At 41.5% G+C, this 288,358-nt stretch overlaps 6 protein-coding genes and 1 long non-coding RNA gene across 11 annotated transcripts; 4 read left to right on the forward strand and 3 right to left on the reverse strand.

The window, feature by feature from the left end:
* Window positions 1-859: 859 nt before the first annotated feature.
* On the forward strand, window positions 860-34,163 carry slc5a8 (solute carrier family 5 member 8). Of its 2 annotated transcripts, none has more exons than XM_033042738.1 (15): window positions 860-1,445; window positions 7,629-7,694; window positions 8,828-8,879; window positions 14,028-14,095; window positions 16,259-16,413; window positions 17,900-18,040; window positions 19,402-19,531; window positions 20,862-20,950; window positions 22,645-22,754; window positions 24,831-24,898; window positions 26,863-26,949; window positions 29,196-29,398; window positions 29,995-30,098; window positions 31,544-31,638; window positions 33,718-34,163. In XM_033042738.1, exons 1-15 carry the CDS (start codon window positions 1,092-1,094, stop codon window positions 33,841-33,843), a joined length of 1,848 nt encoding a protein of 615 aa, XP_032898629.1. In that variant the 5' UTR covers window positions 860-1,091; the 3' UTR covers window positions 33,844-34,163. The 2 variants fall into 2 exon arrangements, with proteins under 2 accessions (XP_032898629.1, XP_032898630.1); XM_033042739.1 differs by lacking the exon at window positions 860-1,445 and adding an exon at window positions 7,186-7,281.
* A 14,611-nt stretch (window positions 34,164-48,774) lies between these two features.
* Window positions 48,775-68,103, forward strand: LOC116986931 (flocculation protein FLO11-like). Of its 2 annotated transcripts, none has more exons than XM_033042745.1 (4): window positions 48,775-49,051; window positions 60,347-60,944; window positions 65,260-65,427; window positions 66,381-68,103. In XM_033042745.1, exons 2-4 carry the CDS (start codon window positions 60,380-60,382, stop codon window positions 66,593-66,595), a joined length of 948 nt encoding a protein of 315 aa, XP_032898636.1. In that variant the 5' UTR covers window positions 48,775-49,051; window positions 60,347-60,379; the 3' UTR covers window positions 66,596-68,103. The 2 variants fall into 2 exon arrangements, with proteins under 2 accessions (XP_032898636.1, XP_032898637.1); XM_033042746.1 differs by lacking the exon at window positions 48,775-49,051 and adding an exon at window positions 55,749-55,773.
* A 1,614-nt stretch (window positions 68,104-69,717) lies between these two features.
* On the reverse strand, window positions 69,718-84,100 carry LOC116986932 (synaptonemal complex protein 1-like). The gene is made up of 7 exons (XM_033042747.1): window positions 84,012-84,100; window positions 83,012-83,086; window positions 79,643-79,711; window positions 78,191-78,391; window positions 75,732-75,881; window positions 70,976-71,062; window positions 69,718-70,433 (listed from the first exon to the last, which is right to left on the reverse strand). The coding sequence occupies exons 1-7, from the start codon at window positions 84,087-84,089 to the stop codon at window positions 70,293-70,295; spliced, it is 801 nt and encodes a 266-aa protein (XP_032898638.1). The 5' UTR covers window positions 84,090-84,100; the 3' UTR covers window positions 69,718-70,292.
* A 751-nt stretch (window positions 84,101-84,851) lies between these two features.
* Window positions 84,852-158,459, reverse strand: LOC116986619 (synaptonemal complex protein 1-like). Its single transcript, XM_033042198.1, has 25 exons — window positions 158,283-158,459; window positions 156,915-156,970; window positions 152,462-152,626; window positions 145,447-145,514; window positions 141,491-141,564; window positions 135,830-135,888; window positions 133,068-133,137; window positions 131,032-131,105; window positions 127,785-127,893; window positions 122,998-123,092; window positions 118,464-118,648; window positions 118,134-118,201; window positions 113,660-113,721; window positions 113,402-113,518; window positions 110,887-110,991; window positions 109,219-109,322; window positions 105,197-105,314; window positions 101,944-102,014; window positions 101,633-101,714; window positions 99,758-99,820; window positions 96,743-96,805; window positions 92,390-92,452; window positions 87,646-87,771; window positions 85,465-85,575; window positions 84,852-84,935 (listed from the first exon to the last, which is right to left on the reverse strand). The coding sequence occupies exons 1-25, from the start codon at window positions 158,320-158,322 to the stop codon at window positions 84,852-84,854; spliced, it is 2,232 nt and encodes a 743-aa protein (XP_032898089.1). The 5' UTR covers window positions 158,323-158,459.
* A 5,014-nt stretch (window positions 158,460-163,473) lies between these two features.
* LOC116986934 lies at window positions 163,474-169,980 on the forward strand. Its single transcript, XR_004415597.1, has 2 exons — window positions 163,474-163,605; window positions 168,466-169,980. It is a non-coding gene; the product is annotated as an uncharacterized LOC116986934 (long non-coding RNA).
* Window positions 168,797-238,263, reverse strand: LOC116986933 (bile acid receptor-like). 3 transcript variants are annotated; one of them, XM_033042750.1, is made up of 11 exons: window positions 218,138-218,447; window positions 193,963-194,103; window positions 188,981-189,343; window positions 185,524-185,664; window positions 182,461-182,600; window positions 179,341-179,445; window positions 178,214-178,313; window positions 176,369-176,497; window positions 173,340-173,468; window positions 172,438-172,551; window positions 168,797-169,642 (listed from the first exon to the last, which is right to left on the reverse strand). In XM_033042750.1, exons 2-11 carry the CDS (start codon window positions 194,057-194,059, stop codon window positions 169,404-169,406), a joined length of 1,557 nt encoding a protein of 518 aa, XP_032898641.1. In that variant the 5' UTR covers window positions 194,060-194,103; window positions 218,138-218,447; the 3' UTR covers window positions 168,797-169,403. The 3 variants fall into 3 exon arrangements, with proteins under 3 accessions (XP_032898641.1, XP_032898640.1, XP_032898639.1); XM_033042749.1 differs by lacking the exon at window positions 218,138-218,447 and adding an exon at window positions 238,208-238,263 and having other exon boundaries at window positions 169,193-169,642; XM_033042748.1 differs by lacking the exon at window positions 218,138-218,447 and adding an exon at window positions 200,707-200,846 and having other exon boundaries at window positions 169,193-169,642.
* Window positions 238,264-271,931: 33,668 nt separating this feature from the next.
* On the forward strand, window positions 271,932-281,953 carry sike1 (suppressor of IKBKE 1). Its single transcript, XM_033042752.1, has 6 exons — window positions 271,932-272,002; window positions 273,418-273,578; window positions 276,117-276,222; window positions 277,559-277,698; window positions 279,067-279,180; window positions 280,170-281,953. Exons 2-6 carry the CDS (start codon window positions 273,420-273,422, stop codon window positions 280,257-280,259), a joined length of 609 nt encoding a protein of 202 aa, XP_032898643.1. The 5' UTR covers window positions 271,932-272,002; window positions 273,418-273,419; the 3' UTR covers window positions 280,260-281,953.
* Window positions 281,954-288,358: the final 6,405 nt, after the last annotated feature.

Genomic DNA, 288,358 nt, shown 5'->3' on the forward strand with positions numbered 1-288,358 from the left:
AGTGGTGTTGCTGCCTCACAGCAGCATAGACCCCGGTTCGATCCTGACCATGGGTGCCGTCAGTACAGAGTTTGCACTTTCTCCCTGTGAATGAGCGGGTTTCTCCAGGTCTCCAGTTTCTTCCCACATTCTAAAAAACTTGTGGGTCTGCAGGTTATTTGGCTTCTGTAAATCATCCCTAGTCTATGGGAACAAATTAGCGTATGGGTGATCGCTGGTCGGTACGGGCTCAGTGGGCTGAAGGGCCTGTTTCTACCCTATTATCTCTGTTCTAAACTAAAGTTTTTTTACACAATGCTCTGTTTCAGTGGTACATTTGGGAACATGTGTCTGAAGAGACTGGCATTCTCTAGTCTGGGTTATAATGGAGTGGGTGCAGCCACTGTGATTAATATCATTGGGTGGGGAATATAAATCATTATTTTCAGGAGTAATGAAGGAAGCATTCGGGAAAAGGACTCAGATGGCACTGGCTGTGGAAACAAGTTTGGAAGTTTATCACGGAGGAAGATAAGTATCAAAGGACAATTAGGCAGCAGAAGGGTGTTTACAGGAATGAGATTGGGAGACCATGGCCCCCCCCTGAGCTTTTGTTGCGATTCCTGGAACAGGAGTCAATATTTATATGAACGAACAAACTGTGAATTAGGCAACACCATCTCAATGACAATCTAATGATTATAATTAGCAAGGGGTATTTACTCACTTCATTAAGACCGCAGAGCGTCGGGCCAGCTATGAATCAATGCTTAGACAATGCTTTCATTGTGAACAGCTTCAAAAGGAAGTAGGATGAGCAATCTTTCAGGTGCAGTACAAAGGTTCACTTGGATCTGTGCATTTTTTATTCACCGTGTGTAATGAGCTGTGTGTGTCTCTCTGTCTCCTTGTCTTTCCTTCGAGTTTGTTCCAGTTCTTTATCCATTTTACCTGTACTCTTACTTTCCTCAAATGAAACTTCTCATGGAATTCCTTTCTTCGGGATTGATTTAACTTTTTAGTCAGAGGTAGGAGCTTCATTTTAACTTCGGGGAGTTTGTTTTACTTTTTTTTTTGCATCACCGGTCTCTCGCTCTGCTCCTGCCTGGAAAATGTCTATCCCTGGCCAGCCCGTGGCTCAGTTCGCCGTCTGGGATTATGTCGTGTTCATTCTCATGTTGCTGGTGTCGGTGTCCATTGGAGTCTATCACGCGATTAAGGCCAGGAGGCAGCAATCCAACCAGCAGTTCTTGCTGGGAGGCAGAGAGATGCGGGCATTGCCTGTTGCCATGTCACTCACTGCCAGCTTCATGTCAGCTGTCACGGTGATTGGGACGCCATCAGAGGTCTATCGCTACGGAGCCATCTTCTTGGTCTTCTGCATCAGCTACACAATAGTTGCCATTGCCAGTGCTGAAATCTTCCTGCCCATATTCTACAGGCTCAACATTACCAGCACCTATGAGGTAAGTCAAAAAAAAAACCCCAGCTTCTTCAAATGTTCCTCCAGACTTTTGTTACCTCTGGGTTTGTTTATTTCTGTGCTCTCTTTGTTCATTGGTACGGTCTTTACACTAGAATTCGTCCAGGACGTTGCTAATCAAACAAAGTCCTGCTTTGTTTATGTGTCATCGTTTTTCTTGCCAAGTTGGCGCAGTGCTGCCCTTACTTCTCACCATTGTTTTGAAATTCCTCCGTGGTCTTGCCACTCCCTGCTTCTGCAAATTCCTGGGAATGTTCTCCTCCAAACCCAACATTTTAGTTTCAAAAGATGTTTTTATAACACACCTCTTGATATGTCAGTTCACACCAAATGAGATGATTTTCCAATATAGTCATTGTTATAACTTATTATGACATAGAAGGTTTAGTTTAGTTTAGTTTAGTTTATATTCACATTTACCAAGGTACAGTGAAAAGCTTTTGTTGAATGTTAACCAGTCAGCGGAAAGACTATACTTGATTACAATCGAGCCATCCACAGTGTGCGAATGCATGATAAATGGAATAAAGTGAATAACGTTTAATGCAAGATAAAGTCCATTAAAGTCAGAACAAAGATAGTACTAGGGTCTCCGTTGGGGTAGATACTAGCTCAGGGCTGCTCTCTAGTTGTTGGTAGGATGGTTCACTTACCTGATAACAGTTAGGAAGAAACTGTCCCTGAATATGGAGATGTGCATGTTCACACTTCTATACCTTTTGCCTGAAGGGAAAGCGGAGAAGAGGGAGTGGCCGGCGTGCGACTTGTCCTCGATTATGCTGGTGGCCTTACCGAAGCACCTTAGTCACCTTAGTTGCTACAGTTGCAATGTAGAAGGCCAAAGGAACCAAGTTGCACACCAGAAAGGCACAAGATGCAGCAGCATGCACAGTCAAATCATTGAAGGTGATCGGCGAGATACAGGAAAAGCAATTTTCTTTGTAGGATGAAGAAGCTGGCATGGTCACCACTGAATCCCCATTCCCCCTTTACGGAGATGGCGTTGGGACATCCAAGGCTGTTTTGAGATCTGCAGCTGAATATCCCCGATGAACCCAATCTGAGTATCAATGAGTAGATTTAGTAGATGGTGAGTGAGTGTCACTTGATAACATTTTGTCCGAACCCCTGTAGACTCCCTGATTATTGGAGAGTCAGTGCCATTTGATAGCAATGTCCCCAACACCCTACAGTATTCCAGATTATTGGTGAGTCAAAGCCACTTGATAGCATTGTCTCCAATGTCCTACAGTCTGCACCCAGGAATAGAGGAGTTAACAAAATGTAGTGGACACCGACCAGTGCCTCATGGATAATGACCTCCCCACCATCGAAGAGATCTCCAGGAGAAGCTACCTTAAAAAGGCAGCTGGTATCATCAAGAACCTACACCACCATGCTCTCAATTCACTGCTGCCATCGGGCAGAAGGTACACAAATCTGAAAACCGTGAGCTCCAGGTATTGGATAGTTGGTTAGTAGGTATTTTTAAGGCAGACATAGACAAATTTGTGATTAGAACAGGCATCGAGGGTTATGGGAAGAAGGCAGGAAAATGGGATTAGGAGGCAGAGATCACACATGATTGAATGTCGGAGTAGACTCGATGGGCCGAATGGCCTAATTCTACTCATATAACTTGTGAATGTGTGAAGGTTCTTCCCAAAAACCATCAGGCTTTTGAACACTATAAGCCATAACTAAGCTATGAACTATAAATTGTCTTAGTTGCAGTAAAGACTTTGGGGTTTACGCAATATATATTTTTTTAATTTATTGATTTTTTTTGTTTATTATGTTATCTATGAGTACTGTGTTTAAGGGTCTGTGTTTAAGCTGCTGCAAGTAAGAATGTCATCGTTCCATTTACATATGTCATTTAAACACTCTCGACTCTAGACTCTTGAACTTGTACTGATTTCACTCCTGAATGATCCAGCTCTGTTTTTCAGCTCCTAGTTCTATCATCCCCAGTCTGAGAAAAGTGTTTCAAAGGAGCATGCTCAAACTCTGAAATAAAGCAAATATTTGAAATACTCAGGTAATGTTTATGGTGAACGAAGCAGAGTTAATGTCCCTGGTTGATGCACCTCATCAGCAATCTTCTGATCAAAGGTCATCAGAAGTAAATATTAACTTTTAAATATTTCCTTTACCAAAAATGCTGCCTGGTTGATAAATCCTGTCATTTGCAGTTTTATTTCAGGTGAATTGGTTCTACCTGATGAAATCCTACAGTCATTTTAATGACCTTGGTAAGATTACCTCCAGCTATTTCAGATTCACTACTGCCAAGGATTTTGCAATCTAATCTTGCGGTTAATCCTTTAAATCGAGAGACCAGACCAAGTTCTGATGCACGGTGTCCTTGATAATTCACCCATGGTCAGCCATTGCTGATCCACCCATGTTCAGCCATGACCAAGGGGGGCCCCATATAATGTCCTTGATATCTCACTGCAGAGCAATCAGAGAGAGCATTAGACCTTAAAGGCACATTCCCATAGCAACCAGCAACAACAATGCATGCTAAAGCCCCTGTCCCACTTAGGAAACCTGAACGGAAACCTCTGGAGACTTTGTGCCCCACCCTAGGTTTCCGTGAGGTTCCCGGAGGTTTTTGTCAGTCTCCCTACCTGCTTCCACTACCTGCAACCTCCGGCAACCACCTGCAACCTCAGGGAACCGCACGGAAACCTTGGGTGGGGCGCAAAGTCTCCAGAGGTTTCCGTTCAGGTTTCCTAAGTGGGACAGGGAAATAAGCCTGCCACACAGAAGAGAGGGAGGGGGTGGGGGGAGAGCTCATCGATTCATCCATAGTGGCTTGGAAACCTCAGCTGTTGAGACATTCAGTTAATGAGTGGCTCCACTGGATGTACTGGGTGATGGAGAGGTTAGCAAGTGTAAAGGGACACAATGGGTTAAGGCAGACAATGGGTTAAAGTGCGCAGTGGGCTAGATCAGATAAAGATCAGCTGAAGATGTAGGATGATCCTCCAGCCTGGGTCAGGGGCCTCACTGAAATCTGGTTGAAACTGGATTATACCGGTCTCAGTGGCCAAGAGGTAAATAAAGTAACCGTAAGTCAGCCTTCTTCCCCCCCCCCCCCCCCCCCCCCCCCCCCCCCCAGCCAACAATGGGCCGTTATGGGCTCAGGTGGACGAATTCATTAGATAAAATTAACAAAAAGCTTTTCACTGTACCTCAGTGCACGTGACAATAAACTAAGCTAAACATGGCAGGAAGGAATAGAAACAAGGAACTGTAGGTACACAAAAATGCTGGAGAAACTCAGCGGGTGCAGCAGCATCTATGGAGCGAAGGAAATAGGTAACGTTTCGGGCTGAAACCCTTCTTCAAACTGTAGGTGCTGTTTTTTTACAAAAAACGACACAAAGTGCCGGAGTAACTCAATGGGGTCACAACGGCAGCATCTCAGGAGAATATGGATAAATGACTTTTCGGGTCAGGACCCACCTTTAGACTAAGTTCAGAGGCAGGACAAATGGTAGCAGGTAATAGGTGAACACAGAAGATGGGGTGGGTGTTGATGGGCAGATGGTTGTAACAAAGGTCAGAGATTAAAACAGAAAGTGTGAGATGAAATTATAGAAGAGTCAAGAGTCGAGAGTGTTTTATTATCATGTGTCCCAAAACAGAACAAGAAATACTTACTAGCAGCAGCACAACAGATATGTAAACATAGTGCTCAGTAGACACCATAATAAGCACCAAATATAAGTTCAACATAGAAAAAAAGAATGATATACTGCAAGACAAAAACAACGGCCCCAAGTCCCTAGTGCAATGAAGGCAGTTTGTACTTGAGAGTTTGAAGTGTTTGATAGCCTGACGATTGTTAGGACGAAATTGCTTCTGACCCAGGAGTCACGAGTTGTGGAGCCAGAGGAAGGAATGTGGTGGTGGGGGAGGGGAGAAATATCTCCATTTCCCCTCCCCTGGAGTCTGTGGAGTGGTTGCTAAGAAGTATCCAGGCCTGGGCCAATTTAAGATAGACACACAATGCTGGAGTAACTCTAGCGGGTTTGGCAGCATCTCTGGTGAAAAGGAACAGGTGACGTTTCGGGTTGGAACCCTCTGCAGACTGAAAGTAGAGGGGGGTGGGGGAATTGGAGGTAGGAAAGGGCCAAGGAAGGGTGGAGCCCATAATGGCCCACTGTTGGCTGAGGAATAGGGCTAACTTAATATCACTTTATTTGCATCTGGTCTGAGACTGGTATAATCCAGTTTTAACGAGGTTTCAGTGAGGCCCCTGACCCAGGTTTGAAGATCATCTTACAGCTGATCTGTATCTGATCGAGTCCACTTTAACCCATTGTCTACCTTGACCCATTGTGTCCCTGTACACTTGCCAAGCTCTCCAGCACAGAGCACCTTCAGTGGAGCCAGTCATTAAATGAAAGTCTCGAGAGCTGAATGCTATAGAGATACACAAAATGCTGGAATAAATCCATGGGACAGGCAACATCTCTGGAGAAAAGGAATGGGTGACGCTTCAGGTCGAGACCCTTCCTCAGACTGAGAGTCAGGGGAGAGAGAGACTAGAGACGTGGAAGGGTAAGATGTGAAAACGACAGATCAACGCAGATCATGAACAGGGGAATGTAGAATGGTTCATTGCTGGCTGAGGTGAAGGTGACAATGACCCAAAACGTCACCCATGCCTTCTCTCCAGTCTCGCATAATTACTCCAGTATTTTGTGTCTACCTTCGATGTAAACCAGCACCTGCAGTTCATTCCTACATGTCTGAATGCTGGAGACAAGATCACCTGTCGTTTAAACACACCCTGTGTACCCTAGAAATTGTTTACCCAGCAGGTGCAGGTTCTGAAGCTGCACAGTTTGATCTCCTAACATCAGCAGACTGTCTCTTTAGATGGACACAAGTTGCAGCCAAGTAACGCAATGTACTTTTGAGTTTACTATTTAACGCCACTCGCAAGCTGTAACCTAAAGCATCAGGTTACTCCAAGAATATAAGGCATTACACAATCAGTGATGCAATTTGTGGCTTGTCTGATACAAAAGAAATCTCAGAGCTGGTAGCATAAAGCATGCAGTGAAGTGCCCATTCCCGTTTCCCCCATGGGTGCAATTTCACTAGTGACAAAGATCGCCCGTAAAATCCATCCCAGATTAAATTTCTTTGCTGGGCATTTTCCAGGCCTTGAGGAAAAGCAGCCACTCTGCCAGATTTGTCAGAACATAAGAATAAGAAGTGGGTCATTCGATCCCTTGTACATATTCTGATGTTTAATAAGGTCACAACCTCACATCTCCAGAGACGCGGGTTTGATCCTGACCTTGTGTGAATCTTACATATTCTCCCCGTGACTTGTTAGTTTTTGCCTAGCTACTCCAGTTCCTTCCATTTGCCTGGGTGGTAGGTTAATTGCTCCTGGAGTAGGAAGGTGGTAGGAAAATAAGGAGGAAGGAAGAATGAATGGGATTTGAGAAGATAAATGTGATGCATGTGAGATTACTGTAGATAGGTGCTTTATATATCCAACCAGGAATGACAACCAATGGCCACATTCCTTCAATGAATATATAAACATGGTTAAGTATGTTTGCAGTAGGTTAGTCATTCCAAAGTTGGCATCAACTAAAGGAAAAATAGAGCAGGTTGTCAAAAGTTTTGTCAATGAGATAACATGAAAGCACAAGTTAGAGATAGAGAGACAAAGGTGCCAGTGGTGAGACAATTACAATCAAGAGGCTAGAATTGGAGCAGCGTACTCCTTGCCAGATTCTGTCAGACTGAAGCACCAAAGATTAAGTATGCTCTGGAGATGGGTAAGAGTGAGGTAACGGTTCTATTGTAGAATGCCACATTGTACCTATGTAACCACATTGCATCTTCCTTTTTACTTTTGCCAGCTACATTCACATTTGATATTCCCTCTGACCCAAGTCTGTGCCATCAAGTATTCATCCACACTAATCCCATTTACCAGCATTTGGTCTGTAACCTACTAATCATAATTAGCATCATCTCACAAATGAGTCTACTGTGCAAACAAGCCAGCAGTGTGACATTGGCATGCCGGATTCATTCCATTCATAGAGTGCAGGTTACAGCTCACATACCTGTTTTATGTGTCAATTCAATGCAGTTTATTAAATGCTATTATTGTCTCTAGTATTTAGGATTAAGATACAACAAAGCAGCTCGGTACATTGGGACCTTTCTCTACATCATTCTAACAGTGAGTACCATTTTTGAGCTCCCATTATGTCCTTGTCCATATAGTTCCAAGTCACGAGAATTCCAAAGCTTTTTTATTTACATTTCGGGGTTGGGACATTGCACTTACTGTAAGACCAGCATTTATTGGCCATCTTTCAAGAAGGTAATGGTTAGAGGTCTTCTTGAACGAACCACTGCAGTCTTTCCTGGGGAAACAGAGTTGGTAACTTAGGAAGGTGTGTGACTTAGAAGGTGACCTGTAAGCGATGGTTTCCCAAAATATCAGCCAACTTTCTTTGCGCTCGACTAGCCGGACATGTTGGACATGACGCTGAGAACTGGAATCTATTTTGTAGATTGGAACACATTGAAGATACTGTGCATCACTAACAAACGGAATAAAGGCTTATGGTGCTAATGGAGAGACAGTCAAGTAGACTGTTTTGCTCTGGATGGTTTGAGGATCTTTGAGAACTCATGCAAGCTCATCGCCACAACTTTCCTGCCCGCTCGGTGGTGCCAATGATTTTATCCTTACTCTGCCTGGGATGGTGGAAGGAAAGTCCGTAAAGGTTCCAGAGTTGACCTCACACGCCATAGTCCCTGGTCACTCAACAGCACTGAACACTTACATCAGATAATGAGAGACAGCGGCAAGCTGAGAGGTGTTGCCTTCCAAAGAGCAAGTGAGCAGACTAAGTATAAAAAGACAAATATTAAGAAAGGAGATGTGGAGGAGATTCTTTAGTCAGAGGGTGATGAATCTATGGAATTAATTGCCACAGACAGCTGTGGAGGTCAAGTCATTGGGTATTTTTAAGGCAGAGATTGACAGATTCCTGATGAATAAGGGTGTCATAGAAGGCAAGAGAATGGGGTTGAGAGGAAAAGATAGATCAGCCGTGAATGAATGATGTAGTAGACTTGATGGGCTGAATGGTCTGATTCTGCTCCTATGGCTGACAAACTTATGAGACAACGAGAGGAGTTGTCGCCAATTCCTCATGTTTTGTTCAGCTCTCATCTTCACTCAAGTCTGTGTCACAATCTAGTGAGGCCTCGTGAACTCATTAAAGTCAATGGTACTGATTTAATATCAAATACAACTATAGATGAACATGTTGATTAATGATGCCATGTATCTTCTTGTAGGTGCTCTACACTGGCATTGTCATTTATGCCCCTGCATTGGCCTTGAATCAGAGTAAGTACAGATATATTGTTAAAATCTAAAAATTCCAGATATATCTATAGCTGTCCTCCACTGCCAGAGTGAGGCTGCATGCAAACTGGAAGAACAGCACCTCACATTCCACTTGGGTACGTACGACCCAATGGCATGAACGTAGCATGCTCCAATGTCATGAACCCCCTGCTTCCCCATCTACGTAGAAACATAGAAAAATATGTGCAGTAGGCCATTCGGCCCTTCGAGCCAGCACTGTCATTCAATATGATCATGGCTGATCATCTAAAATCAGTACCCCGTTCCTACTTTTTCCCCATATCCCTTAATTCCTTTAGCCCTAAGACCTAAATCTAACTCTCTCTTGAAAACATCCAGTGAGTTGGCCTCCACTGTCTTCTGTAGCAGAGAATTCCACAGATTCACAGCTGTCCGGTTGAAAAAGGTTTTCCTCATCTCAGTCTTAAATGGCCTACCCCTTATTCTTCAACAGTGACCCCCCGGTTCTGGACTCCCTCAACATCGGCAACATTTTTCCTGCATCTAGCCTGACCAATCCTTTAAGAATTTTATATGTTTCTATAGGATTCTCCCTTATCCTTCTAAATTCCAGCGAATACAAACCCTGTCGACCCATTCTTTCATCATATGCCCGTCCCGCCATCCCGGGAATTAGCCTGGTGAACAAGATACAAGATACATTTATTTGTCACATGTATCAATTGGTACAGTGAAATGTGTGGTCGCCATACAGCAATACGAAAAATAAAGAGCACAGAACATGCTAGTCTTTAACACAGACATCCCCACACAGCGGGATCAAAGTTTCCCACTGTGAGGGAAGGCTCCAAAATTCAACCTGCGCTACACTACCTGGTTGCCACTCACCTGCACCCAGCACCGTTACTTTTCCCTCCTCCATCCACGCACATCCCACCTCTCCCTGCTCCGAGTTCCTTATTTTCATTTTCATTTCTTCCCCTTTCACCCTCTGTCCCTCGCACACACTGCCCCCTCCCTCTAACTCTGCATTTCACTCCTACTCTTCCTTCGTTATCAGATTCCACATTTGCACTTTTTTGCCTCCACTTCATCTCCACTTCTTCTTCTTGAGTATGGCGTGCACAGCCTAAAGTTGTAGGACAACTTGTTCTATTTGATCTTATTTGATTGTGCACGCCAGGTTGATTGCATTTGTCGAAACAGGGCGGACCATGTGAAGGTTGCAATCTCCCACCCCCCCTTGGGTCACTAACTTCACCTATCACCTCTGGGTGGTCTGGCATGCCCCTCACTTGTAGAAACCTATTGCAAATTGGAGGAGCAGCAACTCATATTTTGCTTGGGCTGCTTACAACCCAGTGGTATGAATATTGATTTCTCTAATTTCAAGTAACTCCTGCATTTCTTTCTCCCCCACCCTGATCATCCTACTTGTTCCATTGTTCGCATCCTTGTATCCCTGTCGTTAATAGTTTCAGTTCAGTTTAGTTTATTGTCACGTGTACCGAGGTACAGTGAAGAGCTTTTGTTGCGTGCTAACCAGTCAGCAGAAAGACCATACATTGATTACAATCGACCCATTTACAGTGTATAGATACATGATAAGGAAACAGCATTTAGTGCAAGGTAAAGCCAGCAAAGTCCGATCTGAGAGGAGTTTAAGAAGAACTTAGTTAAAGTAAGAAATGTTGCTGTGGGAATAGAGATTTAAGAGCGCGGAGTGATTGTAATAGTCTGTCGATCTGCTTCTGTGGCTCGCACGCAAATAGTCGCCTGGGTTGGGCACTATTTTGGACAATACCAGCCAATAATGGGCCATTATGGACTCCACCCTTCCAGAGTCATCTGTTGCCGGCCCTATTTTGTTCTGGCCTCTATTTATAAGTCTGAGGAAGCTGTTCCAACACAAAATGTCACTTATTTATTTTCCCCAGAGATGCTGCCTGACCCGCTGAGTTACTCCAGCAGTTTAGTCTATCCACCTATCGCTTGCTGGTCCTTGCCCCACCCCTTCACCGGACTTCTTTCCACCAGTTTTCTCCCCTCTACTCAATCATTCTGAAGAAACATCTAACCCAATAAATAATTGTCTGTCCATTTCCCTCCACAGATGCTGCCTGGCTCGCTGAGTTTCTCCAGCTCACTTTTCCTCACTGACCTGGGAGCAAGCGGGGAAACAATTCATAAACAATTAGAAAAAAAAACAGGGCACAATTTAATTGTTTACCCCAAATACCTCTGCCTTTTTTGGCACTGCCTCCCCTACGCTGGGAGTGTTTAGTGTGCTGTAGTTTAGTTCAAGACAAATGCCAGAGTGCAGCATAATGTTACAGGATTATAGTTTAGCTTAGTGTACTATTATTCTCACATGTACCAAGGGACAATGAAAAGCTTTTTGTTGCGTGCTGTTCAGCGGAAAGACTATATACATGATTACAATTGAGCGGTCCACAGTGTACAGATATTGGATAAAGAGAATAATGTTTAGTGCAAGATAAAGTCCAGTAAAGTCCAATTATAGACAGTCCAAAGGTCTCTAAAGAGGTAGATGGAAGCTCAGGACCGCTCTCTAGTTGGTGATAGGATGGTTCAGTTGCCTGATGACAGCTGGGAAGAAACTGGAGGTGTCCGTTATCACATTTCTGTACCTCTTGCCTGATGAGAGAGGGGAGAAGAGGGAGAGACTGGGGTGAGATTTTGCTGGTTTCCTTGACCAAGCCAGAGACGCAGGGAGAGCCCGGCACCTCACTCAGCCCCCTCCCCCCAACACTACTGCCCCCTACCCCCCACCACCCCAACCCCCCCCTTCAGCCACAGGGGTCTGGATAGCTGAACAGAGCGGCTACCCACCAGGCTCAAGGCAGGGAACGGGGCTAAGAGGGGACGCTGAGAGGTTGGCTGGGAGAAGCCGCCTCACTTACCCCCAGTCACGGAGTGAGTACCATGTGCTGTAAACCAACTCTGAAACACCTTCCAAGCACTAGCAACACTCAGCCTTACAAGACACCGTGTGAATTCATCACAGCTCGTCATCTAAAACCTAACCACAGTGAGAACCTCCCGTCTAGAATTAGTAATTCACATTCTTCTGTTTTTATGTGGGGCAAATGTAAGAACAGTGGATTGAGACACAGGGAGTTGAAGATGCTGGAATCTTGACCAAAACACAAAGGTTAGGATAGATGAACCTGAAGAAGGGTCCCGACCTGAAACGTCGCTGACCCATCCCATCCCATCCCCAGATGCTGCCTGACCTGCTGAGTTGCTCCAGCACTTTGTGTTTTGATTAGGTGCAGTGTTTCATCTTGTCACTCGTGCCAGATGGTCTGTCATTTCGTGAAACACAAAGTGCTGGAGTAACTCAGCAGGTCAGGCACTATATGGGAGAGATTGGACAGGCAACGTTTCGGGTCAGGACCCTTCTTCAGACTGTTTAAGAAGGAACTGCAGATGCTGGAAAATGGAAGGTACAGAGTTTCTCCAGCATTTTTGTGACCCTTCTTCAGACTGATCTGTCATTTAGATAGAAACAAAATGCTGGAGTAACACAGTGGGTCAGGCACCATCTCCGGAGAAAAGGAATAGACGACGTTTCGGGTCGAAACTCTTCTTCAGACTGGTCTGTCATTTAGTTTATTAGATGTAAATCTATAATATCCTTAATTTTGTTCCTGTATTTAGAATTAAAATGTTATCTTCTGTGCTCAGTATAATTTTTTGGTTTGGTAATGCTCCTGTGAACTGGTTTTGCTATGTTATATATATTGTATAAAAGCAAATTGTTATCTTACTATTCTCTAACTCTACTGTAAAATAATTTTCCCATCTCCAATGTGGATAATCAACATTTCTTCTTGACACTCCCTCTGCTAGGGCCAGTTTATTTTTCACACGTGTGTTTCATTTTTTTCTCCAGTTCACTGTTTAATTCTGTTAGCTTGCTAATTCTTTAGAATAATTAATATATGTGTGACATTGCAGAGTTCCATGTCATCAGTCCACAAATGGAGATACAAACAACTGCAGATGCTGAAATCTTGAGCAAAAAACAGTGCAGGAGGAACTCAGCAGATCAGGCAGCATTTGTGGAAGGAACGGTCAGACCATGTTTCAGGTCGGGACCCTTCTTCAGACTGATCAGTCTGCACCCGCTGAGTTCCTCCAGTCCTTTGTCAGTCTAGTTTAGTTTAGTTTAGTTTAGAGATACAGCATGGAAACAGGCCCTTCGGCCCACCATCTGCACCGACCAGTGATCCCTGTACACGAGCACTGTCCTACACACTAAGGACAATTTGCAATTCTTACCGAAGCCAACTAACCTACAAACCCGTACGTCTTTGGAGTGTGGGAGGAAACCGGAGTTCCTGGAGAAAACCCATGAGGTCACAGGGAGAACAATACAAGCTCCTTACAGACAGCATCCCTAGTCGGGATCGAACCTGGGTCTCTGGGCACTGCAAGGGAGAAAACTCTACAGCTGTGCCACTGTGCTGCTCAAGTCCTCGAATCCTTTCTCATTGTCATTTTGGCAGTCTTTGCTTCCGCTGTTATTGGTGCCCGTTCAATGGAAAAACTGAGATCTGCAAGCACCCTTAGGCAATTCCGCCCAAAATGTTACCCATTCTGCATTAAATAACAATGAGAAAATTATATTTGAATTCTTGCAAAAGGAATAAATGTAGTGGCCATTAGTATGTGAAACAAGGGTAGAAATAACAACAGCATTAGTGGTGGGAGAAAAACGGTTCATTATTCAGGTTAATGGCCTTTCATCAAAACATGTTACTAAGCTCCAGTTCTATATTGATCTCTTCCCCTCGTGTTCAATATCGCTCCCTTTTGACACATCTGCGTGTTCCTTTGTCTTTCATTCTGCCCCCATGTCTGGATGTCTCTACACTTTTCTATTTGTCTTTAGATTTTCATCCGTCTCTGCAAATCTCTCCAATCCACTCTTTAACCTCCCTGATCCTTCTGCACGTTGTCACCAGCTGTATCTGCTTTGCTTCTCTCATTGACTCCAATTTGTTGCTTCCCTCTGGGATTACAGCCATGTAATTTTTAAATTTATGACGAGATTTAATTTTGCCCAGTAAACAGACCACTGTAGAAAGGTAGAATCTTTCTGTGCACTAAGTTGCAACACCTTTTGTTTTTTATTAGTAACTGGATTCAATCTCTGGGGAGTTCTTGTTGCTACGGGGCTTGTCTGCACCTTCTATTGTACTCTGGTAAGTTTACTCCTATTAGATATGTCTTTTAGTAACTCAGCGGGACAGGCAGCATCTTTGGATAGAAGAAATATGTGGCGTTTTGGAAGAAGGGTCTTGACCTGAAACGTCACCCATTCCTTCTATCCAGAGATAGAACGCTAGCTTCGTCACTGTATTCATTACCAAGCCAGCAGCGTTTGAGGTGGATCAGCCACCTAGGTGTCATCTAGCTGTGTCACTGAAGGTCTCTCCATGTATCTGAGGTCTGTACATTACGCATCAGTTGAATAACAGATTCCAGAACGAAGATCCCAAACTTTGTAATCAGTGTGGTGACTCCCAATTTTTGTTGACAATTTTTTCACTGAATCTGGGTCATGCAGCATACAAAAATGTGGCACTATATGATCCAATTTCTGGGAATCCATGTCCAATCTTATCACATTTGCTTTGTCTTCATCCCTCAATCATTAAATGTGTTTCACATACCTTTACCATTGACTTCTGTCAGTGGCTATCCATTAGCTCTAGCTGCATATTACATACATAACATTAGCATTGCCTTTGACGCAGTGGTAGTGTTGCTGCGTTACAGTCCCATAGACCCTGACTACAGGTGCTATCTGTGTGGAGTTTGTACGTCCTCCCAGCGACTTGCGTGGGTTTCATAGCAAAAGGATTTGAGTATAGGAGCAGGGAGGTTCTACTGCAGTTGTACAGGGTCTTGGTGAGACCACACCTGGAGTATTGCGTACAGTTTTGGTCTCCTAATCTGAGAAATGACATTCTTGCCATAGAGGGAGTACAGAGAAGGTTCACCAGACTGATTCCTGGGATGTCAGGACTTTCATATGAAGAAAGACTGGATATACTCGGCTTGTACACGCTAGAATTTAGAATACTGAGGGGGGATCTGCTAGAAACTTACAAAATTCTTAAGAGGTTGGACAGGCTAGATGCAGGAAGATTGTTCCCGATGTTGGGGAAGTCCAGAACTAGGGGTCACAGTTTAAGGATAAGGGGGAAATCTTTTAGGACTGAAATGAGAAAAACATTTTTCACACAGAGAGTGGTGAATCTGAGGAAGTCTCTGCTACAGAAGGTAGTTGAGGCCAGTTCATTGGCTATATTTAAGAGGGAGTTAGATGTGGCCCTTGTGGCTAAAGGGATCAGGGGGTATGGAGAGAAGGCAGGTACAGGATACTGAGTTGGATGATCAGCCATGATAATATTGAATGGCGGTGCAGGCTCGAAGGGCCGAATGGCCTACTCCTGCACCTAATTTCTATGTTTCTATGGTTCCTTCAGGAGCTCTGGTTTCCCCTCCCACTCCAAAGACATACAAATTTGTAGGCTAATTGACTTGGTACAACTGTAACTTATCCCTGGTGTGTGTAGGATAGCGTTAGTGTGCGGGGTTCGCTGGTCAGCACGGGCTCGGTGGTTTGATCAAAAAGCACGATATGCTGGAGTAACTCAACAGGTCCGATAGCATCTCTGGAGAACATTGATAGGTGACAAGTGCATTTTAGAGAACGTTATCCATGAAATCTCCATGCCACATTGCTGAGTGACTATTGTCACACCTAACGGGATGAAAATAAATAAAAGAAGATAGACACAAAAAGCTGGAGTAACTCAGTGGGACAGGCAGCATCTCTGGAGAGAAGGAATGGGTGACGTTTCTGGTCAAGACCCTTCTTCAGAAGTCTGAAGAAGTTTCTCTACAGAAACACCACCCATTCCTTCTCTCCAGAGATGCTGCCTGTCCCGCTGAGTTACTCCAGCTTTTTGTGTCCACCTTCGGTTTAAACCAGATCGGCAGTTCCTTCCTACACATTAAAATAAATAACCCACCTCTGCCATTTACAGAGTCTGCATGGAAACAGTGTAATGTGACAGGTTTTAATCTGTTCCTGTGCAATCACACAAAGGAATTTGCTGCTAAATCACACTATCTCAGTCTTCGCTGGTTTGAATGGAAAGTTGCAGGAATGGGAAAGCTTTGATAGTAATAATGCTAGAACATCAAAGGAATATGCTCACAATGATACACAATTTATTTTATGTAGAAGCACATCTATCAGATGAACCAATGTTGAGCAAAAGGTATCTTTGCTTACGTTGCAGATTCAACAAAGATGCCTGGCCGATTGTCTCAATCGTCTCTTGTGTTTACAGGGTGGTCTGAAGGCCGTGGTATGGACGGATGTGTTCCAGATGCTCATAATGATCTCGGGCTTTTTGGCTGTGATAATACGAGGTTCGGTTGTCCAAGGAGGATTTCAACGGATCTGGAATATCTCTCAAGAAGGAGGCAGACTCAACTTCTGGGAGTAAGACTCTGACTGTTTTTGGGAGCTGGGGGATAAAATGGTCAGAAAGATGTTTGGGTAAAGGTTTATAATCACTGGAAGATGAAGTTAGTTTAGTTTAGTTCAGTTCAGAGATACAGCGCGGAAACAGGCCCTTCGGCCCACCGAGTCCCTGCCGACCAGCGATCCCCGCACATTAACACTAGTCTACACACACTAGAGACAATTTACAATTATACCACACCAATTAACCTACAAATCTGTACGTCTTTGGAGTGCGGGAGGAAACTGGAGATCCTGGAGAAAACCCACACAGGTCACGGGGAGAACATACAAACTCCCTACGGAAATCTGAGCAAATTGTCAGAATTACCGACAATTTCTATGGTCTAGACCCACCTGTGTGTGAAAAAGTTAAGGATAAGTCTTGCCCCATACCTCCACTCCAAATATGTCTGTGAGATTGAGGTTGAGCCATCTCTGGCTGCACCCATAAGTCACCTCTTGAAATGCAGACATGGCCTCACTTATGAGGCTGGGAAAGATTTAGAATCGAGACACAGAAGTTAGATTGAAGAGGTGCTCAAGATTTGAAATAGCTGAAGTTCTAAAGTTGTTCAAGACCTTTAGGTAGGACTGGAGGCGATGGTGAAGGGGCAGGGAACGGGATCATTCAAGATAGGATTGAGCCCTGCTGGTGAAACAGTTGGAAATAGTATTGAGACCTGGGATACTACCAGACAGATGCTTTCTGTGGTGCATCTGTAGAAGTTTGTAAGAGTCATTGGTGACATGCTGGATTTTGTTAGTCTGTAGGAAGTAGAGGGGTTGGTGTGGCTTCCTCACCATTACCTCAGTGTAGGTGGCCCATAGCAGATCGGTGGTAATATTTATGCCAAGGATCTTGAAGCTCTCAGCCATTTTCACTTCAGCAGCATTGATGCTGATTGGGACTTGAACTCCACTATACCTCTTGAAATTTCCTCTAGGTGTTCTAGTTTCCATCCTTATCCCAAAGACATATGGGTTGGTAGATTCATCAGCCATTGTAAATTGCTGTTGTGTAGGTGAGGGATACAATCTAGGGGGGAAGTCAAAGGGAATGTGGGGAAAATAAACAAGTGGGAATCATGTAGGGTTAGTATAAATGGGCGCTTGAGAGTCGGCAAAGACTCAATGGGCTGAAGGGCCTGTTTCTGTGCAGTACAACTCAATGACCCCAATGCCTCTGTGGACAATTTCATAAGTTATAGGCACAGAATTAGGTCATTCAGCGTATCAAGTCTACTACGCCATTCAATCATGGCTGATCCATCTTTCCCTCTCAACCCCATTCACCCGCCGTGCCCTCTTAGCCCCTGGCATCCTTACTAATCAAGAATCCACCAATCTTGCCTTTAAAATATCCATTGACTTGGCCTCCACAGCCGCCTGTGGCAATTCATTTATTGGTTTAAAACAAGTCCACATCATGGCTCCTCACCGCCGTGCCTTTTTCTCTTCATAGCTTTGACCCAGATCCGTTAAGACGTCATACATTCTGGACAATTGTGGTTGGTGGGAGTTTCATGTGGACGGCGATCTATGGCATCAATCAGTCTCAGGTCCAGCGGTATCTTGCCTGCAGAAGCATGGGTGAGGCTAAACTGTAAGTAACAGCCCACACCTGCCTGGATTCATTCAGCTCAGGTGATATGTCAGACACACTGCAGATCATCACACCGTATGATATTAAATCAATAAATACACAGCTGGTGAAGAGTCTCGACTCGAAACGTCACCCATTCCTTCTCTCCAGAGATGCTGCCTGTCTTGCTGAGTTACTCCAGTATTGTGTGTCTACATCCAGCATGTGATGTTAGATGTGTCACAGGCTCTCGGGCAGTGTGTGATACAAAAGTATTGAACAAATGCACAATGGGGTGGCACAATGACACAGCTAGTAGAGCTGCTGCCTCACAGCACCAGAGACCCAGGTTTGATCCTGACCTCAGGTACTGTATATGTGGAGTTTGCACTTTCTCTCTGTGATGCGCAGGTTGGTAGGTTAATTGGCCTGTGTAAATTGCCTGTCGTGTGTTTGACCTGTTTTTACAAAATGTTAAATGGTCAGCTAGACATAGATCACAAGACCTACACCAACCCCAAACCAATTAGGAGCAGACGAGGGCATTCGATCCAATTTGTGATCCCAGCTACAAAGACAGATGTATACAGCAATTCGTTCTTCCCACGCACAATTAAAGCATGGAATAATCTCCACCCTACTATAGTTACCCAACCAGATGCAACTAAATTTAAAGTAGCACTTTCTTCCCAATAACCCTTTCTGGCTTAATCCCTCCCTTCACCACCTCCAGTTTAAATTCCAGTTGGAATATTTTGGAGGACCAAGTAACCAAGAACCAAGAACCAAGTGGATGCAAAAGTGGGATAACATAGAACTAGTGTGAACAGGAGATCTATGGACCAAAGGGCACTTGGGGCTTTGAGCTTAGCATGGTAAGAGCTGGATGGTGGAGAGATGGCTGAAAGGCTTAATTCTCACTGAGAACTAGTGGTGCAAGAGGAGCACAGTCTAGGGTCCTTCTGCTGCTGGACATGGGGAGCAGGGTGTGGTGGTGACACCCTCAAAAATAAGGGAAGGGATTCCTCACCAGTGGGTCACACAAGTGGCAAGACTGGGGGATAAATGTGTGTAATTTGTGTAAGCAGTATTGAATGTAGGTATAGCCTCCGAGAATGCCGGATGGAGTTTTGTAAGGATCATGTATTGTATATATTTATTTCTCGAATAAAGTATATTTTGAAATAAAAAGGTGCAAGTTCTGAAGTTGGCATCTCCAGGGCTGGATATGAATTACTCGAAGTGTTCTTCCCAGAATCACCCAATGTCTTATTGTTGTATATCGTGTTTGACCAAGCAATATATCCCCAGCATTTGTGAGATGTGCCCCTTCCAAACATTGAAGCTACCATTTCTCAGACTGGTTGTTTGAACTCTTCCAGAGCTCTCTACCTCAACATGGTCGGCCTCTGGCTGACAGCTGTGTGCGCAGTGCTAAGTGGGTTGACCATGTACTCCATCTACTACCAGTGCGACCCAATAACAGCAAAGCAAGTCAGAGCTGTAGATCAGGTAAGTAAGTAAGTTTATTGGCCAAGTATTCACATACAAGGAGTTTGCCTTGGTGCTCCGCCCACAAGTAACAACATGACATACAATGACAGTTACGAATGACTCAGAAAACACTAAACATTAATAATAATAAAACATTCATGATAAAACACCATTGATCAAGCATGTGAACCAACAAAATACCAGATCAAAGGGAGGCTACAGGTTTTTGGCTGTTGAGTAGAGCAACTCCTCGTGGATAAAAACTGTTTTTATGTCTGGCTGTGGCAGCTTTGACAATCCTGAGTTGCCTTCCAGGAGGGAAGTGATTCAAAGAGTTTGTGGCCAGGGTGAGAGGGGTCAGAGATGATCTTGCCCGCTCGCTTCCTGGCCCTTGCAGTGTACAGTTCATCAATGGAGGGAAGGTTGCAGCCAATAACCTTCTCTGCTGATCGGACAATTCGCTGCAGCCTCCAGGTGTCATGCTTGATAAGTCCACAGCAATTAGGTTAAGACTACTTATCGCTGCTCTGTGAGAAATTGTACGTATGTGTACCGATTATTGGATGCAAGGAGGAATAAAGGCAGAACCAAAATTGTTTTGCAATCTGTTGCCCCTGATCATCCTCCACATAAATGCAAATGCTATATTGGGAAACAGACTACTTTCTAACATTTGAGATGCTTATGAAAATTGAGGTCCTAATGCCTATTTGAGGATCTGGTCCTAAGTGCATCCTCCACTGTGTAGAACGTGTTTCTCACTTTCTCCTTCATTTGACCCAAATCAGAGATTACATGGTGCAGAAATGGGTTATTTGGCCCAACTCATCCGAGGAGTCTTCCTGAACTAGTCCCATTTGCTTGCATTTGACACGTATTCCTCTCAACCTTTTCTTATCAATTTTCCTGTCCCGAGAGAATCTTAAAGATTGTCATTATATTCGCCTCTACCACATTCTCTAATAGTTTGTTCCACATCGTCATCAGCCTCTGCGAGGAACGTATTGCCCCTTAAATCCTCAACTCAATCCTCAAACCTTTCCCCCCTTCCCCTGATCCCATCTGCAATGCTTAACCTAGTTTTGTTTCTGTGAAGTCTCCACACAATGTCAGTAGAAACCTGTCCCCCACCCCAATTCCTCCCAAGCTATCCTGGTTCTCCTCCAACTTTTCCCAATCTGGAATGTACATGTGGGTTGGAATGGTTTCACAGCCATGTAGAATTCCACGTGCAAACTGGTATAGACTATATTCCCCATAGTTTCTTGCATCACAACGCACAGGCAGAATGCCCTGAAGATGTGCTTTACTGTACTGCCTCTAATTGTGATATATTCCTGTGTTATAGTTGCTCCCATATCTGGTGATGGATTTTCTGGGAGATTATCCTGGAGTTCCGGGACTCTTTGTTGCAGCTGTATACAGTGGGACTTTGAGGTATGTTTGCCTCCGTCGAACTGTCTTCATTTTCAATGTCCCGATTCAGGGTTAGGTTTTTCTGTATTATTGTCACGTGTACCAAGATGCAGCGTAAAGCTTTTGTTTGTGTGCTTTCTAACCAATTCAGATAATACTACACATGAATACAATCAAGCCAAACATGAGTACAACAGGTAGAGCAAAGAGGAAAAATACCAGAGAAGCTTTTGTTTGCATGCTATCTAATCTACTCTGACAATACAACACATGAATATAGAGAATAGTGGATATAAACCTGCCCCAAATATCTCTCCTTTCCAGCAATTTTATCCCTCAACTCCCAAAAGTCATTGTCAGAGTCTTATTCCCAGCAAAGAAAAAAATAGCGGAGTGCAGAATATAATTTCACAGCATTCTTGGCTTTGATTCCTGCCTATGGGCTTCATCAGTCAGTTTAGTTTAGTTTAGTTTAGTTTAGAGATACAGCGCAGAAACAGGCCCTTCGGCCCACCGAGTCCATGCCAACCAGTGATTCCCGCATATTAACACTATCCTACACACATTATGGGGCAATTTACACATATACCCAACCAATTAAGTTATGTATCTGTACGTCTTTGGAGTGTGGGAGGAAACCGAAGACCTTGGAGAAAACCCGCGCGGTCATGGGAAGAACATATAAACTCCGTACAGACAGAACACGTAGTCGGGATCGAATCTGGTGCTGCAAGTGTTGTAATGCCCCTGTCCCACTTAGGAAACCTGAACGGAAACCTCTGGAGACTTTGCGCCCCACCCAAGGTTTCCGTGCGGTTCCCGGAGGTTTTTGTCAGTCTCCCTACCTGCTTCCACTACCTGCAACCTCCGGCAACCACCTGCAACTACCGGGAACCGCACGGAAACCTTGGGTGGGGCGCAAAGTCTCCAGAGGTTTCCGTTCAGGTTTCCTAAGTGGGACAGGGGCATTAGGCAGCAACTCCACCGCTGCGCAATTGTGCTGCCAGTCAGCGTATTGTGCATAGAATTTTGGAGGCAAAGTTGCAGTTATGTAAGACACATTTAGAGTATTGTGTTCAGTTTTGGTCACCATTTTACAGGAAAGATGTTGTTAAGCTGGAAATGGTACTGAGAAGATTTACAAGGATGTTGCCAGGAATCTAGGGAGAGGTTGAGCAGGATAGGACTTTATTCCTTGGAGTGTAGGAGGACGAGGCAGAATCTTGTAGAGGTGTACAACATTGTGAGAGGAATAGATCGGTTAAATGCACAGAGTCTTTTGCCCAGAGTTGGGGAATCAAGAACCAGAGGACATATTTAAGGGATGAGGGAGTGAAGATTTAATAGGAACCTGAGCAGTAACTGTTTTACACAAAGGGTAGTGGGTGCATGGAAACAGCACTGAAGGAGATAGTTGAGGCAGGGACTATCACAACTTTTAAGAAACATTTAGACAGGTACATGGATAGGACAGGTTTAGAGGGATATGGACTATATCGAGACAGGTGGGAGTAGTGTAGATCATCTTTGGTGTAGATGTCGGTCGCCATGGGCAAGTTGGGCCGAAGGGCCTGTTTCCACACTGTATGATTTTATGACTCTCTGACTCTATTAGTCTCTCTTGCATCAACACACTGACTCCTGCCCATTGATCTATCTCTGGTACGTTGTCCTCCTGTCTCCTGGCACTGATTCTTTCCCATTGATGGCTCCAGTACAGTCTCCTCCAGCATCAACGCACTGGCTGCTGTCACAGTGGAGGACATCCTCAAACCCAACTTCACCTTGTCTGAGAAGAAACTGGCTTGGATCACTAAGGGCCTCAGTAAGTGAGACATTATGGTTGTTAGTAACCTAATATACATAGCATTGTTTTCACTCACTGTGTGTGAAGTGTATATCAGCACTTCATTCATCAATCTTCTTAACTAGTTTAGTTTAGTATAGATTAGAGGGCAGAACATGGCTCTTCAGCCCACGGAGTCCGTGCCGACCAGCGACCCCTGCACACTAACACTTTCCTACGCAAGCTAGGGACAATTTACAATTTTACTAATCCAATTACCTACAAACCTGTACGTCTTCGGTGTGGGAGGAAACCAGAGCATTCCGGAGAAAACCCATGCAGGTCATGAGGATAATGTACAAACAAACGTGCAGCACCCGTAGTCAGGATCGAACCTGGATCTCTCCTTGTGCCAACAAAGTTACCTACCTCAGCTAGTCCCATATCTTCCAAACATTTTCAATCCACGTGCTTATCCAAATTTTTTTTTTGAGTATTGTAATTATAGCCACCTCTACTAATTCCTCTGGCAACACATTCCGCAAACCCATTACCCTCTTAGACAACTCATCACATCTGAAGGCGCTTGAGCAGTGGATCAAATCCTTGGTCATCTGCTACAGAACTGCTGTTCTTGGGGGCTGTGAGCAGAGTGGTGATAGTAAATGCTGGGGTAGGTTAGCTGGCCCATTCAAACCCTTGTTTCAGAGATAGGACCCAGCTCATAAGTTCTGGGAGAAGAATTTGACTATTCGGTCCATCAAGTCTACTCCGCCATTCAATCATGGCTAATCTATCTTTCCCTCTCAACCCCATTCTCCTGCCTTCTCCCCACATCCCTTACTAATCAAGAATCTGTCAATCTCCACCTTAAAAATATCCATTGACTTGGCCTCTACAGCTGTCTGTGGCAATATATTCCACAGATTCGCCACCCTCTGACTAAAGAAATTCATTCTCATCTCCTTTCTAAAGGTACGTCCTTTTATTCTGAGGCTAGAGTGTCTAGACTCTCCCACTAGTGGAAACATCCTCTCCACATTCACCTGATCCAGGCCTTTCATTATTCAAAACCTTACTCCCTCCCAGCTAGAGACACCTTACTACCTGAAGGCAACTTACCTTCCCTGAGATGGTCAGCTGTGCCCCATGAGTTTCTATTGCAGAAGTGCTGTGCAATCCCTCAGAATGCACAGATGCCTACAATGTTACTACTCACTCCTTGATGTGCTACACGGAGTGTTATCCCAGTCTTCTCTGGAGACAGCAAAGGCCCGTCCCCTATGTTAACAACCTTAGGTCAGCTTAGTTTATTTCAGAGATACAGCATGGAAACAGGCCCTTCAGCCCACCATGTCGGCCATAGATCTCCCTTTCACATTAGTTCTATGTCATCACACTTTCGCATCCACTCCCTACACACTATGGGGCAATTCACTTGCAAACCTGCACATCTCTGGGATGTGGGATGAAACCAGAGCACTCGGAGGAAATCCGTGTGGTCACAGGGAGAACGTGCAAACTCCGTATACACAGCACCCTAGGTCAGGATCGAACCTGGGTCTCTGGTGCTGTGAAGCAGCAACTCTACCAGCTGCGACACTCGTGTCAGGAGTTTGTCTCACAAATTAGATGAGACGATTGGACAAAGCTAGGGTTAAAAATCCCAGCCTTCTAATTCAAAAGCCCTTTCCTCTACACTTGATTCGAGGAGCTCCACAGTGGATTGAAGGCCATCTTTTTTTATTTTTCTAAGTACATTTCAAATCAGTGGTCTTGAGCTATGACAGGCTGGATTAACCAGGGTGATACAACTCTAAACGTTCACAAGTTCACAAGTTATAGGAATAGAATTAGGCCATTCGGCCCATCGAGTCTACTCCGCCATTCAATTATGACTGATCTCTGCCTCCTAATCCCATTTTCCTGACCTCCCCATAAACCTTGACAACCGTTCTAATCAAGAATTTGTCTGTCTCTGCCTTAAAAATATCCACTCTTGGCCTCCACAGCCCTCTGTGGCAATGTGTTCCACAGATTAACTACTCTCTGACTAAAGAAGTTCCTCCTCACCTTCTTTCTAAAAGACTGCCCATTGTTTGTTTACTTTCTTAGGTCTCATGTTTGGAATCATCTGCATTGGAATGGCTGCATTATCCTCCTTGATGGGAGCTGTGCTCCAGGTAGGACAAAGAACTTTATACCTTTAAGCTGATTTTGGCGTTGGTAATCAAGAGTATCGTTGCTCCTGGTGAACAGTGCAACCTTTCATGTCAGGGAAGCAATATCAATACACCTGGTCTACTCTGCCGTTCAATCATGGTTGGTCTATCTTTCCTTCTCAACCCCATTCTCCTGCCTTCTTCCCACAACCCCTGACATCCGTACTAACCAAGAACCTATCAAAATCCACCTTAAAAATGTCCATTGATTTGGCCTCCACACCTTTCTGTGACAATGAATTCTAGATTCAGCACCCTCTTAATCCTTACTAAAGTACATGTAGACGGTATCCATGGTCCTACCCTCATCACTCACCTTTGTCACCTCCACAAAAAACTCAATCAAGTTTGTAAGGCATGGCCTGCCCGCATAAAGTCATGCTAATTGTCCCTAATTGGTTACTTTTCTCCCCAAAACTAGTCAATCCAATCCCTATGAATCTTCTCCAATAGTTTCTCTACAATGAAGTGAGGGTCACCACCCTGTCATTTCCTGGATTATTTATTTTTCCTTTCTTAAACAAAGGAACAATATTGTCCACTCACCAGTCCTCAGGGAGGTGGCCTTTGGCTAGTGAAGATACAAAGATCTTTGTCAAGGTAGACACAAAAAACTGGAGTAACTCAACGGTACAGGCAGCATCTCTGGAGAGAAGGAATGGATGATGTTTCAGGTGAAGAAGGATCTCGACCCGAAACGCCACCCATTCCTTCTCTCCAGAGATGCTGCCTGTACTGCTGAGTTACTCCAGCTTTTTGTGTCTATCTTTGGTTTAAACCAGCAACTGCAGTTCCTTGCTACACTCTTTGTCAAGGTCCCAGCTGCCTCTACTCTTATCTCTCTCAATAACCTGGGATAGATCCCATCAAGCCTGGTGACTCATCCACTTTAATGTTGTTGAAGAGACCCTTGTTAATGTCACAATGCCCCAGCATATTAGTCTACCCCACACTGATCTCAGTATCCTCCATGTTCCTCTCCTTGGTGCATACCAAGCAAAGTTTTCATTTAATACATTTAATATTCAAAAATATATATACTGAAATTATTGTGTTGTTTTTTATGGTGTTTACGGAGTTCTATGTTTACATATCTGTTGTGGTGTTACAAGAAAGAATTCTATTGTTTCATTTTGGAACTTACGACAATAAATCACTCTTGACACTTGACTTGACATTCCCTTCTTTATCCGACCATCTCCCGGTCTGAAAAAGGGTTTCGGCCCGAAACGTCGCCTATTTCCTTCGCTACATAGATGCTGCTGCACCCGCTGAGTTTCCCCAGCAATTTTGTGTACCTTCCCTGCTTACTCTCTTGTTTTTAATGTACGTATAAAATGCCTTGGGGTTCTCTTTAATAAGCATCTGGAAATAAGCCCTTCGGCCCACCAATTCCACACCAACCAACAAGCACCCCATATACTAGTTCTATCCTACACCTTAGGAACAATTTATTAAAGCCAATTAACCTATAAACCGGCATCTCTTTGTAATGTGGAAGGAAACTGGATCACCATGTGGTCACAGGAAGAACGTACAAACTCTGTACAGACAGCACCCGAGGTCAGGATCGAACCTGGGTCTCTGGGGTGCTGTAAGGCAGCAACTCTACTGCTGTGATCATTGATCGGCATGGACTAAGTGGGCTGAAGTGCCTGTTTCCACGCCATATGTCGAAAATAAACTAAACTAACACAAGTGAATGAAATTTGGTTACCCATCTAAATATTTCCCAGCTCTTGTCATTTACCATATTCCATCATCTTATTTGTCGACAGACCGATTTCAATGTTACGAAATAGGGAGAAAAATCCAAACCGGATGCTGCCAGAATTTGTTCATTGGTATCACGGAGAGCATTTGAAGTGCCTCTGTCCCACATCAAGTACAAATGTAACAGCTCTGCATCTTCTCCTGTGTTCCAGGCTGCTCTCACAATATTTGGGATTATTGGAGGTCCACTGCTTGGATTCTTTCTCTTGGGCATGATCTTCCCTTGCGCCAATTCAACTGTAAGTATCTGGGAGAAATCTGGGCTCTAAGGCATCTTTTGTTTCCGATATCAACTCGCTTTTAAATCGTCTGCCTGACTCACCCGGTTATAGAATGGTTAGTGAAATTCTGGCAAAATGATTCGGCCAGTTGTGGTACTTTTGGAGCCTCAAAAGGCTTCTAATAATAATAAAAATATTAATAATAATTATTATAATAATAATAATAGTAATGTTCATAATATGTGATTGGAGCAGAAATTGGCCATTTGGCCCATCAAGTCTCCTCCGCCATTCAATCATGGCTGATCTATCTTTCCCTCTCAAACCCATTCTCCTGCCTTCTCCCCATTACCCCTGACTTGAAGGAGAGCTACAGTTAGTTGAGATCACTCACTTCCTGCTTTGCTGGTCGTGCCTGCTAACTTTACTGGGAGGAGGCAAAGATGGAGAGGGCTGAGGGTTTTCTAGGAACATTTTCCCACTTTTTATCTTGATGGGGGAGTGATGGCTTCAGTTCTCCCAGGACCTCATGAAGATCTGTCTCACCCCACAGCTACACAGGAGGCCCATATCTGTTGCTCACAACGTTCAATATGATAGTGATTGCAAATTACTTATACCTCCAGCTCTTTCCTGGCTGTAGATATTGGTTGTTAGCTCACTGTTTAAGTGAGGTTACTGAAGCTCTCTCTTCAAAGAGAGCAACGTTCACCTGCTTCTGTTTGGGTGCCGAGTGGCAAACAGTTCCACCAAGAAGGCAGGAATATCCAAGATGCACAGAGCTAGTGGTGGTACATGTGCACACTGAGGGCCAGGAGGAGAAGCCAAGATGGTCCTCAATTTTGGGGAGCCCATCATCATTGTGCCGTCTCCCCAGATATGCTGCCTGTCCCGCTGAGTTACTCCAGAATTTTGTGTCTATCATTGTGTCAATGACCCTTATCGGTAACCATGACCAGAAAGTAATGCTGGTGAATACAGATAGCCCTCATTATAATGAAACATGGGGTGAGGGAATAGTGTCCATTATTGCCGATTGTCCGCTATAACCAAGTAAGGGGGTAACAAGTTGTTTTCAAGTTAGTTAATTTAACAAAAACTGTAATTTTGTTACTGCAAGCTAAAAGCACTAAAGGCAGTTTGATACATTGTTTAATAGAGTATCATTGTACAAGTATCGTTTGAATCAATTGCTTGTTTATTTCCATGGACTCCCGCAGTATAGTCCCTCCGTCACTATAACCAAATTCTGTTATAAAGAGATCTGGAATAACGAGGGTAGACAGTACTAAATTCCCATTGACATCTCCAGGATACATCTGCCTCCTGTGCCCAATACCCAACAAACATCATGTTAAACCAAAGGGCCAAGAGATATCCCCATAGTACCTGCTTCCTCACAACCTCTGGCCCTTATCTACAAGGTCGATATAACCTGCAATCTAATCCAACATCCAGCTAACATTTCAGGCCTCCACAACCTGCACCTAATACACAATAGAATTTAGCAACAATGTGCCTCAACAAAAACTGTTGGTCTGTTGAACCCCACAGTGGCGCAGCGGTAGAGTTGCTGCCTCACAGCGCCAGAGACACAGGTTCGATCCCGATTATGGGTGCTATCTGTACGGAGTTTGTACGTTCTCCCCATGACCTGCGTGGTTTTTTCAGGGATCTCTGGTTTCCTCCCACACTCCAAAGAGTTAACTGGCTTGCAAATTGTCCTGACTGCGCATAGGATAGTAATGATGTGCAGGGATCGCTGTTTGGCGCGGGCTCAGTGGGCCGAAGGGCCTGTTCCCGTGCTGTATCTCTAGACTAAACCACTATTCAATGGACCTTTCCCAATAAAAGACATTCCAAGAACCCCACGTCACCAAGTAAGGAATCCAAAGAATCTCGCAGAGATTACTCTTTTTATTTATTGTGTTTAAAAGTGTTTTATTAACACTTTTATTGTTGATGGGGTCTTGTTCTATTAAAATTGGGATTAAAACTGTATTTTACTCCTCATCTCCTTTTTTTAAAAGTCAACTTTCTTTCATTCAGTATTCCCACCTTCCTGGTGGACAGAAGTCAGCCTGATAATTGCATTTACAAGTTCCAGAACTCCTTCCTTCTTCTTCCATTTCCTCGTTTTGAAGATATCCCTTAAAACCCACCTCTTACCTCATCTGATATCGTTCTTCCCTAACATCTCAAATGCTCCTGGGCGATGTGTAAGGAGCTATGTAAATGGAAGTTGTTGTTGTATTCTGTGGCAGGGTGCGATATCTGGCCTCGTTGTCAGCTTTGTGGTGACGCTCTGGGCTGGGATCGGAGGGCAGATCTACCCTCCGTCCGATGATAAAACACGGCCCCTTTCCGTCAGCATCGAGGGGTGTCTGTTCAACGTCACTGAGCCCACGGGGACGGCCACTGTAAGCACCTGGACAACAATGAGCCAAGTTACAGAGCCGGACTTCAGGTAACAGCTGATTTAGACTGTTCAACACATGCGAGTTAATAGGTCTTCAGATTTCAGATGGGTTAGCATGGATGAGTTGGGCTGAAGGGCCTGTTCCCATGCTGTATGACTATGGCTCCAAGGGATGTATTTTGAATTTGCTTTTAAAATTGTATTCTATTCTCCATGGGGTTTTTTTTAAATTATGCTTTCTTTGATTTATTATTCCCTCCTTCCTTGTGGACAGAACTCAGCTTGATAACTTCATTTACAATGAAACTATCTAAGGACAGCACAGTGATGCAGCTAAGGGGAGCACAGTGGCGCAGCGGTAGAATTGCTGCGTTGTATCAGGGAGTAGCAAAGACCTATTAACAAAAAAAAACACAAGCAAAGAAGTGGAGGCAAATAAATAGTTGTCATTTTAGGTTGTATCTCCAAAGGCCCAGTGGCTTGACTTGTATAGGAACCAAGGCTCAGTACTTGGGAGAATATTTTGGGCAAATTTCTATTTATTCCATTTTTAGTTCACATTTCGTACACAGTTTTTGCCATTGAGGTCTTTGCCATCTGAGATCTTTGCCATACTTAAATGCAACTCAATTCTTCGATTTCAGACCAGGAATCGCCAACACGTGGTATTCACTCTCCTATCTCTACTTGAGCCCATTAGCAACCTTGATTGTTTTGATTATTGGGCTCATCGTCAGCTTTCTAACAGGTTGGTGCATTCTATACAAGCAACTCTTTATTTTAAAGGGGCATAACATCATTTTAACCTCTGAGTGCGTTCAAAAAATGCAACAACCAAATGGTGCCAACCAGAGAGAGAGATTTGTATTTGTGGGGTAGCACAGTGGCGCAGTGGTCGAGTTGCTGTTATTAATAACCCATTATCTGTTATTTGCACTTTATCAGTTTATTTATTCATGTGTGTATATATTTATATTATAGTATATGGACACACTGATCTGTTTTGTAGTAAATGCCTACTATGTTCTGTGTGCTGAAGCAAAGCAAGAATGTCATTGTCCTATCAGGGACACATGACAATAAACTCACTTGAACTTGAACTTGAACTTACAATGCCAGAGACCCGGGTTCGATTTTAACTATGAGTACTGTATATACGCAGTTTGTAGGTTCTCCTTGTGACCTGCGTGGGTTTCCTCCAACACTCCAAAGACTTACAGGTTTGTAGGTTAATTGGCTTGGTATGATTGTCAAATTGGCCCTAGGGTGTAGGATGGTGTTAGTGTGTGGGCACCGCTGGTCAGCATGGACTCGATAGAACCTGTTTCCACGCTGTATCTCTAAACTAAACTGAGATTAAATTACTGTGAAATTCCTAAATTGGAGCTCTGGACTTTGAACTAAACATCCATCCCAGCTGGAATGATTTTGGAATGTAGGACATGGAATGGGAATGATAGACCTCTGTATTTTGTATCAGACACTCATTTGAACTCTAAACATGAAACAAACTCCTTGCTTATGGAAGATAGACACAAAAAGCTGGAGTAACTCAATGGGACAGGCAGCATCTCTGGAGAGAAGGAATGGGTGACGTTTTTGGGTGAAGTTCAGACTGAAGAAGGGTCAGACTGAAAAATGGTCTTGACCCGAAATGTCACCCATTCCTTCTCTCCAGAGATGCCTCCTGTCCCACTGAGTTACTCCAGCTTTTTGTGTCTATCCTCGATTTAAACCAGCATCTGCAGTTCCTTCCTACATGTCCCAGACTTATGAAACCATGCTTAAGTTTCGGAGTCACCCTGAGAACTTTACACGTTGCACCAGATTTTTAATGAAATATGCTGGAGATTCAAGCTCAGCACGAATTTCCCATCACCGTCCCGATAGGAATGAGTTTAAGTCACATTGCTGGTATCACATTTCCTCCCTAATACGAATAACTTTGAAATTCCTAAGTCTTGGAGAAGATGCAAAAATTGTTCCCATGAACATAACGCCCCTTTATAGGTTAAATAAAAGCCCTGTTTTAAAAAAACTTTCCAAAGCCGTATTCTAACTATTGCATTTCTGTGGTTTATCGCAGAGAGGAATTGTGTAATGCCCTGATCATCATGGATGTAAGCTTTAGGAGCTGATGTTGTTTTTCTCAGTGAATTGAAGCACTCTGCATCTTGGAATTATTTCTTACAGGAAAAAGCAAGCAGGAGGTGGATGAGAGGCTCCTGATCACGAGGAAGAGTCTGGTGTGCTATTCCTACTTTAGCAACAAAGATGATCACTCAGAGGTACTCAACAGGGAATGTGGGGTTAAACTCTGCTTTCCATATAGGCAGCATAGTGGCGCAGTTAGTAAAGCTGCTGCCTCACAGGACCAGAGACCTGGGTTCAATCCCTACCTCGGCTGCTCTCTGTGTGGAGTTTGCACGTTCTCCTTGTGACCATGTGAGTTTCCTGAGGGTGCTTGGTTTCCTCCCACATCGCAAATAAATGTGCGGATTTGTTAGGTTAATTGGCCTCTGTAAGGAGTGGATGTGAAAGTGGGATAACATAGAACTAGTGTGAACGGGTGATTGGCGTGCACTCCGTGAGCCTTAGGGCCTGTTTCCATGCTGCATCTCTACACTCCAGACACATAAACAGTGGAGTTATAAACCATACTAGATATTCTCTTGTGACCAAAGACCCTGAGCCTCTTACTGCCTGGAGTTGATTTTTACATTGCTGTAGAGCTGTTTAGTCTAGCGAAGAGGGGAGGAGGTACTGGGAGATCCAGGTTGAAGTGATGAAAATCCGATTATGTGAACAGGATAGTGTAAACTAACTCATGTTGCCACAAGCCGATGATGATGGTGACCGATTAAGAGGAGGCTCACATGGGACATAGGTGCCTGCACCAGCCAATTGCTCTTCATTCATGCAATCAACATTTGGTCAAACGCCCATCTGAACTTAGATCATAACATCATAGGGACAAGAACGGGCCAAGCTGCTCCTCAGGCCCACTGTCAATTCACTCGTCCACCTCAACCCCATTTCCCAATCTTTTACCCAAAGTAGGTGAATCAAGAACCAGAGGACATAGGTTTAAGGTGAAGGGGGAAAGATTTAATAGGAACCTGAGGGGCAACTTTCTTACACAAAGGGTGATAGGTTTGTGGAACAAGCTTTCAAAGGAGTTGAGGTAGGTACTGTCACAACGTTTAAGAAACATTTTAGATAGGAACCTAGATAGGATAGGTTTAGAGGGATATGGGCCAAGCATAGGCAGGTGAGAATAGTGTAAATGGGACATGTTGGTCGGTGTGGGCAAGTTGGGCTGAAGGATCTGTTTCCACGCTATATGACGCAGTATGCTCAAGATTTAGTCGATGTTTATACACTAAATCCTATAATATGGAGATTGAGCATGAAAGTAGACCCAAGAACAGTGAACAGCCATGAACCTATTGCATGGTGGAGTTTGTTCTTCCTGCAGTAAGGCCTTTACCTGCATCCTTCATGTCCTTTCAGTGCATGCATTATGGTGTGGCACTGCCACCTGCAGGCAATCTGTGATACTGCAGATCGCCCCACATTGTGAGCTGCCATTGAAAACATTCCTCGTTATTCTCAATGGGTTGTCGTCACTTCAGAGGATGATCGGCAGAACTCCCAGAGATAGCAAGTGAACTGGGATTTTATACAAGTGATTGTAGTTCCCTGAGAAGAACCTCAGAAAATTCCTGCTGGTGTATAATCAACAGTTTGAGATGAGTTTAAGTTTGAGTTTATTTTAATGCCACGTTCTAAACCTATCCTATCTAGGTTCCTATCTAAAATGTTTCTTAAACGTTGTGACAGTACCTACCTCAACTCCTTTGAAAGCCTTTGTTGCATGCTAACCAGTTGGCGGAAAGACAATACATGGATACAATCGGGCCATCCACAGTGTACAGACACAGGATAAAGAGAATAACATAAATAATAAAAAGCAAGGTAAAGTCAGCAAAGTCCGATCATAGAAAGTCCGAAAGTCTCCAATGAGGTCGGGTCCTCATGGCACCATGAGTCATTGCGGTAGGTCTTCTGGTCCTGGGAGTCAGAGAATGGACAGACCTGAGAGGAGATTAAGAAGAGCATATTTAAAGTAAGACAATCTTTCTGTGGGAGTAGAGATTTAAAAGAGTGGAGCGATTGTAATGCATGATTGCAAATCCACTGCTGTGACTAACACACCAAGATTCGCCTTGATTGGGCGCTGTTTTGGGCAGATTTAGTGTATGAAGTTGCTTCTAAAAGGCTTCTAATTACCCCATCTACCCGTCTTGCCTCCGTGATGGTCTGTGATCTTGCTTCTTCAGCGTGTTCTTTCTCCGGGCCCACAGGTTAAAGACGTCACGGAGAAGACACACAAGGAAGAAGATAAGGGCCAGGAAAATCCCGCCTTCAGTCATCCAGAGGTCAACTGTTCGGAGAAACAGAATCCCATCCTATCCACAACATATTTATAGACAATATATGTTTCACCTTTCAACACAATTATATTGCATGAAGTATTTCCCAAGTTGGGGAATTTTATTCCTTTTCATACCATGCATTCCATGTATTGGCTGGAACATATATGAGTTGGGTTTACCGACTATCTTAATGAAGTTCTGCTGAGCTGTCTCACTATCCCCCTTCACACACACCCCACTTACTGAACTATGAATGTTTCCACTGCATTTCAATGAGACAATCCCACCATAAACAGCTCTGAGGATTTTTTTGGCATTTAATTTTAACTAACTGTTGCCTGTGAGTGAAAAGTTGATAAAGACTTTATTGAACATAAATATTGGAGTGGAATTAACTTGGTTGTCAACTTGCACTCAACTGCACACTTTTACATTCATTCACTTCAATGCATTGTGAGACCAATGGCCAACAAAAAATTACACATTTAATGCTGGCACCTAAAGATGAATTATTCTACCAGTATTTGCCAAACAACTGCCAGATCTTCATTTAGTTTAGTTTAGTTTATTGTCACGTGTACCGAGGTGTGGTGAGAAGCTCTGGAGACCCGCTCAATTTTGAACACTTTTGTGCTGGTTTGTGTTGATTGTGTCAATGCTGATGCGCCCATGCACTGTTATTTTGTGAAGAGCTTCAAATAATATAACGTAATCTATAATTACTAATTGTTACTTTGATAATAGTCTTAATTCAGCATCTCTATGCATGGACTAAAGACTTAAATGAGACGGGTACGTCTGTTCAAACCGTATTAACGTCTTCTTGCGTATGGTGTGCACAGCCTAAAGTTGTAAGACAACTTGTTCTGTTTGATCTTCTGTTTGTGCACGCCAGGTTGATTGCATTCGTTGAAACAGGGTGGACCACGTGAAGGTTGCAATCTCCCACCCCAACCGTATTAACTAGTAGAGGATTATTCTACACAAGATGTAGTGTCATCTGTTACTTGCCAGCCAGTCAGTGGAAAGACTATACTGTACATCATTACAATTGAGAAAACCACAGTGTACAGCGATTGGTTTAAAATAGTGGATGGATTGTAATGAATGATTACAGATCCACTTCTGGAACCAGCACTTAGAGGGTCGCCTGACTTGGGCGTCATCTTATGTATTATAAACCTCTACTGGTTATTATGGTTTGACCGAGGTACCTTTCTCATTTAAGTTTTTAGTTCATGCACCGACCGAGGTGTTGAATTAAGACTATTATTAAAGTAACAATTAGTAATTATATCTTATATTATTTGAAGCTCTTCACAAAATAACGGAGCATAGGGACATAAGCATTGACACCATCAACGCACAAACCAGCACAAACGAGTTCAAACTTGAGCAAGTTTCCAGAGGTGAGTTTTTGCACAAGTTTCTGCTCAATTTAATTTGTACATCCTCACAACTTAAAATCCTCCAGGAAGAGTACAATCAGGCAACACTTTACAGTGTCATTTAATAATACATTTTAAAATGTATTATTCATTAAATTTGAGTAGAAATGCTTCAGTCTCGTTAATTAGATAACTTGGGTTTATTACATAAATAAGCACCGTTAATCAATCTAGGCAAATCATCTGACTTCAGATTACTGAAGGCGATTTATAAAATCCATGCAGAACAGGCTACTAATTACACTTATACCCTGGTGAATTTCATTGTAAACTAAAACGACTGATAGGCCTCTAAAAACTTGTTTTTATTCTTTTAAAAAAAAGTTTTGTTTTAAAAGCCTTCAAGTGGATAAAGTTAGTGGAAACTGAGAATGGTGATTGCTTGTGTAGGAAGGAACTGCAGATGCTGGTTTACACCGAAGAGAGACACAAAATACTGGAGTCACTCAGCGGGTCTGACATCATCTCTGGAGAAAAGGAATAGGTGACGTTTCAAGTTGACACCCATCTTCAGACCGATAGTCTGGTTATATACCCAGTTTTATGGCTTGAGTCAATTACCAGTGTTATGTCATTTTAAACAGGCACAAACGATTACAGTAACTCAGCCTTTACGAGATGTAATTTGTGCTCTGACTGTGCTGCCTTTTCAACTGATTTAACAGAAGTGGGGAAACTGGCTGCGGACAACCCTCCAGCATTAACTGTTAGTATTTGCACAATCATATTATTGGCCTCAGTACCAGCAACCAGTCTGGGAGACACACCAGCTCATTGACTTCAGCCAGGTGAGTGGAGCAGGATTCCAGGTCAGGCAAGGGGCTCGATCTACTGCATGGTGCCTCTTGCATGCCAGCTCGGGGGACTATTTCTGTACACTTGCTAATCGAGGATGTGTTAATCGAGGATGTGCTTGGGTCTGGTAATATGATATTGGGTATGCGGAGTAGTACAAAAGTAGTCAATTAAATTCATTCTGGATAAGTAGACAGGATAGACGGTCAGAACCATTTTCCCAGGATGTGAATGTCAAACACTAGAGGGCATTGCTTTAAGGTGAGAGGGGCAGAGTTTAAATGAGATGTGCAGTGCAAGTTTTCTACACAAGAGGGTGGCGAGTGCCTGGAAGTGCCTGGTGAGTGTTGCCAGGGATTGTGGTGGAGGCAGAAAAGATAGTGGCATTTAAGAGACTTTTGGATAAGAACTTGGAGGAATATGGATCATGTGAAGACAGATAAGAGTTGATCTTAACATCATACTCAGCACAGACATTGTAGACTGAGGGCCTGTTCTATGTTCTATGTAAGTGTGAGGTAAAAGGAAAATAAGAGGTACAAACTATATAATGGTGGGATACTATGAAGTGCAGAGAAACAGAGTGGTATTGTTGCAACCTGCTGATCCTGGTCTGCATGTTGTGCCAGTCATGTAGGACTAGAAGGCACCATTCACCCTGGCAGTACCAAGTCCGCAATGTAACGTTGATGGAATGAGCCTTGTCCTCCACAGTGCCACAGTAGTTGATGCTGCTGTTCACCGTTCCAGGGACCTGGGTTTGATTCGCACCCCAGGGGGTGGTGTCTGTGCAGAGTTCTGCCAGGTGCTCCTGAACAGGACTGATGGGATTGTTCTGTGTGGGAGCTGGCATAGACTTGATGGGCCCAATATCCTCTTTCCAGATCATAGAGGAATGTGGTAAAGAAACAGGCCCTTCGGCCCACTGTCTGTGCTGACCAAGCACCTGTTCACACTTCCCCTACATTGTCTTGCCGCTGACTGGTTAGCATGCAGCAAAAGCTTTTCACTGTACCTCGGGACACGTAACAATAAACTAAACTAAAATAAATCCCATTATTTATTTTCCCTACATTCCCATCGATCCCCTCTAGATTCCACCACTCACGCACACACACTGGTGGCAATTCACAGGCTCAGTTTTTAACCTCCCAACCCACACTGCTTTCCTTCTCCTCAGTGCCAGACCCCTCCCAATCCCCAAATCTTTCAAAAATGTATCAACGTCCTCTTTATATACTTCCAGCAGTCTCCGGGGCAGATAATTACATATACATACTAACCTCTGTGTGAAGACATTTCTATGCACCTTAGTTTAAACTGACTGGCCCTATATTTTTAGAGATACAGCGTGGAAACAGGCCCTCCCAGCCCGTGCCAACCAATGTTCACACAAGTTCTAACCTACACCCTAGGGACAATTTACAGAAGACAATTAACCTACAAACCTGCACGTGTTTGGAATGTGGGAGGAAACCAGAGCACGTGGAGAAAACCCACGTGGTCACAGGGAGATCGTGCAGTTTGTAGGTTGATCGGCCTCGGTAAACTGCTTCCTGGTGTGCAGTGAGTGGATGAGAAAACAAGATAACACAGGCCTAGTGTGAACGGCTGATCGATGGTCGACATGGATGGTGAGCGTTTGGGCCTGTTTCCATGCTGTATCTTTAGTTTCTGGACTCATTTTCAGGGGGAGTTATAGGCCATATTGGGCATTCTCTGTGTCCAAAGACACGGAGTCTATTACTGAACGGGTGATCGATGGCCAGCGTGGAATTTGTAGGTCGAAGGGCCTGTTTCTCAGCTTAATTTATCTCTAAACTAAATCTAATTTCCCAGTGGCCACTCGTAATTTTGGAACATTTGATAACATGCTGCTCAAATCTTTTGTGCTGTTCAAATAAATCTCTGAGTCGTTATCTTCCTCTTTAATTGCTTTAGTCACGGGGTAGTGCGTACCTCACCGTTACACACATAACCAGAAATAGCCGGGCTGGTCAGGTGCTAACTCCATGTGACAGTCAAGGTTGCCCTCGGCTAGAGTGGAGCCTGCCAGAAGCATGTGAACTGAGGCAGGGTGAATGTGTCAGGCAGCTTCTCACTGCAACAGCGGATCAATACAGAACGATCCAGTTCTGAAGAGGCTGCAGCTGAAAGATCTGCCGGTTGCAAATTCTAAACCACAAAATCCTCCATGATGAAGAACTTTGAGGCAGAGCCCTAGTCAAGAAATATTTTAAACCCTGGGCTGTCACTGTGCAAATGTCCATCAAGAAGCCTCCAGGGTCTTGGTGAGACTACACCTGGAGTATTGCGTACCGTTTTGGCCTCCAAATCTGAGGAAAGACATTCTTGCCATAGAGTGAGTACAGAGAAGGGGAAATCCTTTAGGACCGAGATGAGAAAAACATTTTTCACACAGAGAGTGGTGAATCTCTGGAACTCCCTGCCACAGAAGGTAGTTGAGGCCTGTTAATTGGCTATATTTAAGAGGGAGTTAGATGTGGCCCTTGTGGCTAAAGGTATCAGGGGGAATGGAGAGAGGGCAGATACAGGATACTGAGTTGGATGATCAGATCATATTGAATGGCGGTGCAGGCTCGAAGGGCCGAATGGCCTACTCCTGCACCTATTTTCTATGTTTCTATGTTAGGAGCCTAGCAATCAACTTAGCTAAATTGGTTGGCGGCGCGACTCACCCGTTGCAGCGGCCCCTACAGCCTGTCTGTCTTTTTTTTATTTTTTGTCTAGTTAAATGTAGTGTTGGTGTTTTTTAATACTGGTTTTAAATGTGTATATGTGGGGGGGGTGGGGGGGCAGGGGGAAACTGTTTAAAATCTCTTCCCTGTCTGGGAGACCCGACCTTTTCCCTGTCGGGTCTCCGTTGTCGTTGGGGCCTAGCACCGTGGAGCGGCCTCCAGCCTGAGCGACCCGGGGGCTCGGGAGACTGCGGAGCTGCGGAGCTGCGGACTACTCACCATCGTGGGGCTGGCCGGCCTCGGAGCGTGGGGAGCGGTGGTGACTCGCTGCTGCGACTCGACTCCTGGGGCTCGAGGCTCCAGCAACGCAGCCGCAGGTCCGGTGGACTGGGACATTGGGAGCTCGCGGGTCCGGGGGGAGAGAGAGACCGCTTCCCGGAGCTCCCGCAACGCGACTTCTCCAGCCCGTGTCGCGGGGTTGGAACGACCTGGAGCGGGGTCATACATCACCCGGCACGGCTTCATGGCCGTGGGACATTCCAGCGCCCGCCGGGGGCTCCAACTTCGAGACTTCTAGACCGGGAGCGGGGCCGTAAATCGCCCGGCATGGCCTAAAATGGCCGTGTGACTTATCATCGCTCGCCTGGGGCTTCGACATCGGGAGAGTCATGGAGAACAGGGGAGAGAAAAGACTTTGCCTTCCATCACAGTGGGTCCACTGTGATGGATGTTTGTGTGAATTAAATTGTGTGTATGTCTAGGAATTGTCTTTGTTTGTATGGCTGTGGAAACAGAATTTCGTTTGAGCCTCACTGAGGCTCAAATGACAATAAATTGTATCTATCTAATAGACACAAAATGCAGGAGTAACTCAGCAGGACAGGAAGCATCTCTGAAGAGAAGGAATGGGTGACATTTCGGGTCGAGACCCTTCTTCAAACTGAGTCAGGAGAGAGGGAGACTAGAGATATGGAAGGGTAACTTCTTAAGTTAAACGTCTTAAAAAATCAGAAAACAGCAGATGTTGGAAATCTGAAATAAGAACAGAAAACGCTCATCAGTGAAAAATGTTCTTGATATGAGAGGGGGGAGAGAGAGAGAGCGGAACTGCATGATATCGAGGAGACCATAGTGAAAGCCTCATCGATAATGGAAGAGGGGAACTCCCATTTCCTAAAGAATGAGGACATCTTCAATGCCCTGGTATGAAAAACCTCGTCCTGGATGCAGGTGAAGGAATTGGGAGTAGGGGATAGAGTCATTACAAGAAGAAGGGTGGGAAGAAGTGTAGTCAAGACAGCTATGGGCTCCCTTTATCATGTTCATGTACACTGTGGATGACCCGATTGTAATCATGTATCGTCTTTCCGCTGAAGATAAAATGCTGGAGAAACTTAGTAGGACAGGCAGCATCTCTGGAGAGAAGGAATGGTATGCCACAAAACATAGAAACATAGAAATTAGGTGCAGGAGTAGGCCATTCGGCCCATGGAGCCTGCACCGCCATTCAATATGATCATGGCTGATCATCCAACTCAGTATCCTTGTATTGTATTCAAATTTATTGTCATTGTCTCAATTAGAGACAACGAAATGAATTTTCCTTACAGGCAGTATCATAAAAATAAATAAATAATAAATAATAAAACATATTAAAAATAAAATTGAATTAAAAAAAGAAAAGCACAAACACAGAAGTCCACGACACAACATAACACAGTGGCACCAAGGTGAGGAAGGCACCACAGTCCAGCCAGCCTCCCCTCCGATCTTCCCAGATGTTCATCCGTGGTCTGGGCCTTCCGAGCACCCTCAGTCGCCGCACCGGGCGGCCCGATGTTCAGGCCCTCACGCCGGGCTGGTGGAACGCCGACGCCGATCCCCAACGGTGAACATCCTCCTCCTCAGCGGCCCGGACCTCCTGATCAGCCGCCTCCCGCAGCCGGAGTCCGCAGCTCCCGAGTCCGCAGGCCGAGCCGGGCGGAGTCGCAGGACCCCGCGTTGTTGATCAGCGCCACCCACGTTGGGAGCTCCGCAAACCGCAGCTCCATGATGTCGGTGCAGCAAGTCCAGCACTCTGGGCTCCAGACGGCGATCCCCGGTATGGCATCGCCAGCCCCGCGATGTTTCAGCGCTGTCCCGCCGCTGCTGGAGCTCTGGTCGATCCCGGCAGGAAAGGCCGCGCCAATCCAGTAGGTAGGCCGCTGGGGGGGTGAGGACGCGACTCGAATAATAGTCGCGTCCTCTCCAGGAAGCGACCGAAGGACGGTATCCCCCTTACCGTGCCCTCTCCCCCCACATAAAGACATTTAAAAAAACATTAAAAACACACTTTAACATAACTAAAAAAACAAAAAACAAAAAGATGGTGAAGGTGGAGGCTGCTGGCACCAGCGCCACCGGAAGTACAATGGGTTCCTACCTTTACTGTACCTGTAACCCTGTACCTACCTTCTCTCCATACCCCCTGATCCCTTTAGCCACAAGGGCCACATCTAACTCCCTCTTAAATATAGCCAATAAACTGGCCTCAACTACCTTCTGTGGCAGAGAATTCCAGAGATTCACCACTCTCTGTGTGAAAAATGTTTTTCTCATCTCGGTCCTAAAAGATTTCCCCCTTATCCTTAAACTGTGACCCCTTGTTCTGGACTTCCCCAACATCGGGAACAATCTTCCTGCATCTAGCCTGTCCAACCCCTTAAGAATTTTGTAAGTTTCTATAAGATCCCCCCTCAATCTTCTAAATTCTAACGAGTACAAGCCGAAGCTTCACTGTACCCTGGTACACGTGACAATGAACTAAACTAAACCAAAATCTTCATCGTCATCCTCAGAGGAGGAGGATATTCCACTTCGATCCAGAGTGCATGTCCGCATACGCCATACGCATGAACATGTGGTGCTGCCATGCAGCATGGATCATGTCTAGTGAACCTCGGGGTGGATGGAACCCATGTTGAGATGAGGACCACCCTAGCAATGATTCACCCTCTGGCAGACAGCAAAGGAACCTTTCTGTCAGACTTGGTCACAATCAAGGCCGCTTGTGGTCGTCTGAAATCTACTCCTCTTGCCCAATGTGGACCATGAGACAGTGACTGGAGGAATTCAATGGTGCTTTTATTGTGTGTGCGGACGTGGGGCCGATGGACGAGAAGCCGAAGCAAGGAAGTGGAAGCCAAATAACCGAATGGAAATGAAGCCGAAACGCCAACTAACCGAAAGGGCGGGACGCCTAAATGAAAATTAACTGAAAGGCTGCGTCGCCTAAAAGCAAACTCACCGAAAGGCCGCTCTGCCGAAATGCCACCTAACCGAAAGGCGGCGTCGCCTACAAGCCAATGAACCGAATGCCGGTCAACAGAAAAGTCAAATAATGGACATGACGTTGCCGGGTGGTGGGACTTGTCAGTGATTGATCCAAACCCCCGCTTCCACCACATCACTGTGGAGGGATGAACATTGTCCCACACCTCCGCTCCACCCGACCCACAGCCCGCGGTGGGTGGCCGTGGGAGAATGTGGGCTCTCCCGAGGGATGCGCACCTTCGGCCGCTTACAACTTGGTGCTTGGGTTCAGATTTGAGTTGCTGCCTTACGGCTCCAGAGACCCAGGTTCAATCCTGACCAAAGATGATCCTGACTACGGGTGTGGTCTGTACAGAGTTTGTGCGTTCGCCCAGTAACATGCGTAGGATTTCCCCGGGTGCTCCAGTTTCCGAGATCTTCGGTTTCCTCTCGCACTCCAAAGACGTAGAGGTTTGTAAGTCAATTGGCTTCAGTAAAATTGTAAATTGTTCCTAGTGTGTGTAGGAGAATTTTATGGGCCTGTCACACTTAGGCGATTTTTCAGTGGACTGCCGGCGAATGTCAAGTTGCCGGCAGTCGCCTGAAAAACCAGGAACTGGAACGGCGACTGTCAGAATGGAACACATCGCAAAGGCGGGGGCCAGGGCAAGCAGGGGAAGCGCTGTCTCAAATTCACACGGTGCAAAGCCAAGGTGATACAGACACACGCCGTGATGAACAGGAAGGTTGGCGCTGTAATTAAGACGGCTAGCACAGTGTATGGTAAATCCTTTAAAAGAAGGGGGAAGACGGGGAGAAGGGAGGGAAAAGAAGGGTGAGAAGGAGTGGAGACAACTTTTAAGAAGCCATACAACTATTAATAAGCCAGAGATACACAGCTGTGAAGTTCGGCGGACATTTAACATTACCGGTCAGTTTTCCTTGGTTCTGAAAACTCCTGCTCATGTATTTTTTCCCCAATGAGCAAAAGAAACTGACCAGTCAGCAAAGGCGATTAACTAAAACTACCTACGACTAGCTCGACTACCCATAACTACATGGCGACCCCACTACAACTGCACCTTCGACTACAGGATTATCGATTATCTTCATGGCGACCAATTTTTGGTCGCAGAAAAATTTTCAACATGTTGAAAAATTTGGGCGACTATACTGAGGCCGCAACTGGTTCCCAGAATGCGGGAATTCCGCACGACCATGAAGGAGACTCACCAGAGACCAGCAGCGAACCTGTGGCATCCATGTGGCGAGCGCAGAGTCCCTACATTCGCCTAAAAAGTCGCCTAAGTGGGACAGGCCCATAAATGTGCGGGGATCGCTGGTCGGCGCAGACTCGGTGGGTTGTAGGGCCTGTGTTTGCACTGTATCTTGAAACTAAACTATACTGAATGTTACAAATAATTCCCCTCATAGAGGTATTTCAAAGTTACAGTCAACCAGCTCGATAATAAAAGCTAGTATCAAGCTGGTTTCGATTGGCCCAGCTTGATAGCAGAAAGCAGTCACATCTGTGGAGTCATATCCAAGGACCTTAAGTGCGGGGGGCTACCATTGACTCCACAGTCAAAAAGGCACAACAGAGGATGTACTTCCTGCGGCAGCTGAGGAACCACAATCTGCCACAGGCAATGATGGTCCAATTCTACACGGCCATCGGAGAGTCTGTTCTCACCTTCTCCATCATGATCTGGTTTGGCTCAGCCACCAAGCACGACACCTGGAGGCTGCAATGAATCGTCCGATCAGGTGAGAAGGTTATTGGCTGCAACCTTCCCTCCATTGATGAACTGTAAACTGCAAGGGCCAGGAAGCGCGCGGGCAAGATCATCTCTGACCCCTCTCACCCAGGCCACAAACTCTTTGAATCACTTCCCTCTGGAAGGCGACTCCGGATTGTCAAAGCTGCCACAGCCAGACATAAAAACAGTTTTTATCCACGAGTAGTTGCTCTACTCAACAACTAAAAATCTGCAGCCTCCCTTTCTGGTATTTTGTTGGTTCACATGCTTGATCAATGGTGTTTTATCATTAATGTTTTATTATTATTAATGGTTAGTGATTACTGAGTCATTCGTAACTTTCACTGTATGTCATGTTATAACTTGTGGGCGGAGCACCAAGGCAAATTCCTTGTATGTGAATACTTGGCCAATAAATCTCTAAACCCTTCATATCCATATATCTATCCAAATGTCTTTTAAAAGTTGTAATTGTACCCACTTTTGTAGCTTCCTCTGCCAGCTCAAAGCAGATACCGACTGCCCTCTGTGGAAAAGGTTTCCCCTGAGGTCCCCTTAAAATTTCTCCCCTCTCACCTTAAGCCAATGCCCTTTATTTATAGAATCCTCTACTGTGGGAAAATGACTATAAGCCTTCACTCTATCTGTGCCCCTCATGATCTTGTACACCTCCATAAAGTCCCCCCTCAGACTCCTGTGCACCAAAGAAAAAAGTCCCAGCCTAACCAACTTAACTTAAACTTAACTAGTGATTAACCAGTGACAGTTTTACTGGTGAGAGTTTAAGTGGCAATGGTTTACCCACTCGTATTTTAACTAGTGACAGTCAAAACTGATAATTGTTTACTGATGCAGTTTATCTGGTAATAGTTACTACTTAAGAAATGATAGTTTCATTGATGACTATTTAACCGATGATAGTTTAACTAATGGGAGTTTAACCAGCGATACTTTAACTGGTAACATTTTACCACTGACTTTTTAACTGGTGACAACACAACAAGTGGCAAACTGATTGTTTACAATTGACTTACTCTCTGACTCCATAGGTTCAGGTTTATGTATATTGTCACATGCATCGAGGCACAGTGAAAAGCATTCAATCACAATAGGTAATACTATACTTAAAAATAATCAAACTCAAGTGCGATAGGTAGACATATTGAGTGAAAAAGTTAATGAGTGGAATAAATAAAAAATCAACTGAATTAAATCAACTAAATGTAATGGTGTTCAGCCTGTGGTTAGTTCACAGTTGAACTGCAGCCCCAAGCACATTCCACCTGCCTCGTGCACTCTGAAGTTGCCCTGTATCTTTAGAAAGAATGTGTTGAGTACTGTGTGCAGTTCTGGCAACCCAGCTAGAGGAATCATGTCATTAACTTGAAAAGAATGCAGAGAGATTCACCGGAATGTCCCCCCCCCCCCCCCCCCCCCCCCCCCCCTCCCCCCCTTGAGTTATAGAGAGAGATTTCTCCCACACTCCAAAGACGTACAGACTTGTAGGATAATTTGCTTGGTATATTTTTTTTAAATCCTTAATGTATGATGGTGTTAATGTGCAGGGATCGCCGGCCAGCATAGACTCGGTGGGCCGAAGGGCCTGTTTCCGCGCTGTATCTCTAAACTAATCTAAACTAAGATTGGCGAGGATGGGACTTTTTTCTTTATACAATAGACAATAGGTGCAGGAGTAGGCCATTCGGCCCTTCGAGTGGTCCATTCACTGTGATCATGGCTGATCATCCACAATCAGTAACCCGTTCCTGCCTTCTCCACATATCCCCTGACTCCACTATCTTTACGAGCTCTATCTAACTCTCTCTTGAAAGCTTCCAGAGAATTGGCCTCCACTGCCTTTTGAGGCAGAGAATTCCACAGATTCACAACCCTCTGTGTGAAAAAGTTTTTCCTCATCTCTGTAAATGGCTTACCCCTTATTCTTAAAGTGTGGCCTGTGGTTCTGGACTCCCAACATCGAGCACATGTTTCCTGCCTCTAGCGTGTCCAAACCCTTAATAATCTTATATGTTTCAATAAGATAGCCTCTCATCCTTCTAAATTCCATAGTATACAAGCCAAGCTGCTCCATTCTACGTCATTGGAGGCTGAGGAGTGAACTTATTGAGGTGCACAAGATCATGAAGGAGATGGATAAAGTGAATGCTCACAGTCTTTTGCCCAGGGTAGAGGATTCTAAAACTAGAGACCATGGGTCTAAGATGAGAGCGGAGAGATTTAAGAGGGAGCTCAGGGGCGATTTATTTTACTCAGAGGGTGGTCTGTATCTGGAATGAGCCTCCAGAAGAATCCACCGTAGGAGATATAATTACTGTATGACTTTTTAAAAGACTTTTTGGACAAATAGGAAAGGTTCAGAGGGCTTTGGTCAAATGCAGGCAAACGGGACAAGCCCAATATGCCAACTTGGTTAGCATGGACAAGGTGGGCCAAAGGGCCAGTTACTTGCTGTACAGCTCTATGGCTCTATGAGTGATGAACATGATGAACCATGAAGGAGACTCACCAGAGACCATCAGCAAACATGTGGCGACCACGTGGCCAGCGGAGAGTCTCCTGCACTCGCCTAAAAGGCCACCCAAATGGGACAGGCTCATAACACTATCCTACACACACTAGGGACAATTTTACATTTCTACCAAGCCAATTAACCTCCAAACCTGTATGTCTTTGGAGTGTGGAAAAATTCGGAGAAAACCCACACAGGTCACGGCAAGAATGTACAAAGTGGTCAGGATAGAGCCCAGGCCTCTGGCGAGGTAAAGCAGCAACTCTACCGCTACGCCACTATGCTGCCCATGTATCGTTGATGTAAAAATGATACAGCGTGCACAGAAGCACTTTAGCCCATTGAGTCCACACCATGTTTACACTAATCCTATCCTATCCCATTTTGTTTGCCCCACTTTGCCATTATATCACCGACAGATCCTTCGTAGGAACCGAAGCCAATTAACTCACTGGCCCCGCATGAGTTTGCGATGTGGGTGGAAACCAGAAGCCCTCACAGTCACAGGGGAATTAGTCAAACTCCACACAGACAGCACCAGAGGGCAGAACTGGAACTGGGTCTCTGGAGCTGTGAGGCAGCAAGTCAATTAGCTGACACAAGACTCAAACCTGCAACCTTTTTTTATAACATAGCAAAAAGAACACTGCAGTCAGGTGCCTTACCCTGGTCCCTTTACCTTTTGTACTATTTGTGCACGTTGGTTAACATTATTTCACTTTGTTTGTTATGAACTATCAAGATATTTCATGCGATACCACCCTCTCCCTCGGAGGTCACTCTGATCCCTTTACCTGGCTGACAGGCCTGGAGAGGCCAATTCCCAGTGTCATTGGTGACTGCTGGGTCCAATTAGCTGCTAACAGTTGTCCATGTGAACCATGCCAGCCAACTCCCTATAAAACCCAGGCATTTGAGCAAGAAAGGGAAACTGGGAGAGGGGAAGGGTGGGGGGTGACTCCCTGCTAGTTGTGTTCCCCTGTCGCGGGTTTGTGGAAGACTGAGTCACTGGGACAAACCTGAGACCACCAGTGCCACTAAGTGGTCAGGACTGGACTGCTGGGAAAGAAGTCCTAGACTGAAATGCCAGAACCTCTTTGTGCCCACTGACAACGAGGGACCACGCACATGTACACTGGCTGCCAGGATAATCCAGAGACCGCCAGTGTTGCCTTGTCAAGCTCAAAGCTGAGTCGCCAGGAAGAAACCTGTACCATCAGCACCTTCTCTCGAGGTAAGGGTGAACTGCAGAAGGAAGCCTGAGATCGCCATGCCTCCTTAGAAGACCAAGACTAATCTGCTGGGACAACCCTGAGATTGCCAGCATCATAGCACATGTGCTCTGCTGGTGAGGGGCAGTAGCCTCATGTGGTCCTGGACCACTGTAAATAGAATAAACCATGTGAATTTGCCCTAGTGGTGGTGTGATCACCACCAAACTGTGATGTTGTCCCTGATGCCACAAGACATGCAAGATATTAATAGGTTAGTGTGAATTGCTTGGAGCAATAATCCCATTTACATTAGCACAACACCAGAGAGTGAGGTTTTGATGTCATATTAATAGAATCACAGAGATACAACAAGAAAGCAGGGACTTTGGCCCTCTGAGTTGCAGTTGTTCCATTTTTATAGAGACTTGGGGGCTGCATTCTGTGTAGACAGAAGGCGAGGTGCTGCTCCTTGGAACCAGGGGAAATATTGTGGGCTAAAGGCAGAAGGGTCAGAGTGGAATGGAGTATTAAAGTGATGGTGACTGTAAACTCTGAATCGCACTTGTGGACTTGCATTGCAATGTTACTGAGACAGCTGTGAGTATTGCTTGGAGACACAAGAGACTCTGGATGCTAGAATCCTGAGAAAAGCACAAGAGTTCTGCAGGAATTTAGCAGATTATGTAGCATCCAGGGTGGGGATGATCAAAGAACGTTTTGGGTCAGAAACCTTCGTCAGTCTAAAGAAGCTAGCCGACCTGAAACATTGCCTGTCCATTCTGAAGAAGGACCCAATGCAAAACGTCACTTGTCCATTCCCTCCCCAGATGCTGCCTGATCCACTGAGTTCCGCCAGCACTCTGTGTTCTGAATATGATTTGGATTATTTTAACACACTGACAAGGCAAGTAAATAAATAACTGAGGTGAGTATTTTGGCAAGTTTCAGTGCCATTAAATTCTAAAAAAAATCATGTGCTTTCATGAGATTATATCATACTCCTCTCAGTATCAAATCGCCATCCTGCAGCTAAATATTAATGTTGTAAATATTTGCTTTATTTTTTAATGCATTTTTATCTCTGAGAGTAACCTTGTTTTCGGTCCAAATGAACTGAAAGCTGGCCTTTCCATTGTGAAGGTGGCTGATCTTTCGGCTGAAAGTTTCATTCCAGGTACGCCACTCCCTAGGCTTGTGATGGTGAAACACAAATACCAGGGCCCACCTTCCTGATTACGTAGGACAGGTTCTGTTCCGGCTGCTCCCTCCTGCACTCTCTCTCTCTCTCTCTCTCTCTCTCTCTCTCTCTCTCTCTCTCTCTCTCTTATTCAGCCTCAGGGGAATGAGAACAATGAAAACCCCCGGAAATGACAGCAAGGCAGCACTCGTTATTTTCCAGTAGAGCGAGAGAGGGTGCCGGTTAATCGATAGGAACATCAACGTTGACAGACTTTAACACCTCACTAAAATCACCAAAACTGGACCGCAGAGGATTGTTCGAAACTTTACTCGTGTTGCCATTAAGGTAAGTCCCAAGTGGAATCTGTTTTCTCTTCCAATTCATGGGCAGTATTTTGACCGAGGTGATTATAATAAGCAGCGACTGCCAGTTTGTCCTTCACTGGAGTGGCCACAAAGGCCTGACTCTTTCAGTACTAGATAAGAATAAGTGGCTTTCAAAATTAGAAGTTTAGTGGCTTGGGAAGTTCAACCATTTGAATCTTTTTCTGGCTCAGTCAATACAGTTGCGAGATTTGGAAGGAGCTGGGGGAGGGGATTGGCAAATGTTTCAAAGGGTGTGTTAATCAGGCTTATTGAAAGCTTTGAAGGCAAGTTCATAGAGTGGAAATGTTTGTAGTTTCTAAGGTTTCCCATCCATGTTGCTGGAATAATACTGGGTCAGTCTCACACTGAACGCTTGTCGCAGTTCCTTTCAGTATTCAGTATCACTACTCAGTTAATAATTTACAGGGAAACAGATCACAGGAACTTGACTTTAGACTACAGATAGACCTATCATTAAATGGAAAGTTAATACCTAGTGAGAAATAATTGTGTGTGAAAGCTGTTCTAGTGGTTTGAAGTCTGGAAATGTAACCGTTCCCATACAACTTTAGTTGAACCTTTCTCTTTGGATTGTGTGAGTGGCGCAGCTGATAAAGCCGCTGCCTCAGAGCACCAGAGACTGAGTTCGACCCTGACCTCCGGTGCTGTCCTTGTGGAGTTTGCATATTTTCCCTGTGACAATGTGGATTCCCTCCAGGTGCTCCAGTTTCCCCTCGCATCCAACAATCGTGTGGTTTGCTGGGTTAATTAGCTGTTCGAAATGGTGCTTAATGTGTAGGTACAATGGTCACATGTACTGGGGTACAGTGAAATTCATTTGTGTACAGTTCAGTACAAGTATCACTATACATAAGCACTTGGATACATCTTAGATAAGCATTCAACATACAGTACAAGTGTATAGTAGTAGTATACAGAGTCGCCAGTTGTTGGCACAATTTTCAAGTCACTTTTGTTGTAAGTACAGGGTTCTTGACCTGACCTTGAAGGTCCACTGTCCTGGCAGTGTTGCAGGGTTGGCCTGGCCAAGAGTGGCTGTTGGTGTCCTCCACTGCTTCAAGCTGATGTAGGTCATGCCTGGTACACCATGCTTGGCCTCTTGTAGCGGCACCTGGTCTAGTCGAGCACAGGGTGTTGCAGGGCCTCCAGTGAATATGAGAGCAAGTTAATGAGAATGTGAGAGAAATGTTTTTAAAAATCATGTAAGGTTGGTGTGAATGGGTGTTTGATGAATGGCATGGACCCAGTGGGTCAAAGAGCCAGTTTCTCCATTGTATCTCACTGTTTTGTAAGCACATTGTACTTCAACCAGTGAACTTTAGATCAATTTACAACCATGTAATGAGTGCAGTTAAATATGCATTCATTAAAACGTTTTTGTAAGAAGAATTTAAGCTCATTACTCAGTGTAATCTTTAGACAGTCCACTTATGCCCAGTTTGACTGATGGTCACACAGCAGCCTTGTGTTGACATCTTGGTTTTGAGTACGTGTACATGGCAAGCAGTGTTCTTGAGAGCAGGTTGGACTTGTTCACTTGCACACACCCAGAGCAAGTAACCACAGATCAACAACTGTGAGCTGCTGGGATTCCAATGGGCGGTAGTACCCTCAAAATATTTTAAGCCCATTGATTTTCTATTCATTTGGGCAAGGCAGTGGATTAACATTCCAAATTGTGGAAAGGTCATTGTACTCTGCAGGCTACAATACGGATTTGTTTTGAAGTGAGGACCTGTTCATGCTTTCACTGCTAAAACTTCTGCCAACTGTTTGAAAATTCTGTCTCTGTACAAGATGTCACATACTTGGTTGCTTAAAAGAAAATTGTACTTTACACTTGCAAAATAATAACTGAATCAGAGTTATCACTTTAGCTAATAAACTCATGAAAGAGGGCAGTGTGTTTGCTTTGCTGCTGGTTTAGATTTGATTCTAAAAAAATGTATGTAAATAATGCAAGTCCTAATGTAGGAAAATAACCGCTGCGCCACCGTGCCGCCCTCGAATTGTACAGAGAAGATCTACAGATATTGGTTTACACTGAAGAAGACACAAAATGCTGGAGTAACTCTCGGTCTAAAGAAGGGTCTCAACCTAATACGTCACCTATTCCTATTCTCCAGAGATGATGTCTGACCCTGCTGAGTTACTCCAGTATTTTTTTTTGTATCTTCTGGATACAGAGGCTTGGCTCATCCCCTACCAACTTTATGATCTCTCACTGTGACTTCGAGCAATGTTGATGCAAAGTTCTGGAGTCATACATCATGGAAACGGGTCCTTCCCCCAACTTGTCCATGCTGACCAAGATGCCCCATCTACATTTGTCCCACCTGTCCGTGTTTAGTCTATGTCACTCTAAACCTTTCACGTATCAATGTACCTACGTCAACTACCTCCTCTGGCAGTTCGTTCCATAGGTAGCTGAATGTGGCTGTATAGTTAAACTTTTTTTTTAACTGAAGGATCAGTAAAAACTCTGTGGGTTGGGAGGTAAGAATGCAGACTGGCTCCACCTTAGAACTATGAATCTGTCACCCTCAACCTCTCCCACTTACATCCCACACCTCCCACATATACAGCACATCTTATTCCATTGCTCTCACAAATTCGGGTTTTACTAACCTCTAGTGACAAAGATTAATGCAATCCACTAATCCTGGCCACATCTTGCTGATGTGAAAAAACAATTTTGTACTGTCCTCTTGCTGATCAGCTTCTAGCCTGCTGGTTCTAAGTGCAACTGGCTCCCAAATCATGCAAAATAATTACTCATTGGAATTATGAACCCAAATTTTACTGCAACCCAAATATCTGAAGAAGGGTATAAGAAGAAACTGCTGATGATGGTTTAAACCGAAGATAGCCACAAAAAGCTGGAGTAACTCAGTGGGACAGGCAGCATCTCTGGAGAGAAGCTCCAGTCTCGACCTGCAACGTCACCCATTCCTTCTCTCCAGAGATGCTGCCTGTCCTGCTGAGTTACTCCAGCATTTTGTGTCTATCTTCCAAATTTCCCTGTGTTTTGAGATTTTCAAGGTAGCTTTCACGATTATCTCTGCATGGTATTGGTTAAAAGTTCTGTCTGGGTGAACTGTTATGGTTTTAAATACAGTGCACATTGTAAGACACGAGTCATTGAAAATAAAACGTACAAAACATGTGATAACATAAAGGACAGGAGTGACGCCTTTCACATGCACTCCATTTGGAACGTATATATTAAAAAACAAATCGGGGAATCATTCCAACTTCAGTTCCATGGCAACAGTTGTTTGGCAACTGGGATTTAGGCCAACAAAGTAGTTAAGGTGTTAATTATTAATTCTGAGGATCCACATAAAGTTAAACAATGGAATACTGCTTACAAGAGAACACGACATCCGTTAAATATTTGGTCACTTCTATGGGGAACAATATCACATTAATAATTAACACGCAATTCAATATCATGCGTGCAAAAGCGAGTCCTACAATATTCAGGAAAAAAAGGACTGCCGATGCTGGTTTGTAACAAAGTTGGACGCAAAGTTCTGGAGTAACTCGGGCAGCGGCTCTGGAGAAAACTAATGCGTGACATTTCGGGTCGGGACCCTACTTCAGACTGAAAGTTGGAGGGGAGGGGTGGTGGAACAACTGGAGGGAAGAAAAGACCGGGACAAATCGGGGCTGACAACAAATTGCCTCGGGCAGGGTGGTTTAATGGTAGGCCAGTTGTTAGCTAGGGAAAGTATGATCTCAAGCGTGGTACATTATTGTGAACTGTACAAACTGGTTATATGGCCGGGGGGGGAGAGGGCTTACAATCCGGCGATATGAATGTACAATTCTATAATTTTGTTACTTTAATACCACCCCCTCCATGCCCCCTCGCCCCCTGTCTTACAGTCTGAAGACGTGTCCTGATGGGTGGCATGATGGCACAATGGTGGAGTTGCTGCCTTACAGCGTCAGAGTCCCGGGTTCAATCCTGCCTACGGGTGCTGTCTGTACAGAGTTTGTGACCTGCGTTGGTTTTCCCGGTATTATTTACAGATAATACTGTATTTTTTTTAACAGATTTACAGATTTTCCTGTATTATTTACAGATTTAAAATTATTTAAAACCCGTATTATTTACAGATTCCAGATTTAAAATTATTCACTTTTAAATCTGCTGGCTACAATAAAGGCCTTTTTTTTTTCTGGGATTTCACTTTTGACTTTTATAAAGGGCGTTCATTATTGGTGCTGTTGCATCATAGGTGCAGAGGCCCAAGTTTGATCCTGACTCTGGATTCTGTTTGTGCATCTTTGATATTTTATTACTCCAGGTGCTCAGGTTTCATAAATTCATAAGTCGCAGAAGCAGAATTAGGCCATTCGGCCCATCGAGTCCAGTCTGCCATTCACCATAACCCCTGACACCCGTACTAATCAAACATCTCACAGATGTGCTCGTGGGTTAATTGGCTACCACAGTCTATCACCTCGGGGTGAATTACCGGCAGAAAGAATCAAAGAGGAGTTGGTGGATATCCATGAGGGTCAGAACAGTTGCGGGGGTTGGAGGTCTTCTCCAAGTGTTCAACGCCAGACTTGTGTAAAGACCGTACAGACAGGAGCGAGTGTTTGGGAGACCGGTGTGGTGGAGTATTCGGCTGCTGTGGGGATGTAGCGATATTCTGCCAGGTGGGAACTCTGTTTGTGGCAATATCTGAGGGGTTGAGTTAAACACCTAGGTTTAACTACACATTATACTTGTTGGCCTGTGTCTTTATCTAAACATGCCACAAGGCAGCCCCATCTCCAACCTGCGAGCTGTTCGCGCTGTGAACGGAGCTCAGGAAGGAAGTCCTGTAAGTGGGGGAAGGACCAGTAGAGAGCAATAAGGAGACTGGGAATGGTCTAACGGGATTGCTCCCCGGGGAGCTACTAAAGGCCAAACATCCTCCTTCTGTGTACTCCGAGGGCAAGATCTGATTGACAAAGAAACTTGGGAATTTTGCTGCTGAAAATTTTTCCAGCAAACAGTCAGGTCATAAATGAGCGTCCGGCCCCCAATCATTGTGCCTGCTCTCTGGAACTCGCTGAATCCAAGTGACCCACCAACTCGCAAACATTCCATCCATCATGGTTTGCCCAATTGTTCGGTCAGATTTGTTTGGTTTTAAAAGGGTTCAGTTTAGTGCAGAGGTTGAGCACGACCATGCAAGTGACATTTAGAAAGGTATTAAATCACTGAAAGGCAGGTTTGACCGCGGCAGCTCCGAGATTGAACCGCAAAGTTCAAAGGATAACTTCCCAGCTGAATCATAGAACAGTTACACAGCACAGGAAGAGGCCCTTCAGCCCAACTTGCCCAGTGTAGTCCACTAGCCTGATCAACTCCCAGTTCCAATCTCCTCCTGCTCCTCCCCTGTGTCTATCTTTAAGGAAAACTTTCCTCCACTCACGTTCTGTGCCTCTGTCGTCAAAGTTCAGACCTGTGCGTGGGTCCGCGATCTCAGAAAACGTAGGTAGTTGTCACAGCAATGAATTGCACTCTTTTCACAGTTACAAAGTCAGGGCGTCAGAAGTAAGGCTTCACTCCTGCTGATTCCATCCACTGTAGAAGGGTCACGACAGAAACGTCACCTATTCCATTTTTTTTCAGAGATGCTGCCTGACCCTTCCTTACGCCAGCTTATTTTTTGTGTGTCTGTCTTCGGTTTAAACTAGCATCTGCAGTTCCTCCCCTACACACGCTGTAGTTAACGTGTCTGTTTAACAGCAATGTGGTCTGACCCCAAGTTTGAACCCTCTGGGCAGCGAGGAGAGACTCCTCCCTCTGGTTTGCAGCTTGCCCCAACCCAGCTTGTCCCAACACTTCCAGCAACTTATCCCGCTGATCAAGTCCTGCTGCTGGAGGTGAAACTGACCGCGGCGGCGGACGGGGCAACTCCGAGATTTCTATCCCGAGTGAAGGTAAAAGTGCTTTGAACGGCCGCTGTCTGACCCGCTGAGTTACTCGAGCAGTTAGTGTTTCAGTTAGAGGCAGCGCCTGGGTGGCTGCAATGAATGAAACGTGTTTGGGAAGTAAAATGGAGGATGTCAAACAATGTTTAAAGCAAATAAAATCCAATAGACAACTGGAAAGTACTGTCTTACTTGGAGTCGGACAATGACTGTCTCGCCACTGCTCACTGCCCCGAAGGAGAAGGCTAGCAGATTATTTTCTGAACGGAACCCGAACTGCATTCAACTCAGTCTCAAGATACGAAACGTCTGCCCCTATCTATCCACTCCCTCCACAGACGCTGCTCGACCCGCTGTTCCTCCAGCACTCTGTGTTTTGCTGAACAATCCAGCCTTGTGTCTGTATTCAACTCCGGTGGCTGAGACATAAAGCGGCTCAACGTCTGTCCGCGGCACCTTGCGCTGTCTCCGCGACTCCCATCCACCCGGGCAGAGAGAAGTTGGCAAGCCCATGCAAGTGGCGAGCATCTCGCCCCGACTACATGACTGGCTGAGGCTGAGCGAGCAGCTTGGTCACCGGATAGTAATCGGCTGCAGAACCCAAGTGACAGCTAGTGGGAGCGGAGTCTGCCAGCCAGGGTACTTCGCTTTACTATTGGAAGTGGCTGCCCAGCCCATGTTGAACATTATTTTATTTTAGGGGAGATTTTTTTCCCTCTCCTTCAACAATAATAAGACAAGGTGAGTTCTTCCGAAGTTTAGGCAGACACCCAACGGATGAAACAATTGATTAGTACCGTACTGTCGACATAAGGATAATAATAAGTCATCATAATTATTATTTTTGGAGATACAACAATGAAACAGGCCCTTGAGTCCACCGGGTCTACGCCGACCATTGATCTCCAGTCCACCCTAGTGTTCCCACTACAGACTGGGGACAATTTACAGAAGCCAATTAACCTACAGACACACACGCCTTTGGGATGTGGGAAGGAAAATGGAGTACCTAGAGGATACCCACGCGGTCACAGGGAGAACCTGCAAACTCCACACAGACGGCTCCCGAGATCAGGATCAAACCTGGGTCTCTGGCGGTGTGAGTCAGCAGCTCTCCCCGCTGTGCTGAACTTGCTGAATGTTTAGGAAGTGAGTGGTCACCACAGGCCAGGACTCACTACAGAATCGAGGCCAAAAGACTTGGTACATCATCTAACTAACCCCATAAAAGTTACCAAACTAATAACCTCTGCTCTCTCAGCCGCTTCCCAAGGCAGCATGAGGTGTAAATGGAATCGATGAGGGGAGGCTGGTTTGTGCGATGGACTGGACTACATCCACAATTTCTTGTGGTTTTGGGCAGAACTGTTGCCAAACCAAGCTGTGATGTATCCCGATAGTCTATCAGTCAATGAAAGTAAGCATGCAGGTACAGCAGGCAGTGAAGAAAGCGAATGGCATGCTGGTCTTCATAACAAAAGGAATTGAGTATAGGAGCAAAGAAAAGAGGTCCTACAGTTGTACAGGGCCCTAGTGAGACTACACCTGGAGTATTGTTTGCAGTTTTGGTCCCCTAATTTGATTTCTTGCTATTGAGGGACTGCAGCATAGGTTTACAAGGTTAATTCCCAGGATGGTGGGACTGTCATATGCTGAGAGAATGGAGCAGCTGCCTTGTATAGAAGGATGAGAGGGCACCTTATTGAAACATATAAGATTATTAAGGGTTTGGACACGCTAGAGGCAGGAAACATGTTCCTGATGTCTGGGGAGTCCAGAACCAGGGGCCACAGTTTAAGAATAAGGGGTTAGAATAAGAATAAGGGGTAAGCCATTTAGAACATAGATGAAGAACACTTTTTCACACAGTTGTGAGTCTGTGGAATGCTCTGCTTCAGAGGGTGGTTCTCTGGATACTTTCAAGAGCGAGCTAGATAGGGCTCTTAAAGATAGCGGAGTCAAGGGATATGGGGAGAAGGCAGGAATGGGTTACTGATTGGGGATGATCAGCCATGATCACATTGAATGGAGGTGCTGGCTCGAAGGGCCGAATGGCCTACTCCTGCACCTATTGTCTATTGATAGGATGTTTTCTATGGTGCATCTGTGGAAGCTGGTAAGAGTAGTTGGAGATATGCTAAACTTCCTCAATCTTCCGAGGGAAGTAGAAATGCTGGTGTTTGGCTGACACGTTTGATAAACTCGCTTAATTTACCATTTTGTGAAAAACAAGAATTGAGTTACTTTTGTTGCTAAAGGTGTGGTCTGGAGATTTATCCATCTCCCATGAGAAAGATGGAAGAAAATAATATTGCTCTCCAGAGTACAGCAGTCTGGAGCCCAGGGTAGTGCATGACTACACGTAAAATTCAGTGAATATTTCATATCAACAGACTCAACATATACTTTCCTAAACAAGGGGCAAATGAAATACAGGCTTTTCTTGGCTCAGATTGCATTTTGTTGCAAAAGCCAAAATGTCCGAACGTGTGAGGGTTTGATTGATGTTGTTGTTGGTGCGGTTTTGAAAGATATTTTCATATTAAGGTTGTTGATTAGTTTAGGCAGTTTCCTCCTCTTCCAAACAACAGTTGAAAAACATAATTTCTGTCAACCCAGCAGTGAGAATTAGTTTCACAAAATGCTGGAGATATGCTAAACTTATCAACAAAATGAACAAGAAAGGAAATTGCTTATTTGTGGAAATGGAACAGTGAGTGAAATTGGCTCAAAGCTTATCAAGATAACACCACCGCCAGCCGATTTGCATTGGAACTGATTGAGGCTTAGACTCGGATAACCCCGTTCAAACTCCTCGCTGACCTAATGACTGTTTCCTTCAGTTTTCTGCAAGGCCTTTGCAAATATAGTGCTTTGTCTTAAAGTTTAACCACCTCCTGCATATCAATAATTTATATATTGAGCACAGAACTGGGGCAGCAGGACTGGAAATCAAACCAGAAATCTCTTTGACGTGGCATTGAGCAAAATAAGTTTGGGAGCCGTTTGACTATTACATTACCAATTTTTTTTTTTAATGATCTTTCACACAGGTTGGATGTTGAGAATTTGGTAAACAAAATATTTCAGTGAAGTATGGAAATGGATACTGTTTGGTAACAAAAATCATGTATGTAGAATTAACAAGAAAATAACAATTTTGCAATTAAATGAACCGCTAAAACTACCACATTAAGCTACAACTTAGAAGAAAAAGTAAATAATTTATGTTCATTAACTTCAAGGTTATTAAGTAGGCTATAAAGCTAAAAGATGAATAATAACATTGTGAAAGTGGGAAGGGAAGGTTGTAAAAAAGGTAAAGTTCAATTAGGGTAAACAATCAATGATAAGCATATCTGAAAAGAGAAGATTTCTCAGAACATGGTTAGCAGCTGGACCACTTTGTCTATGATGCCAACACTCTGGAATTTCCAGACGTTCCCTGCAGGGTGTGACTGGAACGTCGAGCTCAACGTCAGGTTCTCCAAACCTGGAGCAGCTTTAATCAATCCAAAGCATTAGCAATGCTGAGGGTTTCCTGAGTCCACTGCTCACTGAGGTGACCAACCCGTAACCAGAGGAATTTGTGGATAGTAAGTAGTTGATCATCTAGAAGGACAGGAAGAGATGGAAAATCCTGAGCGACAGTGTGGAGATGCCCTAGAGGACTGCAATCTGGGACTCTGAGATGAAGGTCTGCATGGGTCGTGGGGAGGTGGACGCCACAGAGAATGGGCAGAAGTACAGTGGTCAGAGGTGATTCCAGAAATAGGGAGATGGACAGGCATTGCTATAATGAAATCCATGTGGTGCAGTCTCCCTGCTGCTAGGGTAAAAGAGAGTGCAGAACATTTTGTAGAGGAGTTTAGAGTGAGCCATTGGACATGATTCATGTCTGAACCAATGAAATAGGAAAGTGAGTACTGATGTCTTATTCAGACTTTTGGGAGCCAGGAGGGATGTTCAAAAAGTAAACCTATTAAGGTAGCAATCTTTGGATTACTGCCAAGTGTTACCGATAGCATGAAGCAGAAGATATGGCAAAATAATGTATGGCTAAAGATATGGCATTGCATGGAGAGCTTCTGAATCTTGGAATTGGGGGTGGTTTTGAGACAGAAGATGGGCAGTTTGCATCTCAACAGGACTGAGACCAATGTCCTAGCTAGGTGATGCACTGGAATAGTTGGTAAATGTTTAAACCAAATTAGGAATGGACAAAATGCAGTGAATAAGATTGGAGAGTTTTTAGCCCAAGTAGATTTGTGTGAATATGATGTAGAGACAATAATGAAAGAAACGAGGACAAAGTCCACTTGATCAGTGTGGTTGTTACCCAAAAGAAAGCAGACACTATTGGAGTTATTCTATCGGCCTTCAAGTAAAGAGAAATGAAGTGCATCGATAAAGAAATTGCAAGAACTGTGGAATGGTGATAATGGAGGTATACTAATTACCACATTGATGATTGGGATAATGTTCGATTAAAGGAACAAAACATGGACAAAATTCTGAAAAGTGTTGAGGAGAACTTCCTTGATCATATGGTACTTTGATTGTCCATTTACACACTTTCAACTATTTTACAGTACTCCAATCATTCTGTTGCTTCATCAAAGAACATGGTTAAGTTCACCAAAATTGATTTGCCTTCAATAAATCTGTACTGAATTTAATTTACCCATTGTATTTTTGCAAACTATTCTTCCCTTGATTTCAATTTCTGAAAGTTTACCTTTTGTTATCAGATAGTCACAAAATGCTGCAGTAACTCAATGGGACAGGCAGCATCTCTGGAGAGAAGGAATAATACATTGGGTCGAGACCCTTCTTCAGACTCTGTATTACCTGTTATTATTGTTGGATTTTGGGTGAACTGCAATTGGTATCTTTTTCAAACATTAGTTACATTTAGCAATCCTTCAATTTCAGCTCACACTTCCACATTACTAATAGATGGGTAGATGGAGACAAGGGGTTCTACAATTTTCATCCTGTTCATTCTGAACCCAGACTGCTTCATATCGGCGCCATGAGTTTCTTTTACTTTTAACCAACATGTCAACTCCCTCCTCTTTGCAATCTTTCACCTAACTAATAATGCCAGGATCCAGCAACCTGCATTTTAGTAAAAACAGTCACAAAGTAGGCACAGCAACATCAGCCATCTTCCAGCATTAGAGCGTCTTCCCTTATTGCCTCAATTCTCTCCTCGATTTGTCTTTTTGATATTTGTATATTTGTGGGGAATAAATGCATGAGTTTCATTTTGCAGTCATGTGTAAGATTATTAATTCTTTGTATTTTACAGGAATAAACAAAGAACGTTGCAGATTGCCATCCAATGTGCACAAAAAGCAGTGAAAAGAACATGCAGCTCAGAAGCAGGCCAGTTGCATTTTACATTCTGTTCATTCTATTCAATGTCCTATTGGGCACTAATGTAAATGCATCAATGGTCTCTGCCACTGCTAATTCCGGTGGCAAAGTCAGCAATTCATCTGAAGCTACTATCAATAATACTTCCCTTGGAAAAGGATCCAACCAGTCAGAAGTGACGTTGGTCCCGACATCCAAGCAAAACGCAAGTAACATCACGACCACTGTGGCCTCTGGGAGTACAGTTGCCATGTCAACCTCTGGGCCTAATGGTTCTCGGGTTTCTGTGACACCAATGGGTTCAGTTCAAACAACAATGCTGTCCAATGTTTCAAGCCACAGCACACCTGAGTTATCAGCAACTCCAACGCTTAGTTCAACAGCTCCAGACAGCAACGTCACAACATCAACGCCTGTACCAAGGCCCACACAGACTGAATCCATGGTAACAAGCAGGAAGTCGAACACCACTGATGTCACACAGCTGACCACAGATTCATTGTATTCAGTCACAACCACCTCAGCCTCGGGTAAGGTCTCACCTCTGATAGAAGCAAAATAAAATCAATGTATTCAAAAGACCAATTTGTCACATTTCAGAACTTTTGATCATTTTTGTTAAAAGCATGAATCCATTTAAGATAAACTGTGTAAGGGCATCCCTAATCTAATCCATGGAAAAAGGTAATTCAAGCATTTTATATCATCTGTGATCTCTCTTCTTCTGGTTTACTTTATCAAACATATTTGAAGTTGGTGCCATATCAGGCAGTAATTGATTTTACTGCTAAGGTTAATAACCAAATAAGTCACATAACCTAAATTCAACAGATTGGGTGTCCATTAGGCCTTCGTCTCCTTTATCCCGACAGACAGTGGGGATATGTTTTTCTGAAAGTAGACACAAAAGGCTGGAGTAACTCAGCGGGACAGGCAGCATCTCTGGAGGGAAGGAATGGAGGACATTTCGGGTCGTGACCCCTCTTCAGACTGATCTTCAGAAATACCATTTCACAAAAAATAGTTGTGCTTTGTGTTTGACAATTTGTCACCCCACCACTGATGACTGAGCAGCCCATTATCAAATACCTTGGTTACATTTATTACTCGGGTGACATCTTCCGAATAACTTTTTTTGGCAGTGACACTGTGAGTAGAGATGATTGGGGGACAGGAAGCCTGGTTATGTAGGTCTTGCTTTTGACTCATTTTAGTTTTGGAGACTGTTCCAACATCAATTTCAAGGTGCTATGAAGGATGTGATCCTGATCTAAGTGAGTTTCTGCTGATTGTGCAGTGAATCAAAGTAATGCCTGGGTCTTGCTCTAAGCAGCTGAAATGGGGTGACTGATCCAGATACAGTAATGGGAAGAAGGCAGATCTTTACTGACTTTCTTTCTTTCCCTCTCTCTCTTAGAACTTTCTTTCTTTCCCTCTCTCTTACCCTCTTTCTCATTATTTTCCCTGCCCCAGTCTTTCCCTCTCAACTTCATGTTTTTGCTCCAACATCTCATTTTTTTCACTCATTTGCTTTGTTACAATCCCGCAGAACTCTAGTCTTGAGGTAGGTTGTAATATGAAGCTAAATGCATATTTCCCTGTAATTTCTATTCCCTTTTCGGCTCTATAAATTGAAAGTTGTTTTGCCTTGACTAAATCCTGATAACAACCGTATCTGGAAACATTGACTCAGCACTTCCTGTCATTTTCTTGCCTTGTCCAAATTACATTTTCACGCCAGGAACACAAGAAGAAATATTATCCACTCCCCATGCAGTGTAAATTTGGAGCTCTGCAGGAAATGCGTTGCAGTGGGGACAATCATATTTTAAAAACAGTGGAACAGTAGCTGGTCACTGGCTCTCTGGCTGCCAGGATTGGACCCCTGCAGCATTTGCAAAGGTAATAAAATTCTGGACAAATTCTCCCCTACATTATGAATACTCTCCCTCATCACCCCAATTTTCAGCTGTCATCAGTGTGCACCTCTGCCGACCTTCGATTTCCCCCTCAATCAATCTCGTAGACATTCAATAATGTTGTTAATGCGCACACACTCACACACACACACACTCACACACTCACTCACACGCTCACTCACACCAAAACCTGGGGGTCAATATCTCTGATCTCTCTCCACATCGCACTCCTCCCTTCAAAACAAGTTATTTTGGTGTCACAAATCTCAGTAACACAGTGGCATAGCTGGTAGAGTTGTTACCACAGTGCCAGAGACCTGGGTTTGATCCTGACCTCAGGAGCAGTCTGTGTAACGTTTGCACGTTTTCCCTGAGACTGCATGGGTTCCCAGTGGGGCTCCAGTTTCCTCCAATGTCCTAAAGATGAGCGGGCTTGCAGATTAATTAGCCTCTAAACAGCTACCAGTGTATAGGGAGTGGATAAGAAAGTGGGTTAACATAGCACTAGTCTGAATGGGTGATCAATGGTCAGCGTAGTCTCGGTGAGCCAAAGGACATGATTCCATGCTGTAAACTAAACTCACTCCCACCCATTCTTTCCCAATTGGAATCGTGCTAATTGTCATAACTTTCTAAGAATAAAGACTGCTAAGTCTCTGATCCCCTGGGACCTGCAATCAGGTCATTCGCTCTTTGACCTCCCAGGATGACAAGTTTCACCCAGCCTCCCATCAGCAGAGCTCTGGTCCTCAGTCACAACTTAATGTTGAGGCAGGGAGGTAAATAAAAGAGTTGATGACCCTTCACATCGACATTGGGGTACTGGAATTTTTTGGCCTTCAATCGTGAACTCTGAAATATGATGTTTTCCAATTCCATTGCTGATTTCAATAGCAAAATATTCATTCATCAGTGAATTTGCTGCTGAGTCATAGCCTAGAGAAGGATCAGGTAACAATAGGTGGCGCAGCGGTAGAGTTGCTGCCTTACAGCGAATGCAGCCCCGGAGACCTGGGTTCGATCCTGACTACGGGCGCTGTCCGTACGGAGTTTGTACGTTCTCCCCGTGACCTGCGTGGGTTTTTTTTCCGAGATCTTCGGTTTCCTCCCACACTGCAAAGACGTATAGGTATGTAGGTTAATTGGCTCGGTAAATGTAAAAATTGTTCCTAATGGGTATAGGATAGTGTTAATGTGCGGGAATCGCTGACCCGCTCGGCCGAAACGGTCCGTTTCCACGCTGTATCTCTAAAAAAAAGACATGATTTACTTTCATGAGAGAGATGTGTTATCATGGTGGATCTTTGGCCCACAGAGAATTATTTGGCTGCCTTCTGTGGCAGACAGGATTTGCAGCAAGTGTCTGTCTGTAGTATTGAAGGTGGAAAGAGTTTCAGATTTGTTGCAGTAATGGGAAATGGATAATTACCTTTTAAAGTGTTAATTTTATTATCTGTTAACTTATAGGCTTAATCACTATTTAATAGTGTGGGTGCTTCTTTGACCTACATATTGAATATCAGTCATGCCTGTCATTCTCATAGGGTTATATAGTATGGAAATGGTTTCTCCTGCTCAACTTGTCCATGCCAACCAAGGTGTCATCCTGAGCAAGCCCCAATTGCCTGCATTTGACCCATATCCCTCAAAGCCTTTTCTATTCATTAACCTGCCCAAATTTTAAACGTAATTATACCTGGGTCTACAATTTACTCTGGCAGTTTATTGCAATACGCACCGCCCTCTGTGTGGGGACAAAGTACCTCTCAGGTCCCCTAATTACATTTTTCTCCTCTCACCTTAAACCTTTGCCTTCTAGCTGTGACCATCACTCGATCTATGCCCCTCATTATATAAACATTTACCATGTTGCCTCCGCAACCTCTTCCATTCCAAGGAAAATAGTCAGAGTCAATCCAGGCTCTACTTGTAATTCAAATCCTAGGCAAAATCCTAGATTCATTTCTGCACCCTCACTAACTTAACCACATCCTTCCTATAGTATGGTATACTATAGTATGGTAATCAGATCAGCACACTCAGTAGCGGACTGGGTCTAAAAATATTGGTTGCCAGGAGACCAAGGGGGCCCACTTCATCAGGGGCCCACTTGATATAAGGGGCCCACTTCATCAGGGGCCCACTTGATATAAGGAACTCACAAGAGTTCCTAAGATTCCTGTACCCATAAACGTCACCATCCACTCATACAATTCTTCAATCTGACCACATTTTGCGGGATGTGCTGTAAAGAGGATGGTCAGGATTGAAGGGCTGATGCAGCAGAACTCAAAGTACTGTGAGTGAGAGAGAACTCCATGTGAGTAAGCCAAACAAGATGTTGCAGATGCTGGAATCTGAAGCACAACCAAGCTGCCAGAGGATCTTGTGTTCAAAAGGCAACTGCAGATGCTGGAATATCGAAGGTACACAAAATTGCTGGGGAAACTCAGCGGGTGCAGCAGCATCTATGGAGCGATAGATGCTGCTGCACCCGCTGAGTTTCCCCAGCAATTTTGTGTACCTGCCAGAGGATCTTGGCAGGCCAGGCAGCATCTGTAGGGGCAGAGGGATAGTTGATGTTTCAGGTTAAGACCCTGCATCAGGACTGAGAGTGGAAAGGGGGGGAGATGGCCAGTATGAAGAGGTGAGGGGAACGCATGAGGTGGGATCTGGCAGATGATGGGTGGATCCAGGTGAGGAGGGTTTGACGTGCAGGTGGAGCCACGTGGAACCACTAACAGGCTGAAAGATGATGAGAGAAGCCAACAAAGGGCTGCAGATTATGGAATCTGATAAAGGGTGATGTGTGGATAATTTGCCAAAGCAATGCGTGATTTAATACATGTTATGCAATGGTAATGGAAAGAAATTGATTGATTTGCACAAAGAGAAAAATAATAAAATGGTAATTTTTTTTTTCCAGGTTCAGTTTTGCCTCTGAAAAAGGAAGAAGTAATTCTGACCATCTGTTTGAGCACTGTTCTTGGCCTGGTCATTCTAACTATTCTTGTGTATAATGTCAACAAGTGCAAACAAAGGAGGGCACAATATTTGCACCATCCTCTCTATGCCGACTCACACGAAGAGCCAGGTGTGTACATTAACTGATTTGTCTAATTATGTAAATTAGAAGTAGATATGTACAGAGCAGTCCAAGCCATGAATTAAATGCAGAAAATGGTGGAAACACTCAGCAGCTTGAGCACCATCTGCGGAAAGCAAAACAGGTTACATTCCAGGCTCAAAATCCTTTGTTAGCCCTTTACCCCAAAATTCAACCCTTTACCCCAAAACTATGCAACACTTTTAATAAAGCTGCAGTTACTGTCAGCTCACCAAAACATGACATCTTTATTTGACATGTTTGGTTACCCATTGTCCAGAATTCTCCAGCAGGAACTGGCGAGTAATCTGCAGGACTTTGCTGCAAACAAGCAAAAGGAATTAATTGAATTGAATACTTTATTGTCACATGTGACAAGTCACAGTGAAATTCTTTGCTTGCATGCCCAAGGTATGCAATAATCACCACATAAAGAGTGCTGACAAAGTTACAAAGTATCCCATGCCTGGTCCACCCTTGATCTCCTAGAACTTGGCAATGATGGCTCAGAGCAAGTACAGTTCAGCTTAGTCTTGGAAAAATTGAAGTCCTTTTGTACATTTAAGAATCCAGATTACACATTTGCAGATTCCTGAAGCACCAGCTGCCAGGGCTACCCAGTCGCCAAATCTCGAAATTAAAGATTATTCTCTGAGTAAGGCAATAAACTACACTACAGAAAAAAAATGACGTTTTATTTTAAAGACCTGTTTTGAACAGTTTCATTTTGTAAATAATAATAATCAAGTGGTTAAAGAACTTTGGGCTCTAAGGTTGGAGAACACATGAGAAATTTGTGTTACCAGAGTTGGCAACAAAGGGTCACAGATCTCTCATGACCCCTTTTGAGGAAGTTACTATTAATGTTGATTTCAGAAAGCTGGTATTTCTTGCATATAACACAGCTCCTGATGTGCCAATGTTCATTTTCTCTTGTGTAGGTTTTCCAAATGACACTTTGGTGATATCAGGAGGTCTTTATGATGAATCACGTGTTTATAATCCCAACATGACGGTTGAAGAAGATGATGAGCTTCACGTTGAATATCCTGCATTTACCTCCAAGTATAGCCAATTCAAACTGGAATTTTTACCAGAGGAAAGAGAGGTCACAAATCAAGGATCTTCATTTGCCACATATCAACCGGAAACATAATCTCATAATAAACTTGTGTGCTAACTCTACTGTTTGTTTATTCTATACTTTACCAATTTCACCAATGAAATAAATGAACCAAAGGTGTCTTTTTATATTTTGTGTCCTTAATGAGAACTTCCAAACTCTTCATCCAGCTATCTCAACCTGAATATTTACACCTGTGTCACATGACAATGAAATAACAACAGTGAAAATTATTTTAAGCAACAAAATAGAAACAAATGTGACTGAGAAACACGCATTCAGTTGGAAAAGTGGAAACTCTCCAGAAATTGTTTCTGAAAAGACTAAAGAACTTTCTTCCTCAAGCTGTGCTATTAACATAGTTAAATAATTTTTTTGGAGGAAATTTCGCTCTTTTTTTTTGCTGAAGTGTTCTGTATGCTATTGTATGATATTGCAAAAAGTTCACACTAGAGTGCCATGGACGTGCCTGTTTTGTAAATAATTTAAAGTCTTGCATTCAGAAATATTAGTTTTCGATATGTATGTAAAAACATTAAGTTATAATCCTTGCAATTTTGTTGCCTTGTGAATGATCTTGCAATCCTTGACTTCCCTGGATTTTAAAGGGTAACGTGGCAAAGTCTCAACTTTCACTGCAAATTTCTTAATGAGTTTAATAATTATTCATTTCAAAGCATCAAAACATTTTTAGCTTGAATGACAGTAGGGAATTTGAATCACTATACAGTATTTCAAACCTATTTGCACCTTCAATAATCTTTACTGGAAATGTTGATTTACCTGAAAACAAGTCTAATCACTGAGGTTCTTTTAGACGTGCACTGGTCAGAAAACAGTCAGAATGAGAAATAGCCACTTGGGAGCTTGAAACATATTTGGCAACATGTTCCCTGCACTAGCTAAAGCTTATCTCTAATGGCTTTGGGGCATGGCAGAGGGGCTTACCTTGGGAATATACGCCATTCGCACATGGTCTATTGCCATAATGGTGATTAATTTATCTTTTGAAGAGTAATTTACCTGAAAACAAGGATTAATTTATTCTGAAACTCTAAGCAGATCCACATTATGAATCTAAGTGCTCAAGTGTAGACTTTACATTGACATTAACAATATTAATCATGACAGATACCACTGGTGCAAGGTAATGTGTTTATTATATTGCTATTAAAATAATGCCATAATTTGTAATTATATATTTCAACACAATGTTTAAATATGTCTGATCTGAAATCCTATTACAATCAATTTTAGAGTTATAGTTTTATTTTTATAACTAACTTTATGCCCAGACATGTTAGTAGGTTTCTCTTAAATGTTTGCTAAAGGTAAAATTTTCACCTAATCTCACCTTTTCATATTAATAATTTTCTGTGATTTATCTTGAGCAATTGATATGTTTATCGCAATGTACTAAAATATCACCTAACATTGCTCTGCAATAAACTTTTGCAAGCATTTCTGGGTGTTGACTATACTTGTATTGTTACATTTAATGAAGGGCATGTCACTGTTTAAATTAAAAGATGTTGGTTGCAGATTTCATCTGTAGAGCATCTGTTTACGTTCCAAACTGCTTCTAGTTTGGCATATGATGAACATTTTTTTGTTAATCAAGTCTGTTCCCATAATGGAAAGAGTATTAGATTTAGATGAGAATATAAGGCATGATTAGTAAGTTTGCCAATGACACTAAAGTGGGTGGTTTCATCGGTAGTGAAGATGCTCATCAAAAATTACAGCTGGGTCTTGATCAAGTGGGGTGAGAAATGGCAAATAGTTTAATGCAGGTAAGTGTGAGGTTTTGTATTTTGGAAAGTCAAACCAGGGCAACGTATGGGGTCAAGAAGGCTTTTGGGACAATGACCTTCATCAGTCAGGGTACTGAGTACAGAACTTGGGATGTTACGTTACAGCTACACAAGATGTTGGTGAGGCTGCATTTGGAGTATTGTGCTCAATTTTAGTTGCCCTGCTAGGGGGGTAGGGGAGAGGAGATGTAGTTAAGCTGCAAAGAGTGTAGATAAGAATATTAAGGGTGTTGTAGGACTAGAGGGCCTGAACTTTAGGGAGAGATTGAGCAAGCTAGGACTTTATTCCTTGGACCATGGGAGGCTGAGGACTGATCTTATAGAGGTGAATATAGTCATGAGGAGAATAGAAAAGGGAATGCAGTCTTTTACCCAGAATAGGGGAATCAAGAATCAGGATGAGTATAAGGAACTGAGTATAGGAACCTGAATGTCAATTTTTTAATGATCCATAAATGTCAGAACTGTATTCTTTTAACCTAATTTGAAGGCATTTAAATGTAACAAAATATACATCAAAGGAGTCCCAGTCATATTTCTCAAGAAATCATCCATTCACGAGGTGCTGTTTTCTAACCTTCTCCCACCAACATGACCATGTTACCATTGCCTTAACAAAACCATTTGAGTCTAGTTTGTGAATAATTTATATCATATGAAGTATAAACTCAATTATCGACAGCATCCCCCTCCTTACCTTCTCTGTTACTTTGTATAATGTTTTTATTGTTGAGTGGGTGGAGAGGGTCTCTGTTGGATTTGTTTGATAGGACAAGGGAAACGTAATGGCCATTTGTATATTTTGCAATTAAAATAACAGAAACATGGTTTAAATATTTATCATTTATTAACATGAATAATATCTTAGTACAGAACAAACACTCAAATATTTTAAGAACAAGAACAAATGCATCGTCAGTTTAATGTGTTTAGTTTTTACTGTTTGCTGCAAAGGTTTTTCAAATAGAATATCATCTCAGTAAGTTAAACTTACATTTGAATTGAATTGAATTGAAATGTTGTGTTCTGTGGCAGAAATCTTCCATTAATGAAGAAAAGTGCGGCATGTAATCAATCTGTTTGATCACAAGCTAGTAATTAGTCAACCATCAATTATATAAATCCCTTTGACTTACCGCTTTGTTTTGTGACACACCTTTAGCAGGACTGACCTTCTACCTGCAAACTATCCCTTTTCCAAACTATATCCCTGATTTGCAAAATTTTACTGGATTCTTCAGCTGTTAAAGTGAAGTCTGATTGATAAAAAGGATGAAAATTGACTGCCGCATTGAGGTCTGCCACAGCTTAACAATGCAGATGACAACATCCTCACTTCCATGAAGTTTAAATTTTACCAAAAAAAAATGCATTTTATCATTTAGTAAAAAACTGCATTGCTATTTGGGCCTAATGTCATTCCTAGCAACAAAGACATTTCTCTTGCCCAATGTAAAAATAATTTTAAAATGGATAACGTCCTCTAGGAAATCTAATAAACAAGAAAGGAATTAGGATGTGTCCTATCATTCCTCATCATCTGCAGCAGGAGACCCAAAGGTCAGTTGGAGATTTTGACTACAAATAAGAGAAAAATCCATTGCAATAATATGGATTTCTAAACAAGTTTGAGAACTTGCTCATTCTTTTTTTTAAATGAAGTTAAACAATAAACATTTATTAAATGGCCTGAGCCATGTTAAGATGTAATGTGGAGGTCCAATAACTTCTTATAGCAGTATATCTTTATTCAAATTTGAATAAATACCTTTTAAATTAGTGTTCTCCTATATAAATACATCAACATATTTGAAATAACTTACCATTAAAATTATATTTGAAGTTACAGAGAAACAATATATTTTTTCTGGAAGTCCAAGGAAATCTTAAGAAAAAAAACAATAATCTATATAAATTTAAAATATTTTCTCTGCTATTTTCATCCTTTTTTTCCTGCTTTCCTTTGTGACAGCTTCCCACCCTGCTTTTCGCATCTTCTTAACAGCATCCATTTTCAGAGCATTGCCATAAGTTTTGGGCTTTGCTGGACTGCACAACTGCAAAATGTAATTAAGGAAAATCTGATCAACATATTTCGATTAGTACAAGGTTTATAAAAAAATACAAAGTAGCAAACTAATGGAGCCAAGAGTCAAGAATTTCTGTGCAGCTGGGAACACACTCATTCAGGTGATATCGGCAGTCAGAGTTAAAGTTAAAGAAAATACATGCAGTTTGAAGTTATGGTTATTTTTAACAGTTAAAACTGTGCAAGGTTGTTAGATTGTAAAGATCATGTTAGTGCATGGTAGTTAGTAGTATTTTACATCACATAGCTATTTGTAGTTTATCTGCCACACGCACCATTTTTCCCCCATTGATCCTTATCAAGTAATGAGGTCTTCTTCATGTCACAAATGCAAACAACTTCTAGCCCCTCTGTAATGACTTCTCAGCATCCAAGCTGTTCCACCCTCCACATTGCTGGAGAACATTTCCAAGATATAATTTTGTATGGTGTGTCTTTTCTCAAAAAACAATTATGTGTGACATGTCTATTTCTCAAGTATTTGTATTTATAACTTTAATTATGACATACCTGTTTGAATGGTTTTCCAAAGAGACTAGCAGCTTCTGAGTTTCCTTTATACAATTCTCTGAACATGTCAGATTCCGGAATCATGCTCTATTATATTATTTTCCAAAGAAAGAAAATGTGGGTCACATATTCTAGATTACACAAATGCAATAATAACTTCACATATTTCCTTTAACATAGTGGAATGAATCAAGTTATTTGTTTGGTGCAACTAAAGTTTAAATCCATGAGAAAATATAAAAAAAGAGAAAATACCTTGCATTTATCTACTATTTCAGATATATACAGTGGATTTGGATCATTGACGGAAATGGAAAGAGAAATGGCAGATAGACTTCAATCTGTGGGTGTCACATTTTGGGAGTTCGAATGTAATGGGAAGGTGTATGATTGATGGCAAGACACTTAACAGCACTGATGTGCAAAGGGATCTTCAAGATCAGGTCCATTGCTCTCTAAAAGTGGCAGCACAGGTAGAGTGTAAAGCCTAGATTAGATGGTTTTACTGTAACTACAAGGAAAGGTTGGACGTACTGGAAGGTTTATCTACTGAGGCAATATTGGTAGAGCTCAAAAATAAGAAAGGTGCAATCCCTCTAATGAGATTATTCCACAGGCCTCCCAATAGCCAATGGGAGTTAGAAGAACACATTGTAGACAGATTACAGTACGAGGCAAAAATAACAAGATTCTTGTAGTGGCCGACTTTAACTATCCCAATATTGACTGGGATTGCATTAGTGCAAAAGGCTTATACAGGGCAGAATTTATTAGGTGTATCCAAGAAAGTTTCCTGAAACCAAGTGTGGATAGTCCAACTCGAGGAGGGACCATATTAGACCTTGTGCTGGGAAACAAACCAGGCCAGGTGACTGGTATTTCAGGTGAGTATTTTGGGGCTAGTGATCACAATTCCATACATTTTAAGACAATTTTGAATAAGGATATGTCCGGACCTTGTCGGAAGGTACTAAATTGGTCAGGCAGCTTTACAGCATTATTAGTCAGGAGCTAAGGAGAGGAAATTGGAATCAGCTGTTATTGGATAAGGGAACCTTGGAGGTTGTAAATTTGGTCAAAAAGGAAAAGGAAGCATATGTAAGGTTGTGAAAGATGAAATCGGATGCGCCAAAAGAAACCATGAAATGTCACTGGCTAGTCAGATTAAACAAAATCCCATGCCTTTTAATACATACATTAAAAACAAGAGGGTAACTAAGGAGAAGGTAAGACCACTCATGGATAAAGGAAATAATTTATGCTTGGAGTCAGAGGATACTAAATGAATACTTTGCATCTGTATTCATCAAGGGGAAGTGCATGGAGGACAGTGAGGTCAGTGTGGGGAATACTAATAAGCTATGACAGTTTGAGATCTAGAAGGAGGTGGCTTCGGAGCTCTTGAAGAGCATTAAGGTGGTTAAATATCCAGGGCCTTATAGGATCCATCCCAGGTATTGAGAGAGGCAAGAAAAGAGATTGCAGAGACCGAGATGAAAATCTTCGTAAACTAATTAGGGACGAACAGTATGGCTTTGTCTGCAGTAAGTCACGTCTTGCAAACTTGATTTAGAGGTTGTGAAAAGGTGATCGATATGGCTAATGAAGTGTATGTTATCCATATGGATCTTCAATTCTATGCAATAAAAGTCCATCACCGATGGAGTTAAATACACATATTCTGACTATTTCAGATATTCGATGATACTTGACAGCATTGATGCATACTTCTGAATGATAGCATCCAGGGCTCAGTGTCTCTGTCCTACTGTCAAGAGCTCAGAAAGAAGCGCATCACAGATATGGATTCTCTACAGATGTCTATGCCATTGATGTTTGTTCATGCATATTTGGAAAGTGTGGCTCACCAAGTGAAATCCCAATTACAGTCACATGGAACAGAAAAAGATCCAACACATCAATGCTGTCCCATCTAAGATAGTCCCATTTCCTATCCATGAACCTGTCCAAATGTCTTTTGATTGTTTTTATTGGCTGTACTGGCTGTAATTATTTCATCTGGTTACTCATTCAATATACCCACAATTCACTGTATGAATAAGTTGCACTCTTGTGCCTATTAAATCTTCCCCTTCTTACCTTAATCATATGCACTCCATACCCAGGGAAAAAGTCTTGCTTCCAATTTCCTTGATTCCATACCCACGGAAAAAACCTCTGTACATTCTCCCAATCTAATCCCCTCATGATTTTATGCACCTCAAAAAGATCATAGAAACATAGAAACATAGAAAATAGGTGCAGGAGTAGGCCATTCGGCCCTTCGGGCCTGCACCGCCATTCAATATGATCATGGCTGATCATCCAACTCAGTATCCTGTACCTGCCTTCTCTCCATACCCCCTGATCCCTTTAGCCACAAGGGCCACATCTAACTCCCTCAAAAAAGTTCATTATAGCCAATGAACTGGCCTCAACTACCTTCTGCGGGAGAGAATTCCAGAGATTCACCACTCTCTGTGTGAAAAAAGTTTTCCTCATCTCGGTCCTAAAAGATTTCCCCCTTATCCTTAAACTGTGACCCCTTGTTCTGGACTTCCCCAACATCGGGAACAATCTTCCTGCATCTAGCCTGTCCAACCCCTTAAGAATTTTGTACGTTTCTATAAGATCCCCCCTCAATCTTCTAATCACTCTTAGCTGCCTGTATAACTATATAAATGAAGTGAACAAAGCACAGGCATTTGCATTGATACAAGGATGTGCATGTCTTGTGATGGTGCATCCTCATCAGGTCCTTGAAGAAATTGTTCTCATGAATGTATATCAGCACATATTCTTTGTGTGAAGGCAAAATTAACACCTTTTAGTTATGGCAAAATCATAATCTGAACACTCATCGTTCTCCATTGCAGTTTAAAAAAGTAGTCCTCCCTACATTTCTATTTTTGACTGAGGGGAGACATAGATGAACCATTTATCATCAGGCATTTCTCCTCTGCATTTTGTTTCATGTGTGAATTGACTGCCATGATTTCCTACATTATAATAGAGGCCGTATTTTAAAAGTGCTTCATGACCAGCACTCTTATGACTTGTAGACAACGTGATGAGAAACATGAAGGTAAACAAAAATGCGGGAGACACTCAGCGGGTGAGGCAGCAACTATGGAGCAAAGGAAATAGGCAATGTTTCGGGCCAAAACCCTTCTTCAGACTGATGAGGGGGAGGAAGAAGAAATGAAGGGGAGGAACCATCAGAAACATTGCCTATTTCCTTCGCTCCATAGATGCTACCTCACCTGCTGAGTTTCTCCTGCATTTTTGTCTACCTTCGATTTTCCAGCATCTGCAGTTCCTTCTTAAACGTGATGAGAAACATGTATGGGATGCTTGCCTTCATCAGTTGTGGCATAGAATATAAGCGCAGGTATGCCATGTTATAACTTTGTAAAATACAAGGCAACATCTCCAATATCGTGTACAGTTCTGATCGTCACACTACAGGAAGGATGCAATTGCACTGGAGAGGGTACAAACGAGATTCACCAGGATGTTGTCTGCATTGAGTATTGCAGTTATAAGGAGACTGGATAGGCTAAGTTTTCCCTGGAGTTCTGAGGGATGACCTGATAAGAGGTATACAAAATTATGAGGTGGTTAATGGGGTAGATTGTATGAATCTTTTTACATGTGCCTAAAACAAGAGGTGCAAGATGAGACACGGGAGTTTAGAGGCGATTTGAAGAGGATTTTTTTTCCAAAGAAAGGAATTAGAATCAGCAAGGTGTTGCCCAAGGAGGTGGTGGAGGCATATACAGTATTCTCACAATATTTAAAAAGCATCTGTAGAAGCATTTGAACCCCCAAGGCATATCAGGCTACAGACCTAATGCAGATAAATGGGATCAATGTAGGCAAGTACAATGGACAGTAAGGACATAGTGGCTGTACAGCTCTGTGACATGATAAGGTTTCTCTAAATGTTGTTCTCCTAACACTTCTGAAAAAGGGCTTCACTTCTTTAGAGTTTATCTTGCCCCACATTGTCAAATTTCAGCCAGTATGCGAGGAAAGCATTTAGAGGAGTTGAGAGCTGTAACCTGATGACCAATGATGAATTGTGAACAAAGTATTCAATAAATCTGATGCTCTATAGTCCTGCTCTATATTCTGAGGATACAGTGCCCATTAGCTATTGTTCATGTTTATCATAGGCAGTAACTGATTGCAGATAAATTATACAAACCATTTGTCACTACCATGATTTCAGTTTCAAAAGTGTTGCTTTATAACTCATTAGTAGGCCAGCAATTTGAAGCTAAAAAGTTAATTATCACAGTCTTATGGAGTCTGTGGTTAGAGACTAGAGATAGTATTCCTACCAGTCATAAGATTGCCAAGCTTTGGTATTTCTCGAGGTCATTTCATTCAATCAACATTTTCAATCCAATGAACACATTAAGTAATGGTATGGATTTTACAAGTGTTATATAGCTTTATCTTTTGCTTGTTCCTGCAGCAGACACATTCCACTACTTTAATTCAACAGCTATTATTGCTTGTATATTTTATAGTACAAAGCATTCATTCTGCATACATTTTAATCTACTAAATGCAATAGTAAGTCATATAACTACTGTTGAAAGGACGCTTCGAGTTTGAGCTATTAACTGTTCTGATAATACAATGTAAATTGAACATGGCATTGAACTTCATAGTTATTTTTTAGTTAGAAAAAGTTACTGTACACAAATTGTTCAATGTAATTATTTGTGTAATAAAATAATTTTACCAAAAGATCACTCTGTTCAGAGCTGTCTGAATGTGTATCCAAGTCTAAAACCACTTTTCTCTTTTTCTGCAGAGCTTCATCAGCTGGCGGTTTCATTATGCCCTTTAGAAATTGATTGTGAGCACCGAGGGGAGTTTTTATTGTGTACGTCTGAAAAGATTCAAAACACAACACGTTACATTTTGCCATAATGTATTCAAAATGTACTGTGCACAATTATTTATTTAAAGCAACAGCCTTCCTTCTTGAGAATATTTAAAGATTGTTCACAACAAATGTTGGATGCTGATTCTTTAAAAAAGATGTATTTAAATATGCAAATCAAATATCAATGGAAATAGCTACTCTACATCGGTAAGACCGTGCGTAGGCTTGGCGATCGCTTCGCCCAACACCTTCGCTCAGTTCGCAATAACCAACCTGATCTCCCGGTGGCTCAGCACTTCAACTACCCCTCCCATTCCGAATCCGACCTTTCTGTCCTGGGCCTCCTCCATGGCCAAAGTGAGTCCCACTGCAAATTAGAGGATCAGCACCTCATATTTCGCTTGGGTAGTTTACACCCCAGTGGTATGAACATCAACTTCTCCAATTTCAAGTAGTCCTTGCTGTCTCCCTCTTTCCCCTCCCCTTCCCAGCTCTCCCACAGCCCACTGTCTCCGCCTCTTCCTTTCTTCTTCCCACCCCCCCCCCCCCCCCACCACTCCCACATCAGTCTGAAGAAAGGTCTCGATCCGAAATGTCACCTATTCCTTCGCTCCATAGATGCTGCCTCACCCGCTGAGTTTCTCCAGCATTTTTATCTACCTTCGATTTTTCCAGCATCTGCAGTTCCTTCTTAAACAATTTACTATGCCAGACGCTTTTATAAGAGCATATGTAAAAGTTAGGCCATAATGTACAAAAGTATAAGTGTAACACCGATATTGAAGTAGCCTGGTTAAAATGGAAAGATGTCCATTTATTTTAATTAAAAGATCTAGACAGTTTAGTTTCAATGCTTTAACATCCAATATTCTAATATTAATTGTGTGATTTTCTATGTTTATGTTGCATAAGAAACGTCATCAAGAAGTATGAATGGTTGGTGTAAAACTTTTAATTCCTTAAAATTAACAATTTAAAAAATCAATGAAAAGCACATTCCTTGCTTCTCAGTTTGTTTGGAAAGCACGTGAGCCCTCTTAAAGCTGCGCATATTTGGGAAATTAACTCATAAAAAAGCTTCAATAAAATGTTTGGCATTTTACCTGCTGTCACCTGTCAGCCTCCTGAACTGGCTTCAATAATCTCTGATAATCCTGGTAGATTCCAATTTTGGATATTCGTTCCAAATTAGATGTTAGGCCAAAAATGTTGGAAAGAATAATTCTAATACATTAATCTTTGTGAAAATATTCGATGATACTCAATTGATCTCTCTGAAGTGAGAAACTATGTCATGCTGAGAGAAAGCAATGCATTATTTTGTGGGTAGAGCAGATTAGAACATAAAACAGTACTGTGTAGGAAGAAACTGCAGATGCTGGTTTAAACCAAAGAGAGACACTGCTGGAGTACCTCAGCGGGACAGGCAGTATCTCTGGAGAGAAGGAATGGATGATGTTCTGGGTCAAGATCATTCTTTGGACTAAAGTCAGGGGAAAAGGAAATGAGAGGTATAGACAATGATGTAGACAGATATGGAACAAATGAATGAAAGATATGCAAAAAAGTCGGAGAGTCGGAGAGCAGGAGGAATAAAACAGAGTGGTCTAATATACTCCCTTTAGTTTCAAATATTGTTAAAGTCTGTATAGACATCTACGGCTTTGGCTCGTCAACCTTTTTGGTTACTTCTTCGAAAAACTCAATTAGATTGTCAGACACGACTTGCATATACAAATCCATGCTGCCTCTCCAGTAAATTGCCTAGCACAGATGTTAGGCTCACAATTCTATAGTTCCCAGGCTTTTCCTTGCAGCCCTTCTTTAATAAAGGTACAACATTTGGAGACAAGTAAAATAAAGAATTAAACAAATATTGTGCTTTGCTTGTGGCCCCTGATTGGCTTACTGGCACATTCAGTAGCTGCCTGGAATTACATGGATTTTAAAGTCACTACATACGCTTGGAGTTACATATGGGCCAAATTGGGTAGGAATGATATCTACTTCTCTGAAGGACACGAGTGAACCTAATTTGAATTCTCCAACTGCTATACTGAGATACAAACTCCTATTTTTAATTAATCAGTCAAGGCTCTATAATCCAGGCTCTCTATTAATCCACTATAAACCACATTAATGAACAGTAGGGTACTATTTCAATCTGGATTAATCTGAATAGTAAAATACATACTAAGACTAAACAGTTGCAATATTTCAAAATACTTGCAATGACATTTTATTTAGACATTTAAAGTAGTCATTTTAGGTTAATAATAAATAATAGATTGGCTATTTATAACAACGCATACCTGATGATTTGGGAAAACTTTAGCTTTTTCTGCTGGTGTCCAAGTATGAAAATGTTGAATAATTGAACTTCCTGACTGTTTAGGCAGTTCTGCTGATTTTGAGGCAGTAGATAGGTTGTTTTTTCTGACAGGAGTCTTAGATACTTCACAATTTGATGCACTGTTATTTTTGTTCATCAAAATGGAATTTGATTCAACTTTCTAAAATGGAAAACATTTGCAAAAAGTTGACTGATTTTCCTCCATATTATAGAGGCAATAAAGTAGATCACAAATTGGACTGATATCAAGGAATGACAAAATAATATAAAGACCAATCGGCTCATCATGCCTGAACCTGTTCTTTGAAAGTCCTATCTAGAATTTCCTCATAACCGACTCATATTTCCCTTTAACATTTTTTATGAAATATTTATTTACTTTTAACATTTATCTTCAACGTGTTTCTCACTCAAACAGTAGACTCTAGATCATGGCATCTTGTATCATTTCATCCCTTCATGTCACAGGTTTTGCAATTCATCTTAAATCTGAATTCATTGATCAGGCAAAAAACGAGTTGCTGGAACACAGCAGGTCGGGCAGCTTCTGTGGAGGGAAATGGACCATCAACGTTTTGAGTCAAGATCTTTCATTTATATTGTCCAGATGAAGATCCCTGACCTGAAAAGTCAACTGCCCATTTCCCTCCATGGATGCAGCCCCACCCAATTACTTTCTCTAGAGCTCGATTTTTGCTCCATTCCAACATTTGCTTTGTCTTATTCCTCTATTTGATTACAAATCTTTCCACCTGATACCAGTTTATCTAGATCTTCCTCTCCTTTAAACGCTTGTTTTTACACCTTACCCTTCCATATTGCTCGTTTCCCTCTCCCCTGACTCTCAGTCTGAAGAAGGGTCTCGACCCAAAATGTCACCCATTCCTTCTGTGCAGAGATGCTGCCTATTCCACGGAGTTACTCCAACATTTTGGGTCTATCATCGCTCTAATCTCGGTGCCATTTTTAATAACCAGGGGGGCCAAATAGTTATTTCAGGTATTTCTGCTTGTGCTAAGACAGCCCTAATGTTGCATTGGGTCAGGCTATAGCATCAGACCAGATTAGGGGCCATACTGGAACAAACACTATTGAACATTTGGCTGATGGCTAGTGATTTTGGGCAATGGATCAATCAATCAATCAATCAGTTTTATTTGTCACATTGCACATAAAGTGCAAGTGAAATGAAATGAAGTCCTATCCTAACATTTCTACATTGTTCTTGGTAAACTGTTTCTTGATCTATGTGATAATCAGAAAGCTTTCTTAACTATGTCACAATTTTAATTATTTGAAATATTTTCTTAGCTCTTATACTAAGGTGTCAGAATTCTTTTTTATAACACTATGCAAGCTTAAAATGATTGCTTCTACAATAAAAAAGATCTTGGTTTTTAAATCAGGTTACCTTTTTTATTTCATCTTTTAAAGATTTGACTGTGCCCTTCAATGCCTTAACTTGATTTTCAAAAGTTTCCTAGAAAGTATAAATATGATGGAACCAGACATAAACATACTATGTAAAAATGCTGAATATAAATACTTTACATTGATTCTTGAATCGGGAAGATAATTTTAAACAGAAAAATTATGTTAAATAGGTCTCTGTCAGAACTAACATGTGCAGTTGTGGTTATATTGTGATGCATTTAGAGTGAAAGACTATGTTCTGATCAAATGCAAATATTAAAATTATTCATATAACCATTTTTGATGCAACAATCAAGTTATTGCTTAAACATCAATATTTCAAACTCATTCACTAGTAAAGAAGAACAGAATACGTCTGATGTGGTGATGAATCAGGTAGACACATTCTTAGGATAGAAAAAGAAGGGGACCAAAAGCTGGAATCTACTTCACAAGTAAAGCTCAAGAAGATACAATGAAATAAGAACCGAAAGCTGACAGGAATTCCAACATCATGCGTTGAATATACAATACAATACAATTTATTTGTGTCATTTGAACCTCATTGAGGTTCAAACGAAATTTGGTTTCTGCAGTCATACACACAAGAAAAAGAACCAAGACACAACACAATTTACACAAACATCCATCACAGTGAATCTCCTCCTCACTGTGATGGAGGCAAAGTCTTATCTCTCCCCTGCACTCCTCATTCTCCTCCCGGTGTCAGAGTCAAAGCCCCGGCGGGCGATGGTAAGTGTCCCGGGTGATGCAAGGCTGCGCTCCGGGTCTTGGTGTTGGAGCCCCCGGCGTGCGCTAACAGTCCTGCGGCCATTCAAAGCTGCGCCGGGCGATGTAAGGCCCCGCTCCAGGTACTATTCAACCCCGCAACTCGGGCGGGAGAAGTCGCCGTTGCGGAAGTTCCGAAATGCGGTCTCCCGGTGTCACTGTCCACCAGACACCGAATCTCCAGGGTCGGGCCGCAGCAGCGCGCCACCACCGCTCCTCCCACTCTGAACTTGGGCAGCTCCACGATGGTAAGTAGGTCCGCAGCTCCGCGACTGGAGCCCCAGGTCGTTCCGGTTGGAGGCCGCTCCACGGTGCTCGGCCCCAACGGCAACGGTGACACGACAGAGAAAAGGTCGGGTTCTCCGTGCAGGGGAAAGATTTTAAAAGTTTAAAAGAATGGTGACATAACATAAAATGGTACTGAATTCAATTTAAAAAAATGAATAAATATTGAGATAGTAAACGAGTATAAGGAAGGATGGGACGATTGGGGATTTTAAAAAATGACTGAAAGTAGAGGGCAACCCTAAATTAGATGATGTAGTCAAGAGAACAATAATGAAGGCAGCAGATATATTACATTGGGCAAAAATAAGCAAAGAACATAATTACATATGTTCTTCCAAGTAGAAAGTCACCTGGTTGGAAAATAATACACTTTGCATTGAGTGAAATAAGGGTGCAAATTGCACTTATTTCTCCACAAAATTGTAATCTTCCTTGGATATGAAAGCAATGGGAGAGAAATGGTGTAGTGCAAGTGTTCCGAAGTGATTAAACAAATCATAAAGGGATAAATCTTGCAAATACAAGCTAATCATGTTTAATGGCAATGGGAGAGAAATTTCAGTCTATAATCTGTGACAAATTTAAATAACAAATGGATAATCATGGATTTATAAATTAAGGGTAGTATGAATTTATTAAAAACAAATCATTTTGACTAAGTTACTAAAGTTATCTGACAAAGTGATGGAGAAGATTGATCCTTCATAACAAGGATAGTGCAGATTATCTCTAAAGGGCATTTGGCAAAATACTGTACAACAGATTGTTTTGATATCTGTCTGCTTATAAAATAAGTAAACAAGTACCTAATATACAGAGAAAGATGGCTGCACACACACTCATGTTGGAATCAAAAACAGGAATTATTTATTTCCAAGTCAAAGGTCACTGACTGATTTACTGAGCATGTGCGAGAATGAGCACAGCTCATATGCATACATTATATGGATATTGCCACACAGATGTTAGCACATTTGAAGTCCATGAGATTTAAGGAAAAGAAGCAATGTAAAAATGTGGATAAAGGTGGCAAGAACAAGGCAGGTTTTTATCTGAATGGTGTCAGATTAGGAAAAGGGGATATGCAATGAGACCTGTGTGTCCTTGTACATCAGTCAGTGAAGAAACCAAATGGCATGTTGGCTCTCATAGCGAGAGGATTGAGTATAGGAGCAAGGAGGACCTACTGCAGTTGTACAAGTCTCCAATGAGACCACACCTGGAGTATTGTGTGCAGTTTTGGTCTCCTAATTTGAGGAAGGACATTCTTGCTATTGAGGGAGTGCAGTGTAGGTTCACCAGGTTAATTCTCGGGATGACGGGACTGACATATGATGAAAGAATGGATCGACTGAGTTTATATTCACTGGAATTTAGAAGGATGAGAAGGGATCTTATAGAAACATAAAATTCTTAAGGGATTGGACAGACTAGAAGCAGAAAAAATGTTCCCGATGTTGGGGGAAGTCCAGAACCAAGGGTCACAGTTTAAGAATAAGGGGTAGGGCATTTAGGACTGAGATGAGGAAATACCCTTTCACGCCAAGAGTTGTGAATCTGCGGAATTCTCTGGCACAGAAGGCAGTGGAGGTCAATTCACTGGATGTTTTCAAGAGAGAGTTAGATATAGCTCTTTGGGCTAATGGAATCAAGGGATATGGGGAGAAGGCAGGAACGGGGTACTGATTTTGGATGTTCAGATCATATTGAATGGCGGTGCTGGCTGGAGGGGCTGAATGGCCTACTCCTGCATCTATTTTCTATGTTTCTATGTTGACGGTACTGCTCTCTCACTAGTAACCCTCATGATATTAATTTATGTATGGATCACATGCTCTTCTGTAGTCCTATATTAACATAAGATCCATTGGTCAACTACAGCCCACAATGAATAGGCTATTATTTTCTCAAAACAAGACAATTGATGTCTGGAAAGACCTGGTGATGCTTTGTAATACAAGTCTGAAAGATGGATAAATATTGCAACAGTTAGCATGCAACAAGTTAGACGAAAAGGAAGTAATTATCGAAGGAGGGCCATATTATGATAAGGGAAAGAACTGGGAAACAGTTAAGCAGTAGAGGTGTAAAATTTATTTAACCATAAATCTTCAATAACAAAAACAGGAGGTTACGTTTTTGTCTATTACAAAAAAAAAGAGAAAACAATCAGCAAAGTGAATGACGATTACAACCCCTAATGCTCCAAGAAAGCGTGTATGTATATGTTTGGAGCCAGCACAAGTTAATTATTCTGTTGGAGTGAAGAATAGTCTCAATGCAGACAAACCTTTTCACCAGTCACTTCTTTAAATTGTTGTTTTACACCTGAAAGTTCACTTTTGAGAGATGTTAGCTCTTCCTCCTGGAAAAAGTATTAATAAGATCAATGAGCAATTTCAGGTACATTTAAAAATGTAAGCACAAAGGTAGACTAACATTTCTGGAGCATTAATGGACGATGCAGAAATCCAAGCTGTGTTCTTAGATGCACAATAAAACAACTAATTGAAAAGCAGTTGAGTAGTATAACAGAGAAGAATTTGAGCACCAGTTCATCACATTACTTTGCTGTAGCAAATTGGCTGATGCATTTCTGACATTATAATAATCATATAATTAAGCACTTAACATACTCCAAATTGCACCCCAACAATGTAAAAGATATGACAATCTCTGCCCTAAAAATTATCCAATTATTTCAAAACCTGCAGAAAAATATCCAATTTGTATTTTTTAAATGTTGTGTCATAATGAATACACTGTACAAAGTTGCACCCAAAACCACCTCCATTAAACCAGAAATGTCCACATTGGGAATCTTGAATAAGAAAGACAGGGTTTATCTGTGCTGGGTATCCATGATCAAGTCTGGAGTCAATGAGGAAGGATGAATGGAATTTTGATCATCAATGGAAGAAATGTCATTGTTGGAATCAGATGGATCACATATGCACTTCGGTGATCTGAGTGAGTTAAGATGTAACAGTCATCTTCCAGGCATCTTCTGCTTCCCTCAAACACTTTGTGAACTTTTGGAATGACTGGGATCAATAATCATGTCTCGCCTGTGACTGGCTTAGGTAAAGGAACTCACCAATTCCTGGAGGAAACCCCAAAAAACTGCAGCAACACAGAAAGGCACATTTTGCATCCAGTGTTTCTACTATTTCTGTTGGTTTTCCCTCGTGTTCAGTTACCACCTATGCAACTTTCCAGAAAAGAGTCTGACCCCTAGTGAGCTGATGATGCATTAACAATCACTGAATAGATTTTTTTCAGACACTTACCAAAGGTTTTTTACATAGGTTGATATTTCGTTGTTTTTCTTTCCAGCATTTCAATTCTGCATCTTTTTCATCAACCATTTTATCATACTGATGCTGTAAGAATTGTTTAAAAAGAGAGATGTTAAATGAGCTTTTTTTTCAAGGTGCTTTAAAAAAAATCAATTAACTGAATTGGTATTACAAGTGACTCTTACAATATGCTGTTCCTAACCAGTAGATTATTTTCCATGGCAGAACATTTATCATGATGTCATTTACTAATTAATATGACACAGAAGGAATCCATTAGACCCAGTGGGTTCATGCTAACTCGGAAGAGCAATCCCATCAGTCCCATTCCCCCTCATTTTCCTATAAAACTGTGCACTCCCAAATGTCAAACAACTACTCCATGATTCTCCTCAATATTCTGCATTCCATTATTTTTCCTTTACCATCAATTTAATAGATAATCTAAATGTTTTCCTATGTTAAGAATGGTGGAGGAAGCAGAGGGAAGATATTTGCATACAAAATTTTGTTTCTATTAAACACAGTCCTTCGGGCCTCATAGATTCTGGCTCCTGGCCAACCTTGTTCAAACCAGGTACATTGATTTAGGGATAAAATCATTTGTTGATCACAGTCTTATTCTAAATAACATTCTATGTATTAGCCTGATTACATAACTGAAAGTGGACCTTACAAGATACTATAGCTACATACTAACATTTTTGTAGCTATATTGGGATGATGCCTTTTGGTCCTTCTTCTTAGCCAGTCTGTCAGGATTGAGCTTTAGAGCTGACTAAGAGCCTTCAATAAACTCCAATAAGGAATGCAATGTCAATGATAAAGCGCCTAAATTATAAAGGAATATCCCTTTCCTGGATGAGGACTGTCCGTCATACACAAAAACATTTCTTCTGGCTGAGATGCTTGCCTCTTGACAATGTAACACAGGAAAACAAATTGATACTGCATTTCATCCTCTTCACCAATCCCAACATTATTAATTGGTATCTTTCTAAGGAGTGACAAAATCTCTGCCCCATGCAAGTTTCAATAGGAAATCCCAATTTAAAGTACGACTATGCATATTAAGGTACCAGATTCTTTCTTGTCAGTTTTACTGAACACATGTTGAAATATGGCAACAATTTATTTGGACAGTTATGGAAAAGTAAAGAATATTTTGGGGCAGAAGTATCAGGCCTGCAAATACTTCTCAACCTTTGAAGGACAGTTAAATGGGTATCTTTCTTTTACGGCACTTGTTTATTGACCAATCAATAATTAATGTTTTTCTTCTTTCTTTCATATTTCCTCCTCATTATTCTTGTCAGGCTTTCTGTTTTGTATGGTTTGTGGAAGGAATTGATATTAAATCTGAATGCTAATTTACTTATCCCCGCACAATCTATTACAGAAAAAGTAAGCAAAACATAAAATGAACATTGAAAATGCTTCTTGCCTTGTGTTTTTCCATAAGCGTAACCATTTCAGTAATCTTGTTCTGGCACATAATCTCAGTTTCTCTCTGTGCCTGAAGAGTTGTTTCTGCTGTGAATTTCAATGATTTTACCTAAAATATAAACAGAAAATTAATGCTTCAGAAATACTTACAAATGTTTTGGTAATATGGGTGTCTATAGTCAAAAGGTTGTAAATTTGTGGTAGGACTTGAACCCACCTTTGAGATAGTACTTACAGAACAGTGCATGCATAGATGATTTTATTTTACCTAATTGAGATAAAGTGACGCATTTGAAAAGAAATGAGGTGCACCAGTTTCAGGGTTGTACCAACATTTCTTTCTAAACAAATGTCAACAAAAATGTAAAAATGTCTATTCATTTAATTGTTGCTTCTAGGGCATTGCTAGTTTGAAATGCCTGAAACATAACTATATGACGACAAAAAAATTAACTGTATGATGTGCTCAGTATCTTATGAGCAGCGTACAAATTACAGCGTTATTTATATTTTGCTTTTGTTAATCATGGTTTTGCATTGGATAGGGCCAAAAAGTAACAACAGCAAATCTCTTTAATTGGCCTGTTCCTTCAGATTGATGATGACTTGCTTATATTGCAGTTACCTGGGTTCTGAAATGGCTGATGAGATCAATATAGGTCCCATCGAATGCCATGACACAGTTGAACAGGAGGGTAGTTAGATACTTGGGAGATGTGAGATCTTCCACCACACTGGGCTTCTGCTCTAAAAAAATTAACTATAGGTTCCCAATTCCATTCGAATGCCCTTTCTTCATTGGTTCTCACATGTCGAAGTTCACTGGGGAAGTGGGGAATGGGGAGAGGGTGGTCTCTGGGCCAAAAAAAGCTAAAGATTACTTGGTAATAAAATATTTGGCCTAAGGTGGGAATGCAAAAGTAGGAAGGAAATGGTAAGAGAAATAGATGGGTGAACAAAAACAAGAATGAGGATGCTGGGAAGAGATGGGAATATGAGATTGAACGAAAGACAGTGGAAACATGCAAGATCAGGAGAACAGAGAGAAGTGGTAGAAAATAAACTTCTCTGTACTCTCTCTAATGCACATATATGATACCATTAACATGAAGACCAAGCCACACATATAACTCATGTCATGGTCTCACCAGCCCACTGTACAGTAATATTTTAAAAATCCTTATTTTAAGCTCCATATCGTTGTCAATATCCTTGCCAACTTTCCATCAACTTTCCTAATTGCTGTAACAACAAGTCAACCAATTGTTTCATATACTATAAACTCTTGCAAAACAATTTGCTTTTTCATTCATCCTTCCAAAATGGATAACCTCACACTTTGGCAATTTTTTGCCCACCTTCGTAACATACTGATGGTTCTTTGCCGGCTCTACACTGTCCTTACAAATTGATAACCTACTTATTTTTGTATTGTCAGCAAATTTTGCTGGAATGCATTTGGTCTGTTCATTTAAGTAATTAATGTATATTGTAAATAGTTGTGATCCAAGCACTGATTCCTGTGGTACCCTGCTGGTTACTGCTTGCCGGTGCAAAAAGGACAAATTTTTCCCAACTCTGTTGTTTTGGTACTTAGCCAATTCTTTAACCATGGTGGTATATTACCCCCAAACCTGCAAATTCTTACATTGTGCAGTAACTTTATATGAGACACAATATCTAACATCTTGTGGAAAACCTATTGCAATGTCTCTATGTGTTCACAGGGAGAATGAACAAACCCCACACAGACAGCACCCGTAGTCAGGATCGAACCCGGGTTTCTGGCCCTGTGAGGCAACAACTGTACTGCCGAGCCACTGTGATGCTCCAAAGCCATTTAAACATATGAGAAGTCCTCTCCAACCTGCTCTGGCTTCATCATATTGCCCTCTAATATTAACTTTCACTAGATGTTGAAAAACATAGATAACTTCCCATACCTTAGACAAAGGCAGGCATACAAAGAAATTCACCATCACTTGATAGCCTTTGGCCAATTGAAGATCCTTGGCCTGGCACAAAAATCACGATCTACCAGCTTGCAGTGATTCCTGCCCTACTATACAATTCTAAGACCTGTTACTACGTACATCTAAGAAAATAGAAACAAAAGTAGATCATCTGGCATTTCAAACCTCTGTGGCATGTACAGTAATTGTTAAAGTAATATGAATACCTCTTCCGTTAACTTTTTGTTTTCAAGCTTCAGTTCTTCAATTTCCTTTTGAAGACCCTGAATGGTTTCTTCATTTTGCTTACTGAGACTTGTCAATTCCAAATGCAACAAATTCAATTCATTTCTCTTAAAAATAATAAATAAATATATCAAACTATGTTCTTGTTAAATAATTATTTGAAGTTTTACACATTCTACCAACACTTCTATATACCCACACACTAGGCACGTGCCGTGAGTAATTACTCAGGGTAGGCAGTCAGTCGGCTTTTAAAAAATCTTAAACCGCGCATGCGCAGATTGTTCTCTACGTAAGCTGTCAGTCGACTTTTATATAGTCTTCAAAAGAAAAATCTCTTAATAAAGTACCGTATTTCCCGGCAATGAAAACGCACCCCCATTTTGAGTTGCTAAATTTTGAAAGAAGGCTGGTGGGACATAGAATTTCACACATTCAAAAAAAAAAAAAAAGAAAGCAATTTGCCCAAGGATTCCAAATCTCCTGCATTCTGAATTACTGAATGGGTGGGGGGTGGAGGGTGACGGCAGGTGGAGAGATGGTGGGAAAAACGGGAGTACATCGGGCAAGTTGAATCAGTTGTGATCTTATTGAATGACAATACTTGTTCAAGGGACCAATTGGGGGGAGAGTTCCTTTCACAGCATGTGGGGAGTCTGGCCAGGGGTAAAGTTGAGGGGAGGCCTGGAGCATTGAGAAGGAGGGGGTCGGGGATAATGCCAGTAACTCACTCACTCACCGCTGCCCAGCGCTTTGGGTGCGGAGCCAACGCATTGTGGCCGGGGAGGGAAGCAGCTAGAGTGGCTGCAAGCGGCCTCGGGATCGGACAGCGGAACTGGACGCCACCTCAGCACCTTCAGCCGGCCCGCTCACCTCTGGCAGTACTCTCCGTCTGAACATCTCTCACCTGCCGCTCGCCGGCTTCGATCTTGTCAGCCGCTTTATTTATCTGTGTAGCCACCTTCAAGGATCTGTGAACTTGTATTCCAAGAACCCTCTGCTCCTCAATACTCACTAAGTCTTACTGTTAATGTTGTACGTCCTAGCCTCAGTACTCCCAAAATGCATTGCCTCACATGTCAGGAATGAACTCCATCTGCCATTTTTCAACCAATTTCCCCAGAAACCCAAGACTATCTTCCACCAGATCAATCTTTGTATCATCAGCAGACTTACTGCTTATGCCTTCCATATCCATATCCAAGGCATTCATACCAATTCTATATAACAAATTTCCCAGTATTGATCCTCATGAGACACATCAATCATAGGCATCCCATCACAAAAACAACCACCTACCATAACACTCTGCCTCCTATTGCTATGTAAATGTTGGATCTGGTTTGCTAATTTGCCCTGGATCCCATGAGCACTAACCTTTTTGAACCAGTCTTCCATGTGAATTTCCTGTCCTTCTATTGTACACAAACGGTAGGTTAAACATAATTGGGGTTAGGTGAAATGCCTGCTTTGGATTGTGCAGAACAATGCTGTGTACAATAAGTGGGAATGATTATTGAAGGCAGGATAATCTACATCCTGTTTCCTATTTTCTTTAAACATACAAAGACTCCCTGTCCAAGCATGGAACTTGCATGAAAAACCATTACACCACATTAGGCTTTACATAACACAGCTTTTTCATTCTTTATCTTAGATAGTTGCACAGCCAATGACAATCAAGCTTGCATTAATCAGGGATTCATGTCAGCTGATTGAAACATGCTGTGAAAAGGACACTTGGTTGCTATGTATTTTTTTGAATGCATCAAACAGCTAATTTGAGATGATTTGAACTGAGATGATCAAGCAATTCATAAATGACATGGGGAACTGGCAGGTTTGATTGACACCTTGTTTTGCAAGGAAAATGGCATTAGTCAGTGGTGACTTTTCATGACTGGAGGTTACGTAGAGTGAGATTTCACTTGGCTCAATATCAGGTCTCGTGCTTTATCTGGACTTAAAGATAGGGATCATAAGTAAGGAGTTTCCCATTAATATCATAATTACCAGAGTGGTTGACAGTGAGCTGCAGCAAGTAATCAATGGACCAGATAGATAAGCACAAAATGACAACTGGAACTCATTTTAGTTAAGTGTGAGGTAATGAAATTGTTGAGAGTTATTAAGACAAAGGAATACACGATAAATGTTACGTGGCATGGGGGAATGACGCCATAGCGACAATGGCTACACCAACACACTCGTAGTAGGGTGAACTCATGTAAAAAGGTTTGTTTACGGTAAAGGGCTATGGTGATAAGATGGTCCAGGTCCATGTCTCGGGCTTGTCCCATTGGCTCAGTCTTGTCTCAAGTCTGCAAAGGGAAGTACAGCTGGTAGGGAGGCACCTCACTTCAAAAACTTTCTTTTTCCGGCTGGCTGATATTACCTCAGTGTTAAGGATTGAAGTTGAGGAGATGCAGGTGAGTTAATCCAATCCCGGCTAACTGGATGCAAATGATTTACAGCAAGTAATTTACTTCCCACTTTCTAAAGACATTCCATCATCTACAAGCACAAATCATAAGAGTATGAGGGAATACTCGCTCTTTGCCTGGATAAGTGTAGCCCCAACTGGCCCTTATCCAGGACAAAGCAGCTCAGTCTGTTGGTACCCCATTACCACCATAAACATTCATTTCCTCCAATACCAGTACACATGAGCTGTAGTGCGTATCATCTACAAAATGCACTGTAGATCAAGAGTGCACATTTGTAGATGGTACACGCTGTAGTTCCTTGCCCAGGCTATTCTACTGTATTTCCCATGGTGGTACATGATTTCAAGCTTTTGTATCTTCTTCCTAATGGAAGAGGGGAGAAGAGGGAATGACCAGGTTGTAAATTGTCCATGATTATGTTGGCTGCTTTCCTGGGGCAATGTGAAGTGTATATGGATTAGATAGGGAGGAAGCTGGTTTGTGGTTTGACAACTAATCCACAACAAATTTCAATTGACAACTTTCTGCAATTTCTTGTGGTCGTGGGCATGGCTGTACCAAACCAAGTTGTGATGTTGGTTTTGGCCCGAAACATTGCCTATTTCCTTCGCTCCATAGATGCTGCCGTACCCGCTGAGTTTCTCCAGCACTTTTGTCTACCTGTGATGTTGATAGGATGCTTTCTGCAGTGCATTTGTTGAAGATGGTAAAAGTCATTGGAGAAATGTCAGACTTCCTTAGTCGGTGTGCTTCCTTGGCTGTATGTGGTTGGTGCAGAACATACCATTGATGATATTTACGCCTGCGAACTTGAAGTTCTTGACTATCTCCTCTTTGACACCATTGATGCTGACCTGGGCATGTAAACCGTATTCTTGAAGTTAATGACTAGCTCTCCCCACTTGCTGACATTGAGGGACATGTTGTTTTCTTGACACCATGTTACTAAGCTCTCTATTTCTTTTCTGCACTCCATCTCATCATTGTTTGAGATCTGGCCTAAAATGGTGGTGTCATCTGCAAACATGTAAATGGAGTTCGAGCAGAATTTGGTTGCACAGTCGCAAGAGTGTAGGGAGTATAGTAAGGAGCTGCAAATTCAACCTTGCGGGGCGCCGGCATTAAGTATTATCATGGAGTATGTTTTGTCGCTTATCCTCACTGATTGTGGTCTGTAGGTCAGGAAGGTGAAGTTCCATTTACAAAGGGTAGCTGACCTCTAGGTCCAGGAGTTGAGATGAGTTTGGTTATAATTATGGTGCTGACGGCTCCATATATGGCTAATAAATGCCAACATTGTTAGTAATACTCATATCCTGAAAAAAATGTTTTAATCCATTACTTCCTGCATGGTTTCTATAAATTGCATAGAAATTGTCTGATAATCTTTGGATGGTAATTCTAAGGAAGCCCCCTTAGTAAACAGCACCATAATGTTAATGGACAATGCTCAGACTTCTGCCAGGCAGCTCTTAGCCTGCAATGTTTACCCTAAATAACTATGAATACTCCCTTTTATTCTTTTGAACAGCAGATGAAGGAAGACGATGAAGACCACAAATGTATTGTTATGGGTTACCTAATTATCTTAAATTCAGCTGAGCTCCCTATTTCCTCGATTCATGTTCCAACAAGGAGGCATTCCTTACCCACATGCAGGAAGTTTTGACAACAATCATTCTTGGGATGAAAAGGGGCAAATTACCATCATACCATGCAAGTGCCTGCCAATGACCATCTCCAATTGTTCAATCATTTCCCCAGGATAACCAGTGGCAATACATTTGCCTGGGACTAGAGGAACAATGTGAACTGCGAGGAGGAATCTTAGCTTGGCAATCTTGTTCACGTTCATTCCATTTTTTTCCTGGAAGATTTCTTAGAGGTATGCAATATTAAGGAAGTTTTGATGGAGAGGATTAGTTTCCATTGACAAAACAAACCAGCGGCCAGTTTTCAGATGATAATAAAAAGAACCAATGGCGTGACAAGGAGAATTTTCTGTACATCAAATCATCATGATCTGGAATCTTCGATCTTCCAGGTCAGTGGGAGCAGATTTAAATGCCACATTTTAAACAAAATTGAATAAATACCTGAAGATTGAGGAGGATGGGTGTTGGGTGGTGGGAACACCGAGTGGTGAAAATGTTATGCTATGTTTACTCTAAATAACTATGAGAGGTGCCTTATCATACATTAAGGGGACCAATAAAACATTTTATAGGACCAAAGCATAGTTACAGATATTTGTTGTAGACTTTTGATTTATACATACCTCGGTTTTATAAATGTTGGACTGCCGAGTTTCTTCAATAAACTTTTTTTTCAAGCTCTTATTCTATTGAGATGAATGAATAAAATCATATATATGAATAAGCAGCAAAATAAAACATCTAATATGGTGAACCAAAAGTTCTTGATAGATGTACTCTTGTAGCAAAGTAAAGGTTTGCAGAGAGCAATTTCCATTTGCCCATGAACTATATCAGTTAGCCCTACACCTATTTTCCAGGGAGAAGTAAAAAAATATTTTTAGTGTGACTGTTTTAAAGCCTGATATGATGTTTAGAAAGCTTTGAAGCTTGAAGGTACATGCTAACCAAATTTAGACCTTCACCTCAGGTCACTTGATTAACACCAATGTGACTTGTGTGCATATTATACATACTTTCAGCATTCTAAAGGGCCTGCCCCACGAGCATGCGACTGCATGCAGCAAGCGCGACCTAACGTGGTCGCTTGCGCCGTACGGCCTCGCGGGGCCGGTCCCACTTCGATCGCCGGAGCCGTATGGAGTTGTGCGGAGCTAGTCCTGACATCGCACAGGGCTCCGAAAAACTGACACAGTTCAAAAATTCCGCGCAGCAACAGCCTGCCGGCCCGCAGCCGCTTAATGCCGTACGCACCGTCTCGACGCCGTACACAGCGTCTTGACGGCGTACGCCTAGCGCAAACTTCCCGCGGACTTCGTTCGAACTTCACGTCAACTCGTAAGGGATCACTCGACCTCCGTGCGGCCCCCGCTTCCGGTTTGGTTGCGCTTGCCGCATGCAGTCGCATGCTCGTGGGACAGGCCCTTAATGCTTTCCATGTGAAGAAGGTGACACTGAGTTATATAAAGAAATATTAGAGCAGTCAGCCAACAGTTTTCTTGCTCGTTTACATGAAATAGCCCGCTGCAAAGGTAAGGATGCCTCATTTCCCTGGATGATCAGCTGCTATATTGAAAAGGACTTAGAAGCGGTGATAATAAAGCAATTGAGAAATAATTCCAGGTCAGGATTAAAGGCCAAACCACCTTTGCTGCTGTACTAATTTTGTTTACATAAGTTTAGTTTAGAGATAGTGCGGAAACCGGCCCTTCGGCCCTCCGAGCCCACACCAACTAACGATCCCCGCAAATCAACACTATCCTACACATACGAGGGACAATTTTACATTTATACCAAGCCAATTAACCTACAAACCTGTACATCTTTGGAGTGTGGGAGGAAACTGAAGTTCTTGGAGAAAACCCATGCAGTCACAGGGAGAATGTACAAACTCCGTCCAGATAGCACCTGTCGTCAGGAGTGAAACTGGTGCTGTAAGCACCGTATGGCAGCAACTCTACTGCTATGTCACCGTGCCGCCCTTAAATGATGTCCCTTCGTAAGGATGGAAGTGGAGAGGTTTGCTGACAATTACATTACTTTTAATTCCATTTGCAAATTTGTGCAGCTGTCTGCTTTAAGACCTGGACAGAATTTCAGCATGAAATGATAACTCGTGTGAAAGTAACTTAATTTTTTTTAAAGATATAGTTCAGTCATACTGCAAACATAGTTTTAGCCATATTTCTTAGCAGGAAGACAAAAATGCTGGAGAAACTCAGCGCGTGAGGCAGCATCTATGGAGCGAAGGAATAGGTGATGTTTCGGTCAAGACCCTTCTTCAGACTTTCTTAGCAGGACATCATACTGGCTTGTTCCAGCTTATTTTCATTTTGCTGATAACTGATATTCCAAGATGGCGCCCGCGTGGCAGCCTCACCAGCAGCTCGTGTGCTCCTTTCGGGTTTTTGTTATTTTCAGTATGTCTAAATGTATGTTTTAATGTCTCTCAGTATGTTTTATGTGGGGGGATGCTGGGGGGGGAATAGGGGAAACCGTTTCCAGTCACTTACCTCGACGGAGATGTGACTTTTCTCCGTGTTGCATTTTCGCCCCTGTCGCTGCCTAACAACTGGATTGGTGTGGCCTTTCCGACCGGAGACCGGCCCAGAGCTTCAGCAGCAGGCGCAGTGTGGACTTTAACCTCGCGGAGTTGCGATCCTTTGTTGAGGATCGCTAGTGTTGGAGCTCCGACCGCAGAGGCCTGCTGACTTTAACACCCCGGAGCTCGGTCTGTGGAGCTTCTAGCCGTGGACGCGGCGCGGACTTTAACATCATGGAGCTGCCTGAAGAATTGCTCCGACCGTGGGGTCTCTGGTCTTGGCATCATGAAGCCGCGGTCTCTGGTAGGAAGTGGACAATTCGGGAATTCCAAGCCGCTGAGTGTTCCGATCCGTCCCGACGTCGGAGTCTCAATCAACCCGGTGAGAGGTACTGTACATTGGGCTGTACCTAGCGGCGACTGCGGAGGGTTCAGGGCCCCGACCATGGGTGAACTGGAGGAAGTGCTGCACAGTGGGAAGTGCTGGTTCCACTGTGGTGGATGTTTATGTTGAAATTTTTATGTTGTGTTCTTTCTTTCTTGCTGGGTGAGAACTGCTCATCTGCCTGGCTTACTTATGAGTAAAACTGCATCATGATGAATGGCCACACAGCACCAGGGTTTCAGCCCCTGATTATACTACATCAACTCTCTGGTTAGAGCTAGCATGCTAGCTGGGACGGAGAGGGGGGAGGGGAGAGAGTGGGGTGAGGGGAGAGAGAGGGGGAAGGGGAAAGAGAAGGGGGGGGAGGGGAGAGAGGGGGGAGGGGAGAGAGAGGGGGGGAGCGGAGAAAGAGGGGAGGGGGGGGGAGAGATGGGGGGAGGGAAGAGAGAGGGGGGGAGGGGAGAGAGAGGGGGGGAGGGGAGAGAGAGGGGGGGAGGGGAGAGAGAGGGGGGGAGGGGAGAGAGAGGGGGTAGAGAGAGATGGGGAGAGAGGAGGGGAGAGAGAGGGGGAGAGAGGACGGAAGAGAGAGGGGGGGGAGAGAGAGAGAGGGGGAAAGAGAGGGGGGAGAGAGAGGGGGAGAGGAGAGAAAGGGGGGAAGAGAGAGGAGAGAGAGGAGAGAGGGGAGAGAGAGGGGAGAGAGGGGGGGGAGGAGAGGGGGGGGAAGGGGAGAGGGGGGGAAGGGGAGAGAGGGGGGGGAATGGGAGAGAGGGGGGGGGGGATGGGAGAGAGGGGGGGGAATGGGAGAGAGAGGGGGAATGGGAGAGAGAGGGGGGAATGGGAGAGAGAGGGGGAGGGGAGAGAGAGGGGGAGGGGAGAGAGAGGGGGGGAGGGGAGAGAGGTGGGGGGGAGGGGAGAGAGGGGGGGGGAGGGGAGAGAGGGGGGGGAGGGGGAAGCAAGAGTTACTTGAAGTTGGAGAAGTCAATGTTCATACCGCAGGGGTGGAAGCTACCCAAGTGAAATATGAGGTGCTGTTCCTCCAATTTGCGCTGGGCCTCACTCTAACAATGGAGGAGACCCAGGACAGAAAGGTCAGTGTGGGAATGGGAGTGGGAGTTAAAGTGTTCAGCAACTGGAAGATCAAGCAGACTGAGCGGAGGTGTTCAGCGAAACGATCGCCGAGCCTGTACTTGGTCTCGCCGATATATACACCCCTTTCCACACCTGGAACAGCAGACACTGTAGATGAGATTGGAGGAGGTGCAAGTAAACCTCTGCCTCACCTGAAAAGATTATTGGGGTCCTTGGACGAAATCGAGGGGGTAGGTATAGGGACATGTGTTGCATCTCCTGCGGTTGCTGGGGAAAGTACCTGGGGAGGGGGTGGTTTGGATGGGAATGGACGAGTTGACCAGGAAGTTGCGGAGGGAATGGTCTTCCGATGCCCTGATATGGAATACCTCATCTTGGGGGCAGATGCGGTGTAGACGGAGGAATTGGTAGGGGATAGAGTTTTTACAGGAAGCAGGGTGGGAAGAAGTGTAGTCTGGTGTAGTATAGCTGTAGGAGTAAGTGGGTTTATAATAGGTGTCAGTTGATAGTTTGTCTCCTGTGATGGAGACGGTGAGATCAAGAAACGGTAGGGAGATATCGGAGATGGTCCAAGTGGTCCAATTTGAGTGCAGGATGGAAATTGGTAGTAATGTTAATGAAGTCAGTGAGTTCTTCATGGGTGCAGGAGTTAGCGCCAATGCATTTGTCAATGTAGTGGAGGTAGAGTTTGGGGATAGTGCCAGTGTACTCCTGGAAAAGTGATTGTTCAATGTACCCTACAAAGAGGCAGGCATAGCTGGAGCCTATGCGAGTGCCCATAGCTATGCCTTGGATTTGGTGCTGGTAGATGTTTCCACATGGGACAAAGTGCAGATATTGAGGAACAATTGCTCTACACTAGGTTTAATCATTTTCAACTGGACAGTAGTTTTCTGAGCTTTGCAAAAAACATCGTAGACGTATATTTCTAGTATATTTTATATATTTGGATTTCTATACCTCTTGATTTAATTCTTCAGCAGAGATGTTCTTACTTTCCAATTGCTTTTTCAAAGAGTTCAACTGCATGAATAAGAGCCATCAATTAAACCATTATACATGGAACAAATTAAAAGTAAGATGTAACAAATTGATTTTTAGACTAATTTAAAGTTTATAAATATAAAACACTGCTACCTCATAAGAACTATGCCGGTGAACCTTAATAAAGAGTGAGAAAATATTTGCTTGTTACTTTTGGTATCTCAATCCCGCACAGTCTCCCTCTTAATTATCTCTAACATCCCTTATGTTATTTAATCCTTCTCAGGACTTCTTCACTTTCTTCCACCTCTTAACTCTTATCTTCGTTTCTTAATTCTCCTTTTTCTCTTTAAAAAAAAAAATTGTATTCAAGTGGATAGAGTAGGTGACATAGAATGAATGACACATTTACAATGGAAGCAACCCCCAAGTCAATTGACTTAAAGGAGTTTTATGCTAGTGGGGTACCGCAATGCTCTGTGCTGGGACTGCAGCTATTTACAATATACATCAATGATTTGGATGAAGGGATTCAAAGTAACATGAGCAAATTTGCAGATGACAAAGAGCTGGGTGGCAGTGTGAACTGTGAGGAGGATGCTATGAGAGTGCAGGGTGACTTGGACAGGTTGGGGGAGTGGGCAGATGCATGGCAGATGAAGTTTAATGCGGATAAATGTGAGGTTATCCACTTTGGTAGCAAAAACAGGAAGGTAGATTACTATCTAAATGGCGTCAAGTTGGAAAAAGGGTAGATAGAGCTCTTAAAAATAGCGGAGTCAGGGGATATGAGGAGAAGGCAGGAACGGAGTACTGATTGGGGATGATCAGCCACGATCACATTGAGTGGCTCGATGGGCCGAATGGCCTACTCCTGCACTTATTGTCTATTGTCTATGCCACTACTGGTAGTGTTGGGGAATGGAGTGAAGGACCATTGAAACATAAAAATGACAGAATACATACTGTTAAAGAGATTACTCTGGAACATTTATTTCCTGCCCTCTGTTTCTGCTTTACCTTAAGATCACACTTAGACTTGACTCCTTTGGAGATTAAAAATGTTCTTAAATTGAAAGGAAAAGATAAGGATGTAAAAAGGGCATTAAGGTTGTTATTGTCCTTTTGCACCATGGTTCAGATTAATTTTATACTCAGAAGGTCTATATTGTGTTTATTGTTTGTGTTGGTAGTATTTAAAAATTATGAACTTGTCTAGGATGCCATGCTTGTTTGAACTACCCATTATGTATAGCTAAGAGACCCGTAGAACTCTATTCCATAATAGTAGAAATTGTAGCATTGAAGATCATTCACCCTAAAATGCTTGAAGCGGTAACTGTTCTTGAATGGGACTGAGAAAATAGATTTCCTAGGAATTCTCTAATTAATCAGTAGACTTTCAAAAGTTAGATAGACACAAAATGCTGGAGTAACTCAGCAAGACAGGCAGCATCCTTGGAGAGAAGGAATGGGTCACATTTCTGGTCGAGACCCTTCATTAGTCCTTGACTTAAAGCCAAATCCGACTTAATTCTGCCTCAACTTATCTGCAGCTATAACTTTTATCCGTGCTTTAGTATCCTTATACTTGACTATTCCAATGCACTCCTGACCACCTGACCAAGTCAAGAGAGTTGACTCAAGAGTCAAGAGAGTTTATTGTCATGTGTCCCAAATATGACAATGAAATTCTTGCTTTTGCTTCAGCACAACAGAATATTGAAGGCATAAATACAGAACAGATCAGTGTGTCCATATACCATTGTATAAATATATATACACATCAATAAATAAAACCGATAAAGTGCAAATAAACAGATAATGGGCTATTAGTGTTCAGAGTTTTGTTTGAGTTGAGTTCAATAGCCTGATGGCTGTGGGGAAGAAGCTGTTTCTGAATCTGGACGTTGCAGTCTTCAGGCTCCTGTACCTTCTACCTGAAGGTAGCGGGGAGATGAATGTGTGGCCAGGATGATGTGGGTCCTTGCCAGCCTTTTTGAGGCAGTGACTGTGATAGATCCCCTCGATTGTAGGGAGGTCAGAGCCGATGATGGACTGGGCAGTGTTTACTACTTTTTGTAGTCTTTTCCCCGCCTGGGCACTCAAGCTGCCGAACCAAGCCACGAAATTCTGGTTATTTTCTGCCTATGTTCTAATTTTCAGTATTACATTCACCAATCGCCCTCATCATGGCTGACTTACATTGAATTTTGGTTAAGTGATGGTCCAATTTAAATTCTCAGCTTATTTTTAAATGTTTGCTTTTCTCTAATTCTGTTTCTCCCACTACCCTGAGATTTTTATGCTCATACATTTCTCAGGTTTTGCCAAACTCTGAATTTATATAAAACATGAAGTGCTGGAATGACACTGCAGGTCAGTCAGCATCTGTGGAAGAAATGGATCAGCAATGATTCGGGTCAGGACCCTTCTTCCAACTCTTCAGACAACAGAAGCTGTCATCAAGTTACTCCAGCACTTTATGTTTTACTTGAGATTCCAGCATCTGTAGTTCCTTATGTCTGTGAATTTATTTGCTTTTCCAACTGAACCACCACATATTCAGCTGCCAAAGCCTTAAGCTTGGAATTTCTCTTTTCTCCTTCGTTCAGCCTTTCTAGTCAAGCTCCTGTCATCTATCTTAAATATCGTTAGTCTCTGTCTCATTACGAGAAAAAAATCGGGAAATTCAGTGTATCAGCGCCACCTACCGTATTTTAGAAATAATTAAATTAGCTTCATTGGTACTCGATGGAAAAATCATGGGAAAGGCCAAATTGTGATTGTGAGTTTCAGCATGTTCTGTTGCCAGTGAAATGATTTTGTATGAGTTTCCAAGATTTTGTTAGAGGTCATTTGCCTTGATTTTAGGAGTTAGCAAGGTTAAAACTTTCACAACTATGAAATGTTTCTGTCTACTTGATTATTTAATGTTTTTTTCTTAACTACAAACCATTTAAGATTTTTAAAACTTTTTTTTTCTTTTACCTTATTCTCCATTGTCTTTAGCATTTTTTCCTTTTTTTTAACTTCATTTTGAAAAGTTTTGGACTGTGGAAAAATATTTGCAATATATTCATGCCATCATTGTTAATCAAATTGAAGATTTTTTCTTACAAGTCTTTTTATTTCACCAGTCTAAGTTATCAATCTCATATATTTTGAACAATGTTAAATCTTTTTAACAAACTCAAACTCCTCGTTACGAATGCAAATTATCAACACAATTAGAATATGGCTTCTGTCGATTGTTGTTCAAGAACATTTTTGACTGGATGCCTTGTAACTTTCTAATGGATCCAGCAATTAAAGCCACATACTTTGCTATCTTATACATACCAACAACTGATATTCTGACATTTGACAGTGTAGAAGAATGAAGAGATGGTATACAAACAAGGCAGCACCCAGGGTATATTAAATAAACAAAATACCCCTTCTGTGATTAGTGACATCTAAGGATTGATCAATTCCTTTAATTTTCTCTTAATAAATACACGTGGCTTGCATTCTGATGGTCTTATAATTATGTGTATATTGTGACTTTGCCCAGCAGAAGAGGCTAGCAGACTCTGCTATAAAGCTATGGGCTCTCCTATTTGATTGCTGAAGTCATTGTAAATTTGATATACTGCTCTCCCAGGCAGAGGCTATTGCTTGTTACTCCTCCATGGAGGTTGCTCTTAGCTGTAGACTACATGGATTATTTTTATCCACTTATGTACACCCATCCCCATCTGCGAGAATCAACTGTTAATGACGATATTGGTGTTGAAGGGGCTGTACCTTCTTTAGGTGTGGCTCCATCAAAATGAATATGAAAACATTTAGATGTGTTTTTAATCTATCCCATAGATCTGACAGGATTAGACTTGCCTTTAAATGAGAGATAAAAGTGAAGAACCTTGAAACCTCATCAAACAGAAATGTATTCAACCTAAATTGTTAACTGTTTCTCATTCCACAGATGTTTCCAGCATTTTCCTTTGATTTACTGAGTATTGTTTTTTTCTTGGCCCCTCTAGAATGGCCACATTCATGTCTTTCAGATCTATCGTTACATTTATAACTGCAGTTTTAATATTTATGGTTCACTGAACTTCTTCATAGAACATATATAGAAAATAGAACAGAACACAGAACTATACAGCACAAGATCATGCAGCCAATCCAATCTAAACCCAACTCCCTGCACATGGTCTATACCCCTCTATTCCCTGTCTGTTCAAATGTCTGTCCAATTGACTCTTAAAAGTTTATATGCACCTGATTCTACCACTTCATTTGGCAGCATGTTCTGGGCACATTTATAATTCTCTGAGTAAGAAACTAGCCTCCTAAATCTCCTTTTCACATTCTCCCTCATACCTTACAGCTCTTGTATTTCTGGTGATTATTGGCTCTACTTGGGCCCCTCTGACCAAGCTCCAATCTTAGTCCTCTTACAATTTACAGATCCCAATCATAATTTTGCCATTCATCCCCCAAATTCTGAACCAATGTCTAATATCCATCAGAACTCAAATGAACTTCGAATCAGCCCATCCTGGGCCCATTCAGCGAAAGTACTTGTCTTCTCAAGGCTTGACTGCACTTTTCAACATCTGAATGAATCTCACAGCACCTGACCTATGATTAAAATGGTTGGTCAAATGTCTTGCAATGATCATTTACTAATGCTGCATATGAACTCAATATCTATACGCTAATAATTATGGTGTTGCATTTATGAATAACAATTCCATAAATACTGCACTGATTTTTACCTCATCCAAATGTTCATGTGTGAACCTTGAAAATAAATGCTAAAAGGCAGCAGAAGCTTTAAAGAAATAACAAGAGGTTAAAATGAATGATGCTTACATTTTCTTCCTTTTCTCCAAGTTTTCTCACAGTTAATTGATCCTGTTGTTTCAATGTGTTCTCTAGTGCTTTCATTTCTTCCCTATATATAATAAAGGTTACAAATGTAAAATTTCTACTTCAGAATCTCTTACAATAGAAATCTTACCAGCCTCTTATTTTGCAAGCTTGGATTAATGTTTTTCACCAGAAAAGCAGGTGTACCTTTTTGAATTTCAAGGATGTGATATAAACCCTTGAGCACTTAACAATATTTAATTAAATATAAATTTTAAAAAGTTAAACTTTTAATTATTCCAACTGGATCTCACTTTTGTTGATGATTTTGTTCCTGAAGTTCTTCTATCTCTTTCTTTGTTGATTCTTCTTTATATTCAAAGTTCTAGTGCCAAAAAATAATATGCAGAAAATGTGCAAAATACAAAGTAACATGAATGCAGCATTCAGTAATCATGCATATATTAACCAATGTAAAATGGCAAGCATTAACATAAACATAAGGGACCTAGTATAGTATAGTATAGTTGGAGTTTCCACATACGGTTTCGAGAACCCCTCTTATATACTCTTAGTAAATTCTGCTCCATCTAACCCTCTTGTACTGAGTAAGTCCTATTCAATATTGTGGAGGTTGAAGTCACCCACTATGACAATCTTTTGCTTTTGCATCTTTCCATAATCCGCTTACTTATCTGTTCCTAAATGTCCCACTAGCTTTTGGGAGACCAATAATACAATCCTATTAGAGTGATTGCACCTTTATTTTTCAGTTCTACCTATATCGCCTCAGTGTACGAATCTTCCAATATGTCCACTGAGTGCCACCGTGATATTCTCCTGATTAGTATAGCAAGTCCTACATTGTCTGAAGCTGCTATGGTATGAATATTACTTACTAGTTATCAGTTCATGTCTGAATGTTGTCTAGATCTTCTACACGTTGCTTCTTTTGCTAAGGAATTGCAAATGGAATTGAATATTGGGCAAGTGTGAGGTGTTTTTGGAGTTAAAAGTATGGGGAAAGTATATAGTCAATGGTAGGTCCCTTAACAGCATTAAAATACAGAGAGATCCTGGGGTCAAGTTCACAGCTCCCTGAAAATTACAACAGAAGTAGATAGAGTGGTAAAAAGGGATATAATATCCTTACCTTCACCAGTTAGTGCTTTGAATATAAGAGTCAGAAAGTCATGTTGTAGCTTTATTGAACTTTGGTTATGGAGTATTCTGTGTAATTCTGGTCATCTCATTACAGGAAGGACGTAGAGGCATTGGAGAGGGCGCAGAAAAGATTTACCAGAATGCTGCCTAGAATAGAGGGCTATAAGGCGAGGTTGGACAAACTTGGATTGTTTTCTCTGGTGTATTGGTGGTTGAGGGGAGACCTGATTGAAGTACAATGCATTCAGAAAGTATTCAGACCCCTTCACTTTTTCCACATTTTGTTATGTTACAGCCTTATTCTAAAACAGTTTAAATTCTTTTTTTTTAATCATCAATCTACCCACAATAACCCCACAATAAAAAAGCAAAAACAGGTGTTTAGAAATTTTTGCAAAGTAATTAAAAATAAATAACTGAAATATTACATTTGCATAAGTATTCAGACCCTTTACTATGACACTCAAAATTGAGCTTAGGTTCATCCTGTTTCCATTGATTATCCTTGAGATGTTTCTACAATTTGATTGGAGTCCACCAGTGGTAAATTAAATTGATTGGACATGATTTGGAAAGGCACACACCTGTCCATATAAGGTCCCACAGTTAACAGTGCATGTCAGAGCAAAAGGTGCCCAAGAACCCGATGGTCACTCTGACAGATCTCCAGAGTTCCTCTGTGGAGATGGGAGAACCTTCCAGAAGGACAACTATATCTGCAGCATGCCACCAATCAGGCCTTTATGGTAGAGTGGCCAGACGGAAGCCATTCCTCAGTAAAAGGCACATGACAGCCCGCTTGGAGTTTGCGAAAAGGCCCCTAAAGGACCCTCTGGTCTGATGAAACCAAGATTGAACTCTTTAGTCTGAATGCCATTGTCACGTCTGGAAGAAACCAGGCACCGCTCATCACCTGGCCAATACCATACCTATGTGAAGCATGGTGGTGGCAGCATCATGCTGTCGGGATGTTTTTCAGCAGCAAGAACGGGAGACTAGTCAGGATCGAGGGAAAGATGAACGGAGCAAAGTACAGAGAGATCCTTGATGAAAACCTGTTCCAGAGCGTCTGGACCTCAGACGGGGACGGAGGTTCACCTTCCAACAGGACAACAACCCTAAGCACACAGCCAATACAATGCAGGAGTAGTTTCATGACACGTCTGTGAATGTCCTTGATTGGCCCAGCCAGAGCCCAGACTGGAACCAGATTGAACATCTTTGGATGGACCTGAAAATAGCTGTGTATCGACGCTCCCCATCCAACCTGACAGCTTGAGAGGATCTGCAATGAAGAATGGGAGAAATGACCTAATACAGATGTGCCAAGCTTGTAGTGTCACACACAAGAAGACTTGAGGCTGTAATTGTTGCCAAAGGTGCCTCAAAGTACTGAGTAAAGGGTCTGAATACTTATGTGATATTTCGGCTATTTCTTTTTAATTACTTTGCAAAGATTCTAAACACCTTTTTTTGGTATGGGGTATTGTGTGTAGATTGATGATAAACAAAATAATTTAATCCATTTTAGAATAACGCTGTAACGTAACAAAATGTGGAAAAAGTGAAGGGGTCTGAATACTTTCTGAATGTACTGTATATAAAATGATGAGAGACGCAGACAAGATAGACAGTTAGAACCTTTCCCCCAGGGTGGAAATGACAAAGACCAGAGAGGACATAGCTTTCAGGTCAAAGGGGGAATGTTTAAGGGCGATGTGTGGAGCAGGTTTTTTTTTTTTTTTAAACACGGATTATGGTAGATGCCTCACTGCTATTAAGAGGCTTTTAGATAGGTAAATGGATATGCAGGGAATGGAGGTTATGGATCACATGCAGACAAAGGGGATCAGTTTAAGTTTGCATTGTGCTAGGCTGAGATATTGTGGGTCGAAAAGGTTATTCCTCTGTTGTACTGTTATATGTTCTAATCCTCAGTGAACATCCCCTCTTCTAACCCGATGCTGGAAGGTTATTTATGAAGTAGTTAAAGATGGTTGGATCTAAAATGCTGCCCTGAGGAATTCTTGCAAATAGCCCTAAATTTCAGCTTTTCTTTCAAATCTCCAACTTAAATACATCCAATGATCTGCCTTCCACCACCACAGGGGCAAATAATTTCCCAGCAGCCAGGTTCCTAGCACAGCAGCTCGCAGCAATAAAGAGAGCAGCAGTACATGCCATATTGTTGGCATGTCAATCTTGTTAGTAATGCATCGCCCTCTCTCTCTCGCTCCAACATTATGATGACCTCTGTTGCCATTGATTCCATTAGCATTTTCATTCCTGGGAACACATCTGGATGCTAAGTGAGGTACCAGTGTAAATTAAGCTCATTATTTTTATTCATTATTTCTCAAGCTCTCAGCTGTTAAAGATAACTTGCCCAATAATGTTACTTACATCAAGTTTCTTTTGGAGGTCTTTAATTTTTGCATTGCCATTACTTAGGTTTTGTGAAATTGTTTCTTTCACTGTTAACAGAATGTGGTAATCCGAATAGAGTTTATTGTGCTTTTTTCTGCAAAAAAAAAAGAAATGTTTCTGAACTGCAAATTTACCTAGATGACTTGGAATTCTCAATAGAAGTCATCACCGAGCAAAAAATAAAATGATCAACACCAAAAAAATGGGGGAATAGAGAGGATTGAGGTAGGTGAATGGGTTTTTCTATCATTGACAAAGCATAAATCAGAAGCACGATGAATCACCCTTCACTTGCCTCAATGAGTACAGGTTAAACACGATTGAAGAGGCTTGACGCTATCCAGGACAAAGCAGCCCATGAAAAGACATAGTCGTATAACACAAAAATAGGCCCTAAGGCCCACTATGTACATGCCAACTATCAAGTACATATCTAGAATGTAATAGAAAGACTAGCTGCATTAAAACAAGATAAGCTACTTCCTCTCTCTGGAGGAAGTGGTTGCGGCAGGTACGATAACATATTTAAAAGTATATGACATATTTCTATTTGGAAAGGTACATGAATAATGAAGGAAAATTGGACTAGCTTAAATTGGCATCTTGGTCAGTGTGGACAAGGTTATAACCTGTTTCCGTGCTCTATGACTCTATAAATTATTCATTCACCAGATGGGATACATTCTTAGTTTCTTAAGGAAATTAATTGGACTCTATTTTGTTGCCCATCACATATTGCTCAAATGAAGACGCCTGTGAACCACCTTGAATTATTGCAGGTTTTCTGGCCATCATGGAAATCTGGAGTTTATATTATGAAGGGCAGTCAAGGCAAAACCTTAAATGCATTTGGAATAGTATAAAAATCTTCGTCAAGCTCCAGCAATCTACTCTCAATTGCCTCAGAGATTCCATTAGGCCCAGGGTATTTATCCCCACCATAATGTTCTTCAGGAGCCCAACTCCACCTCCTTGTAAATCTCAAACTGCCCTTGCATATTAGTATTCTCCACACTGATTTCACTTGCCTCCATGTCCTTCTCCTTGCAAAGTACTCATTTAGTACCTCACCCACCTGTACAGTGAATTCAGAAAGTATTCAGACACCTTCACTTTTTCCACATTTTGTTATGTTACAGCCTTATTCTAAAATGTATTAAATTGTTATTTTTTTTATGTCATCAATCTACACACAATACCCCATAATAAAAAAGCGAAAACAGGTGTTTAGAAGTAATTAAAAAATAAATAACTGAAATATCATATTTACATAAGTATTCAGACACTTTATGGGCCTGTCCCAATTAGGCGATTTTTTTTCAGCGACTTCCTGTGACTGTCACAGTCGTAGCAGGTTGCCGAAAAAACGGCAACTGGACCCCCCTACGACAATGTCTACAACAACCTACCACCTAGTCAACGTCAAGTTACGGCAAGCTACTGACAACCAGCGACACAGATGTCTACCTACGACAAACTACAACAAGGTAAGACAATTCAGTCGCCGGTACCTGTCGCTGGTTGACGTAGGTAGTCACCAATGGAATTCACTGAAGTCAGCACCGGCGACAACCTACGTCATCTGGCGACAACCTACGTCATCCTGGCAACAACCTACGACAGCACCTACATCAGGAGAAGTCAAGCTACGCTCATTGGCGTCAAGCCGTCGGCGACTGTCGCCAAAAAGTTTTGCACATTTCAAAATCCTGCGGCGACCAGAAAAACGCTACGATTCTTTGTGCGACTGAGACTACTCACGACCATACAGGCGACAACCCGGTGACGACAGCCTAGTCGCCTTTAGTTGCCTAAAAAATCGCCTAAGTGGGACAGGCCCTTTACTCAGTATTTTGTTGAGGCACCATTGGCAGCGACTACAGCCTCAAGTCTTCTTGGGTATGACACTACAAGCTTGGCACACCTATATTTGATTGGGTTCAAGTCCGGGCTCTGGCTGGGCCACTCAAGGGCATTCACAGACTTGTCATGAATCCACTCCTGCGTTGTCTTGGCTTTGTGCTTAGGGTCGTTGTCCTGTTGCAAGGTGAACCTCTGCCCCAGTCTGAGGTCCAGAACGCTCTGGAGCAGGTTTTCATCAAGGATCTCTCTGTAAACATCCCCACAGCATGATGCTGCCACCACCAGGCTTCACATAGGTTTGGTATTGACCAGGTAATGAGCGATGCCTGGTTTTCTCCAGACATGATGCTGGGCATTCAGGCCAAAGAGTTTAATCTTGGTTTCATCAGACCAGTGAATTCTTTAGGTGCCTTTTGGCAAACTCCAAGCAGGCTGCCATGTGCCTTTTACTGAGGAGTGGCTTTCCTCTGGCCACTCTACCATAAAGGCCTGATTGGTGGAGTGCTGCAGATATAGTTGTCCTTCTGGAAGGTTCTCCCATCGAGGAACTCTGGAGCTCTGTCAGAGTGACCATCAGGTTCTTGGTCACCTCCCTGACCAAGGCCCTTCTCCCCTGATTGCTCAGTTTGGCCAGGTGGCCAGCTCTATGAAGAGTCCTGGTGGATCCAAAGTTCTTCCATTTAAGAATGACGGAGGCCACTATGCTCTTCGGGACCTGCAATGCTGCAGAAATTGTTTTATGCCCTTCCCCAGATCTGTGACGCGACACAATCCTGTCTCCGAGGTCTACAGACAATTCCTTCATCCTCATGGCTTGCGTTTTGCCTTGACATGCACTGTCAACTGTGGGACCTTAGATAGACAGGTGTGTGCCTTTCCAAATCGTCCAATCAATTTAATTTACCACTGGTGGACTCCAATCAAGTTGTAGAAACATCTCAAGGATAATCAAAGGAAACAGGATGAACCTAAGCTCAATTTTGAGTGTCATAGCAAGGGGTCTGAATACTTATGCAAATGTGATATTTCAGTTCTTTATTTTTAATTACTTTGCAAAAATTTCTAAATACCTGTTTTCGCTTCTTCATTCTGGGGTATTGTGTGTAGATTGATGATATTAAAAAAAGAAAAGAATTTAATCCATTTTAAAATAAGGCTGTAACATAACAAAATGTGGAAAAAGTGAAGGGGTCTTAATACTTTCTGAATGCAATGTATATCCTCTGATTCCAAGCACAAATTCCCTCCTTTATCGAGTGTCTTACCTTCTCCATTACCCTTTTTGTACTGTAGGTACACAAAGCCTTGGGAGATTCTTTAATCCGACTTGCCAGTGTCATTTAATAGACCCTTTTGGCCCATCTAATTTGCTGTTGTTCTTTCCTAATTGCTTTATATTGTTCAAAAAATGTGTCTGATTTCATTTATAAGCCATTTTTCTTTTTGCACAAGTTTACAATATTTTTGTGTCATCCAAGAATCCCTTACCTTGCCATCCTAATTTCCCTCATCTTTACTGGAACAAGCCGGTTCTCAACCTCGATCAATTGGTCCTTAAACGACTCCCACATGTCAGATGTAGACTTGCCCAATAACAACTGCTCCTAATTCTCCCACTCTAGCTCCAAATTGGAATCTTCAAAATTAGTTATTTCACGATTATCGCTACTATCTTTCTGCATTTCTTACTTCAGTATTTCCTTTTTGTTTCTTAGCTTGTCCCCTTAACACTTGTTTTGCTTTGCATCACTATTTTTCATTTAAAATGTTGTCTATACCCAGCAAATATTAAATGAACATGTCAATATTTATTTTGTTCTTTCTTCTCTACCTACTTTATATGCTACCTACAACATACTTTACAATTATTAACACTGTCGTTGTTGGCCCAAAACATGAAATAAATGCAAGCAGCCTGATCTGCTAAGTACTTCCAAAGTTTTGGGATGAGGCAGCATCTGTGGAGGCAGAGGGATAGTCTAAATTTCAGGTGGAGATCCTGCATCAACTCGTCAACTATCCCCCTGTTCCGCAGATGCTGCCGACCCTGCTGAGTTCCTGCAGCAGTTTGCTTATTGTTCCAGATTACAAAATTTGAAGTTTCTTGTGACTTCCAGAATTTTTGTGATACTTACTTTTCCTCTTCAAGTTCCGTCTTCAAGATGTTTATTTGTTCAAAACAATCCTTTTCTTTTGCAAGTGCATTAGCTATCTCTCTTTGAAGTTCAGAATGTATATTCTATTAAAATAAATGGAATAATTTTTTATTTTTATACAAACTTTAGTAATTGTGAATACTGTATTCATTGCTAAAATATTTTTGTTTCCACATGGTCCAGATCTAGTAACACATTGAGAAGATCTTTCCTTCAGGTCTATATTAAGGATGAACTTGTTGAATTATATATTTTCCAGATAAGCAATTTTATAAATATTTATTAAATATACGATGAATAGAAAAAATATACAGCGAAATCAACAAGCCGCTGTGCAAGCATTCAAAGTGATCAAACAATTGGATGCAAGGTGGTTGTTGAGAAGATATTTAAATGATAATGAGTCAGGGGATGTTAGGAGGGAATTCCAGAGAGCAAGGCTGAGTCACTAAGATCCACCCTCATTATATAGAATGGTGAAACCTGCAGAGAGAGGAAATGGAGAAGCTTTCAACATATTAAAGGCAAGCACAAAAAAATAATTTGGTATGATAGGGAAATGGAAATTAACCCGAACAAAGTAATGAATAACCAAGTTAGAAATATAGGAATTAATACGGCAATGTCATTTTAAACCAGTTAGGAAATTATGAAAGAATGGTGGACAGAAGGTAGCAAGAAGGATTAGAACCATAGGATTGCATACCGGGCCAATAGATCAGTAGATGACACGGTCAACCTAGGCCTGCACTTCATACTCCAGCACCTAGACCACCAGGGGACCTATGCAAGGATTTTGTTTGTGGATTTTAGCTCTGCATTCAACACCATTGTGCCAGAACTACTACACTCCAAACTCTCCCAGTTGACTGTGCCTGAACCACTATGTCAATGGATCATCAACTTCCTGACACAGAAAGCAGCATGTGAGGCTGGGAAAGTATATCTCGGACCCACTGACCCTCAGCATAGGAGCACCGCAAGGCTACCTACTCTCCCCTCTCCTTTACTCTCTCAACATCAACGACTGCACCTCCACAGACACCTCTGTCAAGCTTCTCAAGTTTGCGGACAACACAACCCTGATTGGACTGATCCGGGATGGGGAGGAATCTGCCTACAGACAAAAGTGACACAGTTGGCGTCCTGGTGCCATCGCAACAACCTGAAGCTCAATGCTCTTAAGACAGTGGAATTGATTGTAGACTTTAGGAGTGTTCACCCTCCCCTCTCCCTATCAACAACACCACATTTGTGGAGTAATTTAAGTTCCTTGGAACCATAATCTCCAGCGACTTAAAATGGGAGGCCACCATCGACTCCACAGTCGAAAAGACCCCACAGGGGATGTACTTCCACGGCAGCTGAGAAAACACAATCTGCCACAGGCAATGATGGTCCAGTTTTATACTGCCATCATAGAATCTGTCCTCACCTTCTCCATCATGGTCTGGTTTGGCTCAGCCACCAAGCATGGCATCCGGAGGCTGCAGCACATAGTTCGATCAGCTGAGAAGGTTGTTAGCGGCAACCTTCCCCCCTAATTGACAAACTGTATACTGCAAGGGCCAGGAAGCGAGTGGGTAAGATCATCTCTGACCCCTCTCACCCTGGCCACAATATTTAGAAGTACTTATTTATGCACACCTCTTTGTTTTCTGTTATTTCTTTAAGGTTTGCATTTTCTTTCATCAATTCATCTACACATTTCTGTAAATCTTCTGTTTTGTGTACCAGTATATCCATTCTGTCCTGTAAAAACAATATAAATATTCTTAAAATATGTTCCTTTTCGGGGAAAAAGCCTATCCTGCTGAAAGTTTGGGGCACTAATAGGATTCTCAAAGGTGTTAGAAAACAAAAGCTCATGTTTAATCTGCTTAGTAAAACAAATTTATAAGTTACTTTTCTGCTTGTAGTACTTACTGTTACAATTTCCACCCTTTTCTCACCTTTACATGGTCTATCTCTGAACCTTTCTTTCCTTTATACATTCTCTCCATTACTTTCTCAGGAGATATGCATATAGCAAACATCTATTACAACCCTAAAGATTCCTATAATTATCCTGACTATACTTCCTACCACTTGTGTCCTGTAAGGACTTAATTCCATTCTCCCAGTTCTTCCTTCTCTGTTATATTTGTACTGTTGATGAGACTTTCCACGTCAGTGCCTCTGAACTGACTTCCTCCTTCCCAAATGGCGACTTCCTAACTACCATCATGGAAAGAGCCATTGACTGTATTTCCTCTATTTCCCACCTTTGGTTTCACCTTCTCGCCTCCTGGATTTATCAAGAACAACATTCCTTTGGTCCACCCTTTCTACCCCACCAGCCTCCGTATTCACCCTCCTATTTCACACATTTCCCCCAATAATCAGTTTTCACTCACATTTCCTCAACTCCTCCTTGATTCTAACACCCACGTACATTAGGGGTAATTTACAAAAGCCAGCTAACTTTCCAACCAACATGTGGGAGGAAACTGGTATGCTTGGTGTAGATTGGTTATTGCATGTGAACCAATCAGAGTATTGTACTACCACTAACTCCACCTTATTGAACACTTCATATTAACACTCGCGTCCTATATTACGTAGTCGCACTAGTGATAGAGTGGAACTAACATGTATTGTACTGTGCCATTATGACTGATGATTAAAGCTGACTTAAACACCAGACAGTGTCTGTACACTTGTTTACATGGTGTCAGAAAGCTGGAAACTACCCACTGTCCGTTTATTGGGTTTTATTTGTGTTTTATTGATTTGATCTTTTGCCCCGATGGCTCACCCGTGCCGAAAGCCAGCCCAACTAGTCTTTGATACAGACATAGGCGAGCGCTGGAGGCTCTTCTTGATCAACTATGAGCACAACATTAATATCGCCCATTGCAACGACCCAGATGAGGTCAAGGCATCTCTCTTGCTCAACCTGGCTGGACCATAGGCTATGAATCGCAATGTCCTTCAATGGTTTGCTGCACTAATTCCATGTCCTTGGGCTTCATTCCAGTATTAATTTTGATTATGACCTCTCACTGCTGATTATATGTGTGCCTGGAGAAGTCCCAGGTCTACTCAATCTCTCATTGCACCAATCAAAGCATTCCAAATCATATCTGAATATTATGGTGCCTGCTCTACCCATGGGCTGTGATAGCATGCAGCATTCTTCCCAAACTGGTGGAATAGGTTCCACCACCAATTGCAAGCACAGATCACCTTCCCTCTGAATAGCAAAGTCTGAGCTTCAACCAGCATCAGCTATTTTTCATTGGTGCAAGCTTCATAAAAAATGGGCTCCATGATTACCTGCTAAGGCAATAACCATGCAATTAGTACAGGCTGTAAAATAACGAGATTACACTGCAATTTTGAGTGCATCCTGTGACATAAGAATCACCGATTAATAAATTTATTGCAATGTTTGTACACATCTTCCAGCATTTTCAATTACTTCCAGTCTTGTGAATACATGCACATATCAGATAATCAGTCCATAGTCCAATTCTATGTTCATGTATTTCCAGAAAGTAACAGGATTTAGAAACCATATGCTATAAAATTATGGAAATTCAATTGACAATTTTCAATTGCTTAAGATTAACATCCAAATATCCAAGATGATTTGTTATTCAATAGGAACAGCAATTTTACTGAAAGATGAAAATATTATTTTGTTGAGCTCTTTAATGGTAAAAACACATGATTTGTCTCATAGCTGTATGCCTGCAGGTATTTGTATTGCTCTTACTCTTCTAGGAGGTGAATATTTATCGTAATTAGCATAATTGCCAAAGCTAGCATTAAAACAGCAAGTGCAGTAAAGTTTGGAGATGAATAATTATAGTCACTTTACGTGCTTATGGTCACTTGTACCTCGTGCTGTTTAAAATTTTTTATCAGAGTTAACAGTAAATAATTCACTTTTCAAATTTATTCTCCTCGCGAAATGATCTCTCTATCAGTTGCACAGCCATCGTCAAGCAATTCGCAAGCACTTAACAATACCTTTTTATTGTTTTTGTTAATCTAATTTATTTATATTTAGGTCTGATCTATTCTTGTCTTTTATTCCATGACAAAAAATCTATTAGATATTCTGGCATTTCAAATTCTTATGTGTAAAGACATAGATATAGAAATAGAAACTAACTTGTAAGTCATTCTGCATTTTCTTTTCCATTTTCAATTCTTCAAAGTATTTTATCCTTTCTAACTTTTCACTTGCTAGTTCTTCCTCTATTTTTTCTTTACTTTTTGTGTTGTTTTCCTATAAAAATAATCAAAACACATCCAAATTACACAAGATATAGATTAGACTTGGAAATCAAACACCTTGCAAAATTGATAGCTTTACTTGTTTTATATATTTGCAAATAGAAAAATGTTGTAAGTTTATTTTAAAGATTACCAAAATCTCTGTGAGTTGATTAATCTTCAATTCATGTTCAATTTTAAGCTGTTCCAATTCCCCTGCAAAAGTTCAATAGATTTTTAATTGCAATTTCCTATCAAAATCTAAAAGGCTTTAATTATTTAAAAATAATTAATTTAACAATCAAGATTTTTTTTACTTTTACAGGATTTTTCAGTTTTGCACCTTCATCAAAGTAATTAACTTGCATACAAGCCTCCTAAATGCCGCATTGGGAATGACAAAATCACCTTTTCCTGAAGTACAAATCACCTGATTCCACAGGCTCTAAATTACAAACCATCCTGACCTGGAAATATACTGCTGGTCTTTCATTGTCACTGATCCTAAATTCTGGAAATCTCTAACAGCACCGTGGGCATATCTACCATAGAGGGACTGGTGTGGTCAGGAAACAATCCGTTCACAGGGACTTTTAAGAATGGGCAATAAATGCTGACCTTGCTAGAAGCATCCAGTTCCCCCAAAAAGTCCAAAAATATGTTTGGGATCAGGAGCGGACAATGCAGATATTAACAGCTTCAAAATTAGGAGGTGGCACAAAGTTAATTGCATTAATAACTGATGATGTGGGCGGCGCCGATTTCAACATCGGGAGCCTGGGAGCTCCAAACCGGCGCGGCCTTGTCGGCTTCGGAAGCCGCGGTCTCCAGCTAGATAGCGGCCGTTCCAGGTGGCCCAGCCGCTGAGAGGACTCTCCCGACGACGGGGCAACACCACCCGGTGAGAACGGCCAGGAACATCGGGCCTCCATAGAGGCAATTGCGGTGGCCTCAATAGGCCTGACTTTGGGGTGAACTTGGGATAGGGACTGGACATTGTGCCTTCCCCCACAGTGGTGTCCATTGTGGGGGGATGATTTTTTTGTCTGTAAGGTAATCCTGTTAGTCTTTGTCCAAGATGGCTGCTGTGAAGGGAGAGTGGACGCTGGCGCGCTTTAGCTGCCGCTGCTCTCTCTTCACATTGTGTTTTTGATTTTGATTTTTGGACTGAATTCTGTTTTTAATTTGTGTTTCTGCGATGTCTTTATTATTTATTTTATTCTGATTATGTTTATATTTCCTGTTAACCTATGTAAGGTGTCCTTGAGATGTCTGAAAGGCGCCCAATAAATAAAATTTATTATTATTATTATAATCGTTGACCGTCCTGGTGTGGATATCATCAGCATGAACCATAATAGGATATAGACAACATTGTGACTACTTTTCTTCTGAAGTGCAACTTGATTAGGTGCTTCTTTAAGCATCATCCTCTCATTTTAATTTTCTCTTTTCAAATCAAATGGTCATTAAAAAACTGAATGAAATGCCCTTAGTGAGTTTTGCATTTGGGTGTAGAAATTAACCTATTTTATCCAAGAAATCAACCTATTTTATCCAAGAATATTATTCACCATGAGTGCACCACAGATGTAGTGAACTGAAACAAAGCAAGGCAGAAATTAAAGCATCAAGAATACTATTGAAAGTTAACTTGAAGGAGAAAACTTCGGAATTTAAAATACCTAATTATCTATATTACTAAAAGTCTGATCTTGACCACTTCCTGTTGTTCTGTATATTGATTTTAGAAAAACGCTGCCACTTACGGCTGTGATTTTTGGCCATCTTACTCGGAGTCCCCCTCCGCTGCGCAGGACAAGAGGATTTTTCCCATCGATGAGAAATAAAAGTTATTAGTGGTTAAAAAATGTTGAGATTCTCTCTCCTGAAGTGCCTCAGTCAGTCTCTGCAAGATGGGGGAGCGAGAGAGTCACGTCTCTCAGTCTGAGCTGTGAATAACACTGAACACATGTCTACTAAACTGTGAGTGTGGTTTTACTGACCTTGAGTGCCCTTAATGTGAATTTGGTAGACTTGCACCCTGCATGAAATGGAATGAAACTGCATTTGAATGTGGTGGCCTTGCACCCTGCTAGAAATGGTATGAAACTACTTGAATTTGTTGGCCTTGCACCCTGCTTGAAATGGTATGAAACTGCACTTGAATTCGGTGGATTTGCACCCTGCTTGAAGTGGTAGGAAACTGCACTTGAATTTGGTGGCCTTGCACCCTGCTTGAAGTAGTAAGAAACTGCAATTGAATTTGGTGGCCTTGCACCCTGCTTGAAATGGTAGGAAACTGCATTTGAATTTGGTGGTCTTGCACCCTGCATGAAATGGAATTTCAAGGAATAGCTGTGAGTCAACTGCCAGGCCACCAACTGTGAGTGAACTGCCAGCACATCAGGCTTGGGTGACTGAGCTGCCACCCCAAGAATCCATTTAGCCTAATGTTCATACTAGCCCTCCGGAAACCAGTCCCTTCAGCCCACAACACTCATACTAGCACTCCAGAAAGCCCCCCGCCCCTCCCACTGGCCACCAATATTGGAATTGGTGGAGAGGTGCAATATTGCGCTGGGGGACCAGCCCTCCCGTGTGAACATGGGACCCAACGGGTCCCACTTAGTCTAGTAATAACTAAATTCTACAAGACACAGCCTGTAGACCTCTATGTATCTCTTTGCACATAGGTGTTCAGCGAGTCAGAAGGTTTCAACAAATATATGACAGGAAATTCACAAAATTCTAATTCCAAGTTCTGTTGGATTTGTGCTTTATACTGTACATTTCAGTTCTAGAGCTTACTGCATCATGGATGCATTGGTGATCATTTTCCAATAATCTCTCGACTCTGGACTAGTTCCTGTGGACTGGAGGGTAGCCAATGTAACTCCACTTTTTAAGAAAGGAGGGAAAGAGAAAATGGGGAATTACAAACCAGTTAGCCTTACATCGGTAGTTGGGAAGATGCTTGAGTCAATTATTAAAGATGTTATAGCAGTGGATTTGGAAAGCAGTGACAGGATCGGTCAAAGTCAGCATGGATTAATGAAGGGGAAATCATGCTTGACTAATCTTCTGGAATGTTTCCAGGATGTAACAAGTAGAATCGATAGAGCCAGTGGATGAGGCGTATCTGGACTTTCAAAAAGCCTTTGACAAGGTCCCACACAAGAGATTAGTGTGCAAAATTAGAACACGGTATTGGGGGTAGGGTAGGGTATTGACATGGATAGAGAGCTGGTTGGCAGACAGGAAGCAAAGAGTAGAAATTAACGGGTCCTTTTCATAACGGCAGGCAGTGACTAGTGGGGTGCCGCAAGACTCGGTGCTAGGATCCCAGTTATTTACAATATATATTAACGATTTAGACGAGGGAATTAAATGTGACATCTCCAAGTTTGCGGATGACACAAAGCTGGGTGGTAGTGTAAGCTGCGAGGAGGATGCTATAAGGTTGCAGGGAGACCTGGATAGGTTGGGTCAGCGGGCAGATGCATGACAGATGCAGTATAATGTGAGGTTATCCACTTTGGTGGCAAGAACAGGAAGGCAGATTATTATCTGAATGGTGTCAGATTAGGAAAAGGGGAGGTGCAACGAGACCTAGGTGCGCTTGTACATCAGTCACCAAAAGTAAGCATGCAGGTACAGCAGGCAGTGAAGTTAGCTAATGACATGTTGGCCTGCATTGCGAGAGGATTTGAGTTTAGGAGCAAGGAGGTCCTACTGCAGTGGTACAGGGCCCTGGGGAGACCGCACCTGGAGTATTGTGTGCAATTTTGGTCTCCTAATTTCAGGAAGGACATTATTGCTGTTGAGGGCAGTGTATGTTCACCAGGTTAATTCTCGGGATGGTGGGACTGATATATAATGAAAGAATGGGGCAACTGGGCTTGTATTCATTGGAATTTAGAAGGATGAGAGGAGATCTTATAGAAACATATGACATTCTGAAAGGATTGGACAGGCTATATGCAGGAAAAACATTTCAGATGTTGGGGGAGTCCAGAACCAGGGGTCACAGTTTTAGAATAAAGGGTAGGCCATTTATGACTGATTGAGGAAAATGTTTTCACCCAGAGAGTTGTGAATCTGTGGAATTCTCTGCCACAGAAGGCTGTGGAGGCCAATTCACTGGATGTTTTCAAGAGGGAGTTAGATTTAGCTCTTAGGGCTAAAGGAATCAAGGGATATAGGGAGAAAACAGGAACGGGGTACTGATTTTAGATTATCATATTGAATGACGGTGCTGACTCCAATGGGCCGAATGGCCTACACCTGCATCAATTTTTCTATGTTTCTTCTACATGTGCTTATCATATATGATGCTGGCAGGTACAACCTTAACTTTAACCATATTCATCTGATGATAAATTACTGGATGTTACTTTAAACATGTCATTTAAACATGTTAATATAGGTGCTAATCTACAACAATTAGAATCTGAATGAAATTCCCATCAAATAGAGAATTTATATTGACTACAATTCCAGCTGGTTACCGAGACAATTGCAGTGTATATAGGAAATAACTGTTCCGAATAACCAGACCAAATGTTTAAGGGGCAATAAATATTTTCAATCCACCCAAGTAAATATTTCAGATATTTTATAATCACCTAGTATTGTAGTCCTTTTTTCCAACTCTGAAGAAGAAATCTGTAAAGTTTCTTGGACCTGCTTTGATCTGTTGAAAAAATACTGAGACACTTGAGTTTATAGCAAATATATTATTAAGCCTATCCATAACCTCACACTTCAGATATTATTTTTTGATGTAGACAAATGTATATTTGGTAGACAAGTTTGATATCTATCAAATAGTAAATAATGACTTTTATGAAATAATTTACTACTTTCAATCAGCAACATACATTTCTTGTATATTTTGCACCTTAGGCATCTACTTAGTAGAAAAATATGATGTAGTTTTGAATATTTTTTGTTACCTTTGCTGTTCTGTTCTGAAAGATTCTTCCAAATGTTTTACTATTTTTCTAAGTTCATCAATTTCTAATGCACTACTTGATGCAACTTTATCAAATTCTTCAATTTTGCTTTCCTTTTCTTTAGTAACCTGAATGATAACCGTCTTTAAATTTCCTAATTCTTCTTCAAGAGACTTTTGAGAAATCTGTTCAGGGCAAAGAGATTTAATCGGTCAAGTAAGTAATGTGAATTTCATTGTAAATTACAATTAAATATAATTCAATAGTTCATTAAACTTAAAAAAACAATGAAATCTTCAGCGTAGGAAGACTGACTGAACTGTATTGCCTTCCATCACAGTGAAGAATGTTGTGGTGGATGTTTATGTTAATTCTATTGTGTATTGTGTGTTCTTTTTAATTGTATGGCTACAATTCATTTCACTGTAGGTTAATTGGTGCATGTGACAAATACATTTTGAACCTTGATCTATTTTATAGCAAATGTCTTCACCTTGAAGAAATTTGGTGAAGAATTACTGAGCTGGACTCTGATCTGTAGATATTGTGATTCATCAGACAAGATGAATTAGCTAGAGTTTGATCACAGATGGCAATAACCACACCTTATGTTCAGTAACAATTTAGATATACAGTAGTAAGTGAACAAACAAGTTTGAGGTAATGCAAAAAAACAATGATAATTTTGTTTAATGATGGTGAAGTGACTGGTGTCCATTTTCTTTCAAACACAAGACATTTGTTCCTTGTGGTGGAGGCGTGGGGGAGTCAGGTTCCTAATTAAGGATTAAAGGCAACAGGATGATTGTGAAGGAAGGAACTGCAGATGCTGGATTACACTGAAGATAGACACAAAATGATGGAGTAACTCAGTGGAACAGGTAGCATCTCTGGTGAGAAGGAATGGGTGACGTTTTGGGTCGAGACCCATTCGCAGACTGATTGTGAAGTTGGTCTTGGACTAACTGCAAAGGCATGTATTCAGGTCAAGTGATAGGATATTAGGCACGTGGATGAGTTGGGTAATTCATGGCACAGGGTCCTGGCACAGAGTACCATGATCAAAAAATGTAGAAAAAAAGGGAAGCTAAAAAATGCCAGTGAACCATCAAAAATATAAAATATAATAAGAGTTACATAAATATATAACAAGCAAACGTGCAGCAAAAGTAAATACTAACTCTTTAAAAACAGTGGTAAGATAAATTATCAAGGAGAATAAGGGAAATGGCTGAAATAGTGAACAAATATTTTGTATCCATTGTCCCAATAGATGAAATAACAGGCTGTCATTAATAGTAGGGTACCAAAGGATTCCCCCCCCCCCCCCCCCCCCCCCCCCCCAATATATTGGCTAATTACAATCCATGTGCAGTTGTAGTCACTGTAACTAAGGATAATTATATTACTTGCCTTGGTACAGTATTTTTCCTTACATTGATTCCTAGCACAAAGGAAATGAGAGATTGGGGATCTGGGTACACTCATTGCAGTACTGAAGGATGCATATTGATTTTAGTGAAAAATAAACAATTCCAAGAGTAACTATCAAAATAGGTCGGAAAGCTGTTTTTTTTTGTACCTGGACAGTGTTGATGAAAGGTTAACCATTGAGGATTAAAATTAGGAGAATCTGGTTTTTTCTGGGTTGTGGGTATTTTGGATTCTCTATCCTCAAGGGGTCTAGATGCTCAGGTTATTTATAGCATTCAGGACAAGGCTTTTATGTCTTGAGATATGTTTTAGGATAAAGTTTTATGGGTTTAGGCAGGAAAGCAGGCACAGTTGACAATCAGCCATTATATTATAGGATAGCGGTACAGATTTATTCTTGATCAAATGTCTAAAATTCTACACATGTAGTCAAGGAATGGTGCATAATGATTTAAACGTATGGTCCTTTATTGAAAACCAAGTATCTGTAGAAACTAGAAAGCTGAAATAAAAAAGGAAATGCTGGAAATACTCAGCAGGTTAGGCAGCATCCAACACTTTAATTCTCCATCCCAGTCCCACTCTGACCTCTGCATTTTTAGCCTTTACGACTCCACTAAAGTCTAATATAAGCTTGAGGAATAGAGGGAAATCCGCAATTAACACTAATGATGATGTCGCATCAGAACTAAAACAAAGACAGAAATCAACATTTTAAATTGTAGAGATGGGAAAGAGTAGTGAGAACCAAAGAGACTCTGAGAGTATGTATAAAGTAGACGGATGTAATGCTTACTGGGAGAGTGCAATGAAGGCTTGTTTATTGCAGCTGGTCTGTCGGCAGGTTATGTAAATTGAGGGAGTTAAATTAAGGTAGAGGAGGAAAAAGATGCAATGTTGGAATTATGAGATACAGAACAGTCCAATGTTAGGAAAAACAAAAAAAAAAAGAATGATAGGAATATTTAGGAAATCATGTATTATTTTTGAAGAATTAAAAATTACAGGTTAACATTACAGGTTGATGATCTTTCATCAAAACTGGTTAGCATTAAATACACGTTGGGATGCTGTTCTTTGAGCTTACATTAAGCTTTGTTGGAACAGTGTGAGCCCAAAGATGACAAGGTAAGAGTGGGAAAGGGATGGATATTTAAAGGGATAAGCTACTGGAAACTCAGGACCATTCATGCCAAATGAAAAGTGGAATTCTGTAAAACAAAAGGATGCAAAATCTCCATCTCATCAATCTAGGGAAGAACACCTTGCGTGTACTAAGTGTAGTGCACAAAATTGGAAGAAGTACAAGTAAATATCTACTTCACCTCATAGCGTTTGAGCCCTGGATGGTGGGAATGGAAGAGATAAGAGTACAGATGTTGTACCTCTTGTATGGGAAAAATACGGTGGTAATTGATGAGCTGGAAGAGAGAAACATGGACTCGGACAAAAATCTCATCTGCACATTGGGTACGGCCTCTGATGAACTGGATCAAGTAAAACAAGTGGCGTGCAATGGCATTTGCTTTTTTTGTGATCTGCTGACATAATGCAGTATGGGTGTATTGATATGGAGGCTGCGAGCAGCAACAGCTAGACTACTGTCTATGCAGATAGGAAAATATTTACACAAAGTCTATTCTAATAACTTAACAAAATACTAAAAATTAGGTTGCATTATCTGTTGATTATGATACTACACACTGTGAGATGAATCCCACCATGTGAAAGTGAATTAAATAAAATCTATTAATATGTCTTTAAAATAACAATTAAAAAAGGATGCTGTTAAAATCCACTCTCTCAAGTATATTCCTTTCTACTTTTAAAATCTTTTTATTAGCTTTTTTTTCAAAAACAAAAATAACAACAAAAAGAATAAACATAAACATAACAATGATATTGATACATAGGGATCAGGATTACATTAATAATAGGTATAACCTAAATATGAGTCCAATGTCAAAATACACATTGAATATAGACCTCCCGGTCTCCATGTAAATATAGTTAAATGTTTAAAAGAAAACATATATAAAAAAAACCAAAAAGATAAAAAGAAAAAAAAGAAAAAAAGAGAAAGGAAAAAACAAACTAGAAAAAAAAAGCAAAACAGAATCTGGGCTGCAAAGAATTTCAACAATTTAAGTTCCTGTTTGTCGTCAAGTCCGTTCCACCGTATAAAGGTAAAATAATTTTTATAACGGTTGGAGAGGGGACAATTTATGTTGTGTGAAAATGTTGAATAAATCTTCCCCAAGTCCTGTCAAATTTAACCAAGGGTTCAACAATGTCACTCCTGATTTTTTCTAAATTTAAACATGATATCGTTTCAGAGTACCAATGGAGTGTGGTCGGAGGGTTAGAGTCTTTCCATTTAAATAAAATAGATCTTCTGGCAATGAATGTGGTAAAAGCAATCAGCCGATGGGCGGAACGGGACAAATGAATAGAATCTAACATTGGTAGCCCAAAAATTGCAGTAATAGGATGAGGTTGTAAATCAATACCTAAAACTACAGAAATAGTATCAAAGATTTATTTCCAATATTTTTCCAAAAGTGGGCAGGACCAAAACATATGGGTCAGTGAGGCCACTTCAGAGTTACATCTATCACAGGTAGGATTTATATGACCATAAAACAAGCTAACTTATCTTTTGACATATGAACTCTGGAAACCACCTTGAATTGTATCAAAGCGTGTCTTGCACACATTGAAGAAGTATTAACTAATTGAAGAATCCTCTCCCATTTCTCTAAGAGAAATTTAGAGTTCTCTTTCCCAGTCATTCTTAATTTTATCAAATGTATCTATTTGTAATTTCAAAATCAACTCATAAATATGTTCCTGAGTAAGGCTATAATACCTAGATGACCCAAACTCTAGAAGCACATTTTAAAGCTGGCTTTCATTATCAAAACAGCAACTTGATGTAGTCAGTGAACTCCGCTTTACAAAGGAAGATCTGGGTTCTTCCCTGTGTAGATTCAGTTCAATCTTAGACGTCCCTTGATGATATTTAGCTGAAAACCATTTCCCCAGTTACATAACACAACTTTGCAAGCAATCTTTCTATATTGATAGTAATAATTCATACCTCTCTTTTGCTTAACAAGTCCTTTGTTTTGTCTAATTCTGTTGTCAAGTTTCTTTCCTTGACATTCAACTCTTGAACGTTTTCACTGAGGTGTCCTTTTAAAGTAATTTGATAAATGAAAAATGAATAAAAACTATGACAATATAAAATTACATTTCATAAATATCTTTCTACAAGTATGAATTTCTATCTTAGAAGTTTGAGGAGATTTGGCATGGTGCTGAATATTCTCAAATTTCTGCAAGAGTACAGCAGAGATCATATAAGTAAGTAAGTTTAAGTAAGTAAGTTTATTGGCCAAGTATTCACATACATGGAATTTGCCTTGGTGCTCCGCCCACAAGTAACAACATGACATAGTCACAGTTACGAATGACTCAAAAAACACTAAACATTAATAATAATAATAAAACATTAATGATAAAACACCATTGATCAAGCATGTGAACCAATAAAATACCAGATCAAAGGGAGGCTACAGATTTTTGGCTGTTGTGTAAAGCAACTACTCGTGGATAAAAACTGTTTTTATGTCTAGCTGTGGCAGCTTTGACAGTCTGGAGTCGTCCCAAACTTTTCACCCTGTACACACACGACTGTGTCTCCACCCAGGAAAACACCATCATTATTAAGTATGCGGATGATACCACCATCCTGGGCCTCATCAAGGGGGGGGGACGAGTCGGGCTACAGGAGTCTGGTGAACGACATTCTTGCCTATGGTGAGGTGAACGACCTAAGCCTCAACACAGACAAGACAAAAGAAATAATAATGGACTTCAGAAAAAATCCACCCCCCCCTGCAGCCCCTCATCATCAAGGGGACTGTGGTGGAGAGGGCTGACAGTTACAGATACCTGGGACTACAAATAACATCAGATCTGAACTGGACTTTGAACACTGCAGCCACAGTGAAAAAAGCCCAGCAGAGACTGTACTTCATCAGGCTGCTCAGAAAAGCTGGTCTGCACTGTCGCCCTCTCACCCAGGTCTACAAAGGACTGGTAGAGAGCATCCTCGCCACAGGCATCACGGTGTGGTATGGAAACACCACACAGACAGAGCGGAAGGCTCTGCAAAGAGTCATAAAGACTGCAGAGAGGATCATCAGAACTGAACTCCCCTCCATGGACACAATCTACACACAGCGCTGTCAAAAAAGAGCAGGGAGAATCATTAGAGACACACTACATCCAGCTCACTCCCTGCTCAAACACAAAAACTGCACATACAACCTCAGGCACAGACGAGCGGACAGTATCGCCACAAATAGAACACGCTTTTTTAAGAGCTTCTTCCCTGCAACAGTGAGACTCTTGGCCAAAACACAACAAAATGAACTGATGTCCTGATATAGTGTTTGTGCAAGTTACAATGCTCTATGTGTCTTCTGTGTGTCTTTTTAAATTTAAATTTTTTTTTTTTAATTTTTAATTTTAATTTTTAACTTAACTTGACTCTCTGAATAGCCGCACAAGAGTTCCTATGTGTGTAAGCACAAATGGCAAATAAAGTTTTTGACCTTTGACCTTTTGACCTCCAGAGGGAAGTGATTCAAATAATTTGTTGCCTGGGTGAGAGGGGTCAGAGATGATCTTGCCCGCTCGCTTCCTGGCCCTTGCGTTCATTAATGGAGAGAAGGTTGCAGCCAATAACCTTCTCTGCTGATTGGACGATTCGCTGCAGCCTCCAGGTGTCGTGCTTGGTGGCTGAGCCAAACCAGACCATGATGGAGAAGGTGAGAACAGACTGTACGAAGGCCGTGTAGAATTGGACCTGCCTGTGGCAGATTGTGCTTCCTCAGCTGCCGCAGGAAGTACATCCTCTGTTGTGCCTTTTTGACTGTGGAGTCGATGGTAGCCCCCCACTTAAGGTCCTCGGAGATGATGGTTCCCAGGAACTTAAAATACGCCACAGATGTGACTGTGGTGTTGTTGATGGTGAGTGGGATGAGGGGAGGGGGAGCTCTCCTAAAGTCTACAATCAATTCCACTGTCTTAAGAGCAGATATTGACTGATTTGCATGGCCTGGTTGGATAACTCGAATGCCAATAACATAAGAGGCTGCAGAAAGTGGTGGATATTGCTTGCTCCATTACAGATATTCAGCTCCCCACTATCAAAGAAATCTACATGAAACATTGCCTCGAGGGTAGCTAATATCAGCAAAGACCTATAGCAGCCTGGCCATAGACTCATCATGTGGCTACCATCGGGAAGAAGGTACAGGAGCCTGAGAACCATTACCGCTAGGTTCAAAGCAGCTTCTTCCCATCAACCTTAGTACAATCCTAGCCACAACCGTATCTCAGCACTGAATTACTAGGGACTTTGTATAAGGGGTGCACTACGCATCTTGGCTTGTACTATTGTAGTATGAGGTGCAGTATAACTGACAAGTTAATTATATTGTCATTTATAGAGAGAAAAAAGTGAGCCAAAATTACAGATGGTTGCTTGGCAGAAATACCCTCTTCTCATACAGACTGAAACAAAGAGTGAGTTACTTAAAGTTGGAGAATTGGATATTGATTTAAGGAGGCTGTAATGTGCCCTGGGGTGTTGTTCCTCAGATATACCTTGGGCATGGGTTTTAGCGGCATTTGAGGTCACAAACAATTAGGTCAGTTCGGGAGTTAGATGGAAATTAAACTGCAGTCATCCAGATATCACTGATATCTGTGGACTGAACATAGTCATAGAATCAAAGAGCAGTACAGCATGGAAACAAGACCTTCACCCCCAATTCATCCAAGTTGCCTAACCAAACAAGTCCCTCGTGCTTGTGCTTATCCATCCTCTCCATATAACTCAAATCTTTCAGTTCCAGCAACACTCTCATAAATCTTCTCTGCACCTTTTCTCGCTTAATGACACCCCTCGTATAGCAGGCCAACCAGAAGTACACTCTACTCCAAATATGGCCGTCCCATAAAGCAATAACCCAATCTGCATTTGGTTTCTCCAATGTAAAGGAGATCACTGCTTCATTTGTTTGTGTTTCTTTTGTTAGGATATGTCAATTATCACTAGAATAGCAAAATTATATACAGTGCATTCAGAAAGTATTCAGACCCCTTCACGTTTTCCACATTCTGTTACGTTACAGCCTTATTCTAAAATGGATTAAATTCATGTTTTATCTACGCACAAGACCCCATAATAAAAAAGCGAAAACAAGTGTTTAGACATTTTTGCAAAGTAATTAAAAAAAAATAACTGAAGTATCACATTTACATAAGTATTCAGACCCTTTACCCAGTACTTTGTTGAGGCACCTTTGGAAGCGATTACAGCCTCAAGTCTTCTCGGGTATGACGCTACAAGTATGGCACACCTGCATTTGGGTAATTTCTCCCATTCTTCTCTGCAGATCCTCTCAAGCTCTGTCACGTTGGATTGGATGGGGGGCGTCGATGAACAGCAATTTTCAGGTCCCTCCAGAGATATTCGATCGAGTTAAAGTCCAGGCTCTGGCTGGGCCACTCAAGGACATTCACAGACTTGTCATGAAGCCACACCTGCGTTATCTTGGCTGTGTGCTTAGGGAGTTTGTCCCGTTGGAAGGTGAACCTCTGCCCCAGTCTGAGGTCCAGAACGCCCTAGAGCAGGTTTTCATCAAGGATCTATCTCTGTACTTTGCTCCGTTCATCTTTCCCTTCGATCCTGACCAGTCTCCCAGTTCCTGCCACTGAAAAACATCCCCACAGCATGATGCTGCCACCACCACCATGCTTCACCATAGGTATGGTATAGGCCAGGTGATGAGCACTGACTGGTTTCCTCCAGAAGTGACACTTGGCGTTCAGGCCAAAGAATTCAACCTTGGTTTCATTAGACCAGAGAATCTTGTTTAGGTGCTTTTTGGCAAACTCCAAGTGGGCTGTCATGTGCCTTTTACTGAGGAGTGGTTCCGTCCGACCACTCTACCATAAAGACCTGTTTGGTGGAGTGCTGCAGATATAATTGTCCTTCTGGAAGTTTCTCCCATCTCCACAGAAGAACTCCTGAGCTCTGACCATTGGGGTTCTTGGTCACCTCCCTGACCAAGGCCCTTCTCCCCCAATTGCTGTTTGGCCGGGCAGCCAGGTCTATGAAGAGTCCTGGTGGTTTTAAAGTTCTTCTATTTAAGAATGTCAGAGGCCACTGTGCTCTTCGGGACCAGCAATGCTGCAGAAATTGTTTTATACCCTTCCCTAGATCTGTGTCGCAACACAATCCTGACCCGGAAGTCTACGGACAATTCCTTCATTTTCATGGCTTGGTTTTGCTCTGACATGCACTGTCAACTGCGGGACCTTATAGAGACAGGTGTGTGCTTTTCCAAAACATGTACAATCAATTTAATTTATCACTTGTTGACTCCAATCAAGTTGTAGAAACATCTCAAGGATAATCAATGGAATCAGGATGCACCGAAGCTCAATTTTGAGTATCATAGGAAAGGGTCTGAATACTTATGTAAATATGATATTTCAGTTATTTCTTTGTAATTTGCTAAAATTTCTAAACGCCTGTTTTCACTTTTATATTATGAAGTATTGTGTGTAGATCGATGATAAAAAAAATAATCTAATCAATTTTAAAATAAGGCTGTAACGTTACTAAATGCGGAAAAAGTGAAGGGGTCTGAATATTCTGAATGCACTGTAATTCCTCTAAACTCTGAATTTCATAGATTTACAGAATTCCAATTGCGTCTCTTATTTCTTTAGCTTATTCATTGCATAAACAGAATTAATTCAGAAATTAATTTTAGATTGATCAAAATATGTAAAGTTGCTTACTATTTGCTTCCTCTAGCCGATCATTTTTAGTTTTGGACTCCTGCAGATTAATCCATGTTTCATGAAGTTCAGTATCTTTTTGTTTATACTGCTGTTGGAATTGCTGTACCTTGGAATGAACAGTTATAAACTGTTATTAGGATACTTATTGTATTAGGATACTTGCCCAATTCACTTTTCCTCATATTACTTCCATCTCAGCCTGCAATTTATAGTCTTCTTTATGCAAAATTCAACCTTGTACCTTTACCACTTCAAATACCAACAATGAGACCTTTCTACTAATGAAGAGATGCGTCAAGATGGAAACGAACCAAGACTATCACCTTTGTTTATATCTATTGCCACTAGTTTCGACACTGACATTGTTTATATTTCAATGGATGAGATAGACCTGCAATTGAGAAATGGAGAATAAATGCACTGATAATACAAGCCTCTGTATGAGCCCAAGTGAACGCTTGCTACATGACAGAACATAGCTTCCATATCAGTTTCAGTCTAAATTCAAAACTGTTAAAAACTATGAGCAAACTGAGACAAACAGTGCTGAACATGCCCAACTTTGAGGCTGCTGCATTGAACATCTGATGGTTTCTGGCAGAAAAATGCACAATTTAATTACTTTAATAGTCAATAGATAGACAATAGACAATTGGCGCAGGAGTAGGCCATTTGGCCATTCGAGCCAGCACCACCATTCAATGTGATCATGGCTGATCATCCCCAATCAGTACCCTGTTCCTGCCTTCTCCCCATATCCCCTGACTCTGCTATTTTTAAGAGCCCTATCTAGCTCTCTCTGGAAAGCATCCAGGGAACCTGCCTCCACCACCCTCTGAGGCAGAGAATTCCACAGACTCACCTCTCTCTGTGAGAAAACGTGCTTCCTCAAAAAGAGAACTTTCTTCAAAAAGAAAACCTCTGAATCTTTACACAAAAGTGAGCACACTTCTCCAGCTTAAGCCTGGTAGAAACCTGATGTGTGTACGTTATGATTTAGGTATTAATGATATGGTAAATCTAACTGTGGTAACTACACAGGTGTTTTCTTTCTCTCTGCCACATAGAAAGTCAATGGCACAACAACATATCAGTACCAAGATCAGCTGAAGCTCAGTAGCTAACTTGGAATGTGCACATAATTCTCATGTTTGTACATGCTCACAAGCTCATTAACCAAAGCATGTAGGAGGATGGGTCTTACATTCAACACCCACATGACCAAAATCCTCTTCCAAGCTGCCCTCCAACAATAAAGGTTAATGATGGGAAACATGAACCACAGATCTTTGGAACTATCTCTTGGTGAAGAAATCCATCAATGATGAATTTCACCATTATTTTCCCAAGAAAGACATTTGTCAATTGAGGAAAAGAATGTCAGAAGATCTTGACCTCACACCTAACACAAGACTCATGATCTACATAGCATCAGTGATCCCTATTCCCCCATAAGCTTCTGAGACCTAGATTACTTACAACAGGCTTCTCAGAGCACTGCCAAAATACCACCCAAAAAGACAAACTCTGTTTAAGTGGCCATAGAAACAGGTAAGAATTGGTTCCACTCAAAGGCTCAAATGTATTTCCAGCCAATCATGACTTTAATAAAACTGAACTAACAGAGTGCCTGGAGAAAATAATGAAAAGAGAATCTACAATATGACAGCACAAAATGAAGTCGCTAGACAAATATTAAAGCTAATTAATATTTAACTTCTTCTCTAATACTTGTTAAACAAGTGTTGAAGGAAGTGAGTGAAACATGAGCTGCTTTTATAAAACCCATTTTTTTTTACATGAGTTGCGACTTGATGTCATTGCATTTTACTGCACTATGGCTCATCAGGATATAATACTAAGATACTGTGTATCATTGAAGGCTTTCAGCTCTCATAATACAACCTGATAACACAACATAACATGATGAGCTGTCATTTACTATTACTTACTACAGTGGGCATTAACTCCTTTAGTTATTACTAGACCAACTGGGCCCTGTCACACGGGAGGCCTGGTCCCCCAACGCAAGCAGTTCCCCTTTATTCCAGCACTCACCCATAGCCGACAACTGCGCAGGGCCTGCTCATTTTGCCTTATTCAGCCTCCCTCATTTTTAAACTTTAAAAAAAAATGCATTTGCACTTGCTAGGGCGAGCAGAACTCAGTGTACTTGGATGGCAACAATGTTGCGAGCAGGGCTAAGCACAGGGAAAAAGCAGTTATTTGTTCCGCGTTTCTACACACGTGAACATTTTCATAAATAACTCTGGAAATTATGCATCATATTTTCAGATGAGGCGATTTTTGGCATCATGGCATAAATCTCCATCAGAATATGTAAAAATGTCACCATTAGAAGGGGAGAGGGGGGAGGGAGAGTGGGGGGAGAGAGAGTGGGGGGAGAGAGAGGGGGAATGGGGGAGAGGAGGGGAGAGTGGGGGAGAGGAGGGGAGAGGAGGGGGGAGAGGGAGAGAGGAGAGGGAGGGGGGAGGGAGAGGGGGAGTGGGGGGATGCCCTCGGCCAAGTGCGAGTCAACTCTGAGCAGGAGGCGACAAATCTCACTGAGAGTCTGTGGGGTGGGGGGGTTTAACGTAACTCGCAGCTCGTGGAAAACAGTGCCCAGCAGGCTGCGAATTTGAAAACTCTGCGCAGCTGGCCGCGAAGAGCAGAGCCATTGTGATGTCATCAACTCGTTAGCGCTTTAAAAAATCTCAGATTTGTGAACTATTTTAATTAAAAATTCGGGAAATAATGATCAAATGTTCGAGATCATGAGGTAAATCTCTATTGGAATATATATATATATATATAAAATACAAAATTGCAAGAAAAGGTTAACACAAGGTATATAAGGAGGCACTAAACAAAACAACAAAAAAAGAAACAATTCTACACTAATATAAACTTTCATCATAAACAATAGTCTAAAGATCAGGAAGAGTACTCATTTTGGTGGACTGAATATCGTAGCATGTGGAATTTAATGATTTAAGGGACTTTGAGGTGACCGTTTCGGAAGAGTTATTAGTTACCAGTTATTAATTAAATTGAATGGGTGATCACCAGAGTGGATTCAAGACACATTCCCTGAGTTTTCCCAATTCTCACTCCATGATAAATCATTCTGATTTATTAGACTTCAAATCATAAAATGTACTCAATGTAATCCAAATCAAGCTTTCTTCTTAAGTTGTGGATAGAAACAAATTCCTTTTAAAGTTTATTGTGCATAGTAAAATACCTCATTCTCTTTATCATTCAGTTGCTGTTGATATTTATTCTTAAGCTGTTCTCTTTGTTCAATTTCTTCCTTTACTGCAACAAAACAGGATCATGTCACTTGATTTCTTAGAAAAGGAATACAAGAAATATTAGCCTAAACACTCAGACAATATCATCTAGCTTGAAATGGATGGTCGCATTAAAGTGAAGTTGTGACACGTGGTAATAATGGCAAAATAATGCAATGGTGAGGCTGCTTTAGTAGTATTCAGTTTTGTGCACCCTGCAATACGAAGGATGTCATTAAGCTGGAAAGAGTGCAGAGAAGGTTTACAAGGATGTTGATAGGAATTGAAGGCCTGGGCTATCGGGAGAAATTGGGCAGGCTCATACTTTATTCATTGGAGTGCAGGAGACTGAGGGGTGATCTTTGTGGTGTATAAAATCATGAATGTGGGGTGAATGCACTGTCTTTTACCCAGAGTAGGAGTATCAAGAACCAGAAAACAAAGGTTTAAGATGAGAGGTGAAAGATTGAAAAAGAACCTGAGCTGTCAACCTTTTCACAGAGTGTGGTGTGTACAGAACAAGCTGCCAGGGAAGATGGTTGAGACAGGTACGAATATTCTAAAAACATTTGGACAGGTACATGGATAGAAAAGATTTAGAGGGATGTGGGATAAATGTGGGCAAGTGAAACTAGAGTAGGTAGGGCATCTTGGTTGGCATGGGCAAGTTGACAAAAAAACTCCTGTTTCCGTGCTATTTGATCAAATCACGCAGAATCTATGGAAAGAAAAACAGAGTTAATATTTTCAGGTCAGAGACCGTTCGTCAGAATTCGAGAGATTAAAATAAAAGTAATTTGAAGTTCCGGAGAAAGTAGCAAGAGGAATGAGTGTAGCAAAGATAATATTTTTGATAAGAGAGAGATCTGATAAGTGTATAGTGCCGTTAGAGAGTCGGCCAAGGCCTACTGGATCTCCCGATTGCGAAGCATTTCACCTCCACTTCCCATTCCCGTACTAATCTCTCTGTTTTGGGCCTCCTTCATTTCCAGAGTGAGGCCACATGCAAATTGGAGGAACAGCACCTCACATTCAATCCCCCCCACCTAGATTCACTCCTCTTCCCCCATTAAAAGTCAGTTAACCAACTCCATAGTTCACAACAACATATCCCACATTGTCCCTAGCCAACAATCAGCCTATTAAGGAACCTGCCTGCCCGAGGTCAATTGTTGCCAGCCCCAATTTGTCCTAGTTTTTTCTTGCTTCCAGACCTCCCCCAAAAAACCCCATTGCATTCCAAATTGTTTATTGACATTATGGTCTGCTTATATTGCTTGTTGTGGTTGGTGATCAGAGATTATGCAGCAATGCCCTCATCAAGATGGGATCCAGCATAATTCATCCTATAAATGTGTTTTACATGTCCCAGTTTGGAAGTTTAAGGGAACTGATGGTATCCAAACACCAAATATTAACAACCCAATTTTGCATTATCAATCTTGTATTGCTCTAAGGTCACTCTATTACTGAACCCCTCCCATACAACCCCTTAACTTTCAAATTATCTAATTTAATTCATATTACCCTTCTTCATATCTCCTTCAAAATATGTCGTTTCACATTTCGGACAGACCTGATGATAGAAATTCATCTTTGGCTACAATTGCTCGCTGTCAATAAAATATTAACTTCCCATATTCCAAACCTCACTTTCCGCTTTTCTTTTTATCTCAAAATGATGTTTTAAGGAACAAGTTAAGAGTATGGAAAAGAAAGGAGAAGATGTTGAAGGAGCCAACTTCCACAGTTTAGGATTAGACAACCTAAGAGCATAGAATTTCAGTGGGTCTGAGGAGAGAGTGAGGCAAACTCATACAAGATTATGGAAACAAATAAAATTGATAATAATAAACAAAGTACAATATTTGATCTGACAGGTCAATTGTCTTACCTGACCTGTGTGCATTATTTGGATAATAATAGTTATGCATGAAAAATATATATTTATTAATAATATTAGCATTTAATAATGATAGATACTTACGCTTAAATATAATTTCTAATCTTGTATTTTCAGCCTGAATGCGAATTTCTTCAAAAGCCATTATTATTCGCTACAGTAGAATTACAAATAGGAAACTGTAAATAATATAAATGAACTCTATACTATCAAAATATAAGCAAAACTATTTGTTATAGCTTTATCCAAAGCTTTTGCTTTGGTATATGTAAATAGTGTATCAAACTCAGACGCAATTGTCATATAATTCAGGTTCAAAATGACAGTAGCAAATCTTATATTTAATGTCAATTATGTAGAATAGAATTTTACTAACCAATTACAAGTTCCATTTGCAACAACTAGGAGATAATCAAGGAGATGCTTGTGTTTTAACAGAAATCTGACATGATCAATTTGTTCTCTTTTGATTTTACTCTGTCTATTGTTGACTTAAATTCAGTGAAATGAAAAATGAGAGACCAACTGATCCTGTCAGCTTAAGTTAATGACCCTCTATCAATCAAAACACAGGAAACACTAGAAAAACATATATCTCTCAGAACAATTTTAACTAACTGTTGAGTTTTGAGTCAACCTACAAGCTGAATAGCTAATAAACAAGGTTCCTTTATAGAAACACGCTGCACAAAACCACATTCTTGCAAACATATGACCTGTGGAATGGCACAAAGAGAGGAGAGAGAAGGGAGCGTACATCCATATACAAGAAACAAGATACATTTATTTGTCACCTGTACCAATTGGTACAGTGAAATGTGTGGTCGCCATACCACCATACGAATAATAGAGCACAGAACACGATACTTTAACACAGACATCCCCACACAGCGGGATCAACGTGTGGGGATGTCTGTGGAGCCTTCCACTGTGAGGGAAGGCTCCAAAATGCAGTCATCCTCCTCTGTTGTCCTCCCATGGTCGAGGGGCTCCCGAGCCCCCCGCTGTCGCCGCTACGGGTAGCCCGATGTTCAGGCCCGCTCGCCGGGGTGATGGAAGTCCGACGTCGGGTCTGGAGGATATACAAGTCAAGTCAAGTCAAGTTTATTCGTCACATACACATACGAGATGTGCAGTGAAATGAAAAGTGGCAATGCTCGCGGACTTTGTGCAAAAAGACAAACAAACAAACAAACAACCAAACAAACTACAAACAGAATCACATATTCTTTTACATATTAAATATTGTGGGCGGAAGGAAAAAGGATCAGTAAAGTTAGTCCCTGGTGAGATAGGAGTTTACAGTCCGAATGGCCTCTGGGAAGAAACTCCTTCTCAACCTCTCCGTTCTCACAGCATGGCAACGGAGGCGTTTGCCTGACCGTAGCAGCTGGAACAGTCCGTTGCAGGGGTGGAAGGGGTCTCAGAGACAGGACAGTTCTCAGAGATATTCAAGCCAAGGAACTTGAAACTATTGACTCTCTCCTCTGCCGTTAAGTAAATGAAGGCAGATTCATGGATCCTCAGCTTTTCCTTCCTGAAGTCAACAATCAGCTCCTTGGTCTTGCTGATGTTGTCAGCAAGACTGTTATTCAAGCACTATTCAATGTGGTTAGGAGAGATAGATCAGCCATGATTGAATGGTGGAGTAGACTAGAAGGGCCGAATGGCCCAATTCTGATCCTATCAAATGATCTTATGAAAAGATTTAAGCATGTGTTAAAAGCTTCCTTGAAAAAACACAAAATTCCCACTGACTCCTTGACACCTCTGGGCCAGGATTTCTCAGAGAAGCGAAAGATCATTAGGATGATATTGAATATCTCATGGCCATGTATTGAGCATATACAGAAGCTCTTTTGAAGCAACAGAAAGAGTGGACCACCTCACAATTTCGCCATCTGCCTGTTTTGTCAGCCTTTCCTTGCTCTTTCAGAGAAATAAACTACATTTCCTACACAGAGCTTCATTAGCTACCTCAGAACTCATAAATCCTGAGTGGAAGCAAATCATTCTCAAACTAAGAATTGTCTAAGAGAAAACAAGTAGAGTCATTAATAAACTTTCAGTCATGATTCCATTAGTTTGGCAAAACATTCCTACTCCTGTTTTACTAAACTATATACAACCATATCAGATTACATGTGCACGTAAAAACAAATCTCATTCATAACTTATTGAGCGTGGAAGGCTCCGTTGAGATGCAGAGGAAAGAGAACAGTGACACCAAAATAAGGGAACAGAATAATAGGGCGGCATAGTAGCACATAGTTGCTGCCTTAGAGTTCCTGAGACCCGGGTTCGATCCTGATTACAGATGTTGTCTGTATGGAGTTTGTATGTTCTCCCTGAGAGCGCAAGGGTTTTCTCCGGGTGTTCCAGTTTCCTCCCACACTCCAAAGACATACAGGTTTGTAGTTTAATTGACTTCAGCGTAATTGTAAATTGTCCCGAGTGTGTAGGATGGTGCTAGTGCATGAGGTGATCGTGGGTCGCCGTGACTTGGTGGGCCGAAAGGCCTGTTTCCAAGTTGTATCTCTTTTTTAAAAATCCATTGTTGGAGAATGAAAAGAAAAATTCCATTGTGTGGTGTAAACCCAGTAAAACGACAGAGAAATAACACAAAATATTGAGTAACTCAGCGGGCAGGCAGCATCTCTGGAGGACATGGAGCCAGATTAAATAGAGGAGATGCAAGAAATAAAGAGAAAACCAAGTTTGAGTGGTTCTCCAACTCTGCAAAGATGAGGAAGAATATTTGATATCTTGTTTAAAAGCACTTGTTATAAAGCACCAGAATATCCCACGTTCCATTGCTATTCAACTCATTTTGAAGTAATACCTACCTCAATATTTTCAGCATTTTCACCATAAAGTCGCCGTGTTTCATCTCTTTCTGTTTCATCTAATATAGGTACAAGCAAGAATATAACTATGATTTTAACATGGAATAAAAATGATAAAGTACAAGGCTTGAAATAAAAAAGTTCTAAGATAGTGATAATTTTCCACATGATGGAAATTTCCACACTGAGGAAATTTTAGAAACATCAAAATACTTTCACAACAATTATTTCCAAAGTGAAAATAACAAATTATTACAATTTTCAAAGATTTGTTGTACATTATTTTTTCAGTAATTCAGTAATGAATCACTAACAACAATAACCTTGTCGCTTCCTTTGGTGCGTTGGGAATACTGAAATTATTTTGTTACACTCAGAATATAGACCTCCCTGCATTATGAACGCCCAATTCATGGACATGCATTGTGTACAAACAATGCAGAATAAATATTATTAAGTTCAAACAAGCATAATTCTTGAAAAAAATGCATTAATATGTGACCTCCCCACAGTAATAAGGCACCATTGTCTCCAAGTATGCAAACTGCATGTTTACAGCAAGAAGCCATTAAAGAGGACACAAAGTGCTGGAGTAACTCAGAAGGTCAGGCAGCATCTCTAGAGAACATGGATAGGTGCTGTTTCAGGTGGATACCCTTCTTCAGACTTCTTCTCAACAAGAAATGTCACCCATCCATGTTCTCCAAAGAAGCTGAATTACTGCAGCACTTTGTGTTCTTTTATGCATTAACCAGCATCTGCAGTTCTTTGTTTCTACATTATGCCATTAAAGAGATTTTGTTTGCAAATTGACAAGATGTCACTGTAACATCCACTGACCATCCAGTTGACCATGTAACATCCACTGATAGTCCAAGACCATCAAAACCACCTATTGAATGAAGTACATCCCAATTTTGTATTATTGTAACCAGGCGGAAATAATATTCACATCATTTGGCCCTCGGAAAGGGTCTGGACCTGATGATATACCTGGTCCACAGGCCTGTCTTCATCGATGGGACAGTGGTGGAGAGAGTCAAAAGCTTCAAATTCCTGGGTCCACATAACTCTGAAGACAGTCCTGGACCCAGCACATTGATGCAATCATAAAGTAAGTCCATCAACACCTCTACTTCCTAAGAAGACGGAGGAGATTTACGAAGTCAATGAATATTCTCTTGAACTTCTACACGTACACAGTAGAAAGCATATTGACCGGTTGCATCATGGCCTGGTTTGGCAACTTAAACACCCAGGAACACAGAAGATTGCAAAAAAAAAAAAAAAAAGAATGGTGAACACTGCCCAGTCCATCATTGGTACTAACCTCCCCACCATCGAGGGCATCTACAAGAATCGCTGGCCTCAAAAAGTCAGACAACAGTAAGGACCCACACCATCCTGGCCACACACCCATTTCACCTATGCCATTAGGAAGAATATACAGGAGCCTGAAAACCGTAACGTGCAGGTTCAGAAACAGCTTCTTCCCTACAGCCATTAGGCTATAAAACAATACAACTTCCTATAAGCTCTGAACTACATAAACTTGGGAGCATTGTTTTTTTTTTGTCTTTTTGCACTATTATTGTCTGTTTTTTATGTGTGCGTGCATGCGTGTGGATATAAATATATGTATGTATGTATATACATACACTGAACTTTTCTTCTCTCACTTATTATATTGTTTAGAATGTAATTGTTTTTATTTTTTTAGTATGTTTTAATGTATATTTTTAATGTTTCTCTGTGTGTCTTGTGTAGGGGGTGGTCTGGGCGGGTAAGGGGGGAACCGCTTCAGTCGCCTCCTCCATGGAGAGGCGACTTTTTCCAGGTCGCCTCCCCCGTGGCCTAACAACAAGGATCGGCGCGGCCTTTCCTGGAGACGCGCCCGAGGCTTCAGCGGCGGGCGCAGCGCGGACTCTCGGCGTGGGGCGGGTGAGCCCTCGCTGGGGCTTGCTGGAGGGGAGCGCTCCGTTTCGCTGGCCCGTGGCAGCCGGCAGCCTGAAGCTCCAGCTGACGTGGCGTCTACTCACGTTGGGGACCCGGGAGAAAAAGGAGCTTCCACCGCCGGCCCGCGGCCTACTTCTACCGCGGACCCGGCGTGGACTTACCATCACCCCAGGAGGGGAGCTTCGACGGCCGGCCCTGCGGTCTGCGGTGCTTCTGGCTGCGGCGGGGACTTTAAATCATCGACCGCCGGCCTGCGGCCTACACCAACCTAAAGCTGTGGTGTCCGGTGGGGAAGAGCCGATCCTGGACTGACTCTGGACTCTGGTCCCGACCACGGGGGGAAATGGAGGAGGACTGGCCACATTTTGTGCCTTCCACCACAGTGATGAATGCTGTGGTGGATGTTTGTGTAAAATTTTTATTGTGTATTGTGTGTTCTTTATTATTGTACCGCTGCTGACAAATTCATTTCACTTGCACTTTATGTGCAATGTGGCGAATAAAACTGATTGTATTGTATTGATTGTATTGTATGATCTTTACTTATTCTGTTGTGCTGCTGAAAGTAAGAATTAAATTCTGCTATCTGGGACACATGACAATAAACACTCTTGACTCACATTTATCTGAATTAATCTCTATTTGCATTCCTCATTTCACTTGCCCAACTGCTCAAGATCCCACTGTAATTTTTGATACTTCTGTGATGCCACCTATTTTTGTGTCACCTGCAAATTTACTAATCATGTCTTGTACATTTTCATCCACATTTTGGATATCATGTGCGGACGTGGCGCCGACGGACGAGAGGCCGAAACAAAGAAGTCGAAGCCAAAGGACCGAATGTAAACGAGGCCGAAATGCCAATAAACCGAAAGAGTCCGAACACGAATCGCCTACTAACCGAAAGGATAGGATGCCTAAATGCAAACTAACAGAAAGGGCGGGATGCCTAAAAGCCAATGAACCAAAAAGCTGCGTCACCTAATAGCAAACTTACCGAATGGCCGCTCTGTCGAAACGCCACCTACCCGAAAGGCGGCGTCGCCTACAAGCCAAAGGACCGACTGTCAGAAAACTCAACAGAAAAGTCCAATAACGGACATGACGTTGCCGGGGGCGGGACTTGTCAGCGATTGGTCCAGACCCCCGCGTCCATCACATCACTGTGAAGGGATGAACATTGTCCCAAACTTCCGCTCCACCTGATCCGCAGCCCGCGGAGGGTGGCCGTGGGAGAGTGGGGGCTGTCCCGAGGAATGCACACCTTCGACCGCTTTCAACTTGGTGCTTGGGTTCAGATTGCCCAGTCACCTATGGCTTATGTGGGAAAATGAACCCCACACTCCCGTCTCCCCCTTCTCTCTCTCCCCTCTTCTCTCTCTCCTCTTCTCTCTCTCCACTCTCTTCCCCTCCTCTCTCTTCCCCTCCTCTCTCCCCCCCTTCTCTCTCCCTCCCTCCCCCTTCTCTCTCTCACCCATCTCTCTCTCCTTCAGGTTCCCAGGCCGCTGAGAGGCTCTCCCGACGCCGGAACATCATCACCCGGCGAGGACGGCCTGGAACATCGGGCCTCCGTAGAGGCAACTGTGGAGGCCTCAATAGGCCCGACTATGGGTGGACATTGGGGATGGGACTGGACTTTGTGCCTTCCCCCATAATGGGAACCATTGTGGGGGGATGTTTTTATGTTAAAGCTATTTATTATTGTTATGTTTTTATTCTTTTTTATGTGCTGCATTGGCAAAAGGAATTTCACTACATCTAGGTGTATGTGACAATAAATCAACCTTTGAACCTTTGAACCTTCGTCTCCACCCGCGGGAGCATCCCACAGTCACTGACCACGATGCACCGCCATCGGACCCCAGCCTCTACACCAGGGTGATTCCCCCCCCCCCCTCCGACCCCCGGACTTTGACACCCACCCCGGCTGCGGGGACAGATGTTTTATTTATTACCGTCTCGGTGCTTGCGGAACGCACCTAAGCTCCCACGCACAAAACAGGCAGCATATCTGGAGAGAAGGAATGGGTGACATTTCGTGCCGAGACCATTCTTCAGAGTGCGTCTGAAAGGTCTCAACCCGAAACGCCACTCATTCCTTCTCTCCAGAGATGCTGCCTGTTCAGCTGAGTTACTCCAGCATTTTGTGTCTATCTTTGGTGTGACAGTTGTCTCATTTCATCAGCTTCGTGTATTGTGCGCCCAGAAGAGACGCTGTACATGCCGCTTGCACCTATTCAAACAAGTGTGCTCAAATTGAAATCCCACATCTTTGCGAGGGAGGGATGGAATGGATGTAATCACTGGCTAAAACAAAGGCCGTTAGGACAGGGAAATAATGCCACCAGTTAATTAACCATGTTCACGAATAGTAGGTTAGTAGGCGTTTCGGGTTCGGACTCTTTCGGTTTATTGGCGTTTCGGCCTCGTTTCCATTCGTTTTTTTGGCTTCAACTTCTTTGCTGCGGCTTCTTGTCTGTCAGTGCCACGTCCGGGTAACTTTGATATAGATGACAAACATCATCGATAACTGTGGCATACCACACATCACAGGCCTCCAGTTCAAAAACAACAACACTTGTCTTTCCAACTATTAAACCAAGTCTGTATTTGGTTTCCTAGCTCTGCTTGGATCTCATATTTTGAAGAATTCAGCAGGAATACCATCCATTCCCAATGCCTTACCAAAGTTGGATTGGCTAATTGCTTTCATGGCTTCATCCAGAGTTGGCAGTAGGTTAAGATCATCGTGAGTCCGCTTCTTTAGTATCATAAGCAAGGCTGCAGGATCAACAGCAGAAGGCCTGTTGAAGAGGTTGGAGAAATGCTCTATCCAACAATCAATGGTGTTTCCTTTGTCTTTGAGCAATGTGGTGCCATCTCAGGAAAGGAGTGGTGATGCTGAACTTTGGGAGTCTAATATACAGCTTTTAACAATCTGCAATTCTCATTTGAATTGCTCAAGTCAACATTGTTCTGGACCTCATCTGCCTTGTGACCCCTATAATTGTCCTGTAAGTTGCGGAGTTCTTTCTGAACTTTGCTCTGCAGGTGTTTGAAGCGATCTCTCATTAATTCAGAGTTAACATCACTCTGTGACACAACACAGACATCGTTCTTTTCGTCCAAAGTTTGCTTAGCTCATTATTGTTCTCATCAAACCAGCCCTGATGAACCCATTGCTTAGGTCTATGGGCCATCTTCCCCAACTCAGGTAACATCTGTTTAAATTGGTTTCATTTCTCAGTTGCTTTTTCAGTCAGTGTTCTATGAGCAGCAAGCATGCCGTCAAGGTGGCACTGGCAGTTCTCACCCACATCTGGGCGCTTAAGCTTCAGTGTTGAACGTGGCTCAAGAAAGCTTTGGCTTTCATACAGTGCATTGGAGCAATGTGGAGGCTGACATCAGATCTGACCAGTCTGTGATTTGTCCAATACTATGCTCCCCGAATAGCTCTGGAAATATATTCTCAACTGGTCGTTCCAAATATATATATATATATATATATATATATATATATATATATATATATAATAGCAAATCAATTTCTATGGTTTTAAAGTATTATATTTATTATTTTCTTCACCTGCATTGCTACAAAAATTGTAATAGATTCATTTGAATTTCTAACAGTTTTTTCCAAATAGTTCACATCAATTAACAATCTTCACATGAATAATAGTTACAACAATAAATACTTACATGCTTTTATTTTTTCAGCCAACCGTGAAGAGGAATCATTTACAAGAGAACACAGATCTCTTGTGGCATTATGTCTAGTGATAAACACAATCACATTTTAGGTTCATAAAAGTTTATGCTGAAGTATCTTTGTCATTTATAAAATCTGTGCTGTCTGAGTCAATAAATTTGCTGAAAAATAACCGTATTGAGATTATATTGTGAAAACTTGAAATATATTGTAGTTGTTACAATTCATTGAGTTAAGATTAACTTTAATCCTTGTATTGAAAATAAACAAGAAACTTAAATTTCTTAGCAAACTAATTTTCATTATTTCCAAGTTATGGATCAGGTCAGAGTTTGGGTATCCTATGGTAAGTGGCTCGCCACATGATCTTTCCATTATCTACAATGCCCATTAAGGCATAAAATAAGTGATCGGAGCGGAATGAAGCTATTCAGCCCATCATGTCTACTCCACCATTCAATCATGGCTGATCTAACTCTCTCCTCCAAACCCACTCTTCTACCTTCTCCCCATTACCCCTGACATAATGGAACACTCTCCACCTCCAATGGCATGCAAGAAGTTCAACAACTTCAGAAATGGGCTAATCAATCAATCAATCACTTTAACATTCATTCCCTCCATCCTGGCACACTGTGGCTACAGTGTGTGCTATCTACAAAATGCAAAATACAAAGAAGAGTACAGTAAGGGAACAAGCTTTCAAATTATATCGTCCATGCTTAACATGATGCCAAGACTAACTGTTAACTGTATGTACATATTCCATATCTCTCCATTCCCTGCATATCCATGTGCCTAGCCCAACAGTCTCTTAAATGCTACTATCGTATCTGCCTTCACCACCACCCCTGGCAACACATTCAAGCAATTCCCCACCATCCATATTAAAAAAAAACTTGACCTGAAAATCTCCTTTAAACATTGCACCTTTCACCTTAAAGCTATGCCCTCTAATATTTGATATTTCCATCCTGGAATTTTTTTTCTAATTGTTCATCCTATCTATGGCTCTCATAATTCTGTCAGATCCCTCCTCAACCTCAAAAAAATCCAAGTCCGTCCAACCCCTTCCAGTGACCAATACCCCCTAATCCAGGTAACATTCCAGTAAACCTCCTCTGCACCCTTTCCAAAGCTTCCACATCCTTCCTGCAATGGGACAACCAGAACTGCACACAATACTCCAAATACGGACTAACCAACATCCTATAAAACTGCATCATGACTTCCTGACTCTAATCCTCAATGTCCCAACCAATGAAGGGAAGCCTTCTTTCCCACGGTATCTACTCATGTTGCCACTTTCAGGTAGTTTTGGGTTCAGATCCCAAGATCCCTCTGTACATCAATGCTGCTAAGGGTCGTGTTATTATTTGCATATTTTCCACTTACATTTTACACCTCATACTTGCTTGGATTACACTCCATCTGCCATTTCAACGGCCATTTCTAGAGCTGATCTATATCCCGCTGTATACTTTTACAGCCTTGCTCACAGTCCACAACCTCATCAATCTTATTGTCATCTGCAAACTTACCAACCAACATATCTACATTTAAGTCAAAGTCATTTACATATATTGTGGCATCAGGGACTGACACCATGTTTTGGCAGTGACCACACCGACACTCACTGTAGGGTGAACTCACACAATTTATTTTATTTAAAGTGGTGAGAAATTCCAGAACAACATAGGTGCGCCGTCCCCAGCCGTCAGAGCGCATGTGCGAATCTCGGGCTTAGTCTTCGAAGGTCCCAGCGGCTTAGTCTTTGAAGGCATGGCGATCGTGGGCTTCTTCCTGCAATGATGGTACAGGCTTCTTCCTGGCAGCTCAGCTTTGGGCTTGAAGAGGCGATGCTGCCAGTCTCTGGATTATCCTGGCAACCAGTCTTTACCTCTGTGTGTATGTAAGCACAATCCCTCGTTGTATCTGGCATCTCAGGCCACTCAGTCATAGTCTCAGCTGGAGGCACTGGTTGTCTATGGCTTCTTTCCCTGAAGTCTTGACCACACAGTGTCGCTGGTGGTCTCTGATCTGTCTTTGTGGCTGTCTTCTTCAAACCTGCGACAGGGGGGAAACAACTTGGATGGAGGCATCCCACTTTGTCTCACTTCCTTCTTCCTTCACCTAGACTGGCTAAAATGTCTAGGTTTTATGGAGAGTAGGCTGACAAGATTCAAGTGGCCAATCAATATTAGCTAATTAAACACAGCTGTTCAAAGGTTCAAAGGTCAAAGGTCTTTTGTTGTCATGTGTACCAATTAAGGTACAGTGATATTCGATTTACCAAACAGCCATACTAAAACAAGCAACAAGCACACAACTACATAAAAGTTAATATAAACATCCACTACAGCGGATTCTCCACTTTCCTCACTGCGATGGAAGGCAATAAAGTGTAATCTTCTTCCCTCTTTATTCTCCCGTGGTCTCGGCAGTTGTACCATCCACAGTCGGGGCGATCGAAGCTCCCGCAGCTGGCGATCGAAGCCCCCGCGTCGGGGTGATCGAAGCCCACGCGTCGGGGTGATCGAAGCTCCCGCGTCGGGGTGATCGAAGCTCCTGCGGTTTGGAACTCCCGAAGTTGGTCTCTAACCGGAGACCTCGAGCTCCGCGATGTTAAGGCCTGCAGACTCTTGCGGTTGGAGCTCCTGAAGTTGATCACCAGCAGATGCTGCCAGCTCCACGATGCAGTGCGGACGGAGATACGATATGGAAAGAAAATCGCATCTCTGTCGAGGTAAGAGATTTAAAACGTTTTCCCCAACACCCCCACCCCCCACATAAAACAAGCTAAAGAACACTAAACCATACATTTACCACATACTATGAAACAACAAAGAAGGAATGGACGAGACAGACTGTTAGCAAGGCAACCATTAGTGGGAATTGCTGGGAATTGGCCTCTCCTGGCCTGTCAGCCAGTTATAGGGATCAGAGCGACATTCAAGGGAGTAGGTGATGTCACAAATCTCTATATGTTACAAACAATAGAGGTCCCAGCACTGATTCCTGTTGAACTCACAGATCTCCAGCCTGAATATTGTCCCAACACCACAATCCTCTGCCATCTATCAGTAAACCAGTTCTAATGCATATGACCAAGTTGCTGTTTTCTACTATTTATTTTTTCTGCACCTGTTTGAAATGACCAACCCTTTACCTTGAAACCTAAAACAGAAAATGCTAGAAAGGATCTTTGACCTTAAACGTTTATCTTCTCACCTGATCTGCTCAGCATTTCCAGCATTTTCTATTTTCACAAGCTTCTGCAGTTTTCCCCTTATCTTGAAACTATGTTTCATTCTTGGTATTGAGGGAGTGAGGCGTAGGTTCACCAGATTAATTCCCGGGATGGCGGAACTGACAAATGATGAAAGAATGGGTCGACTGGGCTTGTATTCACTGGAATTTCGAAGGATGGGAGGAGATCTTATAGAAACATATAAAATTCATAAGGGATTGGACTGGCTATATGTAGGAAAAATGTTCTCCATGTTCAGGGAGTCCAGAACCAGGGGTCACAGTTTAAGAATAAGGGGTATGCCATTTAGGACTGAAATGAGGAAAAACATTTTCACCCAGAGAGTTGTGCATCTGCGGAATTCTCTGCCACAGAAGGCGGTGGATGTTTTCAAGAGAGTTAGATTTAGCTCTTAAAGCTAACGGAATCAAGGGATATGGGGGAAATGCAGGAACGGGGTACTGAGTTTGGATGATCAGCCATGATCATATTGAATGGTGGTGCTGGCTCGAAGGGCCGAATGACCTACTCCTGCACCTATTTTCCATGTATCCTTGTTCAAGACTCTGACACTGATGAAAACAGTATAACAAAATAACATAGATCTCCAGTGTGCTAACACCAATAATAAGGAATCTTACTTTACTAAGAGTTAATAGTTCAGCCTGAAGAAAAGTTATTTTGTATATTACTTACGTTTTTGTTGCTTCTTCATTTTTACTGATCTCTTCTTCTAGTTTCATACTGAGGCTTTCATTTTCAAACTATACAATGTATAATAATCAGGTTATAACATTATATTGAAAATAACTCATTTACAGGTCAGGTGTTTGGAACTTTGTGGGTACAAAATAAATACAAAATTTAACATTTAAAATTGCACATCCACATACAACCACAAAATAAATTTATGTTACCTCATGGTGTTTGCCAGGACATAGAGATACGCATGATGAAATTTGCAGGACATGTATGCAGAATGTCACCAAAACGTGCACCTAAGATAGCAATGACATGGCAACCTGACGGAAGAAGGAAAAGAGGCCGACCAAAATTCACATGGAAGCGAACATTCCAGAAGGATTTGGAAGCCCGGGACGCTAACCTATCGAGGGTGGGAGACGTCGCACATGACCGAACAGAATGGCAAAAGCTTGCTGCCGAATGCACTCAACAGTGTGGGAGGAACTAAGTCTAAGTAAATAATGGTGTTTGTGAAAGTTACATAATAAGCAAAAATGTAGTTTGTGAGGTCCACGATCAGTTGGATTTCCTTGTGTAATATTACATGGACAGTTTCAGGACAGTTTCAGTACAGAGTTCTATATTTCAGTGTGCAGATTCTCATGACAATCAGCATATCACCCAATGGATCCTATTTCTGCAGCCAGGTACACACTGCAATACGAGCCCCACTATTAAAGGGGCATACATCGATATTAATAGACATAATACATTCCAAATAGGGACAGAGGTATTTCGATTGGCAAGTGAAAGAAGCACCTTTACCAAGCTAGTTTTCCAAGACAGTACCCCACATCAGCTTGTCAGGGAGATTACTGAACAACATGAGCATGGTCATGTTGCTCCGTAATCTCTTTTTTAATCTTTTACCTTGACGGAGATGCGATTTTTTTCTGTATCGTATCTCCGTCTTCGAGGAGCTGGAGGCCTTTGCTGGAGATCGACTGGGAACTCCAACCGGGGGTGCATTTGCCAGGGATCGACCTCCGAGCTCCAACTGCGGGAGCTTGCGGACTTTAACATCGTGGAGCTCGTGGTCTCTGGTTAGAGACCGACTTTGATAGCTCCAAGCTGCAGGAGCTTCGAAGGCCTCATCGTGGGAGCTTCGATTCCCCTGACGCAGGAGCTTCGATCACCCGATGTGGGGGCTTCGACCGCCGGCTGCAGGAACTTCGATCGCCCCGACTACAGATGGTTCGACTGCTTCGACCGCGGGAGAAAAATGAGGGACGAAGATTAGACTTTATTGCCTTCCATCACAGTGAGGAATTGTAAATTATATGGGACACAATATGGAGGACAGGTTGTCTTTTCAATAAAGACATTAAGATGGCAGCCTGCAGTAATAACATGTGCTTCTTTTCAAGGCCTTAAAGAAGCCAAGATTGAAAAAAGTAACTGACGCTCCAGAGATAAATAATAACTTGTTATTGGATGAGCTTGATTTGGGCCCAGCTTTCCTATATTGTGAAAGGTAACAGAATCTTTCAGTCATGCCATGTTCAGACTTGGTAGGAGTGTTTTACTGATAAGAAAAATGTATAATTGTGATAACTCGCCTTTATTCTGAGAGTGGGAGCCCACGAAGCACTGAGCAACGTTTGTGCTCATTGTAGATCGCCACTCTCGTCTGATGAATCAATTAAAGAATGCCATGGTTTTACCTTTAACAGTTTTTGTTGCTATCTGCTTTTTAAGAAACAAACCTTGACACCGCTGTGGTGGATGTTTATGTTAACTTTTATGCAGTTGTGTGTCTTGTTGCTTTTTTTAGTATGGTTGTATGGTAATACGAATATCACTGTACCTTAATTGGTACACGTGACAATAAAAGACCTTTGAAACCTTTGATATTTGAAGTCACAGGAGATCATAAATCTCTGATTGTTGATCCAATAAATAGCAGTTTCAGGGAGACTTGGTTAATAATGTCAGATTGTTCTGAGAGTAAGTAAGAACTACCAATTATCAGACCAAGAAGTTGAAAACAGCCGGTTCTTATTTGACACTAAAGTGGGTGGTATTGTAGATGACACTAAAGTGGGTGATATTGTAGATAGCAAAGATAGTTGCCAAAAATTGCAGCAGGATCTTGATCAATTGGGCAGGTGGGCTGAGGAATGGATAATGGAATTTAATACAGAGACGCGTGTGATGTTGCATTTCAGAAAATCAAACCAAGGCAGGACCTACACAGTGAATGTAAATGCTCTGTAAATGTAATTATAGAGCAGAGGGATCTAAGGAGTGTAGGTACACAGTTCCTTGAAAGTGGAATTCTCTGCCACAGAAAAAGGCAATGGAGGCCAATTCACTGGATGTTTTCAAGAGAGTTAGATTTAGCTCTTAGGGCTAAAGGATTCAAGTGATATGGGGAAAAAGCAGGAACAGGTACTGATTTTGGATGATCAGCCATAATCACCATATTGAATGGTTGTACTGGCTCGAAGGGCCGAATGGCCTACACCTGCATCAATTTTCAATGTTTTCTATGAAAGTGGCATCACAAGTAGATAGGGTAGTCAAGAAGGCTTTTTGCACAGTGGGTTTCATTAGTCAGAGGATTGAGTACAGAGGTTGGGAAGTCATGTTACATTTGAACAAGACATTGGTGTGGCCACATTGTGCTCAGTTTTGGTCACTCTGTTATAGGAAAAATATTGTTAAGTTGAAAAGAGTGCAGAAAAGATTTACAAGGATGTTGCCAGGATTCAAGGGCCTGAGCTATAGGTTGCGGAGGCTAGGAGTTTATTCCTTGGAGCATTGGGAGAGGAGAGGTGATCTTATGGAGGTGTACAAGATCATGAGTCTTTTACCCAGAATACAGGGATCAACAACCAGAGGACATAGGTGAGGGGGAAAAGATTTAATGAGCGGTAATCTTTTTTACACAAAGGGTGGTAGATGTATGGAATGAGCTACCGGAAAAGGTAGTTGAGGTAGGCACTATCATAACGTTTATGAAACATTCAGACAGGTACATGGATAGGATAGGTTTATATGGATATGGGCGAAACGTATGCATCTAGGACTAGTGTAGATAGGGCATGATGGGCGCCAAGGGCTGATTGGTTCGTAGGACCTGTTTTCATGCTGTAGGACTCAATTATGCTAAACATCCTCACTGGGGATGAATTGTTTTTATTATCAAGCTAGTGATATAATTTGAGATGTTTTACACCTGAAGAAGGTTAGTGTAAAATTCCTCAAATACAAGGAGCACAGAAGTAAAGAAATTATACTGACATTTAACATGCTTTGTTGAGGCTTCATTCAGAGTGTACTTTTGTCTCCAACATTTGAGATGGATTAAAAAAAGACTCTCTCAGACTGAAGAAAGGTCTTGACCCAAAATGTCACCTATTCCTTTTCTCCAGAGATGCTGCCTGACTGCTGAGTTACACCAGCATTTTGTGTCTATCCTAGGTAATTGCTATAACCTTTGTGTTAAATTATATCATTAGCAGTATAATATTAACAATTCATCTCCAGTGAGGTTGTTATAGAGTCATACAGCATGAAAACAGGCCCTTTGGACCAATCAGCCCGCACCGCCTGTGCTCTTTGTTCATCATGTCAGGCCTCTTACATTGAAGTAAATGCAATTTAATTCAAGTGACTTTCCTTGCTCCCTGCTGTGCTCCTGCCTATGATAGACGCTGAATGCTGAAGTAACTCAGCGAGACAGGCAGCATTTCTGAATAGAAGGAATGGGTGATGTTTCGGGTCGAGACCCTCCTACACAGTGCTCCTGCATATTACCATATAACCATATAACAATTACAGCACGGAAACAGGCCATCTCGGCCCTTCTAGTCCGTGCCGAACACGTATTCTCCCCTAGTCCCATCTACCTGCACTCAGACCATAACCCTCCATTCCTTTCCCGTCCATATAACTATCCAATTTATTTTTAAATTATAAAATCGAACCTGCCTCCACCACCTTCACTGGAAGCTCATTCCACACAGCTACCACTCTCTGAGTAAAGAAGTTCCCCCTCATGTTACCCCTAAACTTCTGTCCCTTAATTCTCAAGTCATGTCCTCTTGTTTGAATCTTCCCTACTCTCAGTGGGAAAAGCTTATCCACGTCAACTCTGTCTATCCCTCTCATCATTTTAAAGACCTCTATCAAGTCCCTCCTTAACCTTCTGCGCTCCAAAGAATAAAGACCTAACTTGTTCAACCTTAGTTGCTGAAACCCAGGTAACATTCTAGTAAATCTCCTCTGTACTCTCTCTATTTTGTTGACATCCTTCCTATAATTAGGCGACCAAAATTGTACACCATACTCCAGAATTGGCCTCACCAATGTCTTGTACAATTTTAACATTACATCCCAACTTCTATACTCAATGCTCTGATTTATAAAGGCCAGCACACCAAAAACTTTCTTTACCACCCTATCTACATGAGATTCCACCTTCAGGGAACTGTGCACAGTTATTCCTAGATCCCTCTGTTCAACTGCATTCCTCAATTCCCTACCATTTACCATGTACGTCCTATTTTGATTTGTCCTGCCAAGATGTAGCACCTCACACTTATCAGCATTAAATTCCATCTGCCATCTTTCAGCCCACTCTTCCAACTGGCATAAATCTCTCTGTAGACTTTGAAAATCTACTTCATTATCCACAACACCACCTATCTTAGTATCATCTGCATACTTACTAATCCAATTTACCACACCATCATCCAGATCATTGATGTACATGACAAACAACAGTGGACCCAACACAGATCCCTGTGGCACCCCACTAGTCACTGGCCTCCAACCTGACAAACAGCCATCCACCATTACTCTCTGGCATCTCCCATTCAGCCACTGTTGAATCCATCTTGCTACTCCACCATTAATACCCAACAATTGAACCGTCTTAACCAACCTTCCATGAGGAACCTTGTCAAAGGCCTTACTGAAGTCTATATATACAACATCCACTGCTTTACCCTCATCAATTTCCCGAGTAACCTCTTCAAAAAATTCAAGAAGATTAGTCAAACATGACCTTCCAGGCACAAATTCATGTTGACGGTTCCTAATCAGACCCTGTTTATCCAGATGCTTATATATATTATCCCTAACTATCCTTTCCATTAATTTGCCCACCACTGACGTTAAACTAACAGGTCTATAATTGCTAGGTTTACTCTTAGAACCCTTTTTAAACAATGGAACAACATGCGCAGTACGCCAATCCTCCGGCACTATTCCCGTTTCTAATGACATTTGAAATATTTCTGTCATAGCCCCTGCTATTTCTACACTAACTTCCCTCAATGTCCTAGGGAATATCCTGTCTGGACCTGGAGACTTATCCACTTTTATATTTTTCAAAAGTGTCAGCACTTCCTCTTCTTTGAATCTCATAGTTTCCATAGCTACTCTACTTGTTTCCCTTTCCTCACATAATTCAATATCCTTCTCCTTGGTGAATACCGAAGAAAATAAATTGTTCAATATCTCCCCCATCTCTTTTGGCTCTGCAGATAGCTGTCCACTCTGACTCTCTAATGGACCAATTTTATCCCTCGTTATCCTTTTGCTATTAATATAGCTGTAGAAACCCTTTGGATTTACTTTCACCTTACTTGCCAAAGCAACCTCATATCTTCTTTTAGCTTTTCTAATTTCTTTCTTAAGATTCTTTTTACATTCTTTATACTCCTCAAGCACCTCATTTACTCCATGCTGCCTATAATTATTGTAGATCTCTCTCTTTTTCCAAACCAAGTGTCCAATTTCCCTTGAAAACCATGGCTCTTTCCAATTTTTACTATTTCCTTTCAACCGAACAGGGACATAAAGATTCTGTACTCTTAAAATGTCACCTTTAAGTCCTCCATTTCTCTTCCACATCTTTCCCATAAAACAAAATGTCCCAATTCACTCCTTTTAAATCCTTTTGCATCTCCTCAAAGTTAGCCTTTCTCCAATCAAAAATCTCAACCCTAGGTCCAGTTCTGACCCTCTCCATAATTATATTGAAACTAATGGTATTGTGATCACTGGACCCGAACTGTTCCCCAATGCATACCTCTGCCACCTGACCTGTCTCATTTCCTAACAGGAGGTCCAGCACCGCCCCTTCTCTAGTAGGTACCTCTATGTATTGCTGCAAAAAACTATCCTGCATACGTTTTACAAACTCCAAACCATCCAGCCCATTTACAGAATGTGTTTCCCAGTCTATGTGTGGAAAATTGAAATCTCCCACAATCACTACCTTGTGCTTACTAGTAATATCTGCGATCTCCTTACATATTCGCTCTTCCAATTCTCGCTCCCCATTTGGCGGTCTATAATACACCCCTATAAGTGTTGCTACCCCTTTCCCATTTCTCAGTTCCACCCAAATAGCCTCCCTAGACGAGCCCTCAAATCTATCCTGCCAAAGCACTGCTGTAATATCATCCCTGACAAGCAATGCAACACCTCCACCTCTTGCCCCTCCAATTCTATCACACCTGAAGCACCGAAATCCTGGAATATTTAGTTTCCAATCACAGCCCTCCTGCAACCATGTTTCACTGATCGCCACAACATCATACTTCCAGGTGTGAATCCAGGCTCTAAGTTCATCCACCTTTCTTACAATGCTCCTAGCATTAAAATATACACATTTAAGAAACCCACCCCCTCTTATTCTCTGTTTATTGTCTTTTTCTTCTTTCTGTCTACTGATATTCTGTATTGACTTCCAGCCTACCACATACCTGACTACTGCATTGGATCCCGTCTCCCTGTCAATCTCCCTGTCAATCTAGTTTAAAACTTTCTGAGTAGTAATGGCATACCTGCCTACCAGGATATTGGTCACCCTCCAGTTAAGGTCCAACCCCAGCATTTTCTGTTTTTATTTCAACCTTTCAGCATTGACAATACCTTTAGGATGTTGCACTTATTTTTTGAGGAAACATTACAATTGTGAACGAGCTTATTTATAATGCTTTGCACTTACTTGTTGTTCTTGGATTGCTTTACGCTGAACTTCAATAGTTTGTTTATTTTCTTGTAACTTCTTATCCTTCTGCCAAAGTTCATTGTCCATGGATAATTTCCACCTTTTGATTTTCTCAGCCTCCTGGAACAGCTTGGTGTACAACTGACTTATATGTTCAGTATTCTATTGCAAATATCATAAGTATGTTAGTAATACTTATAATCATGTGAGAGTCAGTCAATTAAAGTTTGAGCATTCTGTACAAAAGATAGGATAAATCAAAAACAAATTTTAGGGACATCTTATTGTTGCTCATTTTAAATGTAACCATAAATCTGAACACCAAGATTTTTTTGGTTAGTTTAGTTTAGAGATTAGCGTGGAAACAGGACGTTTAGCTCACCGAGTCCGCGCCGACCAGAGATCCCCATACATGCAGACCAGAGATCCACATAGCACTATCCTACAGACGAGGGACAATCTACAACGTTTACCAAAGCCAAATTAACCTACAAACCTTTACATCTTTGGAATGTGGGAGGAAATCAGAGCACCCAAGAAAACCCCACGCGGTCACGAGAAGAATGTACAAACTCTGTACAAACATCACCCGTATTCAGGATCGAACATGGGTCTCTGGCGCTGTAAGGCAGCAATTCTACCGCGGTGTCACCTTGCCACTTGTATCTAGTACTTATAAAATTTTTATAAATCTTGCACTGTGTATGCTGTTGTTTAACACATATTTGCATCAGTTTATGAATAGATTTTATGACATTTACTGAAAGGTGATTAACAGAGGCATAACATAATCTGATTTATTCTTCAAGTCAAATTGAGTTTAGTGTCATATGCACAAGTGCGGTAAGGTACAGGTACAATTAAAATCTTGTTTGAAGCACTATCACAGGCACATGGATTCAGGCAACACACAAAAACATAGATTATACTAAATTACACATTTTTATAAAAAAGTACTGTGGAAAAGCAAAACATTAGTACAAAATCACAATTAGAAAACAAGTCCATGGTAGTCCAAGTACAAAGGTGGTTCTTAGAGTTTCTTTGCCTAGGTAGGATTAGGGTTGTACCGGTCAGTTCAAGAACCTGATGGTTGTAGAAAAGTAGCTGATTTAGTGGTGTGTGACTTCAGGCTTCTGTATCGCCTGCCAAACGGTAGCAGCAAGATTTGTTTATCATTGTTGCTCTATTTTTTTAAATAATCTTTATTTGAAGGACATTGGCAGCACCGTTGAATCATTTCTCAACCCAATTAATCTCTTAAAATGCAAAAGAAAGCAGAAAACATCTGATCAACTACAAGCATAACAGGAAACAATAAGTAACAACAGGAATTGATCATAATCCAAAAAAATTAGTGTTTCTTGTTGAGTTTGATTTAATCAGCACAAAAATCAAAAGCTGATATTACAGTAGACCACTGAAAGAGCACTGTTGGAGGGGACATTTTCTCGATTTCTGTTTAAGCAAAGCCTCGCCTGCACTCTCAAGTTGATATAAAATTTCCCAAGGCACTTTTCCAAATAAAAAACATTAAGTTCTTACTATACAATTCCACTTAAGTCAACCAGTTGACGTGGGTGTTGTTGCAGCTCACATATACCCCTTGGGGAAAGCGTTTTCTTCAGGCTGCCGCCTCCAACAGGATGCCACTACCCAGAGGAAGAACACCTGCAGAGCCTAAAACAGGTTCTCATGACACTGAACTACGGCATGAAGTTGTGCATGGACAAGTGAGCATTATTCCGACAACAGGTCACATATCTCGGACATGTGATCTCGGCAAGTGGTCTGAAGCCATCAGAAGAAAGAGTGGACGCCATTGTGAAATTGCCGACGCCCGAAAATGTGAAGCAGCATGAAAGCTTCACGGGGAAGGTTAACTACTATGGCAAGTTCATACCGGCACTTTCAACTTTGTGTGCACCATTGAACAACCTGCGAAAACAGGACGTTGAATGGCACTGGTCCAAAGAGTGTGACTGTGCATTAACCAGATTGAAGGAGATGCTCGCCCAGAAAACGCGTTTGGTCCACTATGACCCATCGAAGCCGATCTCGCTGCCCACCGATGCATCGCCATATGGTCATGGAGCTGTAATCTCACAAACGGCGCCGAACGGCAAGGAAGAACCTATCGCGTTCGCATCCAAAACGCTGACGACCGCTGAGAAAAACTACAACCAAGTGGAGAAAGACAGCATACAGATAATGCAAATACTGATATCTCTTCAAAAGAGAACACGGAGGAAAACTCTGTTGATTCTGAGCCTTTAGCAAGAGTTGTGAAACGCAAAAAAGGCTGAAAAAAAGTGAGGCGAGGTCCAGCCAAATGGAGACGTTCAAACTGGAAAGGGGGAATGTGATGTTTGGTGGACTGTGTGGGGTGGGAGGACCTGTTGCTCCTCCCGTGCAGCAGGTGGCACTGCACAGGACAAAGGGAGATGTTGTGTATATACAGCAGGTGGCGCTGCACAGGAGGAGCACGGGTCCTCCCAACCCACACAGTCCACCAAGCATCACAGAGGCGCTAGCGTGCGTCGACCTCGGAAGCGCTCTGAAGCTCTCGGAAGCCCTTGGGATCTGCAGAACAGAGCCCACTTGCTCGTTCTTTCTGCGTCTTTTGAAGAACCGGGGGGGGGGGGGGGTTAACGTAACTCGCAGCACATGCTAAAACAGTGCCCAGCGGGCTGCGCTTTGAAAACTCTGCGCAGCTGGCCGCGAGGAGCAGAGCCATTGTGACGTCATCCAGCTCGTTAGATCTCAGATTTGTGAACAATTTGAAGAAATAACTGAAGAAATAATTAATCACATTTTCAGATGAGCTGATTTTCAAGATCATGAGGTAAATCTCTACCGGAATATGTAAAAATGTCACCGCGTTAGCGCGTCGGATTTTCGAGGAGATGTGAATCAGAGAAAAACACACAAACCCACACACAAATACATCCACATTCAAGATCAGAGTTTTCTAAGTATACAGATAGATGTGCGGTTAAATTGTTCTTACATAGAAGGTGGTGAAAGCCTGGAACATATTGCCAGGGGTGGTGGTGGAAGCAGAAATGGTAGTGAAGTTTAAAAGTTTCTAGAAAGGCACATAGAAGTGCAGGGAGTAGAGGGATATGGATCATGTGCAGGCAGATTAGACCAGTTCATGAATGAATAAGATATTGGCCAAGTATGCACACATACAAGGAATTTGTCTTGGTGCTCTGCTCACAAGTAACAATACGACATACAGTAACAATTAAGAATGACATATTAAACATTAATAATTAAACATTATAGTTTAAACATGTGAATGAAATAAAATACCAGAACAAAAAGAGTCTACAGACTTTTGGTTATTGCGTGGAGCTACTACTCTTGGAAAAAAGCTGTTTTTATGTCTGGCTGTGGCGGCTTTGACAGTCTGGAGTCGCCTTCCAGAGGGAAGTGCTTCAAAGAGTTTGTGGCCTGGGTGAGAAGGGTCAGAGATGATCTTACCCGCCCACTTCCTGGCCCTTGCAGTGTACAGTTCGTCAATGGGGGGGGGGGGGGGGGGAAGGTTGCAGCCAATAACCTTCTGAGCTGATCGAACGATTCCCTGCAGCCTCCGGATGTTATGCTTGTTGGCTGAGCCTAACCAGACCATGATGGAGAAGGTGAGGACTAACTCTACGATGGCAGTATAGAATTGGACCATCATTGCCTGTGATTCCTCTCCCATCATGGAGCAGTCCAATCAGGGTTGTGTCGTCTGCAAACTTGAGAAGCTTGAGAGAGGAGTCTGTGGAGGTGTAGTCTTTGGTGTAGAGAGAGTAAAGGAGAGGAGAGAGTACGCAGTCTTGCGGTACTCCTATGCTGAGGGACTGTGCGTCCAAGATGTCGTTCCCAACCTTACATGCTGCTTCCTGTCTGTCAGGAAGTTGGTGATCCACTGACAGAGGGGTTCAGGCACAGTCAACTTGGAGAGTTTGGAGTGTAGTAGCTCTGGCACAATGATGTTGAATGCTGAGCTAAAATCAACAAATAAATTCCTTGTATATGTCCCCTGGCGGTCTAGGTGCTGGAGGGTGAAGTGCAGGCTGCGTCATCCACTATTTGACAAACATTGTGGGCCCAAGGGCCGTTTCTGTGCTGTACTGTTCCATGTTCCAACTCCTCCAATGCCCACTCACCTTCCCATGCCTTCATAAGTTATGGAAGCAGAATTAAGTCATTTGGCCCATCACGTCTACTCTGCCATCAATCACGGCTGATCTATCTTTCCCTCTCAACACCATTCCCCTGCTTTCTCCCTATACCCCAATACCCATACTAATCAAGAAATAACTTGTGGAAACTGTGGCCTCAAATATTTTCCATTAGTAAACTAGAAATATTTTACAGAGTATAGAGAATAACAAAATTAGGAATTCTCATTTATTGCAAGTTTAACTATCAATGTTTTAGTCAAATCACTAACCTCTTTTTCCACAATGTGCATCCTCTGTGGTTTTAACAAAATTGGATCTATAAACTCTTAACACAAAAAAATCTTGAATTAGAAAATATTGAAGTAAAGAAAAATTGAATTGCAGAAATTTACAACACACAAGACTATTCAACTATTAGGATGCCACTGTGGTACAGCACGTAGAGCTGCAGCCTCACAGCGCCAGAGACTGGGTTCAATCCTGACCTCGGGTTCTATCTATGTGGATTTTGCACATTCTGCCTATGATTGCACGAGTTTCCTCCCACATCCCAAAAACATGTGGGTTTTAGGTTAACTACCTGTTGCAAATTGTCCTGAGTGTGTGACAAATGGATACAAACGTGGGATAACATAGAACTAGTATGATGGTCACCATGAACTTCGTGAGCCTAAGAACCTGTTTCAATGCAGGTGTAGATGGAAAGATGGCCATTATCGTGCAGTGTAGTCCTCAAATGTTGACATCCAGAAAAGTAGATGTAGTACAGCAAAATCCTTTAAAAGGTTGCCCAATTTGGCACATAAGAACTGAAGCATGATATGTTTGAAAGGAGATAGTTGTGGAAGATCCTTTCAAGACAAGTAGATGGATCAAATTATTAATGTTATCAAATGTTTCTTGCTAACCGGTTTCATAACTTTACCACATTTTGCTGCTATGAACTGCTGCATGTCCACCAACTGGAAACATATTGTGCCACAAATTACGTTACGTCTATCCTGGAATGTAATGGCAAGGCTCTGCTTTGTATTGGGGGTTTACACAATATGACGGCGATTCAGCACATTCAATGTCAAAGAACTTCACATAAAACTATCGCAATATAACGTCTGCAAAATAAGTTGTCACTTGTGACATATAGGATAAACAACAAGTTGTTGATATCTATCTCTATGATCATTCCACTCACAAATTCTGATGATTATTTTGCTTCTGTCAAAAAAATACTACAGAATAAAAGGATGGAAATACATGTTCAGAAGTTTGGATATTATTAAATGTAAAAACATGGAAGAAATATGGGGAACATATGTTCTAGAATCTCTAGATTAACATAAACTAACAATTTCATCTGGTAGCCCTTCTAATTCACTCTCACAGACCTATTCATATCCACACAACTGTGAGTACAGTTAGTGGCCAATAGCGGCATCTATTAGAGTTGGAATTCTAAAATTAGTTGCTTCTGTTATTGCTGGCAAATAATAGCTGACTGCAGTGCCCTTGCACAATTTCACTAAGAATCAGTGTGTTGAAAAAGTCTGAATTTGTTATATTGCAAACGTACAATGTAGAATGCAGTTAAACTCGAAAAATTATTTCAATATCAAATGCAGTTGTTACTAACAATTTACCTTGGTTTGCAGTCTTAGATAACTTTGGTGTGCTCGTCATTAAGAAGTTTACATCAATTTCATCTTCATGGCACCCATTAGAATTCTAAAGGAGTAAAATTGTTTCACTGTTGTTATTTTAATAATATTTATTCTAATATTGAATTAATTTATTGAATATATATTATTTGAATATATTCTAAAGCAATGCTTACTATATTTTAAAATTCTTGCCAATTATGAAACAAACGATCAAACAATCCCACTGAAAATCAGGTGGAATTATCCAGAAGTAGATGGGAAGATGCAAAATGCTGGAGTAACTCAAGGGGTTTGGCAGCATCTCTGGAGAACATGGATAGGTGATGTATTGAGTCAGGACTCTTCTTCAGACTGATTGAGGGGGAGGGGGAGGGAGGGCACAAAGCTGGAAGAGAGGAGGAACAGGACAAAGCCTGGCAGGAAATGTGGAGGGAAATGTATTGTCTATGTACCTTCTTTATTCCTTAACTGTGCTATCTCTTCCACAATAATTGAAAGGTTCTCAACTATGTTGATCCAATTTCCAATACATCTATTCTCATTCCCTTGGCCCATCCAGAGCCAAGGATAGGTTTCTCATCTTCCAGCCCAGCAGATCTCACATTCACTCTTATAATTTCTGGTGCCTTCAAAAGAATTGGACCTCCAGTCATGTATATCCCCCCCCCCCCCCCCCATCTTTCCTTCTAGTAATCCAGAAATCTTGACTCCCCGGTTCATCGGTTCACTCTTAAAGATGGAATTGGACTTTATCCTTTCCCCTCCTACCATCCAGGAACCCAACAATTCGTTTGCACTTCTTCTAATTTCGAGTACTGTATTTAGTGTTTAAAAGTGGTCACTTTTATGTTGAAGAATCCAAAGATAGATTGGGTAATCATTTTGAAGAAAGCCTCCACAGTCCACAAGGAGGACATTGACCTTCCAGTTGCCTGTTATTTAAATTTTCTTTCCCACCCCATTCTGACCTCTCTATCAATTTAAGCTCAAGGAATATAGTCTAATCTTCTGATGAACCACATTACAACTCCAGAACTCACTATTGAATTGAAACATTTCAGATAACCAGTCATTTTCACATGGATCAAACTATCTGATTTTGATAAGACAGGTAGCCAAAGGGAGTCTGAAGAAGAGTCACGACCCGAAACGTCGCCAATTCCTTCTCTCCATAGATGCTGCCTCACCCACTGATTTTCTCCAGCATTTTTTGTCTACCTTTTATTTTTCCAGCATCTGCAGACTTTCTTAAACATATCTGATTCAGATGTAAGGTCATCAATCTGTAACTTTAACTCTATTCTTCTATCTCCACACATGCTATCTGATCTGCTGCACATTTTAGATTTCCAGCAACTAACACAGACAGTCCCATTGTTCTTGCCAACCATCCCACTCACTATAATTTACAACTTTATTCGATTTCTTAGTGTTCCTAGGTCTGATGAAAGATCAACAATCTAAAATGTTTACTCTGTTTCTCTCTCTGATTATGCTACCTGTCCTGGTGCGTATTTGCAGCATTTTCTTCTTTCATTTCAGATTTCCTGTATTTGTAGTTTTTTATTTGCTTTTAGATGTGCTCTTTTGGGTTTTGAACCTAAAATCTTCTGGTGAAGATCCAAAAGTGCTAATATTGACTGACATCTAAACAACCAAACAATTTTGTTTTCATTATACTGTCCAAAATATCAAAACTTTAGCTAGTGCAATGAAATCTTTTATAACCATTTGAAAGACCAAATGTCTCAATTGAAATCAGAGTGGAGTATTCACCCAGTCCTTACCCAGTAGCGAAGTGTCAACCTGGAACAATGTTTCTGATACATTAGACACATGCCACATGTGGCAGACAGACAGCGTATCAAGTTAAGAACAGCATCATTCTTGATTAGTAAATAAAAATTGTAAAATGTACCACTGTTGGTTGTATAATATTGATTCTTGCAATTCTCATACCTGCATAAAAAAGTTTTGATTTGCTACTTCTTGTGGTCTCACTGCGGATACAGGACCATAGTTTACTCTTGGAGGAATAAACAATTTGAAAGGATTTTCTTTTACGCCATCCCCTATCACTTTGGGCTCCATTATTTGTTAGTGCCTGTAGAACATGTCAATTTTTTTTTAAATTTAGAAAACTGTAACAATGAAATAGAAACATTGATTTGCACTACTTGCCAACATAATCAATGGTTTTGATCTTACTTTCTTTTTTTTAGCAGTTCTGCATGGATTTGCCAGCATTTAGACATATGTAACATCAAGATGGATAATATTAAACATATTAGCTTTCAATTTTTCACTAACTCAAAATAACATTTTTAATAATATAAATATACAACATTTAACATCAATTTTTTCCTTAAATAATCCTGGTAATTTATCACCTATATTTGTGTGGATGTCATCCTTAAGTATTTGACCCTCTACCTATAGAATAACAAATGTGTGCCTAGAAATTGGATTGCATAGTGCTGGTTGCTCAGTATTAAGCAATCTAAAAATATTTAACTTATTTGCATTTGTGCCTTTTTTCATGTGAATTTGCCCTAAATGGGAAATTCAACCAATCACTTTTTGTCAAGATCCATATTAACATATCTGACATGGGCACAATGTTTGAACCTTTTACATATACATTAGTTCCCATTTCCCGAAACTGACAATCATTTAGCTGAAACAAAGAGTATAAATTCACAGGAGCAGAATTAGACCATCCAAATGCATGATCTAGGCAATAGACAATAGGTGCAAGGAGTGATCATGGCTGATGATCCGCGATCAGTACCCCGTTCCTGCCTTCTCCCCATATCCCCTGACTCCACTATTTTTAAGAGCGCTATCTAGCTCTCTCTTGAAAGCATCCAGAGAACCTGCCTCCACTGCCCTCTGAGGCAGCGAATTCCACAGACTCACCACTCTCTGTGGGAAAAAGTGTTTCCTCGTCTCAGTTCTACTGCTTTCTATATTCAGATGCGACTCAAAGGACCATCCTGATCATGATGGAACATTTTACTTGCTGCTCCAAAATGCACCAAAAGATAAAACTCCCAGTTCTCAACACTTGCAAAAAATGCTTTCTGGAGAATTGAACTTCTAAGAACAACAGCTGCTTCAATGGTCATTTATATCGGGTCTTAATTTGAGCAGGGATTTTCAGGAATTGGTCAGGGCATTGAGTACAAGAGATGGGATGTCATTTTCTAGAGTCAAGGTTGTTTTATTATCATATGTCTTGAAACAGAACAATGAGACTCCTACTTGCAGCAGCACAGCAGATTTGTAAACATAGTACTCTGTTAAACAATAATAAACTATAATAAACAAAAACATTCAGTATATATATTAAGAAACAGACAAATAAATAAACAATAGTGCAAAGTCAAAAATAATGTCCCCCAAATCTATATAGATGTCTATTTGGAGGTTGTAATGTTTAATACCCTGATAGTTGTAGGGAAAGAGCTGAATCTGAACCTGGACATTCCAGTTTTCAGGCTCCTATACCTTCTTTCTGATGGCAGGAGTGAAATTAAAGCATGGCCAGAGTGGTGTGGGTCTATGATGATGCTGTCTACCCTTTTCAGGCAGTGACTCTTGTAGATCCCTTCGATGGTGGGGAGGTTAGTACCAGTTAAGATAGACACAAAATGCTGGAATAACTCAGCGGGACTGGCAGCCCTCTGGAGAGAAGGAATGGGTCAAGACACTTTTGCTAGTGATGGTCTGGGCAATGTTCACCACTTTTTTGCAATGTTCAACCAGTCAATATGCTTCTGCAGTATACCTGTAGAAGTTCAAGAAAGTATTAATTGACATCCCAAATCTCCTCAGTCTTCTTAGGAAGTAGAGGTGTGGATGGGCTTTCTTTATGATTGCATCAATGTGCTGGGTACAGGACAGATCTTCAGAGATATGCACATCCAGCAATTTGAAGCTTTTAACTCTCTCCACCAACGTGTCATCGATAAAGACAGGTTTGTGGATCCTTGTCCTTTCTCTTCCAAAGTCCACAATCAGTTCCTTGGTTTTAATGACTTTGAGAGCAAGGCTGTTGTTCTTCCACCATTTGATTAGTCAATCAATTTCCCTCCTATACTCCGACTCATCATCTGTAATTCGTCCAACAATGGTGGTGTCGTCGGCGAACTTGAAGATCGAGTTTGAACTGTGTTCAGCTAGTCGTGAGTATAGTGTGAGTAGAGCAGGGGGCTGAACACGCAGCTTTGAGGTGCTCACCTGCTGATGGTTATGGAGGAGGAAATGTTGCTGCCATACCTGAATATCTGTAAGTGTTACAGCTGTACAAGATGTCAGTGAGACCCCACCTGAAGTATTGAATGCAGTTCTGGTCGTCAAGCTAGATTGATTAAGCTAGAGGGGGCAGATAAAAGATTCACAGAAAAGATATTGCCAGGATTGGAGGGCTTGGGGAGATTAGATAGACGGGGACTATTTTTCTTGGAGTGAAGAAGGCTGAACAATCTGCCAGGGGAAGTGGTAGAAGGAGATACATTGATTGTTTAAAATTCATTTGACAGTTGCATGAATCGGAAGGGTTTAGAGATTTATGAGCCTAAGGCATTCAAATGGGATTAGCTCAGATAGGCACTTTGGTTTGCATGGATAAATTGGGCCAAAGGGGCTGTTTCCCTACAATATTTTCCGGTTGAATGGGCTGTATTGCTCCAAGTCCCTTTCTCCCAAAAGAGAATGCTGAAACTTTAAGAGAACCCATACACTGCCAAGTTAACAATTGAATTAACATTCAACTTAGCTATGAGATGTGAGGAATGCATAACTAATTTTAATGAAAATGTTCTTCCACCGGGTCTTCACCCTCTAATATCCTTGCAAGCTGTATGCAAACCACGAAAACGAGCAGTGGTTCACTACTTACTTCAGGCTCTGAAATGGTGACAGAAATAAACTGCCACCTGTCCCCGGGGAACCACGTCTTGCTATTGCTGAGGTGTAAAACTGGGAGGGACAGGAGACGAATCAAGCATTCGTCCGCGGTCAAGTCGGTCCCGACTCTGGGGAGGGGGGGAGAGGGTGGCTGCTCCGCGCGCCAAGGGCTGGTTAACGGACAACCAGGAGGGGCGCGGCGCGGCGCGAGCTCCAACCAGCAGTTGGCGCCAGAAGCTCCAGCCTCGCAGGTAGAGCAGCACCAGCTCGCGCATCCCCGGCGCACTGCGCGTGCCCTGTCCTGCCCAACGGCTCGGCGCCAGGTGGGCAAGGTGGAGCCTCGGCGGGAAGCCATAATAGCCAGGTCTCCTCTACATCTTTCCCACGATCAGTAAGACATTGACTTTATACGTGTTTTTTTTTATTGGCTGTGCTAAAACTCGCGTTTCAACGACAGCTCCAAGCGCTGTAACAATTTCGTCTTTGGATATGTAAGGATATGGATCATGTGCCGATCTTCGGTGAAAACCGGGGTCTGCAGTTCCTACACAAAGTTAGTTTATCATAACATCATGTAGCAATGTTGCAACATTTTGAGATTTAAAAAATCAAGATTTATCCCATCAGATAAAGCATAAAAATAAGTTTAATTTGACACCTAATTCACTTTCATATCTTCAGTATTAAAAAGGTTATGGCCATTTTCATACTCGGAAATTGGCATCTTGTTCCCTATTGCTTTTTCATTGACGTAACACAAAAGCTGTGATCGAGGACATTTAAAAGCCGATAACTTTCTTAAAATTTAAGAGAACTGAAAGAAATTTTCAGTTATTATAGATTGAAGCATTCTGAAACAAATATGAAACAATCTTACTTAGATGACTTGAAATTAAAGCATATAATTAGTTAGTTACCTAATTGTAGCTAATTACAAAATTCAATTACTAGATCTAAACATCTATCCATTTCTTAAGAATAGATTAACATTTTTAAATAGCCTAAGTGTCCAAATAACATTCACACAAGAATTCAGAATATAACATGATTTTTAAATCTCATTGTCATGGGTTTATAGGCCAAATGGATGGAATTTAATGTTTAATACCTGTAAATTAATGGCCATTTAAATCAGCTTGCGAGTGGGATTTTCTGGAACGGGACCATTTGGAACGTTCAGGATGCGGTGAATTTAGTCCCCCATATCGGCAGCAAATACACTGCCAGTTCTTCGGGGGGGGGGGAATCACCGTTTCGCATCTTAAAATGTGAATTAAATACATCTTAAGAAACACTTTTATACATAAAAATAAACTACTTTCTTTTACCTGGTCCTCCATAAAATCCGTCCCCGTTGTCGGCATTGACGACTTCAGAAGCTTGATTTTAAAATCATTCCAGCGATTAACTTGTCGGGTGAATTTTTTTTAAAAACACACAGAACGGCCGTAGGAACGATTCTTTAGCAACATCTTGCACTCCAACAAATCTAATTCAGGACCAGGTCGGGAAAAAACCCAGTTTTAACTCCCCCCCCCCCCCCCCCCCCCCTCAAACGCGCCAAAATCGCGCACACGGCCAGTGGCAGAATTGCAGCGCCGCTGAAGGTAAGTTTTGTAACATACCTACACAAAGTTAGTTTATCATGTAGCAATGTTACAAAATTTTGAGATTTAAAAAATCAAGATTTATCCCATCAGATAAAGCATAAAAATAAGTTTAATTTGACACCTAATTCACTTTCATATCTTCAGTATTAAAAATGTTATGGCCATTTTCATATCTGGAAATTAGCATCTTGTTCCCTATTGCTTTTCCATTGACTTAACACAAAAGCTGTGATCAAGGACAGTCAAAAGCCCATAACTTTCTTAAAAATTAAGAGAACTTTCAGTTATTTTAGATCGACGCATTCTGAAACAAATATAAAACATCTTACTTGGATGATGAAATTAAAGCCTATAATTAGTTACCTAATTGTAGCTAATTACAAAATTAACCGTTGTGAAGGAAATAGTAATAAACACCCAGACTGCCTTGAAAATTCTAAAATGTGATATTGTCAAGATCAGAACTTTAATATTATTGTATTATATGCTGTAAGTCCGTAACAGATAGGTAAATAAATTACAGTTTCTAGCAATAGACTAAGTCTTTATGGAGAAGATCAGTTGCTACCTGGTACATTGCCATATCATAATCAATAGCATCATCATACTCCTCAGATTGTAACCAATAAGCAACTCTGTACACCTTGTTTTTCCTTAACTTTTCAATTTTGGCATTGTAAACTACAAATTTTTGCTCTTCAAACCACACATGACATGCCTTTCTGCCCACTACCTTTCCCATTAAGAATGTCCTGTAGATTCCATTTCTTACGAAAAGGATAATTGTTTTAAATAGCCTAAGTATCCAAATAACAAACTAATCCCATTCACACAAGAATTCATAATATAACATGCTTTTTAAATCTCACTGTCATGAACATATGCCAGATGGAAGGAATTTAATGTTTAATTCCCATAAATTAATCTAGAAACATCTACTTTTAATATAATCAAAATTATTACCTTTTGCACAATAACTGTGGCTAAAGCTGTTGTGTATATTTAGTATGAAAATATTGATTATACAATTACACAAAATATAAACGATTTAGATGTTCTTATGACATGAATGTCCAAAAAAAATGAAGATTTAAATCATCTTGCGAGTGGGTTTTTCTGGATTGGAACGTTGCATTTGCGGTGAATTTGAAGCCCATATCGGCAGGAAAGACACTGCCAAATCATATGGGGCCCAAATCACATTTTCGCAATGTAAAATTAGATTAGAGCCACCCCAAGAAGCAAGATTATATGTAAAATAGACGACTTACCCTTAGTTTTGTCCCGTTCTTGCGATCCGTCACATTGTAGGCGTTGAGGGCGTTAGAAGACATTTTTTATTTTAATCAAACTATTAAATTGTACAGCGACTTTAAAAAAAAAAAAAAACGGGAACGGAAGTCCGATCGATTTTTCTTCATCGACTCGCAGCCCGAGGAAATACCTCTCCGATAAACGGTACAAATCTGCATTTTAATCCTGCCCCCCCCAAAGACGCCAAAGTCGCGCATACAGCCAGTGGCAGAACTGCAGCACCGCTGTATTGTAACATCGCTACATCATGTTCAACACAGACACTATGGGCCGAAGGGCCTGTTCCTGTGCTGCACTGTGGAGCCAAATTAAATTAACATTATGGTCAAGCAATGAAGTGTCCAGATAAACATTTAATTTCTAGGACATAACTGCACGCCAAATAATATGCTCCAAATAAAGTACATCGGGAAAACTTTACAAAATTTGGATGGAAATTACCACAGCTTCACATTAGGGTAGTGTGCTCCTATGATAAAACAACCCATCCCATCTCAAACCCATAGTCACACGATTGTCATCAGTAGTATTACCGAACAAGAGAAGCTAAAATTGTATTCCAGCAGTATGGTATTAGGGCTTGTGCATTACAAAGGATCCAGAGCACAGGGCTGTCAAAGTGGGTCAGTCTCCTGTACTAAATGGTTTATGAAATGATCTTCAATAAACTAAAGGGTATTAAAACAAAATATAGCACAAGATCCCCTTATTTCTGAAATGTAACTATTAAACCAGAAAGGCAGCACTTATGATCATTCAAAGAAAAATACAGCAAACCTAACTTTGCTTTCAAGAAGGTGGAGAAAAAGAATAGGTGATGTTTTGGTTCGGAACCCTTCATACTGTTTAACCTCTTCATACTGTTTAACCTAGGAATCCCTCACATTCACACACGTGCTGTCTCTCAGAAGAGGGCCATAGGGGCATGGATGGAAATTCAAAGTATCTTGCAGCCTTCTGTGTTTGTCACAGTTCTTTAAAACAACTATTCAGAATGAATACTAGAGAGAGATGCCTAGACCTTTGCTTCTATTTGAATAGGTTGGCCCTAAGCCTCAAGAACCAGGTCCTACCACCTGTAGATCCTGGGGCTCAGGAAGATGGGAAGAGTGAGTTTTCAGCCAGAAGCACTGCTGCTTTTAAGGACCTGTTGTTATACTGTGAATCCCAATAATTTTATTGGCTTTATGGGAAAATTAGCATCCCCTGTCCTACTGGACAGATAACTTTCAGATGTAGAAACGTGCATATTGCAGGATATCAGCATTCTTAACATTTAACAGCCATGACATATATTGTGATATACCTTGGTCATTGGGTATCCTAACCTGAGGGCTCAGAGCTGTCTTTCAGAAAGCTCACTAAAATAGTTTGGGAAGAAAATTGTGAGACAAATAAAGTTCATCTCCATACACAATTCTTGTGATCTTCTAGAATAAGTATAAAACAAAATAAGAATCCAAGAACACCAGAAACAGGTGCAGGAGTAGACACTTGGACCTACAAGTCTACCCTGGTGTTCAATATGGCTGATCTACCCAAAATTTCAGCTCCTTCTCCATCAGATCACCATGGTCCTCAAACCCCCAAACTTTCAAAATTGATCAGTCTCCACTTTTACCAAGTTAACCTCCAATGTTAAGAATGCTGATATCCTGCAATGTGCACAAGTCTCCTAAAGTCTCTGCATGAAGACATTTCTATGGATTTTGGTCCAGCTCCTTAACTTGTAACTATGTCTCCTTGTTCAAAATTCTTTCAGTAGAGACTACATCTTGATATGTACCATGTTATGCCCCCTTGGAATCTTGTTTGCTTTGATATGATCACCTTTCATTCTCCTAAACCCCAAAGAATACAAATCTATCTCGATAGAACAATCCTCTCATTTCATAGAAGCATAGAAATTAGGTGCAGGAGTCGGCCATTCGGCCCTTCGAGCCTGCACCGCCATTCAATATGATCATGGCTGAATTACTGCAGTGAATATCTTGGGACCATCTCCATTGCTACTTGATCTTCTCTTAGGTGAGGGGATCATAACTGTGCATAATACTCCTGGTACGGCCTTACCAACACCGTGTCCAATTGTAACAATCAACCTATAGAAAAACAATTTAAAGAAACGTAAAAGTGAAGCTAGAAGACCACACAATGAATATATTGCCATGCCTACTTTGCAGTGACATTACAAATTCCCATGTGTTACTTTTGACTTAGTTTAGTTTACAGATACAGCATGGAAACAGGCCCTTTGGCCCACCAAGTCTTCGCCGACCATCCATCACCCTTTCACACTAGTTATATGTTATTCCATTTTTTCTCAGCCACTCCGTACACTGGGCCAATTAACCTATAAACCCACACATCTTTGGAATGTGGGAGGAAACAGGAACACCCAAAGGAAACCTAAACTACAGGGAGAATGTGCAAACTCTACACAGACAGCATCTGAGTTCATGATCGAACCTGGATCTCTGTAGCTATGAAGCAGTGGCTCTACTAGCTGTGCCGCACAGAATTGTTTCATTTAATTTGTCCAGAATATAGACTACATTTTCATTGAATTAATTTTTGTATTTTTTTTAATTGCGCTGTATGAACCAACGTAAATTCTATTGATGCCGATTGTTTTAAATTAAAATTCAAAACACCATATAATATAAAAGTTTATTGAATATTCTTAAATTCTAGCATTTTAAGATATGTTACATTTTCTTCCATAAATCGTTAAAATATATAATAAATGATAAAACAATCTGAAATGCATTTTAGCAATTTTGTAATTCCATACCCCAGCAATGTGTACTAATTTCTATAAAAATCATGTTAACATTTTTAAAGATTATACGAATGTAAAAATTTTTGGAATTGCAACTATCCAAAGGCTGATTTATCTATTGCTCTGTTAAGAGGTCTCCGCAATCTCCAGAACAGTTTATTTAAAAAGGTGAAAAATACCTGTCTTGATCACCAGTGGGTCATCCTTATACTGAATAAGAACAGATGCTTTACAAATATAATGACCAAGCGACAAGCTGTTGGTCAGTATAATAAACAAAAAGTTAGATTATGCAAAGAAAACTTCAGTGACTGTAATGAGCACCAAGATGATTGATTTGGCAAAGTAGCTGTTGACTGATGGAAATTAAAGGGAGATCTTGCATTTTTTATTTTGTCATGAATTTGTGCTACAAAATAAAAGCTGGGTTTACACTTGCACTGACCAGTCCAAAAATATGTAACAGTGTTCTGCTATAATCCTTCATTGGACATCCCAAATTTCACAGAGCAAGGGTGTAAGTTTCTGATCCTTCATCTTCCAGGACATTAATACCTCTGAATGATTGTGGTTAAGAGTTCTAAGCTGAGTAAGTCGACCCAAAAGCCGAGCAAAGCGCTGTGGACTCTCAGGATGATGGATCTTGGAGTACTTGTGTAAAATCTCCAAAAGAGGCTCCTGTAATTTTTCTACATGTGTTTTATTCTTTAAATAGGGTCGATCTGCAGGGGAAAAAAAGAGCCTTAAGTTGTGTACAATGATCATTGGCATAATGTTACCGCAACAGTATAAGCACAGTCGGTAAATATTTGTCTTTTAGACAAGGCGTTAAACTTTAAATCTGGGAGCAAGCTTTGTAATGTCCCAAAAAAACACCCATCTGTTTTATGGAAACTAGTTCGGGAAAACCCCACTATTGAGAATGACTGAATTTTCTTTCGAATGTTGTCATATGTACCGAAAGGGAACAGTGAAATTCCATACATAACGGCCGGATGGAAATGTAAAATAATCTAAACACAGGTTTCCTGTAATTTGCTAATAAAATTGTTCAAGTGAATTTTGAAGATTGTATTTTGTACACTTGATACTAATTTCAGAGAAGCAAGAGTTAGATACAATTTGGCTGCGTGAGGTAGAATTTATATGGAAGGGAACCTTGAGATCTCCCTCTGCATTTGCCAGTTCTAAAAACAAATCTATTCCCTCCCCTCCACTGCATCTGAAGGTATTACTCCCAGCTTCATTTGAACCTATATGTCAAATGTAAAGTCCAAAGATATCTGACCAACCACTAGATCAAGTTTTGTCACAACCATGCAATAGTCAGGACTTTAACATTATTTGTTATTCCCCTGCTGCTAATTGTTATTTCAGCATTAGCCCGAGTCTTTTAGAATATATGAAAACAAGAAGTAAAAAGCCCTCGCCTAGCAACTGATCAATTTCTGGATGGTGGACAATCAGTCACTGACAGGCTACTGTATAAGGCACAAGGATATTTGGATGCTTAGGCAGCTTGTACAGAAGAAAAATAGGACAATTATTCAACTGTTGCAGCTGTGCCCGAAGCTTAGACGGAAACATACAACTATCTGCTGCTCACAGCCATGTCAGAGGCTCCTGTGAAGACCAAAAATGAACATCGAGCAGAATGGATGTGGTCTGAGGGCTGCATATTGTGCATTACAAGCAAAGACAGGCATTTGGCTCGTGTGGGTTATCAGATTTTATTTCCAAATTTCTTAACAAACTCGGTAAAGTATGATTGTCTCACTAGTGGTTGCAAGGTGAAAATTTGCGAGGAATGAGCTGGAGTCGATTTAAGAGTTGTTTTGCCACATCTATTGTCCTCGTTTCATCTCTGTCCTTCATCCAGATCTAGAATACATGGATGTAATGCTTGTAATATCCCTTGGAATTGTAGTCAATTGAGTCAATGTTATTGTGACGCTCAAATTAGCCCAACCAGAAAGGAAATCAGGTGATATGTTAATGCCACGGTAGACTTACAAATGTAATGAAGAAAATTTCAAGTCTTTCACCTGGTGGCCTTTTCCTATGTGCCAGAATGTTACAATTTGGTGCTATATTTTTTCCATTTAAATTCCAATATAATTTGGGAAAATTAATAAATTGAAGGTCTTTTCAGCAATCATATCAATGTGTTAATCTGATCATTATTGCAAACAGCAACTCTGGCACTATCTCGTCGTGCCATGGACCCAGATCACCTCCTCCATCAGGCAATCAGCAGAGAACAGAGGCCACCCCAACTCAAGTACCATCACCCCTTTGCTCCACATGGAAAACAACTCCTAGCATCCATCCAGCCAACTGAGACAAAAGTACATTGGATAGCCACCAAGTGGTCACAGTAGTGGAAGGCAACATCATCGCCATTACACAGCAACATCTCTTCACCAAATAAAAGCTATCCAGGGTCTGACCTCCCCAGAGGAGCATGGGTGAAGCTCAACATAGAAACATAGAAAATAGATGCAGGAGTAGGCCATTCGGCCCTACGAGCCTGCACCGCCTTTCAATATGATCATGGCTGATCATCCAACTCAGTATCCTGTACCTGCCTTCTCTCCATACCCCCTGATCCCTTTTGCCACAAGGGCTACATCTAACTCCCTCTTAAATATAGCCAATGAACTGGCCTCAACTACCTTCTGTGGCAGAGAGTTCCCGAGACTCACCACTCTGCGTGAAAAATGTTTTTCTCATCTCAGTCCTAAAGGATTTCCCCTTTATCCTTAAACTGTGACATCTTCCTGCATCTAGCCTGTCAACCCCCTAAGAATTTTGTAAATTTCTATAAGATTCCCCCCTCAATCTTCTAAATTCTAGCGAGTACAAGCCGAGTCTGTCCAGTCTTTCTTCATATGAAAGTCCTGACATCCCAGGAATCAGTCTGGTGAACCTTCTCTGTACTCCCTCTAAGGCAAGAATGTCTTTCCTCAGATTTGGAGACCAAAACTATACACAATACTCCAGGTGTGGTCTCACCAATACCCTGTACAACTGCAGTAGAACCTCCCTGCTCCTATACTCAAATCCTTTTGCTATGAATGCTAACATACCATTCACTTTTTTCACTGCCTGCTGCACCTGCATGCCTACTTTCAATGACTGGTGTACCATGACACCCAGGTCTCGTACTTCGTACTGGAGTTGGGCGTTTCAATGCCAGTATGTGGAGATGGGGACTCCACCAGAGCCCAGCCTGTGAATGCAGAGCAGAACAACAGACAGCCAACCATGTCATCTCTGGGTGCCCGCTCTACCACCCACCAATTGGAGCTCAGGGCCTGGCAGACATTGATGCAGAGACAACCACCTGGCTGCTCAACACCCGGCTTGAGGTCTAACTATTCCTTTGATTTATGTTTCATTCGCAAGAAGAAGATTTTCCCAATTAACTACCATACCATTTTACTTTAGCTGCATTAGAACCAGTGTTGAATTATAATGCATGGCCAACCTAATTAGTGATTATGTTTTTTTTTACCTGAGAAAAGAATGGTGGTTGCAGAAAGTAAAGCATATTCAGTGTCTGTCACATTCAGTTCCCCCATGCTTCTGTAGAAATCGAACATTGGTGTTATAAATTCTTCAGCTATACCTGGTTACAAAGAAGTGCAACATTATATTTCCAAATTAACTTCAACAAAATGCATACATGATTTATGATAACTTGAAGTATGATGGGGTACCTGCAAAAGTTGGCGATAGATAAAGGTGAACCGAAATAGATTTAATCAAGATGTCCAACTTAGAATTTGTAGCATTTTAAAACCACAACCATATTTTTAACACACTTGAATCAGACTGAATTGTATTAGAAGAGATGCTTTAGAAAATAATGCAGTGGAAATGGATCACACTTTAGAAGTACTGCAATCAATCATAGTTTTATTCGGATATTCGTACAGAATTAATGAAATTATACACAAAATTTATGTCACAAATATAGTTATAGCAGCAATTAATGAACTTTTTTTTCATTAACTTCACTGGGATTTTTTTCTTCCTTAAATCATGATACCAGGAAGGTTATTATGGTGGAATGGATGATTGAGAAAACCCAAGAAATGGACCCGCTGATGAAAAATGTATTGACTTTTTTAATTTTATTTTCACCATACCCTCTATGCCTGACAGTTAAGGAAAACAGCATAATGATGCACATGTTAAGTAGGTATGTGGATAACAGGGCTAAGAATTCATAGTATTTCTATTTTTATGGACTAATTCTAATAAACCATGGTAATTAAAAATAAGTTAAAATATAACTCACCCTACTAAAATTACCCCCAGGGTCAACAAGGAAATAAAATTTGGATTTAGTGTATAATAATCTCCCATGCCTCAACTTTTGTATTACTGTAAAAATATACAAGCAGGTAGTACCTAATGTGCGATTTGGAACTACAATCGAGATCTCATCCAAATTAGACTGCTCCATCATAACGGCTGGAATATGCTCTTCAAAACATTGGTTAGTACAACATCCAGGGAGTGTGGAATAGTGTTCAGTATCTGGAAAACAAACAAAATAACAATTTGCAATTAGGATTTTTTATTGGCTATAGCTCTGTCCTATATATAAGGTGACAAAATCCATAACAGTAGTACGTACAATCAGCGGTACAATATGGTTTTGCTGCAAATCAGTCACTTGTTCTGTGCTTGGTTTCACTTATGTAGAAGAGGCCTCATCTGGAGCACATAATGCAATAGATAAGGTTGGACGAGGTCCACATGAGCCTTGCATCACCTGGAAGGGCTGTTTGGGTCCATGGATGGTAACGAGGGAGGAAATGGAAGAACAACCGTAGCTTGAATCAGGGAAGAGTGTGTGCAGAGGGATTAGCAGACCACAGAGTCAGAGGGGGTGGTCCTTGCAGAAGGCAGAAAGGGGTGGGGAGGCTTGTAGTAGGATATCATTGGAGCTGGCTGAAATATAAGGATAATATACTGGATTCAGAGGCTAGTAAGTGAAAGATGCTGCAGCGGCAGTTTGTAGGAGCTGCTAGAAAGCTTTGGAATTCATGGTGACGATATCTGTGGTAAATCTGTAGCTTGAGGAATTTTGTCTCAGAGTTGATGAGATGAAGCTTATAGTTTGTGTACTATGATGTAGTTTATAGATTATGCTGCATAAGAGAGAAGGAATGTTACATGTGTACTTGGTTCCAGAGGACAATCAAACTTTTTAGATTAATAACTGGAATTGGGCATCGTGTGACTATAAGTGAAATAGGTATGAGAGTCTGGAGGTGCCCCCGTTCTTGTACCTTTCCAAAGGTATGAGGTTCTTCCAGCCTGTGTGGATGGCAGCAGGATGGATAAGCAAACTAACTATAGATACAGTATTTTTTTTTAAAGGGTTAATTGATACTGTAGTTAAAAACTGAAAATTATCTAGTTTGTTTTCTTCAGATTGAATTAAGGAGGCAAGATTTATGAATTATAAGAACGTTTTTATAGATCAGAAAAATTATTAAAAGGCATGGCAGTAAATAATCCATGGCTAACATTTAAAGAATTAATACATGTTTTTCAAGCCATCTTTAAGACAATTACAAAAAAATTGGTACACATCACCAAAACTGTTCCTGGAATTATTTGTTTAAGAAGGAACTGCAGATGCTGGAAAATCGAAGGTAGACAAAAATGCTGGAGTAACTCAGCGGGTGAGGCAGCATCTATGGAGCAAAGGAAATAGGCGACGTTTCGAGTCGAGACCCTTCTTCAGTCTGAAGAAGGATCTCGTGCCGAAACGTCGCCTATTTCCTTCGCTCCATAGATGCTGCCTCACCCGCTGAGATTCTCCAGCATTTTTGTCTACCCTGGAATTATTTGTGATCATTTCTTGCCATTGAAAATTGGGAATTTTCCTGAATATAGTCCTTTGATGAAGGAATTGTTTTTAATATTTACTGAGAATGCACATACAAAGGGAAAACACATTTCTAAGTAGGCATGTTATGTGACTTACAATCCTCCTCCTCAGTTGTAACACACACGTGCAACAGCTGCCCTTGCCTTTCCAGATAATACAATTGATATAGCTTCTACTTGTGAGGGTGAGGAAATGATGATGAATTGCTGCCTTCCAATTGGAAAATGATATGCACTACAACCATTAAATCAATGAAAGAAAGTCTAATGGTGGAATATACAGGACATACATTCTATATTAAGTATAACACAGATATTCTTCAGTGTGATTTTTGATATAAGGGGGAAAAAAGTACTTATTTTTGAAAAATAAGTTGAGTACACTTCTGCTGTGTATGCAGCATCTAACAACCTAGCCCCAGAAATTAGAAGTCGGAGCCATTGTCCCAGCCCGTACCATCTCTTTCTAACTCAAGCCCGCAAGCTCAGGTAACATCCTGGTGAATCTCTTTTGCTTCCTTTCCGGCTTAGTGACATCCTTCATATATCTGGGTGGCCTAAATTGTACACAGTGCTCTAAGTGTGGTCTCATCATTGACCTATACAGTTGCATCATGATGTCCCAAGTGTGCCAAAAGCTTTCTTCATCACACTGTCCATCTGACCTGCCATTTTTAGGGAATCCTGCACGTGATGTCTGATGCTGAAGTAGGCCCAATAGCTAAAAAAGTGAAGTGACCAAAGTGACCAAAGTGACCACATGGGTCAGATTTCCCAGTCCTGGAATGGGACCAGTTCACAGACTATTCATTTAAGTTGTGGTTTAGAACAATATGACCCTGCTTCTTTTGGCAGTGCTCAAAATGTGTGTTCATACCAGTGATATATTTCTGTATTTATCCAGGACAAGAAATGACTGACCTGAGCAAGAACAATATGTGACAAAAATGTCCAGATAATCTTCTGAAGTGGTTGGATTTGATGATAAACTGGCTTAATCATGTTCTATTCTAGAGGAAAAAATGGTGGGAACGTGGATGGAAGATCACTGAAAAGTGGTAGATGGCCAAATGCCTATGCAATAGCATGTTGGTTGGAAAAGCCCTTTGTGTGTTAACTACTACATTTTGGTTTGGGAACATGCAGCAATCTCACCTTGTAGTTAGGAGGTTTAAGTTCAAGTCCCACTCCAGGAACTAAAGCACAAAATCTAGACTAACATTCAAGTGAGTTACCTAGGAAGCATTACCTAGTCACGATAAGATGTTAAACCATTGTTCAATCTTTCCCGAGGAACATGCAAGGATTAGCAAAGGGTGGCCAGGTAACTCCTTCCTTTGTCCCAATGCTCATCCCTCAAGCACAATTTCTAATTTTAACCACACTCCTTTATGTGGCAACATGCAGTATGTTAAATCAGCTGTTGTATTTCTCACATTTCCTAAAATCTCTTGCACCAACCAGGTGTACGAAGACTTGGGAGTGACAAAAGTGAAAGAAGCTTACATTCTTTGTTTGAATCTCTCATTACTCACCCTGAATATATTGGTGACTGCTCTGTGTGAAGCTCTGGTTGTACAATTGTGCCGAGTGAAGGAACATCACTTCCACAGTGGAACCTTTTAGCAATGCAATCTGGTCTTCGTTGTCTAATGTCTGGAATCCTTAAACAATATACACACTACTGAATCTCCAGATATAACATTTAACCTCTCCTTTTGCCCATTTGGAATACATAAAAACAAATCATCAACTTTTTACAATCTTTATATTTATCCAATATTTGATACTTTCCAATTCTGTTGCTACATGTCATTAGGCAGAGGTTCACTTGCACCTTCTCCAACCTCATCTACAGTATTCGTTGTTCCAGGTGTGGACTCTTATACATAGACCAAACGTAGACTGGGTGATTGTTTCACTGAACACCTTCGCTCAGTCCGCCTGGGCCTACATGATCTCCCGTGGCCAAACACTTTAACTCCCCTTCCCATTCCCTTATTGACCTTTCTGTCCTAGGCCCCCTCCATTGTCAGTGAAACCAAACGCAAATTGGAGAAACAGTACCTCATATTTCGCTTGGGCACTTACAACCCAGTGGTATGAAATTTGATTTCTTTAAATTCAAGCAACCCTTGCATCCCCTCCCCCACCCTAGTTGTCGTACTAGTTTCACTGTCGCCCTGGTTAGTTTCGTTGTCCATATAACTTGTTAACACCCCGCCCACAGCCAACAATGGGCCGTTTCCTTGATCATTGTTACATTTTTGCATATCTTTCATTCATTTGTTCTATATCACAATCTATATCTCTTGTTGTCCTTTCTCCTGACTCTCAATCTGAAGAAGGGATGCTGGAAATGGAAAAAGTCCCTTTAAAATTTGGTTTAGTTGAGTACGTAATGACAAGTTCCGTTTGGGCCAATATGATTAAAACAAATCCCAGACAATGCTCTAAATGACTATTACTCTAGGAATTACTTCATTGTGTGCCACCTAAGGAGATCAGCTGCTCTGTATAGGTATTATTTGTGACCGGAAGTGTATGTTAAATGTCTTGACCCAAAACGTCACCTATTCCTTTTGTCCAGAGATGCTGCCCGACCTGCTGAGTTACTCCAGCTTTTTGTGTCTATCTTTGAGTCATTATAAAATATATATTTAAACTGAATGACAAATTAGCAGCAGATTTTGTTGTCCTATACACCCAGAGTATATTTGCTTCACGTGGAGAGTGGAGAGTAAAAAAGCTTGAAATCTAATACAAATGTTTTAATTTCTTTGTGACTGAGGAATTTCTTGAGGAGCACCTGGAAGGTCCAATCTAACCATAAGTGTAAATGAAGCAAGAGTCCTCTTAAAAGGCTTTCACCAACACCTTCACCAAGCAGGTGACAAAATGAAGGAGCGTCCATGAGAAATGAATGATAACCTTTGATAGAGCCGTTTACATTTGAGTTGATTTGATAGTAAGAACATGATAATTTTTTTAAGTAATTCTCAAAATGGTTTCCATTGAAGAATAAATACATTTCCAATACTTCATACAATAATTGTTTTGATTTGGAAATGGTTAAAATAAAGTTTTGCAACAAATGCAAAACAAAATGCTGACAATCTGAATATAAACACAGAAAATGCTGGAAATAGTCAGCAGCTCAGGCAGTGTCTGTAGAGGGAGATACAACCACTTTCTTTCCCGTCATATTACATATATCATATTTCCCCAAAATGAATATTCATTTTACAAAATAAGCAAACTAAGTAATTCTGTTTCAATTGGTTTTAAATAGTGCAATGGAACAAAGATGAGACATTCTTAGATTTGCAATTGCACATTAAACTATATAAAGTTTTATTTGCAACTTCACACCTACTCACCTGGTAATCTTTTAGTAAACTCTACCAATACTTCCACTTGCAGGGTAGCATTCTCCGAGAGCCTGAGAAAATCCTCCACAGGATTTGCAGGTTCGAATAACTGACACAGAGACAGTGATATTAGAAACAACACTTAGTTGTGAAGAAACATTGTGGTTAATCAGGTAAACCCCTGAAAGCACGATAATGTATGTCAAATACTTCTCCCATTCAGTGTCACAATAATGAAAGGGATCTACATTAAATAAACAGAAAGAATGGCAGAAATAAATGCTCAGCGGCTCGTATAGCATTTGTGGACCAGGACATCCTAGATAAAACAAGAGTATTTCTGTAATTCTATATTTATTGCAGATTTACAGAATCTGAATTTTGATTTTGGAGACACAAGAGTCTGCAGATGCTGGAAATGGAAAAAGTCCCTTTAAAATTTGGTTTAGTTGAATACGTAATGACAATTGTTTGGCCAATATGATTTTTTTTAAATCCCAGACTATGCTCTAAATGACTATTACACTAGGAATGACTTCATTGTGTGCCACCCAAGGAGATCAGCTGCTCTGTACAGCTATTATTTGTGACCGGAAGTGTATGTTAAATGTTTGAAATGGTTGATTCTATTTGGATATTCCAATTGGAGATATACTGATGTAATACACATTTCAAAAGGAAACACTTTCGAGTGGTTAACTTACTTTTAGCCATAATTGACATACATTTGTCATCCACTAACATCAGATGCAGCTAAGTGTTTAGTATACATCTCCAAACAAGATAGAAACAAGATGAACTTGGGTCTGAAAAAGGATCCCGTCCTGGATCGACACCTGTTTATTCTCTTCCCAGATGCTGCCTGACCTGTTGACTTCTTCCAGCACTTTGTGTTTTGCACATAATTCCAGCATCTGCACTTTCTTGTTTATAAAAATGGTTATAAAACTGTTCTAAGCACATCAACATGGATGATTGATGATGCAATTGTCAAAATTTAATTATATGGTCTTTACAAAACTGTGAAAGTTAAATCACAAACCAAATTATCATTGATTCACTCGAGCCAATAATATTGTAGTGACTATAACATTTAAATGCAAAACCGATTATATAAATCTGCCCATATTACTTACATATTTTCTTGCTGCTTCTTGGGGTATTCGGTACTTGTGATGAGCTTCCACAATGTAATCGAGGAGCTGTTGTTGCTCAGCTGTAAACTCCACTCTCTGCTGCATCTGTATAAAAAATAAAAAAGGTATTTATGCTACTCAGATGCTCAGTGCATTCTCAATAGTGTTCATTTAAGTTAAATGTACTGTCAAGAAACATAGACCCAAGATCTGTGATATATTCATGTAGTTTCAAAAATAATTTGAGTATGCAGAATCCCATCTATTTGGCAGGGAATTGGTATAAAACACAGAAAATCCCATCATTTGCACCTCTAATGTGAGAAGTTTTAAATATGGCACTTTTCATCGGAGTCTTCATTATTTTACGGATAACGAGCTCATCAATCATTAATTTGTTTAACAACCTAATCTCAATGCAGTGTTCAAAAGGGAACTGCAGATGCTGGAATATCGAAGGTACACAAAATTGCTGGGGAAACTCAGCGGGTGCAGCAGCATCTATGGAGCGAAGGAAATAGGCGACGTTTCGAGCCGAAACCCTTCTTCAGACTGATGGGGGGTGGGAGAAAGAAGGAAAAGGGGAGGAGGGGGAGGAGCCCGAGGGCGGGCGGATGGGAGGGTGGGAGGAGACAGCTAGAGGGTTAAGGAAGGGGAGGAGACAGCAAGGGCTAGCAGAATTGGGAGAATTCAATGTTAATGCCATAAGGACGCAAGGTCCCCAGACGGAATATGAGGTGCTGTTCCTCCAATTTCCGCTGTTGCTCACTCTGGCAATGGAGGAGACCCAGGACAGAGAGGTCGGATTGGGAATGGGAGGGGGAGTTGAAGTGCTGAGCCACCGGGAGTTCAGGTAGGTTTTTGCGGACTGAGCGGAGGTGTTCGGCGAAACGATCGCCCAACCTACGCTTGGTCTCCCCGATGTAAATCAGCTGACATCTAGAGCAGTGGATGCAGTAGATGAGGTTGGAGGAGATACAGGTGAACCTTTGTCGCACCTGGAACGACTGCTTGGGTCCTTGAATAGAGTCGAGGGGGGAGGTGAAGGGACAGGCGTTGCATTTCTTGCGGTTGCAACGGAAAGTGCCCGGGGAGGGGGTGGTGCGGGAGGGAAGGGAAGAATTGACGAGGGAGTTGCGGAGGGAGCGGTCTTTGCGGAAGGCAGACATGGGGGGAGATGGGAAGATGTGGCGAGTGGTGGGGTCACGTTGGAGGTGGCGGAAATGGCGGAGGATTATGTGTTGTATTTGGCGGCTAATGGGGTGAAAGGTGAGGACCAGAGGGACTCTGCCCTTGTTGCGAGTGCGGGGATGGGGAGAGAGAGCAGTGTTACGGGGTATGGATGAGACCCTGGTGTGAGCCTCATCTATGGTGGCGGAGGGGAATCCCCGTTCCCTGAAGAACGAGGACATTTCCGATGCCCTGGTCTGCCCTCAATGCAGTGTTGCTCATTGGAAGTAGTAGTTACCTGGAAATAAATTGTATTATAAACTTTACTTTCACAAGCAATGGATTACATTTTAGAACTGTTGCAAATCATCATCGTTTTATTCAGTTATTCATGCAGAATTATGTACTAAATTTATGTCACAAATTGAGTTATAGCAGAGATAAAAGGGAATTATCATTCCCTTTGTTTCATCTAATGATCTGAATAATTACACAAGTAATATCAGAATGATGGTGTAATATCATATTATACACATATATTAATTGAACAGATAAATAAAGACACACATTACATTCAGGAGGCTTTTCTTGCTCTTTCTTAAATCATGATATCAGGAAAGTTAATCTAGAGGCGTGGGTGACTGAGAAATCCCAAGGAGAGCATAGGGATTGGCCCTCTGAGGAGAGATGTATTAGCTTTTCAAATTTTTATTTTCACCACTTATTTCTGATAGTGAGAGAACAGGAGAATGATACACATGTAAATAAAGAGCTAGGTATATGGATAACAGGGCTAATAATTTATAGTATTACTATTCTTAATATGGACATAAAGAGTAATTCTAATAAACTGAGGACATTTTATTTTAAATTATATAAATTATTCTAGACAATTCCCCCCTGAAATTTACCCTCAATTACCCAAAACGATGACCCTATCATAAAATAGTTTTTATTTGCCAAATCATATGTTTTCTAGATGTCTCTTTACCATGCACAGGATGATGGATCTTCATATTGTGCTGAGGACAGATTCAAATGACCGGTCGATTATATTTTCTGTCCCTCCTTTCTTATGTTAGCAGTATTATGTTTGTTGCTTCCAACCTCTGGAACTGTTTGAAAACTGTGGAAATTTTGGAAGATCAGTGCTACCGTCTTCCCACCAAACCCTGAGATGCAAGTTATTAGGTACAGGATACTTGCCCAGATTAGATCCTCTTAATTTTTCCAATAATCAATGTAGATCTTTCTCTGTACTGCTTATATTCCACTAATTCACCTCTTCAAAAAGATATCTCAGGCATGAAATTCTCAACATTTATAATTGTTTTAATTTTGAGCTAAAATGTGTGCCAAGCAACCATGGCAAAATAGAACAGCAAGGTAAAAGCTTAGTTTAGAAATAACAGCATGGAAACAGGCCTTCGACCCACTGAGTCCACACTGACCATTGATCATCCATTCACACTAGTTGTACGTTATCCCACTTTGTCATTCACTCCTTACACACTAGGGACAATTTGTACAGAGGCCTATAAACCCGCACATCTTTGCGATTTCGGAGGAAACCCATGCAATCACAGGGAGAACCTGCAAACTCCACACAGACAGCATTCAGGGTCAGGATTGAACCGGGGTCTCCGGCATTGCGGCAGCAGCTCTATTAGCTGCACCACTCGTCCGCCCTCAAAAAAAGGTGATACTTGTGCACCATATTTAAATGGCACTTCCAGAAGGCCTCAGAGTTGGTCTCAGCGCTGTATAATTACAGTCAATCCCACAAAAGATATGCACAGATTTACAGAGCATTCTTATATGTGATTTCCTTCAAAGATGAGGTACAACTTTTCTGCATGAAAATAGAAATCTGATAAATGTATCATGTATCCTTCAGCCATCCCCCTTTCAAAAGTGAGATATTTATCCTACAAATTCAAACAATCTTACCTTTCCAGCCTTTGTTGTAGATGAAACCTGTTTGCTGTCAACACCATCTTCCTCTGTCTTTATGCTGCAATAAATATCCATGACTTGTTTGGTGTTTTTCCGTAGACGTTTAGATTTGCACTGAATTTCTGTTAGCAAACCTAGAAGAATTTAATAGATATCATGTCATGCTCAATACCGTTATTCCTGAATAAAGAGATACCTGTACTATTTTAATACGCAATGCTCCATTTAAATGTGTATAAGTTGATGAGTAGGTTTGCGGAACATCAAAATAGGAGAAGTTGCAGACAGTGAGGAAAGCTGTCAGAAGATACATAGGGATATAGATCAACTGCAGAAATGGTTGAAAAAATGGCAGATAGAGTTTAATCAGAGCAAGTGAGGTATTGCACTTTGGGAGCATGAATGTAAGGGAGAGTATACAGTTACGGGCAAGACCATTGATAGCATTGACGTGCTGGTATGCTTGTCTTCAATGCTAGGGGCATTGAGTATACGAGTCAGGAAGTCATATTGCAGCTCTATTTGACAATTGGAGTGTTGCATGAAGGATTTGTAGACTTTGGAGAGGGTGTCGATTATGTTTTCCAGAATACTGCCTGGACTAGAAGGTTTCAGCACAAGAAGAGGTTGGATAATAGAAACATAGAAAATAGGTGCAGGAGTAGGCCATTCAGCTCTTTGAGCCAGCCCTGTCATTCAATATCATCATGGCTGATCATCCAAAATCAGTATCTCGTTCCTGCTTTTTTCCCCATATCCTTTAGCCCTAAGAGCAAAATCTAATTCTCTCTTGAAAACATCCAGTGAATTGGCCTCCACTGCATTCTGTGGCAGAGAATTCCACTGATTCACAACTCTCTGGGTGAAAAGGATTTTCCTCATCTCACTCTCTGGGTGAAACACGTCACTATCCTATCCGCCTCCACCACCACCCTGGCAATGCGTTCCAGGCAACAATCTTGGATTGTTTTCTCTGGAATGTCAGAGGTTGAGGGGAGACTTAATAGAAGTATATAAGTAGGAATCTTTTTCCCAGGATCATAATGTCCAACACTAGAGGGCATAGCTATAAGGTGAGAGGGGGAACGTTTCATGAAGATGTACAGAGCAAGTTCTTTTACACAAAGAATGGTAGGGGCCTGGAACACATTGCTAGGGGTGGCGGTGGAGGCTGATACAATAGTGGCATGTAAGAGGCATTTAGATAGGCACATGGAAGTGCAAGGAATAGAAGGATATGGATCGTGTAAAAGCAGTTTAACTTGGCTTCATGTTGGGCACAAACATTGTGGGCCAAAGGACCCATTCCTATGCTGTACTGTACAATGTCTGAAGAAGGGTCTCGACCTGAAACATCTCCTATCCCTTCTCTCCATAGATGCTGCCTCGCCCGCTGAGTTTCTCCAGCATTTTTTGTCTACCTTCGATTTTTCCAGCATCTGCAGTTCTTTCTTAAACAACTGTACTGTACTATGTTCCATTTGTCCATCTCTTCTATACTTGATTTATATTAATTTATGTTTAAGTAATGTCTTTACTTTAAAATCTTCATTTCTTCATCGTACCTATCCTATGTTCCTCCAAACCCATAACCTTGAAGATATGTGTGATTCTTGCAGATTGGCATTTTAAATTGCTCCATAACATCATTTCCTTATCTGCAAAGCCCTAAGCTCAAAGGATGCCCTATCTAAACCTGAAATCACAGAAGTCTTGACCCAAAATGTCGCCTATCCATGTCTTCAAGGGATGCTGCCTGACCCACTGAATTACTCCAGTAGTTTTTGTTACTATTTTCTTTTCCCTCTCTACACTTACCTGCTTGTGTCTGACTTCTCTAAAGTAGTCTGCTTCTCCTCTCTTCCCACAGAAAATCCATAGAATCTAATGCTTTGATTCAGACTGCTCCAAACTCAAGCATCTTTTCCCACATAGAGAGAATTCCAACATCAAAAGGTTGCTCATTTCTATCTCTGCAGCATTATTTTGGAACAAATTCGAATTTCCTTAGTTTTACAGTTAAAAACGTTGATGCGAGTTGTTTAAAATCATCTGATCTAAAACAAGTGGATGGGAAAAGCGGAATGTTACCATGGAAAGTTAAAACAGATGACTTAAGTCTGGGAAGGGAGAAGTGCCATTAAAGAGATGGCCAAAATAGAAGGGAAATAAAATACAAGTGTCATGAAGTCTTAAGTTGTTCAATGTCAAATCTTGTATGATATGATCCTTGTGAAGTGCTTGAGATATTTTGCCAAATTATAGATCGCATATTATTAGTTGTTATTTTGCACTCCCTCTAAATTCTCCTGTTGATTGGCACCCTCTACCCTGCCCTTGATTAGCCTGATAGCACATCTCGTGCTCCTCTGTTTAAAAAATGTAACCCACACATCTCGCTTAAACTTTCCCCTCTTGCCTTAAACCTATGCCCACTTTTATTTGTCATTTTCACACAGGGAAAAGTATTCTGACTATCTATCCTATTTATACCTCAAATTTTATGAACTTTGATCAGGTTTCTCAGCCTCTGACATTCCAAAAAACAATCTAAATTTGTTCGGTCTCTCTTGCTCGCTAACACCCTCTCATCTAACAATCAATCTGGTGAAACTCTTCTGCCCCTCTCCAAGGCCTACATGTACTTCCTGCAATGTGCAACCAGAACTGGCTCAATACTCCTAATGGGGTCAACCAATATTTTATAAAGCTTCAATGTGACTTCCTGACTCTTACGCTCAATGCCGATCAGTATTGTGACAGGAATTTGACCAATTTGCTCATCATCTCCTAAACCCTCAATCCTCAATAAACATTACTAAACACAGACAGTCTGTTTATTATCAATTTCCTGTTTATTGGAGCTTGTTGCCTATTAATTGGCTGACATATTTCATAAATTACAGTAGTACTTTATTGGTTGTTAAGTGTTCTGGGTTTCCCAGAGATCTTAAAAAGTGTTAAATTAATGTGTTTTTCCAAAAAATCAGAAGCCAAAGTATCAGCAAAGATACATTTTCAAACATAAAAGTTTTTTTCTGTTTATTAATTACTTACATTCAGCTAGCATTCCCACTGCCTTGCACTTCTTCAGCCGGCATTCCTGACATTTTCTCCGCATGTACATATCCATTTCACAGTTCCCACCAGTTTTACATTTGTACACAGCATTTTTCGTGATACTCCGGCGGAAGAATCCTGGTTGGAAAACAGGATGGTCTAAATTTTATAACAATAAAATAATCTCACTGATCATTTAAAGTAGACAGATCTACACATATTTTTTAAACTTATCTGTACTTTTAAAAATGGCTACTTCTACATCTTTCATATCTCAAGAAAAATGAGAACAAAGTGGAACATTTCTACAATGCCATCTTTTCTCTTGATTTAGGCAGAATATTTATTTCATTCATTCTCTCCATGTATATAATTTCTGAAGCCAAGATCAATTGTAATACTGAACGGCTCTTCACAATAACGCTTTTGTAGAAAAATACTGAGAGAAGATATTGCAGGATAATCAATAATCAGCAGATCCTGAACAGTTACATTGCCAAGATGCACCAACAATATTTGCAGGTACACCTTTTATATGACCAATATGAATCAACTTCCCAGGCTCGGAATTAACATAGAGCCATGCATTTCTGATGAGTTACCTGTTTCAAGAATACATGTAGTTAATGTGCATTAAATAGTTGGCTGTGTGGCATCTTGCCACCCATATTCCTGAAACTATCGCCAAACATTCATATCTATATACTGGTGCCGTGGAGGTGAAAATAAGAAATCCTGGAAGCTCCTTTCAATCCTACTGGCTGGGATTCCAATGCCTCTGGCAATGTGGAAGCTACTTGTTCAAAATGCAAACTCTTGATATTGTATGGCGCGCGTTCCCGGATGAACAGATTGAAAAGACTGCTTATTCTGCACATAGGAAGCGATGAAATTAGAGTGCACAAAGCCTTTTGTCATGTTGGAACTGGATTCCTTCAAATTTATTGCCATTCTGCTTGAGGTAGTTCTTACAATGCACTTGTTTATGCTCGTTTATGCCCATCAGTCTTTTTCTCTAATGTACACCATCAAAGTCCTTATCTGACTTTCCTATGATAAAGCTCACTTTGGTGGCACTCCCTTGTGTTATCCTTTTTCCTTGCATATTCATACCCCTGGTGTTTCACCAAATGAGCATACATCCTTCAAAGCATGTGCAGTGTCAATGTGAGCAAAGAGTGAGGAATGAGGAGGCACAAATACAATAGAATCCCGTTTCCCATTTCCCATACTAGTAATATTCTTTCAGCCACACTTCTAGTTAAGTAGTGCCAGTCCAATTCATTGGCACTAAAGCCTGATATAACAATATAGGTATGTAGGAAGTAGATTTGTTTACATGCATTACCCTCATTTGTTCCTGAGACATTTCAAGACAGAATATTTTCAGCTCCCCCAAGATGTATTTATTATTCATTAACCTCCTGAAGCCAATAGTTGCAATACATCATCAATACATTGATTAAATAGAAATATATTAAAATATACAAGATGTAAAATGCAAAATTAAATAAGACCAAAACAAAATGCTGCAGATATCAGAAAGATAACAGGAAACAGAAAATACTGCAATGTTGGAAATTGTCAAGCAATAGCTGCAGAGAAAGAAATGGAATTAATATCTCGGGTCAATTACATGAACTTTTAGGTCATCAGCCGGATATGTTAACAGTGTTACTCTCTCAATATCTGCTCAGTTTTTTCCGGCATTTTCAGTTTTTATTCTCTTAAGAGTTGACTAAGTCAGCATCAATCATCCTAAACAATTATTTTTCAATGCTGGTCTGTATATTGAACTGGTTTGTTCAATTTTTGTTTTAATTTTATGTGCAGTGTATGGCTGTAAATGTCAATTCATTGTGTCAGCAATGGCATTTGTCATTGCTAACAAAAGTATGTAAACTGGAAGGGTTTCAGCCCGAAACGTTGCCTATTTCCTTCACTCCATAGATGCTGCTGCACCCGCTGAGTTTCTCCAGCATTTTTGTGTACCTTCGATTTTCCAGCATCTGCAGTTCCTTCTTAAACACTATGTAAACTAAATCACATGTTCACGTGTGAAACAGATACCCATCCAATAAAATATATGCACAAAATATACAAATGAGCATTTACACAGGTCTCTGAAACACATGCATGGTAGACTATTGGGACCTAAATACCAATGCACAGGAACAAATGTGCAATCGTATTGTAATCCCAAGACAGCGATAAAAATTATCAAAGCTACCATCCAGAACAGTTATTGTGTTTGATATTCGCAAACGATGAGTGTGTATGTATGGAAATGCATCAGGAAGACAAGTATCTGCACTTTGAACAGTTTTAGCAAGATAGCAATAAATTGATATTGCTTTTCTGTTGTTAAGATCATTGCCTTTAAACTAGAATTGTAATATTGAGAGTTTTTTTGTTCATGGTTGCTACAGTGGTAGGAAGTAAATAAGTAAATTAAACTATGTAATTAAATTGTAGAGCATTACTTTTATTTTGTAGGCCTATGTCAATTTACTATCCCCACACGCTTTGCTGAGCACCCACGTTCTGTCCATCATCACAATCTGAAGCTTCCAATTTTAAGTCATTCCTCGTCCCATTTCCACACCTACCTGCCTTTCATTGGTCTCATACACTATCGGGATGTGTATGAGACATATTCTGCCTGCATATTCTGCCTAGGATAGTTCTGCCAACCCACCAGCATAAATATTGAATTCACCAATTTCAGGTAACCTGCTTCCCATCTCTCCTGCTCTTGCACGCACCCTTCTTTTCAACCCAGCCCCCTATCACTTAATTTATTTCCCTTCCCCACCCACTCCATCTGTCCATCACCCACACACACCTCCTGCTGGGTCGTCATAAGGTCATAAGTGATAGGAACATAATTCCATCAAGTGTACTCCATCATGACTGATCTATCTCTCCCTCCTCACCCCAGTCTCCTGCATTCTCCCCATAACCCCTGACACCCGTACTAATCAAGAATATATCTATCTATGTCATAAAAATATCTATGGATGGCCTCCACAGCCTCTGTGGCAAAAAATTCCACAGATTCACTACCCTCTGACTAAATAAATTCCTCCTCATCTCCTACCTAAAGGAAGGTCCTTTAATTCTGAAGCTATGATCTCTAGTCCTAGACTCTTCCACTAGTGGAAACATTCTCTCCAGATCCACTCTATCCAAGCCTTAAACTATTTGGTACGTTTCAATGAGGACCCCCCCCCCCCCCACCCCCCACCACATTTTTCTAAACTTCAGCGAGTACAGGCTCAGTGTCATCAATCACTCATAAGGGTCGTACCTTAAGCAAACTAATTTATATCACTTAGGCTATACATATGACAGATCCATTTTAGCTGTGAGTACAAATTTCTATTGAAAAAATATTGAAGAATTAGGAAGATAATGAATTACAATATATATTTTAAAAGGCTTGAATTCTTACCTTTACATCCTTCACAGGTTAGTGCATTATAATGATACCCCGAAGCCTTGTCCCCACACACCACACACAACTCCTCCTCACCCTTTACTCGCAAAGATGAATTGTTGAGTCTTGGTCTTTTCATGACAGGCATCACTCCATCTGTAACATTGGGGCCCAAGTACTGTGGTTTGTTTAGCTCATATGAGCTTGGAGAATAATGTCCTTCTGGTGAATACTGAGGGTAATAATTATGAGCAGAATAATGTGTCTGCTGCTGAGGTGCTGCCATTGTAGAGAACTGCATGTTGGAATACTGGCTGTATGCAGGCATCTGTAGTTCTGGGTCTTGAAGTGGGTAGCTAATCTGATCAGTCAGCACCTCTGAATTAAAACAAAGTAGAAATTACTGTATTGCAAGACATTTTAGCCTACATCTGTAAACATTTTGAATATGCAGAATGTAGAAACAAGGAATTGCCGAATTGCAGATTCTGTTTACACAAAAGAACACTAAGTGCTAGAGTAATTCAGTGGGTTAGGCAGCATCTCTGGAGAACATGAATAGGTGACATTTCAGGTCTGAAGAAAAGTCCCGAGCCGAAATATCACCTATCCATATTCTCTAGAAATACTGCCTAACCCGCTGAGTTACACCAGTACTTTTTGTCCTTTTTTGAATATGCGGCTGGATTTCAGAAGAACTGTAGTGTTTCAGGACCACCTACTAAAGGGTGTAGATTACCAAAAGTGCAGAGCTTTCCATTTAAACTCAGCTTCTTTGTAAGTAACCTGCATCATTTGTAGACCACAAATAAGTACTAAGATCTTACACCAAGACATAGAAATATTGTTAAGTGCCATTTGACATTACTACATAAGCTCAGGAACATTAGCATGTCAAATGCATAAGAGGATCTGGATCAGATTTGCAAAGATGTGCCACTTGTTAGGTAAAATTCACTTTGTGGTACACAAAAATATGGTACTTTGTGAATGAATTTCGTGATTTTTTTTCACAAAATCATAACTTATAATCATCAATATATGCTGATTGTACAGAGAACAAACTCAAAATAAAAACGTATGAAACATGTTAAAACAAATGGAAAATGACATGAAAATAAGAACAATACATTTATTAATAATATTTATTGAAACATTCAAACTTTTTTAAATGAGATAAAATGGTTCATTTTTGAAAATCATGTTGCTGTTTCACTTCCTTAGTTACTAAAGAAATATTTTGCAGGAAGAGAGTCTAAAGTAGAAGATCACTTCCCATCTTTATCCAGCCTGGTCAAAATGTAACTGTGATCCAATACCATTACAGCAGTTTGAACTGCACTCTTCTGTCCTACTTTGACGAAAGGAAGCGACTGACAATTTTGTCAAAATTGAGTTATTGCTTGTTTTAGGGTATTTGAGATATGCTCTACACCATGGGGAACAAAATAAGTCACATGACCCTCTATTTCTGAGATATTAACATGTCAAAAGGAAGCAACTGCACAAATATTATCATAAAACTTTGACAGAGGGAAGCAACTGACCATGTTCCACTAAGCCAATCTATGACAGGAACCACACACGTCTCTACAGGTTCAGTGACGAGACAGGCCACCAGCACATGGTATGCAAAAGTTTTTCTTGAGTACCCTCGGCTACACAAGTGACAAAGTCGTCACAGTCATGCTCAATTCAGCCATGCCAGGAGAGATATCACCGCAGAGAGATGACAAGAGAGGACGCCATGATCCCAAACACAAACTTTCTGCAGAAAACCAAACACTCATCACCGACCACATCAACTCCTTCAATCCATGCATCAGTCACTACAGACACGAACACGCTCCGCATAGGAAGTACCTCCCACCAGAACTGAGCATTAAAGAAATGTACCATGACTTCCAGAAATCACACCCGGGTGTTGCAGGTTACAACACATACAGAAAGACCATCAACAGCTTGAACATTAGTTTCGCCAAATTGGCGGAGGAGGAATGTGAGCTCTGTCTAATTTATGACAAACTTGAACACAGCAATGAAGACACATCAAAATGTACAGCATGGAAAGAGCATAACGAAAATGCTAGAAGGACCAGAAAGGCATATCGAGAGGACTGTGAAGAGGATCACGGGGACAAAGAGGCGGTCTTCTTCGTGGACATGCGGAAAGTGATCATGTTGCCAAGGCTACCGGGTGTGAAGACATGTGTGTTTTTGTTTTGTTCCATGAGACATTTGCACCCCTTGGAGGAAAAGCAGCAGGCAATAACAGAAAGTCACTAGTAGTTTGGCACGAGGGCGTTACCGGCCGGCAAGCTGAGGATGTTGTCAGTGCGTTCGACAAGGTCATTCAAAACGGGGCCTTCGAGCACTTCACATTTTGGGTGGACAACTGCTCGGCCCAGAATAAGAACTGGGTTCTATTCACAGGCATGGTGCTCATGGTTAATGAGGATGGGGGGGGGGGGGGGGGGGGCGCTGTGACCCTTAACTACTTTGAGAAAGGACACACCTTCATGTCTGCTGATTCATTCCAGGCACAGATTGAGAAAGGCATGCGAGCAAAAAAGAACATCTATGACTTTGCAGACAACAAGAGCGGTGCTGCCATCCAGATGGGACCAGCAGACTTCAGTCTGTGGGAGAATGGAATGAGCAGCGCAGGATTCACCAACAAACCGGCTCTCAGCACAGTCCGAGTTGCTCAGTTTCACCGAGGCTCCAGCAAAATCTACTGGAAGACATCGTCCGAGGATGAGCAGTTCTCGTGTGGGGAATTCCTGAAGATGAAAGTGGCTGAGAAGGTGTTGAATGGGCAGCGCTTTCACCCAAAGAATGGTGCACAGGGAATCCCAAGCAGCAAGAAAAATGACATCCTGATGAAACTGTGCCCCCTCATGCCTCCCAACAGATGTCAGTTCTGGAGAGACATTGTCGAGAATCAAGCCTCTCAAGATCTCATCGATAATGAGTGAAAAAATACATTGAGGACAACAAACATGCCTGGCAATGTTTATATCAGATTTTTGTCATGAACATTATATAATATGAAGCATCCGACTTGATGTCGTTTAAGGTTCTTTTTTTTCTGGTTAATGTTAAATACAAATATATTGCAGTATTCTACACGTGCAGTTATGTAGACCAAGCATGTTTATGCAATGTACTCGGCAAACAATGTTTATGCAATGAACTTGGCAAACAATGTACTTGGCAAACCGTTTGTAGGACATGTACGTTGATTAGAGACACATGTGGTATGGCCATTTGTGATTTAGAAACTCAACACTTTAAATTTCCACGCTTTCCGTGTCTTTCTTGGTGAAATAATTAAACACATCTTCCGCCCCCCCCCCCCCCCCCCCCCAAAATAATATTTTTTATAGGTTTTTATAACTTTTCCCAGTTGTGTATTGTGTAGCAGAAAAGTACTGAAACTAACAAAAGATTAAGCACAACCTAACCGAAGCAAAATAGAACATTTTGTCTGCTGTAGGATAATATGCATCAAAACATTTATTTAGTGGGGAGGGTTGTTGAATTCGTCTTGTCTTGCCATTGTCTATACTTCATTTAACCTGAATATTGGCTGCATTTATGTTCATGTTCTTGTGCAATATTTTTCAGGACCTCTTGCAATTTCAGATATTACTGCCCTTTTCACACATAAAAGCATGTGCCAATAATTTATCACTACATACAGTTTAATTCTTGCATGTCTTGCCCTTTCAACACTGGATACTGAATCTGAATGTGTCATAAAGTTCCAATGAAATGTTTTTGCCAATTCCAGATGTTACAACTCAGTAAATATCCACTAATTTATATACAAACAAGGTTAATGCTTTATTGCATTTTCTTGATGGTTCTGAAATCAGCTGGATGCATTCTCCTAACTGTTATCTTGGCTTAATCTTGTGTCAGTTATATTTTCAAATGAGCTGATGATATCTCAAAGTTATAATTACAAATGTGTTTATTTAACTTTTACCCCTGCTAAAGTTTCATATAATAAGTAAGCTGCCAAAATGGAACAGTTAAAATGTATTTAATTTTCCTGCAAAGAATTTTCCTTGGATTGCTTCCAGATATCGTCTTATGTGAAAATGTATTTAGCTCAGTTGTTGCACCCATCATTTTCTCCCAGGCATAAAAATATTAATTGGCTTGATTTCAATAGCATTGATTTGGAATTTTGAAATAAAATTGATGGTAATAAGTTTTAATTAAATGGATTACATTTTGATACACACATTTCAAATGTTATTGCACTGTTTAAAAAACATTCAAATTCCTTTTAGAATTCATTATCAGGTTATGGGTACATCAGGCTAAGTCAGTGTTTATTGCAGGGCCATCCTGAAAAGAAGGTGACTCAACTGGTGACTTGATAGGCCAGTTAAGGATTAGTCACATTAGTTGTAACTACAGTCACAAATGGGCAAGTTTCTTTCCTTAACCTTTCATCCCTGCAAACCATTTTAAAATGATTGTAGTACATTGCACATTGCTTCCACGATTTCCCCCTTACATGTGCATCGTCTATAGATGGCACAAATCGCTCATGAATAATTAGTAATTATTTTTGAAAATCACTCCTTTTCAGATATTAGGCAATGTAAACTACTGAATGAGCCAACTATTTCCTGCAGGAAGTTGAAATCTAAACCTTTATCACAGATTTCACTGAGAACAGTCTGGGATGACAATGTGTGGGGAAAGAGCAGTCTTGCGGAGGGGGCCTAAATGCTTCCTCATGCATCATGCTTCTTATTACATCTGCTTATGCCTGTTTCAGTTGTTCTTGCTAAAAAATAGAAGGTACTATCTTTCCTGTCCCCTATTCTGTGGTTTTAAGTGAATGCCTAGTGCATGAACAAATTTCCACATAGATTTTTGCTTAAAATGGTCAAAGAGCTGGTGTATAACAGATATATACACTCCTATTTGGTCTTTGCCAAAGTAAAACATAATTGTTGTGAGTTTATACATACCGTAGAGTTGGGGTGGTTCAGCAAGACAGTATCCATCTGAAAGAGCTAAGTGGCCATGCCCAGCCATGTTGGCCTCTGATCCTGTCCAGTGTTTCATTCATGCACTGTTTGTTGATTGCATTAAAAATAACAGCTTAGACACTGAAAAATGAAAAGACAATTGAAACAAGTTTAATTATTCAATAGCAATAATACCATTGGAACCATTGCCTGTAGCAAAGTGTGAACTGGTTTAATATATCACGGGTTAAATGCATCACAGTCAGTCTTTGTGGAAAATTATCCTAATTTTGGATCTGATCTGATACCATCGAAAATAGAAGGCGCATACTACTTACCGAAACCAAAGTTAGCATTTGTAAATCATTTAACTCCTCACTGATCATTTGGATTGAGGAATTGGCTTAACAGCAGCTTTCGTAAATTCACTTACAGAAAACAAGAGTCAATTCTGTTATAAAAATACATTTATTTGAAGATGAAGCACTCTCACAATTCTCATATCAGAATTAAATAAAGATAATTGAAATGTTACATTGTGAAAGCCATTTACAATTTTTTTTTCACCTTATTCATTTTGGAGATTAAATGCCTTAGCTTTTTTTCTTGATCTTGGGCAAACTGAAATAATGAATCAGACTAATTAAATACTATTTCAATGTTTTTCTTTTGATAATTATATAGCGCATATTGCCAGATACTTGAAATTTGAAGACTGTAACAGTAACGAACAACAACAATTCCTCCAAATAATCTCCTTCTACATTGGGAAATAAAGTGACAGAAATATAAAAAGCAAATTTCTCAGAGTTTAAAGTAGATTTAAAATAAAATTCTGATCGTAAATTTATATTTTGAAAGCCTCTTGATGTTGACACGCTCTTGTTAAGATTGGTTCAGATGCAATATCCTCCAGATATAATCCCAGTACAGAAAAATTCTAAGAATATATTAATTACAGAGTCATTTATTACCAAAACACTGCATCATTATTTCATCATCAAGAAAGTAATGTTGTACTTTTCTTCCTTTTCAAGTCCAGAATTCTGTTATAAAAAATATATTTATTTGAAGATGATGCTCGAAATTATTTTAATTATCAGAATTAAATAAGGACAATTTAAATGCTCTGAGAAACATTATTTAAAGAAGTGAGATCACTATTTTGAGGAATAGTTGTAGCTCATTTGCTGGCATTCTTGCCTATGAATAATAAGGTTGTGGGTTCAAATCTTGCTCCATTACTTAAGTAGAAATATCAAGGTGGTTCTTCAGTGAAGCATTTTGGACCAGCAATGTCCAAGTCTTTTGGATGGGATATTTAACTCTAGACTTTGACTATTCTCTAAGTTGGTGGGAAAAGATTCCAAGGGACATTTTGAAGAGGAGAATTGACTGGTGTCCTGATCATTATTCATTTCCTAATATAACAGATTATTAGGTTCTGAGAATGCATTGGCTGTAATATTTCATAAATTGGAAGCAAATACAGTTTAAATATAATTAACTGGCTGTAGAATTATTTGGTAAGTCCAGAAGTTATGAAAGATTCAACATGCTTGTAAATCTTCCATTAAAAAAAACGCTAACTCCAGGGATTTTGAAAAATGCTTAAAGATAATCAGTCAATTCCAATTACTCACAGGACTTTCTTAATATCTCATGGGGTGAGGCAATTGGCTGAAGCCCAGTTTTGAGCAGCCAGGCCTGTCCTGAAACAATCCCATTTGGTGTGATTGTGATACCACACAAAATGATGAAGGAGGCGCTGTCCTGAACGGCTGCCTGTCCTGCAGCTGTCCGTTTTTTTCCCCTTCTTTTTTATTATTTTTAGTACGTTGAGTGTGCAGTCAGGGGGCCTAATCTTTTTATGTGTGGGGGGTGGTGGGGGGGAAGGGGGAAACTGCTTTTCGAGTCCCTACCTGGTCGGAGGGGTTGCCTTCCTCCGAGCAGCGACTTCGACCTGTCCTCGCGGCCTACCAGCGGGTCCTGAAGCGACGTTTCCCTGAGGGGACCTGGCCAGAACATCGGCTTTGGCGGCGGCGCAGAACATCGGCTTTGGCGGCGGCGCAGCGCTGGAGCGCTATTGCGGAGCGGGTGATGCCTTTCCTGGGTCGCCGCGCTGGAACTCCAGTATGCTGGGACCGCCGATAAGAACATTGTGGAGCCGCGGTTCTGTGGAGCGGCCAGCTGCGACGCTGAACGTTACATCCCGGAGCCTGGAATCTCTCGTTGAGATCGCCAGTGTGTGGAGCTCCGTCCGGCGCGGTCTGTTGGCTTGGAAACCGCGGTCTCCGGTGGGAAGGCGGCCGTTCCTGGCACCCCAAGCCGCTGGGGGTTCTCCTGACGCCGGAGCACCATCACCCGGCGAGAACATCGGGCGCCATGGCGGCGACTGTGGAGGCCTCAATAGGCCCGACTTTGGGTGGACAAGAGGATGGGGACTGGACTTTGTGCCTTCCCCCACAGTGGGAATCACTGTGGGGGGATGTTTTTGTGTTGAACTTCTTTTTGAATGCTATGTTGTATTTTTATTAGTGTGCTGCAAGGACATCAGAATTTCCCCTGAATAAGGGGATTAATAAAGTTTAATCTAATCTAATCTAATACGCATGTGAAGATAGGACGTTATCTCCACAGGGATTGTACGATGGTCACTTCTGTCAGTGCCATTATGGACGGATGCCTCTACCACAAGTTGAATCACTTTGTGATTCTTACTCAAAACACAGTGCAAATGCTACAATACGTCTCAGTGCTCTGGGTTTAAAATAAAGGCAAAATGATCCAAAATCTCCAGTTTTAAATAAAACTGCACCCCAAATATTCCTGCAGAACAAGAGATGGTACATTTGGTGAGGAATTGTCAAAAGAAAGCTGGAAAATGTTTAATTATTACTTTGAATAATTCCTAACTCATGAAAATCTGTGGGAACGTAACACACTTTTCCATTCCACAGAAATCTTTATGTTCATGTTGATTCCGATACTACCTTTAAAATATTTTCTGCTCCAACTTTTATAACCATTAACCACATTTGAATTTCATCAAATAGAGACCAAGGCAAGATTTGGCTAAACTGACATGTTGTATGGTCCCTGGATAAGTAACCTCGCAGCAAGCAACCTGCACGTAAGATTGTCTTTGTGTATTTCTGACTTATTTCTTCGAAAGTCACTCAGGATCTTTGAAGCCTGAATTTGTCTAACATTGCCACAGAGCAATACAGCATGGAAACAGGCACTTTGGCATACTAAATCTACACATAACCATCTAAGACACATTTACTCTAAATCCATTGTAATCACATTTAATTATCTCTGTAACTCCTTGGTTCGCTCATTCCTTGTTTGATTTAATGTTTTTAATCATTTTAAAAGATTTATTTGAAGAACCTTTATTGATTTTTCTTTAATTTTTAAGAAGATAATTATTTTTAATAATCTTTATTTATTTATTTGATTCATTGTGGGTTTTTTTTAAATTAAGCATTTCTGGATATCAGGAACATGATGAAACATTGAGAAATCTATAACGTTTGGGAAGGGCATTATCACATGCGAGTATTTTCTAGAGAATATTTTTTTAGCTCTTGATCTGAACTAACCTTGCTACTTGGATGATGTTATTGGCGGGTGTGATTGTTCAGGTATTTGTTCTCATTTCCTACCTCTTCTTCCTGCTCTTTCTTGTTTTGGGAAATGTCCAACACTAGAGGACTTAGCTCTAAGGTGAGAGGGAGAAAGTTTAATGGAGATGTGTGGGGCAAATATTTTACACAGAGAATGATGGGGGCCTGGAACACATTGCCAGGGGTGGTGGTGGAGGCAGATATGATAGTTGTGTTGAAGAGGCCTTTAGATAAACACATGGACGTGCAGGGAATAGAGGGATGTGGATCATGTACAGGCAGATGAGATCAGTTCAGCTAGGTATCATGTTCGGCACAAACATTGTGGGTCTAAGGAACTATTCCTGTGCTGTAATGTTCTATGTTGCCACCTTCCCATCAGCATCATTTCCAGTTAATATCTTCCATCCAAAGTCATTGATCTATTCATCCCACCACCCCATCATCACTGAAAGCAATCTGTGGTCACCCAATAGACACCTTCTCCAGTTATCATTACTGACCTCCTTCACATTGACATCAACCAAGATTATGTATCAACTCTGTGCCCCTCTCCTAGTCCTGCCCCATCCTGGTTCACCCGCGGTTTACCGTAACGACGGATTATTGGAATGAGGTCTGAGAACAAAGATTTGAAGTTGCTTGAGGCTTCACCTTTCAATCACGGTGAAAACTGAAGCCATGCTTTCAGACAATGTTGTTGAGCTACAACATGTTGTTGAGAAATGGTAGGGACAAATATAGACACTTAGAGATTCCCACTGGTAATAGGGTGGACATGCTGATGAATCTCTAGCTACAACGAGATACTTAACGATTGCCGCAGATGAATGATTCTACCTTTCAATTAGAATGTATAGAGAAGAATGAAGAGTGGACATGCTTTGGTTTTGTTTTCTTGTATGGGATAAACTGTAGCACCAGCACCCTGATCATGTGATTCATACCAGAGACTGGATTCAATCTACATTTTTGTTCTCCTTTTAGCCTTTCTCTGGAATAGAATCCCCATTTAATGACTAGAATTCCTGTAAATGCAAACCTCCTACTTTGAAAAGCTTCCCAAAAACATTAAACAACTGAAAACAGTTCCAATCCCATGCAAAGTTTGATCAGAATAATAATGACATTTCCCACACTCCAATTCTCAAGATGTTGGACTGAGAGAACTGGGGATTAGCAAACAATTTGACATTTCTAAGGAAAGCATCCCTGGGGACCTTCTGGTTTGAAATTAGAGCAGTTTGTTTACAAATTATACATGTTGAATTTTCAAAGATGGCAAATCAATCTAATGTTTATAGTTGAGATGTTTTTGCAACATCTAAAAATCTGGATTTTAATGTGAAAGATTAATCATTCTGAAAATATTAATGAATTACTTGGAAATCCTTCGTTTCTTTATATCAGGATGAACTGGATCCAACATGATTTAGAAATTGCTTCATACTTAGAACATAAGAAATGAATGCAGGGTTAGATCATATAAGCACCTGCTCTGTCATTCAAATATGGGCATGACATATCTACCTTAAGGGCCTGTCCCACTGTGATTTTTTTCGGCGACTGCGAGCATCAGGGACTGACGCCCATAGTCGCCCTAAAAACTGTCAAGTTGTACGACAATCTACGACACTTTGCGTCACCCGCCTTCACAACACAAGAAGGTTACACTGAAGTATAATAATCGCATTGGAAATGAACTTATCTACAATAAATCTAAGGACCAATAACTTTTTAAGAAATGAATAGTTTATTTCAATTCAGCTTAGAAATAACGTCATATTGAAAAATAACAATTCGTTTAACAAGAAAGGTTTAACTTCAATAAAAGTAACTGTATATATTTAACGGAATATTTCAAAGAACATAATACTTAAGCAAAAATGTTATTCAGCAACAATAGTAAGATCTGACAATGACATTACAATTTACATCAACTCCAATGAACTTCAACAAGACAAAAATATTTTTATTTTTTCACCACATTAGAAAGAACATAATTTCAGATGTTCTTAATAATATACTTTGTACATTTATGTACTTTTGTACTTTTCATTCCTATGGGCACTTTGCCCCTGGCTATCTTCAGTCAAATAATCTAAAACGTTTTGAAAGTCGGCGCTTTATATACCCGCGTCACCGGGCGTCACCAGCAGGACAGCGTACGTCAGCGTGTGACAGGGCGCACGACATGATAAGACACCCAGATGTTGCCTGAAGATTTTGAACATTCCAAAATCCAGGGGCGTCAGGGAGACGCCGCGCGTCACTACATGCGTCACCCCGCGTCACGCCCGTCCACGCCGCGACAACCTCTTTTCAGGCTGTGACCGAAAATGACGCCCAAGTGGGACAGGCCTTAACCACGTCTTCCTGCTCATGATTCATTGTAACCAAAAATATATCACTCTCTACCGTGAATTTAATCCACAATTAAATATTCACTGTCCTCACAGTAGAAATCCCAAAGATTCACAATTCCATCGCTCAAAATCTGGGACCGATAGATTTTTGAAAATTGTGGAATCGAGAGATAAGGGAATAGGGCAGAAAAATTGTGTCAAGGTAGGTGAAGTAGATTAAAGTGCTAAATGACCACTTTTTAATTCTCCATTTAACATTATCACAGCTGATTTTCTGATGTTCTTTGATAGGATAGATTTCTCTTAAACTCGGTCCTGAAATGAAAATATGCCATTCCGTTCCAGACTTGCAAGCCAGGTTAAACAGTCACTCAACAATTACCTTAACAATCCATTTTATGTTTCTAATTAATTTCTCATTTTTATAAACTCTAAGGAATTAGAGGGTAAATTCACTATTTTTTCCCCAAAGTGGGACAACCCCAACCATTACAACTTCATCCTTCACCCATGAACCCTCTATCACAGGAGCTAGTCTTGTGAACCTCTTAAAGGCAAATGTATCCTTCTTTAAATAAGGAGACCAAAACTGTGCATGGTACCCCAGGTACTCAAGATGGTTGTCAACAATCTGCCTATCAAAATCCCCCTTGCCTATTACCTGCCACACTTTGTCCTGTCCCTTCTCTCGTGTAGCTTTCTTCCCACCCCCACCTCCCACGAGCAGTCTGAAGAATGGTCCCAACCTGAAACAGCACGTATCAATGTTCTCCAGGGATGTTGCCTGACCAATTGAGTTACTTCAGCACTTTTTTGTAAACTAGCATTTGCAGTTCCTTGTGTCTACACAGAACTCCAGGAAAGGTTTCATTATGTCCCAATATATTTGCATCTGTGCATCTTTACTCTTATAGCGTAATCTTTTTTCAATAATTGCCAGCATACTGTTTGCATTCTGTAATTCATTGTCAAGTTTGTGATTGTATGTTCAAGGATGCTAAGAAAAATAGTGTCAAGGTAGAAGAGAGAAATATATTTTTAAAAACTGAATGGCAACATTCCCAATCTCTCTGTCAGAAAACCAAATCGGCTTTTCAACTTTTTCTTCCAATGTGAATAATATTTCATGTGGCACTTTTTTGCTTGCCTTACTTAAACTAATAATAAAAAAAGAAAGAGCAGCCCTATAATACTGTTCCACTATTCAATAACATTAAGGCTGCTCCTGCACATTGTCCACTTACCCACACGATCCTTGTTGCCAAAAAATATCAGTCATTATTATATTAAATCCCTTTGCATCCATTCAATAGATTACTTTCCTGTCCAAATGTATGTGGTTAGTAAACATAAATATATTATTCTCATTCACCTCATCTAAATCATTGGCACGGATTATGGGTAGCTGAGGTCTAACCAGTAGTTTTTGTGGTACTCCATTAGTTGCATATTAAAAATGTTCCTTTTATTCCTATTAATTATGCAGCTATAAACTATTTCTTTCATTTTAATATCTGTCCTAATTACAACATCAAACATATTAATTAAATACAACTTTCTATTCATAGATCTACATTGATACTTCCTAATTATTTTATGATTTTGTAAATTGCTGTTACCACACCCATTAGTAAATGATTCAAGCATTTTCCTTCCTATTGTTCCCAAACTTAATTACCCTACATTTTTTTTAATGTATTTTTTTCTCTTTCTTTCCTTTCTTGAATAGCCAGGTTATGTTTATAGCTAGCCAATCCACATGTATCATTCTAAAGTTTATCAAATTCTGAAAGATCAAAACCAATTCATCATCCACAGCCACCTCTTTTTGTTTTAAATTCTGGCAATTTGTTTGTGTGCAGTCCCAATAATTTCTTCAATATTCTTTTATATCCAAATTAAATTTTAGATTTAGCTAAAGGAATAAGGGGGTATGGAGAGAAGGCAGGTATGGGATACTGAGTTGGATGATTAGCCTGATCATATTGAATGGTGGTGCAGGCTTGAAGGGCCGAATGGCCCACTCCTGCACCTATGTTCTATGTTTCTATATGCCTCTGTTCTTACATTGTTGTTGAATCAAAATAATCTAATACCATCTAATAGCATCTTTATCACTAGTTGCAAAGATTCAATAGAAATTCACCTTTCAATCCACTGTCCACGCTGACCATTCACACTAGTCCTATGTTATTCCACTTTTTCATACACTCCCTATACACACTATGGGCAATTTTATAGCAACCAATTAACCTACAAACCCCAATGTCTTTGGCATGTTGGAGGAAACTGGAGAACCTGGAGGAAACCCACGCAGTCACACGCAGTCACATGGTCGTTACAGCACTAGTATCCAGTGACTTGGATTATTGTTTTAGGGATTTGAATTTAAATTCATGGCAAATTATGAATTTAAATTCAAGCAATTGAAATAGATCTGGAATTTAAAAAAAACTAATATTAGTAATGATATCCTGACTCATTTAAGTCCTTCAGGAAAATAAATCTACCAACCCAACCTCGTCTCACTGTGAGAAATTTTCATTCCAAATCTGCATATGTCAGCATTCAGGACACAATGTAGAGATCCACAATTCCAGTTAAGAAGCATTTCAAGCATTTTATAATTTAAATTTCCATTAAGGTACACAAAAATGCTGGAGAAACTCAGCGGGTGCAGCAGCATCTATGGAGCGAAGGAGATAGGCAACGTTTCGGGCCAAAACCCTTCTTCAGACCCTTCGTCATTTAACCTTTTTTTGCGTTCGAACCGTTCATGGACCTTTTTTTAAATTCCTTCTTCCCCACTCTCTTTTTCACTGCATTTTGAAATATTTTTACGTTCTAATTATTGCATCTCTTTCCACATTCTGGTTTGAAAACTTATAGCTTTTCTGTTTTCATTGCATTATTTACTCCTTATGAAAGAAAATATTTTCACCAAGTACTAAAATCCTTAACATGTAATTCATGATTCCAAAAGTTCCAGAAGAGTTAAAAAAAAAAGAGTGAGAATAAATTATGAGAATAATATACAGAAACCAATTGTTTTATACATTGTCAGTAGGAATCAAGAAAACAACATTATTTTCTTTACGTAGATGATGCCTGACCCATTAGGTGTTCCAAGATTTGCCCACCTTGAAGAAGTTCTCCTCCTCCCTCTAACTGGAGTTCAGAAAGATCCACTCTCATTGCTCTCCCTCTGTGATTCCAGCTCATCTCCTGCACTTTGACCATGTTCATCTGTATCCACCTATCACTTGCCAGGCTCTGTCCTGCCCCCACCTTTTTTCCAGCTCTTTGGCCCACTTGCCCATGCCGACCAAGCTGCTCCATCTACCATTGTCCTATTGGCCCATATGCCTCTAACCCTTTCTTGTCCATGAACCTGTCCAAATGTCTTTTAAATGTTGTGACGGTACCTGCCTCAACTACCACCTCTGGCAGCACCTTCCATAAACCTACTACACTCTGTGTGAAAAAGTTGCCCTTCAGTTTCCTATTAAATCTTTCCACTCTCACCTTAAATGTATGTCCTCTGGTTCTTGATTCCCCTACTCTGGGTAAAAGATTGTGCATCTACTCTATATATTCCCCTTATGATCTTATACGCCACTGTAAGTTCACTGCTCATCCTCCAGTGCTACAAGAAAGAAAGTCCTAGCTTGCCCAACATCTTCCTATAGGTCAGGCCCTCAAGTCCTGGCAACATCCTCACAAATCTTCTCTGCACTCGTTCCAGCTTAACAATATTGTTTTTATAGCAGGGTGACCGAAACTGAACACAATACTCCAAATATGGCCTCGCCAATGTCTATATCAATACCCTGACTGATGACGGCCTCCTTGACCACCTTATCTACCCGTGACACCCCTTTTAAGAAACTATGTACCTGCACTCCTAAATCCCTTCACTCCACAACACTCCCTAGAGTCCTGCCATTCACTGTGCATTCACTAGCTATTGTGTAAAGTGCACTGTTCAGCAGCAGACATTGAAGGCAATTATATTTTTGGATGAACTGTTGCCTTTCACTGCTGTGTACACCACCTTTAGCTAAATTAGCATTCGTCAGAACGTCTGACCTTTCATGTTTGCTCATGTTGTTTTACTCTTTAATTTTTTATCATGCTTTGGATCAAATTCCATTATTGTTTCAAGGGGAACAATTTCCAATACAGTGCATAATAAAGTTTTTACAGTGACTTTCAGACACATTATTATTTTCCTTTACTGTGAGATTGCTGGATCAGTTACTTACTCGATTATTAACTGCATTTTGTGTTATTTTTATTGGCAAAGAAGCACACCAACAACTCTGTTTTTTGTTCTTGTTAATGTTTATGTTGACACAGTTTGCATTCCCTTACTCAATCTGAGGACACGAGATAGTTTATGTGGCATAACATGGATAAAAATAGAATGAAGATGTTAAAGGAGGGAATCTCACAGCTGTTGGGCCCAGGGCCTATCCTAGATTTACCTTACATTGCATGTTATCTTACTTCAAAACATGAATGTCGATGATGGTGTATTCAGCCTATGTAGATCTATCATATATCTGCAGACTCAGACGTCATGGCTCAGTGTAATACTTCTTTTCTGTGTTAAAAGTTTGCCGATTCAAGCCCCACACCAGTGGCCTGAGTATAAAATCTAAATTAAGGTATAAAACCTTCTCTAAAGTTCCAATATCATATTGAGGGAGAGTATCATATTTAAGGATTACCTTTGTCAAATAAGGTTAAACCGAAGACCTGTCGGCTTTCTGAAGTGGGCACAAAAGGTTCCATGACGATATTTTTGTGACGTCCAGTCCCCTTATAACTGGTCATTATCACATTTTAGTTTGTAAAGGGCTCGCAGTGTGACATAAGATCATGGTCCCTTCATCACCAATGTACTTGATTGGCCGTAGAGTGTTTTGGAGCTTCCTAAAAGTAACTTTAAAAATACCTCATATATGCAAGTCTTTTTCTCATTCAATTAGTTTTAAAAATGTATAAATTACTTTACTTATACTAAGGATTACTCTGACACTTCCACTTCCACATTTATTATCCATTCTCGCTCTCCTGTGGAAGTGGACTTATTTCTGTTGCAATGGATTGATATTTAATTATTTTTTTAACCACATCTAAGTGCATTAAAAATTAATCCTATATTGAGAGAGTGGAGTTACGCGAAGGACAATCCTAGTCAAAAAAACAACAATTGCAGATTGCATTCATTAAAAGCTTGGCATACTAATCCAACAAGGCCATTTCACAAATTTCATTGTAGGGTTAAAAAGCAATCAGCTGAGTTTCCTTGACCAACCACTATATGTTCAAGTAGCAACTGCAGATGCTGGAAAATCGAAGGTAGACAAAAGTGTTGGAGAAACTCAGCGGGTGCGGCAGCATCTATGGAGCGAAGGAAAAGTGTTTTGGCCCGAAACATTGCCTATTTCCTTCGCTGCCGCACCCGCTGAGTTTCTCCAGCACTTTTGTCTACCAACCACTATATGACAACTCTCATTTACCATATCATACTAGTAGTCAGACTAGTTGAAACTCTGCACTCTTTCCAGCTTAACGCTATCTTTCCCAAAGCAAGGGGACCAGACCAGAACACATTACTCAAAATGTGGCCTCACCAACATCTTGTACAAAGTTCTACGCAAGACTCCAACATCTGCGTCTCTTTGTATCTCCTGTTAAAAACATCTTTCTTCACATAAATATAAGTGACATTTTCTTCATAGGATATATTAAATATATATTTTTCTATTCAAAGTACCATTTAAAAAATAGATTTCCATCTCTGATGCATCAGTTGTGTAACTTTATATCTGCAAAAATAAACATTAAAGCAGAGGGTACACAAAAATGCTGGAGAAACTCAGCGGGTGCAGCAGCATCTATGGAGCGAAGGAAATGGGCAACGTTTGGGGCCGAAACCCTTCTTCAGAGGAGTGACTTCACAATCGCTTGGCACAGTAGACTGGACAATGTTCAAAGACTTGGCAATGGACCTGAACAAATACACCATGGTTGTTAACGATTTCATAAGGAGGTATATGGAAGAGTGTGTTCCTGCCAAGGTCATCTGAGTGTTTCCTAACCAGAAGCCTTGAATCAACCAAGGAGATCCGTTATCTACTAAAGACCAGATCTGTGGTCAACTCAGGCAATTCAGAATCATACAAGAAGTCCATGTACTAGTTGACAGAGAGTAACTGATAATTTATTTTATACTTATTGTTGTTGAGCAACTTTGTGTGTAAAGCTGCTGCAAGTAAGAACGTCATTGTTCCGGGCTTATCCAGTGCATGTGACAAATAAACATGTGACTTGGATATAAACATCTGTCACTTTATAGAAAAAAACTTTTGTGATTTAGAATTTGGGATGTATAGTAAATTCTTAATTTTTTGTAGAAACAAGGAACTGCAGGTGCTGCTTTACAAAAAAAAAGCACGAAGTGCTGGAGTAACTCAGCGGTCAAGCAGCATCTCTGGTGAATATGGAGAGGTTGCCTTTCGGGTTGGGAGCGTTCTTCAGGTTGATTGTAGTGGAAGGCGAAAGCTGCCAGAGTGAGGCCACGCACAAACTGGAGGAACAGCACCTCATATTCTGCTTCGATGGCTCCCAACCTCATGGTATCAACATTGAATTCTCTAATTTTAAGTATCAAGCCCCATTTTTTAAACCACCTCTCTTACATGTCACCCCCAATGTTGCCCATTTCTCCCATTATCCCGCCCCTCTTCCCCACTTTACCAGTAACTTTCCTACTTGTCTATAGAACACAGGTTTTTCTTTGCAGCTCTTCTTAGGGAGAAGTCAAACATTAGCCAGCCTCTAGTCTTACAGCACCTCAGCCATGTGTAACGATGATTAGGTTCAGGTTAATTATTGTCACATGTACCGACCGAGATGCAGTGAAAAGCTTTGTTTTGCATGCTATCCAAACAGATCAAAGTTACCATACATAGATACAATCAGTTCAAATTCAAGTACAATATATAGAGCAAAGGGAAAGAATCACCATGCAGAATATAGTTCTCAGCATTCCAGCACATTGTAACGCACCAATTAATTAGACATTGGCCTGAACGGGGTCGAGGTAATTCGAACAGTATCCTACCTTATGGAATTTCCGTTCTGAAGCCTGATAATGGAGGGGGGAGCAGCTATTCCTGATCAAGAAACGTCAACCAGGACTTCTGCCATTTCTTCTCTGGCTTCCCACAGTGTTATTGTACATATCTGACCAGGCCCACAAGATTTATCTATGTTCATACATCTTATGACATCCAGCACCTCCGCGAATGCAATACAAACTGTCCTTAAGACATTACCACTGACACCATTAACAAGTTCCCACATCTTCCACCGCGGTAAAACAGAGGATAAATATTAATCGAGAACCTTGCCCATCTTCTGTGGCTCCATACATTGGTGACCACTTTGGTTTCTGAGGGGCCTTATTCTCCCTTAACCAGATTTCCGTGATGGCTCTAACATCCCAGTCACACGTTCCTATCCACGCCCTGAGTTAATCCACCTTACTTGTCAGACCTCTTGTGTTGAAATAAATATATTTGAATCCAACCGTCATTCCTCGCTCCCTACCGTGCTCATGTCTATCCTGTAAACTGAACCTGCTGTTAGTGACATCTATACCGGCATCCATCCTCCCACCTGCATCATCACTGTATTGTATCCCTTCCCCATGCCAATCTCAGTTTAAACCCTTCCGAGAGGCACTTTCAAAACCTGCCCACCAGGATATTGTTTTCCCTCCAATTCTGATGCAACCTCTTGTACGTCATCTCTGCCCCAGAAGAGATCCCAATGGCCTAAATATCTGAATCCCTGCCTCCTGCACCAACTCCTCAGCCATGCATTCATCTGTCGTCTTTTCCTATTTCTACCCTCACTAGCACGTGGCACCAGGAATAATCTGGAGATTACTACCCTTGAGGTCCTGCTTTTTAACCTTTGCCTAATTCCCTAAATTCACTCTGCAAGACCTAATTCCTTATCCTACCTTTATCAATAATACCGATGTGCAGAACAAATCTTACATAGTGCTCGTATATTGTTCCATCACTGGGCTCCTTTCCACCTCGAGAATTTTGTTCAAAGCTTCTCAATAGGATATATATGTGCCAAGAGCCATCCTGGCCTGACCCAAGAAAGGAACCAACAAACAAGTAAATGATGTTATTAAATGGTTTCTTCTTTCCTCAGTGGAAAGTAAATACGTTTTGCTAAATTCCTAAGATAGACACAAAGTGCTAGAGTAACTCAGTGGGTCAGGCAGCAACTCTAGAGAAAAAGAATAGGTGACTTTTCAGATCAGAACCCTTGCTAACTTCCTGTTCAGTTGAATTAAACTAATTAACTTTTATTTTAATGATCAGATCATCACTATAAAACCACCCATGAGTTGAGAGTATCAATTGGATTACTTTAGGGTTGTTCCCTCAATTGTCCCCTCTTATTAAAATGAACAGAAATTGTAACTGTAGGGTTTTCTCCAGAGATGCTGCCTGAGACAGCACTTTGTGTCTGCCTTTGGTCTAAACCAGCATCTGCTGTCCTTAATTTCTTCTGCTTGTATCTGTAGGGTCCCGATCTGCAAAGTCATCTGTCAATTTCCCTCCACAGATGCTGCCTAACCTGGTGAATTCCTCCAGCAGTTTGTTTTCTATAAATGTAAATACCAGGACACATATGGATTAGTAGTAATGGAACCTCTGTTGTTTGAATATAGTTATCTCCTATTCAGCATTTTATTTTGCCGAATCTGCATCCTTGTGGATTTTGAACAATTCTGTTTGCGAATAAAGGGGATGGAGGTGGGGTGGGGGGGGGGGGGGGGGGGGGGGTGAGCAACAGGAGGTTTTATGTTTAAAAAAATCTATGGGGTGCTTAAAGTGCACAATGGACATATTTAAGGAAGGATCAATGAACTATCAAGGTATTTTATTTCCATCTCAGTATGTTTTAGAAGAAAGGGGTTGGTTAAAAGTCACAGGATTTCTAGTTTTGCAAACAGAATGTGGTGTGTCAAGGTGCAGCTTGCAGAGATTTAGCTCTTATCTGCCACAGTAAATGTTTGTTTTAAACCAAAGTGACCCATCATTATCTCACTGCAAAGATCAGACACTGCTTATCAATTCGAGAAAATCGGAAGCAGTCAAAGTCCGTTTGGAAAAAAACAAATTTAACTTTCCTTTCGGGGAACTGTTGAACTATTTTATGTACTGACCTATTGGAATGTACGTACACACTACAAAAGGAACCATAATTTTATTCTCTCTTTCATCAAGTTGAATGCATTTTCAGTTTCAGAACTGGTCTGTCAGAAAATCTTGCTACTTCCAGAGAATTAAGAATAATAACTGATACCTCTCTTCAATGTTGCGTTTCTCCTTGAATACCAAGGTTCACAATGCCTCTGAAGATCTCCAAGCATTCACTCAATCTGTCACCTAGAGCAGTAACACATACATACATCATCAAAGATGGGAGAGTGTCACTTCTCCATTTCCCACACCATCCATTCTCACTGCCTCTATGTGCAAGAATATTGTAGGAACTGCGCCAAATTAAAGAGTAATGTTGTTCTGGGGACCCATCTCATCCACTGGGGTTATGCATAAGACTGCATAAACTTGTTTAGGACAGAAGGCAGCTGTTGGAGAGAATCGCCATCTTTTCAGTTTGTTTGTACTTTTGATGAATGTGAGGCACTATTCATTGTGATGAAAGCTCTATGCAAAAAACCCAAAAGTACTGATTTAACATAAAACGCATAAAGTAAAACAAGCTAAAACATTATAATGGTAATAGTGATCAGAATAAGCAAATATTACATAGGAAATAGGTGCAGGAGTAGGATATTCGAACCGTCGAGCCTGCACCACCATTCAATATGATCATGGTTGATCATCCAAAATCAGCACCCTGTTCCGGCTTTTCCCCCATATCCGGTGATTCCCTCAGCCCTAAGAGCTAAATCTAACTCTCTCTTGAATATTTCATTTACATTAAATAACCGCACCATTTCATCTAAACCACATTTCATAGCATTTCAAAATGCTAATACCTTTGATATGCCGTGACTATTACACGAGCATTGTAATAAGTACTCACGAAGGTAACAATTTGAATGAGCCATTGGTCTTGTAAAGCTGTATAATTTTAGTTATTAGACATCTGATGCAGAACATTTTTTTTTTTAAATCTTTATCCAGAGCCCACTAATTAAAGTCAGATAAATCGTTTGAAAGTCTTCGAAGTTTTCTGTGCCTGCCATGGTTGGATGGTAGCTGAGAAAAGAGGATGCAAGACTTGGAGTAATAATAAATGTGTGAGGACTCGAAGGGAGTTACATTAGGAAAGTATACTACATGATAAAGTTTGTTGGTAATTGAGTGATGGAAATGCATTATCTTAATCAACTAGAGGCAAGTTACGCATTTGGTGAAAAGGCCAGGTATCACCTGCAATGTTAGACAAACTGCAAAAAACCTCTACCATTTCCAATCATAAAGCACTCCCCACCTCTCAAACATCACCCCTCATCATTTACCTTTTAAGAGATGAAAGTTTGGGTCCTACAATCAGGGTAGGATTAGCACTAATTTCAATGTGCTAACTAATCCCCAAATAGAGAAGCACTTTTCAGCACTGAGGCCAACAGTAGCAAAGTTAGCATTGACTTGTTTCTCCAACGTAGGCCCAGAACATATTTTGTGTGCAGTCTTCTTTGCCTCAATCAATCTAAAGTGGACAATTTGCCTATGAAGATATTCCTAGCTGAGAATGTTATATGTGCTATATAATAACTTTGCTTCCAAATTCATTTAATTGGGCTTAGAGCTACTGATCATGGGTGAATTTCTGGGCACAAGTTCCTCCCAATTTATACAAGTATTTATTCTTATGCTCACTTTCTTCCTTCTATTAATCCCACATAGAAACCAAAGAAGTCTACTCAAGATGTTGAGGCAGGGAGATAGCACTGTACTGTCATAGATGCATACTTACAGGTTATAAATTGAGGTTTGAATAGCTTCTCCAGTGGATGTAGAATGTACCGTGGGTCTATTTCAGAGGAGAATTTTAGCATTCCTGATGACGTTCTGCCCAACAATTAGCACCCAATTAATGCAATTAAAAAGCCAATTAATTGGACATTATCACTTTGTTATTTTAGGACTCTGAAAACAAAATGCCATTTTTTCTGCATTGGTGCAAAGCCTACACTTCATAAAAAATATACAATATCTTTAAAGGGATGTTCTGCTATCATAAAATATATATTAAATTTAAATTTTCCCTTTCTCTCATTCCTTATTTTAATTTTAGGCAGATGGATAATGGATGTTTGTTTTTGGTTATATATTTGCTGTTAAAATATGATATAATTCCATCAATGGTCTATATGCCATGAAAAGCAGCCACCAAATATCAATAGTAGAGTTTAAATACTTTGTTACACATTTAGACAAGCAGTCCTAATGTGACAGAATACATATCCTACAGCTTATTCACTGAGCACAACTGATATTTCTCTTGTTTAAGAAGGAACTGCAAATGCTGGAAAATCGAAGGTACACAAAAATGCTGGAGAAACTCAGCGGGCGCAGCAGCATCTATGGAGCGAAGGAAATAGGCAACTTTTCGGGCCGAAACCCTTCTTGTGCTAGTTCCTTTGAGCATTTATTTTATAGTTGGTTTTGGGATCTGAACTGTACTGACAAGGAAAGCACTCATTGTCCACTATTGGCTGCCACCTAGGATGAAGCTTCTCTTTATGTACTCTATTATAACTTGTATGATTTTAAACACCTCTATCCAATTCCTGATGACCTTCTCTGATTATCCAGTGAGGCTATATGGATGGAACTGAGAAATAAAAATTGTTGTTTTCATTGATGGGATTGTAACATGGGCACCCCGATAGTCAGCAGAAACTAGAGGAGAAAATATGTAGATTAATAATTAGTGGGAATTTTTGACTTTATAAATATTAACTGGGTCTAAGGGCTTGTATGAGGTTGAATTTGGTCAGTATGTTCAAGAAAATGTTCTCAATCAATATGTAGATGGCCTATTTGGAGAAGTGACAAAATTCGACCTCCACTTGAACAATAGGGCAACAGGTGAGAGGTAATTTTTTTAGTAGGAACCTGAGGAGCAACTTTTTCACTCACAGGGTGGTGCCTATATGGAACAAACTGCCAGAGAAAATAGTTGAGGCTTAAACAACATTTCAAGGATACCTGGACAGGTTCATGGATTGGAAAGGTTTAGAGGGAGATATGCCAAATGCAGGCAAATGGGACTGGCTTAGATGGGGCATCTTGGTCGGTAAGAACGTGTTAGTTTGAAGAGCCAGTTTTCGTGCTGTATGGCTCTAATAAGACAGGGCAGGTGACTGAATTGTTGATGGGAGATTTGTGATAGATAATTCTATTAGTTTTTAAATAGTTATGGAACAGGATAGGACTGGTCCAGACATTGATGTCCTAAATTTTGATGGTACTTGACAGGAACTTTCAAATGCTCATTGGGGGAGGTCGTTTACAAGTAAGAAGAATGTAGGTGGGAGGCTTTTAAATATGAGATAGGGGGAGTTCAGGCCCAGCAGGTTCCTGTTAGAGTGAAGGGCAAGGCTGGATATCAGGGAGCACTGGATGATAAGAGATATCAAGGAGCCACAGCACCTGGGATCAAGTAAACTCTATGAGGAATATTAGGATGTAGGTGCACCCTTGAAGGAAATCAGCAAGGCAAAAAGGGGACATTCTACAAGTACGTTGAGGGCAAAGGGGTAACTGGGGAGAGAGCAGCCCCCCTTGAAGATCAATGAGGTCATCTGTGTATGGAGCCATAGCAAATCAGTCAGATGTTAAATGAATATTTATCGTGCAGAAAAATATGGATTCTAGGGTATTTGGGTATAATAATAGCTAAGGTGAGGTGCTAGAAGTTTAAAAATGCATAAAGGTAGATAAATCCGTGGGACCTAATCAAGTGCATCCTAGGACAATGTGGAAAGCAAGTGGAGGAAGAACGTGGAGGGCACGGAAGAGATATTTGTATCATCAATAGCCATGAATGAGGCAGGGAAGACTGGAGGATGGCTAGTTTGTGCCTCTATTTAAAAATGGCTCCAAGGAAATTAAGCTTAAAATAATTGACGGGTAGGTTATTGGAAGGAATTCTGACAGACAGGATGTGCATGCATTTGGAAAGGCAAGAAGTGTTTATGGATAATGAGCATTTCTTTGCGCGTGGGAAATTGTATCTCACAAATTAAATTGAGATTTTTGAAGAGTGTCCAAGTTGACTGATGAAAGAGGTGTGGTAGACATGGTCTAAATGGATTTGAGCAAGATCAAGGTACAACATGGTAGAAAGGTATTGCTGATGCTGGTTTACACAGAAGATAGACAAAAAATGCTGGAATAACTCGGTGGGACAGGCAGCATCTCTGGAGAGAAGGAATGGGTGACCTTTTGGGTCGAGACCCTCGGGTCTGAAAGTTAGATCGGATGAGATCCAGTGTGAGCAAACCAATTGGATACAAATCAGTCTGAAGAAGGGTTTCGGCCCAAAACGTTACCTATCTCCTTCGCTCCATAGATGCTGCTGCACCCGCTGAGTTTCTCCAGCATTTTTGTGTACCCCCAATTGGATACAAAATTGGCTTGAAGGTAGGAGACAGAAGGTGGTTTTCAGACTGGTGGCTTATAACGAGTGGTGTGCTGCAGATATCGTGTTTGGGTTCACTGATGCCTGTTATTTATATTAACGATTTGAATGTGAATGTAGATCGCATGGTTAGTAAATCTGCGGATGACACTAAAATCGTAGTACAATGACTAGATGAAGGTTATCTAGAATTACTATTACGATTAATATTCTATCAGTCTGTCACTACCTTTTCCTTCTCAACATTTGCTGTACTGATGACTTTTAAGACATATATCATTGGAAATTATACCAGCCCAAATCAATAATATACATTAAGAGGAACAATGGTCCGGGTATCAAGAACGATTTCTCACCAGTTTGATAAACAGACATTTGTGAATCTTTCTGCTTTCTATTATTAACTAATTTTGGCCTCATTCTCTTCATGGGCTTAAATTTCACAAACAGGTCAATCGTGTGCTTAGTCAAATGCTTGTTGAAAATTAATTTACATAATTTCAAATCCATTATTTCAGCAAGATAAGCAATAATTTCTCCTGTAAAACATGTTTTGCCTGCAAAAAATCTGGACTGATTATTATTTGATAGTTCTTGCTCTTCTGCATGTGATTTAGTTTTGTCTTGGCTCATATTCTCCATTAGCAATGTTGGGTTAATTGACTAACTTCAATGTATATGTCAATAAGAGGATATTAGATAGGCACATGGATATGCAGAGAATGGAAGCATATGGATCATATGCAGGCAGACGAGATTAGTTTATCTGAGCATCATGTTCAGCACAGATATTGTGGGCCGAAGGGTCTGTTCCTGTACTGCATTTTTCTATGTTCTATATAGTGCCAACGAATCAGAACCAGTGTTTTAAAGAAGGTTGGTGAAAACATGAGCTGTAAGACAAAGGAGCAAAGTTTGGCCATTCGGCCCATCAAGTCTGCTCTGCTATGTAATCAATGCTGATTAATTTTTCCTTCTGAATCCCATTCTTCTGCCTTCCCCCCGTATCCTTTGAAGCCCTTACTAACCAAAAACCTATCAATCTCCACTTTAAAAATACCTAAAAATACCTGCTCTGCTGTCTTTGGCAATGAATTCACAGATTCACTACTCTCTGGCTAAATAAATGTCTCCTCATCTCCATTCTAAAGGTACGTCCTTTTATTCCGAGGCTGTGCCCTCTGGTTCTAGACTCTCCACATCCACTCTATCTAGGCTTTTCATTATTGAGTAGATTTCAATGAGATCCCCTCTCATCTTTCTAAACTCCAGTGATTATGGGCCCAAAACCTTCAGACGCTCCTCATACATTAACCCATAATAATCCAAGATCAACCTCCTCTGGAACCTTTCCAACGCCAGCACTTTCTTCCTCAGACATGAGGTCCAAAACTGCTCACAATATTCCCAATGTGGCCTGACAAGCCTCAGCATTACATCCTTGTTTTTATATTCTAGACCTCTCTAAATGAATGCTATCATTGCATTTGCCTTCCTTTACTACCCACTCAACCTGCAAATCAACCTTTTAAATGCCTATTTTCAACTTCGTACTGTACCGTTCTTAGCACTGAGGCTTTTATCCAACATTGTTAATGTCTATTCATACATTGCCGCAATGACAGAATCCACTTTTCCAATGAAGACATTTAATTTCTACTTTGCAATAAGATGTCTCATTTGAAACCTATTCAGTTCTTCTGATTATTCGTCTAGGTTAGTTCTAACCTGTTTTCCAGGTCTCTGGGAGAATTAATGAGAGTTACAAATTGAAATACTCTAACTTAATTGTGGTGAAAAATCCAAGAACTTTGGTGATTTGCATAAAGCAGGAAACTAGTAGAGAAGGGAGTGAACAAACCAGAATTTACTGAACACAAATGGAGATAAAGATTAATTGGAGATAAATGTAGTCTCTGCACATTAAAATATCTTAGAGTAAAAATGGTAAATGATAATCAATTCAAGAAGGATTATGTCCCAATGAAAGAAGAGACTGAGAACATTCCTTAAAGCCTTGGGTTTTCATATACAAACTGATATTCAAGGTTCTTGCAGCAAAGTGGGTTGGGTGACATTTGTGCCCCGAAAGAATCGATCACCTGAATCTGTGATGTGAACGTTCTAGAGGAAGATTTCATTTTTTGCCAACATTAAAGTTGTCACTGGTTGTATTCATCACCATTCAATCCGATCCATTAAAGTCAATGAAGCACAGTGCACAGTGGTGCATGTAACTAGTGGCCAATACTCTTGCGTGCATTTAGTGCTGGTTACTAAAGACTACAGAGACAACGATTTCACCCCTTTGATTCACAATTTACAACTATTTTGGGAGGGTCTATCACATGGTCATCCCATTTCAGGGATGTGCAGGGATATTATTGAAATTGACCTTAAATTTTATTAAATACAGTAAATAATGCTCAAAATATTGTAAGAAAAAGTAAGTTTGCAAGTAACTAGGAAATGCTAAATATATTTGTGCAGAATTGAAAAGCAAAATTTCGGTTAAAGTTCTCCATCCAAAATGTTAACATCATTCTTTTGAAGATGCTGAACTATTTGCTGTACATCTACGATGTCTTTGTTTTATTTAAGCTCCAGTCTCTCCACAGATGTCCATGGTCGTCTTAAAATGGATCACATTTTCCACAATCCCACTTTGTGATAATAACAATAATTTGTATATATGCAGTTCTCTAATGTAGAATTGTGGAATTCTACCTAATTAGGGAATATACATTAAAGAAAATCATAATTTGAATGGTTAAACTCAGATGCAACTGTGAGATATGATAAATAACTAGCGTTGAAAGCCTTTACCTTGCACAGCCAAAATTCCATTAAAATTCTTCAGACGATAGAATCAATTTAATCCAAATTTTAAATATTCTTCACATAATTGGATTGATTATTCTTGTATATATTAGGAACACCATACTCATAGTTTTCAAATCATGGCAAAACACAATGTCTCCCAAGGCCAAAAGTTCAGAAAAATCTTGTCTTCCTCAGTCTTTACATTTTACGTTGGTCTAATTGGTATAAGGTATTTGGTATTGCCTTATCACCACTTCATCATTTGTTTCATCTTCTGTTCTACCGATTTCAATCTTCATAGAAACCGATACCGTAGACTTTGGCTCTTACTCAAAGCATTTGCAATAATCGAAAGCAACTGCATTAATGAATTGAACAGAATAGTTTACTGTGCCTTTGCTTTCTGTTTAACTATGAGTCTATATGTTCAGTTTTTTGTCATTTTGTCTTATCCACATGAGCATGTGCATTAAAAAAAAGTTTTTTGTTATTGGGGGTACTTCAAAAATCATTGGGTTTACAAGTATTCTTGCACATACGAATGAAGACATAACCGTATTTCACATACGTAGGATATCAGCTATGAGATATTGTCTATTTAGGGCAACAAATAAATTCCTGATTCTCATTTTATTTCTAAATGAACAGTGACATGTTCTCCGTGGCTGGCAGGTATATCGTCAACTATTCCTTTCGCATATTTGGTCTACCATATACAACAGTGATTTCCTAAATTACCATGGAGTTCAAAAAAGCTTCACAGCTGAATACTACTTTAAGATTTGTACTTAGTTCTTAAGAACTTCAATTTCCCTTGAAGCATCAACACATGCCGCTATTTTAAGCTGCAAGAATTTAAACAATCTAAAAAAAAGATTTAATTTCTACAGAAATTAAATGTACAATTACATGTAAGTGAGTATTATATAGTTGAATAATAAGTTAATAACAATATTTTTCTGTTCTAGGTTAATGCCAGACGATATCTACTATTATCACTCATTTTAAGCCAAATAACTGGCCTTCAAAGACGATAGCTTTATATTATCACATATCCAACACTATTTTTGTTTCTTGGCTATGACTATATTCTAACTGCACATGTTAATGTTAGTGATAGTTAAAGAAAGAACTTGCATTTATACAACATTTAGTATTTCATGACATCCTAATTTACTACACGGCCATTTGTATAACCTTTTTCGATCGCAGTTAAGTCATAATGTTGAGAAGTTTGCAAACTAATGGGTGTATGACCAACCTTTAAAAAGTATAAAACTAGTCAAACAATCTTTGTAGTATCATCTAAAATGAATATTACAGATGAGGTTATTGTTATCTCATGTAATCTCATGTAATCATCTCGTATGTGTATGTGACAAATAAACTTGACTTGACTTGACTTGACTAGTGAATGGAATAAAATATAACCAATATTAATTCTGCTAATGCTAATTGTTTTGCACATTTTCTCCAACTAAAATATACTTTCAATTTCAGTATTTGAGCACATCTGCTCATTTTTCTGTTGTCATATTCCTCCTAATATAAGCTGTATTTTAAAGAGTCACTGAAGTTTGTTGAAACACTGAAACAAAATTAAACTGATATTCTTAAAAGTCTGCTTACCAGAATCTAGTGGAGCTTAGGATGTTCCTGCCTGTTTGAGTTGTTACATGAGGATACAATGATCTCTGAGCATCACTGAAGTCCAGCTGGAGAGAGCAGGGCCTTTTTTGCCTATTTATCAGAGGCTCTTTGCAAACACTCTGGCTCCAGACATTCTGCAGAACAGCACTAGAGGCCTATCGCACTAACTAGCTTCCCACACAGCTCCCTCCTGGGTCAGAGAAAGGGCAGCCCTTGTGTGAATAAATCAAACAAACCTGGCTCATCGTTACTGTCCGCAACCAGGTCACAGAGATCTCGAAGTTATGTTTATCTTCTGCTACCCCATTTTAGAATCTTTGATTTTCTTTTTACCTTCAGGTTTAGCCAAAGACAAGCCGTGGAAAAGAAGAAAACATCTTTCTATTCATCATCCGGTGACAACCCCAAACAGGAAATCCAGACCAAACATCTGAACAAATCCCAGTATGGTTAGCTTGGTCAGATTGAGTAAATGAGAAATAATTATTTGAATAATTGAGGACGTTGTGGGTAACCACATGCAAAGTTTACTGTCAAAGCTCAATGTTGCTGATAACATTGCTGCTGTAGTTTTTTCATAAGTTCGTAAAGTTATAGGAGCAGAATTAGGCCATTCGGCCCATCAGGTATACTCCTCCATTCAATCATGGCTGATCTATCTTTCCCTCTGTCTTATGACATATGCTTAGCCTGATTTGCACCGTGGTATTTTTATTGCAGCTTCAAGTGATGAAAATGCCCTGTAACAGCTTCTGTAATGTATGTGAAATTCCCAATATAGAGTAATTGATCTGTATAGAATGGAAACAGGCCCTTCCACCCACTTTGTCCATGCTGGCCAAGTTGGCATTCTGCGCTAGTCTTATTTGCCTGCATTTTACCCATGTCCCTCTAAACCCCTCCAGTCTACTTCCTCTAGCAGCTCATTCCAGATACGTTTGGGTTTAAGAGCATGAACAATTTGGCAGAAAATGAATGGGAAGAGTTATTGTCATCATTGGCATCCCTTTGTCAATGCTCCCAATTAAATGCTTCTGTGCTTGTACAGGAAACGATTTCAGTCTTCCATTTTCCCAAACGGTAGTCTTTCTGAAGCAAGTAAGGCTCTCTTTCAAAAGTAAAATAATCTTTAAAGCACCTTGTGGATGTTTAATAGGTGAAAATCAACTACACTGCCACATTTTCAAAAATGTACTGTCTTATTTCCTGCCTATGCAGGTTTGTAGGTTAAGAAAGTTAATTGTCTTTGGTAAATTGCCCCCAGTGTATATGGCTTGGAACTAGTGTATAGGTAATTGATGGTTGGTGCGTACCTGGTGGTGTTTCCACACTGTAGAACTGAACATCACCCCATGACCATCTTGGTGGAAGAGGCTGGACATTTGGAAGCTCCTGTTGGTATAACATATATGGTTGTTTTGTGTTGTTAGTGCGCACCACATTGTCCACTATCTACACACACACATTGTGAGCCAGTGACAGTGGGAAGGTGTGCCACAAATACCGGTCAAGTGGATTGCTTTATGTAGGGTGATAAACAAATTGGACTAATGGAATCTGAAATAAAAACAGAAAAGGCTAGAAAAATCAGAGAAAGAAAACAGAGATGCTGCCTGTGCCGCTGAGTTACTCCAGTATTTTGTGTCTATCTTTGATTTAAACCAGCATCGGCAGTTCTTTCCTACACAAAACACTTAATGTTTCAGGTTGAAGACCATGCATCAGAACTGGCTTCTCTCACCACAGATACTGCCTGACTGGCTGAGTACTTTCAGCATTTCTGTATTGCATGTTGTATGATATTGAATTTCCTTAGTATTATTGAATCAAATCCATCAAGGCATTTAGAATATATTACATCAAGCTCCTGATTCATGCATTGTGGATAGGAGAAAGATCTATCCTGAGGTATCTTGAGGTGAGTGCATGCTTTGTAGTGGCAGTAGTACACTGAAGGAGCAGCCTTGAGTGTGCAAGGCCATTTGGTCGTGCACAACTTGTTGGACTCTTGGGACTGTGACATTTCCAGAGGAAAACACTTGAACAAAAGATTAATTGAACTATCCCTAAGCAACTGCATATAAGGTCCTGGCCAATTCCATGAGGTTCTGCTTTATATACCAGTGGAAGGAAAGAAAAAAATGCTTTGTGATAACAAGTTGCATGTAAGTATAGAAACATAAAAAATAGGTGCAGGAGTAGGCCATTCGGCCCTTTGAGCCTGCACCGCCATTCAATATGATCATGGCTGATCATCCAACTCAGTATCCTGTACCTGCCTTCTCTCCATACCCCCTGATCCCTTTAGCCACAAGGGCCACATCCAACTCCCTCTTAAATATAGCCAATGAACTGGCCTCAACTACCTTCTGTGGCAGAGAGTTCCAGAGATTCACCACTCTCTGTGTGAAAAATGGTTTTCTCATCTCGGTCCTAAAGGATTTCCCCCTTATCCTTAAACTGTGACCCCTTGTCCTGGACTTCCCCAACATCGGGAACAATCTTCCTGCATCTAGCCTGTCCAACCCCTTAAGAATTTTGTAAGTATAGGAAGGAAATGCAGATGCTGGTTTACACTGATAGACACAAAATGCTGGAGTAGCTCAGTGGGTCAGGCAGCATCTCTGGAAAAAAGGAATAGGTGACGTTTTGGGTCGAGACCCATCTTCAGGCAGATGAGAGGGAAACTGGAGTTATGGGTATGGCAAATAATGTAAATCCATCTGAGACAGTGCTTCATTGAGCCCAATAAACAACCTTTTCTCCCATCAATAAGATTCATTCAATTTTTTTTCCGGAGGGGAACTACTTTAAAACAAATAGGCTGACTTCAAATAGAAACAATGTAATTAAGCTGTGATGCTTTGGTAACCAGGTGCCCTTTGATGAGCTAAAGATAAAAAGTACATCATATCAAACTCAGTGCTGTGCTTGCTCCCAAAGAGCAAATCTCTGTTAGGGAAAAGCATGAGAACAAGCACTAGCCAACTAAATGTCATGCAGCCTCCATAAAGAGAGCAGAAAACATTCTCCATGACAATCAATTCATTAAAGTCATACAGCATTGAAACAGACCCTTTGGCCCAACTTGCCCTTTCCAACTGAGATGCCCCATAAACACTAAACCCACCTGCCCACATTTGGCTCATATCACTCTAAATATTTCCTGTCCATGTACCAATCCAAATGTCCTTTAAATGTTATTATCATCGGCGGTCGCTCGAAATGAGTATGACTGGCCTCTCATGGAGGACGCCTGTGCGTGACTTTATTTAATGTGGGGAGACTGGTGCACAGACAGCCACCACACGGTCCTTGACAGATCTGGGTATTAATCCAGTGGCATGGAATCCAAGACGACTGGGGACCCTTTTCTGGTGCAGCCTTCATCCGCCTTCCCAGTCATTGTGACGCTCCACTAAGGTCAGCCATCGTCCTCCACCTGTTCCACCGTTGAGGTCTTGGTTGGATTGCTTTTTGTCAGAGACCTCCCCCTCGCCCTTACCGCCATGGGTGACCCTACCAGGAGCATAGCTCCAGACGGTATCGTTCTCAGGATCTCAGGACCACACAAGCTTCTCCACCACGACATGGTGACATTCCACAGAGAAGTAAATGTTATTACAGTACCTGCATCAATGACCACTTCTGGCCACTTCTTTCCCCTCTGTGCCTCTTCTTTCCCCTCTCACCTTAAACCTATGCCTTTTGATTCTTGGTCCCCCCTACTGTGAAACTAAAAAGAACCACATACAAACTGATCCAAAGACGTATAGGTTTGTAGGCTAATCAGCTTGGTAAAATTGTAAATTGTCCCTAGTGTGTGTAGGATAGTGTTAGTGTGCGGGGATTGATGGTCGGCGTGGACTTGTTGGGCCGAAGGGCCTGTTTCTGTGCTGTATCTAAACTAAACTAAACCAGAAATGGTTAAAACAGGAAAAAAATATCTCAGAGCAAAAAATCAGCTCAAAACTCTGAAGTTCAATCACCGTCGGAATCCATGATGAATGGTGCTGGATACTGAAACAATTAAAGGATGGAGATGGAGATGGAGATATAAACATCTTCACCCTGAATGATTGTGGAGCCCAACAGGTGAGGGTCAAAAACAATTATGAGGCAGTTGAGTATCTCGCACACTTCCAGCACTTAGATCCCCCGACATCTCCAAATCCATCTAAGGGTGCATCCTTCTCCCCAACGTCTTCAGATGCGATAACAGCATTTGGAAGACATTTGGATTGGCACATGAATAAGAAAGATTTAAGGGGTCGTGGGTCCACTGAGTCCACATCGACTATGGATCATCCACTCACACTAGTTCTATGTCATCTCACTTTTGTCAAGTTACAATTAACCTACAAACGTGCATGTCTTTAGGATGTGGGAGGAAACCGGAGCATCAAGAGAAATCACATGCGGTGAAAGGGAGAGCATACAAACTCCGTACAGATAGCACCCGTAATCAGGATTAAGCCTGGATCTCTGGTGCTGTGAGGCAGCAGTTCGATCTCTACGCCACTGTGCAACCCCAGTTGAGCATTATTACATCAGTAAAAATAATAACTGTGCAATAACATATTTAAAAGCACTTGACACAAACGTATTTTTAATACTAAATCGCATGTTATCAGTAAAATGATCAACAGCCCAGTTCAGGATGTGTATTAGGAATTTGTACTCATAGATTTTGTTCTCAGCATTACATGTAGGAAGAACAGCTATTCACAGAAATGATTGTGACTGCAGGGATTTCTAGGTCAATTTGTGCCTTAATTTGACTAGATGCATCCAGTTGCAAATCCACGCTTGTGCCAATGATGTGATTTTCATGTCAAATGTTCATGGAATAAAATAATTTCTCATGCAGTCGTCCTTTAGGAATTTGCATGGGAACCTGTATCACCAATTCATCATGCAATATGCCTGTGGTGGGGCACCCTCAAACACCACGTTTCTGCAGTGATGGCCCACCCTCGGGTTTGATGTTGAGGCTCAGGCAAGTTTCATCCCCACAAATCCTCAAATGCCTTCTTACCCTAACTCCAGCCCCATAGCAGGAGCGTCCACGTCGCGGGGCTGGAAACTGGAAGTATCGTGAGCTAATTCTGCTACCACCATCATCTATTGCGACAAGTGACGGCTTCCACTGATTGTAGCCGGAAGCTGGCGCCCCTTTTCAGGATGATGACAGCGAGGCCGACATTTGTAACAAGATGGACACGAAAAGAAGAAGACCCTGACTCCAACCCCTTCATCCTCCAGCTCTCTGATCTGAGCTCCAGCTCCACTCTGATCTGAGCTCCAGCTCCACTCTGATCTGAGCTCCACTTCAAAACTTCAAATCATCTCCAGTTCCTGGTTCTGACTTCCCCAACTCTTGGTCTGTCTCAACAATTGCACTCCAACCTTGCGACCCGTTTGCTGCTCTCCCACTGACTCTCTGATCACTTACACGAGAGCAGTGACTCTACTCTTAGTTGTCCTTTGACTCTGATGCCAATTCTCCATTCACCAATCCTTCCCAATTACCTCCAACTCCAAGAATGATCTCCAAACTGCCCCCAGCTCTCGGATCCAAACCCCAGATCCCTACCAATGTCTCATTGACTCTCATCCTCAGGCAAGGATCCTATCTGATTCCTGATGGTGGCCCTGACCCAGCCCTCAATTAGTGGGCTGGCACGATGGCGCAGCGGTAGAGTTGCTGCCTTACAGGGACCCAGGTTTGATCCAGACTACGGGTGCTTGTGTGTACGGAGTTTGTATGTTCACCCTGTGACCTGTGTGTGTTTTCTCCGAAATCTTTCGTTTCCTCCCGCACTCCAAAGACCTACAGGTTGTAGGTCAATTAGCTTGGTATAAATGTCAAATTGTCCCAAGTATGTGTGGGATTGTGTTAATGTGTAGGGATCACTTGTCGGTGCGGACTTGGTGGGCCGAAGACCCTGTTTCCAAGCTGTATCTCTAAATTAAGGCCCAAACCAACCCCCAGCCACTATCCTCTTGATCCCTGAACTAGATCTGCATGACTCTTTTCTTCATTACTCCCCACAGCAAAGTTGAAAAGGAGCATTTACAGGTGCCCAAAACCTCAGGTTTGACTGGATGCATAGTTTTCAGAGACCATTAAAAATGAAGCAAGAAAGGAGAGGTTATGGGGACCCTGTTATCAGATTCCTGCATCTTCTTCCTGATGGTAGGAGTGAAATGAGAGCGTGGTCAGGGTGATGTGGGTCTTTGATGATATTGGTTTCGATAGGAAATTGGCATAACAGCAGAAGTCATTCAGTTATGGCAGTGAGATATGGCAGTGGTATTCAAATTGGCAGATTTGATTAATCTTTCACAAGTACTAGTGTTGCAACTAGTCACCATATTTATAACATATATAATAGTAGGATAGTAATCCGAGTTTACTGACAATGCAGTAATATGTGCAATGTAAGTAATGCAGATGGAAGTTTTTAAGGGATGTCAATAGAGTAAGAGAAGTGTAACGATGAATTTTAACATAGGAAAATGGAGATCATCCACTTTGGATCTGAGAAAATGAGAGAGCACAACAAATAAGGAACAGCTGGAACCATTGGGGATCTTCTCGGTCTCTTGCTAGAAGATAGGGTAGGCAATGTTCTGAAGAAAGGAAAAGGTCAAGGCTATAAAGTAAATTCACAATTTGGGTAATGATATGCTGCATGACTTAGTGACCTCTATAGAGATGAGGCTGCACGGGAACCAAGGGAATTAAATATTCCAGGGTGCTTGACATCTAGAAATTCCAGGAAAAGTGGTAATAATAGAAGGAATAGAAAAAAGCTGGTAATAATAGTAGAAAAACAGCACAGAATGACCTTGCCCACAATGAACAGGAGGTTTATGTTTAAAGGTAGTAAACGATTAAAAATACATTGGTTTATATATTTTACAAGTTTGAAAATGAGTACACCAAAAAAATAAAGCTTATAGCAAGTTAATACAATAATTACTGGGAATTTTCATCTTTTTGCAGACTGGGCAAAAGTAGTTTTGAGGACAAGCTCATGGAATGCATCTGTGACAATTCTCTGGAACAATATATCATGCAGCCAACTGGGAACAGTTTGATTTACTGATGTAATAGTAAGGGGTACTCCAGGGAAAATTGATCACAATGTGATTGAATTTGGTATAATAATAATAATAATAAATTTTATTTTTGGGCGCCTTTCAGAAATCTCAAGGACACCTTACAGAGATTAACAGGAATAAAAAACATATAATCAGAATAAAATAAATAATAAAGACATCACAGAAACACAAATTAAAAACAGAATTCAGTCCAAAAACAAAAAATCAAAATCACAATGTGAAAAGTGAGCAGCGGCAGCTAAAGCGCGCCAGCGTCCACTCTCCCTTCCGACAGCCATCTTGGACAAAGACTAACAGGATTACTTACAGACAAAAAAAATCATCCCCCCACAATGGACACCACTGTGGAGGAAGGCACAATGTCCAGTCCCCAATCCCAAGTTCACCCAAAGTCAGGCCTATTGAGGCCACCGCAATTGCCTCTACGAAGGCCCGATGTTCCTGGCCGTTCTCACCGGGTGGTCTTGACCCGGCGTCGGGAGAGTCCTCTCAGCGGCTGGGCCACCTGGAACGGCCGCTTCCTAGCTGGAGACCGCGGCTTCCGAAGCCGACAAGGCCGCGCCGGTTTGGAGCTCCCAGACTCCCGATGTTGAAATCGGCGCCGCCCACTCCGCTCCGCAGACCCGCAGCCCGGAGGTGTCGAACACGGCGGTCACAGCTCACCGGAGCTCCAGCGCGTCGATCCAGCGCGGCGACCCAGGCAAGGCATCGCCCGCTCCGCTCCGCGACAGTGCCCCAGCGCTGCGCCACCACCGAGGCCGAGGTGCTGGGCAGTCCCCGCCAGGAAACGGCGCTCCAAGCCCGCAGGTAGGCCACGAGGACGGGTCGACGGGCAGCCCGGAGAAAAAGCTGCCTCACCGACCAGGTAGGGATCTAGAAGTAAAATTGCCCCCTACCCCCCACATTAAAAAGTCCATTTCTCCAACGGACGAAACACAGGACTTACTAAACACAGGACTTACCGAAGTAAACGGACGGCTGCTGGTTAGCAGCCGCTCCCCAAGATGGCTCCTCCTGGCTCAAGGGAGAATTGTGTCAGATGAAAGCCGAGAGTCTTGAGTGCGCGCAATGAGGGTGATGGAGGTATGAGTGACACAAAGGTTATGGTTGATTGGGAATTCATTAAAAAATGATAAACATTCACAGAAATATTTCAGAAATATTTCAACATTTTTAATGATTAGGTTTCACTGAGAAATATAGACTTCACAAGGAGAACTGTCCATCTGTGGCTAGGTTAAGGATATTTTTACAATAAAAGAAGGGACTTGTAATGCTGAGACATTTAATGTTGCCAAGTAGAGTGGTAAGCCTATGAACGAATTTTAGAAAAGAGTTACAAAAAATAATAATAGAGGGAGAAGATAAACTAGATTCAGAATAGTTCAGATTCATATTAATTTATTGTCATATACAACAGGGTTCAAATAAATTCCTGATTCACCTGAAGCTCACGGGGTAACCGGTATACATACAGGAATGATAAGTACAATAATAAATAAAATGACGACAAAACAGCAAAATTATGCAAAAATATTTTTTTAGAGATATAGCATGAAAACAGGCCATTCGGCCCACTGAGTCCACGGCAACCAACGATCACCCACACACTAGTTCTATGCTATCCCATCCTATATGCTAGGAGCAATTTACAGAAGCCAATTAATCTACATACCTGCGCGTCTTTGGAAGGTGAGAGGAAACCGGATCATCCAGAGGAAACCCACGCGGTGACAGGGAGAAGGTGCAAACCCTGAGCAGACAGCACCCGTTGTCTGGATTGAACGCGGGTCTTTGGTGCTATGAGACAACAGCCTTTCCACTGCGCTACTGTGCCGCCAATTATGGAGCAGATTTAGGTGGTGCAGAAAAAAATCCCAATAATGGAATAACTCAATAAAGTAGAGTTAAGAATAAGAGTGGGTCCCAGCCCCTTGGGGAAGAGGACATGAAAGAGATGATTGTTCAACAAGCTGATAGCAATGGGGAAGTAATGACTGAGATAGGGTGATCTCCGGTCCGCAAGAAGACACCTTAAGTCAAAACACCAGATTTAATTTCCATTCAGTGCAGCGTCTTGAATAAATGATACTTTATTATCACGTGACATGTCACAGGGAGATTCTTTGTTTTGCATACCCAAGGTATGCAAAGAGTCGCCACATATAGGGGGCTGAGGTTAACACTAAAAACAGCCACCTGGAAACCTGTTAAATATTTGGTGAGAATTCATTCGGGAGGGACTTAGAAAGCTGTTATTTTAATTAAAACTGTCCCCTACCAGCACCCAGCTATCTGGGACTAAACATGGTATGGAAGTTAATTCCAAATGACATTTCAAGGGATTTGTGCAATTTCATGAATTGTTTTTTGAGAGATTATTAGTCTGAAATATTATTTGCTTTCTGCATGTATGATACCTGGTCAGATGAGAATTCCAAACATCTTTATAACTTGAAGCAGCAATTCCGAATTCTCGAAGTTGCAGTACTTTGCTTGGCCCGTTGATTTACTCGAGCACTTTGTGCTTTGCTCAAGATTCCAGCATCTGCAGTTGTTTCTCATTATTTTTCTTTTGTTTCACCTCTAATGTCGTTGGAGCTGTAAAAGGGACATCTGGAATGTATTTAAAGATTTTTTCAGGCATTGTATTACAATCGATCCAATCGATTCAGGTAATGATTGTTCAGGAAATTCTCCGAGGATTGCACCTAAAGAGTGTGGTGGGCTACCCTCCATCATTGGGTCATGACATCAGACACCCATGAGAAAGGGAGTGCTTCTTTAGGGGTATCTTGCTCGGGGTACTCCTAACTCCAAGCAAGGAATGGGAAGGAGACACAAACAATGTAGAATAAATTGGAGGTACATTAAAAAAAAGCTGGAGAAACTCAGCGGGTGCAGCAGCATCTATGGAGCGAAGGAAATAGGCAACGTTTCGGGCCGAAACCCTTCTTCAGACTGATCGGGGGTGGGGGTGTGGGGGGGTGGGGGGGGCGGGGAGAAGAAAGGAAAAAGGAGGAGGAGTCCGAAGGCTGGGGGATGGGAGGAGACAGCAGGAGGGCTGAGGAAGGGGAGGAGACAGCAAAGACTAACAAAATTGGGAGAATTCAATGTTCATGCCCCCAGGATGCAGACTCCCCAAGCGGAATATGAGGTGCTGTTCCTCCAATTTCCGGAAGTCATTTGCCATGTGGACATTTCCTCAAGAATTCAGGTGCTGGTAAATAGAGCTTTTACTGTGGATATTATACTGGAATTGACAGTGAAACAAACAGATCGTTAGCACCGATAGATTAGTTTATTATCACATGTGCCAAGGTACAATAAAAAGCTTTTTTGTCGCATGCTATCAAGTCAGCGGAAAGACTATACATGATTGCAGTCAAGAGGTCCACTGTGTGCAGATACAGGATAAAGGGAATAACATGCAGTGGAAGATAAAGTACAGTAAATATTGATTAAATATAGTCTGAGGGTCTCCAATGTGGCAGATGGTGGGTCAGGACTGCCCTCTAGTTGGTGATAGGATGGGCCAGATGCCTATTTAAGAAGTAACGTGTTTCTTCTATATACATTCTATATAACTTCTATAATAACAGCTGGGAAGAAATTGTTCTTAAATCTGGAGGTGTGCGTTTTCAAACATTTGTACCTCCTGCCTGATGGGAGAGAGGAGAAGAGAGGGCGGCTGGGCGCGGCTGGGCGCGGCTCGTCCTTGATTATGCCTTAGGCCTTGTCGAGGTAGCATGAAGAGTAGCTTCGAGTGCCGAATGATGCAGTTTATATATATTGTGTGTATATGTACACATAGTACGAATGATCTATGTAGGTGCTACCTATATATAAACATATTTTGTAGCACCTAGATCAATCTAATGGCTAAAAAGGGATTAAATCAAAATGTGTTCCTTTTTGAATTTGACTGGACTTGTTCATGTAGAATAGTGAATGGTTTTAATCGGTAACTTACTGTTTCAATACTGTCATTCTTTATCGGTAACACTCTATCTGAAGTCAGCGTTTCAGCCATAACATGCCACTAGTGTTAGGAATTCCAGATCCAATTAATCTATGGTTTGAAGCACTAAATGATGGTAAGGATTAAAGGTGCCTGGAGTTTGAATTTTCCTGATGTGTAAATACGCCAATAATTGATTAATAGTTATGAAGCTTGGAATTAGAACGCAGAATGTGATTTCTAATATAAGTCAATGGGGATGTTGTACAATGAGCATAGACAACAGTTAGAGAAGATTTTTAAAGATTTTAAAATGGTTTACATTTTCATTAGGAAAATACATTTGCATAATATTTGACATTTAATGTGCTGAACCACATTTATGAAAGGATTTTCAGAAAATACTTTTCAGATAAATCCTTTGCAAACTAATAGTATGTTAGATGGTCCCAAGGATATTTCATACAAATATTTATGCGATTTTCTCATGAAGATTGTTGTGGCCAATAGCCCTACATCAAAAATTAGGAAGACAAAAAAAAAAACTGGCAAAGAACAGAAACGGATATAGTAAATAATTTAGCTGACACATAGTGAAGTTATGTAAGGTCAACGAGAACTGAAGGAAGAAAACTTCTTGGATTTTGACAGAATTCAGGATACCTTCTAGGATCTCAGGAGACGTCAAAAGAGAAATAGCAAGTGTTCTGTCTAGTGTACAATGAAACAGTATGTATATAGTGTACAATAGTGTATAATGAGCCATAATTGGCTCTGAAATTTGTGCTAGACTGGACAATTGCCAATGTAATACTTTATTCATAGATAGAGAAATAAATATACTGGGTAACTACTAGATTAGTCAGCCTTACATTCATAGTGAATCTCTGCTGGCCATGAGTGATTATCAATATTCACTTAAAAGAAACAGGTAACTTAAAGACAGGCAGCATAACATTTTAAAAGGCAAATTCTGCCTCGTAAATCTAATAATTTATGTCTGTGAGGAAATCATTTATTGCACTCCTAACAAAGAAACACTACGTTATTTGCATGGAGTTTAAAAGCATTTCATGATGTACCAGCTAAAGAACAATGTTGAGAGAGAGTAGTTAATAAAAGCTTGATGGATAGGACATAGGAAACAAATGAAATGCAAGAGATAGACAAAATGTTACTTTAAAAAGTAACATAGGCCGTACCTTTGTACCTTACACCCCCATTTAAAATTTTAAAATGATATATGTTTATCTTTGGTATAAATCAGCATCTGCAGTTCCTTTTTATTACATTCCTAGAGTTCCTAGATAAACCGTTGTAATAGCTGTCACACGAAGACACAGAAAACAGTAGATGCAGGTTTACAAAAAAGTAGATTGTGTAATTGTTCAATCGGTTTGCAGAGTATCAACAAATATTTGTTTAAGAGCCCACTATAAGAAAATTCAGAAATTGCAGGATCTGAAATTTGTATCTGCACAGTTATTGAGTAACATTGGTCTTTTCCACTTACAGTTAGGCAGGAAAGGGTACACTTATTTTGTGTGACATATCCTCTTTGGTTCTTGTTTGTCTATAGTGGGTAGTCCCGCAAAAGCATAGGTAGACACAAAATAGTGGAGTAACTCAGCGGAACAGGCAGCATCTCTGGAGAGAAAGAATGGATGATATTTCGGGTCGAGACCCTTCTTCAGACTGATGTCAAGGGAGTGGGCGGGGCCGAGATAGAATGTAGTCGGAGACAGTAAGACTGGTGGGAGAACTTGGAAGGGGGAGGGGATGGAGAGAAAGGGAAAGCAAGGGCTATTAAGTTAGAGAAGTCAATGTTCATACCGCTGGGGTGTAAGCTACCCAAGCGAAATATGAGGTGCTGTTCCTCCAATTTGCGCTGGACCTCACTTAGACAATGGAGGAGGCCCCGGACAAAAAGGTCAGATTGGGAATGGGAGGGGGAGTTAAAGTGCTGAGCAACCGGGAGATCAGGCAGGTTAAAGTGGACTGCGCGAAGGTGTTAAGCTAAACGATCGCCAAGCCTGCGCTTGGTCTTGCCGATGTACATTAGTTGACATCTGGAACAGCGGATATTGAGTAGCTTACACCCCAGCGGTAGGAACAGCACCTCATATTTTGTTTGGGTAGCTTACACCGCAGCTTTATAACGTGTAGAAAGTAAACTCTCAGAAAAAAATGTGAATAAATACATTCCCACTGACGAGTGAGAAAACTCCTGGCTGCGTTCTTTCTTGTTTTGAAAGAACTGATTTAGACAGCAACTCTGAGCAAATCTGGTGTCAAGCTACACTTTAGGGTCAGTCGTTACAGATCGGAAGCTTTTACCAACTTTTACTGACATGAAAACTGAGCCTCTTTTAGATCTTGAATCAAACATCTGCAAAATTAACGCCTCGTCGCGCTATCCACTTATTATCCTGGGCGGTGATTTCAATGTTCCAAGTGTAGATTGGTCTGATGGCACACAAAGCCAACCAAAAGGGGGTCTTCAGGAAGCCCTGGCTGACATTCTGGAAAATCACATGTCCCAAAAAGTCACTTTCCCTACCAGGCGTGATAATACAAGTGGCACCGAAAATACTTTAGATTCATTGGTGACTTCACATCCAGATTTAATTTCGGAGGTTTCATCGTGTGCTGGAATCATTTTATTATCCAAGCAAAAATGCACACAAAGATTAAAATTCCTTCAAAACCACCGCATAAAATTTCCCTCTGGAGAAAAGTGAACAGTGAGGAATTTAAAGACTTGGGGAAAGATTTGTTCAACCTGCAACCAGATAAAAGAGCTAAGTAGAGTAAAAGACAACTGGGTGTGGCTGAGAGACTCATTAAACATATAAACATAGAAAATAGGTGCAGGAGTAGGCCATTTGGCCCTTCGATCCTGCACCGCCATTCGATATGATCATGGCTGATCATCCAACTCAGTATCCCATCCCTGCCTTCTCTCCATACCCCCTGATCCCTTTAGCCACAAGGGCCACATCTAACTCCCTCTTAAATATAGCCAATGAACTGGCCTCAACTACCTTCTGTGGCAGAGAATTCCACAGATTCACCACTCTCTGTGTAAAAAATGATTTTCTCATCTCGGTCCAAAAAGACTTCCCTCTTATCCTTAAACTGTGACATTCTGTGACAGCTGTGACAATTAAATGACATTCATGTTACAAATCATGTTCCTCAAAAACTCAGTATGCATCCTAGGTTTTTGGCAAAACTGAAACATCTCTGCAGTAAGAACGAGAAGTTTTATATCCGTGCCAAAAAAGGGGTACAAAACTGGACTGGGACAATTTTACTAGCGTGCGAAAGCAAGTCGATCGTGCTATTAGGAGTGCTCATAGACAACATGTTTCTTCTATTCTTAAGGAAGAGCATCCCAAGGCTTTTTAGAGATATGTGAAATCTAGATGGACAGACAACACTGGTGTCCAGATGCTTAAAGTGACCAACTGTCTGATCACTGAGGACCAGGCGAAAGCAGAAGCTCTTGCAAACCAATTTCAACACGTTTTCACCCGGGAAGATACGGAGCCTTCATCATTTCCAGTCCTACCTCCCAGCCCGTATGCTGATATGCCTGCTATTAAAATTGAGGTTGAAGGTGTCAAGAAGTTATTGCTCAACATCAATACAACAAAAGCTATTGGACCAGATCAGATACAGAATCAAGCCCACAAGATCGCGGCTGAAAAACTGGCTCCTGTTTTGCGGTTCAATTTTCAACAGTCGCTTGACTCGAGTGATGTTCTGCTGGATTGGAGGAAGGCTAACATCACTCCTCTCTTTCAGAAGGGTTCAACCACCAACCCGACAAATTATTGTCCTGTTTCATTAACAAGCACTTGCTGCAAACTGCTGGAGCATTTAATTGATAGTAATCTGATGAGACACCTTAGCAAACATAACATTCTTGCTGACAACCAACATGCATTTAGGAGGCATAGATCATGCGAGTCTCAGCTTACCCTGGCGGCAAATGACCTGACCAAGAACCTTGATAGCATCACGGATTTAGTAGTGCTAGACTTTTCTAAAGCATTTGATGTCATCCCACACCAGAGACTGCTTCGGAAGCTTGTCTTCTAAAGTGTTCATTCAAACACAAAATTATAGATTTCCACTTTTCTGACAAAACGTCTTCAGCGCGTGTGTGTGAATGGAAAAAGCTCTGATTGGCATCCAGTGTTAAGTCGTACACCTCAGGGCACAGTACTTGGCCCACATCTGTTTTTGCTTTACATTAATAACATCCATGCAAAAGTCATAATCATGACCAGACTATTCGCTGATGATTGTTTGCTGTACCGTGCAATTGTCAGCTGATGATAGAAACATAGAAAATAGGTACAGGAGGAGGCCATTCGGCCCTTCGAGCCAGCACCGCCATTCATTGTGATCATGGCTCTCCAAAAAGATCTCGATACTATGGTTGAGTGGTCACAACAATGGGGCAAGCAGTTCAACCCTTCCAAATGTGAAACCATGCGTGTCACCAGGAAGAGAAACATCATACAATACCCTTGGTGCCATCCTTGAAGAATCCAAACAGACTAAGTATCTTGGCATCAAATTACAGAACGATCTACGTTGGAATGGGCAGTCTCATCATGCAATGATGAAAGCAACAGGAGTCTTAAATTTTCTGAGATGCAACTTTAATCATTGTTCAACTTCTATCAAGGAGAAGTTATACTTCACCCTTGTTTGACCACATTTGGACTACTCAGTTGCTGTATGTTATCCATACACAAATAGAAACATTTCTTCCATCGAACGTGTCCAAAGACAGGCACCTCGATTTGTTACAAATACCTATGAGAGAGAAGCGAGTGTTACCAAACTTCTGAATTCTCTGGGGTGGAACCCTCTCCAAGACAGACGTAAAGCTCACCGTTTGACCTGTTTTTACAAAATGTTAAATGGTCAGCTCGACATAGACTACAAGACCTACTCCAAACCCAAACCTATTAGAAGCAGACGAGGGCATTCGATCCAATTTCAGATACCAGCTACCAAGACAGATGTGTACAGGAATTCATTCTTCCCCTGCACAATTAAAGCATGGAATAGTCTTCACCCTACCATAGTTACCCAACCAGACGCAACTAAATTTAAGGTAACTCTTCTTCTCCAAGAACCCTTTTTTGCTTAAGTCCACCCTCCGCCACCTCCAGATTAAATTTCATTTGGAATATTTTGGAGGACCAAGAACCAAGAACAAGAACAGCTGGGAGAACTTATTGCTGGATTTCTGTAAAATTAATTGAGCTTTCTCATTTGGCTTTCCTCATTCAAGCAATGATGGCAAAGCCATGGAGAGGATAGAGAAGTTGCAGAGAAATGTATCAATATAATACTAGAAATATAGAGACTTATTATAAAAGGGAAAAAAAGCCCACTGTTCCTAAGATTTGTTGTTGATAAAAATGTACAGTTATGTAGGAAAGGATACAAGTATTGTGTGGCGTCTACTTCGGCACCATCAATGTATACAGGGGTGTGTCTACCTGATGTCAATTACAATCTCCTTTGTCTTGCTGACATTGAGGGAGAGACTGTTGTTTTGGCACCTGGTTAGGAGGTTCTCAATTTTCTTCATACTCTATCTCTTCATTATTTGATATCCGGCCCGCTACGGTGGTGTTATCTGCAAATTAGTAAATTGAGTTAGTTGTTGCAATGGGCCTGGCCATATGGACTGCCTTAAATCAAACATTTTTCTTACATACTATGAAATTGCATTTAGGTCCAGCTTGGCATTGCTTGGCTTGGAGCTAAGCATGGCTTGGAGACACAAGAAACTGCAGATTCGGGAATTTTGATCAAAACACAAATGTTGGAGGAATTCAACAGGTCAAGGCAGTAGCTGTTCAGGGAAAGGACAGACACTTAGTTTAGAGATACAGCATGGAAACAGGGCCTTCAGCCGACTGAGGCCGCTCTGACCAACGATCGCGTGTCCACTGGTTCACCATATTCACCATTAGAGCCACCACTAGAGGATATTTCACCACCAGCTTCCAAAAGATAGTTAGAAATGAGCAATAAATGCTATCCATAGCACATCTGTAAATTAATAACAAATTTCCCAAACTCTCAATCTCTGTTCCACTTCATTATCAAAAATATACTTAATTATAGAGTGTATTTTGCTTTGCATATAGCGAGTAGTTATTTTCAAACCAACTCTGCAATAAATGTGGATTGAAGTTGATAATAAGACAGACCATCGCACAAACCATTGATTCCATCTACACTTCACGCTGCCTCAGCAAGGCCGCCAGCATATTGCGGGATCAGTCTCACTCCTCTCTCCCTTCGTGGCGGAATTACACAAGTTTGAAAATGCAAACTTCCAGATTTAAGAACAGTTTCTTCCCAGCTATTATCAGGCAACCAAACGGTCCTCTCACCAGCTAGTGTGTGGTCCTGACCTCCCATCTACATCATTGGGCACCTTTGAGCTATCTTTAATTGGACATTATCGGACTTCAGTGTTATAGAAACTTACAAAATTCTTAAGGGGTTGGACAGGCTAGATGCAGGAAGATTATTCCCGATGTTGGGGAAGTCCAGAACTAGGGGTCACAGTTTAAGGATAAGAGGGAAGTCTTTTCGGACCGAGATGAGAAAATCATTTTTTACACAGAGAGTGGTGAATCTGTGGAATTCTCTGCCGCAGAAGGTAGTTGAGGCCAGTTCATTGGCTATATTTAAGAGGGAGTTAGATGTGGCCCTTGTGGCTAAAGGGATCAGGGTGTATGGAGAGAAGGCAGGGATGGGATACTGAGTTGGATGATCAGCCATGGTCATATCGAATGGCAGTGCAGGCTCGAAGGGCCGAATGGCCTAGTCCTGCACCTATTTTCTATGTTTCTATGTTTCTATATCTTTGCACTAAATGTTGTACCCTTTATCCTTTATCCTCTATTTGCGCACTGTGGACAGCTTGACTGGATAGTAAGCCTCTCACTGTACCTTGGTACATGTGACAATAATAAACTAAACTAAATTTTTTTTTAAAGATTCTGGTAATATTTTATCTTTGTGTGAGGTCTTTGAATGATGATTCACTTGCCTTGAACCATTGCTTTAGTTGAGATCTGCACAATCAATCTCCTGTATTGTCAAGTATGTTGGACCCCTGCAGAGATCACTTTTAGTAAAAGCATTCACATAAACAAGGAAATCCTATTGTTGAAATTCAATTATGTCAATGTCTAAACTTGCCCTTAAGTCACCTCATTTTACAAAACATACTTTGATTCTGGTAAAGGATTAACAGCGAGTTTCCAGATATAATAAACCTCTGATCATTTAAGGAAAACACCTTCACCAATATCTGCAAGATATAGTGGAGATTTAAATTATAGACTCAGCCATAGGGCCACAAGGGCCTTGTGTATGTAAAAGGGTCTCGACCTGAAACGTCACCTATTCATGTTCTCTAGAGATGCTGCCTGACCCGCTGAGTTGCTCCAGCATTCCGTGTCCGTTGGTGAGTTAACCACCATTTGCAGTTTTTATTTTCTACATGGGGCCACAAATGTGTTTGGTGAGAGAGAGAGATACCTTGTTTCTTCATTATCAGCTTTATGCTCTATAATCTGGCAATGTGAGGGCACAGCCTCTCCCTCAGGGCATGAGAAGGAGGAAAAGAAAATGGAGAAGGAAGTGGTTAGAAGGCAGTAGGGATGGATGACCCTTTCTGAATGTGCTTTTGAATCCCTGTTGCTCAAGAGGGCTTCTCCAACAACTGAGGGCAGAAACAGAGAGGCAGCCCATACCTCAATGTAAAAGGACGTTGCCACATTTTGATTTTGAATGATGCGGCAAGTTACCAGTGCCGAGACCCTTACAATATCCAACTATGCCAAGTGGAATTCTCTGCAATATTCTGTGTTATTCAATAGCATTCTCTCAACATCAACACCTGGAAATTGCCACTGAGCTGAAAGTTACTCGAAACTGGAATTTAATGACCATAGCTGCGAGATATTTCAGAGTTATATATGACAGTCCCAAATTCTCAAACCCTTAAATTAGGCTTAAGGTTTCAAGGTCAAGGTTTCAAGTAGGGTTGCCAACTGTCCCGTATTAGCCGGGACATCCCGTATATTGGGCTAAATTGGTTTGTCCTATATGGGACCACCCTTGTCCCATATTTGACTGCTACTACTCGGGTCGAGGGGACTGTCGGGTCGGAGCGATGCTTTCGGCCCCGCCTCACCCGTCCCGACGTAATGCAGCCCCTGGAGTGCAGCAGCAGCGCCTCGCCCGTGGCACCGTCGGTCGGCAGCCCAGCCAGATGTCCAACCTTCGGACCTTCGCTTACCGCCGACACCACCATCCCTCCTTCTCATGGCCGATCACCGGTTCATGAGTTGAATGGGGTGCCGGACTTTGCATGCGACGACGTGCGCAAAGTCCAGCGCTCGGGCCAAAAATCAGCCTGCACCCGGGCTAGCTCATCATTCACCCAGCCACGGCCGTGTCGGTCAATGAATTACCATTGGGAATTTGTCCCTTATTTTGACCTTTTGTCCCTTATTTGCGAGTGAGAAAGTTGGCAACCCTAGCTTCAAGGTCAGTTTATTGTCACATGTACCAACTAAGGTACAGTGAAATTAAGGTACAGCTTAAATTAGGGTTCTCGGAAGTTCCATTTAACTCAAAAGACTCACAAAGACACAAAGTACTGGAGTAACTCAATGGTTCAGGCATCAATTCTAGAGAACATGGATGGGTACGTCTAAAGAAGAGTGCCAATCCAAAATGTCACATGTTCATGTTCTCCAGAGATGTTGCATGGCCCACTGAGTTCCTCCAGCACTTTGTGTCCTTTCGTGTAAACCAGCATCTGCAGTTCCTTATTTCTAAACTCAAAGATTCTACAGAATGCTTAATCTCATTAAGATAAAAATAGCTCCTTGTACCTCCACTCCCATGGATCATTCTAAGCTTTCACTTCCTCCTGCCATCAGGGAGAAGGTACAGGAGTCTGAAAACTAACGTCCAGGTTCAGGGATAGCTTCTTTCCAACAACTATCAGGCTATTAAACACTACAAGCACAAACTAAATTCCAAACTACGAACTGCCTGGGTTGCATTATGGACTTTTGTTTTTTTTGTTTTTGCACTATATTGATTTTTGTTATTTACTGAACTTTTTTGTTCGTTTATTCCATTTTCCATTGAGTACTGTGTTTACAAAACTGTTGTGCTGCTGCTGCAAGTAAGAAATTTATTGTTCCATTGTTGCCATATGACAATAAAACGCTCTTGGCTCGCTTGATACCTCTTGTTGCAGGAGGGTGGGAAACTGTTCTTTCCACCAGGGCGCACTTAAATATTTTAAAGGCTTGATATAACGGCAGCAATCAATGTAACTATTTCTTAAAGCTTGAAAAACCCAACAAACAAAGATAGACAAGAACAGCCAGACCAAATATTTATCATTGTCATGACCTTCTCATTCTTTCACCACAATGGACAATATTCCTGATCACCATTTGGTCTGCAATATCTCTGGCACCCTAATCCATGATCTCACTACTTTTTCCTCTTTCCCTCCTTAATTGGGCTGCAGGTCAATCATAGATTGATAGAGACCTACAACACTATTTTAGAATCATGGTGTCATAGAGTGTGGAAATAAGCCCTTCGGCCCAACTTGCCTGCATTGATCAAAATGATTGTTCGTCAGTGGATGGATAATTGAAATCGAGCCACATGTGGAAATATTAGAGTATTAGAGTATTTCCCCAAAGTTTATTAACAGTGGGAGGATTTTGCCCATCAACACTATTTTGTGCATCTATGGCAATGGCTGCCTCGTCAACAGTCTGTCTGTCCCTTTCTTCTTCGTTGTTTTTTTAGTATGTGTTAAATGTATGTTTTTGGTGTTCTTTAGCCTGTTTTATGTGGGGAGGGGGTTTGGGGAAACTTTTTCTAATCTCTTACCTCGACGAGATGCAGTTTTTTCCCCGTATCTTATCTCCGTCCACACTGCGGCCTAATATCGAAGAGTTGGCGGCCTTTGCTGGAGACCGACTTTGGGGCCTGCGGTGATTTAACATCGCGGAGCTGGCGATCCCTTTGCCAGGGATCGACCTCTGAGCTCCAACCGCAGGAGCCTTCGGCCTTTAACATCGCGGTCTCTTCGGGACGTCTGGAACTCCAAGCCGCAGGAGCTTCGATCGCCCCGACGCAGGGGCTTCGACTGCCGGCTGCGGGAGCTTCGATCTCCCCGACGGATGGTTCAACTGCCCAAACCGTGCGAGAAATACGAGGGAAGAAGATAAGAGTTTTTTGCCTTCCATCACAGTGAGGAATTTGGGGAATCCGCTGTGGTGGATGTTTATGTTAACTTTTATGTAGTTGTGTGTCTTGTTGCTTTTGTAGTATGGCTGTATTGTAATTTGCATATCACTGCACCTTAATTGGTACACGTGACAATAAAAGACCGTTGAAACCTATACGAAATCCATTTGCCTGCATCAGTTCTCTTATCCGTCTTTGCCTTAGCCATTCAAGTGCCTATCCTCATAAACGTAGTTATGGCATCTGAATCCACCAACTCCTCTGGCTAGAAGTTCCAAATAACAGCCATTCTCTGTGTAAAAAAAATAACTTACTCCTGAGGTTCCTTTAAATTTAATTCCTCTCATCTGAAATCTATACTGTCTTGCTTTTGATATCCTGCTGTGGGAAAAACAAAAACACAATCACGCCCTTCTTTCATACAACACTGCAAGTGCGCTCAAACCAATGTTTTGTAAAGTTAAAATACAGCCTCCCAATTTTTATGTGTAGGAAGGAACTGCAAGTGCTGGTTTACAACGAAGGTAGACACAAGTACTGGAGTAATTCAGCGGGTCAGGCCGCATGTCTGGATAAAAAGGAATAGGTGACATTTCGGGTCGAGACCCTTCTTCAGACCAGAGAATGCTTCTTCCAGTCTGAAGAAGGGTCTCAAGCCAAAGGGTCTCAAGCCTATACTTTTTCTCCAGAGATGCTGCCTGACCCACTGAGTTACTCCAGCTTTTTGTGTCCGTCTCCCAAATGTTACGTTCTATACACTAACATATCTTCATAGTCACGTCATATGCCTTCTTCACTGGCTGCTGGTTAGCAAAGAGAGTAAAAATATTTATATAAGTTCATGCCATGAAATATGTCTCAGTTTTATAGCCAGTTGCCAGCCTGATTGGGAAGCTGACCTGTTGTGTTCTCAAAGCATACGGCCACAGCACTATAATGGAGAGGAAGAGGAAATGGTGGAGGAATCGTGGATTCTGGAGACCTTGGTATGGGATGAAGTGGTCTATCTGCGGTTTCTTGAACATTATCCTGCCTGCTCCATATTTTTCAAAGTCACAGTCCACAAAAATCAAGAATTTATGTTAAATGTTTATAAAATACTAGTTAAGCCCCAATTCGATTACTATATCCAAATGGTTTAGCAGAAATGCTAACGTTTTGAAAATATGCAGAATTGATTTCCAAAGATGTTACCTAGAATGAATGACTTCAGTTGTTTGGAGAGACTAGAGACACTGAACTTGCTACCATTACAGCACAGAAGGATAAGGGTAGATATAAGTAGGCATAATCAATATTGTAAATTGTCAACATTCTTGCCTGTATCAACCTGCTGGACAATTCAATGTTTGAAATGCCATCAATGAAAATTTGTACTCTAAAATTACATATGTTTAGAGATACAACATGGAAATAGGCCCTTCGGCCCACTGAGGCCACACCGACCATTGATCACCTGCTCACACCAGTTTTATGTTATCTAACTCTCATCCACTCCCTAAATACTTGGGGCAATTTACATAGGCCAATTAACCAATAAACCCGCACATCTTTGGGATGTGGAAGGAAACTGGAGGACCCGGAGAAAACGTACACAGTGCACAGAGAGAATGTACAAACTGCATACAGACAGCACCCACAGTGGGAATTGAACCTGGGCCTCTGGCGCTGTGAGGTGTCAGCTGGGTCACTCTGCCGCCCTTAAGGGTTCTACTGATGTCGGAGCCCAGTTTCCATGCATTTCAACTAGGAACTGACAATGGCCCATGCATTCAAAGGAACAGGGATGCCGCTGATTAGCTGCTTTCACTGTGATACCCTCATTTTGATGCCCTTTGATGAAACTAAACTAAATACCATTTTTCTTGCAATTAAAGTAGTGTTAGTTGGTTTACGTCAGTGTTTAGTGAATGACCAGAAGATTAAGAACCTGATCTATAACCGAGGTTTTTTTAAATGGCATTGAGGATTTTCACACAAAAAATTATACACTCCACTGTGACATTCATGAATTCTTCATGTATGTTTAATTTCCTTGTCCGCTTAATAGTAAAGATGTATTGAAACTGAATGCTGGTTTAGCACTCTCAAGAATTACACATTTCAACATGTTTTACTCTTAAAAGTGAGTAAGTTATATATTTTGCTTTAAAGCGATTCTCTTAATTTTCCATAAAAACAAAGCATAGCCAATATTGTTATTACAGTAAGTTGCTTAAAGTTAAAGTTTCAATTTGTGACTATAGGAGTGAGGGATAGATGGGAGTTAAGATTTAAGGAAACAATAACAAACATTTATTACATATTTACTGATTTTTGAAATGAGAAAAGGATATCATGGAGGAATGATATTCCCAGTAGTGTAATATATACATTATTCTTTTTATTTGCATAACCTCAAAGGTCTCTCAAATGCATTTCAAATATTTTCACCATAAAACATTGGAAGGGAACAGGAATTTATCCCAGTGGGATGAAGACATTCATTATCACTTTAATAACCCTGTAAAGCGCTTGCTTGAATTAATCCACCAATAGTTCTTCTGTGAAGCACACTTGTAAGATGTCATATTGCCCTCGTTTCCATTTACAGACCTTCATTATCATTGCAAACTTCCATTGCCAAGTGGCAGGTATTTGGGTGCTATGGGAATATGTTTTTAATATGGGTTTTTGTCAGCTGTCATATTACAAAAGGCAGATGGAACACATATAGAATGTACAGGCGGCACAGCGGTAGAGTTGCTGCCTTACAGCGCCAGAGACCCGGGTTCGATCCTGACTACGGGTGCTGTCTGCAAGGAGTTTGAACATTCTCCCTGTGACCGTGTGGGTTTTCTCCGGGTGCTTCGGTTCCGTCCCAATTCCCAAAGACATACAGGTTTGTAGGTAATTGGCTTCAGTAAAATTGTAAATTGTGTAGGATAGGATAGTGTGTAGGATAATGCTAGTGTGTGGGGTGATCGTTAGTCGGCATTGACTTGGTGGGCTGAAGTGCCTGTTTCCGCACTGTATCTCTAACGTCTGAAGACCGTGACATTAATCAACATGCATTGTTGATTTGATGCCGCCATTTTCTCTTCGTATTTCCAGCTAACACTAAGTATTCACCTCACACAGCTGAACAAACATACACCAGATACATTTGCATGTTTAAAAGATTAATTCCTTGAAGGCTAGTGCCTGCCTGATTTTTGCTGAGTAGCTTTGATTCCACCATTGTTTGGCTCTTCCAGAATTCTTAAAAAACATCAGTCTACAGGGACTGCTGTGCTGGGGACTGAGTTCACTTTGACTTTTCCAGTTTCTGCAATAACCATTTGGTCCCAGATGTGGGTGGTTTGATAGCTGTTCCCCCAGGAGTGCACCATAACAAGCACAATGGGCTGACAGCATAGAGAGCAAACCAAGCTGTTTGAAGAGTCAGAAGGGAGACGGCCTGACAGCAGAAGGCCAAGTACACCAAGGCTCATCAAGGAGCAATTCTCCAACAATTACCTCAATTAATAGCTATCTGTGAGCTGCCTCACTAATTCACTAAGGAAGCATTAACTGAAATGTGGAATATGTTGCAGCCAAAACTCCAACTATATGTGAACCGCTTTAACAGTACTTGCTGAAGGCTGCCATTCACTTCTATTAGTATGAAGGAACTGCAGATGCTGGTTTAAACCGAAGATAGACACAAAATGCTGGAGTAACTCAACGGGGCGGGCAGCATCTCTGGAGAGAAGGAATGGGTGACGTTTCGGGTCGAGACCCTGAAGTCTGAAGAATGGTCTCAACCCGAAACATCACCCATTCCTTCTCTCCAGAGATGCTGCCTGTCCCGCTAAGTTACTCCAGCATTTTGTGTCTATCAACTTCTATCTGCTGGGCTGCCGAGTGACCAGCGCATTATGTGATTGGACAGAATGCCCTTGGAGACAGCGGCTGATTAGACCGGTGGAGACCGATTTGGTGATTGGACGGGAATTTTAAGGGAAGCTGGTCGGTGATTGGACACAACCCCCTTAGAGACAGCGGTTGATTGGCCGCCAAATAATTGGGCACAAAAAATTGACAAATAGGAAAACAAAAAAATTGGAATTCCGATTTAAATCTTATATAAGGTATAGATTAATTCTAGACAACAGATTTAAAAAATAATCTTAACCCCATTAATTCACTCAAGGTGTATTATGATGTGTTCTACAGTATGAAGTGTACAAGGTACAAGGTACGAATGTACAAAGGACATTTATTATGTCTTTTGTACAGCAAAGTGTACAGCAAAACTTGCACTTTCAGAGTGGTCTATCGTGTTGTTTCTTCAGCAGACCACGGATTTATTTCAAGAGCAAAACATAAAGTGCTGGAGAACTCAGCAGGTCAGACTGGATCTATGGAGGGTCTGAAGCAGGGTCTCGACCCAAAACGTCACCTATTCCTTCTCTCCAGAGATGTTGCCTGAACCGCTGAGTTACTCCAGCATTTTGTGTATCTATGGAGGGAATGGCTAGGCGACGTTTAGGGTCGGGTCCCTTCTTCAGGCATTTTTTAAGGGGTTGGGAAAGATCGAAAACTTCACGTATTTAAATATGTTGTTACGAATATAACTAGTACCGTGGGAGAAAATTCCATGAGCCATAATTGCCACATGCATACCCAAAAGTAGAAATGTAGAAAGTTACAGTGTGTAAAAAATAGATTACGAGCTTTGTAGGCTCCTTGTACCAATCAAATGCCAAATTCAAAATTCTATATTTTGAAAATGGGCAAAGCAAAAAGTAGCATGTTCTCTAGAAAGACTTATCCTAAAATAATTGATCAAAGCAAAAAGTAGCATGTTCTCTAGAAAGGCTTATCCTAAAATAATTGATCAGGGTGTGATTTTCAGGATGTCTGTATTATTCAGTCAGTGAGCTCACAGTCCGGAGCCCTTCTCTATTACCCCTCTATATAAAAACAAAGTGTCAATGCCTCTTCAAGGTCTACTAATCCACCCGTAGCTTCAGTTGCAGGTACAGCTGAAGGGATTTGGCGCTCGGGCAACGCTATGAATTTAAATGAATTTTAAAAATCCGATATGATTAAATTGTTCAAAAGCTACAACCACAACGTGATAAATAACACTAAATAAAACTGAAGCAAATAAAGGCAAACAGAAGTACTAACCTTGAAGGAGAGAGAGTAATGCTGAGATACTGCCTCACCCGCTGAGTTCTCCAGCATTTTTGTCTACCTTCGATTGTTCCAGCATTTGCAGTTCCTTCTTAAAATAACGTGGGTGAATGACTGTACCTGCACCCAGGAAGAAGCCGTGCTCGCGGTCCGGCGCCCTTAATGACAGTAAGTTTTAAGAAAATCTCCCGTGAATTTTATTCAAAGGAACTCGGCGTCATTAATACTTGGTCAAAACACAATTATATTGACTGAGTAATGCAGATCGATGTATTGGTGACACATTGTATAAATACGTGTTAACTTCTGGCTGTTAACAAGTGCTAACAGTGGCAGTTAACAAATTGTTTTCGTCTCAGTTGAATCAAGTGATAAACCACTCCAATCTTTCTGCAGTACTCATTAAACCCGAGCTGGAAACTGAAAAGTAGGGCCCCTACGTACCCACCCATTTCCATCACTGATTACCACAAACCCACACTTTAATTTCTATCTCCCTCTGACCACAGGGCCACCAAGCAAAAAATAAGCCAGACAAAATAAGCACCAGAAAATGACCTTGGCACCCCAGACATGACAGGCCAGTGAATAGCTGGGCTCCTTTGGCTAAATTGGGACAGTTTTTCCACACTCTGGGTGACACAGAATATAGCCACAGAATCATACTGTTTCAGTCTGGGCTCTAAATGCTAATCCCTAACAGCAATGTGGGAGCATAGTCAGCAGATGGACGCTGCTGTTCAAGATGATGTCTCACCGCTGCCTTCGCATGGATAATTGATTGGTGGTCAACCAATGTAGTAGCACAGTGATAGAGTTGCTGTCGTACAGCACCAGAGACCCAGGTTCGATTCTGACTACGAGTGCTGTCTGCACAGAGTATGTACATTCTTCCCCTGTCTATGGGTGCTCCGGGTTCCTCCCACACTCCAAAGACGTAGGTCTGTAGGTTAATTGGCTTAGATAAGAATTGTAAATTGTTCCTAGTGTGAAGGATAGTGCTAGATGATCGCCGGTCGGCACGGACTTGGTGGGCTGAAGGGCCTGTTTCCGTGCTGTATTTCTAAACTACCTGAAACGTCACCTATCCATATTCTCAGGGATGCTGCCTGATCCGCTGAGTTACACCAGCATCTTATGTCTTGATTTGCAAACCTGCATCGGCATTTCCGACTTTAAAGATTGCCGACTGTCATCGATGGGCCATGAAATCACTGCATTGTCCCATCTGTTGCATGGCCGTAGTTTGTGTTCTAAAGCTGAAGGCTCACATAGTCAACCAGATACACGAGGGAGAGGTTGTACAGTGGTACAGTGGTGACCCAGCAGTTAGTACAGTTGCCTCACAGCTCCCGAGAAAAGGAATCTGCACAGTTTGTACATTTTGGCCATGACTGCAATGGGTGCTCCAGTTTCCTCCCACTTCCAAAGTACATGATGGGGGGGGGGGTCCCTGTAAATTACCCACTATGGTAGATTAATGACATAAAAATCTAAGATACGTTATTGGGCATATATGGGGGAAAATAACTTGAGGGTACGGGGAGATTGGGACTTCTGGCATCGCTCCCCTGGGTGCCATAAACCATCCAATGCACCATATGCCCTTCTTCTGGGTTGTTGTAAATATAAAATACAATCATAAACATTGTTCATGTAATCATTAGAAAGACAATTCAAGTCAGACACCATGTTACCACACAGTTCTAATGTGTGTCATGTGTAAATGTTGTCTTCGGAACCTGGAACTTAAATGGTGAGCTTGGGCAGCTTCAACCCAGCGGTATGAATATTGATTTCTCTACCTTCAAGTAATCCTTGCATCCCCTCCCTCTCTGTCGCTCCCCCACCCTGCCTTAAGGTTTTACTAGTTTGACTGTCATCCTGATGAGTTTCATTGTCTGTATAACTCGTGTTCACCTACTCCACAGCCAACAATGACCCGTTTCCTTTATCATTGTCACATTTTTGCATATTTTTCATTGATTTGTTCTATATATCTCTACAGTATATCACCATCTACATCTCTTGTTTCCCTTTCCCCTGACTCGCAGTCTGAAGAAGGGTCTTGACCCCGAAATGCCATCTATTTCATTTCTCCAGAGATGTTGCTTGACCAGCTGAGTTACTCCAGCATTTTGTGTCTATGTTCAGTTTAATCCAGCATCTGCAGTTCCTTCCAACACTCAAATGGTTAATTTGACTGCCGCTGATTAGTCCATTACTGAGTGAGAAGGATGTTACATTGTATCCAGATGGTTCTTCTCTTGATAATTGACTATTGCTGGTCATGATCTGGTTTCCAAATGTTTATTATGCTGCTGTAATTAGCTGTTATCTCCCTCATTAATGGAATGTAAACCACCTAGTTAGTTCATTCGTAGAAATTCACATCAAGGAAAGTTTATGGAAAGGACCAGTTAGTAAGCGAACCCGCAGGGCTTCTGTGGAGGGTAGCTTATGCAAAAGCTCGCAAAAAGGCATCGTCTTTGTCTCACAACTGTTATTTTCAGAGACCATCTCGAGGGCCATTTCACACTCCTTGTACGGAAAAGTCATTCAACGCAAATCAACCGCGAGAGATCTTGAGCAAAACATAAACTACCGGGGGACCTCAACGGGTCAGGCAGCATCTGTGGAGGGAATGGATAGTGTTTATCAGTGGCCCAATAATTAAAACACACTCATGGTGAAATAAAACTTTATTTCATCAAATACACTAGAACATTTCAACAGCCAGCTGCTTGCGTCTGGCTTACTAACTACTATGCCCAAGCAAGAGAGAGAGAGAGAGAGAGAGTCGTTGTGTAGTACAGTAATACCCTGTAAAGGGTGGCATGCACATATGTGTGGTGAAGGTTATAACTGGCATGAATTAATAAGGGTTAATCTACAGATAGGTGACGTTTTGTGTCGGGACTGTTCTACAGACTCTCATTCAGTACGGGATCTTGCCCTGGCCTGAACTGGTGTCATCCGGACATCCCAGTATCAAGCATCATTGCACAAGATTCCAACAGTAACATAAACACTGCACTGCACAGAAATCTGCCTCTCCATTCCAAGTGCCAGCTATATTTAGAAGGATGAGAGTGGATCTTATTGAAATCTATAAGATTATTAAGGGTTTGTACATGCTAGAGGCAGGAAATATGTCCCCGAAGTTGGGGGAGCCCAGAACCAGGGGCCACAGTTTAAGAATAAGGGGTAAGCCATTTAGAACGGAGACGAGGAAAAACTTTGTGACACAGAGAGTTGTGAGTCTGTGGAATTCTCTGCCTCAGAAGGCAGTGGAGGTCAATTCTCTGGATGCTTTCAAGAGAGAGTTCGATAGAGCTCTTAAAGATAGCGGAGTCAGGGGATATGGGGAGAAGGCAGGAACGGGGTACGGATTGTGGATGATCAGCCATGATCACAGTGAATGGCGGTGCTGGCTCGAAGGGCCGAATGGCCTACTCCTGTACCTATTGTCTATTATCTATTTCACCCTTGCACAAGTTACAGGTTGCAATCTACCTTCTCACTCAGGTGGATCCCAATTATAAATTTGCAATTTCACCATGTGGGAGATATTTTGCGGTAGGAAACTGAAGCTTATTCCTGTCAGACTGAGGTTTTAGTTCACTTTTGGCATCATAAATAACAAAAAGCTTGTTCCACAACAAAATCTTTTTAATCATTATGCAGCATTTCTATCCAAAGATAACATGAAGTTGCAATTACCTTTACAGCAGGGTGATTACAAGTCTGAGGTAACTTGATGCCTCTGGAATCAGTCAGGGCTATTTTCTACATTTGCTTTACTTGGCAGTAAAAACAAAACAAAAATATCCAGGAGCACATCATTCATACATATTTCTTATCCTAAGACCAGAAATTCCAAATGAAGAGCAAACAATATGGACCAAGGGGATTTGTAATGCTAAAGTTCTTTTTAATAAAGAGGAACTTTTAACCGTGCCAACTCAAGAACCCAGACAGGTAGGCAATTACAAATTACTCATGAGATGTATGCTTTAAAATCCTGCTGAAATTCTGTGGGTTCCAAAGCTCTGGATTTCGTTTCTGAGTTTTTCAGTGTCTCTAACTCTCTTTTAAGACCACAAGACGTAGAGGCAAAATTAGGCCATTCAGCCCATCGAGTCAAATCGCCATTCAATTATGGCTGATCTATTTTCCCCTCTCAGCCCTATTCTCCTGCCTTCTCCCTGTAGCCTTTGTCACTCTTCCTAATCAAGAACCCATGAATCCGCTTTAAAAATATCCAAAGACTTGACCTCCATGGCCGTCTGTGGCAATGAATTTCACAAATTCACCACCCTCTGGCTAAATAAATTCTTCCTCATCCCCATTTTAAAGGTAGGTTCTTTTATTCTAAGGCTGTGCCCTCTGGACCTAGACTCTCCCATTAGAGAAAACATCCTCTCCATGTCCACTCTATTTTCCTATTTCTTCTTGAATTGGCTCCTGACACACTTGACCTTTTTCGACCAAGTTTTTGACATTCTGCATTGATATTTCATTGAATGACGCAATGTGAAATTTCTCTTAATAACACTCCCACATAGCTCCTTCAAATGCTTGACTAAATATTTGGAAATTGAATACTATGCACTCGAAGCAAAGTCATTAATATACATTAAGGAAAGCAGTGTTCCTGCTTCTGACTGCTGGGGAACTCCATTGTACACTTCCGCCCAGACTAAACCACTTTTCATTACCACTCTCTCCTACGTCCACTCTTCCCTTTCACCCCACCCTACCCCAAAATTGGTTGCCTAAGAAATGTCCATCTGGTGTCATTGCTCCTCTATTTCTTCTTAACTCTGAACAGATAACTTTGCTCCTTTTTTTCTCGTGATACAATATTCTCCTTTCCTTGCCTCTTTATCTTGCCCGAAAACCTTACATCCTAAATATTTAACACTCACTTTTTTTAGTTTAGTTTAGTTTAGTTTAGTTTAGTTTAGTTTAGTTTAGTTTAGTTTAGTTTAGTTTAGTTTAGTTTAGAGATACAGCGCACACACAGGCCATTCGGCCCACCGAATCTACGCCAACCAGCGATCCCCGCACACAAACACTATCTTACACACTCTAGGGACAATTTACAATTATACCAAGCCAATTAGCCTACAAACAAACCTGTAGTCTTTGGAGACTATTTTTTAACCAAGTCGCCATTATTAACCAAGACAACATAATTTTACCTACAACTCACAAACCTTATTTAATCCACTTATCTTTATCAATTCTATAAATCCCTTTAGTAGTAAATGAAACAATAAAGAGATGAGAACAATTTTAAATTTGGTGGAAAAGTACCAAAACAGACTTGGTAACAAATATGCAACCTACTGAAGCCAATTAACCTACAAACGTATATGTCTTTAGAGTTTGGGAGGAAACCGGAGCACCCGGAGAAAGCCTATGCAGTCACAGGGAGAAGGTAGAAACTCCATACAGACAGCACCAGTAGTCAGGATCGAACCCGGGTCTCGACGTTGTTATGCCCCTGTCCCACTTAGGAAACCTGAACGGAAACCACTGGAGACTTTGCACCCCACCCAAGGTTTCCGTGTGGTTCCCGGAGGTTCCTGGAGGTTTTTGTCAGTCTCCCTACCTGCTTCACTACCTGCAACCCCTGGCAACCACCTGCAACCTCCGGGAACTGCACGGAAACCTTGGGTGGGGCGCAAAGTCTCCAAAGGTTTCCGTTCAGGTTTCCTAAGTGGGACAGGGTCATAAGGCAGCAGCTCTGCCGCTGTGTCACTGTGCCGCCCGTGCTCTTATATGTGGCTGGTCAGGTTGTATTCTGGTCAATGGAAACTGCCAAGATATTGATAAAAGGGGACTCAATTAAGGTAATGCCATTGAGTACCCTTGCTAGGTCTGAAGAAGGGTCCCAACACAAAACATCACATGTCCATGTTCTCCAGATGCCGTCTGACCCAGTGAGTTACTCCAGCACTTTATGTCCTTTTGTGTAAACCAGCATCTGCAGTTCCTTGTTTTAGGTATTTGGGCTCTCCCATGTTGGAGAGACTCATTGTCTGCATGAATTTTACTTCAATTGTTCAAGTACCTAGACTGCCTTCTTGACCTTACAACCAAAACAAGGCAATAAATGACAACCATGCCTTAAAAATAAAGGATAAATCTTAAATTATAATAGTAATGTCATAAAGAAAAGCTTGAATTTCAAGAAAGCAAACAAGGAAATTCCATACTTAGAGATTCAACTTATTGAGTTCAGCGGACAGATGGTGTTTCCGTCTTGCTCCTGATGATATGTTTTATTGCAGATTGTTTACGAGCCCTGCCAAAGAAAAACTTGTCTCCCACTGTAAATCTAACACAGTTTATTTCTCACTTCCTCATTTACGTACACAGACTGTCTTTTCTTTTTCACAGCTGTTAACATTTTGTGTTTTATATTAGTGTTTTATATTAATTCTGTGGCTAAGTGCCAGCTCATTGAATACCCTTCGGTTCTCACAGACCATTTTCTGAGGATTTTTGGCATCAGGTATTAATTCCACCAATATTTATATTCATATCACATGAACGGCCTTTTTAAACTTGCACCCGCACTCTAAGATCTAATATCGGTTCTGAAAATGCTCTAATCTGGGCAGGTGTCATTTAAGGTGATCAGATCCTCACTCTTTCATTCCTCTGCCAAAATGAGCAGAGAATTTATATGTTGCATTTATTGATGACCAAACCAGTTCAACGGACGTGTCCTCGGAATCCAGTGTTGTTGAGGTTTTCCTGCTGCATTCACTTTCAGAACGAACCTTTTGAAAAAAGGGGCCTTTTTTCTCACAACCTTCAGGAACACAGCTAACCCAGTCATCCTGTGGCAAGATCCAGCAGTGAATGTCTTCCGTTTGACCGAACGCAGGCACCCAGATTGTGTCAAAACGTCTAATCCCAGAGAGTGGCCAGGGTTAGCCATTTGTAGGAGCTGAGCATAAATTTAACGTCCCTACCATGGGACATAAAGGGAAAATTTTGATTTATGCTCACGTTCCCTCATCTTTGGTACGGCTGATTTAGAGTGACAATTATAAATACAATTTAAGGTTAGTTACCTCATCTAATGGACTTGAGGAGAAAGTACATCTCCATAATTTCACTGTCAAATCTGTATACACAGCAGAGTTTTCTAAAGGGATCTATTGCTTAAACTCTATTGCCATAATCATATTTCACAGCACATATTCATGCTTTTTTGTACCACATTACAGTGGTGCAACTGGTAGAGTTGCTGCCTCACAGCGCCAGAGACTCGGGTTCAATCCTGACCTTGCCTGCTGTTTGTGTGGAGTTTGCATGTTCTCCCTGTGACTGCATGGGTTTCCTGCGGGTGCTTTGTTTTCCTCCCACATCCCAAAGACATGCAGGTTTGAAGGTTAATTGGCCACTGTAAATTGCCCCTCGTGTATCGGGAGTGGCTGAGAAAGTGGGATAACATAGAGCAAGTGTGAATGGGTGATTGATGGGTGGCTTGGACTTATGGGTTGTATCATTAATCTCTAAACTAAAGTTATCTTAGTCGCCATGCCCTATTATTCCTTTATGCTCCAAAGACATGATTCTACACATTCTTAATCACTGTTTCCCTGGCAGAGAAATCAAGACCCTTAACTCAGTTTCCAATTCATTTTTTCTCGAGACTTCTAAAGCACCTTGAATCTCGGGATCTCCTTCCTTCCTTAAATACTGCCATTTTCTACTATGCCCTGGAGTTAAAAGTAAAAATTGCGATCATCAGATAATTACTTTAGGTTATTATTAATTTCCTTTAGAGATACAACGTGGAAACAGGCCATCTGGCCCACCAAGACTGTACCAACCCGCAAGCACCTGAACACTAGTTCTATCCTCGGGACAATTTACAGAAGCCAATTAACCTACACGTTTTTGGAATGTGGGAGGAAACCGGAGCACCCAGAGGAAATCCACGTGGCCACAGGTATAACGTTAAAACCTAAGATCTTTGGTTAAAACTCTGTACAGACAGCACCCGTAGTCAGGATTGAACCCGGGTCTCCTGCGTTGTAAGGCAGCAACTCTATTGTTGCGCCACTGTGCACTAGTCACTATTGGACTTCACAATAGACCACTTGCATTTCATAGCTGCATTAGGGTGACACGCTATTATTCTAGTCCATGCAGTGTACCTGCTGCATGAATGGTTGTGAGACCAGTCATTAACAAAAGGAGGTCTGTACCTCTATAAAGTGAAACAACAAACCTGTCATCTCTGACACGTTTGCAGCGACTTCATTCAGACCAATGTGGGAAATTTGGAAGCTGATTTCAAAAAGGATTCATCAAAAATAAACAAAATATGGTGGCCTTTGGAGCCAAAATGCATCACTGCTAATGTTGCAGATGACAGGTCTGCCTATATCTCACTTTATATACAATAGGTACGGATCTTGTTAAATTCATGACTCATCTTCCTATCATTCATTCCGCGAATGCGTTGTGTAGACTAGTGTCACAAAGCGCTAGACTGACTCACCTATCAAATGCAAGTAATCTCCTTTTATTGTAATGCTACCATTTTGGCACTAAAAAGCGTTTTACTAACATGACTGAGTTACGCAAAGGAAGACAAATTATCCAGATGTGTGGTCTGCGTTTCTTAACCGGCTTATTTCCTGACAATTATTTATCCGAACTCACCCGTCAGCATATTGTGAGATGATAAACTATGGAATTACTGAATAAATGTGACGTCCACTTTGATCCCAAAAGTTTGCTCTCCCATAAATAAAGAATTTTTCAGACAATGAAGCACCATTAACCAAAAATACTACTGATGAAGAATGTTAGAGCATGGACTTGGAATATGACACCGACACAAATATACTTAAAGTATTTCTAGGATACACAATTAAATATCCTCCCCATGGCGACTTGTCACAAACATTGGATCTGAATAATTTAGTTTTGCTTACTTTAGTTGGGAGATGCTGCATGAAAGCAGGCCCTTCACACGAGTCTATGTTATTCCACTTTTACATTCACTCACTACACATCAGGGGCAATTTACAGAGGCCAATTGGGGATATGGGAGTACACAGGAGGTGGCCACAGGGAGAACGTACAAACTTCACACATGGTTATTCCCCATCACTTCCAGAACTATATGCATCTAAACCCATTCAAGGTCAGGATCGAACCCGGGCCTCTGGCGCTGTGAGGCAGTACCTCTACCAGTTGCACAATTGTGCCTTCCACATAATTATTTGTGGAGAACTTGAATGAATCTAATTCCAACACAGTAAACTGGAAACTGTCAGCAGAATGTTTGACCAATGGATCAGCTGGTTGAAAATGAAATAACACCTTATACTGTTTTATTATGAAGTAGATCATCCACAATATTTTGTCTGAGCAACTGAGCAGCGATCTGTTAAGTTCTTCCAGATCTCTCGCAAAGGAGAAATCTGCCTCCTAAAACATTCAAAGCTACAATCGTCACACATTAAGGGCAGCACAGCGGTGCAACTCGTAGAGTTATGCCCCTGTCCCACTTAGGAAACCTGAACGGAAACCTCTGGAGACTTTGCGCCCCACCCAAGGTTTACGTGCGGTTCCCGGAGGTTTTTGTCAGTCTCCCTACTTGCTTCCACTACCTGCAACCTCCGGCAACCACCTGCAACCTCCGGGAACCGCACGGAAACCTTTGGTGGGGCGCAAAGTCTCCACAGGTTTCCGTTCAGGTTTCCTAAGTGGGACAGGGGCATAATTGCCTCACTGTGCCAGAAAACCAGGTTCGATCCTGCCCTTGTGGAGTTTGCACGTTCTCCCTGTGACCGCATGTGTTTCCTCCGGGTGCTCTGGTTTCCTCCCACATCCCGAAGACATGCGGGTTTGAGGGTGAACTGGCCTCTGTAAATTGCTCTGGGTGCATGGGGAGTGGATGTGAAAGTGAGGAAATATAGAACTAGTGTGAACGGGTAATCAATGGTCAGTGTAGACCTGTCGACGTAGATCAGTCACCACTCCTCAAGAAAGCCAACAGAGCCACTTCATTCCTTACATCTGCTGCATCTTCAACTGTTCCTTCAGCTAGTTATTCCCCATCACTTCCAGAATAATGTCCATCTAAACCCATTCATGTTAGTGTCTGTCACTGTAACGTATCCTTGAAATATGGCAATGCATGTGCTGAAGATACCCACATACTGCAGAGAGATAGAGAGTTCCAGGACTTTACCCAGTGACAATAAAGATTGCAAAAACACATTGGCGTGTGACCTGCTGCACAAACGTGTGGCTAATTCTGTTCAAATGTGTTTGCTGTTCTTGTACTCTGAGTGATGGAGAATGTGGGTCTGTGAAGAGCTACCAAAGAAACCTTGTTGAGTTTCAGAGGGGAATTTTGTAATTAATGCGCACTGCAGCCCTGGTATGGCTTTGGAGGCACGAGGGAATGTTTAAAGTGGCTGATGGGGTGCCAGACATGTCAATTACTTTGTCCTGGATAGAATCAAACCGTGTAAGGATTGTTTGAGCTGCACTCAGGAAAGCAAAAGCTGAGCATTTCATTACATTTTTGTGGACTGTGGAAAGGATTTGAAGAATTAGATGGATCCATTTCCACCAAAATCAGAGCTCCTGACCTTCCCCTTTCATCTTTGGGGAAGGTCAGATATCTCTAAGACAAGAGGTTGTGTATGGTTAGTCCAGTTTCTAATCAATTGTGACTCCTTTGAATTGAATGGTGCCTGCCTTGTCGAAGCTTGAGTTTAGTTTATAGTCACGTGTACTGAGGTACAGTGAAAAGCTTTTGTTGCATGCTGACCAGTAAGTGGAAAGACAATGCAGGATTACAAGCGGGCCATCCACATAATGGCATGATAAAGGGAATAATGTGTATAACATTTAGTGCAAGATATGATCTCAGCCATTTTTGTGGATTGAAACAAGTTGGCCATTGTATCTGTGCCATGTTATCATTGTAGGTGTGCATCTTATTCTAGCCTTCTTATTGTTGCATTATTCATTATTTACAACTGGATGTTGCAGGACTGTGGAATATTAATCTGCCCCAATGACTGAGGGATCACTGAGTCTTGTTGATAAGACTGCAGCTTCCGCTCAGTATGCGCTGTGGCCTCACCAGCATCATCCCATACTCATCTACAATATTCATTAAACCAGGATTGCTCATCTAGTTTAATGCTTCTAGTGGGGTGAAAAAATGCCATGTAATGAGGATATAAGTTGTGGCAGATCATAAATTTGATGTTTAGGAAGGAACTGCAGATGCTTGTTTAAACTAAAGATAGACACAAAAAGCTGGAGTAACTCAATAGGTCAGACATCATCTCTGGAGAAAAGGAATAGGTGCCGTTTCGAGTCGAGACCGGTCTTCGGACACTGATGATGATAACCAGGGTACCCATTGAATGTCCAATTTTCTGCAGACATGTCTACTTTGAATCTATCTATTCTGAACAATGCAATGCTAGTACATTGTTCCCTTTGTGCTGTATCTGTACACTGTGTACGGCCTGATTGCAATCATGTACAGTCTTTCTGCGGACTGGATAGCATGCAAGAAAAAAGCTTTTCACTGTACACATGAGTACACACTGTACACAAAGTTTTTCATTGTACACATGACAATAAATTACACTAAATAAACTAAATAGTCCCGCATTACTCGGTGGGGGATATCCTCAGTGTGAGCAAGGAGGGAAGTTCATCAGTTGTAGATTAAATCTTCATTTATTTATACCAAGTTATGGTTTTCTCAAACAATACAGATAAAGCAGATGAAATGTGAATGTTTTTTATTTTAGATCCTTGGATTTTCATTGCACATATTTTAAATCAGAAATTATTAGAAGTTCCAACTTTGATTAGGGAGCAACTTCAGAGGCAAATAAAAGAACTGCCACTGAATCGTTAATTTCAAAGAGGGAAAAAGATATGGGATGGTGAAAAATATGCACGAATGCATGCATTCAACTCAATCTTTAGTTTACTTTAGAGATACTGCGCAGAAACTGGCCCTTCGGTCCACTGAGTCCGCGCCGACCAGCGATCACCCCTACGCTAAGACTGTCCTACACACTAGGGATCATTTATAATTTTACCAAAGCCAATTAACCTATAAACCTGTACGTCTTTGGAGTGTGGGAGGAAACTGGTGCACCCAGAGAAAACCCATGTGGTCACAGGGAAAACAAAAAAACTCCATACAAACAGCACCCATATAACCATATAACAATTACAGCACGGAAACAGGCCATCTCGGCCCTACAAGTCCGTGCCGAACAACTTTTTTCCCTTAGTCCCACCTGCCTGCACTCATACCATAACCCTCCATTCCCTTCTCATCCATATGCCTATCCAATTTATTTTTAAATGATACCAACGAACCTGCCGCCACCACTTCCACTGGAAGCTCATTCCACACCGCTACCACTCTCTGAGTAAAGAAGTTCCCCCTCATGTTACCCCTAAACATCTGTCCCTTAATTCTGAAGTCATGTCCTCTTGTTTGAATCTTCCCTATTCTCAAAGGGAAATGCTTGATCACATCAACTCTGTCTATCCCTCTCATCATTTTAAAGACCTCTATCAAGTCCCCCCTTAACCTTCTGTGCTCCAGAGAATAAAGGCCTAACTTATTCAACCTATCTCTGTAACTTAGTTGTTGAAACCCAGGCAACATTCTAGTAAATCTCCTCTGTACTCTCTCTATTTTGTTGACATCCTTCCTATAATTGGGCGACCAAAATTGTACACCATACTCCAGATTTGGTCTCACCAATGCCTTGTACAATTTTAACATTACATCCCAGCTTCTATACTCAATACTCTGATTTATAAAGGCTAGCATACCAAAAGCTTTCTTTACCACCCTATCTATATGAGATTCCACCTTCAAGGAACTATGCACGGTTATTCCCAGATCCCTCTGTTCAACTGTATTCTTCAATTCCCTACCATTTATCATGTACGTCCTATTTTGATTTGTCCTGCCAAGGTGTAACACCTCACATTTATCAGCATTAAACTCCATCTGCCATCTTTCAGCCCATTTTTCCAAATGGCCTAAATCACTCTGTAGACTTTGGAAATCCTCTTCATTATCCACAACACCCCCTATCCTGGTATCATCTGCATACTTACTAATCCAATTTACCACCCCTTCATCCAGATCATTGATGTACATGACAAACAACAAAGGACCCAACACAGATCCCTGAGGCACCCCACTAGTCACCTGCCTCCAACCCGACAAACAGCCATCCACCCATAGTCAGGATCGAACCCGGTTCTCTGCGCTGCAAGGCAGCAACTCTACTGCTGCACCACTGTGCCACCCAAATGGAACTAGACTAACTTGCAATTGATCATGTAGCACTCAGTCCTCCTGAGTCAGCTACTCACCTGATCTCCTAATGCTTACCACTGATTCATTCCTATGCAGTTATTGCAGGTAACATACAGTGTCCTACACAATATTACTGTAGTGCTGTTGAACAGCTTTATGTCAAATCCAAACCGAAGTTCCCATTTTTTTTATTTGGAAAGTAAATAAATATTAATCACTAGTCTAAAAAAAACAGAAATAATGCAAACAGGCAAAAAGCCACGAATGTATTCCAAAAGAAACTTGTTTACATTTATTCCCAAACACATTTTTTGACAATAATTCAACTTCAATTGAACCTTATAAATAGTTCACATTATTGAATCATATATTGTAGTCAGTCAGGATTTGTGGGAGTCGTAAGAGCGCGAGAGAATCTCTGGACCCCATTGTGTGCTGTTAATTTAGTGTTTATTTATAGACATATAAACACTTACAGTTCCCAGGGCGCCAATTTGTAGGAAGACCAAGGCTAGATTCATTCCTTGCTGGTAGCATTTCATTATTACAATGTTTGGGAATCTTACATTCTTTTCTCTTAAAATTGGCAGCACTAAGTTAACAGTCAAATTGAGTTTTGCACAATCGGCCAAACACAAGGACTGTTCTAACTGAAATTCCATGGTTTTGTATATGCCACACATACTATTATTCTTGACAACGTAACATTGCGATAGAATTTGGACAAATCAACTCAAATTTAGGACGGCCAATCACCATTCATTATATCTGAATCAAAATATGGTTCTGCATGTGTAAGTAGGTCGTCAAGGAGATTTGTACCTCTTAGGAAGTTTCACCTCATCTTGTTTAGTTTAGTTTATTATTGCCACATGTACAGAGAAAAGCTGTTGTTGCTTGCTATCCAGTTAAAGAAAAGCCTATACATGATTACAATCAAGCCGTCCATAGTGTACAGAGACAGGATAAAGGGAACAACATCTAGTGCAAGTTCGATAAAGTCCGATTTAAGATATTTCAAAGGTCTCCAATGAGGCAGATGGTGAGAGCTGGTGAGATGATGGTTCAGTTGCCTGATAACAGCTGGGAACAAACATTGTGGCTAAGCAGTGACTTTAGCATCTACCTGCTAACCAATTGTCCACCTTGAACATAATGAGGAATAATAATACTGGGAGAGGGCTTAAGAGGAGGACAAACAAAAATAGAACAGATGGGCCAAATGGCCTATTTCTGCTCTGTAGACTCTATATATGGTTTAAAAACAATATTTTATTTATTAATGCATTAACAATCCAGCCCATTAGGAACAGGCGTGAAAATAAGTTGTAATTATTATTTTTCACCACCAAATCAGCTACATTTAAAAAACATAGTGCTTGCAAATGTGGTAGATCTTCCAGAGGGATTCCCTTCAGATTGGAAGATTCAAACCCCCACATGAAGGAAATTCTGAGGTAAAAAATAAACCTTCATACAAGTTTGTCCTCTAAATGTTTGGAGTGCCTTGTGGCCTGTTTAGAATTTTAGTAGCAGACTGCTAGTAAAATAATTTGTATATGCGGATGTGATTTTTACAATTATAAGGCACCTGGATTTGTCAGACATACAGTCATCTTTAAAATGGGCAAAAGATTAAATCATATTTTACAAGCTGATATCTAATGTTGTTTCCGGATCTTCAGTGTGATCCAGAAATTCATTTAAGCCCCCGATATGGTGGCTAATGGACACATGAATGTTACATTAAAACCAAAGGTCTGAAGATCATAAGAAATTGGCCCTCGTGCCTCATCCAAATAACCATGGTGATTGTCCCACCTTGTAAAACTTGTCCAAATAATGAATTGATCTTGGTGCGTGGTCAGGCAGTGGGCAGATCATTGCCACAGATGTCCTCCGATGTGAAAAATAAATAAATCAAATTTAGACTTTGGACTTTAGAGATACAGCGCGGAAACAGGCCCTTCGGCCCACCAAGTCCATGTCAACCAGCGACAACTACCACCCCATACACTAACACTATTATACACCCTAGGGACAATTTACAATTTACAGAAGCTAATTAACCTACAAACCTGTACGCCTTTGTAGTGTGGGAGGAAAGCCGAGCGGCCTGGGAAAGCTCACACGGTTACAGGGAGAACGTACAAACTCCGTACAGACAGCACCCGTAGTCAGCATTGAATCCGGATCTCTGGCACTGTAAAGGGCCTGTCCCACGAGCATGCGACTGCATGCGGCAAGCGCGACCAAACCAGAAGCGGGGGCCGCGCGGAGGTCGAGTGAGTGACATGAAGTGCGAGCGAAGTCCGCGGGAAGTTCGCGCGTGACGTACAGTGTCGAGGCGGCTGCGGTCCGGCAGGCCTTTGCTGCGCGGAATTTTTGAACACGGTCAGTTTCTCGGAGCCCCGCGCGATGTCGGGACCAGCTCCGCACAACTCCATACGGCTCCGACAATCGAAGTAGGACCGGCCCCGCAAGGCCGTACGGCTCAAGCGACCATGTTAGGTCACGCTTGCCGCATGGAGTCGCATGCTCGTGGGACAGGCACTTAACGCAGCAATTCTACTGCTGTGACACTAAGCCGCTCTATTTCATCAGTTATTTTTGACTATCCTAGACCAATAGATATTAGCATGCAAAATTAAATTTCTTTGAAGAGAACACAAAGTGCTGGAGTAACTCAGCAGGTCAGGCAGCATCTCTGGAGGACATGGATAGGTGACATTTCAGGTCGGGATCCTTCCCAAAATGTTGCCGATCCGTGTGCTCCACAGATGCTGCCTGACCTACTGAGTTAATCCAGCACTTTGTGGTCTATACAAGATCCCAGCATATTCTTAAAGGATTGGATAGGCTAGATGCAGCAAAAAATGTTCCCGATGTTGGGGGAGTCCAGAACCAGGGGTCTCAATTTAAGAATAAAGGGTAGTCCATTTAGGACAGAGATGAGGGAAAACTTTTTCACCCAGAGAGTTGTGAATCTGTGAAATTCTCTGCCGCAGAAGGCCGTGGAGGACAATTCACTGGGTGTTTTCAAGAGAGAGTTAGATTTATATCTTAGGGCAAAAGGAATATGGCGAAAAAGCAGGATCGGGGTACTGATTTTAGATGATCAGCCATGATCATATTGAATGGCGGTGCTGGCTCGAAGGGCCAAATGGCCTACACCTATACCTATTTTTCTGTTTCTATGTTTCTATCTGCAGTTCCATGTATCTAGTTTGCTTTGAATGTTTATTTTACCCTTTTCTATGCCAACCAGGTTTTATATCCCGTTTGCCTGTATTTGGCCCATATCCCCGTAAACTCTTCACATCCCTGTACCTAAAATGAAGTGTCACAAGCTCATCCTTATTACCAGTGTGTCTACGTTCACAGCATAAAAGCAGTCCAGAAATTAATCTTAACCTACTAAATCTGTGTTGTGTTCCCACACAACTTGTCCACAACCTAGAGCTGTTAACTCAGTAAAAATGGAGCTAAACCATTTTCAAAACTATAGTTTCTGCCCTTAACATACCCCAAAATATTACATCCAAAAAATCTGGCAACCATAAAGGGAATATCTCCAATCATACCATTGAATCTGACCATAACATCACAGTATGCACCTTCATATAATAACAGTGCAGGTAAAAATACTCTAACCCTATTAAAGCACATTGCTCACCATTTCCCCTGATAAATAAATTCTGCAGAATGCTACAAATTAGTTGCAAAGCTCTAATCTCTTTGACAAGACACAGCAACTCACTGACATGGATTAAAAGCATTACCACATTAACCCCAGTAACCCTATTCCTCTGGCTGTTCATGCTCTGAAGTGTTTGAATCCACTTCTATTAGAAGGTCAGCAAAGACTTGCTCTTTGAGAAGTGCAAAAGTGCCTCCACATCCTGTTACTAATTGAACCTCTTTTGGCTGATCTCTCAAATATCCAAAGTACGAAAAACAGGCACCAGGGCCAACTGCTTGGTTTTGGAATAAATTGGATGAAAGGGGAATTAATCTCAACAAAATTCTTGGCCTTTTTTTTTTTTTTTTAAAGAGGAACCTTTTTGATGTTTTTCCAAAGTAAGTATATTTATGATCACATTTGTAAGCATTGAAAGTGTGCAGGATCTGGAATCTTCCAAAGTTTCATAAGAAATCAAAGCATGGTAATGGTCCCTCGAGCCTCATCCACCAAGAACGTGGAACCAAAATCCACTTTCTTGTCCAATATTCATGTCCACAGATTTTCCTGCTCCAAAAATACTGACTCCATTCTTAAATGAGCAACTGACCATCTATAATATACTGCAGTAGAGAATTTCAAAGATTTACAACTTTCCTCGTCTCCAACTAGGGGGAATACAATGGCACAGCTGGTAGAACGTTGCCTGAAAGCCAGAAACCTGGCAACTCTTTGTGTACTGCCTCAGAAGAAATCTACTATTTTTTACACTACAATTGTTGCACTCTTGTACTGGGGCGGTCACTTCAGTCGTCGAACTATTTGAAGCAACTTTTCTAATATTGATCTTCAAGGGCACAGTGGCACAGCGTTAGAGTTGCTGCCTTACAGCGCTTGCAGCACCAGAGACCCATGTTCGATCCCAACTACTGGTGCTGTACGGAAGTGGCGGCGCTGTTAACAGCTGCGGCTCGCCTGCAGTCCGTCTGTCTTTACTTTTTTCTGTTGTTTTTTTTGTCTTGTTTTGGTTAAGTTTTAGTTTGTTGGGTTGTGTTAGGGGGGGTGAAACATGTTCTCTGTCTCTTCCTTCGGGGGAATGCGACTTTTTCGTGTCGTATCCCCCTTCTCTGCCTCCGTCTGCGCTGAGGCCTAATGGCGGAGCCCGCGGCTCCGGAGGCAGAGCCAGCCAGGACCTACCAACGAGAGGCTGGCCGTCTTCGGGGCTAAGGCAGCGGTGGCCCGACTTGCTGGTGCGGCGTTCTGGCTTTCGGCGGCGGCCTGGAGCTGATGCAACGGGGCTCGGAGCTGAGACTGCGGGACCCGGAGCTGGGGCAGCGGCCTGGAGCTAGGGCGGCTGCCCGGAGCTGGGGCAGCGGCCCGGAGCGGAGACTGCGGGACCTGGAGCGGAGACTGCGGGACCCGGAGCTGGGGCGGCGGCCAGGAGCTGGGGCGGCGGCCCGGAGCTGATGCTGTGGTGGGCCGTCTCGGAGCGGAGACGGCGTTCCGGCTTTCGGCGGCGGCGACATCACCACGGAGGTCCGCTGGACTGGAGGACGGCATCTTCGGCCAGGATCAATCGCCTCAGCGCAGAGGGAGAACAAGGAGGGAAGAGACGGAGACTAAAGACTTTGCCTCCATCACAGTGAGGATGTGCTTGGTGAACTCACTGTGGTGGATGTTTAATTTGTGTTTATTGTATGTTTTGTTATTATTGATTCTGTGTATGACTGCAGGCAACATAATTTTGTTCAGACCGAAAGGTCTGAATGACAATAAAGGATCTATCTATCTATCTATGTCTGTACGGAGTTTGTATGTTCTCCCTGGGACGTGCGTGGGTTTTCTCTGAGATCTTCGGTTTCCTCCCACACTCCAAAGACATAGGTAAATTGGCTTGGTATGAGTGTAAATTGTCCCTAGTTTGTGACGGACACGGTTAATGTGCGGGGGTCGCTGGGCCGAAAGGCCTGTTACCACGCTGTATCTCTAAACTAAACTAAACTCTGCTATTTGGCTGGAAATACTAATGTTTTCAGTAACTTGTACATCTTAACAACAAAATGGAATCCATCTTCACTTCTGCAAAGTTCTTTCCAGCTTAAAAGTGTTCCATCCTTTCCACATGATTAATCCATTATTCATTTGAACTATTTAAAGAATATAAAGTTCCAATTATGGCCATCTAGGAGAATATGCCACTACGTAACTACTGCAATGCCTCAAAAATAAATCAGCGGAACTTGGCTCAGTTTCAATGAACTATGCTGATCCACATTTCCAGAGAGAAAAAAAGCAAAGATTATGAATCATAAGCAACGCATACACCAGAAAATATCCTAATTAGTCTTTGTTCCTGCCCTTCACCAATTATCAAGATGGCACGGTTCAATGTATTCAAACATCATGTAAAATCAAAACTCACAATTCAGCAGTAAAAACATGGCCTGTTCTTTGGCAGGAAGCCATTTTTTGTTTGCAGTCACCCACCAGAAGGAATAGATAACAGTGAGTTTACAGAACAAAGTTTGCCCATCGCTAAATTTTCCTCATGACATAGGAATATCACAAGCTGCAATACCAAAGGCTCCTCTGACAATCATAGACATAAACAAACCAACTGCTCTGGAAGGCAAATGCAATGTAAGCATTGATTTTGAGAGGACTAGAATGTAAAAACAAAGATGTAAAGCTGAGGTCAGACCACCTTTGGAATATAGCAGGCACGGAAATCACTATCAAAACATGGGGGGACACAATTTCTTAGCGGCCGTCCTCGCGCATGCACACGCACGCGAGGCTTCGGCCGTGGGCCCTGTGGACGGTAACATCGGAAGCTGACCTGTTGGTGACCGACTCCGAACTCCAGCAACAGCAGCTTTGTCCGCCCCGAATTGTGGGGCTTGAATCGGCCCGTTCACGGGGCCTTTCATCGGATGGCGGGGGCTTCAACATCGGGAGCCTCGATCGCCTCGATGCAGCAGTTTGATTTTAAGCCGTGTGGACGCTGAAAGACCGCGCGAACGGGCCGATTCAGCCCTTAGAAAGCGTCTGATAAAGTCCGGATAACAAAACATGGGGGGGATTGTCCCCCACTTCTCAAAGCATGGAGGGGACGTGTACCTCCCATCCCCCCAGGATTTCTGCCCATGGAATATAGTGAGCCGTTTTGGGCTCCATATCTGAGGAAGGATGTACTGTCAGTGGAGAGGGTCCAGAGGAGGTTCAGGTGATTATTCCATGGGATGATTGGGTTAATGTATGAGGAGTGTTTGGCTCTGGTCCTATAAGATCATAAGTGATAGGAGTAGAATTAGGCCATTTGACTCATCAAGATTGCCATTCAATCATGGCTGATCTACCTCTCCCTCCTAACCCCATTATCCTGCCTTCTCCCCATAACCTCTGACACTCATTGTAGTTTAGAAGGATGAGGGGAGGATCTCAATGAAACTTACTGAATAATGAAAGGCCTTGATACAGTGGATGTGGAGAGAATGTTTCCAGTAGTGGGTGAGTCTAGGGCTACAGGGCACAGCCTCAGAATAAAAGCATTACCTTTAGAATGGAGATGAAGAGGATTTTCTTTAGCCAGAGGGTGGTGAATCTGTGGAATTCATTGCCACAGATGGTGGTGGATATTTTTAAAGGAGGGATCGATGGGTTCTTGATTAGTAAGGGTGCCGAAGGTTACAGAGAGAAAGCAGGAGAATTGGGTTGTGACGGGAAAATAGATCAGCCATGATCGAATGGCGGAGCAGACTCGATAAGCCAAATGGTCGAATTCTGCCTGTGTCTTATAATCTTATGGTCTTACAGACAATGTTCCAGCTTCTCTTTCATGATCCTTATTCTCTCAGTTCTCTTTCTCCCATTCACACAGCCAACCACACCAACTCTCAGCCACCCAGGCACCTAAATATATGCATCAACGTACACTGAAAGAAACAAGCAGCCATAAATAAGGCAACCATGTCATTGTGAAAACTTGAAGTAATGACCCTGCCCTCAAATTCACCTGGAGCGTCTCGGACACCTTCCTCCCTTTTCATCAGTGCAAGCTAGAATGCTCCCACTTGTTAGAGCTCACATAGTTCCCTTGTTAGTTGGTTACTAATTGAACCTCTTTTGGCTGGTCTCTCAAATATCCAAATTGCGAAACTCAAACACCAGGGCCAACTGCTTGGTTTTGGAACAAATTGGACGAAAGGGGAATTAATCTCAACCATCTGTTTAGTTTAGTTTAATCTGTTGCCAAGTCACAATAAAGAGGCCTCAAAATCTTCCACGACACCAAGATTATCTGCCAAAATGAACCAGTGCTATCTAGGACATGATTGGCCATTGTTCCAGAATTGGTTATATTGTGTAGGAAGGAACTGCAGATGCTAGTTTAAACCGAAAATAGACACAAAATGCTGGAGTAACTCAGCGGGACAGGCAGCATCTCTGGAGAGAAGGAATGGGTGACGTTTCGGGTCGAGACCCTTCTTCAGTCTCCAGAGAAGCTGCCTGTCCCGCTGAGTTACTCCAGCATTTTGTGTCTATTTTCGGTTTAAACTAGCATCTGCAGTTCCTTCCTGCACAATAAATCCAATTCAGGAACAATAGGCCTTTTACAACAGGAAAGCTTAAATATGACAACAATCAATTAATAACTAACTCTTTCATTGGCATTCTGCGATAACCCAAAGTCAAGTTTGAAGGATGATCCCAACCCGAAATATCATCTGGCCATCCCCTCCACAGATGCTGCCTGACCCGTTGTGTTCCTGTAGAGCTTTGTAATGTGCTCAATTATTTTGTGGCTCCAAAAATTACAGCCAAAGGCACTTATGGACTTTGTTTGGACTCAGTCATGAATGGGACGTATGGATGGACAACACACCACAATGAAAGGGCATGGAGACCAGCACCAAAAAGAGAAGGATAGCTTGGAAGGCCAACCTTCTGGGATACATGTTAAGAAAATTGGGGAGTTGAGTTTAGTTTAGTTTAGTTTAGGTTAGAGATACATCGCGAAAATTGGCCCCTCGACCCACCAAGTCCATGCCAACCAACGATCACCTGTACCTTAGTTCTATCCTGCACACCAGGGATAATTTGCAGAAGCCAATAAACATGCAAACCTGCATGTCCTTGGAATGTGGGAGGAAACCAGAGCACCTAGAGAAAACCCACATGGTCACAGGGAGAACATGCAAACTCTGTACAGGCAGCACCTGGTGTTGGGATCGAACTCGGGTCTCTGGTGCTGTAAGGCAAACTCTACTGCTGCAGCACTATGCGCCCAAATATTGAAGTCTTGGTTGAATAATCTTTCAATTTCTCTTCCTTCTGCCCCCATACCTTTGTTCGTTCAACAAATTAGCACCAGATATGTGGGCAGGTTTGTAGCTTTGAGTTCACTGGAACCTAGATAAAGCTGACTTTGGTGCCTGTTAAGAAGGTGCCCACTAATGAGAATCAGACAGAGACCAGTGCTGCCTTCAGGTTTGATAGGTGGCAATGTGTTTAAATGGAAACGTCCAGATAGAAGCTGAAGGAAAAACAGGACAAGGCAGAGCAAAGAGAAGTCATCAAGGACAGAACTATGGTATCTGGCGCAGTTGCTGAGTAAATAAATAGGAGCAACAGTGAGGTAGTACGGCAAGAGTCACATTGCTTTAGTCTGGATACGGGATGTTTACAATGAAGAAGCACAAACAAAAAAGACAGATAATGAAGTTGAATGATGGATTACAATCCAACGCTTATCAGACAGTTTATGAGGGCTATTTACAACAGAAGCTCAAGAGCAGTAAGGGTCAAGGATGAGTACAGCCCGACCTTCTCTGATGCATGATGTTACACAGCTGTGCCATGTGAACCTGTCCCTCTGCAAAATGACTCATTAGGGATAGACAACCACTCACTAGTACCAGCGCCTTTCCTGATGGTACACTGCTGAAAGTACCTTATTACCACTTCTTAACTTACACCTTCTCGGCCTTTTTATACCCTTTTTTTGTTCCTTTTTAAAACTTTCTATACTCTCTGAAAGTTTGCCCTTATCTGGGCGGCACAGTAGAGCTGCTGCCTCACAACCGCAGAGATTCGGGTTCGATCCTGACCTCAGGCGTTGTCTGTATGGAGTTTGTAAGTTCTCCCTGTGACCACGTGGGTTTCCTCTGGGTGCCCCGGTTTCCTCCCACATTCCAAGGACGTGCAGGTTTGTAGGTTAATTGGTCCTGTAAATTACCCCTAGTATGTAGGCAGTGGTTGCAAAAGTGGGATAAGATTACTGTACGACTCTATGATTCTATGACTCTTAGATAGAATTAGTGTGACTAGATCAGGGGTTCCCAACCTTTTTCGTCCCGTTTACCCCTGGCAACTTTAATAGCACATAACAATGTTATTTCACTTATTTATGAACAGATACCGGTATGCCAGAACCAAACACAGTCAGTCAATGAGAAAAAATATATACAAATCCAGAATCAACAAATTTACCCCCTGGGTAGGCGAAATTTACCCCCTTGGGGCCAATTCACCCCAGGTTGGGAACCCTTGGACTAGGTGATCAATGGTCGCTGCGGACTCAGTGGGCCAAAGGGCCTGTTTCCATGGCATATCATTAAACTGAACTAACCTAGTTATCTTTTATCAACACTTTATCCGTATTCTTCTTCAGTCCCACAAAGTTGAGGGTGGATCAGGTTATCCCCGGATAATGAACAGCTTCCATTTTACAGGGGGAAAGAGAGCTGGAGGAGAGGAAGGGCAGGACAAAGCAAAGCAGGTAATAGGTTGATAGGTGGAGCAGGAGAACTGCAGGCATCACAAAGGTGGAGCAGTGAGAGAGGGTCTCTCTCCAGTTAAATTATTCTCTTAATTATTTAATATGGTTTAAATTAATGTAATTCTTCGGATTAATTTTAAAAAGATGGATTTCTTGCCGAACAGCTACTGAGGTCAAATTGCCCCCTTTTACTTGCAGGTCTCCAAATAGAGGTCAAATATTTAATTAAAGATGATAGACACAATAAGCTGGAGTAACTCAGCGGGTAACCGCATCTCTGGAAAAAAGGAATAGGTGACGTTTCAGGTCAAGACGCTTCTTCAGACTGAGAGTCCGGGGAAAGGGAAACGAGCGATATAGACGGTGATATAGAGAGATTCAGAACAAATGAATGAAAGGTATGCAAACAAGTAACAATGATCAAGGAAAAGGTCCATTGTTGGCTGTGTGTTAGGTGTGTACCAAATATTTAATATTTAATTATGTTTATTTAATTATTTGGGCTATAAGACCATGGTATCAGGCAACTGAACCATCCTATCGCCACATAGAGAGCATTCCTAACCTACCATCAGCCTCATTAGAGACCCTCGGACCATCTTTAATCAGACTTTACTGGACTTTATCTTGCATTAAACATTATTCCCTTTATCCTGTATCTGTACACTGTGAATGGCTTGATTGTAATCATGTGCAGTCTTTCCACTGACTGGATAGAGCGCAACGAAAACCAAAGCTTTTCACTGTACCTTGGTACACGTGACAATGAACTAAACTAAACCAAACTAATATACAATTGCTCAACAGTGCAGGATCCAGAGCAATTGAACCACCAGCTCACAGGTGGAGCAATAAAATTTGCCCCCAAATATTTACTAGTGCCTAGTTTGCCTAGAGATTAAATAGTAACTGGATGAGCTTAGCCATTGAACATTCCTTCGAGGGCCTGCCACTTGGAATTGTGAACCACCAGTCCGTGGTCAGAGGAATGGCTCTCTGGTTGATGGGGTCATGCGGTTAATGCGGTTTGGGTTTTGTTGGTGGGTGGAGTTTGGCAGATCATTAGGTTGTGGGACGAGGGGCAGGATTCAAATCAGATTGGCAAATCATTGGATAGGGGCATTAGACCTGATTGGCAGATCAGAAGGAGGGGTGGTTCAGCTAAGCATCAGAAAGCTTCAGCCTAAAGAAGGGTCCCAACCCTAAAGGTCACCCGTCCATGTTCTCCAGAGATGCTGCCTGACCCGCTGAATTACTCCAGCACTTTGTGTCTATCTTCGGTATAAACCAGCACCTTCAGTTCCTTTTTATTACACACCAACATGGTGCCACCCAATCAAATTTCTAGATACTTATTCCTCCATCTTCTAATCTTACCACATGCAGCTTTCACTCGGATCCCCTGAAGTTCAGAACTTCAGCTCAGTTTCATAAAGGATTTACACAATGTTTTTTAAATATATATTTTTTCCACCTCAAACACACAGCTGTAATAATGTTTTAATGTTTAATGTTTGCACGTTAAAATTATCTTTTCTCGTTGCAATTTTGTTTTACCTGTTGGTGTTGAAATGGTTCTGTGGCCTTTTACTTTTTCCTTCCTGCTGCTCTTCAGTGTTCAGGTAAATACTGGAACTGACATCCCAGTCAGAGAAGGAATAGCTGTAGTGACATCTAGTGGACTCTTCTGCACCCACTTTCAGCAGCGTTTACAAGACAAATCCCATCGGCAATGTTTTGTTCATGTAGCACCTTTAACATAGATAAACATCTTCAGGTACAAAAAGTGACACTAAACCACTTCTGTGGAAATTAGAGCCAAAAAGATACTTCTTAAGAAGTGTTTGTGAAAGGAAGTGAGAGTTAATGAAGTTTAGAGAGGATCTTTGGTGACACAGTGGCGCAGCCTTACCGCGCCAGAAACCCGGGTTTGATCCTGACCACCTGTGCTGTCTGTACAAAGTTTGTATGTTCTTCCTGTGACCGCATGGGTTTTCTCCGGGTGTTCCGGTTTCCTCACACATGCCAAAGACGTGCAGTTTTGTATGTGTAGTAGGAAGGAACTGTAGATGCTGGTTTGCACCGAAGATAGACACAATATGCTGGAGTAATTCAGCGGATCAGGCAGCATCTCTGGAGAAAAGAAATAGATTGTCATTTTGGGTCAAGATCCATTCTCAGACTGAGAGTCAGGTTTGTAAGTTTATTGGCATTTGTACATTGCCCGCAGTGTGTAGGGGGGATAAGTCTTTGTGTATTTTTCTTTTGAAGTTGGTAGTGGAAGCACAGAAAGATAATGTGGTAAAGAAGGCATATGGGGTACTCTGGCCTTTGTTAATTGAGATATTGAATAAAGAAGTTATGCCCCAACTTTATGGCCGTAGCTGTAATAATGTATGCATTTATGGTCACCGCACAATAGGAAGGAGGTGATGGTGCGGGGGAAGGTATGGAAAATATTCACCGGGAATTACGAAAGACATAATGGTTCAGTAATGAGGAGAGGCTAGGTCTGTTTTCCCTGGAGGCAGAAGAAGTCATATATTAACAGATTATTAACATATTAACATAAGATTATTAACATATTCATATATTAACATATTAACAATATATATAATTTTGAGGGGTATGGATAGGTTAGACTGCTGGAAACCTTTTCCTCATCAGAAGACATAGGTTTCGGGGTAAGATATTCAGATGGGACCCAAGGACTATCTTTCTCACCCAGAGAATGGTATGTGGAATGCACTGCCAGGGGATGGTGGAGGGAGAGTCACTGGCAGTATTTGGGAAGAGACTGGACCAGCATTTGAATTGCCCTGGCATTGAGAGCTATGGAGCAAGTGGGGTTAATACAGATGTATTAGTGTCCAGCATGAATGTGGTGGGCCAAATGGCCTGACTCCATGCTGTGTGACTCAAATAGGTTCATGGTTTTAAGTGGAGACAGATAGTGTGTACGAAGGAATTGCAGATGCTGGTTTAAACTGAAGATAGGCACAAAAGGCAAGAATAACTCAGCGAGTCCGGCAGCATCTCTGGAGAAAAGGAATAGGTGACATTTCAGGTCTAGACCCTTCTTCAGACTGAGAGTCAGGGGAGAGGGACATAGATGGTGATATTGAGAGATATAGAACAAATGAATGAAATATATGCACATAAAAGTAGCAATGACCAAAGCAAATCTGGGCTGGGTGTTAACCAAAGATCATATTGCTATTGGATCTTTGGTGTTAATGAGTTGTACAGGCAGGTCGGGCTGGAGACAACTAGAAGGCCGGGCGACGGGCGCTAGGACCCGCGCGGCGAGGGCTCGGCAGCGGATGTGGCGGAGCAGGAAGTGGAGGGAGAGGGCGGACGGGCAAGGTGCAGAGTGAGGGAGCGGCGCCGGGACCTGCTGGGTTGAGCGGGTAGGGAGCGGCATGTTGCCAACTACACACTGTGCTGGAGTCACTCAAACAGCTCAGGCAGCTCAGGCAGCATCTGTGGAGGGCCGGGACTGGTTGGAGGGAGAGGAGGGGGAGAGGTGAGGGTGGGGAGAGGAGGTGGTGGGGGAGAGGAGGGGGAGAGGAGGAGAGGAGAGGAGAGGAGGAGGAGGAGGAGAGGTGGGGAGAGGAGGAGAGGAGAGGAGAGGTGGGGAGAGGAGGAGAGAGGAGGAGGGGGGAGAGGAGGAGGAGAGGTGAGGCGAGGTGGGGAGAGGAGGAGAGAGGACGGGGAGAGGAGAGGAGGAGAGGAGAGGTGGGAGACGGCAAAGCTTGGCAAGTGATAGATGGATGCAGGTGGGGGCGATTAGCAGACGATTGGACAAAGGCAAGAGGTGAAAGGGGATCCGAAAAGGTCAGATAAGGAGAGAAGAGGGTGAAATGTAAACACAGAGGAGAAGAGAGATAAGTGGAAGGTGACGGGGAAGGGGTCAGGAGAGTGGGAGAAATGGGTGTGTGGTGAGTGCTGGGGAGAGCAAAATAGTGGGAGAAATGGTGTGCACTGGGTGGGGGAGAGATGAGTGCTAACTGGGTGGGGGTGAGAGGCGGGGAGTGGAAGAAATGGGTGTGGACTGGAGGTGGGGGTTGTCGTTACCTAAATTTGGAGAATTCAATGTCCATACCATTGGGCTATAAGCTACCCAAGCTTATTCTTGCCTTTTGTGCCTATCTTCAGTTTAAACCAACATCTGCAATTCCTTTGTACACACTATCTGTCCATTGGCCATCTCCACTTAATACCATGAACCTATTTGAGGTGCTTTTCCTCCAATTTGTGTGTGGCCTCTCCCATGCAATGTAGAGGCACAGGACAAAACGATCAGTAAGGGAATGGGAAGAGGAGTCAAAGTGGTTAGCATTTGGGAGATCCAGCAGGCCTTGGTGGACCAAGCATAAGTGCTCAAAACAGTTGCTGAGTCTGCGCTACAACTTGTTGCTGCTGATCATGCTCAGATCCGGCGTGCCCCCCCCCCCCCCCCCCCCCCCCCCGACCCGAATGCAATAATTTGAATCAAAATGGCACGCACATATTCGTCAACCAATAGTTTTAAAGGAAAACCAGAAATGTTTACTAGTGCAAAATATCTGTCAAGGGTCAGAAACGAGACCTTCAGCCCAACTCGTCCATGCTGACCAAGATGCCCCATCTAAGCTAGTCCCATTTGCCTGAGTCTCACCCATATCCCTCTGAAACTTTGCTATCCATGTACCTGTCCAAATGTCTTTTTAATATTGTTATTGTACCTGCCCCAGCTACTTCATAAACCAAATGATTCAGGTTTTCGCCAAGAAGGGCAGCATTCGATCAGTCCCCTATCCAATGGTTTATCTCTGTTCCCTAGTGATGGCGTGCACAATCGAGAAGGTGCTAGCTGATGCAAAGTCCCTGGTGGAGCGACTGAAGGATCATCATAATGCAGCAGAGTCCCTCATCGACCAGACCACCACCCTCAACAAGCGGGTGGAGAACATGAAGGAAGTCGGGACTGGAATCTCGGATCGGGTGAGATCAAGATCACTAGACAATGCAGCCTTCAGATCCCATCGTACTGTTCCTCCAAAGGAACGGATCCCCAGATCCATGTCTTTATGGTTCCTGATATACCCACATTTCTCATGGTCCGCGTAAACTTGTGTTTACAGTTTCTCCATGGTTAATATTATCCCTCAGCATCTTGCCCTTATCTTAGGCTTTTCCCCCTCTGCATCTCCTCCACCGCAGGTTCCCAAGTGGCCACAACATTGATTGACGACAGCCTCTCGGCTTTAATAATTGATCCTTAGAATGTCCAAATTTCTGGTCAGGCCCTCATTTATTCCATCCTGAGATGCTGCCTGTCCCGCTGAGTTACTCCATCATTTTGTGTCTATCCGCATTTGTTGCCCTTACCTCGTTGCTTTGGAGGCAGTGTTGGAGGGCTGCCTACTTGAACCATTGCGTTATGTGTAGTGGAGATAATTCTGAAGAAGGGCCCTACCCCGAAACGTCATCTATCTACGTTCTCCAGAGATGCTGCCTGATCCGCTGAGTTACTCCAGCACTTTGCATCTTTGTTTTGTAAACCAGCATCTGCAGTTCCTAGCATTCATAATTCCTCAGCGCTGTTGACCTACGGCCCTCCTTCACCGCTTTGCCTGCAGCACAGCCTTCATTGCTGATTCATCGTCTACCTCCACAGTTACTACCTGTCCCGCTGCAACATTATGTTTTTACTCCAGATTACTGTATCTGCAGTCTCTTGTCTCCTGCCTTCAATGCTTTATCTACCTCTCCCATTTCTTGCAAAATCAATCTTTTGGACCAGGTTTCAAGTCCTTTGATCTACATCTCTCTTTTCTCAACTCATTATCCTTTCTGTAAATTCCGAAATAGTACAAGCTACCCTTGTTTGTGCTAATATAAACTGCACAGGAACAGGCCCTTCGGCCCATAATGTCTGTGCCAGACATGATGTCAAGACGAAGAGATAGATTGATTAGTGAGTGCATTTTGCAGTTGATCCCCTCTATATGTTATTTGGCCGTTGTGATATTTTCCCATGTGTACGTTCAGTATTAAGACACTGAGTGGGATTTTGTAGCGCAATATTTCAGTAGGGTCAAAGCCAAAGTATCCTTTATTGTCAAAGTATCCTTTATTGTCATTCAGACCTTTTGGTCTGAATGAAATTTCGTGCCTTGCAGTCATACGTATAATAAAAATAACAAAAACACACAATAAACACAAATTTAACATCCACCACAGTGAGTTCACCTCGCTGTGATGGAAGGCAGAAGTCTTAAAGTCTTTTTTGGGGTGTGATCATCTGGTGATCCAGGTCACACCTTTACAGTGATTCCCTACTTGTTCAGAAGTGCTAAAGAGAAAGCGGAGCAGATTAATGAAGAGCATAGAATAACATGCCCCACGGCTCACAATGTCTGTGCCGAACATGATGCCAAGACCAATTCTTATCTGCCTGCACTTAATCCATATCCTTCCATTCCCTGCATATCCATGTGCCTATACAAATGTCCCTTAAATTCCACTATCATATCTGCCTCAACCACCACTCCTAGCAGCACGTTCCAAGCACTCTCCGCCCTCTGTGTAATAAAAAATCTTACGCACACATCACCTTTAAACTTTGCCCCTTTCACCTTAAAGCTATGCCCACTTATATCTGATTGTTCCACCCAGAGAAAAAGATTTAGACTTACATTATCTATGCCTCTCAAATATACTTCTATCAGGTCTCTCCACAATATCTGGCGTTCCAGAGAAAACAAGCCAAGTCTGCCCAACTTCTCCATGCACCTAATACACGCTAATCATAGCATAATTTTGGTTAACCTCTTCTACACTCTTTCCAAAGCCTCCACATCCCATCTAATGGGGCAACCAGAACTGCACATACTATTCCAAATGCGGCTTAACCAAGGTCCATTAAAGCTGAATCATGACTTCCTGGCTCTTGTACTCAATGCCCCGACCTATGAAAACAAGCAGACCAAGAGATGATGCAAACAGGCTTTGAGAGAGTCTCAAACAAGATTTGTGCTGGTTCAAAGCTTTTTTTTTTAATAGTCATATAGCATGGAAACAGGCACTTCGGCCCAACTTCCCATGCTGCCTAAGATGTCCCATCTTGTACGACTTGTACGGCCTACCTGCATTTGGCCCATATCCCTCTAAATCTACACCTTCCTATGCATGCTACACCTTTCCTATCCATATCTTTTTTTATAATTTCTTAATTAATCTCTAATTAAAGAACCATTGCTATTATATGAAGAAGGGTCTCGATCCAAAACATCACCCATTCCTTCTCTCCAGAGATGCTGCCTGACCCGCTGAGTTAATCTAGCATTTTGTGTCTATCATATGTAAAGATATATTTTATGAACCTGAATGCAATTTTATTTTAGTAAAGTGGATAACCATCTCCAGGGCAGTGAGGTAGGGGTAACAAATGACAGTCCAAACAAAAGGAGCAAAGGTGGAATAGTGTCAACTTGAACTGCGAATTGCTTCATAATCTTGATCTTCCCTTATTTTCAGAACCAGGAAGATTTTGAAAAGTTGAAGAAGATGGCCAGTTACAAACCGTACCCACTCCTTACTCAGGAGAACACACAGATACGGGATCTGAAGCAGGAAAATAAAGGTTTCTCCTTTCTTACTAATTAACACCTCACCATGTGGCGAACTAATGGCAGACTATTCTGGTTCACAAAAATATAAGACTCCAATTTTAACAGCTATGTATATTATGACTTGTTTCTAGCTTATGAGGGAATTCCTGCTGGCCAAATTGGGCTATTGTTTTTCCTTATCCCTAGTGTTCATGCCGAGTCTGCAGATTCTAAAGGTCATGGCTGATTGAGAGCTGCCTTTGCAGTACCTTCACAAGCTCGAACATTAAGGAGAATTCCCCATTGTACAACATAACCTCTTGCATCACTCTCCCTTAACCAAAGGTTTCATCTTATAATTCTCCACTGTGATTATTCCACACTCTCAAGATTGAATTAGTAACATTTATGACAGAGTAGCAGCTGTCTGCGAACCTCAAAAATGAGGTCTTAAGTGGCTTGCGAAATTATACCTTTCCTGCTATGTGGTTGTGTACATGCAGCAGGGAAGAGGATTCCTGAAACCCCCATAAGAATGAGGGAAGGAAGATAGAACAGTACAGCACAGGAACAAGCCCTTCAACCCATTTTACAAGGATGTTGTCAGCACTTGTGGGCCTGTGCTATCAGGGGAAGTTGGGTAGGCCAGGACTTCATTTCTTGGAGCACAGAAGGCTGAGTTGAGATATTGCAGAGATATATAAAATCATGAGGGGAATATATAGGGTGAATGCACAGTCTTTTTCCCAGGGTAGGGGAATCAAGAACTAGAGGGCATATAGGTTCAATATGAGAGGGGAAAGACTTGAAGAGCAAACTATTTCACATATATGAGTATATGGAACAAGCTGCCAGAGGAAGTAGTTGAGGCAGGTACTATAATAACATCTGAAAGACATTTGGGCAGGTATGTGGGTAGGAAAGGTTTAGAGGGATATGGGCCAGATGCTGGGAAATGGGTCTAGCTTAGCTGGGCATCTTGGCCAGCAGGGAGGAGTTGGGCTGCATGGCCTGTTGCCATAAGATAGACACAAAAAGCTGGAGTACCTCAGTGGATCAGACAGCATCTCTGGAGAAAAGGAATAGGTGAAGTTTTGGGCCTAGACCTTTCTTCTTTCTGTTTCCGTGCTGTATTGATTCCAGGTCATCTTGCATGTTAAGATAAGCCCGCCACACCTTGTTCCTTCTTATTCAGAACTTGTCTGATGGTGGCAGGCAGGCTCCCTGTCTCCTTAGTGTTGTGCAATTGTCTTACAATTGCAGTTTCATTTCACAACAAGGATTAACCTGAGCATTTGTATTATCTACGTAGCCTAACGTTAACGCGGTTGTCTCTTAACTTGCTGGTGATTGTCTTGTTTCTCTCAGAGCTGTGGCTCTCCCTGGAAGAGCACCGCTACGCTTTGGAACTCATTATGAGTAAATACAGGAAGCAGATGCTACACCTTCTTGCCGCTAAGAAACTGGATAGTACACCAGTTACCAACTTGCACCAGGAGCATTCCCAGGTAAAAAAACTGCAAACTGATCCTAGTTTAAACCAGGAAAAATCTCTCTGAGAGGTGGTGTGTCTCAATTTTTAATATTGAGTCAGTCCATTGCTGTTTGTCATCTATATCAACAATTTGGATGAGAATATACAAGGCATGATTAGTAAGTTTGCAGACAACATTTAAGTATGGGGTATCTTAGACAGTGATGGTAGTTGTCAAGAATGATAGTATTATTTTGGTAATTTCGTGTCAATTAATAATTAAGGTGAACTAATTGTTGCAAAGACCTGTAACCGTGCTGCCCCTCTTTCCTTCCTATCACCGTAACATTTGGTGTTTTGCAAACCTAGCATGATTTCCAACTCATTGTATTGTTGGGAAAAACCTGGAAACAAGAAACTACAGATGCTGGTTTACACAAAAAGACACATGGTCCTGCCTCTCCTCTCCCCCCAACCCCTCGCCCCTACAATCAGTCTGAAAAAGTTTTCTGATCCAAAACGTCACCTATCCATGGTTCCCCAGAGACGCTGCCTGACCCGCTGAGTTACTCCAGAACTTTGTGTCCTTTTGTATTGTTAAGAGTTGGGTGTCAATTTATTATCATTGATGTAAAATCTATCCTTTTCTCGGGTTCCAGCAGCATTAAGTACAAGTACAATCTTAACATTCTGAAATATATATTGCCCTATAATTATTCAGACATGAACAAGGCAAAAGGCCAAGGGGAGCTCTGAGATGCAAGCCACCATGTTCAAGAATCTGAAGTTTAGATGGAACACTTTTACTGTGCATTTCAAGTGGAATTTCACTTGATATCTTTCTTGTTTATAATGATTAAATGGTAAATTCAGATGCAGGTTCACCACCAATTTCTTTTCCCAGCAACTGGTGGAAAACTCTTTTAATCAGGATAAAATTACGAGAGCACACTTGAAATCGCCCCCAGAGGTTCCCTTGAAAATGTGGTGCCTAGACCGGGTGAGATGGCCGATCTCGTCCTCTTTGGGGCTTCTGTGGTCGTTAGGTGCGTCAGATTTGCCCCCTGACATTGGATGAACAGTCTCAACCCGAAACGTCACCTATTCATTTTTTCCAGTGATGCTGCCTGACCCGCTGAGTTACTCCAACATTTTGTGTTTATCTTCGGTGTAAACTAGCATCTGTGGTTCCTTCTTGCACATCACTGGGTGGTGCTTGGGTATTTAGACCCATTGTAGCATCTTGCCACTGATGTCATTGAGATTTGTAGTATTTCACATGGCTCTTTTAAATACCTACATCGTGTTGGTTTAAATTATTTATTAGACCGACCTTCATATTGTCTACTTTGCTGACTTCAGCTTTTCTGGGTGATATTTTTTGCTTCTTGTACCCCCCCAGGAGTTGCAAACTCACATTGAACAGATCTGTGACATGGCCACAGTCATGAGGAAAGCAGTACAAATCGACGATCCAGAATATTGCCAAATTCAAGAGAAGATAGCCCAGATGGAGGTAGGGTTTTCACTGCGTGCTCCACAGGATTTCAGATGGTCGCTGAGCCTTCACTGTACTGATGTAGTGCCACAGACAGCACCCGTTTCTGTTGGCAAAGCCAGATTCCTGTATTGCGCTTCACTAATAACTTAGCAGGATGCACTGGTTGACCTTGACACTGCACGGTGGTGCAGTTCTAGAGTTGTTGCCTTACAGCGCCAGAGACCCGGGTTCACCGTAGTCGGGATCAAACCCAGGTCTCTGGTGCTGTAAGACAGCAACTCCACCGCCGCGCTGTCCAATATGACCAGTGTTTCTCTCACACTCTCCCGTTCACAGCTATTCTTTATGTGGTCCCGGATGGTGAGGAGGTAAACAGAAAATAGGAGCAGGAGTAGGCCATTCGGCCCTTCGAGCCTGCACCGCCATTCAATATGATCATGGCTGATCATCCAACTCCGTATCCTGTGCCTGCCTTCTCTCCATACCCCCTGATCCCTTTAGCCACAAGGGCCACATCTAACTCCCTCTTAAATATGGCCAATGAACTGACCTCAACTACATTCTGTGGCAGAGAACTCCAGAGATTCACCACTCTCTGTTAAAAAAAAAAAATTCTCATCTCAGTCTTAAAAGATTTCCCCTTTATCCTTAAACTGTGACCCTTGTTCTGGACCTTAAACTATGACCCGTTGTTCTGGATTCAATAGGTAGGTAGGTATTCAATAACAAGCATTCATAATCTAAGACTAATCCTCTGCTCATCTGGTTCTGGCAGCAGTTGTGGGAGGCACAGTTTGATTACAATTGCACATATAGTTGAGCATGTTACAATTCACTACCTGGGAAGACACTTTGCCATATTGTCAACACTTGTAAACCAGCTGCTGGGCAGGATCTGCTCCTTCAAAAATGCATCAAAGAATAGGAGGGACTTGAAAGATTTGGCAAATGACTTGAAATGCACCATGACTAATGGGTTTTTTTTTCCTAACTTTCTTTTCAAGCTTGAAAATAAAGAATTACGGGAGCTTGTGTCATTCAGCAAGGAAATAATTCTTAAGGAGAATGTTGTTCAACTTCACTGTGAAAAGTAATCTACAGGCTGTGCTGGATGGACCCTGAATCAGGTAGCTGCACTGACAGAACCATTTGAATGATGTCTCCAACTGGTAACCTACTCTGTTACCACCAGTGCTGCTAAGACTGGAATGGAGCTGGACATTTCAACCAGAAGCTACTTTTTAATTTTAGTGAGATTTCTTGGTAGAATACTTCCACTTGCTTTGGAGAAGCTTTGAATTTGTAGGTTGCCTTTTTCCCTTTACAGCTCTTCCAATATTGACAATAGTTTTTTGCAATAGCTGTCCATTCCACACATCGTCTTGTGTGGAAGAAAACAGCAAGAACTCAGCCACTGGATTTCTTCAAACTCTGGATTTGTTCCGTCAACTACCAACAAGACAAGGACCACGAGCTTGGCAAATCTACCTCTGCCTGCTTTTAATTTCCAAATGGTTCTCCAAAGAGAAAGATTATCTGCAACTTTAATGCATTGTAATGGGAAAGAAAAGGTTAAAAAAGTGGGTCATCTACTCTGACTTTAATGCTTGTAACTTGAGTTTGATTAAAAATATTGATGAAGAGCAGTATTGATAGCTAGTTGGAATTTTCTGATGCAGTCACATTGGCTTTACTCTCATTGTGTCACCTAAAATCAATCAAAGTCCCTCTATCCTTTGCCTCAAAAGGGAGAGGATCTTGTCTCTTGTCCCATTTTCTTAATTTTAGAGTTGCAGCCTTATAGCGCCAGAGACCCGGGTTCTATCCTGACTATGGGTGCTGCCTGTTCGGAGTTTGTACGTTCTCCCTGTGACCGTGTGGGTTTTCTCTGGCTGCTCCTGTTACCTCCCACACTCCAAAAAAAAATACAGGTGTGTAGGTTAATTGGCTTCAGTAAAATTGTCCCTAGTGTGTAGGATAGTGCTAGTGGATGGGGATTGCTGGACGGCACGGACTCAGTGGGCCGAAGGGCCTGTGTCCCCGCTGCATCTCTAAAGTAAAATCTAAACTGGATAGAACAGTAGGGAATGATCAAGATCAAGCTGCCTGTGATGGCTCAAACCATGAAATAGCTGCTTGATTCTATCTATTGCAATTTTACACAAGACACACATCCTCCTACATCAGGCACTGAAATACTGGCGCTGCTCAATGTGAGTCACCACCGTCAGAAGATTTGGGGGGGCAAGTAGATAGAAAACCAGTAGAACACAAAAAGTCAACAGACTTGTGCTCATCTTCTCTGAGCTGAACTGGTTATAGTACAGGTGTGATTGGGTTATGTGAACACTTCTGCTGGATCCCACTCTTGGAAAATTGCTTGGAGCTAAACAGAAAGTGGACTTTCCCCATTAATGATTCGGCAACACATGAGACTATTCAGTTGCTTCACTTCCTTTCGTTGTTTCTCGCGGAGAACTATGACTAAAAGCTTACTTTCACTGAGCTCTGGATATTTTGTATTATCCATTTAATCCTGCTGTGATGCAAAATGGTGAGAGAATGTGGTACACATTGGATTGAAAGGTGGAGACATGGGGGGAAGCTTTGCTTGCTCTTTGCATTTCTCTAGAAGCAGCTTGAAGCCTGGTCTTTGTGTAATGGGGAAATCTGCCGAGCATCTAATTTAGAAGCCTCTGAAACTAAAGTTGGAATCTTACAATTTGCTTGGCTAAGACCGACTGTTTGTAAATGCCCAAATAAATTTCTGTATGTATTTTTTAACCAATTGTTGCAAAATGTATATACTTTTGTGTGTTTGTATCATGAATGCACACATGGGTCAGAGCCCAAAACACATATTCTAGTAGCACGGTGGTGCAGCGGTAGAGCTACTGCCTTACAGCGCCAGAGACCCAGGTTTGATCCTGACTACAGATGCTGTCTGTACGGAGTTTGTACGTTCTCCCGGTGACCTGCGTGGGTTTGCTCTGAGATTTTTGGTTTCCTCCCACACTCCAAAGATGTACAGGTTTGTAGTGTTCAAGTTCAAGTTCAAGTGAGTTTATTGTCATGTGTCCCTGATAGGACAATGAAATTCTTGCTTTGCTTCAGCACACAGAACATAGTAGGCATTTACTACAAAACAGATCAATGTGTCCATATACCGTAATATAAATATATACACACATGAATAAATAAACTGATAAAGTGCAAATAACAGATAATTAGTTATTAATAATCAAAGTTTGGTCCGAGCCAGGTTTAATAGCCTGATGGCTGTGGGGAAGTAGCTATTCCTGAACCTGGTTGTTGCGGTCTGCAGGCTCCTGTACCTTCTACCTGAAGGTAGCAGGGAGATGAGTGGGTGGCCAGGATGGTGTGGGTCTTTGATGATACTGCCAGCCTTTTTGTGGCAGCGACTGCGATAAATCCCCTCGATGGAAGGAAGGTCAGAGCCGATGATGGACTGGGCAGTGTTTACTTTTTGTAGTCTTTTCCTTTCCAGGGCGCTCAAGTTGCCGAACCAAGCCATGATGCAACCGGTCAGCGTGCTCTCTACTGGGCACCTGTAGAAGTTAGAGTCCTTGACAAACCGACTCATCGGCTTGGTATAAATATAAAATGGGCCCAAGTGTGTGTAGGATAGTGGTAATGTGCGGGGACTGCTGGTCGATGCAGACTCGGTGGGCCGAAGGGCCTCTTTCCGTGCTGTATCTCTAAAACTATATTTGGAATTTTAACCTTGCAACCACAAATTATGCAGCCCTTGTCCTTTCACCTCTTCCCTTCTCATCATCCACGGACACAAAATATTTCTAAGTGAAGCAGCGATTCACTTCACTTAGTTATAGAATATTAGAGCTGTACAGCATAGAAACAGGCCCCCACACCACCATGCATATTCCCAGCACAAAGTGCTGGAGTAACTCGGTGGATCAGGCAGCATCTGTGGAGGGAAAGTGTAGACGACACTTTGAGTTGGGACCCTTCTTCAGTCTCAAGATTCCAGACTCTGGGAATATTCCAAGCTTTCCAAGCCTTGTTGCTTTAGTCATGAAAGTATAGCAACATGACGCAGTGCCAATATATTGTGAAGGGAAAAATCAGCCAAAGTTAATGCATTTGGTTGCTAGCCATTTCCCTCTGCTGGAATGTGGTGCATGTGCAAGTGGAATGAGGATAGCTTTGGCTTGGGAGTAATGCCCCTCTTAGTCTACAGGAGGCAGTGCAGCAGAGTGGTCTGAATTGTCTTTAACGTAATCAGAGGAAAAGTTGACATTTATTAGAACAAAGGGAAGAATAAAGTAATCTGATCTGCACAAAATTTGTTACAGACAAAGTTATGTTGCTTTGCAAACTCCACGTTCTAATTAGGATGTACATTGTTTTTGAAGATAGAGTATTTTGTTGTGTCTGTGTTATTTGCCATGCACATACTGATGTTTTAATCATCACACAGAATAATATAATCTGTGAATTGATGTAATTATCCGTGTTTCAATTCCTTTAGTTTCCAATGCTAAATACGGCCTGAAAATAATGATCCAGTTCAAACTCATCAATGTTTTCAGAATTTCCAAGATTAAAATTGTGTTTTGATTCCAGAGTGTAAATCATGAGTGCAAATTGGGAACAGCCACAGACCCAGCACCATCACCATCACCTTTCTTTCTTCTTTCTTCATCCCTATACTTCCTCTCGCTATTCTCCATCCTGAAGACAAGTATTATTTGGAAATAAAAGAACATCGTGGTCAGATTCATACAGCAGGGAAACAGGCCATTCGGCCCAACTTGCCCATGGTGACCAAGATGCCCTCTCTATGATAGTCCCACCTATGGCCCATGTTTGGGCCATATCCCTCTGAACATTTCCTATCCTAATACTGAGTCATAATAAGAGATAATAAAACTTTGCTCAGACAATCTTATTGGAATTTTTAAATGGATAATAGGGAGTAGATAGTAGAGGACATAGTAAAAGTGCAAAAATGCATTCGCATTTTCAAAAGGCCTTCAATATGGCACCCCATAATTGATGATAAATAAGGTAAAGGACAAGCAGATGGATTGCTGGCTCGGGCATTCATATTTTCTAATGGATTATTAAATATATGTAATAATCCCACTGCTGTTTCTTCCCAATATTATTTTGATAGACTTAATGCAAGCCATTTGGATCAGCAGTGTACACAACATTGAATTTGATTTAGCTCATTTAATATCCTTTTTCAATTTTAAATGTACTCATCTCATCACTGAAAGTCTTGTCTACTTTTTTCCTTGCCCTGGTAAATATAGAAGCAAGATAATGATTCAATATTTCTGTCACTTAACATTTAATATGGCTCTCTACAACATTGTCCTGGCCACTCCAGTAGCCCTGTTCCCATAAAAAATACATAAAGTGCTGGAGTAACTCAGCGCGTCAGGCAGCATTTCTGGAAGACATGGATGGGCGATGTTTCGGGTCAGGATCCTTCTTCAGACTGAGGAGGTCTACTTTTTCAAAGTAGATATACCTTAAGGAGATTCCACAGTGGAGCCAAAAAATGCAGGAACAAGGAACTGCAGATGCTGGTTTATACAGTAAAACTTTTGGAGTAATTCAGCTGCTCAGGAAGCATCTTTGGAAGACATGGCTGGGCGACGTTTCGGGTCAGGATCCTACTTCAGACTATTCCCATTCCAATCTTCCTTTTTTTAATGTATCTGTAAAAGAATGTGCTGTTTTATGTTTTGTGATGATTTAATTACGTTTCCCTTTTGCTTTCATTGTAATTTTGTCTCCGCATCCCTTTTCTCCCCCCACATAGAAAGGTGTTCTTCTCAGTACCTCCACTGCCACCCACCCTGTCATCCTGACTGGAGTCAGCAACTTATTGTGTGTGGTATCACAGAATCCAGCCTATCTCCAGTTCCACTCATTAAAATGTGCATTGGCACATTTTTTATGCCTCATTAAAATCTGTGAATTGAATATGATTTAATAATTTACCATCTCCAGCAAGAAATGACAGAAAAACCTTCTGTTCTTCTTCTCTTGATTAGTTTCGTTCAGTTTAGAGAAACAGTGCAGAAATAGGCCCTTCGACCCACCTAATCCACACTGACTAGCAATCCCCGTACACTAGCACTGTCCTACACACTAGGGACAATTTATAATTCTTACCAAAGCCAATTAACCTACAAACCTGTACATCTTTGGAAACCAAAGCACCCGGAGAAAACCCACGTGGTCAAGGGGAGAACTTAAAGTTCATACCCTAGGCAGGAGCACACCCGTGTCTCTGGCGCTGTGAGGCAGCAACTCTAACGCTGCGCCGCTGTGTTCTTTACTTTCAGAATCAAGATTCCATTTTGCTTGACTTCAGGACAGGAGCCAGTGAGAGAAGTGACTATTGAATTTAATTTTAAACACTGATTCAAATTTCAATCATTGATAAAAGGTTTCTACTCCCTCTATTAACATCCCAGAGCATCTTATTCACTCTTTCTTCGGGGAAATGAAATTCATGCTTCGTACAAGGTGATACCTCGAGTCGACTATATTGCAGCAATTTAAGTGAAATGGAGCAGCTGTGATGGGTTAATTGAAAACGGAGTCAGGCATTTTGTGTTGAAATGCTACGGATTATTCACGCTGTCGAAAGAGGCAAAGAAGAGGTGTAACATTAAGGAACAATGGAACATATTGAACAAAAAAAGGGTTTCTGTTAGCCGTAACAAGATCTTTCATATTGCTTCTGTCAGACAGTCAACATATGGAGTTTCATATGACTAATTGGGGATTTAGATCTTGATGCATTTCATTTTATTTTAATAACTAGACCGTGCATCACAAGCCCCAACAACTGTGTCAAAGGATTCTGACTCTGTAAACTTGTCCTGATCATTTGCTTCTTTATGAAGTTCCTCCAACATCAGATCTGATTTGTTGGATACCTCTTAGTGAAGTTTACTACAGAGTAAATGAAATGTCCTTGGGTATTATGCTTTGTGGAAGAAAATCTCAATTCAGCTAAATCTGGAACCTCTCCTTGCTAAAGGGCCAGATACCCAAAACCCAATAGATGAAGGAAATATTTCTTGCAGGGTCAGGCCTGGTTTGCCTAGTTTACAACATAATCTGGAAAAATAAAAATAAAGAAGGAAACGTAAAGTTGTGAAATGCAAATCAGAGCTGCTGCTGAAACTCAGAAAGCAAAAGGAGAGTGTTAAAAATATCCAGCACATCACGCATTGTCCGTAGAGATAGGGAAAACTGGATTTATATTACATAAGGATAACCTCGCACCAGAACTGCTGGGAGTTACTCAAATGTAAAGGCAACCATATTGTGGACACTGAGCGCAACAAACATTGGAAGAAGTGGCAGCACAATGGCACAGCTGTAGAGCAGACTTGTGCGCAAAGCATAGTCATTGGAACAGAAATTATGGAGATGGAAGAACTGAATACAATGGGTGGCACAGTGGCACAGCGGTAGAGTAGCTGCCTTACAGCACCAGAGACCCGGATTCGATACTGACTGTGGGTGCTGTCTGTACGGAGTTTGTATGTTCTCCCCTTGACATGAGTGGGTTTTCTCCAGGAGCTCCGGATTCCTCCCACACTCCAAAGACATGCAGGTTAATTGTAAATTGTTCCTAGTGTGTGTAGGGTAGTGTTATATAGCGTACGGGAATCGCTGGTTGGTGCGGACTCGGTGAGCCGAAGGGCCTGTTCCCGTGCTGTATCTCTAAACTAAACAATGGAATTCGTCCAGGGAGCAGGATAGGAGGAATTGTGATAGAGGTAATTGTGGGAGTCTTGGAGCGTCCATTGAATCATTGAAAGATACAGCATGGAAACAGCCCTTTTGACCCACCGAGTTCATGCCAACCATCAATCTCCTGTTCATGTGAATTTTATATTATTCCACTTTCTCATTCATTCACCCACAACAGAGGCAATTTACAGCGGCCAATTAACCTACAAACCCGCATATTAAAGATATAACGTGGAAACAGGCCATTCGGCCCACCATGTCCGAACCGACCAGCAGTCATCCCGAACACTAGTTCCATCTTACACACTAGACACAATTCATAATTTTACTGAAGCCAATTAATCTGCCAGCCTGGGCATCTTTGAGATGTGGGAGGAAACCAGAACACCCGGCAGAAATCTACGCAGTGACAGGGAGAACATGCAAACTCCACGCCGACGGCACCCAATGTCAGGATCAAACCCAGGTCTATGGTGCTGTGAGGCAGCAGTTCCATTCGCTGCGCCACTGTGCTGTGGATATTGTCCCCTATCCTATCCCCTCAGATGGAGTGAGAAAAATCTGGACTAGGGAGGGAAAAGTGAAAGATGGACCACAGGAAAGTGAGAGCAGGGTAGAAATCGACTGCAAAAGTACTGAACGTTTTCAGCTCTGTACAGGTGCAGGAAACAGCACCAAAGCAGTTAATAAATATTTCAATGAACATGTCCCTTTATGAAAATAAAATGTCTCCGTAACATGATAATGTATCATTGGGGGATAAACACAGACTTGTTGAGTGGAAATTTGGTCTGAATCGTCAATAGGATTTTAATTTTCCCTCGTATCCGTCAGTGATATTGTAGTATAGAGTGATGTATACAGAATGCAGGTGATTGCTTTGGTGAGATCTTGTCAGGCAGCTTTTGCTTCAGTAGTGGGTGGTTTAGATGCCTAAAAATGTTCAACTTCACTTGATAAAATAACAAGTACTGTGAATGATGCACATTATCAGTAGGGTTCATGTATATCCCTTGTTGTTTGCTGTATGTTTTGTCTTCTTTCTATTTAAAGGAATTATTGTTTCCATTTCTGTTATCCTTAGTCTAGACACCCACCTCCCTTGAAAGGAAATAATCTATTATTGCGAAGACAGACACAAAATGCTGGAGTAACTCAGCGGGTCAGGCAGCATCTCTGGAGAAAAGGAATAGGTAACATTTCGGGTCAAGTCCCACCTAGTCATTTTCTCCAGAGACGCTGCCTGACCCGCTGAGTTACTCCAGCATTTTGTGTCTATCTTTGGTGTAAACCAGCATCTGCAGTTCCTTCCTACACATTTTGTCGGATTCGTTAGAGCAAGATAGAGCTCTAGGGGCTAGTGGAATCAGGGGGTATGGGGAGAAGGCGGGCACGGGTTATTGATTGGGGACGATCAGCC

The sequence above is a fragment of the Amblyraja radiata genome, chromosome 24 (genome assembly GCF_010909765.2).
Source record: "Amblyraja radiata isolate CabotCenter1 chromosome 24, sAmbRad1.1.pri, whole genome shotgun sequence".
Taxonomy (NCBI): Eukaryota; Metazoa; Chordata; class Chondrichthyes; order Rajiformes; family Rajidae; genus Amblyraja; species Amblyraja radiata.

What these genes read in the sequence shown, in the direction of transcription:
- slc5a8 (XM_033042738.1), top strand. Translation starts at nt 1,092, where the DNA reads ATGTCTATCCCTGGCCAGCCCGTGGCTCAGTTCGCCGTCTGGGATTAT. An exon ending in ACATTACCAGCACCTATGAG is followed by an intron (nt 1,446 to 7,628) that starts GTAAGTCAAAAA and finishes TATTGTCTCTAG; the next exon opens with TATTTAGGATTAAGATACAA. An exon ending in GTTACAGAGCCGGACTTCAG is followed by an intron (nt 29,399 to 29,994) that starts GTAACAGCTGAT and finishes CTTCGATTTCAG; the next exon opens with ACCAGGAATCGCCAACACGT.
- LOC116986931 (XM_033042745.1), top strand. Translation starts at nt 60,380, where the DNA reads ATGTGCACAAAAAGCAGTGAAAAGAACATGCAGCTCAGAAGCAGGCCA. An exon ending in CACAACCACCTCAGCCTCGG is followed by an intron (nt 60,945 to 65,259) that starts GTAAGGTCTCAC and finishes TTTTTTTTCCAG; the next exon opens with GTTCAGTTTTGCCTCTGAAA. An exon ending in CGACTCACACGAAGAGCCAG is followed by an intron (nt 65,428 to 66,380) that starts GTGTGTACATTA and finishes TCTCTTGTGTAG; the next exon opens with GTTTTCCAAATGACACTTTG.
- LOC116986932 (XM_033042747.1), bottom strand. Translation starts at nt 84,089, where the DNA reads ATGGTTGATGAAAAAGATGCAGAATTGAAATGCTGGAAAGAAAAACAA. An exon ending in ACCTATGTAAAAAACCTTTG is followed by an intron (nt 83,087 to 84,011) that starts GTAAGTGTCTGA and finishes TACTTTTTCCAG; the next exon opens with GAGGAAGAGCTAACATCTCT. An exon ending in TTGGAAAACCATTCAAACAG is followed by an intron (nt 70,434 to 70,975) that starts GTATGTCATAAT and finishes TACATTTTGCAG; the next exon opens with TTGTGCAGTCCAGCAAAGCC.
- LOC116986619 (XM_033042198.1), bottom strand. Translation starts at nt 158,322, where the DNA reads ATGACGAGCACACCAAAGTTATCTAAGACTGCAAACCAAG. An exon ending in TGCACATTGTGGAAAAAGAG is followed by an intron (nt 152,627 to 156,914) that starts GTTAGTGATTTG and finishes TATTTGCAATAG; the next exon opens with AATACTGAACATATAAGTCA. An exon ending in GGCTGAAAAAATAAAAGCAT is followed by an intron (nt 135,889 to 141,490) that starts GTAAGTATTTAT and finishes TACCTATATTAG; the next exon opens with ATGAAACAGAAAGAGATGAA.
- LOC116986933 (XM_033042750.1), bottom strand. Translation starts at nt 194,059, where the DNA reads ATGAAACACTGGACAGGATCAGAGGCCAACATGGCTGGGCATGGCCAC. An exon ending in AGTGGGAATGCTAGCTGAAT is followed by an intron (nt 182,601 to 185,523) that starts GTAAGTAATTAA and finishes AAATTCTTCTAG; the next exon opens with GTTTGCTAACAGAAATTCAG. An exon ending in CTACAACAAAGGCTGGAAAG is followed by an intron (nt 179,446 to 182,460) that starts GTAAGATTGTTT and finishes TTTTTTATACAG; the next exon opens with ATGCAGCAGAGAGTGGAGTT.
- sike1 (XM_033042752.1), top strand. Translation starts at nt 273,420, where the DNA reads ATGGCGTGCACAATCGAGAAGGTGCTAGCTGATGCAAAGTCCCTGGTG. An exon ending in GGACTGGAATCTCGGATCGG is followed by an intron (nt 273,579 to 276,116) that starts GTGAGATCAAGA and finishes CCTTATTTTCAG; the next exon opens with AACCAGGAAGATTTTGAAAA. An exon ending in TCTGAAGCAGGAAAATAAAG is followed by an intron (nt 276,223 to 277,558) that starts GTTTCTCCTTTC and finishes TGTTTCTCTCAG; the next exon opens with AGCTGTGGCTCTCCCTGGAA.